Source organism: Crinia signifera, chromosome 1, assembly GCF_055691185.1.
Source record: "Crinia signifera chromosome 1, ASM5569118v1, whole genome shotgun sequence".
Taxonomy (NCBI): Eukaryota; Metazoa; Chordata; class Amphibia; order Anura; family Myobatrachidae; genus Crinia; species Crinia signifera.
In genome coordinates, this window is record NC_139217.1 from 68300083 (window position 1) to 68588440 (window position 288358).

Below are 288358 nucleotides of genomic sequence, written 5' to 3' on the forward strand. Positions count from 1 at the left end.
CTCTGGAGGTTGGTGGCAGTGATCAGCCTGTCTCCAGACATTTTGTTGAATGTAGACATTCATTAACATCCATCCGCTATAGGATGATCGACTACATTCCACCACCTAAAAGAGGTGGCAATAGGGGGAATATGTTATTAAAAAGAGAGAGCCAATGGATCATGCGGCTCAATACATTAACCTCATCTGGCTTGAATGACCAATTAGGGTTAAATTGCTTTTGATTGTAAATATGTCAATGAAATTACCTATTCGATATTGCAGGATCACTGTTACTAGTTATGCAGTTTTTGCTATGTTTAATGATATGCATATCTATGTATCTTGACAGTCCAGCGGTTTATAATATTTGCATGGTTTGTTTTTAAAGGTGTTACTTACATGTGGCATTACGATCCGATGGCGTCTTGGTCTCTTGGGCAACAGGAGGCACAGGATGATGTAATCTGCAGGCGTCCCGGCCGGGTGCGCGGTCCCGGACCCGGAAGCGCTGTTCACAAGGAGGGTGAGGCTTGTTATATAAGGTATGTTTGTTAATGTTGTCTGTGAGCTTGATAAAAATGTATTAAAACATTGAAACGTTGCTGCTATGATGGCGTGAAAACGAGCAGTTTTTTGTGGATAACCCTTGTGTGCAGTCGGTTTGGACATTATATATATATATACAGTACATTTCTATGGCTGCTCTGTGTTGATGTAGCGCTACAGTGCTACAGGATCATGAATAGAATGGTAAGTGATTTATCCTGACAATACCACAATATTGCGTAAATCTATACTTGGGTCTCTTCGGCTTACTGTATATCATCCAAATACTGCCTCCAGCCTTGTAGGAAGGAACTCTCGCTTCATTAACCTCTGTCCCTGCTAATTGTTTTCACTCGCCACATCCAGTATGGCTTTCGGGGTAGGGTTAGTTAATCTGTTATGTTGACTAAACTCAAAGCTTCCCGCAGACCGTCTGTTCCGGATTGGAATATGAGGCTTCATGGAAATGAATGCATGCCACAACTGCTCTTTTCACATTGTACAAAGGACTGAAATTGCTGTGTATAAATGTGGAAAATGCTGATATTTTGTTTCTTTAAATATCTCGCCTTTGGAGTGTCGAGTTTCATTGGTGCCATTTCCTGGGAGTTTTTTGGCTCCTTATCGCTGTTTTTCAGAGAGCTGAATACAAATGAGCCTGCTCTGCAGTACACCCAACAGTCTGCAGCTAGAACACTAGTGACTGGTTTCCATTCATTTGAGGATGAGTGATTATTGGGAGAAATTTGCAATCAGACTTACACAATGCTAAGCAAAGTATAATTAGTGAAGGTGTATTAAATGTTTAATGGCAGCTTCCCTCCGTGCTACCTGATTTAAGACTTCAATGCAGCCCAGAAAATAAATTGTAGCATTCAGTGTTAAGGCCCTTTCAGTCTGGTGCCTCAGTAAGGCTCGCTGGAGACAATGGTGCAGAAGTTCCACAACTCGAACAAAGCAACCGAGATCTAACAAGTCAGCAGCTGGCTATTTTAGGAAGTGATGACCCATGCTCATACTGGTGGGCGCAAGGGGCAGCACATCCCGCTAAACGAGGCACTGAGTTCAAGTTGCAATAAATCATAACAGCTCAGCACCTGTCACATATGACTGACAGGCATATTAATATATTTCCAAGCAATTAACATAGTTAATTATAATATTTTTTCGTATTGTATTGCAAAAGAGTAATTAAAAGTATCCAATATAGTTGTTTCAGGTCTGATTATAACTGGGGGATTTATAAAAGCTCGCAGATAGATAAAGTATATGGAGATAAAGTACCAACCAATCAGCTCCTAAATGTCATTTTTCAAACAGCCTATAACAGAACATGAGCTGATTGGCTGCTACTTTATCTCCATCCACTATATCTTTTTTTCAAGCAGTAGTTTCACTAGGGGAGTGTGGGCGATGCAGAACAAACTAGGTGACATCATTTGAGGGGGGTAGTCTCATGAGTAAGGGTTAAAATTTGGGGAACTGGATGGAACCTCTAACGGTAGCGGGACCTACCTTCACCACAGCCCTGCACAGTAACTCCAACAGAAAAGACTGTCCCAACGGCACGGCCTATGTGATGTCATGCCACCACCGCCGCTGAAGTGAAAAAGACCCACTATGAGGAGTAGGCCTCCCTGGGGGTATGCTGAAGGCTGGTTGGGGTACTTGAAAATAATATTGGTGATGGCAGAGAAGAGGAAGAAGTCTCCCTTTGTCATGGAGATGACCCATGTCACATCACTATGGTTCTGTCTGCAGTGTCATCAGCATCTCCTCGTGCTTTTGCCAACCAGCAATCCACTGGGAGCTACCTGCACTGCCCTCAGAGATTAATGATAATCTGCCCTGTAATAGTTGGGGAAAGCAGTGGCTTTAAATCTACAGGCATTAGCGGGAACCCCGGAGGCAGTAAACAGCCAGCGGCCAGACACAGAGAGACCCAATTCCTGACTGCACACTACTCCTCCATTACTCCTTAATATAAGGACACGCATACCGCTCACTTCCACTCCACTCGTAAGTACTGCGGATATTTTAAATTTAGAGGAGGGGGTACTCATAAATGAATGCCTAAGCAAAGGGCACAGGAGAGAAAAAAGTCAGAATAACATCGTCAGCATTTTTATGATTGATATGGCCTGTTATAATCACTGATATATTAGAATTGAGGCAAATTCTAGCAGCAAGTGGTTCCATGATCAGAGCAAATAAGAGAAGCCATAGGGGGCATCCCTGCCGGGTGCCATTTTTAATTAGAAAAGGTTGGGATGAGGCCATTCACTAACAGGGATGCTGAGGGGATGTCATATAGAGAGAGAATGCCATCTAAAAAGGGACCCTCAAAGTCCATGTGGAGGAGAGTGTGCTGGATAAAGGGCCAGGATACCATATCAAAAGCCTTTTCTGCATCAAGGGCCACCACCAAAGCCGACAGAGATTTTATATTGGCTAGGTAAATGAGGTCAATAAGGCATCTGGTATTATCTGAGGCCTGCCGATTCGGTATAAAGCCGACTTGATGGTTGACGGGTGGATGAGGGATGAAAGAAGTGGAGCTAGCCAGTTAGCTAAAACTTTAGCAAACAATTTAAGATCAGTATTCAACAAAGAGATAGGTCTATAATTACCCATGTCAGTCGGATCTATTTCAGGCTTGGGGATGACAATAATGTTGAGCGGATGGCCCTGTAAGAGTGAGTTAAATAAAAGTGTGAACAGAGGCAACATGGCTGTGGAAAGTTTCTTATAGTAAAGGCTGGTAAAGCCATCCGGGCCAGGTGCTGCCGATCAACGAAGTACCTTAATGGCTTCTAAAATTTCATCAGACGTGATCGGTAAGTTAAGAGCAGTAACCTGAGCAGGGGAGAGCTTGGGGAGGTGACATGAAGTAAGATAGTCATTGATACGTGAAAATGCCCTGTGGGAGGAGGAGAAACAGGAGTACTGTACCCTATTTGGTTTTTTTTCCCTCCAGATATCCACCCATCCAAGGTCCTTCAAGAATTGATCGAAGCCTTTATTTCCCTTAATCACACCCTGTGGGTTACTCCGCCACCTGTCAACTTTTGGGTCCATTATGTTGTTAAAATCGCCCATGCAGATGACAGGTGACAGGGGGGAACCTGCTGAGAATTCGGCTGCTTTTACAAGCACATCAAAAGAAAAAGGGGGAGGAATATAAATTGCAAGAATCACTAGCTGTTTGTTGTTAACTTGACAGTCAATAACCACATATCGCCCGGCATTATCAATTTTTATCCTATTACAGATAAATGTTAAAGTGCGCTTTACTAACAAAGAAACTCCCCTTGATGAAGAGGTAAAGATTGAATGATATGCGTTACCAACCCAGGGTTTTTTCAGTGCCATCACTTTCCCTCCTACCAAGTGGGTCTCTAACAAGCAGATAATATCTGCATTGTACTGCCGCAGTTGATTAATGACAAGGGACCTTTTAACTTTATCATTTACCCCCCGGACGTTCCAAGAGAGCAGCTTAGTCACCCCGGGTTGGAAAGGCATTTCAAGCTTTTATTTAATCGCTGTTTTCCTATTTGCTGAATTTGAAACGGGCTTTCGCCATTGGCCAGTGCTGCCGCCACGGCACATATAAATAATGTCAAAAATGTACACATTAACATACAACATAACACAAACCCCCCTTCCCCACACCCCCTCCCTATACACCATCCCCCCCTTGGCGTATCTATTTCCCAACCCATCAACTACCACCTCGGCTGGTGGGGTTTTAACTTCTAGCCACCATCGTACGGTGAGCTCCCTGGGTTAGTTATAACTTTAAATGATTATGTGCTTGCGAGCTGACGTGCCCCTGGGACCCATTTATCGATCCATTTAGCTGCTTCATTCGGGGAAAGGAAGAAGACGGTTTCACCCTCTGCCTCCACTCGCAGTTTGGCGGGGTATAACATAGAATATTTCAGGCCTTTGTCCCTTAATCTTCTCTTTACTTCGATATACTTGGCCCTTTCTTTTTGAATCTCCGTAGCGAAGTCGGGGAAGAAAGATAGTCTTGATCCATTATATTCCATCGGCCCCTTTTCTCTAGCCAACCGGAGCAACGCATCTCTATCTGCGAAGTGTAGCAGCTTCATTATGATTGTCCGCGGTGGAGCTCCTGGGGGTAAGGGTCTAGCGGGAACCCGATGGGCTCTTTCAATCGAAAAGAATAATAGGGTTGTGCCCTTCTACTCGCTCTGGTAAGCCGATCACTCTTACGTTGTTCCTACGATTTCGCCCTTCGATATCAGCGACTTTGCTCTTCATATCGCGAAGTTATAACTCTATGGCTCCTACTTTTTTGATGAGGTGTTCCGAGCTATCTTCCAATTTTGAGACTCTTGACTCTGCCTCTTTTATTTGCTCTTTGACGCTTTTAATGTCCTGCCGCACATTCGCGACATCTGCCTGAATATCGGTGATTTTTTCAATGAGCCTTTGTTCACTGCCTTTTATTGCGTCCATCAATTGTTGCATTGTGACATCTGGACTCTGTCTCGTCTTGAGATTTATTTCCCTTTTACAGGGGTCGATGTTGGAGTGGCAGATGGCGTCTGTGGCTTTGTAGTTACTTGCGTTCTCGCATATTTTTCAAGCCGTGCGGCCGCAGTGTTAGTGCCTGTCTTCCCCATTATGAGCCACTTTCTTAGGACGCTTATATGGAGCAGGGCTACAGGAGCGTTCTTATTGGCAGGGTTTAACAGGGCTGGTTACCCTGGGGCGATACGGGAGGAGCGGGTAGTGCAGAGAGCGAATGGGGTAGTTAGCTGGAATTAAGGAGAGAGACGGGATCTTAACAACAAGATAAACGGTGGTGCGGAAACCACCCTCTGTGGCACCTCGGGATCTGCCACTTCAAACAAGAGGGAGGTAGCTGGGGTATTATATTATTCCCAGTGGGTTTCTCCACCCGCACCGCTATTGTCCTGGGTATATCCCCCTGCTAACATATACAGGGTACACTGAGCCTGTAATACGCAGTCTTCAATGATTTTATCCTCCAGTACACAGTCCCAATACTAAGCTTTTTGACACAGTGTCTGTTTCAGCAATAGTTGAGTGTTTTTAAGGAGGGAGGCAATTTATGGTAGTGTCTACCCTGTGATCTAAATTAGCTTGCTGTGGGTAAGAAGCTCACTTATATGATAGTCCAGAAAATAGGCTTATGCCACAATATCTACTTCCACCATAGTTAGGTACTTTTCAGGAGGGAGGCAGTTTATGGCAGTGTCAGCACTTTCCAGGATATAGCACTTTTCACAACGGCCAAATTTATCATGCGGGAGAAGGACTATTATGCAGGCAAAATTTCACCTGGCTGGTTTTAACTTGCTGTAGATGGAGGATCCATTATTGTTTCCCAGAGATTAATTCCCCAGGTTGTTGGGATTGAATATTGTTAATGGCGATTAAATATGACCAGAGAGACAATAAGTGAAAAGCGCAGGTTACGTAATAAGTCCGCAACCAACGTACCCTTTATACCTAACTACGTGCGAACAAAGCGTAGCGCAGCGTAGCGTACCTTTTATTGTATTATGTATACCAAGAACCAATACCTTAATCAGAGATTCCTTCGCAGTATTTTGTCTCTAATCTGCGAATATACCTTAAAGGACAGTGTCCGTAATATACCTTATCGCTATTATGCGAATAAACAGACACGACCACTGTATAGAAATAAGGAGATAAGAACTCCGTAAAAAGGTTGTATTTAAGTCCCTAATGGACAAAAGGGGGTTACAGAAATAAGAATAAACAGGTATAACAAGTGATACAATATACTAACAATGAATACTAAACAGACTCTGCTAGGGGGAAAGAAAACAGATACAAGACACAATCAGCCAATCAATACAATAAGAATAAATACCGTTAATGCAACCGTTACCGTTCTCATCAAATATGCGAAGCGCAGTCCGGTCAGAGCTCACTATCGTTCAGGGATGAACTATAGTCCGGTGGTAAGTCAGGGAAAGGTAGATGTGCCGAAGAGACTTTGGCTGCTCTGGGTCGCCTATCTTATAGGGTCAGAAAGGGGAGGTCAAAGGCCGTTCTCATTGGTCAGAGGTCGTATGCCAGGTCAGCTGTGATTGGGGGGGAAAGATGATACTCCTGGTTTGGCTAGGTCCAGGGGAGTGAACTTTAAGAGTCCTTTGTTTGGTGGTTTCGGCGTCAGCAGTGATAAGAACTGGTTTCATCTAGATTCCTTTGTTACATTCTTTTAACAGAAACTGTCCCTGGAATATGGATTATGTCCATAACTATCGAGCCGTGTATATTGCGAAATATTCGCAATGACCGGAATACTTTGCACAATGAACGGAACGATACTAAACATGATACAGACAGATGTGTGCAGGGCTAACTAAGCTATGTGTGGCGTTCTAAACCTTTAACTATATTTCATTTAGTGTAAGTGTGTTATTATGAATTTATGTGTGATAGTATGGCTACTCTTCTGGTCCACTTTGTCACACATACTCGGGTATGGAAACTTTATTTGCGCAACTCTGCGAACCAAAATGGCGGCCATACTATCCTAAAATGGCGTGTGTGTAACTCGACTTCCATAGTCCACCCTTTAACAGTAAATATAAAACTGTTACATAAAAAAAAACATTTACACGACAATACAGAAATTCATAATCCTAACAAAGAAATTGGGATCCATGAAATAAACATATAAGGGGAGTAAACCATCTGCTCTTGGCCGATCCAGGATCACGGATAAACGATGGGCCGCATTTATCGAACAATCTACTCAGGGTCACGAAGGATAATGTACAATTTTGGGATAAAAATAAAAACAAGGGTGTTTACAACATATACACGTTCACAAATATGGTTTCTTTAAAGGGAGGTGGTTTCGATTCTAGGGTCATATACCAAACCCTGGTCTTCCTCTGTATCTCTCGTTCTTACACTCATGATTTCGGTACGTTTTGTCTTTCCCCGGGTCACCACCTTTAAACATTTGAACAATAGCACAAAGACTATGATGGCACCACCGATACAGAGAAGGAGTTTTCCTATGCTAGCTATGATCCCTTGCGCCCATTCTCCTAAACCAGAGAACCAGTGCATTGGATTCAACCAGGAGGTCCATTCACTAACTTTGTTACCTATTTCTGCCAGGCTGATATTATGTTCCCTTCTAAATTCCCATTTAAGCTGAAGAATCTCATCCATCCGATGATCGATGATTTCTTCTGGGTCTTCAGTATTGTTGGTGATATATGTACAACATTTCACCCCAAACTGTGTAGAGAGGGTGACACAATATCCTCCTGTCATAGCTGTCAGATAGTTCAGCACCATCCGATGTTGGACTAGCTCTCTTTTATATGCTTGCAACTCCTTCCCAGTGTATCTAAAGGTGTCATCATAAATCTCAGTGATGTTATCTACCAAGCTGGCTAATGCTTGTATATATTTAAAATTTATGACTCCTCTGGCGGTATGGGTGATATCTAATGCAATGAGAAGTTGGATACCGAATGACTCGTGTATCATTTCAGAAGCTAGGGGTTCTTTCCTGATTGTTAAATCCCTTTTATGGATTTGATCATAATGGGTATGAGTGTAAGGAGGAGGTATGCCTCTGTGTATGCTCACCATCTCATCATGGGTGAGGGTCATCACTTCAGGTAACACTCTGCCTAGGTAACAAATTCCAACGTAGTTCATGGAGAGCCATTTGTACGCCCTTCTACCACAAATATAATAAACATCGTCAGGGAGAAAATAAGGGACAGAGTATTTCATGATCTTGTCACACATTATCCATAAGAACATTCCCGTCCCCTGCTCCCTGACTTGTTCCTCACAAGTTTCTGGCTGTAGGGTCATATTACAGTAGCCGGCTGATACTCTGCCGGCCATCATTTTACTTTTCTTCACCGTGTAGACATATTTATAGTGTCTCCCACTGGTTCGGATTTTTAACAACAATTCTTTATCAATAGGCTCTCCATCTGGACGCTGGGAGTAAGTTATTGTCTGGTTATGCCATGTCACTTCCCAAGTACCAATCGCTCTGGAACTCGAGAAGTTCATACATACCAGGGATTTATCCACTTGGTATGGGTGTAATCTAAGACTAGGGGACCTGGTATACAGGTATCTCTTATCCAATGGCCTCCCCTTATTTAATACGCTTATCTCTGAAATATTAAGCGGGTATGGGACTAGGCCTACACTACTCCTTTTATGTAACACTTGTGAACACACCCAGCATTCTGTTTGGTTTAAGACCTTACCCACTAGTGAGTGGTAATCACTCAAAGAATGTCGGCCTGTAGTTGCCTTACTTGTCGACTGACATCGCTGGATGCATTCTTCTTCCATTTTAGGTTGACAATATCTACAGACACAGTACTCACCAGACAATAACTCATCACATAGCCCTTGAACTACGTTTCCCTCATACCTTTTACCTTCTCCTGTCATGGGCAAAGTGTCAAGCTGGTTTAGGGATTCTACCTCACCCATATCTGGGTCCATTATTACACTGTCAGAACTCCGCTCCGATCGCTCTAGAATGTGGCAGCCACCAAGTATCTTGGGATGAAGAAAAGAACACAGAAAGAAAACAAAGAAATATATGCATAACTGTGAACCTGTTGCTTGGAGTCCTTCCATCATCTCTACCAGGGGACTTTTATTTTGCTCTGCTCTTGGACCTTTGTTCGCTCAGGTTGCTCGACCTTGGCTGCTTCTCAGTGTTCCCGAAACAATGCTTCTAGCGACACTTCTTCTCTTTCGCTCTCTGCACACTGGGATTCTGGGTTACTGGCTTTCTTGCAGTGGGACGAATGTATCCAAGTCTCTCTCTCTGCGACTTTAATTGATGTAGTGCTGGTCAACAAAACTTGGTACGGTCCTTCCCAACGGTCTATCAAACAACCTGAGCGTAAAAAATTTCGGATCATAACAAAGTCTCCTGGTTTAAGGTTATGACAATTCTCGGTAGGCATATCAGGGTTCAGTAAATTCAGCTGCTTTTGTTGCTCCCTTAGCTGTTTGTTTAGCTTTAGGATATACTGTACAGTTAGCTCATTGTTACATTTGAGATCATCCTGTGGGTCTATCATGATGTGTGGCTGCCGACCAAACAATATCTCAAAGGGGGACAAGTTGAGCGGAGTCCTGGGAGTGGTCCTAATGCTATACAACACAATAGGCAGTGCCTCTGGCCATAACAACCCTGTTTCAGCCATAACTTTACCCAATTTGTTCTTAATAGTACCATTCATTCTCTCAACTTTGGCGCTCGCCTGGGGACGATATGGAGTATGAAGTTTACTATTAATCCCCAGGAGTTTACACATGATTTGGAAGACCTCTCCTGTGAAATGAGTGCCTCTGTCACTCTCAATGACCTTTGGGATACCATATCTACAGACAAACTCCTGACATATTTTCTTTGCTGTAAATGTAGCAGTGTTGGAGGCAGCGGGGAAAGCCTCCACCCAGCTGGAAAACATGTCAACACAAACTAATACATATTTCAAATTTCTACAGGGTGGTAACTGTATGAAGTCGATTTGTATTACCTGGAAAGGGCCTTCTGTAGGAGGGATGTGGGATGGCTCTGTTGGGATGGCTTTTCCAACGTTCTTCCTCAAACAGGTGAGGCATGACATTGCCACTCTACCTGCTTGAGTAGCGAACCCTGGTGCACACCAGTAGGCCTTTACCAGCTTGCACATACCTTCCTTCCCAAGATGTGTCAGCCCATGGGCCGCCTCGGCTAGACTAGGAAGGTATGCCCTGGGGGCCACTGGTTTCCCGTGTCCATCTCTCCAAAGTCCGGTAGACTCTTGGCCACATCCCTTCGACTTCCATACTGCTCTTTCCTGTGGGGAACACAAATTCTGCATGTCTATCAGTTTGGATGTGGATACCATGTTCAGTGTACAAAGGTTGGTAGGATGGGTGAAAATATTTACAGGGCATGCGGCCCTTTTCGCTGCCTCATCAGCGCGGCTGTTACCAAGTGACACCGGGTCCTTCTCTGATGTGTGAGCTTTGCACTTGATAACAGCCACTCTGTCTGGAAGCTGAATAGCTCCCAGAAGTCTCCTAATGTATGTCGCATGCGCCACTGGTGTGCCAGCCGCCGTCATGAAATTTCGGAGACGCCATAGGGCTCCAAAATCATGCACTACTCCGAAAGCATATCTGGAGTCGGTATATATGTTAACTGCTTTTCCCTGGGCCAGTTCACATGCTCTGGTCAGTGCCACCAGTTCCGCTACTTGTGCTGAGTGAGGTGGTCCCAAGGGTTCAGCTTCCACAATACCTTCTCCATCTACTACCGCGTAGCCTGTGCACAGCTCTCCCGTGTCCGTCTGTCTATGACAGCTACCATCTGTGAATAAGGTTATGTCTACCTTACTTAATGGGCTGTCGCTTATGTCAGGACGTGCTGTGAAGGTCTGATTCAGATAGGTCATGCAATCATGTTTGTCCTCACCCTCACTAAACTCTGCTTTACCATATTCAGCAACATTCCCATCACCCTCCACCCTTTGTGCCTTGGAGGGCACATGAGGAAGGAATGTGGCTGGGTTTAGTGTGTTGCATCTTTTGATGGTAATATTTACTGGGGCCATCAGCGCCAGTTCCCACTTAGTGAACCGTGCTGAGGACACATGACGTGTTTGGGCAGAATTTAGGAGGGCAGAGACAGCATGGGGAGCATGAACAGTTAAATCGTGTCCCAACACTACGTCCTCACTCTTACTTACTAGTTGTGCTATTGCAGCCACACTTCGTAAGCAAGTTGGGAGTGAGCGTGCTACTGTGTCCAGCTGGCCACTGTAGTACGCTATTGGTCGGTTGGCATCACCATGTTTTTGTACAAGTACTCCTGCCGCACACCCACCTGATTCAGTTCCGTACAGTTCAAAGGGTTTCCCATAATCTGGCATTCCCAGTGCTGGGGCCTTTGTTAGGCTCACCTTTAGTTCCTCGAAAGCCAGCTCAGATTCCTCAGTATGAGAGACCCGATCTGGCTTAGTTGAGGAAACCATCTCTTGTAGTGGTAATGCCAGAATAGAGAATCCTGGGATCCAATTGCGACAGTATCCACACATGCCTAGGAACGTACGGCTCTGGTGCTGGGTCTGTGGCAGTACCATGTTCTGAATCGCTTGGATTCTGTCGTCGGTGAGGTGTCTCAGCCCTTGGGTAAGGCAGTGGCCCAGATACTTAACCCTGGTCTGGCATAATTGCAGCTTATCCTTTGATACTTTATGTCCTGTCTCTGAGAGATGCATCAGCAGCTGTCTAGTGTCATCCACTGATGACTCCAGTGACTCAGAACACAGCAACAAGTCATCGACATATTGTATCAGTATCGAACCACTCATGGGTTGAAAGGATTGTAAACAATCATGCAAGGCCTGGGAGAAGATGCTGGGGCTGTCTATGAATCCTTGGGGGAGTTGTGTCCAGGTATACTGTACTCCTCTGTAAGTAAAGGCGAACAGATACTGGCTGTCAGGGTGCAAAGGGACGGAGAAGAACGCTGAACACAAATCAATGACTGTGAAATGAGTACAGTGAGGTGGGATTTGCATTAGGATGACAGCTGGGTTTGGCACTACGGGGAATTGGCTCTCAACTACTTTGTTTACCCCTCTTAAATCCTGCACTAGTCTGTAGCCCCTCCCCCCGCTCTTTTTCACAGGAAAGATGGGACTATTGGCCGTGCTGGAAGTTCTAACTAGGATTTCCTGTTGGAGCAATCGTTGGATCACTGGGAATACTCCTAGCTCAACTTCAGGTTTTAAAGGGTACTGCGGTATTTTTGGGGCTATCCTGCCTTCTTTTAAGCGGATTTCTACTGGAGCTACATTTGCCATTAGCCCAGCGTCCTGTCCATCTTTAGTCCAAAGGGAACTCGGTATTTGTGCTGTAATTTCAGCTACCCTAGATGGATTTGATTCTACAACAGTGGAATACAACATTAGCCTCTGAGGACTGTCCAGCATATCTTGCACTTCTTGTGTAAGATTTCTAGGAGTGTCCAGAAATACCCCATCGGGGGTGCAATAGATGACACATCCCATTTTGCATAGTAAATCTCTACCCAGGAGGTTAGTCGGGGCCGCTGCAGCCAACAGGAAAGAGTGTTTGGTATGCAGAGGCCCGATTGTAACCTCCGCTGGTTTCGTCAGTGGGTAATGTTGTATTTTTCCTGTTACCCCAATTGCTGCTACTGATTGGTTAGTGAAACCCAAGTGAAGAGGAGTGTTGAGAACAGATCTGGCCGCCCCTGTATCAACCAAAAAGGTTTGTCTTACTCCAGCTATATCAACTTTCACCTGAGGTTCCTCTCTAAGGTGTTGTGTTAGTCTAACTGGCTGTAGGATACAGGTATGACCTGTTTCCTATTGTCTGACCTGGGTTGCCCTTAGCACAGTGTCAGCCATCAGATGGGGAGGAGGCATGTTGCGTGACCTGTCTGTCTCCTCCCATTGTCTAGGGGCTGGGTATCTTCGTGTCTCACCTTTGTGAGATTCCCATTCTCGCTTATGTGTCTGATAACTCCTGGGGTTTCCTGACCTACAATGAGCTGCGTAGTGACCTTCCCTATTGCAGTTGTAACAAATAATTGGCTTCCTACCTGTGTCCCTGGTGTTTCGTTGGTATGCAGCTTTGTTTGGGGCATTAGTAAGGGCTTGGATGCTAACCATCATCAGTTTGTCAGTTTGCAGTTCCCTGTGCTTCTTAATGTTGCGGTCGTGGTCCACAGCAGATTCCCGTAGGGCATCCACTGTCATTCCACGCCAGTTTGGGAAAGAAGTTTGGACTCTGGCTCTCAGGTTTTCCCTAAGCCCTTCCACCAGCACAGAGACAATCATCTCCCTCAGGTGGGGGTCGTCCTTAGGCTCGGAGACACCAGTGTATTTTGATACCTCCAGTAAGGCCTTAGTGAAATAATCAGCAGCAGTTTCGCCATCCTTTTGTTTGATGGTGAAAATCTTGCTATATTCCACTGCCGCAGGAAAATATACTCCCAATTGTAAGTTGATTAGGCGTATATTTTCCTGGTTGATCTCATCATTTATCTCCTTGTCCACTTTCAGTCCACTATCCTGAATGAATTTCGGGATGTCTATGTGAGTGGGGAGACAGGCCCTCAACATGATTCTCCAATCCTTGTTGGTGGGCTCATCAGAGTTTCCCAGATCCCTTACAAATTTCCGGCACAATGCTAGATCTTTCCTAGGATCAGGGAAATCTGAAATGATGGACCGCAGCTCTAACCGTGTCCATGGGTTTAGCATGGTCATCTTTCTGGTAGGTATCACACCCTCTCTGTCTGCCTTACCATAGGGAACCTCCAGTGTACGCATAGGATATGTTTGTACCACATTCGCATTACTGGGACCTGCTTGGGAGTCGTCCGTGTCTGTGCTGTGTGGTGCATCATTACCTGAGTCCAATACTATGCTGTTGGCATCAGCCGTCTCCTCCTCCTGTGCTGGGGCCTCAACAGCGGGTTGAGCTTTTCCCTCAATCATATTAATTGCATGAGAGACGGCCAGTGCCAACAGCTGCTCGTTTTCCTCTCGGGTTTCCTTGTAAGGGGATAAGACAGGGTACAGGTTAGCAACGGATACATTATTACTTATGCCTTTCTTATGAGTCATTAACCCCTTCGGCACATATGGAGGTGGGGGAGCTGATTCTATTGTGGCAGCGGTTGCATTTATATTGTGGCTGATTGCGTCTGGTATTGCCAGACCTCTGATTCCCCATTGTTCCTGTCCTTCCTTCTGCCACAATTTAAGAATATCTATATGCTTCACTCTCTCCTTACGACTGGAGAGTAGGCATATTTCATCTTTTACTGCCGATAAGATTTCCGGATCGAAGCTACCAACACTGGGAAATTCTAACTTGCTGCCTTGTGTCATTTTTCTCCATTTATTTTGGTAAACAACTGCGCGTTCACCGTGCTTCCTGCACATAATAAAAGCCGCCGATCCTTTTGGCCGGCTTGCTTCCTCCCTAACATGCACGTTATCACAGCGTGACCCGTTATTACCCATAATTACAACTTAATAGATATCGGTGGGTTATTACTTGTCTGAGAGCTCCCCAAACACTCACTTCTACAGCTTCCTAGAACATCCCACAGTCAAGCAGGTGCGAAGGATACGAGGTATGATACTCAATCACCAAGTCTTTCAACTAGCAGCGAACTTCTAGCCAACTTGCAAGGTGCGGCACAATTTTTCCAGGGTACAACAAACTTGTTTTCCTGTACCCCCAAAAACTGGATTTCTAAAGTAGCTAATCGGATCACTGGGTTCCGATGTATCTTCTTGTACCCTCCTAGCGGATCAGTTCCACTGAAGGGGCAGTTCCTATGGGCACGTCATCACGTGAACCCTGTCCTAACTGGACTGTCCTACACTGGACTACACTGCGCTTGAGTCGTGCCGTCACACACCCGTTCGCCTCAGTTATTTTTCACACTGGGCGCTAGTTACACCTTGGTCTTATGCTTATTTTTTAAATATTTCTGTACAGAAAATCTTCCCAGGCCGATAGCTTTTCACTAGATACTTATGCAGGTATAAATCCCTTATAATACGCTATAGGAATCTATTAAAATAATGCTTGAGTTGCTTGCTTATGAGAAAAATGAAAAAAAGAAAAAAAAAACTTATTTTCTCTTTATTAAATCACCGCCCCATCCACAGTATATTACTATACTGTTTTAAATAAGGCTAGTGGTTTAATACTGTTCACCTTTGAGTTCCTATGTGTGCTGCATGTGCAGTACCAATGAACAGCCACGTGTGTATGTGCGTTGCTCACAGGCCGCCGATGAATCGGCCACCCACGTGTTCTATAGTGTATTTGCAAGGTTGCGCTCGGGTTTCGCTATACGCAGTAATTGCGCCTAAATGTGGAATAAATCCCTTAACTCCGTCCGAAAGTTACGTATCAAGATGCAAAATAAATCCCGCACTTAATCCGTAAATCACGTACAAAGATGCAAAACTTTCCCGATATGGGCACGTGCGCGCGCACCTTGCGTAATACACAATAGACGCTTTACGTTACTGCAAAAGGCCCAGGGCTTGTCGCCACGTGGCGGAGTCCCTGGTTTTGCAGTAACTAACAATAAAAGTTATAGTTTTGCACAGAGGGGATCCTCTATGTACTATAATAAACACAGACTCCACGTGTGCGAACCTTATCGCACGTGGTACATATACTGTAATGAACAAGCAACTCAAGACACTATACCCCGTTAAACTACTTGTGGCAGGCAGAAGTACAGTTTACTAAACACTTAATATATGCTTTAAAACACGTGGCTTTCACTTATTGTACTCCGGGTTCAGCGCTAGCACTTCCCGAACCCCGCACCGCCACGAACTCGGCCTATACAGCAATGGAAACAAATAAATACTTCCACCCTTTTGCTGGTATAGGTCGGGTCGCACGCCTGGTACTGAGTTCCGGAATGTGGAGCGGACGGACGAGCCCTCTATTGTTAATGGCGATTAAATATGACCAGAGAGACAATAAGTGAAAAGCGCAGGTTACGTAATAAGTCCGCAACCAACGTACCCTTTATACCTAACTACGTGCGAACAAAGCGTAGCGCAGCGTAGCGTACCTTTTATTGTATTATGTATACCAAGAACCAATACCTTAATCAGAGATTCCTTCGCAGTATTTTGTCTCTAATCTGCGAATATACCTTAAAGGACAGTGTCCGTAATATACCTTATCGCTATTATGCGAATAAACAGACACGACCACTGTATAGAAATAAGGAGATAAGAACTCCGTAAAAAGGTTGTATTTAAGTCCCTAATGGACAAAAGGGGGTTACAGAAATAAGAATAAACAGGTATAACAAGTGATACAATATACTAACAATGAATACTAAACAGACTCTGCTAGGGGGAAAGAAAACAGATACAAGACACAATCAGCCAATCAATACAATAAGAATAAATACCGTTAATGCAACCGTTACCGTTCTCATCAAATATGCGAAGCGCAGTCCGGTCAGAGCTCACTATCGTTCAGGGATGAACTATAGTCCGGTGGTAAGTCAGGGAAAGGTAGATGTGCCGAAGAGACTTTGGCTGCTCTGGGTCGCCTATCTTATAGGGTCAGAAAGGGGAGGTCAAAGGCCGTTCTCATTGGTCAGAGGTCGTATGCCAGGTCAGCTGTGATTGGGGGGGAAAGATGATACTCCTGGTTTGGCTAGGTCCAGGGGAGTGAACTTTAAGAGTCCTTTGTTTGGTGGTTTCGGCGTCAGCAGTGATAAGAACTGGTTTCATCTAGATTCCTTTGTTACATTCTTTTAACAGAAACTGTCCCTGGAATATGGATTATGTCCATAACTATCGAGCCGTGTATATTGCGAAATATTCGCAATGACCGGAATACTTCGCACAATGAACAGAACGGAACGATACTAAACATGATACAGACAGATGTGTGCAGGGCTAACTAAGCTATGTGTGGCGTTCTAAACCTTTAACTATATTTCATTTAGTGTAAGTGTGTTATTATGAATTTATGTGTGATAGTATGGCTACTCTTCTGGTCCACTTTGTCACACATACTCGGGTATGGAAACTTTATTTGCGCAACTCTGCGAACCAAAATGGCGGCCATACTATCCTAAAATGGCGTGTGTGTAACTCGACTTCCATAATATAAACCCAGAGGGATTTCTGACCATTCCCCGGTAGTAATCAAGCTAGTAAATGGGCAGGATTCAGGACAGGGCTTCTGGAAATTTAAGGCGGGTTGGCTAAAGGGGATGGCCGACGCCGAGACCCTTAAGGACCAGTGGGGGGAATTTTGGAAGTTGAATAGGGGGTCTGCAACACCAGAAGTAGTATGGGATACCCTCAAAGCCCATATACGAGGCACTCTTTAAAAAAAAATCGCTGAGGTAAAGAGGGGGAGTAGGGCCCTGATTGGGGCCAGGGAAAAAGAATGTGAACTCCAAGAAGCCCGATATATTAGGGAGGGTACCCCTGAAACATATGCTGTATGGCAAGAAGCATTGGCAATTTGGCTAAACACCCTGAAAGAAGAAAACATTAAAATAATGTCCTACCGGGTTCAGAACAACTATGTTGGGGCAGATAGAGCAGGGAAATATATGGCTTATCTGGCACAAGCCGAGAAGCCACCAAACTGCATAAGTCATATTAAGGATGAAAAAGGTAACCTATTAAATACGAAACGAGAAATGGGTGAATCCTTTAGAGAATACTTTTGTCAGATCTACTCCTCTAGATTAGGCCATACCCAATGTGAAATTGTGGAGTATATGAGTAAGGTGGACCTTCCGTCACTGGGTACTGAAGACACACTGAGCCTTGAATCCCCCGTAAGCTTAGAGGAAGTGAGACAGGCAATAAAACAGCTACCTCGGGGTAAAGCCTCCGGCTTAGATGGAATACCTGCCGAAATCTATAAAAAGTATAGCGACACTTTGGCTCCCCTGTTCCACGAGACACTAAGTGAATGTTTTGAGGCTGACACACTTCCATCCTCGATGTCAGCAGCAAACATAATTGTTCTCCTGAAGCAGGGGAAAGACCCCACAGATAGAGATTCATATAGACCCATATCCCTGTTGACTGCAGAATATAAAATACTAGCTAAAATTCTAGTGACCAGACTAAATAAACATATCCATAAAATTATACACCCGGACCAGTCCGGATTTATGCCGGGCAAATCGACGGCCCAAAACTTACGTAAACTATTTAGTCATTTGCAATTGTCAAGGAAACGGGCGGGAGATGAGGCAATAATTTCACTGGACGCAATTAAGGCATTTGATGCCATTGAATGGCCGTATCTCTGGACGGTACTAAAACTGTTCGGACTGGGTCCAAATTATATTAAATGGATTAAATTGTTATACAAAAATCCGACAGCAAGAATAACAGTAAATGGATGGACATCTCCACCCTTCGCACTTGCTAGGGGCACAAGACAGGGGTGTCCTTTATCCCCCTTGCTATTTGCTATGGCAATCGAGCCCCTGGCTTGTGCCCTTAGACAACACCCGGTCATTAGAGGATTTGAAATTAGAGGCAACAGGGATACCGTGTCGCTCTATGCGGACGACTTGTTAATTTACCTGTCTAACTACTCCCAAGATCTCCCTTTGGCTCTGTACCTCATCGAGACCTTTGGGGATTACTCTGGGCTTAGAATAAATTGGAGCAAATCTCATATACTACCGATCCAGGGAAGAGACGACCTCTCGCCTCCCCTTGCCCACCCTTTAAAGTGGACTACGTCCTTCAAATATCTGGGGATCTGGGTGTCCTGTGACCCCGAGGATTTTATTCATCAAAACGTTCAGCCCTTAATGGTTCTGATGGGGGAAAAATTCAACTCCTGGAGAAAGCTCCCGTTAACAATGACGGGCCGGGTCAATCTCATAAAGATGGTTATATTACCGAAATTTTTATATGTTATGCATCAGGCCCCCATAATACTTCCAAAGTCACTCTTTCGGAAAATTAATAGTATGATTTCCACATTCATCTGGAACAATAAACGTCCGAAAGTTCGGCTGAGCGTCTTGATGAAGGAAAAAAGGGATGGTGGACTAGGACTGCCCGATTTTAGGAAGTATTATGTTGCCACCCAGTTGGCACAGTTAAAAGGCTGGTTTGGAGATCAACATGACAGCGAGTTAGTGCTAGCTATGGCCAACATAACGAGCCCTATGACAAAACCACTCAATAAATTATTGCAAGGCCACATAACCCCGACTGATCCACCTTTGGTGAGTCAAGCGATAACCATTTGGAAAGAAGCCAACAAGTTGATTGGGTGTATGTCGCTGGACCCAGAGTACCCCTTGGATGATGTGAAAACTATAAAGGGATTAAAAAGCCTGCAAATCAGGTCAGTGTGGTTTCCATACTCAGTGACGGCGGTCAGCCAGTTATACGGACAGGCAGGCTTCAAAACGTTCCAGCAACTATCGGCAGAATATAATATCCCGAGGACACATTTCTTTCGCTACTTGCAGTTAAGATCAGCTATACTATCACATATACCTGACCCCCAACCAATTTTCAAAGAATCCCCATTAAAAATAATGTTAAAAACTTTAGCTACTTCAAAGCTTGTGTCCAAGTTATATAAAAAAATTAGCTCAGAGGTCGGTAATGACCTAATTTCTCTTCAAACCAAATGGGAGGAAGACATCGGCCAAATAAGCGATGATGAATGGATTTTAGCAACGTCATCCCCCTCTAGGGCCACCAACTTGCTGCGCAACCAGCAAGTTCAGTTATTTGTCCTTCATAGGTCATATCTCTCAATGACTCGCATGTTAAAAATTGATAAAAATAGGTCGGACATTTGTCCCAAATGTAATAATGAACCCGGTACTTATATTCATTTGCTCTGGAGTTGTCGAGTGTTGGCTGAATACTGGGAGGGAATTATCCAGATAATATCCGATTCGGGGATTGGAAGGGAAACCCTCACTCCTAAATGTTGTTTACTGGGGATAGTGGATAAAGGGCGTCTAAAGCCTGAAGAGAGACAGTACGTAATAAACATGTGTTCACTAGCAAAAGTCATATTGGCCAGAGTGTGGTTGTCTAGTAAGGGCCCAGAAATTGAGAACTGGAAGGCACTTGTAAATTATACAATCAAATGTGAGAAAGCTGTGCACCTAAACCGTAACACTATAGAGAAGTATGAAAAAATTTGGCACCATTGGATCACTTCCATATATTGGAGAAATTACACGCCTATGCACAATAATTAAAATGATATACATAGATAAAAGAATATGCATCTGGTGCAAAATAAGTAAACACCAGTATATAGGATAACACATAATATTTATGTTCTAATTTGATCAAACACGGAGGAGAATTAGTTACCTCAAACACTAATGCACTTTTTTTTTTTTTTTTTTTTTTTTTTATAGGTTGCTAACAAAAAAGGGAGGAGGGAAAAAAAAAAAAACCTCTTTTGCTACCCTTCTATGGGAGATAAAATGATAATTAAGGGTACATAATATTATGAGGATAAGGAGTTTATAGTTAAATCTTATCTCTTGACTAAATATGGTGGAGAATTATCTACCTTTAACACTACTGCACTATTTTCTTTAGGCAGCCAAAAGAGTAAGTTCTCCACACCCCGCTTTTCCCCTCTCTCCCCCGCCCTCCGCTATGCTAGATAAAAATGGTAGACAAAATGATGAGCATAACAAAGCACTACCCTATAAATGGTTGGTAGATTTAACTGTGCAAAGTGTATAAGTATGTATTGGGCTAGTAGCCAGAGGAGTGTGCCGCCACAAACTAGAGTAGCCATGGGCTTCTGCCACAACGAAAAGGACATGGTTATTGTAGCAAAGAACGTAGAACAATGTGGTGGTCGCCATAACAGATCCGCTCTCTGTGATGTTGTAACTGTACACAGTATGTATGTTTGTCTTAGTATGTTCTTTTTTTTATTGCATGTATGTATGTTCTTTTTTTAATGCAAAAAAAAAAAAAAAGATAGTCATTGATAGCTTCTGTTTTGTAAGAGAAGAAGGGTCAGTGGATGCGAGGTTAGATAGAGATTCGTAGAAGGAGTGAAACTGAGTCGCCATTGTTTTAGAGTTATAAGTAGTGGAGCCATTTAAGCACTTGAGAGAGTCTATTCTATTTCTAGTGCGTTTAGCTCGGAGTTGATTAGCTAGTAAGGAGTCGGCCTTATTGGATTTTTCATAACATTTTTGTTTTGACCATAATAGAGCTTGAGACGCCTTAGCAGTGAGAAATTGATCCAACTGGCTGGTCTAACCCCTTTCCTTTCAAATGGGCCTCTACCTTCATCACATATTTAGGCATAGCTCTACCACCCCACCCTCATAATATATATGTGCATATAACATCACTCCAGTTATTCTTAACATCCAGACCAAACTTAATCTCTGCCAAAATCTCCCCCTCAATTTATTGGGATGCTACATCTTATTTAACCCCTTCCCGACATTTGACGTACATTTACGTCATGGTCGGGAAGGACTTCCTGACACATGGCGTAAATGTACGTCATGAGTTCTAACTGTCACCGCGTCTATAGACGCGGTGACAGTTTGGAGATGTCTGCTGTCCCTGACAGCAGACATCCCCCCTCGCCGCCCAGGGGGGGCAGGGATGCCCCCCCCGGTCGGCGATCGCTGTGATTGGCTGTTCAAATCTGAACAGCCATTCACAGCGTTTCCTGTGTTACCGGCGGCTTAGCCGCTCGGTAACACAGAAAACGGTGGTGATCGGTGCTGTTAAATACAGCACCGATCACCACCGATGAGCAGGAGCCCCCCCCCACCCACTCACCCGGCAGCCAGGCAGGTCCTCACTAGGGGAAGCGCTGAGCGCACGCAGCGCTCCCCCCTCCCGCCCCCCCCCGCCAGGCTCAGCAGCAGCAGCAGCAGCATGAGCTGCTGTAAAAGTAAAAAAATAAATAAAAGACACACTGAATTATATATATATATATATATATATATATATATATATATATATGTGTGAAAAGTTTTGAGCCAGAAATGCATTTTTGTGTAAAAAATTACATTTTTTTACACAAAAATGCAGTTCTGGATCAAAATTTTTAATTTTCACAAGGAATGAAGGAGACAAAGCACCCCAAAATCTGTGCCCCAATTTCTCCCGAGTACGGCAATGCCTCACATGTGACCAAAAAATACCATTTGGGTGCATGGCAGGACTCAGAAGGGAAGGAGTGATTTTTGTATTTTGCAGCTCAGATTCTGGTGGAATGACCCCTGAAGCACCCATACAGTGGAACCCCCCCACAAGTGACCCCATTTTGCAAACTACACCCTTTAGGGAATTCATCTAGGGGTATAGTGTACATTTCAAACCCCCAGGGGTTTCACCAATTTTGATACAACTGAGCTGTGAAAATGAAAAATTAAATTTTTTCATTTTCACAGCCCAGTTGTATAAAAATTGGTGAAACCCCTGGGGGTTTGAAATGTACACTATACCCCTAGATGAATTCCCTGAAGGGTGTAGTTTGCAAAATGGGGTCACTTGTGGGGGAGGTTCCTAACTTTTAGCATCTTATGGTGCCTAGAAACCTACATGGTGCCTAAAAAATAATCTCATAAAAAGGAGGCTCCAAAATCAAGTAGGTGCTCCTTCTATTTTGAAGCCTGTGGTTTGGTCAACGTGCACACTAGGGCCACATATAGGATATTTATGAAAACAAAAGAATTGGGGGAATCAATTTTTAGTCACATTTCTCTAGTAAAATGTACTGTGTTCCTTAGAAAAATGTATTAAAATTGCAAATCTGCAAAAAAAATGAAATTTTGAAATTTCACCTACACTTTGTTTTAATTCCTGTGAAACACCTAAAGGGTTAACAAACTTCCAAAATGCTGTTTTGAATACTGTGAGGGGTGCAGTTTTTGAAATGGCATCATTTATGGGGGTGTCTCACATACAAGTCCCTCAAAGTCACATCAGAACTGAACTGGTCCCTAAAAAAATCAGTGTTTGAAATTTTCTTGAAAATTTGAAAATTTGCTATTCATATTGTAAGCCTCCTAGTGTCCAAAAAAATTAAAAGGAAGTTGAAATAATGATGGAAACATAAAGTAGACATATGGTCTATGTTAGTTATTAACTATTTTGAGTGGTATGATTATTTGTCTCACAAGCAGAAAATTTAACATTTTGCAAATTGCTAAATTTTCCATTTTTTTCCGACATTTTGGTATTTTTCACAAAAAAACACAGACTGTATCGACGAAAATTTACCACTAACTTGAAGTACAATGTGTCACGAAAAAACAATCTCAAAATCACTGGGATAAGTAAAAGCAAAAAAAAGTTATCCCCACTTAAGTGATACCTGTCAGATTTGAAAAAAAGGGCTCTGTCAGGAACGCAAAAACTGGCTCTGTCAGGAAGGGGTTAAAATGGCCAGCTTCCCGAAATTGCTCTATGTCTTACAAATGATCCCCATCTAATTTCTAAATCCGACCTATCCTCCCTTCACGTCATGCTAACTAAATTTATTTGGAATTCTAAAAAGCCCAGGATCATCCTATATAAATTGATGCAGTCCACCCAGGGAGATGGAGTCAATCTACCCAATATAAAACAATATAATCTGGCCTGTATTCTCCGCTTTCTGGTAGACTGGATCAATGACTGCTGTTTTTACTGATACTGATCTAGATTCACAATTATGTGCTCCCCATTCTCTTAGCTTTTTTTTTACATGCATGTCCATCTAATCTAACACTGCTCCAGTTTGATAATCTTCTATTGTCCTCTACTATATATGCTTGGAGACCAGATAGAAAATCCCTCCATCTACAACACTTTTATTCCCTATCTCTTCTGTTATTTGGGTACCTAGAGTTCCAGAATGGTAGAGCCATGTCACCTTTTAAGATGTGGCGTTCTTCTGGCATTCTATGTCTACGACACCTACTTAATACGTCTAATGTCCTACTTACGTTTGATGAGGCTATGCAACGATTTCATCTCCTACTGTACCTCACCATACTTTCTCTTATCTTCAAGCCACCCACTATTTGCAGTCAATAATATCTAAGCTACAATACCAAGATATTACAAATCCTTTGTACTAAAATCCACCCAAAATTAGACCCTGAAATTGACCTCCCAGCGCTCACTAAATGGGCCTCCCAATCCTCCTCTCTGGACCCTGATGCCATCTTGAGTACATTTTTAATAAACCTTAAACTTATCCCTGCAGGAAATGTATTATAAACTATGTCACATAGCTTATTTTTCCCTAAGCGCTGTTATTTGATGGGCACTGCAGAGAGATCTGATTGCCCTAAATGCCACACAGCAGACACTGACCTTTTTCATTGTCTCTGGCACTGCCCACACATACACACCATCTGGCAAACATTACACAGTTATGCTACAAGCGCTCTCTGATTATCATTTCAATGTACTGAATCCTGGGCACTGATTGGCTTTATCGCTGATCAACCCAACATCCACAAATATGATAAAAAGCTCATTGTACTTATTGTGCTTATTTCGGCAGTAGGCAAAAAAGCTATCCTACAACAATGGATACAGGCATCAACCCCTTCTTTGGACATGGCGACCGCACAACTACTTTTTTGTTCACCATGGACTGGTTGGAGACCTCATTGCATAAAGAATTGCAAACTCTAACATTATTTAATTGTTAGGACAAATTTATCTAACCCTTACCCTCTCGCACTAAGCTGGCACTTCAGTCCTGCTTTCAAACTACCTCATGGTACTCCGTTCAACTCCAACAAGATACTCCTCCTATTGCCCTCTAATTCTGTTTCTCGACAATCATTTGCTTCTCTTTCCCATTATCATATCCCTTTTATCCTTTTTCTTTCATTCCACACTCTGGGGGGAATTTACTAATATGAAAAACCGAGTTTTTCGTATTAGTATTTCCCCTACGACTGCATACGACTGTTTCAGTCGTATGCAAAGTCGTGTTCCGGAGGAATTCGTATTAGCGGCCGTATATACCGCTGCTAATACGAATTATTTGTAGGCAGTCTGCACGGATCAGTCAGATCCGTGCAGGCTGCAAGGTGTAAAAAAAAATTAAATAAAGCCGAAACCAGCACCAGGCTGACAGAGCCCGGAGCCGGTAATTAAAAATCAGGGAACCCGACAAATAGGGGTTCCCTGATTTTTAACAACCAGCCCCAGGCTCCTGCTCTGGGGCTGGTTCCCAAAATACGGGGGACAAAATGACTAGGGGTCCCCCGTATTTTAAGAACCAGCCCCAGGCAAAACCAGCCAGCAGGGTAATGCCACAGCCGGGGGGAGACTTTTTATGCAAGTCCCCCCGGCCAAAGCATTAACCCTACCGACCAGTCAGCCTGGCCAGGGGCCCTGGGGGAGTGGGGACCCCCCCAATAAAGGGGTCCCCCCCCTCCAGGACTTACCTGACCAGGCTGAAGCCTGGTGCTGTCCTCGATGCCCCTGGGCGGTGGGCATCGAGCTGATAGTGGTGTAAAAAATAGAACAAACTATTGTTTTTTACTGTGGCACTACAAGTGCCAGCAAGCCTCCCCAGCAAGCTGGGACTTGGAGAACCACAAGTCCCAGCCTGCTGGGCATTAAAGGGCCCGCTGGGTCTTGTAGTGCCACAGTAAAAAAAATAGTTAAATAAAACACACTGACACCCATTTTAAATAAAAGTTTAATACACACATTACACACATACTGATACTTACCTATCTTGATCCCGTTGGTAGGTCGCTGGCTCCGGTGTCGGCGGCTCCGGTGTCGGCGGCTCCGTGTCAGCGGCTCCGTGTCGGCGGCTCCGGGGTCGGCGGCCTGTCCGAGGATAATCCATGTTGGACCTGTGGAAGGAAATCCTACTCACCCAGGTCCTCCATGGATGGTCTTCTTTCTTCATCTGTCGACATCCAGGTCTTCTGGCAGCTGCTGACGACTTCCAGCAGCTGCCGGCATCTCCCGCGACGCTCCCCGGCTTTCAGAGCCGGAGAGATCCTTCTTCTTCGGCGTCTGGGCTCAGAATGAATTCTGGCCAATCAGGAGCCACCTAGCCGCCTAGCGGCCAATCAGGAAAGGTCTTTCCTGATTGGCCGCTAGGCGGCTCCTGATTGGCCAGAATTCGGTAAGAAATCTGCAGGTTTTTTTTAAAGCGGCAATCATTTACACTGCAAAATCACACTGGTTTAACAAATCTCTTACTTTCTGAATCTCTCATCCTATTACATTTCACCCTATGGGCCAGATGTACTAAGCTTCAAAAGTGATAAAGTGGAGAGTGATAAAAAAACCCAGCCAATCAGCTCCTGCCTGACATTTTTCAAACACAGTCTGTGACATGGCCGGTAGGAGTTGATTGGTTGGCTGTTTATCACTCTACATTTTAGAACTTTTGAAGCTTAGTGCATCTGACCCACTATGGGCCTTATTCTGGTTGGAGCGGCCGGGCCGTACACGGACGTCCCGGGATTTTTAATGATCTGCGCATGCGTACATTCGCTAATGCGCAGGCGCGAACACTTCACAACGCTTACGGACGGGTCTCTACGTGCGAAAAAACCTATACGCGAGTGTACGGGCATTGGGGGCGGCATAGGGGCGTGATGAGGGGAGCGGCCGAAATAATGAGGGAAAATGGGCGTAAATATGGGCGTACACGGGGGTGTGCACCAAAAATGAGCGGTGCTACTACCGCACGATCGACTACAGCACCGTTCATTTCGGACACAAAACAGGCGGCCGCCAACCGCCATCTCAAACCACCCCTACAGATACCGCATGCCAGCGTGCGCCTGGGTTTGCTAATTTACGCTGCTTACTACCAAACACATACACCTGAATGTAATAACCAATGCTGCAGTCTATTAAGTCCAAACCATGATTTCACTACCTGCAAGCCACACACATCACTCAAACACATTGGAAGCTTATCTTTCTATACTTCTCTACATTTAAAGGTTTGTTTAATTTAAGGTAAGAATCTTTGGTACTTGTGAGTTATCCGGGCGTCCGATTTTTAAATCGGGTCGGATCGGGACATCGCATCGCATCGCATGCGACCATCGGATGCGATGCGATGCGATGCGATGACCCGATTTTTCCATAGGAATCAATGTTAAAATGGACTGAGTCCATTTTAACATGGAATTCAATGGGAAAAAGGGGTCCTTTTCATACCCCTACTATCCAAGTGGGCATGGAGTTGGATATAAACCTGTGGTGAGCGTAGCGAGCCACCGAGCCCGAAGCGTGGCGAGCGGACACGGAATACCGTCCCCTCGCGGGGCTCGCTTCGCTCGCCACGCTTCGGGCTCGGTGGCTCGCTGCGCTCGCCACAGGTTTATATCCAACTCCATGCCCACTTGGATAGTAGGGGTATGAAAAGGACCCCTTTTTCCCATTGAATTCCATGTTAAAATGGACTCAGTCCATTTTAACATTGATTCCTATGGAAAAATCGGGTCATCGCATCCGATGGTCGCATGCGATGCGATGCGATGCGATATCGCATCGCATCGCATCTGATTGTATGCCTTAACTTAAGGCATACAATCAAAAAATCGGACGCCCAGATAACTCACAAGTACCGAATCTTTTTAAGACCTGCTTATATATGCTAAGGTAGGTATTTGCTAAACAGTTATACACATTCACTACGTGCTTTCATAGACTTTACACAGTAGCACACTCAATCTACACAAGTCGATATGTTTTAACGTGTTCACTCTAATACAAACATAGGTTTTGTATTTAGGATACAATAACATAAACCACATCTAACACCTACAAATGATGTTTCAGCAATGTTTTAAGCCCATGGCCACTATTTTGCACATTAATTAATTCAATCAATTAATTAATTTTCATAATTATAGTTGAAAGGCAAGATTTGCAGGTCCATATATGTGAAGGGTATGTCAGCGTACACGGACGTACGCTCACTCTCACGAGCGGTGACATAAGCTGACTTTTCTATTGAAAACAATAGGGACCCGTCCGTGCAAGCTGGCGTACGCTCAGATAGCCGCAAGAAGTCGGTGGGAAGACGGACGAGAGACGTCCGTAAACGGTGGTGTACGCTCAATTGTACGCCAGTTGTCGGAGTGTAAGGGCTGGCCCGTCCGTGTACGTTGGCGTACGCACATTTGTACGCCACTCCCCTTCGACGTTGTTTCTGGCCGTACGTATGCGGCTGAGTTGTGGGTGGACTTAACCCCAACGGCCGCGTACGGATAGCGTACGTTGTTTTGGAACGTACGCACGTTTGGCCGCACCGATCAGAATAAGGCCCTATGTCTCCACTTCTAGTAAAAAAAAAAAAAAACATTTATACATTCCCATTTTTTGTTAGAATGTGTTAATATGCAGGTCATCCAACCTAAAGGCCTAAAGCTGCCCATACACGCTGCTTTGTGGGCGCATACTTTTTGTACTTAGGTTTCATCACATTGCATCGCATTGCATGCACAACGGATGCACATGCAAAGCAATGCAATGTGATCCGTGCTAGTACAGCACGCCCACAAAGCAGCGTGTATGGGCTGCTTTAGGCTATGCGACTTTTCCGGGTGGAGAAGTTGCATCCGATCCCCCCGTGAGCTACCTGTCAGCTTCCCGGGAGGGTCAAATGCGATTTGGCACTGGATGTGCCAATTTTATATGCGATAAATTGCATGTGATAAATCACAGGAAAGACTCCCGGGGGCAGAAGAATTAAAAAAAAAACTAAATTAATGGGCGGTCACTGATTGGCTGAGAGCACACTCAGCCAATCAGCGGCTGCCCATTCTTTTAAATATTTTATTTTTCCCACCAAAACTCTTGCTCGCCGCTTGGAGGTCGGCCCTGCAGCTAGCTGTGTGCCAGTGGTGCGGCACCGCTGGCACACACACCTACAGACAGAAGCAGACGTGATACATTGTGGGTGCTTTTGCTGCTGATGGGTCCCATTCTGATTTATCTTATATTCTGCAGGTCTGACCTCCGATTCCGGTCTGATGCACACGCCGCCATGCATCGGATCTGATCCCATACACATGCGATTTCGGCCGATTTCACCCAATTTCTCAGCCCGATCTGCCAAAATAGGGGGGGGGGGGATCGGGCTCAAATCGCATACTGTATTAACACATATGTGAAATGATTCATAAAATCCTGAAACTTGAAATTTGATGGGTTTATTTACTAAGATGGGAGGTAAATTTGAGATGTTGCCCATAGCAACCAATCAGAATCTACTTCTTATTTATTTATCTAGAAAATAATAGATAGCATCTGATTAGTTGCCCATAGCAACATCCCATCTTCAATAGAACTCCCATCTTAGTAAATAAGCCCCTGGGAGTCCTCAGTATCATTCTCCCACTGTGCAGGCTTATAGCCGGAGCTCCTTCATTGCACTTACCATTATTTAATGCACTGTGCATCCAGCAGCCCATGTGACTCCGCGCTCGTTACTGTATGCACAGTGCAGCGCTTACTCCCGCATATTAAATCCAGTTCTTTCTGTTTGGTGCCGGTGCTTCTGCCATTTTTCACCGTTTGCAAGTATTTCATAGAGCAAAATGAGAAAATTGAAGCAGCCTAAAATGTGATTTACTCTGTAATAAAAAAAAGCAATTCGTAGAGCCAGAGCCAATGCTTCCCAAAAAAAAAGTTGTAAGATTACGGTTTTAAGCCATTTATCAAAAACTAGTTGTTTTAAATGGTATTGTAGCAAACAAGGTTTGTTATGTTACAGATCTATTTTTATGAGGGATGCTTCCTAGAGGATTTCCACTGAAATATCGTTTTCATGGTTCTTACTGTATTTACTGCCTGCTGCTAAATACTAGGCTGTCATCCGTAGACAACCCTTCCCTGTATACTGCTGGTCCGCGTGATCAGAAGGTTACCAACTTTTACGTCGGCAGTGATTAGGTTGACCACTATTGATCGATAGGCATTAGGTCAACACGTTAAAAAGTCATTAGGTCAACATGGTCAAAAGGTCGACATGCAAAATTTAGATGAGCAACAGGTCAAAATTAAAAGGGTCGACATGAGTTTTTAGTGGGGTTTTTGTGTCTATGTCAATTAAGGTGCGGTCACAGCGTTTTCTGGGAGTGCTGCAAAAAAACACACAGGCGGGCCCGGCCATTGGGATGCAGGGCTGCTGAATTCAGCAGTGGCCCCATTCTCTCCAGGGCCATCACAGCACTAAGGGGGGGGGGGAGAATCCATTCGATGGTGAGTAATTGCAAATGGATTTCTCACTTTTTGCACAGCTGCATAGCCATTCGCAGCCGTGCACATGGGGGGGGGGGGGGGGGGATTCTCTCTGTCTGGGAGGGGGATAACTGGATAACTGGGCTGCATCTTGCAGCAATGCGATCAGGTCTGAATCGGCCGCTAAGTCTGTATGCTGCACAGAACAGCTACATTGTAGTACTTTGGTCCTGATTCAGGATGACTCATTCCTGCGCATATTGGGGAGTAATAATTACCCATAATCAGGCTGATTGGAGGTTCCTGGATGAGGCCCATGCTCACTACCCCCTCTCTCCCATTTTACCTGTCAGCCTATCTCTGCTCAGAACATGCTGCTGTGTTCTGGGTCCCGGGAGGATGCTGACACTGAGTGCAGCAGGCAGCAGTTTCTTATGTCTGGTTGCTGGGAGGGGGCGTTGCAAACACACTGACTGAACGCAGTGCTTAAACAGAACTTTATTCATGTTTTGAAGTGGCATGATCACATCAATGTGGTTAGGCTATGCCCTCTTCATTACCCCGGCCTGGCTAAGCTCTCTATGGCCATTCCGGAAACGGCACCTTGCAGCCAGAATCGCTGCTGCATTGCTGCCTGGAGAGTCCTTTACATGCTCCACACAGGCACTCTGCAATCTCTGCAGCCCACTAGAGCATCCTGAGGAAACTCTGGGTTGGACTGCACCATGGTAAGGAGCTCCACCTCCTCTGCAACACCATTGGTTAGCGGGCATGGTTGGGGTGTGGCCAGCTCAGCATAGCCCTGTGAAAGGAAAGCTAAAAATCACACAACTGGCCAAAACCATATTGGACTGCAGGTTGGACAGGCAGATGTAACATATGCCAGCCGCCGCGATGCTACCGCATATGTACTAACATATGCGGCTAGCATCGGGTTGCAGTGACGGAGACCCCTGCAATACCTGTAAAGTGATGTGCGGGGGTCTCCGTCACATCCCGGCAGCTGTCAGTGTCCCCCTGTGTCTCCTCCTCCCCCCTGCAGCCGAAAGTCCTCCCGGCTGTGACACCTGCTGGGGGAGGAGGAGATCAATAGAGGACGGGAGGGGGGGCGCGCGGACGGCGGGTGGCGATAGAAGCCCATAGGCTTCTATAGGGTGGCGATACCTTGCCAGGCGGAAACGGGGCGGACGGGTAATCGTACATAGGAAAATGCGGTAAAACCCCCGTTTTACCGCATTTTCCAGTTAGTACATCCCGCCCATGGAGAGGGATTTAGATTTGGATGGGGTGTTTTCAATTTTAAAGCAAAATTTCACTTAAATAATAATGCCAGATGAACATACACAGGGTGATGTACACGTGGTGACATAGGGGCATACACAGGGTGACAGTGACGCATACTGTATACACAGAGTGAAAGAGGGGTATACACAGCAGCCTCCCTGCTAGTGCATTACCCTAACCCCCACACCCTGCCACCTAAACCTACCCCCCACAACCTAACCTCCCCTCTCTCCCTGTAGCCTAGCCCTAACCTCACTCCTCTGCAGCCTAAGTTCTCCCAGCAGTGCCTTACCCTCCCCCCACCCTTCCCTGGCATACTTACCGATTGGGATGCTGGCTGATGGGATTCAGACGTCAGCATCCTGATCCATTTCAAAGGTCTGACGCCACTGTGTCCTGTCTCTAGTTAGGATACTGGTGTTAGTATACTGAATGCAGCCATCCTGACCGCCAGAATGCTGATCGCATCCCCTCCTCCCCCATATAAGACATTGACGTGGACGGCCACCACTGCTGTTTTCCTGGCTGTCCTGTTTTCTTGGATCTACCTATGGCTCGACATATGCAGTTGGGAGGAGCCTATATGGAGGAGGGGGGGGGGGATAAGAGATTGAACGCCATGCTTCACAGTTGAAAGGTTCAGTGGCATCCAGCAGCAACAATGGACAGACAACAGCATGGAAGCTGAGTGGAGAGTGCACCTTTTCTGTCTACATGCAAAAGCAGCCAATAATTACCCTGCACAGTAAAAATACAAATGTATTAGCTCCCCTTGTATTGCAACATGGTTTGTTCCAGCTACAAAGTAACTTTTTTTTTAATTCTGAATCAGGCCCTGTGTGCACTACCAAAGCTATATCAGCATTACCATCAAGTGAGTGGCTGGTCTACATGCTGGTAATTTATTTTAATTTTTTTATCTTAACCATGGATGGAAGAAAAAGTGGAGAACATGGATCTGAGTTAACCAGGGCCGGATTAAGATCTGTGGGGGCCCTGGACAACAAAATTGTTGACCGCCCCTTGTCGCCCCTTGGTGGATCCACCACTGGGGTTAACACCATTTATTCAGCGTTATTTTTTGTCTTGTTACATAACCCACTGAATTATTACATATCCCCTGTGCACTGGCCCCTATGTGTCCCACACATACAGTACCCTAGGGGACAATCCAGAGTTTGCTATCTTGCAAACATGGAAATAACTACAATACCAGTAGTTGCTAACAGTCAGTATTTTCTTTCGATCTTCGTTGTTGTTTGCATATCCACACTGACACGGCACACAAGCCTATACTAGTGTTAACCCTTTCAGTGCTGCCTAGCCTGGGTCTCCCCGGCCTGACGACCAAGACTAAAATAACACTGGCAATGTGATATACTTGTAAAGGTAAGATTTCCCACGAGCAGTCTCTAAGTAGCTATAGGTCATTCTGTGTGTGACAGATCACCCAGGACAACTGTACACTTGTTCAAAACACACATCTCTTCGGAGCCCTTGCAAGGTCATCCCCTGATTTGTTCTCCTCATGTTCCAGGAGGAACAAGCATGATGAAACGGAGTAAGAACCTTTGCTACTTGGGGATTATTTTTAAACTCCACCGAATGGAGTGTTTAATAAATTATTCATTGGAGGGAAAAAAAAAAAAAACAGGCTGCAGCTGAAATGCTGATGTCAGGAGGCAAATGCAGTGTAGTATGGTGCGGTCAGAATAAGGAATGCCTGCGAGCCAGCTCCTGCTGAGCCTCTGTCCTCGCTCCTTCACAGTGCACACACATACGTTGAGTCTGGGGGGGTCAGGATGATGGCGCTTATTAAGGAACCCCTGCTAATTTTAATTTTGCTCGGATGCATGCAGCACGCTGTTCCACTTAAGAAAGCTGTGAAGTGTCCGTCCACATGCAGCTGCACCAAGGAATCAGTTATCTGTGTCGGCTCTTCCTGGATCCCAAGGACCATTCCCGGCGACCTCAGCTCCTTGTAAGTGGAACGTCGGCAGCAGAAGTTGTATGAATGATGAATACTGTATCCTGACCAACTACAGGAGAGTCCCACAAACAGCATTTTCCTCAGTACCAGGGCAGATTTCAGGTCATATAACATCGTCTGTGTAGTCATGTATAAGTCTCTAATGCATTGATAAGTGAAATGTACAGTAACTGATAGGAATTGTGCATGCACTTTGCTTATAGGAACATTATGCAAAATATATTCAAAAACGCGGGTATCCGCGCAGGTGTGGCTTGTCTGGACCGTTGATGTTGTGTAACTAGTCTGGACCGTTGATGTTGTGTGGCTTGTCTGCTGCTCTGAAATGAATTTCAATGAATCCCCTTTATTACCTCAGACACCAAGCGATTGCAGAGATCATAATGCACTTTCACCCACTGTTGTCCATTACTGACACTCCTTAACCTCATGTAGGTAAGGTCGGCAAGCAGTGGTCTCCATCTCTGCACCACCACAAATGTCCGTCTTTCAAATTTAATGAGTTCTGGGTACGCTGACAGATTTGTCATTAGTTGATGACAATTAGTCAGCTGGATCTGTTCCTTGTTCTCATATATCAAAAATGATCAATCCCACGTGGCCAACACCAACATTGCATTTGTCTGCGGGCGGAAGACGAATCTTTGTTTTAACTTTTCAATTAGAAAAAAGTGCCATACTGTATTGTTGGAATGTTCTGTGCACTGTACTCTCTTCTTTAAGCTCCTCAAGTGTCCTTAACTACACCAAAGTTCCCACCTAAACTGAAATGATTTCTGTAAGTCACCACAGCCCTTCTTGACTTGCCTACCCAAAGGCTATACTGCTGGCCCCTTCCCTGACTGGTTACATGATCAGGTCCTGTCCTGCATTGCTTACTTTATGCCTGTTTGTATATGTGTTGTGTACAACACATAGAGAAATATTGGCAGTTGGATGCACAAACAACATAGGAGTCATGGATTTCCATAAGAGTGTTGTTAAATCAGAAGCTGGGACATAGGGGTCTATGTACTAAGCTTATGAGAGTGATAAAGTGTAGCGGAATAAAGTAACAGCCAATCAGCAACTAGCAGCCATGTCCTATGCTGTGTTTGAAAGATGGCAATTTAGGGGCAGATTGATTGGTACTTTATCTTTCTCCACTTTATTTCTCTACAAAACTTAGTACATTTGCTGGTACTTGCTTCCTAGCACGGCGCCTACGATTTTACTCATATGCCTTCGTTTTGATCGCATCGATCGCATGCGATGTGATCAAAACGATGATTTAATTGTACATGCACCCTGATGGGTGATTACTATGTTATATGCACCCCCATTGTTAACGCCACCGCCACTATGAACGCCAACCCGCAGCGTGGTGAGTGCAGCGGTACGCGTCCTCCGACCTTTTCATACCCTCACTATCCACGTCGGCGTGGAGTTTTTTTTATATAGTGTGGCGAGCCCGAAGCGTGGCGAGCGGACGCGGATAACTTCACATGTATTCCGCGTCCCCTCGCGGGGCTCGCCATGCGTCGGGCGCGGTGGCTCGCTGCGCTTGCCAAACTATATATAATCAACTCCAAGGCGACGTGGATAGTTGGGGTATGAAAAGGTCGGAGGATGCGTACCGCCGCCCCTCGCCACGCTTCGGGTTGGCGTTGATAGTGGGGGTGGCGTTAACAATGCGGGTGCATTTAACATAGTAATCACCCATCAGGGTGGCTGTACAATTTAAAATCGCATCGCATTCCATTGTAATGGCATGCGATGCGATATTAAAATTGTACAGTGCGGCTTTTAGACCCGAAAATCGGGTCCCATCGCATACCACTAATTAAGGTATGCGATGGCATGCGATGGGCGCCGTGCTAGGACACAAGTACCCATTTGCTCCATATTAAGAAAAATATGATCTCACTCCGGCATAAAATAGCCTGTGACCCTCAGGTTGAGTATGGGTCGTAGGTTCGACCAATATTAGGTCTACACATTAAAATAGGTCAACATAGCTTTGGTCGACTGGGTTTGAAGGTTGACACAAGTATTAGGTTGACAATGACTAGGTCGACAGTCAAAATGTCGACATGAGATTTTCACGTTTTTGTCCCAAATGTTGACATGGACACCGTAAATTCGCTTCGGGCTCGGTGCCTCGCTACACTCTACACACGAGTCTATTCTCCCTCCACGCCCTAGTGGATGGTAGTGTGTGAGATTCCGCCTGTCGGCACATGTCGGCTAATTTTTTTTTATAGTGAAAAATTCATGTCGACCTTTTGACTGTCGACCTAGCCATTGTCAACCTAATGTTTGTGTTGACCTTCCAACTCTGTCAACCTTAGCCATGTCAACGTATTTAATATGTCGACCTAAGCCATGTCGACCTTCAGTGATCGGCCAAAATGCATGTCAACCTAATGACCGTATACCGCCAGGTTATATCAGGATTGCCGACCCTCCCGGAATTCGCGGGAGTCTCACGAAAATCGGGTCCTTCCTCCCGGCCCCCGGAAGGGTGGGCAACCCTCCCGGAATCAGGGGGACCCCCACTGAGCCCCCCCCCCCCCCCCCGATCGCGGCATTTATATGCCGCAATCCGCGGATCTCAGGGGAGGGGGCGGAGCTAAAACGACACAATAGTGTCATTTTAGCCCCGCCCCCTCCATGGATATCAGTTGTTTCGCTATTTGCCGTAATGGGGGCGGGGCTTAATGACGTCACTGTTAAGCCCCCGCCCCCAAAACTCGTAATGCAAGATTCCTCTCCGGGCTTCTCCCGGAGAGGATTTTTTGAAAGTCGGCAACCCTGGGTTATATACACACAGCTCCAGCTACTGTGCTATATACTATGTCCCGGACACTCTGTATTAAGTACACAGAACAGACAGGTTCTCTTTAAGAACAAATGGTCTCTACAGATTTAAGCAATTTACAACTGTAAAATACTTATTATCGGACCAGTATGATACACTGATGTCAATTAAATAAATGACAATGTTTTCAGTGTTATTTAAATGGCACGAAATACTTTCCTAGTGACACTTAGCTGTCTGTGCACTTGTGTAATAAAACCATGCAAGCAGAACCCAAAGCATCATATATCACCCATAGCAACGTGAATAATATATAATATTGGGCCAGATGTGTCAAGCTTCAAAAAGTGATCAAGTGCAGAGTGGTAAATAACCAGCCAATCAGCTACTAACTGCCATTTTACATTCTGGGTTTGAAAAATGAGAGTTAGGAGCAGATTGGCTGGTTGTTTATCTCTCCACTTTATCACTATTTTTTTTTGCATGATACATCTGACCCATTATTACCAAATAATATAAAACCCAGTCTTGTGGCCTTGCCAGTATTTATGATAGTTATTGAAACGCAAAACAAATAAGTTATTTCAAAATAAATAAAAAAAATAAGCATTTTACAAAGCCAAGTAATATTAGTTATGCCTATCAGGTTCTGGGTATGTCTGTCTTTGTGTTTATATTGTAGCTGCTTATTTGCTAGTATACTCCCTGAGCTCCTAATCACATGAGGATAATCAAAGGAACTCTTCCTTGTTACAGAGTTTTAACACCATCTGTGACTACAACATACTTGCCTTCTCTACCGTAAGTGCCGAGGGACTCATGATTTTTGGGGCAGTCCCCCTGGACCCATGGAAGAGTGTTTACATCTCCTGAACCCTTTTCCTAGTGAAGCGAGCAAGTTAAGGATATTAGCAGGGGACTTACAGCTGAATGGAGATGGTGGGGCCAAAAGACACAAATTTGCATCATTTAGCGTCACTCCTACATTCAGACCCGCAAATAATGGTATTTTAAGGGTGGGGCTTACTGATGTTCATCTTGGGCCCGCCCCCCACAGTAGCAGTGAGCGTCTCCTTCACTCGAAACATGAGTGTTTCTTCATGGGAAGAGATATTTAAAGTAGGCATGTATAAACTTCATACAATGAGGATGATTTTGAGGGGATGAGCCATCGATAGTTGCTTGTCATGCATAGACAACTCGTAGCCGCTCAACCACTGGCTGTCAGCTGATGATGTGCAGCTTTAGTCCCTCCCTATTGATATCAAACACATCTGTCATCAGAAAAAAAAAAACCTAGATGGTTGCATACAATCGATGGCCGTCCGTACCAATGTATAATATATAAGCTTCTCTCTTCCTTGTACATTCAAATCCTCCTCACATATATTAAATGTAAAAGTTAGACACCTTAACAGTTTGACAGGAACAAAACGCCGACACAGAGAAAAAGTCAACATGGAATCAGTTGACACAAAGGGGGTATTCAATCTGGGGGTCACGGCTGTCGAGCTTGCTCGACATCATCAGCTGCTATTCCGAATGGTAGTCCACATGGTTTGCAAGCTGTCCGCCATTTTTATAGTGACCATTTGAACCTGTCAACGTTTTGAACATGTTGACCTTAAGCACCGTTGACCGTTTTGATGTCAACCTTTTGAACGTGTTGGCGTTTTCTACCAGTCGACCTAATGACTGTCGAATTATCATCCTCAATAGGCAATCCAGTATTTTCTGACTCCAGTCTATATATATATTATTGGGAGAGGGTATGATTCATAATGTAGACTAAAACATTTTGGTGGATATTTATCGACAGTTTCTTATATAGCGCAGCAGATTCCATTGAGCTTTACAATTGTCTATATAAAATAATCACTGTACATTGCCCTTTTTTTCCTTTGGTAAAATACTACAAATTAGATATTTTTCAGCATAAAAAAAAATGATGACATCAATAACTGTACGTGGTATATAATATATATTTTGCAATATCTTAGATAATTGATGAAATAAAGAAACAACATTCCTTTTGTAAACTATTTTAAAGTGATACAAGGAGAATCATTCTTCGAATAAACTTAGTACTACTCTCAAGCAGTTCTATTTTTCTGGAAAAATAGGTCCAGGAACTCTGGGTCTAGGGGTCGGTCGATGAAATAAATAGAGAGAGACAGAGAGGGAGAGAGAGAGAGAGAGAGATGGTACTTGTGTATTATCACGGCGCCCACTACGTTATTTGCGTAGTGGGCTATTCAGGGTAGTGGCATCGCATCGCATGTCATTATTGTATGCCATTTTTTTATCGCATTCTATATTTTTAATACCAAAAAAATGACATATAATGTAATTTCTTTTGTCCACAAACACCCCCCCACACACACACACAATCCACGTCATCCCGAAGCTTGGCGATGCGGCAGAGGGACGCGTCCGCCCGGCCTTTTCATATCCCCACTATCCACGTCGATGCGGAGTTGACCTTATATAGTGTGGCGAGCATAGCAAGCCACGGAGCCTGGAGTGTGGCGAACGCAGCGAGCCCCGCAAGGGGATGCAGAATATATGTAACATAATACACGTCCCCTCGCGAGGCTTGCTGCGCTCGCCACGCTTCGGGCTCGGTGGCTCGCTGCGCTCGCCACACTATATAAAATCAACTCCGCACCAACGTGGATGATGGGGGTATAAAAAGGTCGGGTGGACGTGTTCCGCCGCCTCTCGCCACGCTTCGGGATGACGTGGATAGTGGGGGGGGGGGGGTTGGGGGCCTTGGCGACACATTCACACCAGCAATATCAATCATCTGACACAGTAATGACAACATGTGTTAACAAATAACTCTATTAATTTACTGAAGATATAACAATTAAATATAATAGAACAATTAATAGCATCAATAATGAACAATAAAAGTGGCAATGATAGGCCAACAACAGTGACAGTAAAAACAACAGAAATTAAAAAGTCAATCGGCTTTGGGTAGCAGAGTTAAGGCATGTAATATGCGCTCAAATGGGTTATCACCTGCCAGGCATTTTCGCCAAATGAACTCTTGCATGTAAGATTCTAATTGGTGGCGAGCAGTACCACAATGGCGCTTATTCCTCCATTTAGAACATCCCGAAAGCCGCTCTATCGTTTGCGCGTGTACTCCGGTGTCTAGATCGATAAAGTTATATTTGTGATTTACATGCGCATGGTGGTATCCGGCCCGTTCTAGTTCCTGCGTGCTGTAAGCTCGCCAACAATCGTTATAAATTGTTGTTCCCGGCTCAATATTAGCGTCGATTGCAGCCATCAGTGTGCTGGCGTCCCGTTGCGGCACTGGGGTCATGAAGCACTGGCCCGTCTCACGCGAGATTCCTCCAAACACCCACTGTTGTGGTAAAACTTGCCCCACGTTGCTCTGCCTTTTTACAAATAGACTTTATCTACTTTGACTATTTGTCCGGGGCCCCCATTGTGCCGCTGCGGCTGAGCAATCAAATCCATTTGGCATGCCTCCCGCATCCAGGCATTATAAAGGACAACAGTCTTGTTGGACATGTTGAGCTCCCGGTCACAGAACTCAATGGAGGTCATCTCCTCTGCCCAGGAGTAAATGAACCTGAGCAACTCTACAAATGGCAAGCGGCACCCCGGAAAAAAATGCCCCGTTCTTAGGCTCACCTTTTGTCGACAGTTCTTGATGTGGCACCTCCACATACACTCCTTTATGGACAACCTCATGGGGTGTCCATAGCTGCATGTTGCCGTCACTGGCAGCAGGTAACGCTCCTGTAAGAAGCGAACAGCGTCCTCCTCACTCTGCGGCAGTGTGAACAGGGTCACAGAAGATGCTGAAGAAGATGCTGCTATCGCAGGAAACACTTCAAATCGATAAAATCCTCTCAAAACTCACTGAAACACCTCAAAATCACTGCAGCTCTCTAATACACCTTTTATCTCCTCACTAAATCACCTCAGAGTGAAATTCTGCCATAATAGAACTTTATGCGATGCGATTTCACTACGTTAACGTACGTAGCTAAAGTGGGCGCCGTGCTAATACACAAGTGCCAGAGAGATATTGTATTCTGAAAAGGCTCTCATAGGGGACTTTAAAATAAAACTTATATAATATAAAGTACGTTTTAAGTATTTCAGGAACTGAGTTCTTGCTGGTTCCTGCTGAAAAATAGCGCTGCTCTCAAGTATAAGTATAAATTTTTGTGGTCATCATATCATTTTTAATTAGTAGTTCTGTGTATTAACTAAAATCTTACTTGAAAGGTGTTTGTATTGGTCGCCGTCCACATAAACCCCTTTCACACCGCAAATACCAGGTCATACCCGGAATTTGAACACAGGTCCGTCACAGGAGCGACCCAGCATTTGCGGTGTTTAGCTGCACACAGTGACCCTGATTATTGCCGGATCGCTGACATTAACCGGGAAGGGGGGGGGGGGGCAGGGCAGAGCGGCGGGGCATCAGACTGGGACGGGGAGAAGGCAACACTGAGGTGATGTTGCTGCCTCCTACATAGAAGTGAATGGGACCCTACCCGTTCACACTGCCCAGGAACCTGGGTCCGAGCCTGGTATAACACTGCTTTTATCCCAGATCGGATTGCAGGGTTGCTGGACCAGGGATAATCAACGTGGTCCATTCACAGCGCACGCCTGGGTCAACCCGGCAACAACCTGGGATTGGCCCAGGTTATTTGTGCTGTGTGAAAGGGGTAATAGATATCTCCAAACATTTTGTTACATTATTATTTTGTTTTTGATGGCACAGTAAATATAAGTGTACAGTATGTGGATGATGCATTGTGAGTCTGGTCAATGCCACATAAGTGCAGTAACACCCCGGTGTCATGTAATGTGCAGCAGCTGATCGCTATCTGACTTTTGTCTCTGTGTTCTTGTAGGAGTCTGGTCAATGGGACATTTTCTGAGATCAAGGACAGAATGTTTTCTCATCTGCCCTCCCTGCAGCTGCTGTGAGTACCGCACTCCATAACAAAACACTGACTGTAGCTCCTTTCATTGATGTTAGCAGAGGGCATCATTGCCATTCCGAACACATCGCTGCAAATCACGTTGGAGGAAGCGGGCTAGCGCCTGTCTTGTGCTGTAACAATCATAGAGTAGTATTAGTAACCCATCAGTCTCTGCTTCTGTTCTGCTATTTATAGCTAATAATCCATAAGGGCGCAGGAAGATATAAAGTGACTGTTCCTGGGCTGTTGGAGAGTGCAGCTTCAGTTCCTTAGTAAACCACAATGGGGCAGATGTATTAAGCCTGAACAAGAGATAAATGCAAGGGTGATAGGGAGAGCCTATCAGCCAAACTTCCAGCCAATCAGCTCCTTACTGACTACAGCCTGTAACATGGCAGTTAGCAGGTGATTGGCTGGATGTTTATCTCTCCTTATCACCCTTGCATTTATCTCTTGTTAAGGCTTAATGCATCTGCCCCATTATGTATTGTTTATACCAGCACGGAATTGAACTGTCATTTTTCCTTCCAATGCCATAATGACATGGGCCCTCATTTTTTTTTTATACCACTATAATGTCTTCTGCGTTTGAGTCATACTCAGTACAGGCCTATGAGGGTGTAAAAAGGAACACTATAAAATGTCACATATATATCTCTCAGAGTTGATGCAGTTCAAAAATGTATGTTTAATTTAGTCTTCTAAAGGGGAAGAATTAGGGCTCCTGCCACCACTAGGCACAACATCATTGGTTATGTGGCAAAGCAAAAAACAATTGTGAGAAGGGCGCTGGATTCCTGTTCTTCCACTCAGAGTACCCTCAGAATTAGTCCGTGGGAATAATAAAAGCAAAAAGATGTATATTATAAAGCGGTCAAATTTGTTATGTACATATAATGTGATGGTGGGAAAACATGTACATTGAATGGGTTCCCAGGTGATTTATTCGTACCGTTACTCACTCGAAAGTGATACGTGTACCCACATATAAGGGTTTCTTTTAGTTGGGTCACCTCCGTGTAAATGTGCCGGAAAATCAATCAGAGATGCGTACCGTACTCACATGTACGCACTTGGTTATCCTCTTATAAAGGTATCTTTCTGGTCCAATATGCAAGGGCCAAACACTGAATGGTATTTCCTCCAATCCACCCAGGTCAATAAAACTGCAAATAAAAAATCCTTAGTTGATCTCGCTGGCCCCTCACAGTAGACACAGTTGGTGAATCACAAGGACAGGACACTCAGAATGTATATCCTGCTGACCCTACACCACCACTCCGCTCAGTGTCAATAGCAAACAGCAGCTTGCCTTTCTCAGCTCTGCTGTCGATGCCAACATCATTGGTTGCCCTCCATCATGTCCCTGCTCATCATGTTGGGGCCCCATGACTGCAAAAGCAGAACCTACCTCAACCTCTCTTCACCACCATGATGTACTGATCATTGCTCCCTCCTCCCTCACCTGTTACAAAATAAAACAATGAGTTGTAATATAAAAAAAAAAATCTACCCATTGGCTGGACAGAGCTGTCATGCAAGAGAGCATGTATGTACCCCATGCATGTGCCTAGTGGGAAATTCACCACAGGAGTTCTACTGTATAGAGCAATCAACTAATAGGTGCACACTCACTCGGCCCAGCGATTTTCACAGGGGGTCAAACCACTTTCCATAGTATGAGACTAATTGGAAAGTGGTTCACTCGGCCTGTAATACCAGCCGATTGACAGTGGCCACCGGCTATGCTGGGCGGGAGCGAATCAGCGCTCACAACTCATCGGCTGCCCATACACACTGGGCGACTTTGAGCTGAAAGCCGCTCAAAACAGCAGGTTTGAGCGGCTTTCAGCTCAAAGCCGAACAGTGTGTAAGCCCCAGCGATGAGCGGTGAGCGCTGCTGCGCACTCCCGCAACATCGCCGGGAAAGCCGCTCATCTGCTGGTAATACCAGCAGATGAGCGGCTTTGCACAGCTCTGCACTATGCAAAGCCGTCCTCAATCGGCGCCGGGCAAGGGGAAAGCAGCTCAGTGTGTATGCACTGAGCGGCTTTCCCCGCAGCGGTGATTGTGATCATCGCTGTCCATACACACTGGGCATAGTCGCCCAGTGTGTATGGACTTTAACTCACAATGGAAAAATTGAGCTACTTTGAGCTCAAAATCACCTAGTATGTATGAGCCTTTAGAAGCTGATAGGCCGGAGCACCAGTTAACATTCACAAGTTTTATCACCAAATTCTGAACCTAGAGATGCTGTGGAGGAAAAAGCAGCTGGATTCATGATCATCTTTCTGTTAATTGATTGTTGTATAGAGATCCAGTGGTGAATCTCCCACTAGGCACATGAGGCACATACTCGAATACATACTGTATTCAAGTCTTGCCACCTTTCTACAAGTCTTAGGCCCTCAGTCAGTAGGGATCGCCCTTTCAAATCTGCTGGCAGCAACTTTGTGAATGCAATCCATAGTAAAGCAAATGCAGTAGAGGGTGCTTAACATCTCCTTGCTGCATTTGTGATCTTACAGTAGAACTTCCTTACTCAGACTGGCCGGTACAGGGTGGCTTGTGAGACCAAAAATGGGGTCTGCCCCCCTCCCTCTCACCAAACATGTCTGCCTGTCAATCAAAGACGTTCACAATACTGCAATACAACTGCAGGACTTGTCTAAAGGCCCATACACACTGGGCAATATTGAGCTGAAAGCCAATCAAACTTTCAGCTCAAAACCGCTCAGTTTGTACAGGCCGGCTATGAGCGGTGATGCGCACTCCCACATCATTGCCGTGAAAAGCAAATGAGCGGTTTTGTGAACGGCTTTGCATAGTGCTGCAATAGAAGCTACTGCGCATGCACGCGCCCTGCGACGGGGACCAGGACCGGCGGTCGGGGCCTAGGATATGCGGTGGCAGCTGAAGGGGACCACGAGTGCGATGGTGGTGGCAGCAGAGGAGGGCGGTAGCCCCCCCCCATCTCCGCAGAGGTAAGAGCCACCGCTGACCCACACCGTGAAGAGAAGGCTATCATAGTGAGTGTCACAAAACTTCCCAACTTCCCATATGTCATGGCAAGCATAAGAACAGCTGGAGTGTACCCTCAAACTGGAAAGGTCATGACGAAATTGGGAGAGTTGGGAGGTATGCTATTGGTGTTTTATAATGCCACCCTTATTTAAACAAATGGAATGAAGGGCTACAGTGGGCATCACAACCGTGTGCATCGTGCCTGATAACTGGCTGAATTTCCCAGATATTATCAATATAAAAAAATTGAGAAACAGCAAGAAGAGTTTTACAAGCGCTTGGGTCAAATTCAATCCATGGAATGGCCGCAAAATGCCCCCAGAAGATGTCACAGAGATAATTATGGGCAATTTTCCTTTGCACTCCATAGAGGTGTTCAGCAAAATTAGCAATATTATGTATCATATTTTAGTGTGCAGTGGTAAATACCATTCTGGTGTCACAGGCGCGACATCAATAACCCGTTTCCGCTCTCTCTAACAATGCATGTCATTTATAAGGAGCTGGTTCAGCCAATTCCTAACAACACATCATAATCTCATGTATTATTAATAATAAATGGTAATTATGAATTATACATCCTGACTGTCAAGAGTAGTAGAGTTGCTCTAATTGTACTCTTAGAGCCATTATATCGTCAGTTCCACATTCCTAATAGTATTTCTCACATTATTAATACACATTAGAATGTATTCCAGAGGTGACATTTGCAGAAGTCAGCAGTTAACATTTAATATACCTCATTCCAGAATAATATGAAACCGCTGTATTATATCTAGACTGGACCTCATTAATCAAAGAAAAATAATTTAGCATTTGGAAAATATATGTGGGCACTAAATGCATTCATCATGCTAGGTGCCCAGAATTATAACGCTTGCAGTTTTTTTGTATTCTCAGCTATTTCATATAAAATATATACTTACATTAGATGGCTGTTGTATGGCTTATACATTTGATTTACATGCAAAGCATTGGATTTGTTTTGCCTTTTAGTGTGTTTTAGAAAAAAGTTTCCATGTAGTTGCCAATATCATATAAAGCTGTGGTTTGTGGGTAGATTTAGGCAGGATTGCTGACTTTTAGGCTGCCCTTTCCGGGCGAGGGCAGCCAGCTCCAGGAAGTAGGGGCCGGGTCTAGCGGTCATGATGCAAAAGGGGGCAGAGGCAGAGGCAGGTTTCACCAAAGAGGCATGTGAGTGGGGGCCTGGCCATTGCAATTGCAGTATCATGGCCACGCCCCTGCTGTGTAATGCCGGTATAACAGGCATTGCGCAGTAGGGGCAGGTCCATGATGATGCGATCTGCGTCATCTGGTCCCCACGGTCCCCCCATTGAGGGGTGATTGCAGGAAGCTGGCGCCAAGTCTCCTTTCTGAGGGGGGGGGGGGGGGCTTTGGGAGAGTGGGTAGGCAAGTACGGTTTTAGGTGAAGGTGTCATAGATATATAACACATCTAGAACCGGGAATGTTTCACGATCACACAAATGAGGTGATAGAAACATATATGCACAAAGTGGATGTAAATAAAGCACAAGCTAATCAACTCCAAACTGTCATTTGTCAAACAGCCTGTAACATGGCAGTTAGGAGCTGATTGGTTGGTCTTTTGTCTCCATCCATTTCATCTCCATCCAAGGCTTAGGGCCTGATTCAGAGGCGATTGCTGCTGTGCAAATTTGTAATCTGTTTGATTATATGTATACGTATATGGATTGTAGCAAGCATGCGCGAGCCCAAATTGCGGGAAAAAAATAGCATATGGATCTAATTGCAATCCCCTCGCAGGCGTGCGCAGATGTTTGCCCGGAGGGTCTGTGACGTCAGCTCCATCCTCAATCAGTTGTGGAAGGGTCAATGTTAATCACACTTGCAGACTGGGAACATTATTCGATGGATTGGGAATTGCATATGGAATTGCAGGAAATAGTGAATGGCGATCCATTAGCAATTCACTTGTAAACTTACAAAATGCGGGTTTTCATTCTGTCTGAGCAGCGGCTATCTCCTCACAGTCATCTACAACTGTGCAGATGAGCAATCAGGTCTGAATGAGGCCCTTTGTATGTAGACCCCTTAGTATATAGACAGGGGCGTAGCGCCAAGTTTTGCGCCCCCCCGCGGGATAATTTCGGCGCCCCCCCCTCCCTAAATTTAGCGCTGCCTCAGGCTCCCCGTTCTTACCCTGCCTCCCCCGCCGCGTCTGTATTCCGCCGGGAGTCGGGACCGCATATCTACTAATCTGCGTCCCGTAGCCTGGCTCCTTGAGTCAAATGTCCATTACAAAATGGCCGCCTCCTTACAGCAGACCGTTTGTAAGGATGCTAGAGGAGGCCGTCGCTGCCTCCTCTAGCATCTTAAAAAATGGTCTGCTCTAAGGAGGCGGCCATTTTGTAATGGACATTGGACTCATAAGGAGCCAGGCACCGGGATGCAGAGTAGTAGATATGCGGTCCCGACTCCTGGCAGAATACAGACGCGGCGGGGGAGGCAGGGGCCGGGCACAGTAAGGAGAGGGGTGGAGGGCAGTGGCTGGTGCCAGCATCTGGTGCCCACGCAGCCCCCGCTCCCCCAAGCAGCAGCCGGGGGCTGCCTTACGATATCTACGCCACTGTATATAGATACAATTCATGATGTGGGGGACTGCTATATACTGCTAATACTAGTACAGGTAAATGTGCGATATGAATATCTGAGTTTGTGCATGTAGAACCATGTTAGTGTTGCACTAAACAAAAGGGCGGTAAAGTGATGGAGATCAATATACTGCATGACAGTAGCGTTAATGGGTGACACTGCTTTTCGCGGTACCATCCCGGTTGTTTGGGATGCTCACGCCCGGCAGTGTCCCACGGTGGGGGGCGCGTGGTCAGTTGGGAGTCCCCCCTGCCTGGGCTGCAGAGAGGGAATAGATGCTGTGCACACAGTGTTTATTCAGAGAGGCAGAGGGGCTGGGGGCATGGCCAGCAGCTTACACAGCGGTGGCCATGCCCCGTAGTGATGGAAATCATAGGCGTGGCCTGTGCCTGCAACATCCCTCTGAGGCCAATCCCCTATGGCATAGGCCACACACCCTTTTTTGGGTGCGAGCATCCTGATTTATAAGGTATAAAAAATATATATATATAGTAGTGTGACCAAAATTCCCCCAGGAACACAGAGACCAGCACGGCACTGCAGTTTTTTTCAAATAAGTTTATTGCATATCAGATATATAGTATATTGCCCTTGGAATATATATCATGCTCATTGCCAGGGGAAATATATATAAATATATATATTCCAGGAGCATATATATAGATTTTGCTACCCCGAATCTGTACCTTTCGGGTAGCGATGTACCCTACAAAGTAGGACCTTTAGCATCCACCCGTCTGTCCAGTAAGCATCTGTCTTCCCCAAGGCGGCAAACATTCTTAAAGTGACATTTTCAATACGGAATCTGGCAATGAATTGCTGTAGTGTGGAGGAGTATTGCTGTTGTGTGCATATGAATTTCTGTAGTGTGGAGGGGTATTACTGTAGTGTGGAGGGGTATTGCTTTAGTGTGGAGGGGTATTGCTTTAGTGTGGAGGGGTATTGCTGTAGTGTGGAGGGGTATTGCTTTAGTGTGGAGGGGTATTGCTGTAGTGTCCAGGTGAATTGCTTTAGTGTGGAGGGGTATTGCTTTAGTGTGGAGGGGTATTGCTGTAGTGTGCAGATGAATTGCTTTAGTGTGGAGGGGTATTGCTTTAGTGTAAAGGGGTATTGCTGTAGTGTGCAGATAAATTGCTGTAGTGTGCAGATGCATTGCGGTACTGTAGAGGGGTATTGCTGTAGTGTGCAGATTAATTTCTTTAGTGTGGAGGGGTATTGCTCTAGTGTTCAGGTGAATTGCTGTAGTGTGCGGATGAATTGCTTTAGTGTGGAGGGGTATTGCTGTAGTTTTCAGATTAATTGCTTTAGTGGGGATGGGTATTGCTGTAGTGTGCAATTGAATTTCTTTAGTGTGGAGGGGTATTGCTGTAGTGTGCAGTTGAATTTCTTTAGTGTGGAGGGGTATTGCTTTAGTGTGCAGTTGAATTTCTTTAGTGTGGAGGGGTATTGCTGTAGTGTGCAGTTGAATTTCTTTAGTGTGGAGGGGTATTGCTTTAGTGTGCAGTTGAATTTCTTTAGTGTGGAGGGGTATTGCCGTAGTGTTCAGATGAATTGTGGTAGTGTGTAGAGGTATTGCTCTAGTGTTCAGGTGTATTGCTGTAGTGTGCGGATGAATTGCTTTAGTGTGGAGGGGTATTGCTGTAGTGTTCAGATTAATTGCTTTAGTGGGGATGGGTATTGCTGTAGTGTGCAGATGTATTGCGGTAGTGTGGAGGGGTATTGCTGTAGTGTGCAATTGAATTTCTTTAGTGTGGAGGGGTATTGCTGTAGTGTGCAGTTGAATTTCTTTAGTGTGGAGGGGTATTGCTTTAGTGTGCAGTTGAATTTCTTTAGTGTGGAGGGGTATTGCTGTAGTGTGCAGTTGAATTTCTTTAGTGTGGAGGGGTATTGCTTTAGTGTGCAGTTGAATTTCTTTAGTGTGGAGGGGTATTGCCGTAGTGTTCAGATGAATTGTGGTAGTGTGTAGAGGTATTGCTGTAGTGTGCAGATGAATTGCTTTAGTGTGGAGAAGTATTGCTGTAGTGTGCAGATGAATTGCTGTAATGTGGATGGGTATTGCTGGTGTGCAGTTGAATTTCTTTAGTGTGGAGGGGTATTGCTGTAGTGTTCAGATGAATTGCAGTAGTGTGTAGAGGTATTGCTGTAGTGTTCGGATGAATTGCTTTACTGTGGAGGGGTATTGCTGTAGTGTTCAGATGAATTGCTTTAGTGTGGAGGGGTATTTCTGTAGTGTGCAGATGAATTGCTTTAGTGTGGAGGGGTATTGCTGTAGTGTGCAGATGAATTGCTTTAGTGTGGAGGGGGATTGCTGTAGTGTGCAGATGATTTGCTTTAGTGTGGAGGGGGATTGCTGTAGTGTGCAGATGAATTGCAGTAGTGTGTAGAGGTATTGCTGTAGTGTGCAGCTGAATTGCTTTAGTGTGGAGGGGTATTTCTGTAGTGTTCATATGAATTGCTTTAGTGTGGTGGGGTATTGCTGTAGTGTGCAGATGAATTGCTTTAGTGTGGAGGGGTATTGCTGTAGTGTGCAGATGAATTGCTTTAGTGTGGAGGGGTATTGCTGTAGTGTGCAGATGAATTGCAGTAGTGTGTAGAGGTATTGCTGTAGTGTGCAGCTGAATTGCTTTAGTGTGGAGGGGTATTGCTGTAGTGTGCAGATGAATTGCTGTAATGTGGATCGGTATTGATATGATGGCTCAGGAATTGCTTATGGATTTGTGGATGGATAGTGATCTGCAATAGTCTCGCAATTCATTTGCAGATTTGCAGGGGTGGGTTTTGTTTCTGTCTGGGCGGCAGTTATCTCTTCACAGTTATCTTGGCCCAGCGGAGCTTTTCAGTTTTGGAAAATTGCCCTCTGAGACCTCTTATAAAACCAGCCCTGACTTACATAAAAAAAAAAAAAAACATACCGTATATACTCGAGTATAAGTCGACCCGAATATAAGCCGAGGCACCTAATTTTACAACAAAAAACTTGGAAAACGTATTGACTCAAGTGGGACCCTCACTCGAGAATAAGCCGAGGGGGGCTTTTTCAGCATAAAAAATGTTCTGAAAAAGTAGGCTTATACTCGAGTATATATGGTACCTTATTATACTTTTTTGCATTCAAAATGAATGAGGTTGTATCGAACGGAATATTCATGGTGTTTCAAAATAATTTGTTGATTTTTGCATCAGCTGTCACAAATAAAGCACTTCTACTTCCAGCACCATAGGCTGAATGTTTATTGTGCTAGCGCATTCCATAACATAATATCTGTAATAATATGAAGTAAGAATGCACTATGTATATACATTTATGTATTTGGCAATATATTTTGTACATTTTTCTATCGATTCATAAAACTGCATTCAAATTTAAAGTGTAATCTTATATCTAAAAGGTGTTGCTACTGTACTGGACTGTACCTTGTTTTCTGCTAATCATTTCCTGAAAGTAATAATGCTGTGTGTCGCAGGGGCACCAAGTGGTGGGGTACTAATTATCTGGGCCCAGTTTTGGTGGAGGGGTCCAGTGGGGGCCCAGGTCCTACCACCTTTACCTGGATTCAGGAGTTGCAGCAGTTCTTCCCTTCAATCCAGCACACACTGCAGTGTGGCCAGGGAGATGCTTAAAGTACTATTTTTTTCTGGATTTTATTTTAAGGGTGCATGGCCACGCCTCCTGTGATTAGGCCACACCCCCATGGAAATACTGGGTCCACTCTCTATTGCCCTGGTATGTCATGCTGAAGACTGCAAGTATTAGCGCCATGTGTTGTGCTGTAGACTCTGCAAGTATTAGTGCTGTAGACTCTGCAAGTATTAGTGCTGTGTGTCCTGCCAAAGTATTAGTGCTATGTGTCATGCTGAAGACTATACAAATATTAGTGCTGTGCTGACAACTCTGCAAGTATTAGCGCCATGTGTGTCCTGCTAATGACTCTGCAAGCTTTAGTGCTGTGTGTCCTGCTGGGTATGGTATAACTCTCTGACAGTCGGGATTCCGACAGTCGTTTCTCCTACATCGGAATCCTGACTGTCAGGAGCCACCTATGGGGGTTGTGGACCTTCATGAGGGAAAATAGCTGGTATAAGTCAGTATTCTGACTGTCAGGCTCCTGCCAGTCAGGATTCTGATGTCAGAGAAATAACCGGAGGAATCCCGACTGTCAGTGAGCCATCTGGCTCCCGTCATGCTGAAACCCATGCAAGTATTAGTGCTGTGTGTCCTGCTGAACCCCATGCAAGTATTAGTGCAATGTATCATGCTGAAGCTCATGCAAGAATTAGTGCTGTATGTCCTGCTCAAGTCTCTGCGATTATTAGTGCTGTGCATCATGCTGGGTTCGGTATAGCCCTCCGATAGTTAGGATTCTGACAGTCATTTCTCTGACATAAGAATCCCAACTGTCAGGAGCCTGACAGAGGTGAGCAAATTCAAGCCCCTTGAGGGTGCGCTGCGCTCGCCACTTATCCTATTCTCCCTCTATGGGGGTCTTGGCCCCCACAAGGGAAAAATAGCCCATATAAGTCGGGCTCCTGACAGTCGGGATTCCGATGTTGGAAACGATCCTCAGAATGCCGATTGTCGGTCGAGTCATCTGTCACCCGTCTGTCCTTCAATAATTAGTGCTGTGTGTCATGCTGAAGCCTCTGTAAATATAAGTGTTGTGTCTTGTGTTGAAAACTCTACAAATACTAGTGCTGTGAGTCAAACTGAAGCAATTATTAGTGCTGTTAGTTGTGCTAAAGACACAGCAAGTGTTAGTGCTGTGTGTCCTGCTCATGACTTGCAAGCATTAGTGCTGTGGGAATATTCAGGAAGCATTAGTGCCTTGTGTCATGTTGAAGACTCTGTGAGCATTAGTGCCGAGTATCGTGTTGAAGACTCTGCAAGTATTAGTACTGTGTGAATATTCGGCAAGTATTAGTGTTGTGTGAATATTCAGCAAGTATTAGTGCTGTGTAAATATTTAGCAAGTATTAGTGCTGCGTGAATATTCAGCAAGCATTAGTGCCGAGTATCGTGTTGAAGACTCTGTGAGCATTCGTGATGTGTGTCCTGCTGATGACTCTGCAAGTATTAGTGCTGTGTGAATATTCTGCAAGTATTAGTGCTGTGTGTCGTGCTAATGACTCTGCAAGTATTAGTGCTGTGTGAATATTCGGCAAGTATTAGTGCTGTGTGAATATTCGGCAAGTATTAGTGCTGTGTGAATTTTCAGCAAGTATTAGTGCCGAGTATTGTGTTGAAGACTCTGTGTGCATTAGTGCTGTGTGCCGTGCTGATGGCTTTGCAAGTATTAGTGCTGTGTGAATATTCGGCAAGTGTTAGTGCTGTGTTTCGTGTTGAAGACTCTGTGAGTATTAGTGCTGTGTGTCGTGTTGATGACTCTGCAAGTATTACTGCTGTGTGAATATTCGGCAAGTATTAGTGCTGTGTAAATATTCAGCAAGTATTAGTACTGTGTGTTGTGGCGATGACTCTGCAAGTATTAGTGCTGTGTGAATATTTAGCAAGTATTAGTGCCGAGTATCATGTTGAAGACTCTGCAAGCATTAGTGCTGATGGCTCTGCAATTATTAATGTGAATATTCAGCAAGTACAGTATTAGTGCTGTGTGAATATTCAGCAAGTATTAGTGCTGTGTAAATAGTCAGAAAGTATTAGTGCTGTGTGAATATTCATCAAGTATTATTGCTGTGTGAATATTTAGCAAGTATTGGTGCTGTGTGAATATTCAGCAAGTATTAGTGCTGTGTGAATATTCAGCAAGTATTAGGGCTTTGTGAATATTCAGCAAGTATTAGTGCTGTATGTCATGCTGATGACTGCAAGTATTAGTGCTGTGTGAATATTCAGCAAGCATTAGTGCCGTGTGTTGTGTTGAAGACTCTGTGAGCATTAGTGATGTGTGTCGTGCTGATGACTCAGCAAGTATTAGTGCTTTGTGAATATTCAGCAAGTATTTGTGCCGTGTGTCGTGCTGATGACTCTGCAAGTATTAGTGCTGTGTAAATAGTCAGCAAGTATTAGTGCTGTGTGAATATTCAGCAAGTACTGTATTAGTGCTGTGCGTCAGGCTGAGGACTCTGTGAGCATTAGTGCCGTGCATCAGGCTGAAGACTCAGCAAGATGACTCAGCAGCCACAGGCAGTATATAGGGCTTCTCTATGCATAGCTAAAGCGCTGAATAAATTCCGCTTGACTAATTCTGAGCTTCACAAAGTCTGGTTGACTTCTAATCTGCTTTCTTCATTTTCAGCTTGCTGAATTCTAACTCATTTACTGTCATTCGAGATGATGCCTTCGCTGGTCTCTTTCACCTCGAATACCTGTAAGTGCTCCACTTAATAATATCATTTGTATGCTGTATTTTATTTTTATTCCTTTTTTTTAGCCTGCTCTATTGTATGACCAAGCAACATAGCCACCTGCATGTATTTTTGTTTGCATATTTTCTAAGCCATAATCCATACTTCCAGGCTGAGATTTGCCCATATGACGAGTTGTGGGGCAGCACCGCCCAATGCATATTCATGGTTAAAAATGTTTATTATCAGTATGCACTTACACAAACTGTACCTGCTGCAAGAGAGGTCTGAAATCAGATGGACCCCTGCGTCCATGCAACTCTGAATAGCCTGAAACTCCACATTGATGCACTCGCAGCCAGGGGCGTACCTCTCAGAGGCAACGGAGACTCCTGCCTCCAGGCTATAAGCCTTAAAGGGGCACATGCATGTACAGCAGCGGTTCATAGCGGGATCCGAGTGTGACAACCCACAGCTGCTGCTGCATAATTAATCAGCTCTGTCCCAGGAGCCCTGCTGACACCTGAATAGAAGACAGGATGGCTCCCATCTGTTACCGCTCAGCCTATGCTGTAGGAAATGATTGTGCACCCGCTGTTGCTGCTTGCTTGTGAGATGGGAACTGATTGATTGCGCAGATGGGTGGAGCTTGGAAGTCTGACCCTGACCTACCAGCCATTGTGTGGTAGGGGGCACCAAATTTCTGCTTGCCTCTGGGCAACTGGTACGTACTTACGCCCGTGCTAACATCATATGTGTAAAAACTCTGTTATCGCCCACTTACAACATTTGGGCTGCAAGAGGAGATGTGCCTGAGATGTATAGGGACCAGGATAGCATGCATATATGTACACCCACTATGATCTATAGGTCCCAGAAAGGCCTGTATACTATGATTAATGTGCAGTACTAACAATTATAAGATCCATCTTCAAAAGGACTTGTGCTACTTTCCAGCAGCCCCATATAGCGCAGACCAGTCAGCAATGACCTTGCTGTTGAATATACCATTGAAATTAAAGAATTAAAATGCTTAAATGGAATACGAACCCTACCCAAGAGCTGGATTGGCCACAAGCTGCTGATTTCAACCCTGTGCACTGAATATTTTTAATGACAAATTCTGCTTTTACCACTGTCGTACCCATAATGCACCACTTAGGAGTTATCATTTAGGGCCTGATTCGGAGCCAGAAGGATCTCATGGAACATAGGGTTTTGCATACAGCATATATGCAGAAGTAGAATATGCATGCATTTAGTGTATATTGTCCTAGTCAGACAGAACGTGGCTGAGTCTTTCATTCGCGTGAAATAGGGTGTTGTGGGGGCAGGAATTGGTGCGTGACAATGTATCTGCATGTAACTGTATCAAATGCTCCATGCAATTCTGAGTTGCGCATTTACTTGAGTTGTCCGGTACCTAGTAGGGGGCTAATGCGAGTGCCGATAGTATGACGACAGTTGCGGTGACAAGTATAACATCAACGGAGACCACAATTAGCTTGCATTTACATTAGTCAAATGGAAACACGTTAGCATAGGGTAGTAAAATGGTGTTCCAGGGCTGCCCGCAGCTACAGACACTTTGCCTGTGACTCCGCATCAGCCCCTTAGGGGGCATTAAATGCTGCAAGCTCATACTGACTTCTCTACTGCATGGATAATTCGTACCAAACTAAATATTTAGCTTTAAATGGAGTTCCAGCAATGAAACTCTGATCTAAGTGATGGCCCCCAGATGTCTGCTAGGGATGGCCATCGACCATCGATGATTCAAAATTATCAATGGTTTATGACCAATGTTGAATACTTTTGCCATCAATGGGGGAGAGCCAGATGGTTACCATACATCAATGGCACAGTAGAAACAATGGGTGACATTCTATGCTATGCGCTAAATGCGCATGTTTTATTTGCGCACCACATCGCCGCAAATCGCACTTTTAGAAATCGCATTTTTCAGTCAAAATGCGCATATTTAATGTGATGCGCATTGGAGGCTGAAAAGTGCGAAGAGGGGCGATTTGCAGCGGGCTGGTAAGTCCTGGAGGGGGGAGACCCCTTCATTGGGGGGGTCCCCACTTCCCCAGGACCCCTGCCCATGCTGACCAGCCAGGGGGTTAATGCTTTGGCCGCGGGAGCTAATATAATAAGTTTCCCCCGGCTGTGGCATTACCCTGCTGGCTGGTTGTGTCCGGTGCTGGTTCTTAAAATATGGGGGACCCCTAGTCACTTTGTCCCCAGTATTTTGGGAACCAGCGCCGGACCTTGAGTCTGGTGCTGGTTTCATAAAATCAAGGGGACCCCTATTTGTCGGGGACCCTGATTTTATGTCACCAGCACCGGCTCAGTAAACCCGGGGCTGGTTATACTCGGGCGGGGGACCCCGCGCTCGTTATTTTTTTTTTTTAACCCTTTCTTTTATTTTTTACAGCAGAACCCTGCACAGAACATTGCGATCTGTGCAGGGTTCTGGCTAATTCGCCTAACAGACCCTGGTCTGAAATAAGTGCGATAATTAATCACCTAAATAATGCGATGTGCAAATGCGCATTGCATTAAATAAGCGACTTGTATAGTTTTCTATACGAAAACATCTGGATGCGATAAAAATGCGAATTTATCTCGCATTTTTATTCAGCATACCTTAACGCACATAATATGCGATTTCAGTCCCTGAGCGCATCCCATTAAATAAACGATTTAATGGGAATATGCGATATCGCCATTTTGTGGTCTAATTACCGCAAAAAAACGATAATCGCATCCCATAGAATGTCACCCAATGTTTCTTTTTTTTTCTCTCAAGGTGCCGGGACACTGAGTATAGCTCCGCCCCTGACAACACTGAAGCCATTCCCCCATATTCTGAGTGGCCTATGGACCAGTCAGTCAAAAAGAATGGATGACCATTGATAGCTAAATCTATCGATGGTTGTCCATCACATAGTTTGTTACTATCGATGGCCTTGGCAAGTTCGTTGCGGGGTGGAGGGCAGGGGTGGGCGGTGGAGGGAATGGGTCTCGCTCATGGGAACGCCCAGCATTTTATGGGCATCTCCATGAAAATGCTGAGCGTTCCCATGGGTACGCGGACATGCCAATGCCTGCTTGGGGGGGGGGGGCGTTTGGCTGACATCACAGAACGTCAACCGCCCATCTTTGCCCAGACGAACGCGAATAAAAGTTAGCTTTCGCTGACTTCTATTTGCGAAGGCAGGAGAAATCCTTCCATGGTCGGGGACCATGGAATGATTTCACCTGCAGCGGAGGCATGCGAGGGGATGTGTTTTCGTTATTCCCCTTAGTAACATGCCATCCCCTGGCATGTTACTAAGGGGAATCGGCAGCGGCGGGGGGCGGGCATTAAGACGGGCGGCTTCACAGGCGCTTGGTAAGCTGCGATGTTCACAGCTTACCGAGCCAACCTGAATTTTATAAAGTAACACTACACACAAATTGTCTAGTATAAAGATATTAATAATTTGATTGATAATTAGATTCTTTCATTCATACTTAAAAAAGTTGGTGTGCTTAAAAAAATGACATTTTTAGAAGCAACTGAAAATAAAATGAATACATGTTTGGCTTTTAAAAACGTGACAGATAAATGTATTTCTCGTGAACTAAAGGTTTGCTGAAATGTCATTTTTTTAATGTCAGAAAAAATGCCTTTTTTATTGTACTTCAAACAGTGATGCCTAATAAAGTTATTTTAAATAACAAAATAAGGAAAATGTCACAGCTTGGGGAAAATGTAACTCATGAAAGAGTCTTAAAGAGTATGTGACAAGTATGTGACAAGTATGTGACACTGCTCTTTTTTACGCAAAATATTTTATTTACAAATATCATTTTGTTCATTGCAATTGATACTTTGTGACTGACATGTTAAATAAGTAACAACCATGATTTTCTTGTCATGTATATAATAAATAGATAGATAGATAGATAGATAGATAGATAGATAGATAGATAGATCTGCTACGATGTCTGTCTAGGGCATGTGCAGTGCAGCTCACAGCTGTCACATGAACCCTGATGGCATCCTACCCTCCTGTCACTCTCAGTCCCCTAGGAGGGGAAATTCCCAAACGTATGCATCCACTTCACACCAGCCTGGGGTAGAAATTTACATAGAGGGCATATTAATCAACCCCCAGTTACACCCCTCACACACACTCACACCCCATCCCACCCTCTTGCTGGGGAGGTCAAAAACATTGAGATGAATTATTATTGCAGCTGATGCAAGCAATCGCGCCTCTCTTCAGTGGACTGCAAATGCTAGAAGGATTCCTCTTCAATAAATCCTCCCAATCGGTAACCTGATATTGAGCTGAACTGTGGTACACACTAATACCTGTTCCATTACCTCTGTGATCTTCCACCATCTACACAGAGATTTCTTCAGTATTCTTTCTGCATAATCACAAAATTCACTGCACCCCCACTTCCAATTTGCCTTCTCCTAAAATTCATCCCCTCCACTGTAAATCACTCCCTCCATGAGTATGACGGATTTCCACCATCTTTGCTACTGATGTTCAGTGATCATACTCTTTCACTATCTTACTATACCAGTTGAAGGGGTGGGCAGACACCCATCCACGCCCTCCAGTGGAGAAGGCCCCAAACTTGGAGTTATTTTGATTCATTCCTCACCTTGTTGGCTGTATCACGGAGAAGCCGTTTTCTAGACTTAGGCTACTACTGTATTCTGTATACTCATTATTGTTCCCTACCACCCCAACTGTCTGCCCATTATTGTGCCCCCTCCTATTGTCCCCCCTCCCTCTGTATATCATTTATTAAGTCTCCCTCCTCATCTGTATACCCAATATTGTCCTCCTTCACTAAACCCAATATTATAACCTGCATACCAATTATTGTGCATTCCCACCCCATTTGTATTCCATATTATTGTGCCCTCTCCCTTCTGTATACCCTTTATTGTGCCCCCCTGCCCATCTATGTACCGCTTGTGTCATCTATTTATTTGCATACCAATTTTTATTTTCATTTTCTCATCTGTATATTCATTATTATACCCTCTTCCCACCTGTATACCCATCACTGTACCCATTAGTGTACCGACTTCCCATCTGTATACCCATTATTGTGCCATCCTACTCAAACTGTATACTCAATATTGTGCCCCTCTCCCCATCTGTATACACATTATTTTCCTCCTCCCTTTCTGTAAACTGGTTGTTGTGTCCTCCCCATAATCTGCATACCCTTTGTTATGGTCACCTACCAATCTGGATAAATATGATTATTGTGCCCTTTCCCTAACTGTATACACAATACTGTGCGGGATGCAGTTTAAATCCCGGCGGTCGGGATCCCGGCGTTCAAAATCCCGACGCCGGAATCCCGAACGCCGAAATCCCGACACTTTCTTCCCCTGTGGGTGTCCACGACACCCTCGGAGGGAGAATATATTAGTGTGCCGAGCGTAGCGAGGCACCGGGCCTGCTGCGTGGCGAGCGCAGTGAGCCCACAAGGGGGGGCGATCCACGTCCCCCCCTTGTCGGGATTTCGGCGTTCGGGATTCTGGCGTCGGGATTTTGAACGCCGAGATCCCGACCGCCGGCTTTTCATGCCGAATCCTACTGTGCCACCTCCCCATCTGTATACCCGCTATTGTGCACATATCCCTATCTGTATACCTATTACTGTGCCCCTCTGCATCTGTATACCCCGTATACCCATTATTGTGACCTCCTCCCCATCTGTATACCCATTATTATGCCCACCTACAAGTCTGTATACACTTTATTATGGCCTCCTCCCAATCTGTATACCCAATGTTGTGGCAATTTCCCATCTGTTCACCAATTATTGTGCCTCCTCCCCATCTGTATACCAGAGTTAGCCAATTTATTCTTAAATTCTCCTGATAACTAAACGGACTAACTATGACAGGCTTATTTGCAACGTTTTCTAAAGTTCCCTAACATTAGATATAAAAACATTCTGACTTGACTGTAAACTATTAACCTTATTTAAACATTCAGCATGTTTTTTACATTAGTGGGGCATTTTTATATATGGCAGAACTCTGGGGCAGATGTATTAAGCCTGGTGAAGTGATAAAGCAGCAGGGGCTAAAGTGGGCCGAAACGGGCAGAACTGATTTTCTCCAGTTTTAATTGAAGCTGGAACCGCCTCCTTCCACGGCTGCCCACAATGCTTGGCACTCACAATCACATTTCCCCGGGTTGCCACCGCCGCAGTGCTCCAAGTGGGGTGGTATGCTTCCTTCCTGCTGCCGCTCCTCCCTCATTCTGCCATATCAAAGTGAGCGCATCTCAATGACACAGGTGCGGCAGAGATGAGGAACCGCCACTGCCCGAGGAGCCCATCTGAATAAGCGCAACGGCTCTGAGCACATGCACAGCGACACGCAGAAGAGCCACTTCGTTCACACTTTACAGTATAGCGCTGCACAGCTGGCTGATTGTGCCCTTGCTTGCATTTCAGGCACTACTGGATTGAGGTACGCTACTTAGTGAAATGTGCAGGAAAATAAGGTAGAGAGAGGTCATAGGGTGAGGAATGGTATATGGTTGACAGTGAGGTGCACAGGTTGAGAGAGGGAAAGTTACATAGGGTGAGAGAGGGAAGGAATGGTATATGGCTGACAGAGAGGAAAACAGAGGGTGAGGTACATAGGGTAAGACGGAGGGAAGGAATGGTATACTGTATATTGCTGACAGAGAGGAGAATAGAGGGTGAGGTACGTAGGGTAAGACGGAAGGAAGGAATGGTATATATGGTTTACAGGGAAGGAGAAAGGTACATAGTGTGATAAAGGGAAGGAAGGAATGGAATATGTCTGGAAGGGAAGGACTCGGGAGGGAGGGAGGGAGGGAGAGGTACATACTGTATGGTGAGAAAGGGAGGAAAGGAGAGGGGTAGGGCTGAAAAAGAAAGGAGGGAGTGAGAGGTGCAATGGGTGATAGAGGAAGGAAAGGAAAGAAGTGGAGGTGATAAAGCAAATAAGGGAGTCAGGTACATCGGGTGAGAGATTGATGGAGGAATAAAGTCTATGAAAGGTGGAAGAAGTACAGTAAGAGGAATAGGGATGACACATTAAAGAAAGGTAAATAAACAGGTGGATAGATACAGGAGACAGGTTGTATATATATCATATAATATATATAATATCATATAATATGGTCTATTATTACCATACTATATGAAATAATCTGAATTATTTTCACGTTATTAACAGTTCTAAGGCTTCAGGAGTTCAAAGTGTTCTTCATTTTTTTCTTTTCAGTTTTCCATACCCCCACTCTAAAGTCCTACTTCGAGCACTGCCCAGCCGGCCCATCACATTCACATTTCCCCCCACTGGCAGGCTGTCTCAGGCTGCATTGAGCACTACAGCTGCAGAGAACCTAATGTGTGCTCCCACTCTGCAGCCTGCCCAGTGTCCTGCGCACCCAGACCGCGGCCTGTGACCGAATGGCTTGCCACTGATGAGAGGACAGATGCTGAAAGGCAGACAGTGTCAATCACACTGTCTGACAGCCTCTCATTATCCTTTCTCTCATCAGCAGCAAGCCAGTACAGAAAGAAGTAGCTGCCTGGCCGCCAGCCTACACACCGCTGCCAGTCCAGGAAGCCACCTGCATTCGGCTGAGTAGGAGGATCTGTCAGCGATGCGCATGTGTTCCGATGGTTACTTTGCCTTCCTGGACAAATGGCAGGCATAATAATGAGGGGGGGGGGGGTATTGGGGATAGCATCATCATGCTTTTCGAGAGAGAAACTTTCCTGATTACCCACACGGATGCTGAGGGAAGGGACAGCAAGGAGGGAAGAGGCTGCTACTAATTTATTAAGGAAAATATAAGATAATAAAAAGGGCAGAGTTAGGGGTGTGGCTTCTGCCAGGTGGCATGTGCTAGGGTGTGGGTCCCAAGGGTAGGTGTAGAGGGATGAGTTCCACCACCTCCCTTGGACCACTTTAAGCACTGTAAAGCGGTGATAAAGTGGAAGATGATAATATACCAGCCAATTACCTCTTAACTGTCATTTTTTAAACACAGCTGACTGGCTGGTGCACTACCACCTTCCACTTTATCACAGCTTTATCACCACTTTATCACTTTTCCAGGGTTAATAAAGTAAATCAGTCCCTATGTTACTGACCAGCCAAATGTTACCCCCTTATGGGTTGATACTACTCGGTGAATGGGCCATATATGCTCCAGCAATCTGCAAATTTGGCAATATCGCTGCTTTACTAGGCACTAGTAGACAAGCAATCTACCAAATTGGCAGCATTGAAGGTGTAATGTTAGCATTACTGCCTCACAGCAATGAGGTCATTGGTTCAATTCCCACCATGGCCCTAACTGTGCAGAGTTTGTATTTTCTCCCTGTACTTGGGTGGGTTTTTTCATGGTAATCCAGTTTCGGTTAACCCTAGAAAGTCTGAGTACAATATGTGTGTATATGTTGTAGGGAATATAGACTGTAAGCTCCACCCGGGCAGTGACTCATGGATATGTTCATATATTCTCTGTAAAGCGTTGCGGAACATGTGTGCTCTATATAAAAAAATTGCAATAAATAAATAATAAATACCCTCATAGCCAGAACTTTATATAAATGTGATAAACTTCTGAAACCTTTCATACAATATATGCAATAGACTTTTATAGCTCTTTTATATTAATAGTTATTTCCTTTAAGTATTTTATTTATATTAGTTGCTATTAGTAGTTATTTTATAATAATTATTTTATAATAGTAACTCATTTATAATTAGTATCTTATTTACATTAGAAGTTATTTTACATGTGTAGTTTTTTTTATATACTGTAAATATATTATTTAGTTTAGTAGTTATTTTACATTAGTTGTTATTTTATATTAGTAACTCATTTAAAGTATATTAGTAGGTTTTTTATAATCAAATTTATTTTATGTTATTTCATTTAAGTAGTTAATCTTTGTTATTTTTTATATATAAATTATTCTATATTATTATCTCATTTATTATTTTTATTTGTTCTAAGTATCTCTTCTCTGTATAAGTAGATCATTTCTATGGGGATCTTATTTATATTCATAGTTCCTTTACATTAGTATTTTATTATATTTGTAATTCTTTTATATTAGTAGTTCTACATTATTATTTATTTTCATTAGTCAATATGTTCTTTAGATTTATTGGGCATTTTAAAACGTGTATCTTTGAATTTATCTTACTCCATTATTGCCCTTTTATTACCTAAATTCAATTATGTAAATTCAGAATACTTTGCTCTACATGTGATCTGCTTTTCTTTTAAAATATTGTTTAATATAAATATTAGAGAAATGATTCAAATGCTTTTTTTTCCTCTATTAGGTTTATTGAAGGGAATAAATTAGAGACAATCTCCAGACATGCATTCAGAGGCCTGCGAGACCTAACTCACCTGTAAGTCCAGCCCCATGGGATCTTGTTTGTGTCCCCTTTTGTGTTTTATAGTCTATTGTGATGTTATTAACATTTTTTTCCTATAATAATTTATTACAGTAGCAAAGCCTTATGTATGAATAACTTGTCTTTTTTTCCAGATCCCTAGCCAATAACCACATTAAGACTCTTCCAAGAGACATCTTCAGTGATTTGGATTCTCTCATTAACTTGTAAGTAACAGTGCTAATTAGCGCTTCTCTAATACGTTTTTATTTGTGAAAATGTGAATTTTATCCATATTTTTATTGCATGCATTCCTTTAGCCAAAGAGTGAGTACAGAACATTAATGATGGGATTTCAACTTTAGAAACATAGAATTTGACGGCAGATAAGAACCACTCGGTCCATCTAGTCTGCCCCTTTTTTAAACATGTTACCTCAAACGATATTTGATCCTTATTGCTTTGTAAGGATTTTAATATGCCTATCCCAAGCATGTTTAAATTGCTCTACTGTATCTGCCTCTACCCCCTCTGATGGGAGGCTATTCCACTTATATACTACTCTTTCTGTGAAGTAATTTTTCCTCAAATTTCCCCTGAATCTTCCTCCCTCTAGTTTCAGTGCATGTCCTCATGTTCTATGGCTCCTTTTCCTGTGAAGAATGTCTCCCACCTGTACCTTGATAAAACGCTTGATATATTTGAAAGTTTCTATCATGATGTCCCCCCTTTCCCTTCTCTGCTCTAAACTATACATATTAAGATCTTTTAGTCTTTCCTGGTACGTTTTGTGTTGTAGGCCATGCACCATTTTAGTTGTCCTTCTTTGTACAGTCTTTAATGTATTTACAGTATATCCTTCTGGATATATGGCCTCCAGAACTGAACATAGTACTCTAGATGGTCATACCAATGACCTATACAGTGGCATTATTACTTCTTTCTTTCTTTCTTCTGCTGATACCTCTTCCTATGCATCCAAGCATCTGACTTGCCTTCTTCATTGCTTTGTTACATTGCCTACCTGCTTTTAAGTTCCCTGAAATAGTGACACCTACTGTATATCCCTCTCTTCTTCAGTAGTTTCCATTATAGTGCCATTTATACTATATTTAGTCTTTGGATTTTTGAGACCCAAGTGCATGATTTTGCATATTTTGGCATTAAACTGTAGTTGCCATGCTCTTGACCATTCCTCTAATCTACCTGGATCATCAATCATTTGTTTTACCCCTCCTGGTGTGTCTACCCTGTTGCATACCTTTGTGTCATCTGCAAAAAGGCACATTTTACCCTCAATTCCATTTGCAATATCACCAATAAAGATATTAAAAGGCACTGGTCCAAGTACAGATCCCTGGGGTACTCCACTTGTAACCTTTCCCTCCTTAGTCTGTACTTCATTTACTACAACTCTCTGTTTTCTGTCCTGCAACCAAGATCTTATCCATTCAACCATCTTAGAATCCAATCCCAAGCTTTCAAGTTTATTTAACAGTCTGCGATGTGGGACAGTGTCAAAAGCCTTACTAAATCTAGATAAGCTACATCTACAGCCCCACCTTGATCTATTACTTTAGTCACCTAATCAAAAAAGTCAATAAGATTTGTTTGACATGATCTTCCCCCAGTAAACCCATGCTGTTTCAGATCCTGTAAATTGCTGGTTTTGAGATATTCTACAACTCTTTGTTTTAAGAGTTTTTCCATCAATTTCCCTACAACTGATAAAAGGCTCACTTGTCGATAGTTGCTTACCTCTTCCTTGCTTCCACTTTTGTGCAATGCGACTACATTTGCTGTTTTCCAGTCCTCTGGGATTAGCTAGTGACTGGTTGAATAATTCTGTTAATGGTTTTACCAGCTCCCCTTTAAGTTCTTTTAGTATCCTTGGATGTATTCCATCTAGCCCCATTATCCCATCTGGCCCCATTACTTTACACATTGCAAACATACAGATGGAGCCGGCCACCCTCTTGCTGGCGAATCGCCAGATTGTCTCCGCTGGCGATCCGCCAGCAGCGAGGTGCTCCATCTGACTGAGACACGCGTGCGTCTCACACACACACGTGTCTCAGTTTCCGGGCGGTGGGGCGACGGGAACCCTGTCCGTCTCCACTTCAGGGAGACGGACAAGGGTGGGGGAGAGCGGGGACCCAGGGGAAGCGCCGTCAAAGGGGAAGCGTGCGCATCTCATGCGCGCGCGTCCCCGTTCGCAGATCAGATGGCGGCTGGCGGGGGATGGCGGCTGGCGATTCTTCCGCCATCCCCTGCAAAGACCAGGCCGGCTCCGGTATATACTGTACTATATTATGTATTTACACAGGGGATCATAGAGTGCCTATTTATCTAGTGTTATAGTGATACTCAGCAACAAGGGATGCACTCAGTGGACCCTGATAAATAGCAAACTGCCTTAATTCTGACAGAAAACTGGTATTTCTGATGTATTTTCTGGGTTTTAATCAGGGAAGGCTCCAGAGGAGGAGCTGCAGTACAGTTCAAAATTAAAATAGAGTAGGCACACAAACTGTCATTCCAAACCGACTCACTGGCGGTTGGGGTTCCTCCCCTATTTGAATTTTGACCTGTGCTGCATCCCCACCTCTGTAGCCTCCACTGTTTGTTTTTTCAAAATTAGATTTTTATTAACATTTTATAGAACAGCGTCCACTGTTTTTTTTTTTACAATGCCATAATCAGCTCCAAACTGATATTTTCCAGCACCGCCTGTAAAATGACAGTGAGGAGCTGATTGGTTGGTACTTTCATTTTCTCCTAGTTCCCAGTTCATCAAAATGACAAAACAACATAACAGTAATTTTACCACTGGCCACTGTGCATGGGTTAACAGAGCCAGACATGAATTGCTCCTCTAGGTGCCATCTACATGCCTCCGGCGCTCAAAAATTTTTAATTCTTCCAATAGAGATGAGGAGAAGCGCTAGCCTTTTATCATACCGGATACTTTATCTCTCATCCTAGCTCTGATAAATATTCACAACTGACCCTTATGGTTCTTAAGGCAAGTGGCCAGAAAGCATGGAATCTGCTGCAGATATGCTTCGTCCTAGCAGCGCCAGCTCCCCCCCCCCCCCCTCATTGCTTCACCTAATTGGAAAGCCAAAATGATGTCTGCCTTAAAGTAAAGGAGACACTTTTCCATCCATTAAACCATAGGTTATTAACTCAGGAACCCAAACAGTTTCTGTTTTCTAGGATTCCTGACAGAATTACAATTAGGTCCACCTGTGGATCTTTTAAACTATGTCAATGAGTAATGAGTACACCTGTGCACTTACTAGAGGACCTGGAAAAAAAAGAGCTGGGATCCTGAGGACCGAGTTTGGTAACCACTGTATTACAGGGACCTTTAAATCAGCTGCATAAAGGAGAAAGATAGCTTTGTATGACCATACGAATAACCCATTGAGTTTGAAAACACATATGACAGAAATTAGGAAAACCACAGATGTCAACCAGTTTCCCAGTACTCATCTCACAGTATGTGTAAATGTAATGCAGTCATCATACTAATGTACTTTTAATGGACTGTTTCCTGAACAATAAATAATGCAGGTAATTGCCAGCTATGTTTATCTATAACATTTCACAGTATCTAATGCTGTACATATATGGGAGATATTTAATGTGTAGACTAAATCACCAGTATATAAATTGTACTTATATCTTGCACTGGTGTGTCCTATAGCAGAGGGTGGATGGGGCACAAAGTGTCCTGTGAGGGCGCCTATAAATGGGTGGCTTTGCTAGAGCTGCGGTTACGTGAGTAAGGGAGCCCTTACAAAAAGTGCGCAAGAAAAAAGGAGGGTGGAACCGCGCTTAAACCTACTACAATGCAACAGGTGTTTAAAATATAAAATACATTTATTAAAAATACAGTCCCCCCAGGCTTCACCCATCCAGGGCTGAAGCCTGGGGTTGTTCCCAGCACCCCTGGGAGGCTTGCTAGGATTTATCGTTCGACAGTACAACACAATGTTATTTTTTTTAATTCTATTTTTACATCAAAAATATCAGCCCGGCACCAACCGCCCAGGGGTGCCTGGGACAGCTCGGGATTCAGCCCTGGACGGGTGAAGCCTGGGGGGGGGGCTTTATTGGGGGGGGGGGGGGTTGCACAATACCCCAGGTTGGTCCAGGGCTGACCAACCATGTTGATAATGTTTTGGCTGGGGGACCTTGCATAACAAGCGTCCCCATGGCTGTGGCATTATACCGCTGGCTGTTGGGACCCCACCACTTTCCACCTGGATTTGGGAAACTAGGACCATCTCTAAGAGCCTGGGGTTGGTTATGCTCAGTAGGGGGGGACCCCACTCCGTTTGTTTTTGTTTTTTACTTGAAGACACTTTTTTTGACAGAACCATGCACAGATCATCTCAGTGATCTGTGCATGGTTCCGTCATACTCACCTGCCAGAAGCAGGTCTATTTTTATTTTTTTTGGCCATGTTGAGGGTGCAATTTGAAAATTCACAGTCTATTACATTTGCGATTATGAGGTTTTTATAGAGAAAACTTTTGGCTGCGATATTTGAAGTGCGATTTTTCTGATCATGGCAAAATGTGTGATTTTTACTGCAAACGTGCGATTTTGGCCATTTTTTACCAAAAAATTGCACTTTCTTAAAAATTGCACCCTATTATATTATATCTCGGCCACAGTGTAAAACCCGGGAGTATGTACTACATGCAGTGATTACATGACATGCAGCACTTGCAGAGTAGCACCATGTGCTCACCTGCAATATTCCTTTATTTTATTTACTATAGATCATCTCTATGAACTGGTTCATCTGAATTAGTATCTGAAAAGAACTGACTGGCTACTGTCAACATTGCAGAACAAAGTCATTATTTAACATGCTAGCCTCCATTAAGATGAAAGGAGATCACCACGCTGTCAGTTTCACATTCTTCTCACATTCAATAGGTTCCATTGTCCTATACAGCAGTCTACGTAAAAAGACTGTCAGCTCAGCTGTCACTCTCACTAAGATGTAAAGTTCACCATGAAACCATGGACCTGCAAGAGGCAGGATAACAGTAAATGAAGATGAAAGCCTTTTATTTCCTAACTATGTTTATCCTATAAATAAAGTATTACAGTAGCCAAAAAAAACAACAAATTCATACCAAATTCAATAAACAAATTGGCTATTGATGCAATGGAACAGTAAATTTCATCTAGAGGGGCATAGACACAGGACAATATGTGCTCAGCGATGTGTGCTAAGCGATTTAGCCAAGATGATTTCCATTGAGATTTCCGCTGTCTAGATCGTCCATACACTAACCACTGTGTTTTGCATGCACTTGCTAGGAAGTCTGACTAGATATTTAGCGCATGCACTAAATATCCGCATCTGATCCAAACTGATGTGTGGTCCCAGCAGTGGGGAACTCGGTCATGAAAGGACCGCATGCGATCCTGCCGCCTGGGAAGGTCCCGGGCGGCTCAATTGGGGTCGGGTGGTCATACACTGCTGCAATACATCGCAGTAGTGCAGGTGTGGGGAACGTTTTTTTTTGTGCCAAGGACCGTTTGTAAGGGGGAAAAAATCCTTCAGGGGACATATGTAAAAAATTCTCTTAAAAATTGTCCCACGCTCCGGTGGCTGCCGCTGAATAGGACTGACAGTCTCTGGCTGCTGTTGATTAAGAGGAATCTCAGGAGAACTACCGACCTCTCATGAGAATTCCCCTGTACTTGACTTCCTACAAAGCCGCCAGGTGGGTGGGCCACTCAGACCGGCTACGAGGGGCCGCAGTAGCGGAGGAGTAGTAGCCGGTCAGAAATCAGGTTCCTCCGTGTCTGGAATCTGGCTGTGTACTGTCTGCAGGGTTCCTGTTAACACCTGTAGGATTAATGCCGCTCTTCCTCCACCCATGACAGCTTGGGGCAGATGAACGCTGACACGGGTAGTAGCTCCCAGTAGATTGCTACTCGGGCAGAAGAATGAGAAGACACTGCTAATGCTGCAAACGGAACCAGAAGTGAGACAACGCGGTTCGTCTCCACAGCAATGGGAGACTTCTTCTGCCATCGGGAGACTTCTTCTTCTTCCGCCATTACCAATATTATTTTTAAGTACCCCCAACCAGTCTGCAGTGTACCCCAGGATGGGAACCACTGCTCTAGAGCAGTGATATTCAACCTTTTTCAACTCACGACACAGCAAAAAGACTTATAATTGCCAAGACACACCATCAGGGCCCCATGGGGAAAAAAAAAAACAGTGGCCCCCACAGTAATTAAACAAACACAGTACCCTCCATAATAGTACAAGTACACTGCAAGTAAACCACTGAATGTGGATAGGTAAAGGGGTATGGCCTCATGATGCTCCCATAGGATTCAATAGAGCTGGGAACCGCTGAAAAAGCCCTCTTTGACCAGTACAGGACATAGAAAATGGTACTTTACCGGCCAAAAATGGGTATGGACTTTGGGCCAGATGTATCAAGCTTTAAAAAGTGATAAAGTGGAGAGTGATAAATACCAGCCAATCTGCTACTAACGGTCATGTTACAGGCTGTGTTAGAAAAATGACAGTTGGGTGCTGGTTGGCTGGTACTGTATCATTCTCCACTTTATATTTTAAAGTTAGGACATCTGTCTGTTTGTCCACTGGGTGTGTAAAAATGGGAACAAGAAGGTCTGTCCCAGCACCTGCATGTATCGCTCATTTGTAAATTTGTAGATGACTGTGAGTAGTTAGCCACCACCCAAACAGAAAGAAAATCTGCCCTGTGCAAGTCTGTCAATGACCTGTGAAAATATCGGTATCCACTCTCCTTTATGTATATAATTCACGAACCATCAAAAGATTTCATGAGAATGGAAAAAAAGGTAGTAAAATTACACTGACCACGCTGTCTTGGTGTCAGTTGCCGCATTGGTGGGGAGGGTGCCTGCAGCTGTTGTGTGGAGCTGGTTCCGTTTGCCTCCTCCTGCCACTATCCTGTCATGCTAAAGTTCCTGTCACACTTTTTCCAGCCTGGAACAATGGCCTTTATTCTGGTTCACTCACAAAGGCAAATTCCTTCTCAAATGGACAAAACCATGTGCACTGTAGGGGGACAGATGTAACTTGTGCAGAGAGTATTACATTTGGGTGGGGTTTCACTTCAAAGTCAGTTCCGTACTTGTGTATTATCATGGCGCCCATCGCATTGCATACCATAAGGCTTAATATGGTATGCAATGAGATGAGATGTGCTGCGATGGGACCCGATGTTATACAATTTAAAATTGTATACCATTGTATATGGCATACAATGAGATGAGATGAGATTTTAAATTGTATAAGCACACTAATGGTTGCTTTCAATGTTAATTGGCCCCCATATAAGATTTTTAATTGTATAAGCACCCTAATGGGTGCTTACAATGTTAAATGCACCCCCACGCCACCCCCACTATCAACGCCAACCCGAAGCGTGGCGAGCGAAGCGAGCCCGCGAGTGGCGGCGGTACGCGTCCTCCGACCTTTTCATACCCCCACTATCCATATCGGCGTGGAGTTAATTTTATATAGTGTGGCGAGTGCAGCGAGCCAACGAGCCAGAAGCGTGTAAAGTAAAGAAACATGTAAAGTAAAAAGCGGCCACGCTTCGGGCTCGCTGCGCTCGCCACACTATATAATATCAACTCCACGCCGACGTGGATAGTGGGGGTATGAAAAGGTCGGAGGACGCGTACCGCCGCCCCTCGCGGGCTCGCTGCGCTCGCCACGCTTCGGGTTGGTGATGATAGTGGTGGTGGCGTGGGGGTGCATTTAACATTGTAAGCACCCATTAGTGTGCTTATACAATTTAAAATCTCATCTCATCTCATCTCATTGTATGCCATTGTATGCCATATACAATGGTATACAATTTTAAATTGTATAAGATGCCATAAGATGGAAATCGTGGGCGCCGTGCTAATACACAAGTACCGTCAGATCTATATTGCAGTGTAAAAATAAAGCAGTCAGTATTTCCCCTGCGCAGAAACAAAATAACTCACCCAAATCTAAATCTCTCTGCCCCCCCCCCCCCTGCAGTGCACATGGTTTTGTCCATTTGAGAAGGAATTTGCCTATGCAGAAAAAGAGCCAATGTTCCACCCTTTGAACCACTCCCCCCCCCCCCCCTCCTTACCAAGGGCCTTATTCTGATCGGTGCGGCCCGATCAGAATATGCGGCCGCAACCGTGCAGGCGAATCCCCGCCTTCCATACGGATCGCCACCTGCCGTCCGTACGCGGATATGTGGCGATCCGCATGAAATTGGACGGGGATACGCCTCCTCCGTCTTGGGAGCTGCCCCTGCATTCGATGGTCGCCGAACATCGAATGCAGGGCCGCACGCTCCACCAGGTCCCGCAACACAAGACCACACGGACACTTGTCCGTGTGAAATCATGTATGGGGGCGGGCAGCTGACATCCGGCGATGTCAGATGCCCGCCCCGTACCCACGCGTCACGGCCTCATTACCATGCATACGCCCCGCGTTTGCATGGGAACGCCCATTAAACGCGGGGCGTATGCATAGGGTAATGAGGCTAAGTAGCCCCTCTACGCCCCCTGTGCGGCGTATAAAGAATCCGTGCGGCGAAATCGCCTGCACATGCGCAGAGTGACCTCTGCACATGCGCAGACGATCAACATCGGCGGTCCGTCCGCATGCGGGAATATCCGCACCGATCAGAATAAGGCCCCAAGTGACTGTCAGATTGTGGCAATGCAGTCTTGATGTGGAAGACAGGACAAAGGCCATAAATCAAGGCTGTCCTGCTGATATCGAGACAGCTGGGGGTACTGTATATTTTTACAGCCACCTCACTATACAGTAACTCCCGTTTTGGCATGTACTGTATCGTAAACATGTGAGAAAAAGACAGCACACTACTAAAATGCTGCAAAATGGATCCTCATACAGCTGATAATCTAAGCTCTGGAATGTGCATTATTTATAGTGTGACAAATCTAAGCAGCAATAATTGTATATCTTGTTTATGTGCTCTGTGTATTTGGTTATTCTTTTTTATCTCTGTGTTACAGAGATTTACGCGGCAATAGGTTTGAGTGTGACTGTAAAGCCAAGTGGCTATTTTCCTGGCTTAAGATGACAAACTCCACAGTGTCTGATGTGTTCTGCGCTGGGCCTGCTGAATATCAATGGAAGAAGCTGAATGAACTAACAAGCTTTAATTCAGACTGCATAACGACAGGTACTGTGTGCAATTGTGTTATAATTCAGGACTAATGCACAAAATACAATTCACTTCATTCTGCATTGGCTGTGATATTCCTCCAAATAACTATAGCATTACTGGAGTTATAGATAGGGGTACAGCATGGGAGAGCATGTATCTCAAATGCTAGATGAGCTGTGGGGGCCAGGACTGGGGGCCAGATTCTCTAAGCTTCAAAAGTGATAAAATGGAGAGTGATAAACAGCCAGCCAATCAGCTCCTACCTGCCATGTCACAGACTGTGTTTGAAAAATGTCAGGCAGGAGCTGATTGGCTGGCTGTTTATCACTCTCTATTATATCACTTTTGAAGCTTAGAGAATCTGGCCCTAAGAGCTTCCTTGTCAACTTTTAATGTTCTGCTCCTGAAGATCTCCTGTAAGGAAAGATACAGCATAAACTGCCCAGCATAGTAAACACCACTCTACCTATCATTTGGTAGAATAACTCAGCAGTGACCAGCAGCTTCTCCTCTATTTACCGCATAAGCAGACCAATAATGAAAATAAAGTATCTACACAAAGTAGCAGCCATTTTATTGTGGTCCAAGCAGGGAGACACTCATTTTCAAGGCCTAATTAAATGTCTCAGGTGCCCTTGGCTGATAGTATATATGTAGCCTCCCTTGTTATGCTGTTAACACCCCTGTATGGACGCTCAGGGACTCACCAGTCATACTGCCCATGTGCAACTAACAAGGTTGTGTGAAGGAGACTTTGGCTTTAGGCTGCCCAGCTGGCACTGTAGCACAATGTACATACTAAGTAATGGTTCCATCAGTAATCACAGTGGCACAACCATCTGGCAGTCACCTCAAGAACTTTACCCCCACAATACATTGGGAAGGGTGATAATGATGGCTAACAAGCATAGAATAAGTTAGGCCTTAATTTTATTACTCAGCTGCCACCTGCAAGGTGCCCCCCCCCCCACACACACACACACACACACACACATCCTGGTTCCCTAGGCTGCGGCCTAATCAGCCTATTGGTTAATCAGGCGCTGTTCATTCTATAGTCCTGATTACTGTATACTGGGGCCCACTGGAATCTGAGACTAGTGAGGAATTGCCTCTATAAATTCTTACTTACCTTCTTTTTATGTCCCGTGGACTTATATTTTTTGGGATTTCCACGGGCTTCTGGCAGGAATAGGACAGATAGAAAGGGGGAAAGAAGGGTGGAATGGTGCCGTTGTGCCTTAATAATCTCAATAATGAAAAGCACCCCCCCCCCCAACAGTGATCAGCTGTGCTCTGTGACATGTGGTGGCTGTGTACAGAGGGGCACTGCCACTCGCCGCGGATCACCACCACCGTCCCACCAGGTGCCGATGCCGATCCCGATCCCCCTCGCCAAGACCACGGACACCGGTAAAAATAAAAAATACTCACCACTGCCACAGCACCAGGGGAGAGACGGATAAAAGCGGCACATACAGTATAGAACAGGGCTGGGCAATTGCGGCCCTCCAGATGTTGAGGATTTACACAACCCAGGATGCTTTGCATTAGTTTTGCTATGTGGCCATGCTGAAACTGATGCAAGGCATGCCGGGATGTGTAGTTCCTCAACATCTGGAGGGCCGCAATTGCCCAGCCCTGGTATAGAAGCTTAATTGACAGGGGCTGCTGTGATTGGACAGCAGCTGGATCTGCTGGCTAATCACAGCCGCCCCTGTCACTGAAGCACTTATAATTTGCCGCTTTTGCCAGTTTTTAATGGGCTTTTTTAGCCCACAGCTTAGCCCCGCCCCCCAGCCCTTCATCCCCTTCATGTGTCAGTGGGTGCACCACTTATCGGTGTCTCCCAAACTAATATAAATGTTTCAAATTGTTAAAATAATATAAAGAAAATACTTATGACACAGAATATGTGTCATAGGTACAGTATATTCTTTGTATTATTTTAAATAAAATTACAGGGGAAGCACTGCCTTCCCTAACTGCAAGTACCTGGCTGTACTGTACAGAGATAATATAGGGACATTGTTGTTGGTATTATGAACATTGAATGTTCAGTAACGGGATGCTCAGTACAGAACATTTGTTATATAAGATATGTGCACACTGATAACTTCTCCATACAGAGACTATCATTTGACAGGTAATGTTCAGGCCTGTCAGTACTACTGTACCTCTGCTGGTGCACTTCAGTACTGTTGGGGAGTAATACTATGCGCTTGCAATGTCGCCACTCTAAGCACCCGGAAACAGAGACAAACCATTTTATGGTAATATATTTTTTGTTTCATTACATTTTTTTGTCAAATTTTACTCTAGTTTCAGGGCAAGCTGAGTCCCTGATTCTAATACAGATGCATGGCTTTTTTCTACCATACATACATTTAAGTCACACTACATGCATATAGTCACACCGGTAGTTCAGACACACTGTTTCAGTAATGTCTTGGAAATGTGGGTAGTGGCTTAGGACCTTAATCTGTTTGATTCGCAAGGCTGAGAGTCCACCAGACGCCGCCCTGCGCATGCTGATACGCATGCCTCTCCCTCGCACGCCGCATTCATACGCATGGGCTGAGAATGGATGTTTAACATTAACATCCATTCGTAGGCTGTGGGGGAACACCGACAATCGAATGATGTGAAAGGCACACGCACATCTGAGGTTGCTCTTAGCTAACCTTAGATGTGCGTGGGCATTCAGAAGTGGGCATTCGGCGATGTCAGCTGCCTGCCCCCGGCGCCCACGTTACCAGGCGAGTACCATGGGAATGCCCATGAAATGCTGGGTGTTACCATAGGCACGACTATCCGCCACCGCCCCCTGGCCTCAGCCTTCGGTGCATGCACCCAGCGAACAGTCTGTTTGTGCGAACATGTGCCGGGCGGTCCTTGTGAACGGAACAGCTCACTGCATCCAACTCACAATCAGTCCATGATTGTTTATAACATTTATTGTTGTATCTAAATTGAATCTTTATAAAAGCAAATAAATTATTTAATTTTTAATTTTATATTTGCAGATTTTGTTGTCCATCAGATATTTCCCCACCAGTCTGTCTCGGTGGATACTTTTCAGTATAAGGATGATGTTTTTGTGGCTATAGCACAGCCCAGCATGGAGAACTGTATGGTTCTGGAGTGGGACCACATTGAAATGAACTTCAGAAGTTATGACAACATCACAGGTACAGACAACAAACACTTTCATTTCCAGATGTACATTTTAGTTACTGGCTTTAAGTGCTCTCCTTTAAGATACTTAAAATGAATCATGTGGGAGATTGGTGATTGTTTAGGCCAGGCATGTCCAAATGATGGCCCTCCAGCCTTGCCACAGTTTTGCTATTATGGAATGCTAAAACTATGGTAAGGCATGCTGGGGTGTATAGTTTCACAACAGCTGGAGAGCCACAGTTTGGCCATGCAAGGTTTAGGCACTAGATATGGCCAGACAGATGGGTCATGCAGGCATAATATATAGATTTGGCATATGCAAGGCCACCTTCGTCCCACTCCACTCACTTTGTGGTCAACACATGGCTTTTTCATTTTTGGTCTCTATGCCGACATTGGGCGACATGGATCCTGAATTACTGTAACGCGTCCCCTCACACAGTTCGCTTCACCATGCTTTGGACACTATTATATTCTCCCTCTATGCTCACTGGTATTGTGAAGTAAGAACAAGTCGGTAAAAAAAAAACATTTTGCTTTCGTCAGTGTCGACCTATTGCATGTCGATCTTTTCCATGTGTTGACCTATTGCCTGTTGACCAATAGTGGTCGACCAAGTGACTGTCGACCTAGACCAGGGCTGGGCAATTGCGGCCCTCCAGATGTTGATGAACTACACATCCCAGCATGCCTTGCATCAGTTTCAGCATGGCCACATAGCAAAACTAATGCAAAGCATCCTGGTATGTGTACAAAAAGAGGGGGGGTGAACAATCGCACTGGCTGTGTTTATAAGGTAACCCCTTGTTTCAATCAATATTCATAGACTTTATTATGTGGGGTGTGCTGTCACTTCAACAGTATGGTATGTGTAGTTCATCAACATCTGGAGGGCCGCAATTGCCCAGCCCTGACCTAGACAATGTCAACCCCTCAACCGGATCCTGCTTCCTACATGCTGCCTATACAGCTCTGTACTGCAACGGGTGTGGTACAGGGGTGCGACAGTCATTAGCCCGACGTCGGGATCCCGACTGGCCGGACCCAGACAGCATGTGAGCGCAACTAAGCCCCTTGCGGGCTCGCTGCGCTCGCCACACTGCGGGCACGGAGGCTCGCTATGCGAGCCACCTATTCTATTCTCCCTCTATGGGGGTCATGGACCCCCACGGGGGAAAATAGCCGACGGCCGACGGGAACCCGGCTGTCGGTGTTCTGACAGTCAGGATCCCGACGTTGGGTAAATGCCTGTTGGGATCCCGACTGTCGGGGACCCCATCCGGCACCCACTGCAACATCCAGGAGCCGGAATGATAAATCATGGACTAGAATATTAAAACAGTTTTACTTGCACTTGGGTAGAACTGTATCATAGGAAGATTTGGTACTTATGTAGTATCTGGGCGCCCGATTTTTTGATTGTATGCCTTAACTTAAGGCATACAATCAGATGCGATGCGATGCGATGGACCCGATTTTCCATAGGATTCATTGTAAAAATGGTCTTGTTCATTTCCCTACTATCCAAGCGGGCATGGAGTTGGATATAAACCTGTGGCGAGCGAAGCGAGCCACCGAGCCCGAAGCGTGGCGAGCGGACGCGGATTATTTAAAATGTAATCCATGTCACCAAAATAATCCGCGTGCGCCTGCCACGCTTCGGGCTCGCCACAGGTTTATATCCAACTCCATGCCCACTTGGATAGTAGGGAAATTAACAGGTCCATTTTTACATTGAATCCTATGGAAAATCGGGTCGATCGCATCACATGAGATTTGGTCGGATGCGATGCGATCGTCCCGACCCGATTTCAAAATCGAGCGCCCAGATACTACATAAGTACCGAAGATTTATATAGGAGAATCATAAAAAAAATGGGAAAGCAACCAATCAGATACTAGTTATCAATTATCTTGTGCATTCTTAAAAATGAGAGCTAGAGTGTGATTGGTAGATATGGTCAACACCTCCACTTTTCATTGTTACATGGTTTTAACCCTTTGAGTGCCAACATCTCTGTGAGAGATGTGCGAAATATCCGCTAAAAATGCCAGCGTCGCTCACATTTGTTATATAAATTTGAATAAAAAATGTTGCTTAAAAAAAAGATTATGGGTGAGATTTAATCGGATGAGAGATTCAAAAAGTGAGAGATTTGGTAAGAAATCTCCAGTTTTTTAAAGCGGCAATCATTTACACGGCAAAACCAGTTTGATTTTGCAGTGTGAATGATTGTCGCTTTAAAAAAACTGGAGATTTCGGTACTTATGTAATATCTGGGCTCCCGTTTTTCTTATGAGACCGCGTCCGCTCGCCACGCTTCGGGCACGGTGGCTCGCTGCGCTCGCCACACTATATAAAATCAACTCCATGCGTAGTTGGATAGTAGGGGTATGAAAAAATGTGGTGCATTTAACATGGGAGCCCAGATAATACATAAGTACCGAGATTTCTTACCAAATCTCTCCCTTTCTTAATCTCTCATCCTATTAAATCTCACCCTATATTTCCTATATAAGGTAAACATGACAGGTCATTATGATGAATAAAAAGGTTTGCATGCCAATTTTTACACCTATTTTGACAAATTCACTTGGCACTCAAAGGGTTAATACTGCAACTCTCTTAAGTACCACCATGATTCTCAAGAAGAAACTGAGGTTCTGTTGTGCCAGGAAAGCTGCCATCCAACTTTTAGATATTTTAATGATCTTGACTTTGCCAAATTTGAGACACTGTAAAGGTGCCCATACATGGTACAATTAGTGTATGCAATTTGGACTAGATTGCATCGAATATGTTTTGCAATGTAATGAGATGCAATCTAGTACAAAAAGTGAAGCACATACTTTTTGAGTTGTACAATGCGATATGCATGGGAGCCTGCATCTCATCGCACCCGGCAATTGCAGCATGTATGGGCACCTTTATTTTCCCCAGACCATCCAACATCCAATTACTTTATAATTAATTTATAAACTTAAGGGGCCCATACATCAGTTGCCTGATTCCCCAATCTCTGATTCTATGTTAATTGACAAAATCCAACATGGTAGAAATTCTTACTTCACCAGTCAGAATCGATATATCGTAGATTTGTTCTGCCTTTGTGAAGTTTGTTTTCTTTTATTAATAATAATAATAATAATAATAAAAAAAAGAAAAAGGTACTTGTGTATTATCACGGCGCCCAAATTTGCATAGGTACGGCACCGTAGGCAAATCGCATCGCATGTGATTTTTTGCGTGCGATGCGATCGCATGAGATGCTATTTTCCTATGTAATTTATTCACTGCTCTTTTTGCCCGTGGGAAGTGCGATGTGATCGCATCGCATGCAAAAAATCGCATGTGATTTTGTAGGGTGCGATGCCATTTACTTTACTATACACTTATATGAGATGCAATGAGATTTAGGCACCCCCCCACTATCCACGCCACCCCTGGCGAGTGCAGCGGAACGCGTCCTCCCAACCTTTTCATACACCCACTATCCATGTCGACGTGGAGTTGATTTTATATAGTGTGGTGAGCTCGAAGCGTGGTGAGCGCAGCGAATTACGTTACATGTATTCCGCGTCCGCTCGCCACGCTTCGGGGGTATGAAAAGGTCGGGAGGACGCGTTCCGCCGCTGCTCGCCATGCTTCGGGGTGGCGTGGATAGTGGGGGGGGGGGGTGCCTAAATCTCACTGCATCTCATATAAGTGTATAGTAAAGTAAATGGCATCGCAACTTATAAAATTGCATGCAATGCGATCGCATCGCACCACCCGCGGGCAAAAAAGAGCAGTGAATAAATTACATAGGAAAATCGCATCGCATGCGATCATATCACACAAAAATCGCATGCAATGCGATTTTTTTTTTTACGCAGAATCGCCCACTAAGCAATTTGCTTAGTGGGCGCCGTGCTAATACACAAGTACCAAAGAAAATTCTGTAATGTTTGAAATATAAATATATTTTAAGTTATATATTTCCCTCAAATCTTTCTGTTGGCAGGCCAGTCCATTGTTGGATGCAAAGCTATACTCATCGATGATCAAGTGTTCATGGTGGTGGCACAGCTGTTTGGTGGCTCCCACATATACAAGTACGATGAAAGCTGGGCCAAGTTCACCAAGTTCCAAGACATTGAGGTCTCGCGAATATCCAAACCAAATGATATTGAGCTGTTTCAGATTGAGGGTGAAATATTTTTTGTGATTGCAGACAGCTCAAAGGCCGGTTTGACTACTGTGTACAAGTGGAACGGCAAAGGGTTTTACACCCACCAATCTCTCCACGAATGGTTCCGAGACACGGATGCAGAATTTATCGAAATGGACGAGAAGCCTCATCTTGTGTTATCCAGCCGGTCTCAAGTTCCTCTCATATTACAGTGGAACAAAAGCACACAGAAATTTACCCCTTATAGTGATATACCAAATATGGAAGACGTCCTAGCGGTTAAGAGTTTCAAAATGAAAGATGAGCTTTACATTTCATTGACCAGGTTTATCGGTGACTCCAAAATCATGAAGTGGAACAGCAAGCAGTTTGTTGAGATCCAGGCTCTTCCATCACGTGGAGCAATGGCATTGCAACCTTTTGCCTTTAGGGATAGATATTACTTGGCACTGGGCAGTGACTATACATTTTCACAAATCTACCAGTGGGACTCTGAGAAGAAGACTTTTGAGAAGTTTAAAGAGATCTATATCCAAGCTCCTCGTTCTTTCACAGCAGTGTCGACTGATCGACGGGATTTTGTCTTTGCTTCCAGCTTTAAAGGAAACACTCAGATTTTTGAACACGTCATTGTTGACCTGAGCTTGTAAGGACATAGGTAGTAAATAACATTTGCCATATACTCATGGTGGACTAAATGGAACTGTGTATTGTCAAAGGCTAGCCTGTATTTTGCGCAAATGCATACTTGGATTATCTGCATGATTTTCTTTTGTTAATTGCATTCATTAATTTTCAAAAATGTTGTAACCGATACTGGACAACTGCTATTGAATGCCTATAAAAGCATATATCATTTTTGAAAATGCCATTGGAAGCTGTTGGGGGTATAGCATATGTTGGGTAGAATTAGGCAAATACAAGGGGATACGGTCATTAGGTCTACAGCAACTAGGCCGACAAGCACTGAGTTGACACCACTAGGTCGACAGACAGTAAGGTCGACATGGGTCTAGATCGACACAAGCATTAGATCGACATGGGCAATGTCGACAGTCAAAAGGTCGACATGGGGTTTTTTTTACTGTTTTTTGAGCCGACATGTGCTGATGGGCGGTATTTCATGCCCTACCATCCACTAGGTCGTGGTGGGAGAATAAAATAGTGTGCCGAGTGTAGCGAGTCACTGTGCCCGAAGCATTGCGAGCGATGCGAGGGGATGCGGTGCACTTCAAACTGTGTCCATATCGACAGTGTTGACATTCGGGTTAAAAAAAAAACAGTGAAAAACCCCATGTCGACCTTTTGACTGTCGACCTTGCCCATGTCGACCTAATGCTTGTGTCAACCTAATGTCCTGTCGACCTTGACCTATGTTGACCTAGACCCATGTCGACCTTGCTGCCTGTTGACCTAGTGGTGTCGACCCAATGCTTGTCGACTTAGTTGCTATAGACCAAAACGATCCCAGCCCAATACAAGTCCCAGCACTAGGGCTGAGACTCGGTTCTCTGGAAAATCCATGTTGCCTATCTGTGCTTTAGTAGACTAATGGAAGGTGTACTCTGCGCTGCCATTTTACCCTGTAACACATAATATTTTTTTTCCTAGACTATTTCTACAGTTCTGTTGTTTGTATGATCTGATGACCATGTTTTGTATATTTGAGATACAAACTAGAGATTTAAATGTAGAATAAATAATTGAAAACAATAAAAAAAAAAATTATAGTGTCTATGCAAACTTTTTTATGGTTGCTGAAATATATTTCAGTATGAGAATAAAACATGGTAACATGGCATTTGTTTTAATAAGTGTCACCATTTTTTTTTCTTTTTTTAAAAGAGGTATATTTATCATAGGGAGAATGACCCTTGATCGTAAAGGCCCTCATACATTAGTATGATTTTGGCCGTTTTCATCCGTTCCCGAGAAATCAAATGAAAAGTGTCAAAATCGCAAGTGTATGACATGCGATGCGCGGTCCTGTGCTCATTGGATCGAACCCAGAGATTGCACTGGCTGCACCATAGATATGTACAATCGGGCAGCCTCAGGCAAGCTTGGCTGGGATCGCATACAATACACTGTATGCCAAAGGACTGCATAAGGTATCGTATGCAGCCCTGCAGCCTGGGAAGCTGCGGGGTGGTTCAAGGGAAATCACATGCGACTTCTCCCCTCTGAGAAGTTGCATAAGTGTATGGGCACGTTAAAGCTTCTACCTATTTACCATGCCCCAAAAACTATAGCTTTGGGGCTTTCACTGGCTATATGGAAAGGCCTACTGAAGAAGGATAGTGTTTGTGGCGGGTATATTCAGAGCCAGATTAACGTCTAAATGGGCCTGGAGCTGAAAACTATCAAGGGTCTATTATGCGCAATAATAGGGGTTGCGGCCAGCATCTAATAATGTGGGGGGCGTGACCAGTGTTCTGGTTGGGTGGTCTGCTCATGGGTGTGTCTCTATTTATGTAAATACTTTCAATTAATTATATATACCTGGAAAATGCAGGGGGCTGGCATAAGAAAAATGCAGGGAGATATATTGGCGGGTGCACTCCAAAGGTGCACCCACAGGACACCGATGTCCTAAGATACTTGCAGGGTGAGACTGCACTCCAGTCATAAAAAAATACTGAAAACCGAAACTTGGTAGACAGTATGTCAGCACCTTTTATGTGGTAACCTAAGTTTACCACACCATATACCCCTTATACAAACTGTACTTGCTTCTTACACATTATGCCACATGGAATGAGACAAAATTCACACCGATTGAGCAAAACATCACACTATGGCACACAGATGGAGTCAAAATTCACGTAATGCCACACAGATTAAGGCAAAATTCACATTTTGCCACATGGATTGAGCCAAAATACACACTATAACAGGCATGTCCAAACAGTGGCCCTCCAGCTGAAACTACATGTCCCAGCATGTCTTGACATAGTTTTAGCATTCCCTAATTGCAAAACTGTTGCAATGCATGATGGGACTTGTAGTTTCACAGCTGGAGGGCCATAGTTTGGACATACCTGCACTATACCAAACAGATTGAGCAATAATGCACAATATGCTTCATAAATAGGGGCATTGCGCGCCAAAGGCGCACATTAAAAATTTACACCATAATGCTCATTACATGTTAAGCCTCACACCATAATCTCCATTACGTATTATGCCAAACACCATAATGCCTATTAAAAATGATGCTACATAAGTGTTGCTTACCTACATGTTCATTGCCAGGGGTTCCATGTTCATTGCCAGGGGTTCCATGTTCATTGCCAGGGGTTCCATGCTCATTGCCAGGGGTTCCATGCTCATTGCCATGTGGGATTACATGCTCATTGCCAAGGGGAAATACATGCTCGCGGTAACTGGGGGACAGTCGCCGCTGGGCAGAAATGACAGCCATTAACAGCCGGGCAGAGAGCAGGGGGCTGCCCGGCTGTATTCAGAGCACTGCATGTCTCGGCTATTTGAAATAATACCCCTTTCATACCAGAAAATGCAGCGAATATGGTCCCAGGATCATGCAGGGACATTCTCGGACTGGCCCCTTTTACACCAGCCTAGTCCCTGCATTTTCTGGTGTGAGCGGGAGAGAAAACCACCTCCGCCCCCCTTTTAAACAACCAGCTATATCTTCGGAACCAACTGACCCATTTACATGTTGCCTTCGAATGATTTTGGTCCTGTGAAACTGGGCCGTTTGGTTCCAGAGAAATCTGCCCTCAAACAACATGAACAGTCATGAAATTACATTTCAGAAATGAAAAAAAAAAATAGTTTTACCTGCAATATCTCTAGAACCAATGAACCCATATGGACCAGGTATCAGATTGAAGGCCCAGCGATTTGGGTTCGACTGAGATCAACCTCAAGTTTCTGTGATGCTGTAGGGGGAACTGGCAGCCGTTGGAACCGGGTGGAGATCGGAATTAGCGGGTCCCATGTAATGTTAAGGGGAAAACGTTCCAGGTTTGCCTGGCGGTATCTCCGGTTCCCGGGGGGCTAGCGACGCGGGGCTGGTCTCGTTGGAAAGCCCTGACCCTCAGCTACAAAATACAATATTTGCAGAGTGGGCCTGGAGCTATAGCTCCATCAGGCCCATTGTTAATCCGGCTCTGGGTATATTAAATATACCTGTACATTTTTTATTTTTTTTGTTTAACCTGCGGAATGTGCGGAAGTCTACCGCTGCCAGTGAGTATTACTGGGGAACTGACTTGTAGATGTGTGAAGCAGTGATAAGGGTGAAGAAGTATGCCAGAGAAGAAGTGTGCCAGGACATCCAATCAGCTTTGAAGTAACCATTTGACTGATTTATCTAAAATGATACATAGCAGCTGATTGGTTGCCATGGCACACTTCTAACCTGTTATCACTGCTTCATACATTGCTGCTCAGTTGTCCTTCACAGGTATCCGCGTCCCCTCGCGGGCTTCACAGGTGTCCGCGTGCGCTAGCCACACTATAGAGAATCAACTCCACGCCGACGTGGATAGTAGGGGTATGAAAAGGTCGGAGGACTCGTACCGCAGTGCTCGCCACGCTTCGGGTTGGGGTCAATAGCAGCAGCGTGCAGAGCGGAGCAGGCAGCGACTGCTGCAGCGGGGACTGCAAGACAAACTGCAAGACAAACATTTAAGCCCCAGCAGAGCTCTACGCAGACCCCGCTGCCGGCGCTGTACACTCACCAGGGCATTCTCAGCTTTCAGGCCACTGGCGCTCCGTCTTCCAGTGACCCGGTTGTCGGCGCCTCCTGTTGGAAGATGGGAAGGCTAGCTCTGCTCCCTCCAGCGGACAGGCGACGCCCCCTCTGTCCCCTTCCAGTTGGAGTCGCAGCATGCCTGCTGGCTTAGCCACTTCCCTTGCGCACTTCTGGGTTTTCACTCTCCGCACACTGGTTGGTCAGACACGTGTCAGTTAAAGTGCCTTGGCGTGTAAGATGCTGTAACGGAATCTGCTGCGCTATATAAGACGCTGTAACGGAATCTGCTGCGCCATATAAGACGCTGTAACGGAATCTGCTGCACTATATAAGACGCTGTAACGGAATCTGCTGCGCTATATAAGACACTAACGGAATCTGCTGCGCTATATAAGACGCTGTAACGGAATCTGCTGCACTATATAAGACGCTGTAACGGAATCTGCTGCGCTATATAAGACGCTGTAACAGAATCTGCTGCGCTATATAAGACGCTGTAACGGAATCTGCTGCGCTATATAAGACACTGTAACGGAATCTGCTGCGCTATATAACATGCTGACAGCTGTAAATAAATAAATATATATATATACATATAAAGATATATACAGCACAGCAGGCCAGGGCAGCAGCAGAAGCCAGAGAGATTCACTCCCCCCCCCCCACCCCTGGCCCCACGAATCCACCAAAAAACAAGTTTATTACTATGTTTATTGTAAAAACATCCTTTAGCTGTAAAAAATAATAATAATAATTCTACCTTGAATAATGGGATGTTAAAGAGGCACGGGCGCAGGGGCGTAACTATAGCACCACAGCCCCCGCGACCGCGGGGGGGCGCTATGCATGTGCGGGCGCCGGGGGCTGCAGTGCTATAGTTACGTTAGCTGCAATGTGAAGGGAGCAGGGGGGCATTGAGGCGGCTGGGGGGACGGACGCTGCGGGGGACGGAAGCTGCGGGGTGACACAGAGGCGGCAATTACTTACAGCTGAGCCGGGCAGGGGGAGCCGGGAGCTGTCTGTACTGAAGAAAAAAAAGCCCATACAATGAATGGGCAGCCTGTGATTGGCTGCTGAGCGCTCTCTCAGCCAATTGCTGACTGGCTGAGAGAGCGCTCAGCCAATCACAGGCTGCCGATTCATTGTATGGGCTTTTTTTTTTCTTCCGTACTGACAGTGACAGCTCCCGGCTCCCCCTGCCCGGCTTAGCTGTAAGTAATTGCCGCCTCTGTGTCCCCCGCAGCGTCCATCCCCCGCAGCGTCTGTCCCCCCAGCCGCCTCGCAGCGTCCCCCCCACCTGCATTGACGGCTACCTGGGGGAGCGGCAGGCGGCGCAGATGGAGACCGGGGGCGCGGCGGGAGAATATAAAGAAATCTTATTAAAAAGACCGGGCGGCCGCTGATTGGCTGAGAGCTCAGCCAATCAGCGTCCGCCCGGTCTTTTGAATAGGATTTCTTCCTATTCTCCCGCCGCGCCCCCGGTCTCCATATGCGCCGCCTGCGGTCCTCGCCTGCCGCTCCCCCAGGTACCCACAGATATATTGGATCTGAACATCTAGACTGCGGGGGTTGGTGCAGCGGGCGGAGGGGCGGGTCAGTGGCTGGGCGCCCTCCCTTTAACGGCGGGGGGGCGCCCAAAATGTAGTTACGCCACTGCACGGGTGGCAGCAAAACACCTTCTCCTCCTCCAGGCTACAGCCAGCGCTTGGGAAGGCTGATGATGCTGCTGTAGCCAGGTGACTCTGGCTGGGAGGAGACTGTACAGTGTCAGTGCTGCTACCAGAGGCGTAACTACCACCTTCTGGGCCCCATGGCAAAATCTTGCTATGGGCCCCCCATTGTCACTACAATGACCATCGGGGTCAGAAGAGAGAAGGAATTAAGAGTCAAAGAGGGTGTCGAATAGAGAGAGGGGTGGTTAGGGAGAGAGATAAAGAGGAGTGAAAAAGAGAGAGGGTGTCAGAGATATATGGGGAGGAGAAAAGAGAGCAATGGAAGGCCGTGAGTAGGATTGGAGAGACAAAAATATGAGAGGTTAGATGGAGAGCGGGGGAGGGAGTGCACTTTATACCTCTTAATCTCATCCTCCCCCACACCACCTCAGTACATGCTGCTCCACATCCCCTCTCCCTTAAACATAAGTGCACTGCTGCAGTTTACAGTACCTTCAGCATTGAGGGAAGGTCTTCCTTGTCGGCGCTGGGTCTTTCAGCTACTGCAGACAGTCCCTGCTGCCTCCCATGTCTACCGCAGCACACAGCGCTGGCAGCGCAGCAGCATGGGTCCTCCTGACTCCTGCGTGATTAAAGCCGGGGCTAGTCACTAGATAGTGACGTCGAGCCCCGGCACCATCAGAAGGGAGAGGAGAGGGCGGCTCCATCCTCCCTTAGTCACACACAGTGCCGAACTGCCGCTGCTCTGTACAGGACAGCGCCGCTGACACGCTGCGCTGCCCGGAAGCCGGCCCGGGCAGCAGCAGCAATTGAGAGAGGAGGTCAGGAGGACATAGGTCGGAGTGTCAGCACGCCGCCCGGCCCCACCACCCGTGACGCTTGGCAGGGACCGGGGAGCAGGGCAGGAGCCAGGCAGGGCAGCCGCCGGCGCTGTGCAGTCACGCTGCCCGTAGTATGATGCTTCAGAGTGACACTTGCAGTGCAGGGATCATTTGTGGAGGGGGGGCGGGCCGGCAGCGCCATTCGACCAATCGGCGCCCGGAGCATGAGCTCCGGTGGCTCCGTCCTCCCTACGCCTCTGCACACAACCCAGCGCTGTGCTGTAATGTAGCAACCCAGGTCCCCTGCACGCCTCGCACACCAGCAGCCAGCCAGTGACCACAGGACGGTTAACCCCCTTGTAGCAACGGGTGCGGGGACCTGTAATCAGCAGTACTGTGTGGCACACAGCTTGGAGGCTACCACTCACCTGGTGCAGAGCAGGAGCCCAGCGCAGCAGACAGCATGACAGTGCGCACACAGCCACTTCCTGGTTCCCGGGTCATCACCACTGCCTGCAGTAGACCAGCAGCACACAGCATGGAGTGAAGCTGCTGCACACATTGCTGCTGCTGATGGCTGTCGGGGACGGTGGTCAGCATGAGGCGCAGGGACCCTAGGGGGGCGACCACCCCATTCACCCCCCTCTGTATCCCAGCCTGCAGGGTTGCCTACCTGTCCCTCTCCTTCAGGGAAAAAATGCTCTGTTCCTGGTCACCCTGGTAATCTATGATTACCATCACCTGTGGGGAGCTACAGTAGGTAATTGATAAGAAAGGTGTTTCACCACAGGTGATGGCAAGCATACATTACCAGGGAAGTCCAGGAGCAGAGCATTTTCTCCCTGAAGGAGAGGGTCAGGTAGGCAACCCTGTAATATAACCACACTAGCATTACAGCCACTACAAAAGCTAAAACCTGTGGTCAATTGTGACATCCGACACTAAACTTCCTTTCTTCAAAGATTGTAAACTGATGCCTTCAGTGGCGTAGCTAGAAATTTTTCTCCCCCCTGCCAAAAAAATTCTGGCGCCCCCCAAGAAGGGGCGAGGCAATTCACTATGGGCACTGCTGGCTGAGTTAACAGGCGACCCAGGCTGCAGTGAGCGCTGAGCATATGCATGGGGCGGGGACACACTCATTAAATATACACTGTGCTGGGTCACCGCTCATTAAATATGCACAGAGCGGGACCAGCTCAGCACTCACTGCTGCCTGGGTCTGTCAGTTCAGCCCAGTCGCCCACCACAGACCCTGCTGGCGCCGTTCACCCAAGCCACCTCAGGGTCTGCCACATATATAGCTATGCCACTGTCACCAATTGGCTGTCAGTAACCCAGTGTTGGCATCCTGACCCCAGAATATATTGTATGCAAATCACCCCTTCTATATATACATATATGTGTAGCAACCCCCCACAAACACCCACATTCATTATACGTATATGCCTATCTCCCCCTACATCATCAATTATACACACACACATATATGACTATCACCCCCATCCTATTTATATATATATATATATATATATATAAAAATCGATGGGGGTGATAGTCATATATGTGTGTACCTACCTATCCCACTGTAAAAACACCCTTTGTACACTAGTCACCTCCCACACACACACACGCACCTCTTATGCTTGTTAGTTACCTACATTGTTTTGCTGCCTGAGGCTGGGCTGCCGTGAGGGCAGGGAGTGAAGTGAAGCTGCTGGCCAGGCAGACAACAAGCAGGGGATGGTGGGGGCTGAGCGTCCTCCTCCGCATCATGCTGCTTTCCCTTCACAAGGAGCTGGGGAACCGCTGAGTCTGCAGTATACAGGCACGCACACCAGGCAGCTCCGTGAGTCCGTGGCTGCACAGGGAAGAGGAGGACGCTCAGCCCCCACCATTCCCTGCTTGCTAGGCAGAAAGCAGATTGGTCCAGGGGCAGCTGTCACCCTGCCCTGTCATACACTGGCCGGGCGGCAGCAGCAGCAGGAGGCTGTGACGTATGATAGAGCTTTTGCTCTATCAGCCCCGGCCGCTGCTAGGACATCAAGCGTCTGACTATTTAGTGAGAGGCTTCCGGCGCCCACGCAGCCCCCGCTCCTCCAAGCAGTGGCGGGGGCTGCCTTACACAAGCTACGCCCCTGGATGCCTTGTTATCAACGTGCCAGCAACATTAAAGATTTGGTCAATAAAAATGATATCTCCGTACTAGTCAGAAAAACATCCACTGATGCAGTGGCGTAACTATCAAATTTGCTCCCCTAAGCCAAAAAAGTTCCCCCCCCCCCCATTACCCATAGCAAAAAGTGCGATACTTATGTATCATCTGGGCCCCTGATTTTTTTCATTGCATGCCACTACTTAAGGCATGCGATGAGATTTCTAAGTGTATAGTCAACCATGGGTGATTTCATACCCCCACTATCCAACTTGATTTTATATAGTGTGGTGAGCGCAACGAGCCACCGAGCCCGAAGCGTGGCGAGCGCAGCGTGCCCTGTGAGGGGACGCAGATTACTTTACATGTATGAAATCACCCATGGGTGACTATACAATTAAAAATAGGGTCTTTACAATGAAAAATTGCATCGCATGAATTGTATGCCACTATATTGCATGCGATGCGATGAAAAAATCGGGTGCCCAGATATTACATAAGTACCAAAAGGGCTGTTTCTAGGCAATATGGCTCCCAGACGGCATGGCGAGCACCAAGAGGCCAAGATAGCTTAAGTGGTGGGTATTCATCACCGAGTGAAACAGACGACAGCAGACCCTCCAGAAGCCAGAAGCCCCCTTTAGGGGTAAAGACCCGTGCTCAGCACGGCACAAAAGGAGACCCACTAGAAGGAGTAAGCAGTGGAAGAGGCTCAGCCAGAGGGAAAACAGGCAAAGCGACCAGAGGGAAGAAAGCAATATAATCTTCAACTTGTCCAAGAGGGCTCTGAGTGAGACTGAACTCTATTAAACAAAGGACTGTCATTAGTCCCTTCACGCAGAATGGATGACTTTCATTGGAAGGTCGATGCATACATATTTGCAAAAAACCTTTGGTTACGGGACCACTTTAAACAAACAAACCCCTCTGAGCAATTGCAAACCAATCATCGCTTTAAGCCACACTCTAGTTTTGATCCTCAGTGCCATAATGCCAGTATCATTAGCTTGAATAGGATGTTGGAGAATGAAAGCAACACCGTGTACACGAATCCTGCAAAGAAAGGACATGACAATTTATCTGTCACGGAGAGGAAGGCACTGCGGGAATTGAGCCAAGATGAGACCATTATCATTCGCCCCGCCGATAAGGGGGGTGGGATAGTTATTCAGGACTTGGAGGCCTATAAAATCGAAATATATAGGCAACTTGAAGATCCAGAGGTTTACAAGTTGTTATCAAATGACCCGACAGCTACGTTTAATAGAGAAGTGGGTTCAATTTTGGAGACAGGAGTAAAGGAGGGTCAGATTACAGAATAAACTCGGAAATCCTTATTTCAAACTCACAAAGTGGCACCCGTCCTGTATACCCTCCCCAAAATTCATAAAGACCCCATCACCCCACCAGGCCGCCCCATAATTGAGGCACGGGACTCTATCTACTACACCATCTCAGTCTACCTGGACTCATTCATTCAACCAGTTATTCAAGCCCAACCCACATATCTTAAAGACACCACCAGTCTATTAGTCGAGCTCTCAGGCCTCCCACACCCTCTCCCAAAATGTTATCTGTGCACCCTTGACGTTATATCACTGTACACCAATATTCCCCATGATGCCGGACTAAAAGCCATGCAGAATTTATTACAGAATAACATCTTGTATCAAGGCCCCAGTCTGAACCTGTTTATGTCACTACTAGAACTCACACTCAAGAGGAACTATTTCCTTTTTGACAAAAAGTGGTACATTCAACAACAAAACTGTGCCATGGGATCTTGCGTGGCACCGGCATTTTCCAACGCATTCATGTTCACCATAGAGCAGGATGCCTTCTTCAACAATCCCACGGTGGCCAAGAGGATCCTGGGTACTCTTTACTTAGTTGGGCGCCCACGATCTCCATCGCGGGTGTCGTGGGTAAAGAAATTGCGGTGATCGCGGGCATCGCGGCCAGTACATTAACGGCCGCGACGCGATGCCCGTGATCACCGCGATTTCCCATAGGGTTCAATGTTAAATTTAGTGCTGCCCGCGATTTTACATTCAATGCATCAATGGCCGCGATTTGGCCATAGGAATCAATGTTAAATGGGCTACAGAGCCCAAATAGGCACAATTAAAACTTAAATGTCCCCCCAAATTTGTTACGCCACCCCACGATCCACGCCAACCCGAAGCGTGGCGAGCGCAGCGAGCCCGCGAGGGGCGGCGGTACGCGTCCTCCGACCTTTTCATACCCCCACTATCCACGTCGGCGTGGAGTTGAGAATAGAATAGTGTGGCAAGCGCAGCGAGCCACCGAGCCCGAAGCGTGGCGAGCCCCGCGAGGGGACGCGGATACCTTCACAGGTAAACGTGTCCCTACGCGGGCTTCACAGGTATCCACGTCCCCTCGCGGGGCTCGCTGCGCTCGCCACGCTTCGGGCTCGGTGGCTCGCTGCGCTCGCCACACTATTCTATTCTCAACTCCACGCCGACGTGGATAGTGGGGGTATGAAAAGGTCGGAGGACGATTAGAGCTGCCCTGCAATCAGGGACCAGCGAACAGCCAATCGCCTGACACTATGCCATGGCCAAGCACAGTTTATCTACATTAAGCTATAGGATTATTGGCCATGTCCCCCCTCTCATCAGAAGGGGAGATAGTCTAGATGCATCACACGGTTAGATGCATTGTCCCCAAAAGGGTTAAACGAGACAATGGAAAATGAATTACATTGTTGCATACTTGCCTTCCTGACTAGGGAGGCCAATCCCGGGATCGGCGGGATCCCGGGATTTTGGCCTAAAATTGCCGGGATTTGAATCCCGGGATTGAAGCTTCCAATCCCGGGATTCCGGGATTAGTAACCCCATTAGTTTTGGTTTAAAGCCGGGCAGCACTGAGCACCAGAATATGGCTCAGACGCTGCCCGGCTGACTGTTTCTTACCCCCGGTGCTGCTGTCGGGAGTTGGGAGGGACTGAGTGCTGTGCTGACAAGCATGGCGGCGCCCAGGCTGCGCAGCGTGAACCCTGACATCACGTCACGCTGTGCAGCCCGGCCACTGCTCTGCCTGTCAGCACAGCACACTGTCCCAAAGCCGGACAGACGCCCGATGTGCCAACCCCAGCCTTCCGCCCACCCGCCGGAGATAGCCGTCCTGCTGCTGCCCTGTCACCACAACCCCCGCCGCCGTAAGTGACAGTGCGGGGGGCAGCTTTAGTAGAAATTGATATTGTCATCTAGGGGAGGGGCCGTTTTTTTTTTATTAGGGAGGCCAATCCCGGGATCCTGGGAATCCCGGGATCGAGCATTTTTCAATCCCGGGATTGGCATCCCTACACCTGACCTGACCCTCTCCATGAGGGAGAAAGTGCTCTGTTCCTGGGCTTCCCTGGTGATGTAGGATCGCCATAACCTGTGTGGAGCTAGGTAATTGATAAGAAAGGTGTTTCACCACAGGTGATGGCAATCTAGGGTTAACAACTCATCCCTTTAATTCTGGACACATATTAATTACACAGGTTCTGTGGCAGTTTAAAAATAGGTGTAATGGAGTCACCTACAGACAGGAACAACCTGCTGATGGTGTCTAGTGCTCACCCTGTTCCTTTAAAAAAAATGCACTACCTAAAGGGACATTATATAAATGCCAGGGGTAGCCAACTCCAGTCCTCGAGAGCTACCAACAGTTCATGTTTTCCAGCTCACCTCACAGGTACACAGGTGCACTCATTACTGACTAACAAGTGGAGCTAATTACTTCACTGTGATTCTGGGAGGAGACCTGGAAACAGTTAACTGTTGGTAGCTCTTGAGGACTGGAGTTGGCTATCCCTGATATATGCTATATGCTTATGTCCCTTTAAGCCAGAACACATATTGTTTTACACAGATTAAGTGGCTTATTTAAACAACCAGGTGAAATGCCTGCCCCTGAACCTGTGTAAAGCATAGGTGTTTCCCGGATTAAAGGGATATTGTGGCAACCCTGGAATATAGAACTTTTTTAAATGTTAATGGAGAATTATTTCAAATTCTGCAAAAATGTATAATAAAATGTTTCACATTCAGTCTAATGTTATTTCAAAAGTAGCAGCGAGAGGGGTTTTCTAGTCATATAAGGCGGATCACACATATATCGGACACAGACTGATAAGAAGTGGTGCAACAGGTTTGTCACATATGCTTTCTCTGTACACACCCCCTCCCTTCCAGGGTTAGCTAGAGCTGACGTAGTATAAACAGTGCAGGCAATGGGTGATCTGCTTATGGATGACTGGATTACAGTGTGATGTATCAGGAGCTGACAATCATGCAGGATAAACGCACAGAGAGTGACTGGCAAGGACTTGTCAGTGAGGTGAGTGCAGCAGTTGTGGATCTGCCATTTACAGCAAGCATGGTTAACATATGTACCACCTTCACACATAACACGTTCTCCAGTCTGCAAATATACAGTACCACTCAGTCCCTGTGACATATGGGCGGTCAAAGGTGATCCTGTAATGGGCCCTAAGGTTCAGAGGGGCCTCCTGGGATCAGGGCAAGACCATGGTAACATATGGGCTAAAACGGCAGCTGTCCAAGGACCCCCTAAAGACCCCCATACACTATGCGATTTGGGCACGTGAAATCGCACATGTAGACATCCCCTCTGACCTGATGTGCGGTGCCGTGAAATTGGATCGGCGTATGGAGGACGGACAGGCAGCACATACGATTTGCTAAATCTTATGTGCAGCCCGAAGCCGGGCAGGGATGGCAGCGGGTGGGGGAGCGAGTCGCGGGGCGGCGCAGGGGTAGACGGAAGTGGGATCTACAGAAAAAAGGTGGACAACCATTAAGTCGACAAGCAAAAATGTTGACATTCAAAAAGATCGACATTCAAAAAGGTTGACAAAAGCATTAGGTCGACAGTGTCTAGGTCGACAGTCAAAAGGTCAACATGGGGTTTTTCACTGTTTTTTTTACCCGAATGTCGACACAGTCGACATGGACACAGTTTGAAGTGCATCGCATCGCTCGCGATGCTTTTGGCACGGTGCCTCGGCACACTATTTCTAGTCGCTGATGAAAAGCAGACACTGAGCAATATATTGCTAGCAATATATCTCCCCCCGTGTGTACGCCCCTTAACTGTGTACCTGTAGTACTACTGTCTCCTCTGTGCTGGGGCCTACCTCTGGTGCTGTGCTGTAATATATATTATATGAATAATTAATTATATTATATATATATATATATATAGTCCACTGGTGCTGCCTGCACTGAATCTGACAGTATTATTTAGTTACTCAGTCCACTGTTGCCACTGGCAGTGCTACTGCCTACCTAGTGTACCTACCTAGTACATACTAGGCTGCTACAGGTATATCTAATTTAATTAAAAAAATAATACTTGTGCTGTGTGGGACTGTAAAAAATAATTCCATGCTGCTGGTGCACTGACGAGTGCCACTGCCAAGCAGTACCTAATAATAAAATTTATTATTATAAATTCTGCTGGTGCACTGCATAAAGCTACTGGTGGTGTGTAATATAACTACCTTTTGTGGTGACCACTGGCAGTGCTACTGCCTGCCTACCTACCTAGTAGTTTATTTTCTCTACCTACTAGGCTGCTATATTATTAATACTTAATTAATTGAATTATATATAGTCCACTGGTGCTGCCTGCACTGAATACTGTGAATAGAGGTTGCCAGTATTATTTACTCAGTCCACTGTTGCCCCTGGCAGTGTTACTGCCTAAACCTACCTAGTAGTACAACTACATACTAGGCTGCTATATCTAATTTAATTAAAAAATAGTACTTGTGCTGTGTGGGACTGTAAAAAATAATTCCATGCTGCTGGTGCACTGATGTGTGCCACTGCCAAGCAGTACCTAATAATAAAATTAATTATTATAAATTCTGCTGGTGCACATACTAGTATTGCTGACGTATCTACCTGTCTTGTGCCTAGTACTGCAGTATCTACCTGTCTGGTGCCTAGTACTGCCATATCTACCTGTCTGGTGCCTAGTACTGCCGTATCGCCCTCTGCAGTGTCACTCTTAAGCCCCGTACACACGGGGGAGATATATTGCCCAGTATCTCCTTTGCATCAGCGACCAGAGATGGTCGCTGATGAAAAGGAAACTCTGCTGGGGGAGCCGCAGAGGTAATTACCTGGTCGCCGGAGCAAGCTCCGGCAACCAGCGATTACAATGGGGCAGAAAACGGGAGCGCGCACCCGGCGATTTATCGCTGGTGCGCACTCCAATCACTGGCAATATGGTCGCCTGCGACCATATTCCCAGCAATTATAGCCCCTATCGCCCCCGTGTGTACACAGCATTACATGAGCCACGTGTTTGTGCTGCACACTTGTGTGGCTTAGCCTAGTTAACCAGCTACCTCGGTGCAACCTTTTGCCCTAAAAACAATATTGGGTACCCTTTACCTAGAAGGGCGCCCACGATTTTGATCTTGGGCATCGCAAGGTAAAAAATCACGTCGGTCGCATCGCATGCGACCAAAAAATCGCATGTGATGCGACCGACGCGATTACCGCGATTTCCCATAGGGAACAATGTTAAATGTCCCAATTGACCCGATTTGACATAGGGAACAATGTTAAATGGCCCACAGAGGCCAAATAGCACCCTGAAGTGTGAAATAGCCCCCCCACTTGTTAACGCCACCCCACGATCAACGTCAACCCGAAGCGTGGCGAGCGGCGGCGGTACGCATCCTACGACCTTTTCATACCCCCACTATCCACGTCGGCGTGGAGTTGAGAATAGAAAGTGTGGCGAGCCACCGAGCCCGAAGAGTGGCGAGCGCAGCGGACACCTGTGAAGCCCGCGAGGGGACGTGGATACCTGTGAAGGTATACGCGTCCGCTCGCCACACTTTCTATTCTCAACTCCACGCCGACGTGGATAGTGGGGGTATGAAAAGGTCGTAGGACGCGTACCGCCGCCCCTCATGGGCTCGCTGCGCTCGCCACGCTTCGGGTTGACGTTGATCGCGGGTCGGCGTTAACAATTGGGGGGGCCATTTCACACTTCAGGGTGCCTATTTGGCCTCTGTGGGCCATATAACATTGTTCCCTATGTCAAATCGGGTCAATTGGGACATTTAACATTGTTCCCTATGGGTAATCGCGTCGGTCGCATCGCATGCGACCAAGGCGATTTACGTTTTAACATGGATTTCTATGTAAAATCGTGGGCATCGCATCGGTCGCATCGCATGCCATTATAATGGCATGCGATGTACATGCGATGCCCGCGATGGGCGCCCTTCTAGGTAAAGAGTGCCCAATATTGTGAGGTGTTCAGAATAGAGTGGAAATGAATGTTATTGAGGTTAATATAGCGTAGGAGCAAAAAAAAAAAGCCGTTTTTATGCTTTCTTAACAAAAAAATCAGAACCCCAAAAATCCAAACACAAAACACTTAGGAGGTGCTTTGCCAAAACCTATTAGAACCCAAAACCTCAAGGTAATCAGAACCCAAAACCCGAAAAGTGGCCGGTGCACATCCCTAATTTATATGGCACCACAATGATTCCAAAGCACCTAATACTACATAAATGAGCAAAAAACAAGAAAATAACGAATTACAAAACAAGGCAATTTAGGACAAGTACATCGAGCAGCACAGATGGTGTAGTGGTTAGTATTACTGCCTCACAGAGCTGTGCGGAGTTTGTATATTCTCCCCGTGCTTGCGTGTGTTTACTCCGGGTACTCCTGATTCCTCCCACAATCCAAAAATATACTGGTAGGCTAATTGGCTTCCAACAAAATTAACCCTAGAATGTCTGTGTGCATGTACATGTGGTAGGAAATATAGATTGTAAGCTCCACTGGGGCAGGGACTGATGTGTATGTTCAACTATTCTCTGTAAAGCGCTGAGGAATATGTGTGCGCTATATAAGAAACTGTTAATAAATAAATAATGGTAAATAAAGACAGTTGCATCGGGACAGGACACTGATGCAATTATCAGGATGGCAGATAATATATTTTCTAAAGTACTGGTTTAATAGGAGTGGAGATGTTGCCCATAGCAACCAATCAGATTCTAGCTTAGATCTACTAAAAGGATTGGTTACTATGAGCAACAACTCTAAATTTATAAAACCCACACTTACTCCCTAGAATCCCTGACGGTGTTACAGTACCAGGGTTATAGCATTTTAAATGCATTTTAGTTCTTTAATATTCTAATACAGCATAATGCAATAACAAGCAAAGAGGATCAAGATCTTAAATTGTATGAAGGTCTGATTAGTGACAGTGCGCGTTAGCTAACTAGCCCCATCATTTGTATGTATATACAGAGAACAGGGTGCAGCATAACCCTGTATATAACTAACATCCCCTGCAGGCTGCAGCAGAAGCTGTATTTACCCTGTGTCACAGCTCCCCTGCATGATAGCATGCTTGCTCTGTATACATAGTAAAGCATTACGGACACTGGCTGCAGCAGCAGTATCGGCGGGGCTACTGTATAAGCGTCACAATATCCTACACTGTAATAAAACACAGACTGGGCCCAGCAGCAGCACGCGCTGCGCTGATGACGTCACTGACAGGAGAGGGAATCCCCCTGGCCGAGAAACGGGAATCTCCCCCCACCCGCAATCTCTCAGCTCCCTGATTGGTTGCCGGCTGCACCAACCCTCCCCGGGAACGTCGGCGCAGAGGGAGTACGCATGCGCTGTTCCCGGGACCCGGAGTTTGTGTTCTAGTGGGGCTGGGAGATTGCGGGCAGCGGAGGCTGGAGTATCCCGGTAACAGCATGAGGAGCGGAGCAGGGGGAGATACGGATGATGGCCGGGACTGGGAGGTGAGGATGGGGTACCACGGTGCCTGCCCCTCTCCGTGCATTACATTAATGTGCTGCAGCATGGAGCCTTCTTCAGTGCACAGCACAGGCAGCCCGGGTGCAGGGGAAGATCCATCCATATACACTGCATTATCATTACTGTATGTACACGGCGCTGTCAGCTGTCACCATCATTGCTGGTCCTGTCACTCCACTTCTATCTATCTATCTATCTATCTATCTATCTATCTATCTATCTATCTATCTATCTATCTATCTATCTATCTATCTATCACTAAGTGGGGTAGCCTTGTGTATGCACTTGCCTATTCCGGCTACTTTGCCGGGAGTGTTGAGCAAGGGCCATATTTGGTAGTGATACCCTCCATGGTCCTTCATGTACAGGCGCGCCTGTCGATGACGATATAGGGGGGTATGCAATCTGGGATCACAGCTGTCGATCCCCACCGACAGCCGTGATACTGGCCCGTTTGCGGATTTGGGATTCAATGTCCCGCCTACCGATGGCCGCAAAGGGGGCGTGGCCGATCTGCGGCCTGGATAACGACAATCCACGGCTGTTATCAGCAAAATGGGCCAGACAGCTTCTGAAGTCAGGCCGTTCTGCCGTGATCCCGCATCAATGCTGTCGTTAATCACAGCATTGAATAGGGAGCCGCCGCTATGTCCCATGTCAGAAATAGCGGCGGCACATTGCATACCCCCCTTAGTGGGTAATTCAGACCTGATCGAAGGGCTACAAATTCACAGCCAGCATTCAGTTAAAACGCCACCCCGCTATAGCGAAATCCCACCCTGTGAATCAATGTGATTGCTGTACGCATGGATGTGTAAGGCTACGCAGCCATTTGTAGCCTGGCGAAAGTGTCCAAAACCCATCGTAACAGGCTCACTATCGGCTGATTTTTACACTGGGCACAAGTTATCGCAGGCTCAGCTTCTTATTCGTTGGTGCGATGGAATAAGAAATACGTGGCCTGGAGCTGACCTCACACACCCTCAGCTAAAACGCCTTCATTTTCCCTGACCCTTCCAGTGTTTGTTTTCTGTCCCACCTGCTTTCTTCTTAGTACTCCCATAAACGGCAACTTTCCACCCCCAGATGCCCACTTCTCCTCAATCACCTTGCAAACGGCCGGCAAATAGAAAAGGTACCAGGATGCCATCGCAGGACGGCCTCGCACATGCGTACTATGGGCCGTTTGCATGCGCAGTCTATCCATAATTGGCTGCAAAATTGCGGAATTTTCAGCTGTCGGATCAGGTCGGAATTACCCCCATAGTGCGTACACACTATGAGCTCTTATGCCGTCTCTCTGAGGACCGTGCTAGTGTGGCTTTCAGTTGGCCCTGTAGGCGGTCCAGCTCTTGTGTGAAATCGCACCCTTGCTAGTCATCCAGAACCCGCCCTGTGAATGGTGGGACGCATATGTAAGGGTAATCCAGACCGCTCGTAAATATGCATTTAGATTTTCAGGGAATTGGGTGGGCAGCTGACATCCAGTTATGTCAGCTGTCCCCCCCCCCCCCCCCCCCCCACACACACACACACACACACACACACACACACACACGTGCATCTTTTTTCTGTATCTTTTGAAATTCTTCAGTGTGGAATCTCTGTACAGTTTATTCTGTAGCTTCGGGGAGTTCAAGGGAAATCATTGTTTGCAAATCCCAATAGGCGGTTATTTATTTCACAGTATTGCAGCTTATGAGTGTAGTATTATTGTAGCTAGGGTTGCAGAAATCGTATTTGCTTGTTTCTGATTGCAGTATCTAAGTACCTGTCATGGCCCTTATTCAGATCTGATCGCAGTACACATTTGTTCTCCAAATGGACAAAACCATGTGCAGGGTACATACTGGCTGCATTATTTTTACACTTCAATTTAGATTTCAGTTTCAACACACCCCACCCAAATTTAACTCTCTCTATCCATGTTACATCTGCCCCACCTGCAGTGCAGTATGGTTCTGCCCATTTTGAGAACACGTTTGTACTGTGATCAGATCTAATTAAGGGCCCTAGCCCTCTGTCTTTGTTACTACACTGCACATGTGTGGCAGTTATTATAGGCCAGTGAGGAGTTAGCAGAGACGTGCGGTGAGGTAAAGTGTTGGGGAGGCACTGGTTAGTAGTACCTGGACTAGTCAAAACGAGTCAAAAAATCGACACTTTTTAATGTCAAAGTGCAAAAAAAATTCAGCATCAATTAAATACCCCCTAAGAATAGAACAGAGAGAAGTGAGTCATGCAGGGAGGAAACTGTGCTGATGGCCTCAGTGTTCTGCTTAGTGATGGTAGCTTTAGGAGGTAGAGATGGAGAAGCAGAGAGGGATAAGGTAAGAGAACATGTGATGGTCAGAGAGGGTGAATGGGGAATTGGAGAATTCAGCGTTATCAAAAACACTGAAGACCAGATCTAATTATTACTATTATTATTATTATACTTTTATTTATAAGGCACCACAAGTGTTTTGCAGCGCCGTACAAAGGAACAGTTCATGGAGACAAAACAGTATTACGTTGAATAAATAACAAAAATAGAGTACAGATGAAGAGCGCCACAGATCAATACACATTACAGCTTGAATATAAGTAGTGAGCACTCAATCAACACACTACTAGAGTCTCGTGGCCAATGATGGAGATGAGTATGTGGATAAAGATGGTTGCTGTGTGTTTGAGAATGGGAGAGCTGCGAGTGAAATGTGAAGAGAAGAGGGCTTCGACAGCAGGAGGGAAGAGAGCCCTGGTCTGAGGAGCTTACAATCTAGTAGGAAGGGGAGACAAACAGATTACATGAGGTGCAAGTAAGTGGGCGGGGGCTTGATAGCCGGATGTAGGCAGGCAGGGGGTCGGAGAATCAGCTTCAGCTTCTAATGAGTTCTAATGGAAGGGTGATGAAGTCCACTGGGAGAGGCCAAGTGATGTGAGGTTAAAGAGTTAAGAGACAGAGGATTCTGTGGGGATGTCCATTGGGATTTTGAAATCCCCTAAGATGATGGAGGGAATGTCTGAAGAGAGGAAGTGAGTGAGCCAGGAAGCAAAGTGATAGAATAATTTGGTGGGAAATGCCAGGAGGTTGGTAAAGGACATCAACTTGAAGTTGAACAGGTTGTAGCATGGATCTCAAGTGTACAGAATATAAAGGAAGGTTCTAGTGGTACATGGTGGTAGGAGTAACCAGAGGATAGAAGGACCACCACAACACCTCCACATCAAGATTTCCAGGTAAATTCATACAAATTAAGTGTGTTTGGTTTACACTGCTATGAGGCAAACTAAAGGTCCATACACACTGGGCGATTTTGCCCAGTGATGATGGGGAGAATTGCTCGGTACATACACACTGATCAATTTTTCACCCGTCCAAGTAATTTTCCCGGAGGTAGGCGGCTATCCATAGCAGGACACTAGGGAAACCCATCCACTCCAGCGCTCATCTGCTGGTACTGTAATACTAGAAGATGAGCGGCGGCAGCCAGTGATGATGCGGGAGCGTGCATTAGCACTCACCTCTCATTGCCCGGCCATACACACTGGGTGGCTTTTGATCTGAAAGCAGTAAATGTTTATAATAGAATAAGATGCATTAAGAATAGTGCAGTGAAATGGGGTTATGCTGACGTTTGGCAGGATGTGATCGCTTCTGAGTTCGCTAGAGGTGTGTGATGACACCCATTTATTTTATTTTTTAAAGAGGCAATCATTTACAAGGCAAAATGCCAACTGGGATTATTACATCTCGCCATGTATGAGTCCTTCTAATGATAAAGGTTTACCACTATATCATATTGTTAATGTGCACAGCAATAACATTACGTTTATGAGTGTTTTTCTTTTTTCTCCTCTAGTTCCTTGTATGTAAGAAAAAGCTGGAGAGTAAGAAAGAGGCTTTACTAATCCTGTCCACTGAGCTGGACAAATGTCAACAGGAACGGGACCAATACAAGCTGATGGCAAACCAACTGCGGGAGAGGCACCAATCCCTGAAGAAGAACTATCGGGAACTGATTGTACGTCAGCTCTTTCAGCCTTATTATCCTAATTTGTAGCTTAAAAAAAGTGTTAGGTGGTGAGTTTTTAACCTGTCATTTCATTGAAGAGTGTTGGATTATAAAGTTATGTATCCCCTGGCATAACTGGGACTGGGCCCGGACGTTGTTGCTGTTTACAGCTAGGTCAAAAGGTCCAACCTGTGATCTCTTTGGGCTACACTTTGCTTTATTGGCCACATAGCATGTGAATTGTCACATAACACCGAATCGGTTATGTAACCTTTTATAGAGCTCATAGAAACATAGAATGTGACGGCAGATAAGAACCACTTGGCCCATCTAGTCTGCCCCTTTTTTTAAACATATTACCTCAAACCATATTTTATCCTTATTTCTTTGTAAGGATATCAATATGCCTATCCCAAGCTTGTTTAAATTGTTCTACTGTATTTGCCTCTACCACCTCTGATGGGAGGCTATTCCACTTATCTACTACTCTTTCTGTGAAGTAATTCTTCCTCAAATTTCCCCTGAATCTTCCTCCCTCTAGTTTCAGTGCATGTCCTCGTGTTCTGTTGCTCCTCTTCCTGTGAAGAATGTCTCCCACCTGTACCTTGTTAAAGCCCTTGATATATTTGAAAGTTTCTATCATGTCCCCCCTTTCCCTTCTCTGCTCTAAAGTATACATATTAAGATATTTTAGTCTTTCCTGGTACGTTTTGTGATGTAGGCCATGCACCATTTTAGTTGCCCTTCTTTGTACAGTCTCTAATGCAGGGTTGCCGACTTTCAGAGAATCCTCTCCGGGAGAAGCCCGGAGAGGAATCTTTCATTACGATTTTTGGGGGCGGGGCTTAACCGTGACGTCATTAAGCCCTGCCCCCATTCCGGGAAATATACTAAATAACTGATATCCATGGAGGGGGCGGGGCTAAAACGTCACGATTGTGCCGTTTTAGCTCCGCCCCCTCCCCTGAGACCCGCGGATTGCGGCATATAAATGCCGCGATCGGGGGGCTCAGTGGGGGTCCCCCTGATTCCGGGAGGGTTGCCCACCCTTCCGGGGGCCGGGAGGAAGGACCCGATTTTCGGGAGACTCCCGCAAATTCCGGGAGGGTCGGCAACCCTGCTCTAATGTATTTATATCCTTCTGGAGATATGGCCTCCAGAACTGAACACAATACTCTAGATGAGGTTGTACCAATGACCTATACAGTGGCATTATTACTTCTTTCTTTCTACTGCTGATTCCTCTCCCTATGAAACCAAGCATGGCCTTGGTACATTGCCTACCTGCCTTAAAGTCACCTGAAATACTGTAGTGACACCTAGATCCCTCTCCTCCTCAGTAGTTTCCATTATTGTGCCATTTATACTATATTTAGTCTTCGGATTTTTGAGACCCAAGTGCATAATTTTGCATTTTTTGGCATTAAACTATAGTGGGCCTAATTCAGATCTGAATGTTAGACAAATTTGTTCTAAAAATGAGCAAAACCATGTGTATTACAGGTGGAGCAGATGTAATATATGGAGAGAGTTAGATTTGGGTAAACACTGGCTGCTTTGTTCTTACGCTGAAATCTATCTCTCTCTGCACACTGCGATATAACCAATAATGTCACTGAAATTGACTGATTTAGAATGCTGGATTTGGTTTTATTCAGATCTGATCGCAGTACAAATTTGTTCTCAAAATGGGCAAAACCATGCTGCACTGCAGGTGGGGCAGATGTTACATGTGCACAGAGAGCTAAATTTGGGTGGGTGTGTTTAAACTGAAAACTAAATTGCAGTGTAAAAATAATGAAGCCAGTATTTACCCTGCAGAGAAACAAAATAACTCACACAAATCTAACTCTCTCTGCACGTTACATATTGTGCTTGTTGCTTTATTTCTAGTTAATTCTAATATGGTGGTTTAATCCTATAGAAAGGGCCAGTGACCATCCCCACAGGGCACAGGCTGGCACAAGCACTGTTACAGCTGACGTCACTCAGTCATTAGCAGCTGTTACTGCCATCTCCATTCTCCTCACAGCTCCTATTATATGGCCGGTAACCGAACACAATAGCAGTCTGATTTCCAAGTTCAGACTCCAGAACAAAACTCCTGCAATCTGGAGTTGGAGAGAGAATAATTACACTGCAGAAGGAAACGTAGACAATGGCAGCAGCAGGTTGTCATGCTAAATGCTCATATAGTGAAGCTGGCATGAAGGGAGCCTGTGAGGGTGGGGGTGTATAATTGCTGAAGTTACCTCAGAGTTGTACAGTAAGGATTATTGTAGCAATGGGTTGCTAACAAAGCAGCTGAAGTGTTGGGGAATGTGCAGGCTACATAATATAAGCTGTGAAGCTGAGAATACAATACTGATATCCTTATAACCCTTTTTTTCTCTGACTACTATTTTATTTTTTTATTTTTTTATCCAGTAATTCACTTTGCTGTAGATAAGGTTTCTAGATGCGGTTCTCCTTCTCTACGCAGTTTTTCTGAATATTGTGCATCTCTCTCTAGCTGCTCATATTTCTCTGCTTAGTAGGGGAGATACAGATGGAGCGCCTCTCGCTATTGCTACGCCAGAATCTGTCCGCTGGCGATCGCCGGCGGAGAGGCGCTCCATCTGACTGAGACGCGCGTTTCCCGTCGACGGGGGGATGGGAACCCTGTCCGTCTCCGCTTCAGAGAGACTGACAGGGTTGGGGGGGGGGGGGCGGCAAGGCAGCGGGGACCCGGGGCGACCCTCGGCGAGGCGGTGGGGACCCGGGGGGGGGGGGCCCATTGTAAGGCGATGCGCGCATCTCGTGCGCGCGCGTCCCCTTACGGCGGCTGGCGGGGGATGGCGGCTGGCGAATCTTCCGCCATCCCCTGCAATACCGATATGCGCTCCATCTGTATACTGTATTAATCATTGGATAGAGATAGCATACCAACCAATCAGCTTGTAACTATCCTTTTTCAAACACATGGGCAGATGTATTAAGCCTTAACAATAGATAAATGCAAGGGTTTTATTGCATGTAGTTCTCCCGGGGAGCTGTGGCGAGGGAGGCCAGCGGGGTCCGGCCAGCTGGTGGTGGTGGTGGCGGGCAGCTCGTAGTGGTGGGCACCGGGGTCCATCCGAAAAAAATATTCAGCAAAATATTTAGCAGCCGCATCCTGATGCCCAGTAAATTGCCGCTATAAGCTCCCGCCTCCCAGCGGCCGCCACTACTATGAGCTGCCTGGCCCCCACCACCAGCTGGCTGGACCCTGCTGCACGGGAAAGAGTTCCCAGGTCAGGTGGTCCAATGGCCAGCAGGTCCGACCACCTGCTAGTGCGCATCGGACCTGAGAGGACATCAAACAAAGCCGTTTTGGGCCTATTTTACGGCCCGATTCGTCTTGGTGTATGGACAAATTTACAGTAGGCTATGTACTGAATACGGTGCTACAGCATTTGTAATATTTTTCCATATTTACTCTTATTTACATATGATAACCGGATTACTCCTTTTGCTGCATAATACAGTATATGGCGGAAAATGCTGTCTCAACTTCATACCAGAGTTAATGGTAAATGCTCCACTGGGTTCCAATCTGGTGACTGAGGTGGCCAGAACATTAGTGTCAGACTCCTGATGTCATTGAGACACACATATGCCCATTTAATGGGGGCCTTGTCATCCTGGCAGTTGGCTTTCATGTGCTGCAAGAAATGCTGTCATGTGGAATGTGGGAATGCATGTTCCCAGTCCACAACATTACACAAACGTCAGAAACCTCCAGTGCTGGAAACAGGAACTCTACTTCATATACAGTACCCTTCACACACCAGCTGCATTAGTTTGGGAATTGGGACTTGGAGATGATCACACCTGCTTTAAATAATGCTGATACTGTAAATGCTAGGAAAAAAGGTCATTTATTTTGAATTTTTGATGAATTATTGTATTGTAGTTTTGGAACATATACCTGTATATAAATGGTGTGTCAATAGCAAGAGCACATCTGTGTGCCTTGTATATTTTTTTTATGTAGATCTACAGAAATATAGTGACCCTTTATTATTACAACATGTAATCGTAGATATTTTGTATGCAAATAAAACCGCGCTCATCGTGGCTGCGCCACGGCTGCTTGTGCCTGTTTGGCACGCCAATGTCACATCCACATGGTGGAATCTCTGCGCCATCACTGCTCAATGCATTTATAGGAGCTGCGGGAGCCAATTAGACTAATGAGTAGAGACAGGATTATATGCAACATAAAAAGCTTGAAATATGCATGCAATTATGCATGAAAAATACTTAAAATATGCATGAAAAGTGTTAAAATAAGCTACATTAAATAATGAACAAAGTAATTTTTAACTTATTTATTTAAAAATCAGCATATAATTAGTGGCAAGTAAACCTCAAAAATAGGCACACAGCATCTGCAGATGGCTAGTGCTGTACACATGATTTTTTGTCTTCCTGGCTGCTACAGCAGACTGCAGCGTCCAAAGCTCTTCTTTCATCAACTACATGGACCCTCATCTCCAGCACCGATGGATCAAATAGCGTGTGAGGGTGGTGCATACTCACTGTGCTCCCTGCACCGCATACTCACTGTGAAACAGCATTACCTCCGCGCTGCGTAATGTCACAACCCTTCCGCCCGCCTCCTCTGCTGCATCTGTCTCTTGGTGTAACGTCCCAGGCCAGGGGCAGGCAAAGGTTCAGGAGCTTTGTAATGGCATCTGCCCCGACTGACTTTTATCAACATGGATTGGCAGCCTAGAGCAGTGTCAGACATATCGTACATCCAAGGTTCCCCACACTGCGCACATATTGCCCCAGCCTGCACACACTACCACTACCTGGCCAACAACAGCAGGGCAAAGCAGTGCTGTGACTCGTGGGTGGAAAGGGGGCAGGGCCTAAAATATGCACCATCACTAGATTTTAGGTAAAATATGCAATAACAAGTGAGAATGGGCAAAATATGCAAATGCATATAATCCTGTCTCTACTCATGAGTGTAGGTCACACCAGTCACTACTTATGTCACAATGGCGTGGCAGCGGTGAGAGTGGCTACATCTGTATATAATGAATTAGGAATTCAATTAACTGTAGTAATTTACTACGGGCTAATTGATCCCTAAAGGCTATTCTATTAACCCTGAAGTGAGCCCGTCGGCTGCACTTTATCTGGGTTTTTTTTTTAGGCGACAGACATCGTAAAAAAAATTGGCAATAAACATGGGGTTAAGGGGGCGCCCGACCCTGTTAACAGGCGACTCCTTGAACATTAACATAATTTTTATGTGTTAACATGTTAATGGTGCTAACAAGGGGCTTGGATAAAAAAAGGGCCTTGAATTGAATAGCTGTGGGTGTTCACCCCTTTTTCACCTGTGGTAATTTGCTACAGTAATTGAATTCCCCCCCCCCCCCCCAAGTGCAGGAACAGTTATGTGGACAATACACCACCCATGATGATGCCAGGATAGCATTTGTCTGTCTAATGCCTCTATTTAAGAGGTTCCCAAACGCGGTCCTCAAGGCACCTCAACGGTCCAGGTATTAACTTTATCCATGCTTGGCCACTGGTGACTTAATTAGTAGCTCAGTCAGTCTGATTTAACCATCTGTGCTGAGCCATGGATAGACCTAAAACCTGGACCGTTGGGGTGCCTTAAGGACCGCGTTTGGGAACTTCTGCTCTATATGCTAACAATAAGCACAATGTATGTATTTAGTTCTGTACGTGCTTGTACCAAACATTCTCTTATGCTGATGCTTAATAATATAATAGTCCTTTCTTATTTTGGATCATAGGATGGAGATCCGTCAATCCCACCTGAGAAAAGAAAACAGGTACCTGCTTTTCAAGTCATTTACTGGATAGTTTATGGATCTGATTTCTCCTGTCAATCCCAGCTATAGGGAATGACCTACGGCTATTGCTGATAATTGAATTGCCCCTATAGAAGCTGGTTCTGAGTCAATAAGCCTGCAACTGTGTTTATCAACTAATGCCTTAGTCACACCTGCGACTTTATGCTAGTGTTTGTAAGTATAAGCCAGGTGTAAGCCACTGACCTGGTGTGCAAGCCTGCATCTCAGTGTGCAAATGCTGGGATCTCTACTTTGTGTTTCTTTATTCGCAAGTATAGGAAGCATCATCAGGGCTCGCACCAGCCCCATTCTATTTGTGAAATATCCATTGGAGTATGACCTCCAGGGTACAAGTTAAGTGTCCGAGACAGCAGCCACTTCTGCAAACACTTCTTTGAAACTCCCAAGACACACATCATATGGAATAAATGTGTGTATATGTATAGTCCCCAATCCCAAGTCCATTACACAGCAGTAGATGTTAGTCACTGGCTACTGTTCTGTCCACATTCTAGATTGTGATATTTATTATATATTTTCTGAATTAAAAATACCCACATCTACGTGACTTGTCTTTATGCTCTTCTTGGCAGCATAATTGGGCATTAATCCTAAAGTCCCCAGTATCCCAGAGGAGAGCCATTGTTTCCTAGGAGCTTTGCAGAACTAAACATTTGCTTTCACACTTCTACAGGCCAACCTGGCCCAGATGCTGGTGGATGCTCGGGAGAGGAGCAGGAAGCTGGAGCTGGAGGTAAAGGAACTGCAGCAGAGACTGGGAGAAGTGCAGGGAGATAATAAGGTGAGGAGCTTGTACCTCGTCTGATGCATTGTATCTGCCTGTTCATATTATCAGTGCTGGGAGGATAAGCTGCTTTCCTCTAATCCCCAACAACCTGAATAGAAAGATGGATACCCAGGTGCAGCAGAGGTGGCTAAATATGCCAGCTGTATAATTTCCATGGTTGCTGTGTTGTCTAGTAACTAGTGTCCTCTACAGTGATCATTAACTGTATATGCAGGTAAGACACCTACCGCTCATACACATGTATATCAGGATGTCTGATCCTTGTTACACATTTATATCATCTGTGGATCATTTATCATTTATCAGTGTGTACATACAATGCGATATTGGCTACAATTTTGACATAATAGTTAACCAAAATCGCACAGTGTTTAGGCGGCTTGCAATACCAATGCGCAGCGCGGTATAGCAAGGGAAAACAGGCTTTTTATTCTACCATAAACAAACAGACACTTTACCCATCCTCCTTTGCTCTCCACCTCCCCCCAGCAGGTGTCACAGCCGGCAGGACATCCGGCTGCAGGGGGAGGAGGAGACACAGGGGGACACTGGCAGCCGCCTGGATGTGACGGAGACCCCCGCAGACCATATCACAGGTATCTCGGGGGTCTCCGTCACGGCAACCCGATGCTAGCCGCATATGTTAGTGCATATCGCGGTGGCTGTCAGGCGAAGGGCGGCGATGTATAATAATACATCCCGCCCTTTGTGTTATTGGTCGGATAGAGGTCCGGGTACCCTTGGAGCCGACTCTTCCTTGATGTTATAGCCCTGTCGCCAACCACAGTATCCCAGAAATTACCAACACATTTCAACTAGTTTAGTCTTCCTCAGGGTGTATGGAACTGGGACAAGGGGTCTACAGCAAAAAGGTCGACAACCATTAGGTCGACATGCAAAAAGGTCTACACAGGCATTAGGTCGACAATGTCTAGGTCGACAGTCTAAAGGTCAACATGGGGTTTTTACAGGTTTTTTTTTACCTGAATGTCGACATGGACACAGTTTTTGAAGTACACCGCATGCGCTCGCAATGCTTCGGGTACGGTGCCTCGATACACTCGGCACACTTTTATTCTCCCACCATGCCTTTTTATTCTCCCACTACGCCCTAGTTGATGGTAGGGCATGATATACCGCCTGTCGGCACATGTCGGCTCGAAAAAACAGTGAAAACCCCAATGTCAACCTTTTAACTGGCGACCTAGACACGATCTACCTAATGCCTGTGTCGACCTTTTTGCATATCGACCTAATGGTGTCGACCTAATGGTTGTCGACCTTTTTGCTGTAGACCCGTTGTCCGGATCCCGGGTGTATGGTGTCTGAATCAGAGATCCGGCTTTTTAACAGGAAGCCGATTAATTAGTCTCGCTCACTTTCTCAATCTTATGGGTTATTGGGACCATTTTATGCAGTACTTGACTTATGGTGTAAAACAATGAAAGGCGGTCCATTGTATCACATAAAAAAAAAATATTTTTTTTACATCGCTGTCACCAGAAGTGTAATTATGCAGGTTCTGGCAAGGAAGTTGTTTTGCCATCGAAATGAGTGGAACGCACCATTCAACTGTTTGCGTTTCAGCTGTCCAGAAGTCATTATATCGGCAGAGAGGGCGAGTGGAGCACGCGGCCATAATTGTGTGCTCCACAGCCCTATATGTGTGCTAAAAATTACCAAAACATATAATTAACAGGTATTAAGGGCCTAATTCTGGTCTGTGCGGCCGGAGCCGAATATGCTGCCAGGACCGTGCGTCCTAAACCCCGCCTCCCGTACGGATCGCTCACTCCGTCCGAATGCGGTAAGCCGCTGACCACACGGAGCACGAGTGGATTTCTCATGTATACACCTCCTCCATCTCTGGGAACCTCCCCCATCATTCGATGGTCGCATACCATCGAATGCAGGACCGAGCGGTCAGGCAGTTCCCGGGAGCTCAGACCACTCGGGCATTTCTCCGTGCAAAAGCAGGGATCTGGGCGGGCAGCTGACATCCGGCAATGTCATATGCCCGCCCCCTACACGTGCGTCACGGCCGCATTACCATACGTACGCCCAGCGTTTTCATGGGAACGCCCATGAAACGCGGGGCGTATGCATATGTTAATGAGGCCAAACAGCCCTTCACGCCCCTCTCCTCCCCCTGTTCGTAGTGTAAACAATACATGCAGAATTTGGACGTATGTCCCTTTCGCACATGCGCAGATATGCCTCTGCACATGCGCAAACACAAAACATCGGCGGAACGAACGCACGCGGACATATCCGCACCAACCAGAATCACGGCCTAAATTCCATAATAGCACATAGAAATATATATAATAAGGAAAGTGTTCTAAATATAAACCATATAACTGCATACATTTTTATTAATCAAAGCAGGGTTTTTAGAAGAGCAGGATTTATGGAAAAGAAGGACTAAAGTGTTTATAATGCATACAATCCATGCTATTAGTAGGAGATGATCCAATTTATAGAAACCATTTAAATTCAAAATTGGTGTTCAAACCGGATGGTTGTAAAGTTGACGCTTCATAAATTAATTTAATCTCGGCTTTAGTTAGAAAGATAGTTACACCCTTTGCGCTTCATTCCCCTCCATCTTCTTAATACCTATCATTTTATCAAATCCATTAATTGAGCAGTTGTGTACATCTTTAGAGGGAGTGATTTTCCAGACCGATCTTAATACTATGGAGGTGTCTACCGATCTGTCTTTTAATTTCCTACTAGATTTCCGAATATATTGCAAATTGCATTTATATTCAATCACATAGATGCAATTGACACTGTTATGAGTCATGCATTCTGTTATCTTGAAAATTCTCTTTTTGGCACTTGAACGGAAATCTGTTCTGGAAAGTTGGTTAGTATGTGATCGACAAACCAGACATGAACCGCATCTATGGAAACCTTTTTTGTTTTTATACGATCAGATCAGTTTTTTAGGTATGGCGCTCCATACTAAACGCTCTTTCAAATTACCTGATTTTTAATATAATATATATATCCCTTAACATCGGGTCCGCTCTCAAAATATACCAGTGTCTTCTAATGATGTTTTGCAAGGTATCCTATTGAGTATTAAATGTGTAGACGAAGGGTAAGGATGTTTTTTTATTTTTCTTATCTTATATGTGAGAAGTTTATCCTTGGACATATTTTCTAGTTTCTAAATTTTATCATCAATGTGATATTTATTGTAGCCTTTATTCACAAACTTCTCTCTTGTATTTGATATCTGTTCTTTTAAAATGGCCTTATTAGAACAGTTCTGTCTTATTATCTGAACCTGACCAACAATAATGTTGGCCAGCCATTTAGGATGGTGTTGGCTAGTTATGCCAATATAAGAGTTGCTGTCTGTTGGTTTTGAGAAGTTCTTTTAAAAGTCTAAAAATGGATTTATTTTGTACTAATTTCAAAAGATAATTTAATATTAAATGCATTTTCGTTTAATAGTTTACAGTATTTTGATAGATGTTCCTGATCTTCCTCCCATAGGAACAATATATTGTCAATATAATGAATCCAAAGGACAATATATTTAATATAGGGGTTGTTCTGCTAGATAGTCACATCGTCCCACCACCCAATATAAAGGTTTGCATATGAGGGCGCAAAGCTGGTCCCCATAGCAGTCCTCTTTTTTTTTTTTTTTTAAGGTTAAATTATTTATCTACATTAAAACAGAAAAAAATGTTGTCTAATATATGAAGCGATTTGGTAAAGTAAATTTTTCTCAAATCATTGTTGGTTGTTTCTTTTCTAAGAGCGTACTTAACTGCATTAATACCTATCTCATGTTCAATGATGGTATACAAAGATGTAACATCGGCAGTAACTAAGGTACATTTTTACCCGATTACCCTGGGTGGCCACTAGAAGAAATGACACAAAATGGGATGATTGCAGTGTAGAGTAGGGTCCCAATAAGATGGTCAGGTCCATGTATTTTTTCATCCCATCCACATGTGTACCAGGTGAGGCAGCCATGGTGGACGCACTATGAAGGTTACGCTGTGTGAGGTGAGCCATATGAGGACCCAATGGAGATATGGGAAAGTAGATGCTTGTGTAGTACTATGATATACAGTGTATGGAAATATCCATGTGAAGCACATCCTGCCCACAGAAGAACCATCCGAGTCAACCAGCGGGCGTGCACTGTGTAGGTCACAGCTGGCAGGGTGTGCAACCTGTGGAGGTATACATTACAGGGATAGCACATGGTGGGGTAGAAGTGTGCCATTGGAGCGAAAAAAAAGGACTTGATAAAAACACCTTTGCAGGGGACCACGAAAGGGAGATAATATGAGAATCATTATTTTAATAGTCATAAATGTCCTGGTCTCATGGGTGCAGAACAGGTGGGTGTGAGATAGTAGGGAGCACATTCAAATACACTGGAAGTATTGCTAAGCTGGCCCTGGTGCTCTCCCCCACAGCTCCCTGCTCACCATGAGGGGTAGACTTGTGAACAGTCCTGTGTTTTCTGAGCCATAGGGTATGATGGGCCTGGTCCAGGTGTTCTCATGACAAAGGTGATGAGAGGCAGCATAATGATCCTGAATTTTATGGTTGTAATGCAGTCCTTCTGTAGTAATGTTGGTGTGTTGTTTGCCTTCTGTTTTCCCTCGGTTTCAAGCCAGTATAATGCTTCTACTGATTTAAAACTGACCCAGTAAACCTCACCCTCCAGCAAAAGGAGGTAATCAAATCTAACAAATGTAAGGTCAGTAACACTATCCCTATAATGCAAAGTTCTTAACATAGTACAGATACAGAACCACAATAACAGTTTTTTTACAGTGTGACCCATGCAATGGAATCACTACTATGATATAAAAACACAGTTTAGCAAAATTACATAATATTATGTGTTTACTCTAGAACTTTTTTAGGGCAGGATGCTGACCACCAAGCCGGGCACATTCCTCCGCCCCCAAGAATACTCCTCATAGGGCCTATTGCTGAGTTGGGCACAATTTCATCTTTACTTACCCACCACATTACTGACTCCACCATATCCACCACATTACTGACTCCACCATACCCACCACTACACTATTGACCCCTTCATACCCACCACATTACTGACTCCACCATGCACACCATTACATTACTGACCCCTCCATACCCACCACATTACTGACTTCTCCATACCCACCACTACACTACTGACCCCTACATACCCACCACTACACTACTGACCCCTTCATACCCACCACATTACTGACTCCACCATACACACCACTACACTACTGACCCCTCCATACCCACCACTACACTACTGACCCCTTTATACCCACCACATTACTGACTCCACCATACCCACCACTACACTACTGACCCCTTCATACCCACCACATTACTGACTCCACCATACCCACCACTACATTACTGACCCCTCCATACCCACCACTACATTACTGACTTCTCCATACCCACCACTACACTACTGATTCCACCATACCCACTACTACACTACTGACCCCTCCATACCCACCACATTACTGACCCCACCATACCCACCACCACATTACTGACTCCTACATACCCACCACTACACTATTGACCCCTTCATACCCACCACATTACTTACTCCTCCATACCCACCACTACACTACTGACCCTTCCATACCCACCACATTACTGATACCCACCACTACACTACTGACCCCTTCATACCCACCACATTACTGACCCCTCTATACCTGCCACATTACTGCCTCTTCCATACCCGCCACTACTCTTCTGACCCCTCAATACTCCGACCCCCCTCTATATCCTACACTACAGACTTATCTAAAGGAGATGAGGGGTAAAGTGATGCCAGTCTCCCAGAGAAATTGTGGCCATGCTGGTAGACAGCTTCACATTAACAAGCAGAGGGGTTAGCCTGCTACCTGCACCTCGCAGAGTAAAATTGCGTAGCTCCTCTGCCTTCAGTCATACTGTGCAGCAACAGATTCTGCGGCAGTGCAAAATGAGAAATTTAAAAAAAAAAATGCCTGAAAGACAGGGGGAATGTGCCTTAGTGCCCCTTCCATCACTGCCAACATCTGATTATCACCCCCCTGCTTATGACATACAGCAACCCCCCCCCCCCCCCCCCACACACACACACACACACCTCCTTTTCACACATTTCTTCCCCTCCACACACACACAGTAAGCATACACCGTCTCTATAGGAGTTCACCATGGTGTCTCTGAGGCACGCCTCCATGGCAGAAGTTCCAAATGCAGCTCTGCCACAGAACAGCAGTAACTGAGTGTCTGTCTCCTCCTCTCTGGCAGAGTGCAGCGCACGGGAGTTGATGCCACACCCACGACCTCTGTCCTCTCCCAGTCCTGCTACACTGCAGTTCCCAGCTAGCGGCACCAGGAAGTGCCCGCACTAGCTGTAGCAGCGGCAGCTTCCGGGCAGAGTAGCTGACAGCAACTCTCAGCATAAGGAATCAGCGGCGTGTCAGTGCGGCAGGGGGCAGTGCACCGGATAAAGGGGCAGGGCGCATTCAAAAGTTTATAAAACGGGCAGGGCACGGTGCCATGCAAAACATGCTTAGCGTGAACACTATAATATCAGTACAAACAGCTGCGATAGTCTGCAGTAGTTAGGGTTACCTAATAAAATATCGGTACAAAGGTGCTCTGCTGGACTGAGAACTGGTGACACTGGGGACCATTGGGGTACACTGAAGTCAAGTTCTTGACATGACATGTGCCTGTAGCATTGCCCGTTATCCTGCTGCAAGTAGTTATTATAGGATTATAATGGGGTCATAAAGAGTTGTCAATACAAATTCTGGCCAGTATCAAAACATGAGATCCCGATTTAAGGAATTTATGAGGTGTAATAAAAAAAAAAATACATATGCTCGGCAACAGCAGAAGTCCTATTCCAGGCCTATGTATACATTGCACTACTTGAGCCCAAAATGAAGAAATTAAAAAGCCGTACTATAAAATCCGGAAAACCACTAATAGTGCATGAATTGAACCAGACACACTGTTTGAATCCATTAAAACTAAGCATAAGCTGTGGCCACCCTGGGAGAACCCATCGGCAGTTCCCAATCGTCATCATCCAACTTTTCCCAATCAACCCTTCATTTAGCTCTTGTATTCTGCACACATCAGTGGGAGAGAGAGTAATCTGATTAATGCACCGTACACATGGGTCGATGTCGTCTGTTTTTCTATTTGATTTTGCTTATACAGGTTGAGTATCCCTTATCCAAAATGCTCGGGACCAGAAGAATTTTGGATAATGGATTATTCCGTATTTTAGAATATTTTTATATGTCAATGATGTATCTTGCATTTATGTTGTACAATCACATCAAACACCTGATACACACAAGCCTATTTTATTTGTGCATAAAACAAGGTTTCAACACATTAAACAAAGTTTGTGTACAATCTCCAATACTGAATTTGAATGCCAAGCAATCCTTTTCTTGCACATACAGTGTGAATATATATATATATATATATATATGTGTATGTGTGTGTGTGTATATGTATGTGTGTGTATGTATATATGTATATATATATATATATATATATATATATATATATATATATATATATATATATATATATATATATATATATAGTGTGTATATATATATATATATATATATATATATATATATATATAGTGCTGTTACAGATGTCCCCAGTAGTGCTGTTACAGATGTCCCCAGTAGTGCCAGTTACATTATCATGTCCCCAGTAGTGCTTTTAGCAAGAAAAAGTTTTTTTTGTCTCACTTTCTGGAATGTATGGTTTTCAGAATAATTTGGATAACGGATATTTGGATATGGTATACTCAACCTGTATAAGCAAAATCAAATCGAATAAAATCAAATGCTTTATATTCGATCCCCATGCGTGGCCCCACACGACTGCAGGTAAAACTTTAGAGTCCAAATCGAATGCGTTTGCCTTGCCGTGCGATTCGATCCCGATCGAATCAGGATTGGATAGCAAGGCGATCGCCCCGTATGTACGCCCCTTTATGGGTATTCTGCTGTATCTGATTGTAACAAATACAATGGTGTGAACTCCCATTATCCACCACAGGGTGTGCAGTGTAGGGTTACTGGTTCATGGCATTGTATTGCTGTTTGTGTTAGGAGAATTGTTGTGTGAAAATGTAGTCTTAAGTTGCTAACCCTAGAGAAAACATGATACCCAAATTTGGCAAAAGTTACAAAGTGCGTAGTTCTACAGTTGTGTGTTTGTGTTGTCCTCAGCTACTAAGAATGACCATTGCCAAGCAGAGGGTTGGAGATGAGGAGGTGGGCGCTCGCCATTTTGCACCCCACGAACGTGAAGACCTTGTGCTGCAGTTGGAGAAAGCAAGGGAGCAGGTATTTTGGGATAGGGATCCATAGTTTTAAAAACAAATATTTAAACCTGCTTTGCTATATCAGATTTGATTTAACTTGTGTCACAAGTAAGAATCCTTATCATGCAATACTTTAGCAATAGACTGACATTCAGGTGCCTCCCCAACCAGCACACACCTCTGCATCCTTGTGTGAGCCGCTAGTGTTTGTGGCAAGAACTTGGCTCTTATTGGCCAAAATTAATTCTCTAGAATATTTCTTTTTCAGATTGAAAGTTTGGAGCATGACCTTAAGGCCTCACTGGACGAGCTCGATGACGTGAAGCAGGAACGCTCGTTCTACCAGGATAAAACGGAGAGACTGAACCAGGAACTTAACCATGTTCTGGGTGGTGACGAGAAGAGAATCATAGACATCGATGCTCTGTGCATGGAGAACAGGTGGGTCTTAGATCTTCACAATGATCCTGGAGTCCCAGAACTGTATAAGTAAATGGCTGCGTTGCAGACAGACGAGTATCTATCAGTGTTGAGGCAGCCACGATGAGATGAAAACTCGAGGCTACAATCATATGGCTGACCATATGCTCAATTAATTTCAGCATATGTTTGTGGGAGTTAATGTTGTCGCAGGCAATGGGCTGTTAAGCCACATAGAACTTTTCTGTTTTGTTGTTCATTCTTCCCATTTTGTAATTGCACAATTATCTATGTTTTAATGAAGTGCTGGTAGTCACGGTTCTTTTTATACATTTTATTAAGGTACAGTCATTTTATTTGCATTTAGTGTAGTCGCACATAATTTTAATGGCTCTTCTATTGGTAACCATATAAAATTAAATACTTCTCCTGTTTTGTCTTAACTGGGGGACACTGGTTACTTGTGGGATTAGATGAGAGGCTGAGGAGTAGGCACTACATGATCGAGTGATGCTGGAATACCCTATTCTCATATAAAGCCTTCCCACCTCCACATGAAACCTAGTTTTCTATTTAGTACCTATGGTGTAGGCATTAAGCTATTGGGGGGATTTTTTCAATTACGTCTAGTTCTTCGGTTTTAGGTAAGCCCCAAGCCATTTGTAAAGGCTTCTCTGAGTACTGTGGCTCCCTATTGCTATATCTAGGTATAGGGCATGGAACCCCAACATACGCCAGAAAGCCCAGAGCAGCACACCAGTGCTGGAATTTTCCTCTGGTGCCACCGCCCCTCTGGTAGGGTTAGAAGTGCAGTGCAGTATCCAGGTCTCCCCACGTACTGTGTTTTTCATTATGAAATGGCTCCATCTTAGTTGCAGTGACTGCTCAAGGTATCTGGCTGGCTGGCTCAAAAGTACTTTATATTTCTCAGTGGTGACAGACTCCACGTCTGTTTTGGGAGTTATTACAGCTTATATGGTCTTTATTTATTATAAAGAAGGAGCATAGAGAGAAGCTGCTCCTTTATTGCTTTTGAATTAGCCACTGCAGTAGATACTACTGTTTAATGTGGGGTAATGAATTTAGAGATGTATTTTCTGTTCTTTTACCTGCTCTCCCCATTAAGTTATTGCTCATTTACGTCTGATAAAATATATATTTCTTCTGCACCATCTCTATTGCCTTTAGTCTGTATGTATATTCCTCTCATCTATGTGCTGGTGCTGTAGGTATAACTGTAAACAGGCATAAACCTCTCATAGGCTACTTGGGTTTTGCGTTATGTTAGTTTTGACACGCTTCCTGGTGACAACTCAGGCTGGGGAGCTGTTACCCTCGTACTTTTGTTTCAAGGCCTTTGGTCCAGTGTGGAATATTCCCTATCTCTCAATGTTCTCTAAATGAAGATGGCCTTCAGTGTTTAGGCTCAGGGGGTTCTTCTTGGTCAGACCTCCACTGGACAATGACACCTCCTTGGCATAAATCAGTTGTTGGGGTAGAATCAGGAGTTGTCATGTCATATTGGAAACCTCTCACTCTACCAGTTGGGCAGAGAGATTTGTTCAGTCATCTCAAACACTTTCACAGGGTTCACCTGGAGTAGTGAAAGCTCCATCCGGAGAGGTTTGCACATTGTGGAATGCTGCAACTCTGTGGACATCGACCTAATTGCCTCTAGTTTATGGTGCAAGGTCCAGGAATACTCTTTGGCCTTGATGTATGCTCTGGCAGCTACATGATTCTTTCACCTGTTTTATCAGTTTCTCATGTTGCCACTGATTCTCCAGCAGGAGGGGGTGCTCATGTTGTTCTTGTCACCCCATATTGACCCCAGAAGGCATGGCAGTTCAACCTGTTATCCGTAGTGTTGTATCCTCCTTGATATCTACATCTCAGGAACGATTTCCTCACGCAAGGACTATTTATACATCTGGATTTGCCTTTCGGATGAGGCCAGGGTTTTATGATGTGAAGGTTCTCTCAATAGGCAAAGGTCCATACCATGATCAAGGCTCATGGCGGCTATCTACTATAGGGTTTGGTTTGGATATTTTGGTTGGAGTGAACACTGGGGAGTTACTGTACGTCTACTTTGTTCTGCTTGTCTTGTTTCCTTCTTGAAAATTAATGTAGACTTTAGCCTTTCTTCCAAATTTACAGTGATAGGTTTTTGACTTGTCTGTCCTATTCCAAAGGCATTTAGATTTGCTGCTAGTTGTTTAGAATATCATGCAGGGGATAGTTTACATTGTCGCCTAATGTTCTACCTTTTCTTGGACCTAAATACGATCTTAGAAGTCTGCAGTTGGTCGTGTTTGAACCTCTAAAGTCAGTAGATTGGTGGTACTTTATATATGAATCTGATCTACCATCAAACATCAGATACATTGCTATTATTGACTTAGTCAGATGGCTTCTTCACTCATCACAAATGTTATAATGGCACATTTGTATACATGAGATGACTTCAGGACACCTGCCCTAGCTATTGTCCCGCTGCTAGTCAGTGCCAGAAGCTCTGCCTGCTGGAACCCATAATTCTTATATCCTTCATTCACTCCAGAGCAATCATAAGAAGGTAATGCAGCCGTGTGTTAGAATGGGTCATATTAAAAAGTCTGGACTGCCTCGTTTTGCTGCCAAAATGCAAAAATAGGGACTTTTTAAAACAACCCATTGCCAACATTGGACTCTACCTGGAATAGCGGTTACTTTCCTGGATCCTTTTGCACATTGTGCCCCAAGACCATCCCATCTACACAGACTGCACATCCATTTGGACCACTGCAATATAGAGAGGATTTCCTGACACCAAGCACCCTTTAAGAACTTCAACAATTCATCCAGAGTGTCAGGTCATTGGTAATTATTCCTGTGTCACAATACAGATTGTCTATGATGAACTTTACATTCTTTACAATGTTCAAAAGTCAATATCCAGAGATATCATCAGGGGTTACTCCTCAACAGACAGCGCAAAGAAATCTACCATACATCCCTTAGGGATCATGGGCGTCTCCTCTTCTCCGTAAATGACATGCAAATCGTAAGGGATCCCCAGGTACCCAGGAAGTTTTTTCACCAATATACTGGGTCCGGTGTTTTCCTCCCACGAATGATAAAAATACCCAAAATGAAGAGGAGAGGTATATAGTGTGATACCACCTTTTTTATTTTGTACAGCAAATTAAAATAGACAATTACGTCCCCCGAATCAAGTAGTGGAGTGGATTTTACCATAAAAGTTGGAGAACCAGGTAAAGGCTCTCATCAAAGCATGACAGTGGACCAAGAAAGATGACACAGCCCGGGCAGGTTCCACACACGTCCCGATGAGAGTTCCACTAGCACAACTTGTTCAGTCCCAACACAGCACCTCCTTAATATTTTTAATGTCTTCTTGAACCAGCTGAGCAAAGGTCTCGATGAAATTTCCCTTGATGTGGGAAGGATAAAAAACTGACCTCGGTTTAAACCTATCTATCGGGATTTCCTCGATGGTTTCCGTTTTATTCTGGAGGAAGAACTTTTTTATACAAAGCTTCCGCACAAATTTGTGGACATCAACGAAAGTATCAAATTTGTTGATATTCGACGTCGGGGCGTATTTTAGTCCCTTATTAAGAACTGAAAGTTCAAACGGAGATAAGGTATATGAACTCAGGTTGAAGATCTTTATTTGTTCATTGTCTTTATCATTTCCACGAGTAATAATTCTTTTTTTGGGCCTGTTTCTTCCATTTGTTCTCCTTTTTGTTGGGTTAACTTTCTTCTTATTTTTTTGTATCCCCGCTCTAGTACCCCGTCTAGTTTTTCTTGTGGGGATTCCTAGTGTTCTCTTTATGGTGGATCTCTGCCTGCGCCTAAAAAATGAACCCTATTAGTGTCTCGTTTTAGTGGGAGATACCTATTTGGATGTGCGTAGAGGGGAATGGTGATATCTATCTTGTCCATCTCTACCTCTATCATATCTCTCATTGTCTATAGGTTGGGATCTTCTGTCCTCCCTCCTATTTTCCACCCATCTATTTCGTTCCCTACCTTTGTGGGGATCTCTTGTTCTCCGATTTCTCCAGTTTTCAGGTTCATAATTTTGTAATTCCCCTTCCCTCCATCTGTTAGAAATAGTCCTTCTCTCCCTTAAAGGGCTTCTTATTCTTCTCGAGGTTGGTTCCCTCTGCCGGTAGGGTTCCCTCTTTCTATTCACTCTTTTAGGGAGTCTATTTGGGGGTTTAGGGGTCACTAGTTTTGGTTCCTCGTCAACCTCTTTGGATTCTCTTCTGTCTCTTAAGAACTTCCTGATTTTCCTGTCGATTAAGGCATTTTCAGTCTTTTTAAGGTTATCCATAATTCTGGTTTCTGCCTCCTTAAAGTCTTTATGGTCCAGAAAAGGTTGGACAAGGTCTTTCAATTTATTAATTTCGATCTCAAGTTTTTTCAATTCAACTTTCCGTTCCACTATTATTAACTCCATTAATCTAAAGGAGCAATCTTCTATGATTTTTTCCCAATTATCCTTAAAATCCTCGCTTGCACTCTCAAATGAAGCAGATTTATTAATTTTAAGGCCCTTAGGGATAATTTGGCAGGATAGGTACCTTTCCAACGTTACCATTTCCCACCAAATTTTTGTTTCTTTAGTTAGGACACGTTCTAAGTTTTTCATTACTGTGTCCAAACTGACATCCAAAATATCTATACGTTCCTCATTTTTGAACATTTTGAACCTCTCCTCTTCATTTTGGGTATTTTTATCATTCGTGGGAGGAAAACACTGGACCCAGTATGTTGGTGAAAAAACTTCCTGGGTACCTGGGGATCCCTTACGATTTGCATGTCATTTACGGAGAAGAGGAGATGCCCATGATCCCTAAGGGATGTATGGTAGATTTCTTAGCGCTGTCTGTTGAGGAGTAACCCCTGATGATATCTCTGGATATTGACTTTTGAACATTGTATATTTACCGACTAGGGAAAGTCGGCATATAGGGGGCCACACCTCTGGCTAGCCGCTGCCAATTCTTTGAGATTTGCGCAATTCTTTGTCTGTTGTTGAGAAATTCTTTTCTATTTTACATTCTTTACATCTAAGTACAGTCTGGTAAATACCCTTTAATCCAGTTGGCTAATAGTGGTTCTTTTTAATGAGCTCAAATTGTGTTGATGTTCATTAAATTGTTGACCTTTTATGACATCCCATCTTTGTAGACATCATTTGTTATGCTTTGAGCCCAGCTATTTTTTGGTTTATCTGACTAATATTGTGTAAGTCCCCTATGTGCCACCAGTAAAGCTCTTGCCCCTCACGGTATGGGCTCCCCAAGATGTCAGCAGCTGATCTCTTAAGTCATGTAAGTTTGGAAGTGGGGCCTCCATAGCTTGGACTTGTTGGTACTTGTTTCCTAGCACGGCGCCCATCGGGGTTGATCGCATGCCTTAAGTTAAGGTACTTAAGGCATGCGATGGACGCGATGGACCCGATTTTCTTTCATTTACAAGCTTATTTGCCGGTAAAAGTGAAAATCGCGTCCATCGCGGCCCTAATAAGGGGCCGCGATGCGATCAACGCGATTTTCCCATAGGGAACAATGTTAAATTGTTTTAAAACTGTAAATTGGGTTGATCGCGTCCGTCGCGGCCCATTATAATGGGCCGCGATGCGATCAACCCGATTTTACATAGGTGACAATGTGAAATGGGCCAATATGGCCCATTTCACATTGAATATGTTTAAAAAGTATGTTTAATGCCCCCCACCCCCCATTTTTAACGCCACCCCACTATTGACACCAACCCGAAGCGTGGCGAGCCCGCGAGGGGCGGCAGTACGCGTCCTCCAACCTTTTTATACCCCTACTATCCACGTCGGCGTGGAGAATAGAAAGTGTGGCGAGCGGACGCGGATACCTGTGAAGGCTGCGAGGGGACACGGGATACCTGTGAAGGTATCCGCGTCCCCTCGCGGGGTTTGCCACGCTTCAGGCTCGGTGGCTCGCTGCGCTCGCCACACTTTCTATTCTCAACTTCACGCCGAAGTGGATAGTAGGGGTATGAAAAGGTCGGAGGACGCGTACCGCCGCCCCTCGCGGGCTCGCTGCGCTCGCCACGCTTTGGGTTGGCGTCAATAGTGGGGTGGCATTAACAATGGGGGGGGGGGGGCGCATTTCAAACATAATTGGGATTTTGGGGGGTTTTTACATTGAAATCAATGTAAAATCGGGTCTCGAGGACCATTTTACATTGATTCCAATGTAAAAATCGGGTCGATCGCATCGCATGCGATTTGGTTGGCCATGCGATGCGATCGACGCGATTTTTCCGACCCGATGGATACAATGAAAATCGGTGGCGCCGTGCTAGGAAACAAGTATTGACTTGTTTTTCCATCAGATCCCACAGATGATTGGTCAGATTGTCATGTTCCTCGAACCATTCTTGAACAATGTTTGCAGTGAGGCTGGGTGCATTATCCTGAGTCCACTGCAATCAGGGAATACTTGGTCTGAAACAATGAATGGGTAGGTGGTACATGTCCTAGTAATAGAACAACGTATTGGCGACACACAATAAACTGCTCTGGCTAGAACATAGAGCTCCAGTGCTGTGCAGCAGCAGTACTACCTACCACTATTCAAAGTGGTAAGACATTTGTACACAATGGCAAAGTCTCCATCCAAGTGTCATTTGTTAGCATGAACCCTGCCTTCCCAAACAGGCAAACACTCATTGATCCGTCCAAACCTTCACTACCTACCAGTGCTAATAATGTACCATTTGGGGTAGATTGTATTGCCAGATAGGAAGTGTAAGCATCTGCTCTACATGTGGATCACTTCTCATGTTTCCCATAAGCCATGGAATTCCCAACCGTTGTACCATTACAAAGTAAAGACATGAATAGGATGCATTTGTTATACAGTCTTTTTGGCTGCCTATTGAGCGCTACTAGAACAGCCATAAAGAAGATGGAGGTGTCACTGATGCATTCATATTGCCCACAGTCTGCAGAGAGTCTTCCTGATCTTATTTACATCTCTCGCCCTCAGTAATCTTGTACGCCCAGATTGCTCTATCATATTCCTGTGTTCCTGTCCTACACAATGAGATTTCCCATTTTATTTTTCTCCAGGTATTTACAAGAGAGATTGAAACAACTGCAAGAGGAAGTTAATCTGCAGAAAAGTAACATTGTCAAATACAAGGTAAGAAAAACAAATACAAAACCGTTTTCTTCGTTTTTTCAGTTCACAGAGAAATGAAATGTTTCGCTCAGTAGCGGCTTCAAACTGATTTACATTCTACAGACTTGATTTACTGATTTTGTGCCACGCGTGTCCAATAAACTTGGGCTTATAAGTATGCGTAAAATTCTAATTATATACCTACTATTTGTTTTATTACTTACATGGGTTGGCTGGTTTAAATTACTTTAAGGGTTAACCCTTTGATATAAAGCCGCAACCAATCAGCACTTAACTGGCATTTTTCAGATGCCCCACCAAGAATGTACTGTCCCTTGCATCTATGTAATTGGTATAAGGCCATTAGGTCGACACATATATTTGGTTGACATGCATTGGGTCGACCACTGACGGTTGACATTGCTTAGATCTACACATAAACTAGGTCGACATGGTTGAAAGGTTGACACGAGCATTAGGTTGACAATCGCAAGGTCATTGAGTGATAAGATTATGGGGGAGATTCTCTAAATAAAAAATGCGGTAAAAACCCAGTTATCTGAGTTTTTACCGCATTTTGGGATGCTCTAAGCATCCCCGGCGGGGGGCATCGACAGAAAAATCTGGCTGCCCCATAGAAGCCTATGGGCTTCTAACGCGACCCTCAGCTGCCCTGCACCGACCCACCGCCGCCCTGCACCGACCCCCCCTCACCTGTGTCCGGGCAGCACAGAGCTGTGCTGCCCGGACCTGTGACCTCCTTCTCCCTGCACTATGATCCTCTTCCGGGTGCAGGGAGGAGGAGAGCCAGCACCCCGGCCACAGCAGCAGCACAGTGCCAGGTAAGGGAGGGAGGGGGGAGCCGATGGGACCCGCTGACTCACCGCAAAGGACAGCTCTTAACGGAAGAGCTGTCCTTTGCCATAATTATCGCATATGTGGTAGCCGGCGATAGGGGGCGGTAAGGGGACGTGGATGTTAGAGCATCCCCCCTATATATATCCTCTATAATAAATGTCCAATGCTGCTCCTCACTTATATGAGGGGAATTAAAGTGTTTGATGTGCCAGCTGCCACTAGATGGAGCAAAATTCAAGTGTTTGGGCATGCACTGCCGCCAGAGCTGACATTTCTGTTATGATGTTCCGTCATTTTAATTGGCTGGTTACAAGTTGGTAATGATTCTGCACGGTTATTTGTCACTGATTTTGTATTGTAGAATGCACTGGAGAGGAGAAAGAACTCAAAGACCAACAGCAAGTCAAACAGCAGCGCCCTGACCGGGGTGCTCTCAGCAAAGCAAGGTATCTACTGAGAAGTGACCCGCTTTCTAGATGCAGTGATAAAACATATATTTCTGTGTGACATTCTTACATTAGTACATAGCAACAGTAATATAATAGCCACAAAAGATTTGACTAAATAACCTATTTTCATAATTAATTTTTTTAAATGTATTCTATCATTATTGGATTCTAAGTGAAAGATAAGGAGCATTGACAATCCTGCCTTGTACCATTGTGCACTGCAAGCACCATGGAAGTGACTTATTGGCCATGGCCATTGCAGAGCTGTTGTGGTACCAGGTAAATCATGTATTTCTAAGCCCTGGATTACTTGAGTGATTGGGAAATATCCTAGTTCATTTCCTGTCTTGATTTAAGATGGTCCCTGGAAGTGGACAAGTAGCAAGGTAGTATGGAATGTACAGCCCAGCAATCCGTTCTCAATGGTGCCCATAGAATGGACGTTGCACTGGCAGGGACTGATGCGGATAGCCAAATATTCCCTCAACAGAAATGTGTCAGACGTCTGTATTTACCACAATTCGGTGTAAAATGTTATAGTGTAACAGATTCATTGTTACAGCACGTTTATAACTATTTTCCTAATTTCAATGCTCAAACTGAGGACAATAATACAATGTGCATCCACCATATTTCCCATTGAAAAAAATGCTGTTTTAACTTTAATTAGTCCTTTCTGAGATATTCGGAATCATGAAGCATTACCTGTTACCAGCTGTCTTTCTGTTCTGTATAGTTCAGGAGTTACTATCGGAGGACCACGGCTGCAGTCTGCCTGCAACTCCACAGTCCATCTCTGATCTGAAGTCTCTGGCTACAGCCCTGCTAGAAACTATTCATGAGAAAAACATGGTTATACAGCACCAAAGGCAGACTAACAAGTATGTGTGCTCCTTATAACAGCCCCCCCCCCCCCCCCCCCCGCATCACTGTCATTGCTGCTTTCAACTTGTGCTTACAGGATTACAGGACACAAGAATAGCCGAGATTTAGGTGTTTCATGGTTAGAATAACAAAACCAGACAAAGTATAGTCCCTGAGTGGCTCAGACAAGTCTACAAACCTATTCTCTGCCTGCACCCAATACACACAGGAAATGCAGGCTGCACATACGCAAAACATCGGTCCCCCCTTACGAATTTGCACAAGAGCAAGTCAACCAGAATAAGGCCCACAGTACAAGAGGCAAGGACAGTGGTGTATTACACAACTTTACTGTCACTCGTTCCGCTCATACAAAGCAGAGAAGCTGTAATGTTAATTACTGGTCAGGATAAACAAATGAGTTCTATGCTAGAAGTCATGAAGACGCATTGTACACACCAGTTATCCTGCTCCACTTCTCTGTGCTGTTTGGGGAACCGGTTTCTCCCACTATATAACTTTCAGTTCATCCCCCACTTACATCATCCCACTGCCGCTTCCAGCCATGTCCCCGCACACATACACAGGTGTGTTTCCTGTTGTGTGTGCTTTATTTGTTGCAAGTTTTTCTTTTTTTTTTTTTTATGGGTCACAACTTTTCTTCTGATGATGTCAGCCGCCCCGTCCCCGGCACCCACGTCACTGAGTGATTACCAAGGGCCAGCATTTTCATGAGAATGCCCATGAAATGCTGGGCGTTCCCATGGGCGCGACAACCTGCCACCCCCCCCCCCCCCCAACCCTTCCTGCCCACAGAGGTGGGTGCGAACACTCTGTTTATCATGGCTTTCTTGTCTCAAGCTGCTCTTGGCTTTAGGTATGGTTAGCCGGAATTACACCAAAACCAAATTTGATATTTGGCAAATGAGGTTACTATTCCTTCTCTGAGCAGTCATGGCTACTCTGAGAACTATTCAGAACTGGGGCATTTCATTGGAAATTGTTTGAAGTGACAGCCCCAGACCCTGACAGTAGTCAATAGGCGCCCTACTAACAACTGTGCAGCACAGCTGCCTGCCACCTCCTTTGTGGATGTATTTCAGGCATTTCCAGCAGTGGTCCTCAAGGCACGCTAACGGTCCAGGTTTTTAGTGATCGCACAGGTGACTCAATTAGTACTTCAGCTATATTGATTTGAAACCTGGATATCACTAAAACCTGCAGTGATAAATTTAGGGGGATATTCAATCACAGACGAGCATCTCCCGTCAGGGGGAGATGGCCGCTGGCCCCTATTCAGTGCTGTCTTACTCGACAGCATTGAGCAGGGGATCTCGCAGAAGGAGCCCGACTTCACAAGCAGTCGGACTCGTTCTGCCGGGAATTGCCGAACTCACGGCCACAGCTCGACTATTCCCGGCCACTTCTCGGGCCACTCCCCCCTCTCGCTCCGTGGCAGGCGGGACATTGAATCCCGCCTGCTTGTTCTCAGTCGAGCTGACCGAGAACGGGACTGGGTCACGAATGTGGAGCCAGCTCGACAGCCATGACCCGCAGATTGAATACCCCCCTAAGTGTGCCTTGAGGACCGAAGTTAGGAACGCCTGATGTATTTAATAAATCTATAGTACAGGGGTGTCAAACTCAAATTCATCAGGGGCCGCATCAGCAGTTTGGTCACCCTCAAAGGGCCGGTTGTATCTATAGGACTATGTGTCCACTCTTTATTATCATAAATTATTGTCCCTGCATTCAATTATTACTGTTTTTTGTAATAATGTAAGTAATAACTAGCAGGGAGATTGGCTGGGGGCCTGGGACAGGGCACAGTGACGTCAGATCGCCCAGCAGGTGACCTGGGCCTCTGGGTTCGCAGGACTCTCGCTAGAGTTCTTTACTGGTGGTGACAGTGGGACAGATAATGATAATGACCCTGGACACAGGCAGCCGCACTGCAGATTTGTGGGCTCAGGCTGCGGCTGTGTGCTGCTGGCCTGGCTCTCTGCCTGCCCGGCCACGGACTCTGGACTGGACAGACTGGTCTGGACAACAAGAGACAACACACCTGTGCCCACCCCACTGCCAAACTTACAGTAAATATACTGAACCAACTGATGCCACTGCTGCGCAGCGCGGCACCACAGGCAGGAGGCAGCTCACCACCAGGCCGGCGTCCAAGTCCGACAGGCAGCCGCAGCAGCATGCACGTCACGGTGTCACTGGCACTGCTGTCAGACGGGCGTGTGTCACACATGGCAGCGCTGTAGCCGCTGCCCGCAGGAGGAGCCGGGGAGGAGTCGGGCACGTCACACAGTGACACTAACAAGTCTGTGTCCACTGTCCTGCCTCCCTCCTCCTCCCAGCGAGCGCTGCGGCGGAGTGACTGTGTCACCCGGCTTCCTCACGTTGTTAGGTATGTCTCTCAGTCTTGAGTCGTCATGTGAGTGTCACTGAATGTGATGTGACACTCACACTGTGATGGCTTCCCGCAGTAATGTAATCGGCGCCAGGCGGGGGTGGGTGGCGGCGGCTGCGCGGGCCACGTGACGAGGTCTGGCGGGCCGGATTTGGCCCGCGGGCCTTGTGTTTGACACCCGTGCTATAGTACCTTTAGATTGGAGAGGCTGAGGTTACAGGGCTTCTCTATCATAGTTCCAATAAAATGGCCCAGATCCCATGCGACTGCTAGTGTGCGCCACAAGACTTTAAGTGACAGGCCCACGTCTGCTTAGCCACACCCATGATTACCTATTAGATAACGCCCACTTAAATCTACACAAGTGTGGCTCAGGCACATGCACAGGCATAAAACATTGGCCATTTTTTTTGCGATGTTGCCACCGCGTCCATCTATGCATCAGGCTATCGGGATGATAGATTGACAGTGTGTTGGTTGACATGACAACGGCCAACACATGGTTTTTGTGTTTTTACAAATGTTTTCAGAATCCTTGCTAGATTTGCTATTTACAAGGATATCTATTGGGAATAGTAGACTTGCCCAAAGCACGGCAAGCGAATCAAGCCCACAAGAATACACGTTTGCAGCGACAATGGTCACATAACCTGAAAGACACACGATTTAGCCTAATGTTAAAAAAAAAAGTCTTGACTATTTGTCATGTTTCCTTTTGACCTGGATGACCGTTTGTACCTGTTGACCACTTTTGTGTCAACCTTTTCACTGTCCGCTCAATTATACCACACCCTGCATCAGGCCCATGGTGTTACCTTTGGCCATGTTTTTGTCTGATGTAGTGTGTATCTTATGATTTCAATTACGTTTCTTTGCAATTTCAGTTTCAAAAAATATTATTCAGCTTCTAGTTAATTTGGATGAACTAGGCCTTTCATTACTGCAAGATGGATGCTGCAGGCATCCTGGAACCATTATAAGCAGCCACTCTGCAGGGGCACGTTGCCTAGCAACACTTTCTATTTAATTGCTTGAAATATGAATGCAATAAAAAAAATGTATGGTGTGATAGACAAAACCCAATTGTGATGAGACCTTTTCCCCGCTTGCTTCAGGATTCTAGGCAACAGAGTGGCCGAGTTGGAGAAGAAGCTACGGACATTGGAGGTATCTGGGCTATGGTGTCTCCCAGGTCAGTTCTATATATTTCTGTCACACATGGATTTTGTGGTTCTGTCAGCAATGAGTTTTGCATTATGTAGAAAACATTTAATCATTTCATCTCCACATATCTCCTATATTATGAAGGGGCCGATGCAGAACTGAAGTCCGTTTTGTGGACGCCTCCTGCTTGTTTCCTCACAGAACTGAGGGTTAGATGTCTGAAACGATGATAAGGGAGGAGAAGTGAGCCAGAAGAGGAGGCTCATGGCAACCAATCAGCACTGAAGTAACATATATAATTTGCAAAGTATCAAATTATACAGAGCTGCTGATTGGTTGCCATGGGCCACTTCTTCTCCTCTGGCTCACTTCTCCTCCCTTATCATAGCTTCATACATCTACCCCTGAGCCACTATGGCACTATATGCAGCTGATTCACATCTTGTATGTATAATGACACCGGTTGTCATAGGAATCTTCTGCATCAGTTGCATATGTAAGAGGTCACCTGTCCAATGGATGCAGACGTATTGTCCAGATCCATATTTTCCGAATGTAGACCATCAATTCTGTAGGAATTTGTGGCATACATGAGGTGTAGCATACATTGCGCCTCATACCTCTTGAATGCCTCTAGTTTTAGCATATATTTCTCCATATAGTCTTACGAATTCATAGACTGCATTCTCAGAAACTAGTTCAGACATTCTGCACTGTCTGTAGGACACACAGTAGGACACATGCTTGGTTCTTACTCACCTCTCTTCTTTCATAATTTAGTAGATATCCTGTCGGGGAGATTTTCTGATGTCATAATATAGCTTTACTATATTGTAACGTGTATGTTGGCATACAAAACCATAGGCACTGTGCCTGCTGGGATATTCCAGAAATAAAAAAAACTGGTAGTAAGCCCATGGTGACCGCCGTGACAGTCTGACTCTATCATTCTGCACTGTGGGTACTCCTGGGTCTGCTCTCTGAGGGCGAGATGTACTAAAGGGAAAATGCGGTAAAACCCCCGTTTTACCGCATTTTCCTATGTACTAAAACCCGTTTGCAGCGATATCGCAGGGCAGGGTATCGCCACCTTTGGGGGGCGATACCCTATAGAAGCCTATGGGCTTCTTTTCGCCGCCCGCCGCGTCGCCGCAACCCCGCCGCCTCGCCGACCCCCCCCTTTCCCCCCTCCCTTGGGCTTACCTTCTTGCAGGTCCTCCTGGACCCCGGAAGGTAAGCCCTTTCTCCCCCTAGCAACGCAGCCGGACGTCCTTCCGGCTGCAGGGGGGAGGAGGAAGCGCCGGGGACCGCTTGCTTAGCTGTCCCCGGCGTGAAAGCAGCAGAAGCCGGCTGGGAGGTGACGGAGACCCCCCGCAGACCACAGTACAGGTATCGCGGGGGGCCTCCGTCACCGCATCGCGATGCCAGCCGCATATGTTAGTACATATGCGGCGGCATCGCGGCGGGGGGGGGGGGGCGCGAAGGGCAGCGATGTATTTTACTACATCCCGCCCTCAATGTGTTAGAGAAGTCCTGCGGTTCATTATGGGGCAAGTCCAGAAATAGTGCACTGTGATTGTTCCTAAGTCTGCTCCCCCTGTATATCAGTGCTGTCCTGCAGACCATTCTTGTGCAAGCCCATAAACCGTGCACTGCTCCCCCTGTACAAGGGCGGATCCAGGAGAAAATGACAGGGGGGGGGAGGGGGGGTGGGGGTGGTTAGTGGTGCCAGTGTGCACGCTCAGAGAGCGGAGAGGAGGAGAGCAGAGAAAGGGTGGAAATGGGATTAAAAATAGGCCCTGGCCCTTAAAGTACACAGGCCCACCTTGCGTCAATAGTGACAAATGTAATTGTGTGCTCGCCGACGGCTTCGGAAAAGGGTGTGTGGTCTTGAGGTGTAGTGAGGTGTACCACACCATATACCACTTCCACAAATTATGCAACAAATAGTAGACCCCATTATACTTGCCCCTTACACATGATGCCGCACGGATTGAGTCAAAGTTCACATAATGCCACACCGATTGAGACAAAGCCACACACCATAATGTCCATTACGTATTATGCCGGATTCAGTATTGAATCCCGGCGGTCGGGATCCTGGCGTTCAGAATCCCGACAGCCGAAATGCCGACAAGGGGGGGGGACGTGGATCGCCCCCCCTTGCGGGCTCGCTGCGCTCGCCACGCAGCGGGCTCGGTACCTCGCTACGCTCGGCACGCTATTTTATTCTCCCTCCAGGGGTGTCGTGGACACCCCAGGAGGGAGAAAGTGTCGGCATTTCGGCGGTCGGGATTCCGGCGTCGGGATTCTGAACGCCGGGATCCTGACCGCCGGGATCTTAACTGCATCCCATTATGCCAAACACCGTACTGCCTATTACAAATTATGCTACATAAGTTCTGCTTACCTACATGCTCACACCACTATCCCCCATCACACCTGCCCCACACTGCCCCCCATCACACCAGTCCCACACTGCCCCCCTTCACACCAGCCTCTCACTGCCCCCCATCACACCACTAGGCCCATCACACCAGCCCCACACTGTCCTTATCGCACTAGCCCCACACTGTCCCCCATCACACCAGCCCCACACTGTTCCCATCACACCACTGTCCCCCATCACACCAGCCCCACACTGTCCCCCATCACACCAGCCCCACACTGCCCCCCATCACACCGGCCCCACACTGCCCCCCATCACACCAGCCCCACACTGTCCCCCTTCACACCAGCCCCTCACTGTCCCCCATCACACCACTATGCCCATCACACCAGCCCCACACTGTCCTTATCACACCAGCCCCACACTGTCCCCATCACACCAGCCCCACACTGTCCCCCATCACACCGGCCCCACACTGTCCCCCATCACACCGGCCCCACACTGTCCCCCATCACACCAACCCCGCACTGTCCCCCATCACACCAGCCCCACACTGTCCCCCATCATACCTGGTCCTTTCTGTGCCCCTGCCCCTTTCAGAACATATAATACAAGTACTGTGTACACAAACAATATATACTCAGCAGGGGGGAGGGGGGGCGTAAGTAAAAAAAAAGCAACTAAACGACAGGGGGGGGGGCACATGCCCGGGTGCCCCCCCTAAATCCAGCCATGCCCCTGTATATCAGTACTGCCCCCCATCCCCGTATTTTGGAGCTGTCCTGCAATGCATAGTAAAATAAACCTGTAGATGGTGCAGAGGATTTACTGCTCCTTTCAGGGCAAATGAGGCCAAATAGAACCCATTATTTTTGTTCTGCCAGCTACTATACAGCAAAGTAATAGTGACTTCTTTGAATCTAGTGACTGGTTCATTCTACATGACTATACAAGCTGTCCGGTAAGTTACCAGCAGACATACCATGGGCCAGATTCTCTAAGCTTCAAAAGTGATAAAATGGAGAGTGATAAACAGCCAGCCAATCAGCTCCTACCTGCCATGTCACAGACTGTGTTTGAAAAATGTCAGGTAGGAGCTGATTGGCTGTTTATCACTCTCCATTTTATCACTTTTGAAGCTTAGAGAATCTGGCCCCATGTCTTCTTAGTTTGGTACTGATGTATAGCAGACATTTATATGTACACGTATGACACTGATTTAGTAATAGGATCCAGGGACCACATTGTACCATTAGTTATTGGTAAGTTGTTGCCCATTGATGTTCTATGTCTGTGTCCGTCTGTGCTTGTAGTGTACTGTGTACAGCATGCGGCTGCCTTCCTGCAGCTTATAATCACTCTTCTCTTTCTCCCTTTCTGCTTCATGAAGGCCTCAGCTACAATGTCTCAGTGGGATTTGGGCGTAGGTTAATTGTCTTATGTGTATATATATATAATATGTGTCTATCTTTATTCTCCCGGAGGATGGCTGTATTACATACTGTATATCTACTAAACGGTTTTCTATAGAAACTACCTCCTTATGAATGTGTTTGGTTTACATCACCCTCCTTTCATTACTTTTCAACTTACAGCTTATTCTCTCTAGAGCAGACTTCTTATGGTATATGTACAAAGTGGATGATTTCCATTGATGGCATTTTTGGACGGAACCATCGTTGGCTATAAACCATTCTATCGCCAGCCACCGAAGGTTCCTACCATCGCTTACTTGCGCATGCGCAGAGGAACGGGGCGGGCGCTGGCGCCGGGAGATGTGCGATAGAACTTTACCAAGTCACGCTGAATAAGGTTTTCTTCTGTGCATGCCGCGCACGCACCAGCCGGCTCCTCCGTCCAGTCAAACTGTGTGACTTCACGGACGTCTCCCGGCCGAGCCAAGGATAGGTAAGGAGGAAGCTGCGCGCGCACCACCACCAGTATGCGCACGCGCACAACCAACTTACAGTCCCCAGTGATGTTGCGCCGCATTATATCATTCATCAATTCGCTAAGTTCAGAGTAAGTCAGAGACAGTCTAGGACTCAGAGTCGGACTTGGAGAGGGTGGTATATCCGGGCAGCTGGCCAGCAGGGTAAAAAAAATAATCACCATCCATCAATGGCATCAAACTATTCGACCCTCACCTATCGATGCCCAAAACATTGAGCACTAGGTCCCGACTATCGATGTTTTGGGAACATCGATAGTCGATGGCCATCCGCACAAAGTGGTGGCTTTAGCAAGCCACAGCTTCTTGTTGAGTCTGACCCAGTGCCAACCCTACATTTTTGGGCTCTACAAAGCTTGATACAACATCCAGCAAGTTCCAAATATCTGCGTCTTGCAGAACCCCCACCTTTAATAATAGGCTCCCAGACACCCCTCCTTTAATAATCACCTCACAGAACCCCTGCTAGACTAATAACCTCACAGCACTTCCCACTCTCTTCAGAACCCCCATTCTCCTATGCTTCTTCTTACCTTTCATTGCTCTCAGACTCCTTCTAGGATGGGCCCTCTCAGGCTCTGCTATTCCTGGTAATGTCACTAAGAGCAGTGTAGCAGGCTGTTGTGTATCAGTTTTAAACTACAAATCAATTTTCATGCGATTTACACAGTGCAAATGGAAGAGTTAGGCCCTTATTCTGGTTCACTCGCAAAGGCAAATTCCTAGTCAAATGGACAAAACCATGTGCACTGCAGATGGGGCAGATGTAACTTGTGCAGAGAGAATTAGATTTGGGTGGGGTTCTGCTTCAAAGTGAGATCTATATTGCAGTGTAAAAATAAAGCAGCCACTTTCACAGAGATGTTGGCAAAGGGTTAAAATAAAGTTGCTTCGTGGCCCCTCCCGCTTTTAGAGCCCTGAAGCTTAAGCAAAGTAAAGGCCCCCATACACTATGCGATTTTGGGCCGATTCCATGCGATTTCGGCACTTGGGCCGATAAATCGCGTGAAATCGTCCCAAAAATGCACGTGTTTGACATGTGATCCGATCCGATGCGCGGTCCCGTGCGCATCGGACCGGATCAGGAGGTCGGACGTTCAGCAGGTACAATCACGTCCGACCTCCTGCAGTGGGCTGGGGGGGGGGGGGGAATGAGTGCCCAGCGGGGGATGCCGGTGACAGTGGGGCGGGCGGCGGTGATAATCACCGTGCTCTCACTGTGCAGCTTGCTTGCAGCAGCGTCTCTGGGTGCAGCGGGGGATGCCGGTGACAGTGGGGTGGGCGGCGGTGATAATCCTCATGCTGTCACTCAGCGGGCGGGCAGCGGCGGCTATTACATCTTTAAAATAACATGTCAAATGACTATCCGCCTTCTGATTGGCTGAGATAGCTCACTCTCAGCCAATCAGCGGCCGCCATAGGTGTGCGCACATTGAGTGTTAGGGGTGCACAGGCACCCCCTAATGCTGTGCCCACATTAATTAACACCTCCCTGCCATTAGCGATACCTTTTACCAAAGACTTTTGCTGTTTAGAACTGTATTCCATTAAAAGAAGCGCCCATCAATCAATTATGTGTTTTGCATTGTTAATTGTACTAGACCATTGTCATATGACTACATACCTGCTTCATCCATATATGTTTGTGACTTTATTTGCATGTACTGTTACACAGAGCTGAACTAGGCAGGAGATTATGGTGTGGCAGAGAGACGTTTTATATTGTAGCGAGTGCCAATAGATTATGGTAGACACGCCAGTTTGGCAGTGTTAGATACACCCAATGGGCAGTGTTAGCTATGCCCAAAAGGTGGTGCTACACACACCCCTTTGACGGTGCACCCCCTAATAAGATGTTCTGCGCACGCCTATGGCGGCCGCTGATTAGCCAGCCGCTGATTGGCTGAGAGTGCGTTCTCAGCCAATCAGAAGGCGGATAGTCATTTGATATGTTATTTAAAAGATGTAATAGCCGCCGCTGCCCGCCCGCAGAGTGATAGCATGAGGATTATCACCGCTGCCCGCCCCACTGTCACTGGCATCCCCCACTGCAAGAAGAGATGCTGCTGCCAGCAGGGCCGCCGAGAGGCAGGGGGGGCGGGTACATTTTACCTGGGCCCGGGCCTATCAGGGGGCCCGGGTCCGAGGACACACACAAACACACTTTTTTTTTAAGACTAAAAAGTGTGTGCACTGCGCGGTTCTGTGTAGCGGGACTCGGGAGCGCGGGTGGTGGCAAATTAATGGAGGAGAAGGCGAGCGGGTGCTTACTGTGTCTGTCAGTGAGAGTGTGCAGACATTGACAGTGGCAGAGGCGTTCGGTCCACCGCTGCGGAGCTTCTGTGCAGAGAGAGTCATCTCGCAGGTCTGACTGTATCTGCAGACTGCAGCAGCTAGGACCGGATGCTGCAGCCTACACGTGAGAGACCAGGGAGGGAGGGGAAGGTGCGGTGGAGCCGGAGGAGCTGAAAGCTTGAGCTCACTGAACTATTTGTGTGCACTGACCCAGAAAATTAAGACAGACCAAGTAAATTCTAAAAAAAACGCTGCAGTGCTTCCTGTAAGTACATTGATTTGCCTGCCCTGCCTGGCTTAATATGTAACTTATATAGATTCTGTCTATCTTTGATTGATCTGTATATATATGTATGTATGTGTGTGTATGTATATGTATATATATATATATATATATATATATATATATATATATATATATATATATATATATATATATATATATATATATATATGCACATACATACATACATACATACATACATACATACATACATACATACAATATATATACACACACACATATACTATGTATGAACTACCAATGATACAGAGTATCTGGCTGTATGTAAGTATAAATAACACCTTGTTTTGCACTAAAGGTGCACACACACTGAGCGGCTTTCCCCCTGCCCGGTGCTGACGGAGGAGGGAGGATTGCGTTGCATAGTGCAGAGCTATGCAATGCCGTCCTGAAAGCCGCTCATCTGCTGGTATAACCAGCGGATGAACGGCTTTCCCGGCAATGTTGCGCAGCAGCACTCACAGCTCATTGCCGGGCCATACACACTGGGCGGCTTTGAGCTGAAAGCCGCTCAAACCTGCTGTTTTGAGCGACTTTCAGCTCAAAGTCGCCCAGTGTGTATGGGCCTTTTATGTAAATTGTCCTGATGACAGGCTAAGCCCCAAACGACGTTGACATGTACAGTAAAATTTGATTTTGCACCAAGACCTGGAGGGACACCTGATTTTATTGGTTATATATCTATATATATCTTGGAGAAGAACGGCGTCAATCCAGGGTTCAGTTTTTCAAAATCTTTAACAAGTTGTTAAAAGCAAACAACCATACTGACGTTTCAGTGCCTCTAGGCATATGTGATCCGAATGGTGCTGACTATAAACTACAGGACCGTAAACAAACTGGTTGTCTTGTATTTTTCTGCATTGAGGCTATGACTGGTGTCTATATTTGTATCTCTTTATATATACAGTATGGGGGTAATCAGGTAAAAGCCGCTCCACTATAGTGAAATCCCACCTTGCGAATTAATGTGCATGATGTGTGAATAGATGTGTACAGCTGCTAATCTACTCACAGCTGAGCAAAAATGTCTACAGTAAATCCATTTGTGAGACACTCACTATGGAATGATTTTTTTCACTGGTCACCACCGATTGCAAGCTCTGAGTAGCCAGGGATTTACTAGGTGTCTACGATACAACCAGCTTGATCGTGGCTGGAGCTGACATAAAAAACCCTTCCCTAAAGGTGTGTACACACGTACAGATTTTCTGTCTGATCTATCTGGTGGGAACAAAAACCTGGAAATGTATGGGAGCAACTGACAATCAAAAATGTTCACCCAAATGCAGGAAAACCGAAAAAAAATGCTTTGATAAATATGTTCTATCAGAATGATTTAAACAATTTGTCTGACTGATCACTGTCTGTTTTCAAGTGTTTGGGAACAATGTTTTGATTTGTCATTTGCTCCCATACATTTCCAGGTTTTTGTTCCCACCAGATAGATCAGACAGAAAAATCTGTACGTGTGTACGCACCTTTACAGGCTTGGGCACTCCTGTGCTATCTCTGACATCCCCAATGTTTTTTTGTGGGGGCACGGCTAGCACTTTCCTTCCCAATTAATGATCGGCTACCAGCCCTAGTTGCTGGCTTCCTATTAAATCACCTTGTTAACAGATTGCTAATAGAAAACGTACTGTAGCAGGACTTAATCGCTGGTTTGAATCGCGCATAAACATTGAAGCCCATAGGCATGCTCAGTACATCAGTAATCGTCCGCTGCACGAATTTGCAGCCATGCGATTAGGTCTGAATTTGGCCCTATGTGAGTGTATTTGTGTGTACAGATGTTTCCCTCTATGTTTTTTGCAGCTTATCATAGCGGTATTGTATGTGAAATGGGGGCCCTGGGAAGTTGTTGTACCGGGGCCCAGAATTTCTCTTGGCAGCCCTGGCTGCCAGCAAGCTGCACAGTGAGAGCACGGTGATTATCACCGCCGCCCGCCCCACTGTCACAGGCATCCCCCGCGGCACCCAGAGATGCTGCTGCCAGCCCCCACTGCCGCCGCTGCTCACCGGCACTGCCGGTGCCCGCCCCCCCCCCCCCCACCCCTGCTCCTCACCGCCCGGCAGCTCCCTGGTTTATTTTATATGTGATAAATTATGCGATTTATCACATGTAAAAAATGGCACATCAAGTGCCACATTGTATGTGAGCTTCCCGGGGAGCTGCCGGGCGTCTCGCAGGAGAATTGGGTCCTTAAGTTTCATAGTAGATTAACCACCTCGTCTGGCTTCAATATTTAATTTGCTACTTATTTTAATTTTTAAGTACAAAGCATGACGAGTTCTGTACAGTACTTCAACATCCCTGCCATGTTAAAGTTTTCAATCGAACCACCAAGAATCAAGCCATCACTTCCTAAATACTGTATACTCCATTATTTTCAATGGAAGGGGGCACCTCACTGGCAGTGTTGCCATTCGATGTGCAGCCTTTCATGTGTCACACTACATTATACAGTAAGGCTGACGTTATATAGCACTGTTTGTGTATGTGAGCTCCAGTGGCATACCACAAAGGCACCATCCAACTCTACTGTAAAAACTCATTTTGTATGTGTGCATGGGTGGGATTGTAGTTACTGTAAAGCCATAATCCTTCCAAGCCGTGCTGCAGTGTATTACCGAACGCTCTTCCACCCCACCAGCGCTGCAATTATAGATGTTCTGCTCTCTAACACCTGCAGAGCCCCCAGGTTTCCTAGGTCTGATCTGCAGAGTGCCCTTTCGCTTCCCATTCTACTGACATCCGTGAAAAATAACCCTGTTTTGCAATTCCGGGGGTTACAGCACATCTGATTGTCACATTCTTGTGGCTAAAATATGACTACATTTATTTGTCTATGAAGAGTTTGCAGTGCTGCAGTACATAGGGATTTTTTTGCTAATGATATTTTCCCTGCAGTTTGTGTGTGTGTGTGTGTGTGTGTGTGTGTGTGTGTGTGTGTGTGTGTGTGTGTGTTTGTATATACCATATGCTGTATATCAGTAGCTGCTTTTGAGGCTCATTCTTTGTGTTCTGATCCTGTATAATTCTGGGCACATTAGAATTGACTTGATTCGTTGCATGGAGAATCCTCCTTTTTTAGGCTTCTCTTCCAATAAGCAGCTGGCTTTCGCTCACAGCCGGTGCATCAGCTCTGTCCTGCTTTGGAAAGGTTGCGATGCTCTAAAGGAGATTTAGAGGATTCGGACTGTGGGCCTGATTCAGCGCAGCCTGATAAAGTGTGGAAATTGCTAATAGGCGATATCTGCACTTCTGCGTATGCCCAATACCTTAAATTGTGATCGGATTTAGGAAAATGTGTCCGCAGTCTAAGTGGTGGCGTTGGATCGGTGTCACCACATGTTCAGGGGGCTGCAGTCCGGACAATGGATATGTGTTTCTGGATTGTTTTCGGGGAAGGCTGCAGTGGCTACGGAACACCACATACAGCCACTGGAATCTGAAAAACGGTGGTCTGGCGACTGCCTTCATGGCTAGGCTGTGCAGACAATGGCTACCCTAAAGTTGTGAGCGCTTTGCATTTCTGGAGCTGATTGTGTATCACTCTACATTTTATCATTCTTTCAGCTTGATACATCTGACCCTGAGTCTGCTGGGTAGACAACAGTAGAACATACCTTCCACAGCCATTTTGTTATGACAGTTCCCAAATTCAGGGCTCTGTCTCTGTCAGGCCCCAGTATTCCATTGGCTGTATCTCCCATTCACCAGAATTATGTGTAAGGAGCCACTGGGACTGGGGAGATATGCGTAGCAGTGACTGGGTGATTGGTGGAGTGGGCCAGGATAAGGGCCAGCATAGTGTTTCCCTTACCAGAAAGCTAAGTGTTTCCTTTCTGTACATCTGCTGCATTTGAAACTGCACAACCATCCCTCATATGCTGGGAATCCTGTATCTCCAATACCCTGTTATATGTAGCCTTAATGTGACTGGCGTTCTGGACTGAATGTCTACAGCCAACAAAATCACCATCTGTGTGGGAAGTGTTAATATGTATCAGGCCTTGGAGAGAGGTAAAGTGGAGAAGTTATTCAACCAATCAGCTGCTATTATTTATCTACTAGCACATTCTTTGAAATGATTATTGTAGTACTCCACGTTTATCTCTCTCCAAGCTTGATACATCTCCCCCATAAGTGAGTAAATATATCTGTTGTGAGAGGAGAGATGACATTACATTGCTCTGCTTTAGACTTCTATTAATGAGCCGCCTATTGAGCTGTCCCGGTGTCTAGCAGGTGGTCTCGCGGTCTGTGTCACTCAGCCTTAGTAGTGCCCTTCCAGTCCATTTACCACATAATTACATGTGATTGGCATCGCTTTGTTCTTATTACTTACAAAAAGCCTCCAGCTGGCCCACAGCATGCCTATCAATATTGCGGGGAAGCCTCACAGCACAGGAATCTCGGTTCTCCATGGAAGTTATCCCAGAGCTGCAGAGATTCCGGCTTACGGACACTCCGTGATCTGTGCAGGGGGTGATAGAAATACAAGAGGGCTGTAACCTCAGGTTGATCTATAAGCCGTATGGATGATCTCTAAACATGCATTTTATGCTTCCATATTTCTATATTAATTTGGCTTTTTAGCCCCATCTATCCTATCTGTGTTCTGTCGTCTATTTTTACATCCTCAAATAGATGAGTTTCTGGTTATTGCGGTCTTACAGTCAGTACAGAGTGTAGCGCAGGTCTGTGTTGTGAACAGGCTGTGCGCGTTTCTCACTGCACCTGCTCCTGAGCCCAGTGTATGCTGGTCCACAATGCTGTGTGACATACAACTGGTATCTCCACATGCAGCTGGACAGGCATTGCTAAGCACAGGCTGTGCAGAGATGTGATTAGGGGAAGGTGTGCCTGTGCGCAGCCAATGGGTGTTTTGCATGGACCTGTAGCCCGTAATGTGATGCCCATAATTATAATAATAGCTCCTGAAACTTTTTTTTTTTTTTTTTTTATTCTTTGAGTGCTCTCTAGAATGAAGTAAAACAGTTCTAGAGCCAGAGAGGACAAAACAAGATGTGAGACATTTTACAGCAGGAATGACTCTAGAAAGTTCATCAGACCTGGGTATCTTTCTATAACTACAAGGAAAGGAGGGGAGGGCACTAAGGGCAACAGTGAAGCGCATGGACTGACACTGGAACGGAGTAATGTAGTAAGCGGGGCCGGGCGACATATGTTTATAGGGAAAAAATAAAAGCGAGAAGCCATGGCAGAAGGTGGGACACGTCTTTGCACCACTCGTGGGTCAGATGGGTCACTAGGTGCGGGAGCAAAGGCAGAGTGGGGTGCTCCCAAGAGAGAGCCAAGAGGCCAAAACCTGGGCAAATATATGACTTCTGACATATAGCCAATAGGTGATGCTTTCCATAGTCCCAATATGCCATATATGGGCATACGGGCCGGAGAAGGGTGGTGGATTGGGGTTCTTCCAGTTACTTGCAGCCTCCTCATAATACATCATATTCTGAAGCTCTGTATAATGCAAAAAATCTACAGTGGGTTCTAAAAATAACATAAATTCTAATACGTTAGATGATACCATGTAATATAGAGAGGGTGGCGAACTAGAACCCAACATGGTCTTTGGTCTTTTTTTCAGTCAGTGGAATTAAAGGGGCAGACCACATCCGGCTTTTGTTTTAGTATTATTGCCCCTTTAAACCCAGCATCCAAATGCAGCGGTTTTGAAAAGCGTCTCTTTAGTAAATGTACTCCAAAGTTAGTGTGTATCCATACAGCCAGCATCTAACTTTTCCAATACGCTTAGCTGCTACGGGTACCTTTATGGGTAGTTTGTGATGGGGAAGAATAAGGGGATATTTTCCCATTACAGTAGGTGCAGCACAAGAGGGGTGATATTTCAATTACATAATGGAACATTTTCAAGTGTTGTACGTTTGTGCAGCAGTGTTGTTTTATTGTGTGAGGTCAGGTATTCCACAGGTATGTGCAGCCTATTCCACTGGGTGGGTGCAGCCTATGGTGCAGCCCCATACAAAGAGGCTGGTTTATGACTGTGAGATGAATGATAAGTCAGCCAGCACATGTGTCCATTGCATTGGGCATGTGCCCAAAATGGTCTTGCAATTAGGATCTATTTGCAAAGTCGTTGACAGTCTGGGACCATTTGGGGGAGGTAAAGGGGAGCTCAGACTTAAACAGCCTTGTAGCAACCATTTTGTCGCCATGACACTTTATGCGACCATTTCATGCTGATAATCTACTGATCTGGGCCTTGGATTTGCCCCTTGGATTTGCGCAGCTGCTGGTGGGCGTCCAAATCCACAAATCGCACAAAGTTTTCATAAATCTTTGAGTGAGGCTCAAAATCCTGTAACTGGTAATGGAAATGGGTAATAAAATGTGGGTAAGAAACTCTGATGTTACACAGAGTGAAGGGATCACATTATTCTGAAGTTAGCAGAAACATTTTCTATTGAATTTAGTAAAAAAGAAATGTTTTACAAGAGAAATACAAGCACATTAGGGCCACAAATTTGGGTTTGTATAGTTTAGCATGGGGACACATGCTGTCATTTGTCCTAAATAATGTGTTTTAAAAATGTTTTTTTGTATTGGCAGGAGGACGGGACACTATTGCATTAACTGATTCAACCATTCCCACCACACAGAGACCAAAGTCACCCATGATGACATTTACAGACGTTCCTTGCCATAAACCTCTGACCTATGAAGGTAATAATGAGACCTGGATTAAGCTGTGAAATCTGAATATAGTTCTGTCTTTTTCAAGTGCACCACTATATTGAAACACAGTAGCTTTTTCTATATACAGTAAGGCAGGCATGTCCAAACTGTGGCCCTCCAGCTGTTGTGAAACTACACATCCCAGCATGCCTTGCCATAATTTTAGCATTCCCTAGTAGCAAAACTGTGGCAAGGCATTATGGGACTTGTAGTTTCACAACAGCTGGAGGGCCTTAGTGTGGACATGCCTGCAGTAAGATATATAATGTAATAGGTTGACACCCTAAAATAGGGGTGGGCAACAGGCGGGCCACATGCGGCCTGCAAACTGCTCCTGACTGGCCCGCTGCTCAGCGATGCTGTATGCGTGTCCGATGGCAGCTGTGTGTACGCATGGTGTAGTCCTGTGTACACACAGCCGCCATTGGACACACATACAGCAGCGCCGAGCCGCCCGCCCCCTGCATGTCGCCACAGCGCCGCCACCGAGGATGGGTGAGTCATCCTGACTGCATGGGGTTGCAATCAGCTCCATTTCCCAAGGCTGGTACCCAGGTGTTTGGAATATCTAAAGAGGGGAGGTGTGTGGCATTAATTACTAATGGGGGCAGGTTTGTGGATTAACTAAAGGTGAGCTGGTGTGTGAAATGGGGGCAAGTATAAGGGGCCTACTATTGTGTTGCACATAGGTGCCGATTCTGTGGGTGCTTGAGGGCCCGGGCACCCACGGAAATTGATGAGCACCCACCCGCTCAGCAGCGGCCCACCCGCCCGTGTCCCACTGCACATGCTGGCACGGGTACTGTGTGGGCATTTATGTATCTGCAATGTGGGGGCATTTATGTATCTGCAATGTGGGGGCATTTCTGTATTTGGCACTCTGGGGGCATTTATGTATTTGGCACTGTGGGGGTATTTATGTATTTGGCACTGTGGGGGCATTTATGTATTTGGCACTGTGGGGGCATTTATGTACCGGCACTGTGGGGGCATTTATGTATTTGGCACTGTGGGGGCATTTATGTATTTGTCACTGTGGGGGCATTTATGTATCTGCAATGTGGGGGCATTTATGTATCTGCAATGTGGGGGCATTTCTGTATTTGGCACTCTGGGGGCATTTATGTATTTGGCACTGTGGGGGTATTTATGTATTTGGCACTGTGGGGGCATTTATGTATTTGGCACTGTGGGGGCATTTATGTACCGGCACTGTGGGGGCATTTATGTATTTGGCACTGTGGGGGCATTTATGTACCAGCACTGTGGGGGCATTTATGTATTTGGCACTGTGGGGGCATTTATGTATCTGCAATGTGGGGGCATTTCTGTATTTGGCACTCTGGGGGCATTTATGTATTTGGCACTGTGGGGGTATTTATGTATTTGGCACTGTGGGGGCATTTATGTATTTGGCACTGTGGGGGCATTTATGTACCGGCACTGTGGGGGCATTTATGTATTTGGCACTGTGGGGGCATTTATGTACCGGCACTGTGGGGGCATTTATGTATTTGGCACTGTGGGGGCATTTATGTACCGGCACTGTGGGGGCATTTATGTATTTTGCACTGTTGCCATAATTTGAATATTGGAGACAACTGTGCTGCATAATATAAATCAGTATTATTTTGTGGCCACGCCCCTTTCCCATGATGCCACTCCCCTATATCTTTGGCTTGAGCACCCACCAGCAAAAACCTAAATCGGGACCTATGGTGTTGCATGATGTGTAAAAGGGGTGTATGGTGTGCTACAATACATTCAAAGACCCCCCCCCCTATTTCTGGAGTGCGGCCCTCGAATATCCGCTGGAAGTATTAAGTGGCCTCCCAGCTGAAATAATTGCCCACCCCAGCCCTAAAAGGTGAATAACTTATGACATCATGAATCACTGGGGTGGGGCTTGCACCCATGTCACCATCTTGCTACTGTACATGCACAATACTAGGATGTAAAGTATATATGTATCATTTCTTGCAACTCATTCTGTAAAAAACAGCTATCGGTATGTAAAGCAAAGACTTAAATGAACATCAGTGGCTAAATGGTTTTGTTTTTCCTCTTGCAGCACACAGACAACCAACTGTTGAAATATGTTCCAGTGATTTGGGCATGTTGGCCAAAAATGAGGGCACTCAGCTCCTGGAGAACTCCCAAGATCCACTTGGTAATACTTATGAAAACATGTACCTTCATCCTTTAATTCCTCTTCTGTGCTCAGAGAACGATGAGCTGGAGAAAACAGGAAATCAGATTGTTAAACTAACAGAAAAACTGGCCGCTGTAGAGTTGGAGAATCACCTTCTAGGCTCTGTTGAAGGTCCCACTGCTGCAGGTGAACAACCTACCCTTGATAGCTCGGGCACTTCTCTGCCAAGTCCAGGGCCGACTGACAAACTAGATGTGGACGTTTTATCAGCAGCCACCCCGGATGAAACCATAGAATCTGCAGATGAGAGCTCACAAAGCATCGGACTCGAAAAGTGCTTGGACGTTAAAGATGACCCATCACCGTCCTCCGATATGGATGAGTCTTTAAAATGTGTTTGCAGTTCGGAAGGCGTTCCCTCTGCACATGACGATGGATCGTGACAACCTGCAGTTTCCAAAGATGTGTTGTTTTTGTTAAAACAGATTTTATTTTTATTTAATATAAGTTGAAGCATTGTTCAGAATCTAAAGGACATTTCATCGACGCAGTGCATTCTCCTGTATCATTCGGTGTACAAGGCTGTTTGTTATGACTGGGATAAATGGTTATTGTGTCATGTTGTGTGTGACTGTATCGGTGTATAAATACTGTATATACCTGTGAATCATGTGGCAGTGTATGTTTCTAGAATGGGGAGAAATGCTGTAGCAGTTTTTACACCTATCGTATATGAAGTCTCTCTCATCAGAATCCTGCTTGTAGTGAGCCCAGCATTAATGGAAGTTATGCAAATGTTTTCATGTTGGTGTCAATATCATTTCTGGTCGTCCGAGTTGTGTCTTTGTGAATGTTTTCTGGGGGTCTATATATTTGAGAAAATATAGATATTTATTTGCACAAACACTTCTTGCTGTTGTTTTCTTATTGTTTTGGATTATTTTAATATATTAACATTGTAATGTGCATAGTATAATAAGCAGCTGATATCACGGTTCAGGAGGCTCATACTGGGCCAGATGCACCAAGCTTCAAAAGTGATAAAAAGGAGAGTGATAAACAGCCAGCCAATCAGCTCCTACCTGCCATGTCTCAGACTGTGTTTAAAAAATGCCAGGCAGGAGCTGATTGGCTGGCTGTTTATCACTCTTCATTTTATCACTTTTGAAGCTTAGTGCGTCTGGCCCTATGAGTATTCTGGCTAAAATGCTGCTAAACCCTGTGTGTGTGTGTGTGTGTGTGTGTGTCCTCTCTCATAGTCATGCTTAAGGAAGGGTAATTTAGGCCCTTATTCTGGTCGGTGCGGATATATCTGCGTGCGTTCGGGCCGCCGATGTTTTGTGTCTGAGCATGTGCAGAGGCGTCTCTGCGCATGTGTGAGCGGGGCGTACGGCCAAATCCCGCATGATATGTGAACACTCCGAACAGGGGGTGGAGAGGAGCGTGAAGGGCTATTTGGGCTCATTACCATATGCATACGCCCCGCGTTTCATGGGCGTTCCCATGCAAACGCTGGGCGTACGTATGGTAATGCAGTTGTGACGCACGTGTAGGGGGCGGACATATGACATCGCCGGATGTCAGCTGCCCGCCCAGATCCCTGCTTTTGCACGGAAAAATGTCCGTGTGGTCTGAGGTTGCGGGAGCTGGTGGAGCACTCGGTCCTGCATTCGATGGTCTGCGACCATCGAATGATGGGGGAGGTTCCCTGAGATGGAGGAGGCGTATTCCGTGAAAAATACACGTGTGGTCCGTTCGGCCAGCTTCTTACCGCGTACGGACGGAGTTGGCGATCCGTATGGAAGGCGGGGTTTTGCACGCACGGTCCTGGCCGCATAATCTGATCCGGCCGCACCGATCAGAATAAGGGCCTTAATGAGTACCTCAGATATTTTTATTTAACCTTCTCATTCATGGACATCCCAAAAACCTGGTTTGTTAGGGGTATATTTGCTACAGTACTTGTTTTTAGAAGTGGATATGTTGCCCATAGCAACCATTCAGATTCTAGATATTACCTTCTGGGCGGTGCTACATAGATAATGTGTAATCTGATTGGTGTCTAAGGACAACATCCCCACTTTTCAAAACCTACACTGACTGAGCTTCTAGTTACCTCAGAGTGTAACAGTGAATGAGCAAACTGCTTGTGTTTATTATAACATATTGAAGCCTACATTTAAGTTGACCACTATTGGTCAGCAGTCAAAAGGTCGACATGGCAAAATGGTTGACACTCGTTAGGTCGACATGGAAAAAAATTGACATTGGAAAAGGTGACCATGAGTTTAAAAAACAAAAATTGCTGACTATGTCGACGTGTCCCTTCGTATGGCTCACTGGGAATGCCATGATTCGGGCACACCTATTTTATTCTCCATCTATGCCCACTGGCATGGTAGAGTATAAATGAGTCTGAAAAAAAAAATCACAAACTTATGTCAACCTTTTTCCATGTTAACCTTTTGCTTGTGTTAACCTAATGCATGTCAACCTTTTGACTGTAGACCAGACGTGGTCCACCTAATGGGTGTCGACCTTTTCACTGTTGACCATTCCACCACATACCCTTGAAACTGTTGTTGTTCTGTCTGGCAAGTGAGCATGCAGTTGCTGAGCTCTGCGGCTTGTTAGCAATTGTAATTCAGTAGAGGGCGCTATTCTTTTTAGGAGCAATATAGATTTGGTGAATATATGCCAGCATGCTGGTTTGGGGTAGGGAGAAAATGGAAACCAATCAGAAGCAACAATTTCCACATTTCTTCTGATTGGCTGTCCCACTCACACCCTCACTCTGCAAAAGGTGTCAACCATTGGTAGTTCAACCTCTGCTGGGGGGGGGGGGGGGCGGACAAGAAATTTGCTCTACATAAAGAATGAAATACTTCGCTACAAGCCCGGTAGGCAGTAGGGAGGCTGTTGTTGCATATACCAATGTTAATAGAAGCCCAGCTCGTTGTGCTCGCACCTCATGTGACCATGTTGTTTCAGTGGTTCCAGGCCAATGCACTGTACAATAAATACACGAGTGACAAATACTAAAAGTGAAAAGCACATCTCCACACGGCTTTAAAGTGTTTTTATTAGTACATTCCTTTCTGCCTCATAAGCTAACACATCACATGCCTGATAACCAGTCATTTGTGTGCGTATGGTTTCTTGTCCATTTGTTTTACAATCTGTAAAAGTGATCATTACTGTTTTTATTCAGTATATTTACAATATTCCACATAAAGAAGCTGTAGTTATTTCCTGCACTATCGCAATTGATCCCTTCAATTTCATACCTCCCAACTGTTCCACTTTTTTTTTGTGGTACCGTCCTGGCATCCCCATGAGGCCACACCCCCTTTGACATAGGCTATGCCCCTTTTTCGGGTGCACGAGCAGGGCCTGACTGCTGCAATCAAAATGTTGGGAGGTATGCAATATACAATATTCACCCAGTTATTGAGGTTCCCACCAGATAGCATTAACCACTAGGCCTTAAACCTGTTTTGGGGCAAGAGGGGGGAGGCATCGGCTAGTACCAGAGCCAAATTATACATGGACATATATGATTTGGTGGTGAGTTTTAACTATAATGATTAGAATAACAAAAACATGATATAAAAAATAATATTCTATTTATAAGTTTGTTCCAGTTTAAAAGGATAGTACTGTATGTTAACCCTAGGTATATTACTGCACTGTTTCAGCCCTACAACACTCTATCTGTATTGGATACATAGGGGACAATTCAATTCATCAAGATATGCCGCCAGACATGACCGTGATGACCGGCTGTACACATAAGCAAATAATGTCGAAGCATCACACTAAATTGGATTGCCCCGGGTAACCCTATAAGCTACAGCACTCCTACCAGCCACCGAATTTAAGATCAGTTTTTGGATTTTTGATGTTTAACTCGTCTTGAAACTCTTTGATTCTTTGACATTGCCTTGTCTTGCATGTACTTCTCCCAGTTCTTATTACTGCAGGAACCAATCACACAACAAGCCAGACGTGCGCCTGCGTTTCCATTTTCCAAACTGGCCTGGTTGTTGCCTTTACCAAGGTCATCCGCCAATTTGTGGACAACAATCGATTTCCCAATTGCAGAGAATGGGCCGAATAGGGTAGCTTCAAGATTGGTGATGTGTTGCTGAATCTTTCCATTTCGTACGCGGAAATTCCCCCAGTCCCCAGGATGCTGCGGGTGGTTTACCGAAAATGGATTGAAATGTCCAGCTGCAGAGTCGCAGCCGCTGCCAAGGTCACCGTAGTTGTGGATGTGAATTGCTCTAGCTGATTGATTGACGTCCATGGGAAACCCTTCTACGGTAATGATGGCCTCTAGCTTTCCGTTGGGGTAGGCCTGCTTGAGCAGCACTTGTCCTGTGATGTTGAGGTCACTGGCGTCCAGTTTTGGATTTGGGTTTAGATTACATGTGGCATAGACGGTCATATCTGCACTGTTCTTATACTGAGTATCTTGGAGCAGCGCGTCACTGAGCTGATTTACCTTCTGGAAGATCTCCTCTATCATTTCAGCTTGGGACATTTGCCCAACGTCTGCTTTGGCTCCACAGCAAACCGAAATAAAGAAGAGAACCTTTGGGAACATCATGGTCCAGTTATATCTGTAAAGAAAATTCACATTAGTTAACTCCTTAGTTGGCAAATGTATGTAATCCAAGGAATAACCAAATGAGCAATATGCAGAAGCTGGAAATACAAATTTCTTATACATATTTGGATTCACAATTTTTTCCCCCCAAGAACTGTAAAATGGGTCATGGGTGGACAGGGTTGGAAGGTTGACAACGGCAAGTTCAACAGACAAAAGGTTGACATAAGTTTTTTGTGTCTCAAATGTTGACATATTTGACATGGACACTGTCGTCATGCTTCGGGCACGGTGCCTCGTTACACTCGTCACAGTATTCTATTCTCTCTCCAAGCTCTAGCGGATGGCAGGGCATGAAATACCACCTGTCAGCACATGTCGGCTCAGAAAACCTGTGGCCGATTAGCAATAGACTGCGCTTGCGTATAGTTCACAGTACACTTGCACAAGGCCATGCTGTGATGAGCTCCTGTAACCAGTTCTGTTTGCTGGCTGTTCGCAAGGTGATTGACAGGGAATAGGTGTCTGGGGTGGCAAGGAAAAAACACTGGGCGTGCTGAAAAAAATACTGGGAGTGTCAGGGAAAGTGCAGGTGTGCCAAAGCCTGTAGTTAGGGGAGGGTGTGTGACACCAGCAGAAGACCGGATGTGCCGGTTCTCATCGCAGCCACCGATTAAGGGCCTTATTCTGTTCGGTGCGGACACTTGTCCGTGTGAAATCATGTATGGGGGCGGGCAGCTGACATCCGGCGATGTCAGATGCCCGCCCCCTACACACGCGTCACGGCCTCATTACCATGCATACGCCCCGCGTTTGCATGGGAACGCCCATGAAACGCGGGGCGTATGCGTAGGGTAATGAGGCTAAGTAGCCCCTCACGCCCCTCTACGCCCCTCTACGCCCCCTGTGCGGCGTCTCAAGAATACGTGCGGCGAAATCGCCTGCACATGCGCAGAGTGACCTCTGCACATGCGCAGACGATCACCATCGGCGGGACGACCGCATGCGGAGAAATCCGCACTGATCAGAATAAGGCCCTAAGTCCTGGGCTATGCGGCCGCCTCGATGAGCTGTGGCTCGGGTGTGAACAGATGTGCAGCCTTACACATACATTCGCACAGCGCACACATTCATTTGCAAGGCAGGTTTTCACTGAAGCAGGGCAGAGGCAAAATTAATCGCTGGTCGTGCAAATTTGTGGCCGTGCGATCAGGTCTGAATTGGGCCCTAAGGACATTGTAATTGGCTAACTCTATGCATCACTACTATGGTGACGTCTGAATGCAAAACAAGAATACAGAAACCAGCAGCACAAATGGGTGTGGATCATTAGGTCGACCACTATTGATCGAAAGGCAATAGGTCGACGCGGTCTATGTCAACACTGGCAAAATGTCAGCACAAGCAAAAGTTCAACATGAAAATGGACTTGAAAATTACACTTTTTATTGGGTGCCTACGTGTAAAATATACTGCGCTCGGCACACTATTATAATCTAACTCCATGCCACTTGGATCGTGAATTAAGAACAAGTAGGTTTAAAAAGAAATAAAAAATCTTGAAAGACGCATGTCGACCTTTTCCTTTGTTGACCAGTAACATGTCCTTTTTCATGTGTTATCCTATTGCCTGTTGACCTGATACCCACAAGCAGATTAAAATAATAAAAATGTAATAAAAATATTGTGACAAGAAATCCCAAACACTGGATCAGATGAAGGCTTGGTCTTTATTTTTTGTAGCAGGTGAACAGCATACCAGGTAAATCAGCACAGCAAGAATGGTTACAGCATTGCAGCATACAGGTGTCACAGCATGGTAATAAGAGGTACTTACAGTATGTATTATCTGGGCGCCCAATTTTTTCATTGCATGCCACTACTTAAGGCATGCGATGCGATTTTTCATTGTAAAGACCCGATTTTTAATTGTAGGTACTTGTGTACTTTCACGGCTCCCATCGCATGCCATATGTAGTGGCATGCGATGCGATTTTCCCGTATTTTTATGCATTTTTTTTATAAAATCGCATGCGATCTGATGCAATGCGATGTCATTTTTCACAGAAATTATGGACATGAGTTTACATTATGTAAAATGCACCCCAAATGTCATTTTTCACACTGTACCACCCCCACTATCAACGCCAACCCAAAGCGTGGCGAGCGCAGCGGTACGCGTCCTACGACCTTTTCATACAACCACTATCCACGTTGGTGTGGAGTTGAGAATAGAAAGTGTGGCGAGCGCAGCAAGCCACCGAGCCCGAAGCGTGGCGAGGGGACGCGGATACCTTCACAGGTATCCGTGTCCCCTCGCGGGCTTCACAGGTATCCGTGTCCGCTCGCCACACTTTCTATTCTCAACTCCACGCCGACGTGGATAGTGGGGGTATGAAAAGGTCGTAGGACGCGTACCGCCGCCCCTCGAGGGCTCGCTGCGCTCGCCACGCTTCGGGTTGGCGTTGATAGTGGGGGTGGTACAGTGTGAAAAATGACATTTGGGGTGCATTTTACATGATGTCAACTCATGTCCATAATTTCTGTGAAAAATAACATTGCATCAGATCGCATGCTATCTCATGCGATGCGATTTATTATCTGTACGATGCACATCGTGGGAGCCGTGAAAGTACACAAGTACTTAATTGTATAGTCAACCCAGGGCCGGCTCTACCACTAGGCAGCTTTAGGCAGCTGCCTAGGGCGCCGGGATCTGAGGGGCGCCACCAAGTCTGCAAATCAAAAAATCAAGGCTGTCTATGAGGATCCTTGCTGTACTTAATGCAGGTGGTGGCTGTGGAACTTCTAAGACCTCACCTCTATACTTTCCCTTGAGTCATACTTCCTACTGTCCCCTCCTCCTTGTACTCTGTTGTGGGTGGCAAAGGGGAGGGTGCAGAGGACCTCCAGGAAAAGCAAGGGACTTGGCCACCTTCCCAGGGGATTGGATGACCCCCTTTTTTTTTTTTGGAGGGGGGGGGGGGGGGGAGTAGGTTGACATTTCGCCTAGGGTGCTGGGAAGCCTTGCACCGGCCCTGAGTCAACCATCGGTGATTTCATACCCCCACTATCCAACTACGCATGGAGTTGATTTTATATAGTGTGGCGAGCACAGCGAAGCCACCGAGCCCGAAGCGTGGCGAGCCACTGACCCGCGAGGGGACGCGGATTACTTTACATGTATTCTGCATCCCCTCAAGGGGCTCGCCATGGGTGACTATACAATTAAAAATCAGGTCTTTACAATGAAAAATCGCATCGCATGAATTGTATGCCACTATATTGCATGTGATGCGATGTGATGAAAAAATTGGGCGCCCAGATATTACATAAGTACCTAATAAGATTTCAGGAAGCTCCAGTGGTCCCTTCTGTAGCCCACACCCCTGCCAATCACTTGGGCAGCTATTACACCATCAGGAGGTCTCTTCCATTTAGGCACAATACACTCTGTCAGAAAGCAGATGGACACTTTTTCTTCAGTATTATATTCTTTTAATTAAGTGCTCCGGGGCAGCGAGAGCGGCAGGTGGGTACCACTTACCCAGGTCAGTAACATGTTGTTCAAAAGCCTCTCTCACCAGCTCAGTAAACAACACTCCCAGTACAAATCTATCCCCTTTCCAGTGTGTTGCACATTTAAATGACATGTCCCCCACATCCAGTTCCTGTGCTCATTGCTGCTGTTGACCTCCCTGCTAGTGGTATAGACTCACTCTGTTGACTGTCTATAGGGCACATCGAGGGACAGCAGAAGTTTTGCACTAGCAATTGGGATTTTTTTGTAACTTTGGAATTATATAGCTGTCTGACTATATACTTGCATAAATATTTTGTTTATTGGCACCTATATCATTTTTGAAAACCCATGCTTATTTGGTACCCAATTACTACCTACTGTGTTGCAAGTCTATGCAATGACATATATACAGTAGACACACCCATTTATGTGAAATATTTCCTGCAAAGGCAACTTTCACCATATGTGATGCTTCCTGACAAGGGCCCTTATTCAGATCTGAGCTCAGTACAAATTTGTTTGGAAAATGGGCAAAACCATGTGCACTGTAGGTGGGGCAGATGTAACATGTATAGAAAAAGTTAGAATTGTGTGAGTTATTTTGTTTCTGTGCAGGGTAAATACTGGCGGCATTATTTTTACACTGCAATTTGGATTTCAGTTTCAACACACCCCACCCAAATTTAACTCTCTCTGCACATGTTACATCTGCCCCACCTGCAGTGCACATGGTTTTGCCCATTTTCCAAACAAATTTGTAATGAGCTGAAATCTGAATATAGCCCAAGGTTCTGCTGCTTATTATTATTTGTATTTGGATGTATATGTTTTATATACTGTGTGATGAGCACTACTAGACCCTCACCCCCCCCCCCCCCCCCCAAATCGGCAGCAATCTTTTTTGATGTACAGGATCTTTTCTGTTATACAGGTTTGTGAAATAAATCTTATCACCACTGTGTTATTATAATAACCTAATTTCTCCAACACTATGGGCTCATTGCATTGATGAATTGTACTTAAAATAAAGGACATTGGGCCCTATTCATGTTGGATTGCATATGATAAGGTGCTTAGCATACGTGTTCCTTAGCAATGCAAATGCAGGAGTAGTTGCATATCACCCCCCTTCCTGCATTTGTGATTGGTAAATCTGCAATGTGACCGCAGTTCTAGATGTACGTGACCATCGATCGCAGTGTTCATCTGCAACTGCAAGCCCTTGTAAGTCTGTCCTTGCTCAGACTTGCAGTCACAGTCCTTGCTCACAGGAGACAAACAATAATCGGTCAACGTTCTGGTCCAAATGGAGCATCATCAGGACATCACAACAGTATACAGCATAGTACATCAAGAGGAACAGAAGGTTAATGATTATCATACTATGCTGTAAACTGCTGTGATGTCATGATGATGGTCCATATGGACTAAACCGCCAACCAATTGTCGTTTGTCTCCTGTGAGTGATTCATATTCAGGGCCGGTGCAAGGCACCGGAGCGCCCTAGGCGGGGGGCACCCCGGCGCTCACACACTCCAAGAGTGGCGGGGGGTGATGTGGCCCCCGCCACCGCTACTGCTGCGCTAAATGGGAGGGGGGATGGGTGATGCGGATCCCACCGCCGCTGCGCTCCATGAGAGGGGGGGATGGGAGATACAGCTGCCACCGCGGCACTCCACAGGGGGGGGGGGGGTAGTTGGTGGCGGGAGATGCCGCAGGGGTGGGGGGGCCTGTTCATACTTGCCTAATGCTGTCTAGTGGTGGTGCCGGCCCTGTTCATACTTGTTGCTTATATTGGCTCAGTAAGTGTCTATCTTTCTTTAACTATGAATTGTGGGATTTTCTAATCTCTAGTGGAGCACCCCCCCTGTTTGTATACTTCATACAAAGTGCGGACACACCCCGGATGTGTCCCCCCTTCCACGAGGACGACGTGCGATAAGTATCGCCTGTTGGGTGTTTATTCATTATGCTGAGTTGTTAACTTAAAGCATGGAAATGTCCTGTATGGACAATAAATTACATACATTACATTGAAATTGGACTGGTGCTGGTCTTCTCTGTCTGAGTGCAGGGATGTATTGATTATATATATATATATACAGGGCCGGATTTGTCACTAGGCCCGTGAGGCACGGGCCTAGGGGCGGCACCTGCTATGGGCGGCAGCTGCCAGGAGCTCTCTGCATCCCCACAGCTATACACTGTGCTCAGCAGCGCTGATGCTGCTGTCCGTCGGCTGCCGCTGTAACTGTCCCTCTCTCGGCAGCAGCATCAGCACTGCCAGCCGTACAATGACCCGTCCCCCCCTCCTTCCGAGCAGTGAGTGCATGCAGGAAGTATTCCTTCCCTGCTCACACGCTGACCTGACGCTGATGACCTGTGAACTCCGAGTCAGTCTCCCTACACTCAGCACTCAGGTTACGAGCCCTCCCTCCTCTCTCCATGCTGCACTGTGTCTGGAGCACTTTAACTCTTTCCATACCTTCTATTAAACGTAAGTGCTAAAAAATCTGCATGTTAAAAAAAGTGTGTGCTTTAGGGGTGTACCATAACTATTTTTTTTTTTTATTATGGTGTGTGTGTGTGTGTATACAGTATATATGTGTGTGTATATATATATATATATATATATATATATATATATATACACACACATACATACCCACGCGGGTGCACGTATACATACATACATGTATACATACATATGGGGGGGGGCGGCAAAAATGTTGTGCCTAGGGGCGGCATGACCCCTAAATTCGCCCCTGTATATATATATATATATATATTGCTGGATGGCGCGGCACACACGGCAGGAAGGAAGATGCAGTACAATGGATCTTTTTAGAATGTTTCAATGTCCTTTATTTTACCTGATGAAAATGTTCAAATAAAGGACATTGAAACGTTCCTGCCGTGTGTGCCGCACCATCCAGAAACTTGTATATATATTATATATATAAATATATTAAAGTTTCAATTTCAGCTAGTCTACAAGGATATCAATAACCTGTTCTTTCAATTGTCAAAGTGACCGGAGACTTTGTAGGATGATAGAATCAAAGTTTCTGCTCCATTGATGCATAAGATGAAGGGTCAGTGCTGAAGTAATAGCAGGGAATTCTAACTGCTGCCAGTAGCAGATTTCCCAATTACTGAGATCAAGAAAATGACTGAATTATTTACATTACATTACATAGAAGTGTGCAGAAAAATCCACCATGGCGGACTACTATATATATCAGTAACTAGTAAGCCCGCTCAAAGCAAATGCTTCGAAAGCTAGTCTGCTACCTTGTGATTGTGAGAGAAAAGATCCAGAAGTAATCAGAAGATGGGCAGTACGGATGGTGTAATGGTTAGCATCACTGCCTCACAACGCTGAGGTCATGGGTTCGATTCTCACCATGGCCCTAACTGTGCGGAGTTTATATATTCTCCCTGTGTTTGTGTGGGTTTCCTCCGGGTACTCCGGTTTCCTCCCACAATCCCAAAATAAACTGGTAGGTCAATTGGCTTTCAACAAAAACTAACCCTAGAATGTCTGTGTGCGTGTACATGTGGTAGGGAATATATATTGTTAGCTCCACTGGGGCAGAGTGTTCAAATATTCTCTGTAAAGCGCTGCGGAATATGTATGCGAAATATAAGAAACTGTTAATAAATAAATAAAATAAATAATGTAGGCTGAGATTTAATGCCGCCCAAACTCGGATGTTTTTTTTTTTAAGGGGAATTAACTTACAATGCATGGTTTTGCCTTATAAGTTAACTCCCCTTTAAAAAAACATTAAAGAGGCATTAAATCTCACCTGTAGTTTCACTCGCTGCCAACAGATGGCAGTGTTTCAGGGACATAGAAAGGCCACTAGACATATATGTATATGTATGTGTATATATATATATATATATATATATATATATATATATATATATATATATATATATAGATTGCTGGATTGCTGATAACTGAACGCCCCAATATACATTGGTTGCAATGTTTGAACTCAAATGCATTGTTAGTAAATATTGCTAGTAACTGAATGACATCCAAGCAGACTTGATTTGTATATGAACTGGTGGATTTATAGATTGGGGCAGTGCCGGTAACTGGAATAATTACAGTACCAGGATTTTGATTTATATCAGATCACATCCAGACACTGCCCTGAAGAATTGGCTTTTCCTTGCAGCTCCTGAGGCTGTTGGGAATATTCCATCCTCTGGTAATCAATATGCATGGTACCAGCTGCTAATTGCATTGGTTGGCACCAACAATTAGCAGCAGAATAAGTTCAATAGCTAATTGGATATGTCCCAAAATTTGCTACACACAATGGGGGTTATTCTGAAGTTTGCACCCACCCACCGTTCTTTTTGCATAAACATCCATTCGCAGCCTATGGGGCGACACCCACATCATTTGATGGTCGCCGACTATCGAATGATGTGGTGCGCACATGCAAATCTAAGACACTCTCAGGCTTGCGTGTGTCCTGTGTGAGGACAGCGCGGGCAGCTGACATTCGGTGATGTCAGCTGCCTGCCCCCAGCACCTGCATCATCGGGGCATTACCATGGGAACGCATTCCCATGGGCGCATCCCCTGGCCCGCCACGCCACGCCCCCCACCCGCAATGTTGTGTGCAATGCCCGACGAACACTCTGTTCGCCATGGCCGCTCGCACACATTGCATGCGCATGCACAGAAATGCGCAGTTAGCAAACATCGCACTCCTGTGCGAATTCGCATGGGAGCACATAAACATGAATAATGCCCAATATACAATTTGCAGCACTGCGGATGATATCGGCGGTGCGACCGGATGATCGATATATTGATGAAACACTGAACGCTATCATTACGTTAGTAATATTGTTAAATGACATCACCCGGCACCCACTGAACAAACCGGTCCTTGAGATCTAGCAACGCACCATGTTTTCCAAATCACCTACCTCAGTTATGGGGAACCTTTGGTACTCCAGCTGTTGTTGAACTACACATCCCAGCATGCCCTGCAACAGTTTTAGCATGGCCAAATATCAAAACTGAAGCAGTGCATGCTGGGATGTTTAGTTCAACAACAGCTGGAGTGCCAAAAGTTCCCCATCACTGACCTAGCTGTAGCACAGCTGGAGTCATTACTAACTGTCACATTTTCAAACCTGCTGCATTCCTACTATAAATCCACAGGTGGCCTGACATACATGAACTGTTGGGGTAGTTCTTGAGGACAGGTTTGGCCACCCCTGCACTAACCAATATGCATGATAATATTGTTAACAATATCTGTCACCCTGATGATTGCTTCAGTGTCCTGTCCCCTGGTGCAACTATCCATATTTACCATGTACTTGTCCTAAACTGTCTCTGTTTTTTCTCATAACTATACTCTGTAAAGCGCTGCGTAATATGTGTGCGCTATATAAGAAGCTCTTAATAAATAAATAAATATAAATACTACAAAAGTCTGACCTAGAATAAATTCTAATACCATGGTAACACTATAATAATCATTATCCTACTAATATAACAGAATGACAGCTACAGATCATGTCTTCTGGCAATATAACCACATTCATGAATTGCAAAGTTTGGCACAGTGAAGATAAATCTATTTCAGAAAAGTCTAGATGAAGTTTAAACTGGACCTTAAATAAATAATTAATTGCTACTAGTAAGGAATCCTGGATGGATTTTTCTCCTTATAACAGCAATGTGAGATGTCCGTTACCTTGAGGTGTATGGATCCGGCTTCCAGTCAGATGTGAGTAATAGGGTTAGGAAAAGTATGTGCTCTGAGTGTGAGCAGTGTGGGTGCGTGGTGGTTTTATAACAGTGTAAGGAGGGGAGTGGTCACAGGAACTGCAGTTAGGACAAACATTCCAGTTGGCATGACTTTTTTTTGGAACAGATTCATTACCATTTGGGTTATATAAGCAACATTCAACACATCATCGCTGCATCGCTGATTTGCTTCGCTTCCAAAGCTTGCTTATTATGCAAATACGTTGTGGTTGTACGGAGAAGCAAGGAAAACATCTGGATAAAATAACAATGTCATTGTATCAGCTAATGTTTTGCTCGTTAATGTTTGTATGTTTGTTTTTACCAATCACATTTGACCACACTGCTCATTTTTATTGTTACTGCAGCTGTATGTGATATTTACTATTGGAAGTAAAAGTATTCAAAATAATACAAAAGTGATACATGTAATAGCTAGCTGTGGCGGAAATCATTGTATGGTTTTAAGAGGTGCCATTCTTATGACATACTTGCCTACTTTTGACAATCAGTTTCAGGGAGATTATAGTTGGTAATAGAATTTCGCATAGCGCCCCATTGAAGGGGCGTGTCATGCTCCTCCAAAAGGGCGTGTCTAGTTCCATATATGGATAGATTGTGAAAAGAGATTGTGACCGTGGCACCTAGAAGCGTGGGTGTGTACTGCTATATCTCAGAGGAATATTTTATTATGACTTTTTATATCCAAATGTAGATGAGCCCCAAAGCAGTTAGTAAGAGCTACTGTACTTGGTAAAGTGCTGGGAAATGGTGCTGATAATTCAATGTAAATGTATCTATCTCTCATTCCTTTTTACCCCAAAAATGTAACAGTGTATGGAGGGAGAGAGGGAGATTGCTGTTATTTCAGGGAGTCTCCTGAATGCAGTAGGGTAGGTAACAATGGGCCTTATTTTGGTTCATTCTTTCTGACAAAATCCTTCTTAGATGGGCAAAACCATGTGCATTGCAGGTGAGGCAGATGTAACATGTGCAGAGAGAATTAGATTTGGGTGGGGTTTTACTTCAAAGTGAGATCTATATTGCAGTGTAAAAATAAAGCAGTCAGTATTTTCCCTGCACAGAAACAAAATTACTCACCCAAATCTAATTCTCTCTGCACATGTTACATCTGCCCCCCCTGCAGTGCACATGGTTTTGTCCATCTAAGAAGGATTTTGTCAGAAAGAATGAACCAAAATAAGGCCCAATGTCTTATGATGAAAAGGCATGAGAATGCTAATTGTTAGCTCTTTTGCCCACTTGGTAACTGCTGATCATCTGGGGATGCCTTATGGGCACCTTGTACCTCCATAAATTTAGAATAATTTACGGGTAAATATATATATGAACATTATTTTTACTAAAATAATGTGGAAAATTGTGTTTTTACATTATTTTATTATCATCAGAATATACTAATGGTAAATTGGAGTAGAATTAGGAAAATACTCCTCCAAGCCCTTACATCTGCATTCCAGATTTCATTTCCCATGCTTGTAATAGGAAATACAATGTGCTCGAATTTGAGATAGCGTTATCCAGGTTTCCTGCCAGTTCCCTGAACCCTGCTCGACCTTCTCTGCCGGCTGGCAGTCCCCTGTGTCTCATCTGTCCCTGTGATTACAGGTGATCACTGGCTCCACCAACTGTCCCCACCACCCACGGGAAAGTGCGACCCGTGGGTGGGACAGCGATACAATGTCCAATTAGCGGGACTGTCCCACTGTAATGGTAACTATACACCCTGGGCAATAGCGCAAGCCAGCTGCTCACCTGTCACCTGAGATGAAGAATGAGCAAAATAGGATTAATGTGCTTATTGGTCCTGACAGGTCTATGATTCCTAACCCTAAAGATATAGCAGTGAGATTAGCTGCTTATTATAAGCAGAAAAATGACCTCAAACAGGACCCTTGCACACCCCAACCCATTGAGGACAGTATTGCTTTATTTTTAGGCTTGATCAATCTGCCTTCTCTTTCCCTGGGGATGCAGCCGCCTTAGCCTCCCCTGGTCCTAGGGATGCCAATTCCGGGGTATTTATCCAATCCCGAATTCGGGATTGAAAAATGCCCAATCCCGGTATTCCCAGGATCCCGGGATTTGCTCCTCTAATAAAAAAAAAAATGCCCCAGCATTACCTTTATAGCAGAGTGCGGGCGGGGGGAACCGGGTCGGGGAGTGATGCTGTGCTGCTGGAGAAGTGGCCGGGTAGCTGGGAGCCGGACCGGGGAGCTGAAGGCGCGTCTAGGAGCCGGGCCGGGGGAATGCAGTGCGGCTGTGGGAAGGCAGAGGGGCTGTTCAGCCTGCACAGGGCAACCTCTGACCGTCACACTGCGCAGTGCTGCAGGCCAGGCATCGAGAACAGCCAGGCAGCATCTGAGCGAGTGCTCAGATGCTGCCCGGCATTAGACTGTACATGCGCAGTCTAATCCCAAAATCCCGGGATTGAATCTCCAATCCCGGGATTGAAATCCCGGCATTGTTGGGGCCAAATCTGGTCCTCAACTGAAATATCTGTGGCTATTAAGTCCTTTAAAAAAAGACAAGGTCCTGGATCAAGATGGCTTACCAATGGTTTTTATACCACTTTTCAATTTATATTTAATCCAATTTGACTTAATCGATATAGCTATTCTACAAATAACCAGTTCCTTCAATAAATATTAAAAGCCCAGATAATTACAATCCATAATCCCCACAGTCCAACTGTTCTGTTAAACTTATATTAAGATTATTGCAAAATTGATAGCTAATAGATTGCACCCCTTTCTACCACATCTGATTTTGTATGATCAGGCTGGTTTTATTATGAGTAGGCAACCCTCTGATAACACTAGAGTATTTATCATGTTGAAGGCTCTCACATCTAATCAGTGGCGGATCCAGAGGAGGGGCTGCAGCCAAGTTCAAAATTCAAATAGGGGAGCCACACATACTGCCACCAACTGCCATTCCAAACTGACTCACTTGCAGTGGGTGTAGCTCGCCTATTTGAATTTCGGACTGTGCTGCAACCCCAACCCTGGAGCCACCACTGCATCTAATCCTGTCTCATAGGCTTATTCTTTGTGGATGCAGGTTCCATTGTCTATATACGCTCTCTATGGCATATTGCAGGCTTATTTGGCAGCTTAATTTCATTTGGTGTTGATTAATCTTCCCTACTTATTTTACTTCCCAGTTTCCCTATTCTTGGCAGACCACGAGCATTACAGTACATACTTAGGGATACATATCCCAGCATCTCTGTGTCTATAATTATATCCACATTGATTCCCTCTTCTTTAGTATCCATATTTATTCTATTATCTCCAGCTTCATTTGGAAAGCCAAACACCCCAGAATGCCTCTTTCCCTCTAACCTAGAGGTGGCTTAGTGGCCCTGAATGTCAGGTGCCCATACACGCTGCGATTATCTCATGCATTTTGTACTTTTAAAGTAATCGCACCCCGTACCTGCGGGGATGCCATGCGATGCGTGTCCACGCAAGTACAATATTGTAAAGCACAAAAAGTATCTGCAGGCAGTACTTTTTGTGCTTCATTGCATCGCATCGCATCAGTACAGGAGTACATGCAATGCGATGTCCATTAGTACCTATTAAATAAAAATAAATAAAAAAAAAGGCTAAAATTGCATCTCATTGCATCGCACCCACAAAGTACAGTACATCGCATTGCATCCACTTCAAGTGCCAGAATCGTATGACAGCTTGAAGTATAAAACATACTGCACACAAAATCGGTGCGTGTATGGGCACCTTTAGAGATGTACCTGGTATCTCGGCAGAACGGACGTGGGTTGTTCCATTCTGATGAGAACGGGCGTGGGTTGTCGAGCTCCCGGCCGCATCTTGACAATCCAAGGCCGTTTCTCACCGGCACGCCCCCTTTTCGGCATTCGGCAGGCGGGACATTGAATCCCGCCTGCCAAGATGCAGTCAAGTGACCCGAGCAGCCCCACAGTCGTGACCGGGGGTTGAATACCGCCCTAGATGTGGACTGTATTTCTCTCACAAGTTGATCCTTTATCAGCTAATGCTTCGTTCCTATCATGCCTTGTGTGTACTTGATCAGCAGGGTATGATAAATTATTAAGAAAGAATAAGAATGGTAAATACTGTTTCTTTAGTTACAGCTCGGAGTCTAACCTTACAATACAGGTAGGAAATCCTGTGCCGTTATTACGTAACCAAGCACCAACCTTGCCCATCTTCTAGCGCACAAATAAACAGCAGCTATTATTGGGCTTTCTGTGAACAACATAATCTTTATTGATAAGCACATTCATTTACTCTATAATAAATCAGCCTGACTTGTTAACTAGCCAAACTCCTACATTTGTCATTGTTATTATTAGTCTGCAGTAAGTTGTTCACTTTCTGAGTACATATACTATACATACTATGCACAGTGGTGGTGATGTATTTATGTATCTTGTATTGGCACTGGTTATACAGCTCGGCTTTGCATTTTGTATACCGTATCTTCTTCAAAATCTCAAATTCTAAAATCTAAGCATACATATGGCTGTGTAGTATGGATCCAAATCATCCAAAATTAAGCTATACAGCATTAAGAATCTTTAGCATCTGAACCTTCAGACATGGTCAAATATTTATCCCAGGTAGCACTACCGCTAGCACCAATCACACAGCAAGCAAGACGCGTGCCGGCATTTCCGTTTTCCAAACTGGCCTGGTTATCGCCTTTCCCAAGGTCATCAGACAATTTGTGGACAACAATTGATTTCCCACAAACAGAGTACGGGCCAAAGAGAGTAGCTTCCAGGTATTTAATATGTTGTTGGATCTTCCCGTCTTGGATCTGGAAATTGCCAAAATCTCCAGGGTGGTGTGGATGGTTTACAGATAATGGATTGTAGTGTCCGCCAGTAGAGTCGCAGCCATTGCTTAGATCACCTAAGCTGTGGATATGAATTGCTTTATTAGATTCACCGGGTTCCTGGGAGAATCCTTGTATAAGGAAGTTGGCTTCTAGCTTCCCATGGGGATAGGATTGCTTCAGCAAGACTTGTCCTGTAACTTTGGGTTCATTGGCATTCAGTTTAGGATTTGGCTGTAGATTACATATGGCATATGCAGTCCCGTTGGGATTGTTCTGTATGGGAATTGCGTAGAGCATGGAGTGCCATAAGTCATTCACTTTTTGGGACATTTCCGTTAACATTTCAGCATCGTTTGTTTGCTGCGTCACTGCTCTGGCGTCACACGATGTGCAAATAAATAATATAACGACTGGGAAAAACGCACCATACATGCTGCAAGGATTCCTGAAAAATAAAAATAGATTTTTTTTCAGCTCAATAATTAATAGAATATAAAGCAATCTACAGTATAAGAGGACAAAACCAATAATACTCAAGTGTTTCTTTCTGCTAAGATACCATTCTACAAAATTGCAATTTGGGATCCCCTGATCATTCTCCTTTCTGCTAATATACCATTGACTTTATATTATAAAGTCCCACTTTTGCAATGTAAAGCCTCCAATTGTCCAGTATATTATATAGCACATAACCAGTGTTGGGGCTACAGCACAGTTCCAAATTCAAATAGGGGAGCCACACCAACTGCCAGTTAGTCATTTCGGAATGGCAGTTGGTATTGCTCCCCTGATTGAATTTTTAACTGTGCTGCAGCCTCATCTCTGGAGCCTCCCCTGCACCTAACTGTTCAGCATGTTATACAGCTTAAAACATCCAGCCTTCTCATCCTACAAACTAAAGGAGCAGTCATAGGAAGCAGCAACTTGGGTGGCCATTCCCGGGATCGGCGGGATACTGGGATTTGCAGGGAAAAAAACAGCGGAATTTGAATCCTGGGATTGGACACCCCAGTCTCAGGATTTCGGGATTAAGTGTGACAGGGCAGCGCTCAGCTTTAGACACTGCCCGGCTACCCATCTGTGTGACCTCTGATGTCACGCAGCGCAACCTCGCGTCAGCCTGCCCCTTTAAAGCATGGAGGACTGTTCGCCTGGCAGTCCAGTGGCTTCTGGAAAAGAGCGGGCTGAGAGGTCCTCCATGAGTTGATTCTGGGCTGCCAAGACCGAGAGGGCCTCCCTGAGGGCTGCCTGGCTGCTAAAAGCCAGTCTCCAGCTTGGGCTAGGACGAGACAAGTCTGCAGAGAGGGCTGAGGGACAGAGGTGCCACCACTACAGAGCCACGCCACCACTGATTATACCACAGGGTAGTGGATGGGGATTATGGATGGAGGAGCCCTGCTGCACAAGTGAGTGCACTGCAGTAACTCATTTTTATGTTAGGAAAATATACAGTAACTCAATCCCGGGAATCGCGCGATTGACATTTTTTCAATCCCGAATTCTGGGATTGAAAAATGGCCAGGGATTGGCATTCCTAGAAGGAACCTATAATGTGAATGAACAATAGAACTACATATTCTACAGGTAACTTCAGTTGCTCCTTTTCTTAGCTTGTGGAGAAGTTTACTTAAAGCTACCAGAACTATTGGAGATACTGAATAGAAGACTTCCTTAGTCTTGCTGCCGTCAATGGTGGTTAAAGGGAAGAGAGCCTTGAGAACCTGAGTGGAAAAAGCCAAATGATTGACCACAGAGGCACAGATAAAATTACACAGTAATAAAAGGTCAGTTTTAGTTTCTTGGAAATTTGGGAAAAGTATCAAGCAAGTGACCTACTTTGATAGAGATCATAGATCATCTTGATCTGATCCTCACTTTCCTATGACGAATCACAGAATTGTCCCAGTTGAATGAATTATTCCAATTGACACTACGTAAGTGCCCTAACTTAAAAGAGAAATCATGAGATGACACTCTCGTGCTCATTAAAACGGATGTCCACTTTTTGGCAAAGCATTATGAGTGAAGTAGGTAATTCCCGGGATACTATCCTATTCTTTGTTCTATGCTCATAAAACCTTTGCCAGAATGGCATCCAGAGTTTTAATGTTTTATTGCAGTTCTAAAGCCATTGCATGGAACTGCCCCACTGAAGTGGAGCCTTGATAAAGGAAAAGAAATTCATGAGGCAGCTAAAGGGATATAACCATGACCTCTAGAAAGTATTATGAGTATTAATAAAGAATTGCCCTTCTCCAAAATCAGAAAGGCCCAGATTAAGGCTTGTATGAAACCAGGGAAATATTATTTCACCTTAGCTTACTCATAGGGAAAGTTTTCATGTTAACATCTTGAATTGAATGGAGCACTAACCGTGGATACTTCTACAGACTAGATTTTGGTTGAGCAGGAATCCTGCCAGAGAAGGTGCAGTAACCACTACAATAGGTTGTAGTGTTAACTGGGGATGTAGTTATAATATTGATATCTGCAATGTTAACAGTTATAACAACACTGTTGAAACGTCAACATTGAACATGTCGGCATTTGCAGAATGCTCATTTCACGTGTAAAATATTAACATTCTTTTGGAAGCTAATCTTTAGTCTACGGCAGTCGAGGGTTGGGGTAGTTAGTGTTATGCGGGGTACACACCAGGACGACCCGCTCATGATGCACATCGTGAGCGGGTCGTCAGTGTCTCGTCCGACCCGCTCACGGTGATGCGGGGGGGGCACGACCCGCTCACGATGTGCACCGTGAGCGGGTCCGATCCGATGGCGACCCGCACCCGGCTGTATGGTCGTCATTGAGATCCTACCTGCAGCAGGTAGGATCTCAATAACGACCGACCGACCCGCGGGACCACGCATCGGATCGGTATTGGTCCACACCAGGTCAGAAAAGGGCCCAATCAGCACACAATCTACATCCAATTGATCGGAATTGGATCTAGATTGTGGGGATCGGGCCATAGTCGTCCTGGTGTGTACCCAGCATAAGTCTCTAGGGGGAGTTTATCGATAGATTTCCTGCAAGAAGCATGGCTGGATCCATTGGAAGTCATCAGGATATAACCGCCAGATGCAGAAGACACAACTAAGGGAAGGTTATATCAGATTTTTTCAGTGTTGACGTGAATGTCAATGTCGGCATTTCAACATTTTGCCAATGTTGATATTTTTATGTTGACAAAATATTCTACACCCATTAAAGGAGTGTACAAACATTCCATAAGGCCCTGTAGTACTTGCATAATCTCTGCATGGTTGGCCTATTGTTTCCCTATTCAGTCAATTGAGGAGAGAAATTGCACAGTGAGACATTGAACAAAATCCTGTTTGCAATTATGACAAAGAAGAAAAAGGTATATGAAGAAAAAAAATGGGAAATGTAGAAATTCTTTAACAGATCACAACAGAACAGATCCATGCTCCCATCTCATACATATGTATATTGCAGAACGTAGCAAACATGCTCAGCTTGGGGGTGAGGCACTGCAAATCCTTAATGCTAAATCAGTTTTGTTAAGGGGCATAATTCAGACCTGATCGCAAGACAAATTTGATCTCAAAATGAGTGCTGCACTGCAGGTGGGACAGATGTAACATGTGCAGAGAGAGTTAGATTTGGCTGGGGTATGTTCGAATTGAAATATAAATGCAGTTTTAAGCATAGACTAGTACGACTTGTCCTGAGGACAATTAGGACCCAATTTCCCTGATCTCCCCCGGCAGCTCCCCAGGAAAGCTCAAGATTTGGCATTTGATGTGCCATTTTTTACATGTAAAGTCCTGGGGAGCTACGGGGGCTGGAGATTTAAATATAAAAAAGCTGGTGAGTGGCGGAGCGGCAGCGTCGGGTGCCGGGCTGCACTGAGCTCCTGGATGGTGGGGGTGACCGCGCAGTGGTGGGGCGGCAGTGGTAGTGTCTGGGATCTTGCGCTTAGCGGCAGGTGCAGTGCAGCCAGCGGGGGCAGAATTATAATACAAATTCAAAAGAGAGGCCAGCTGTTGAGTGGCTGAGAGTGCGCTCTCTGGTCACACTGCACCTGCCGCTCAGCGCAAGTTGCCAGGCACTGCCCGCCTTGCCGCTGCCTGGACACGCCGCTGCATGGTTATCCCCACCCCCCAGACGCTGAGCGCAGCCAGGCATCCACAACTCACCCTGGACATACCTGCACATAGGTGTGTGCCAGCACTGCTTCACCGCTGGCACACACCAATTGAATCGGCCCCAACACATCGCGGATGCTAAAAGCAACCTCTATGTGCCACTGATGGGTCTAATCCGATAGATTTTATGTGCAGGACGTTCAATCTCTAGAGTCCTACCTGATGCACATTGGACTGCACATCGGGTCGGATAGGATGCCAATCATCCATTTTGGGACTATTTCTTGCCCTGATCCATCGATTTCGGATGAAATCGGGCCTAATCGTATAAGTTTATGGGCACCTTCAAAATAAAGTAGCAAGTATTTTCCTTGCACAGAAACAAAATAACTCACCCAGATGTATCTCTCTACACATGCACATGTTCCAATTTTGCCCATTTTGAGAACAAATTTGTCCTCCGATCAAGTCTGAATTAGGATGAGGAGTCAGGAAACGGGCTTAATGAAAGCTTAACCAGTAACTGCCTATTGATTTCTATCCATATACAATACTGCTGTATTGTCAATGGATACATCCATCTCACGCCATTATGTAACTCCCAGGCAATAGAAGTATTAGGTTCTAGGTGCAACAGGTTGGGTGGGCACTGAGAGGGTGTAAGACAAATAAGCAATGCAGCTTCAATATATAAATGCATGTTTGAAAAGCACAGAATTAAACTTGAAGGTCCCCATACACTACTGCAATGAATTGCAGCGCAGCAGTGTATGGGCCATCCAACCCCCCTAAGCCGCCCAGAACCTTTCCGGGCAGCAGTATCTAATGCACTCCTTTCACATGTGATGTATCGCATGCGACCCCACTTCTCGCCGCTGGGAGAGGGGCTGAATCAGTAGTTGGATGGGCATCTGGTTTGACCTCCGTCTCAGGTCCAATGCACATGGGACCACGCATCAGACCCAAGGGGGACATCAAACATATCTGATTTAATTTATTGGCCCAATCCCTCGGGATCGGGTGACATTGGGCCAAATAGTAATAGTGTGTGGGCATCTTAAGAGAAATGGAAGTGGATTAATTACAAATTACTCATAGTTGATGAGGTTGAAAAAAGACACCAGTCCACGAAGTTCAACCTATATTGGATCTCCTGCGGTCCCCAACTTATAAATGTAAATGGCCCAGATGAAGCAACCACTAATCTATTACAATCTAGAAATCCCTCATGACACAAGATGGCAGTCCTATTTCTCTCTTGGTCCACTACTATACATTTTAATTAACAGTTGTAACCGCTGTATATTTAAGACCTAGGGATTGTAGTGTTTGTATGAGAGTTGGGAATGAAAGCCTGACTCAAGCGGGTCCAATAAGTTGTGCAAGTTAAGAAAGTGTGTGAGGCGAGTGTAGGCAAGTTTCTCAAGTAGTTTGGAGGTGCATGGGCAGTACGGATGGTGTAATGGTTAGCATTACTGCCTCACAGCACTGAGGTCATGGGTTCGATCTCACCATGGCTCTATCTGTGTGGAGTTTGTATATTCTCTCCATACTTGCATAGGTTTACTCCAGGTACTCCGGTTTCCTCCCACAATCCCAAAAAATATACTTGTAGGCTTATTGACTTCCAACAAAATTAACCCTAGAATGTCTATGTGGTAGGGACAATAGATTGTAAGCTCCACTGGGGCAGGGAGTGATGTGAATGTTAAAAATATTCTCTGTGAAGCACTGCAGAATATGTGTGCACTATATAAGAAACTATTAATAAATTAAAATAATATTGGGATGGTAGTTTGAGAGAGAGATTGGGTCAGAAGTGTGGCCCTTATTCTGATCGGTGCGGATATTCCCGCATTCTTACGGAGCGGTCCGCACGCCACGGTGTTCTGCCGCGTGCGGCCATCGTCCGTAGAAACGCCCACGGGTCCTCCGCATTCGGACGGACTCACTCTTTAAGAACAGGGCGTGTTTACGGACGACATACAAACCATGCGTGTGCGGGAGAAACACTCAGATTCTGCACGGTATTACAGAGTATTACAGAGTATGCTCGGGAATACCGCATCCGAACGGGAGCCAAGCGGTGCTACCGCCCGTAAGCGGAGTATTTACGCCAAACAACCCACTATTATGTATCTTCTGCAATACATCACATGACCCACTTATTCAATTACCTATCCTCATAAAAAACTTCTTATTTGGAATTGGAATCAATTAGATGCCAATATATCCTTACAAGCATGCCTAACACATGCATTGCACACATTAACCCTTACAGCAATTGAAGTGCAATGGTTTCAATTAAAGCACTGACAAGCGTCCTATTAGTGAGTAATGAGTAAAGGAGTCGATTCTATTGGGTTCAGGTGTTAATGCTTGTAGTCATTAGGCGTACGTTCGCCTACCGCATGAACGAGTGGTGTCCGCAAAGCAATAGTACACTTGTGGACACCGCACATTTCTTCCCTTTTTGATCGCGTGCATTCGGAGTGGTATCCGAATGTACGCCCCCCAACATAAGTGTACTCCCCCGTGTCCGCCCATGTTTCCGCCCCGTTTTGCCCACTTTGAAACTACGCCCATGTGTCATTCCGCATGACGCCCATAATACGCCCATATTTCCCGACTGATTGCGGGGAACAGTTTTGTACGGGATTTGGCCGAACAGGTACGGAGTCAAGGCGTGGCACATGCGCGTTGCGTTCTCCACGCATGCGCAGACGCCGTAAAGACGCGATCCGAAAGTATGCGGTAAAGTACGCGTCAATCAGAATAAGGGCCTGTGTTATTTTCAGAATTGGAGTAATAACTGCATGTTTGAACAATGAAGGAAAGATACCACTAGAGAAAGAGAGGTTACAGATCATAATTAATGTTGGGATGAGGACAGGAGACAGAGATTTACTTATTTGTGAGGGTATAGGGTCATGAAGAGAGGTAATAGAGTGGGAGGAAGAAAAAAGTGCAGATACTTCTGGGATCAAATTAAGTAAATTTATCAGAGGCTTCAGGTAGGGAATTGAGCAGATCACTGACTGAGTCAGAGAATACTAATTCATCTTGGATATTGGCAATCTTGTCCCTGAAGTATGAAGCAAGATCTTGTGCATGGATAGTGGCTGGTGTCTTGGGTTAGTTGAGAAGGGATTTAAATGTATTAAAAAGATGTTTAGGGTTAGAAGCTTGAGCAGAAATGAGAGTTTGGAAGTATGTTGGTTTGGCAGTTTCCAGTGACTATAGGAATGGTAGATAGTCTTATATGTGAGGAAGTCCATTGGACTGCGAGATTTACACCATTTCATTTCAACTTTCTGTCAGAGATTTTGTAGGTGTCTTGTTAATGTAGAGTGCCACGGTTGACGTCTAGGCCTACGTGGAGTGTGGTGGGTAACTGGAGACACTTCATCAAGGGCTGTTTTAAGAGCTAGGTTCAGGTGTGATACCGCCATCTCAGGAGTAGTGAATGAAGAAATAGGAGCAAGCTGTTGTTGCAGGAAGGAGTAGAGTTCTTGAAAATTAATATCATTAATATTTCTGTGGGCTTGAGATGGATTGAGGGATTTCAGGTTGTGATCTGAGAGAAGTAGTATTGGTGAATTCATAGACTGAGCACAGTTTAGTGAATACAAGATAACTATAAGGAGATGACAGTGAGGCTTGGAGTGCACTTACGGGAATGCGGAGGCACGGACCCCACAAACTGGGATACTATCTAAATGGGACCCGATGGACGTGATGGCTCATCTGAGGAAGCCAAGGATAGCATACAGGAGGAGAAACGCGTTACTGAGCGATTGAGTACAGTGCTAACAATCCAGCGCATCCGGATACCACCAGCCCCGTGCTCGGACCCCGTGGTTGATACGGCACAGTGGACAATAGTTTGCAAGCACCAGCGCATTGGAGCATAGCCTGCAAGCACCAGCGCATTGGAGCATAGCTTGCAAGCACCAGCGCATTGGAGCATAGCCTGCAAGCACCAGCGCATTGGAGCATAGACTGCAAGCACCAGCACATTGGAGCATAGCTTGCAAGCACCAGCGCCTTGGAGCATAGCCTGCAAGCACCAGCGCATTGGAGCACAGACTGCAAGCACCAGCGCATTGGAGCATAGCTTGCAAGCACCAGCGCATTGGAGCATAGCTTGCAAGCACCAGCAACACTGAACAACTATAATAACAGTGGCTGAAAGGTGGAGGTAACTCCCAAGCACGGACAATATTCTTAAGGTCTATGCCATGCTATTACGGAGAATTTTTTTTCTTTTTTACAGCAGGAGGTTCTGTGGGTACTTATAATTTGAATATACCTTCTGGGTATTAATGTGAAAATTAGAATTTTTTTCTGATTTGCTGAGACAGCGCCTCTGAGGGCGGCAGGTTATCTGTCACAGATTTCTTCTCTAGCCGGTGTGACTCGCTGGCTCTGGCGCAATGTGCACGGGACTGCGAATCACATCGGACCTGCTGTCAATCAGATGCAATTTGGGCACTTTTCATGCGATTGATCGCCGCAACTAGCATGAATGCATGTCAATTGTCCTAGTGTATGGGGACCTCTTAATTTTCTGGGGCTAACTGCCTTTTTTTATTCATTCTCTTTGTATTAGTTCCCGTCTATGGACTTTCCACAAAGTGTTTATTTTAAGGGTATTGACCCTTTGAGTGCCAACATCTCTGTGAGAGATGTGCAAAATATCTGCTAAAAATGCCAGCGTCGCTCACATTTGTTATATAAATTCAAATAAATATGTTGTGTAAAAAAAGATTATATTTCCTACATAAGGTAACATTACAGGTCATTACGAGGAATAAAAATGTTTGCTTGGCAATTTTCACACCTATTTTGACAAATTCACTTGACACTCAAAGGGTGAAGACCAGAAAACCAGCGTTTAAAGTGCGTACTATGTTGTTTCAGTGTGCGTTCTATAGTTTTGCATGTCACGTATTGATAACAGAACACATTCTTGAAGAGAAATGTAAAGATTTCATAATAAATTATTTAATAGTAAAATGCAATAAAATCTGGTAAACACAGATCTCTCGCTTCATATTGGGTGACACACCAATAACTGGCTATGCTTCTTAGCACAATCACCTATTCAGTACAGTACATAGCGAACAGCATAATTAACTACAAAAAAGTAAAATAAACTCTTGCAACAACAAAAATCTAACAATACCATATACAGTACAGCAACACAATATATTAGTTAAGCAATTAAATTACAATAAAATATGCCTAATGTCATTGATCTATTGCAATTATTGTCCATTGTGTATATTTCTCTTTTGCCATGAATGAAATGATAGTTACCTCTGCAGATGTTTGCAGACAGTGGAAGGAGTAGCTGAGATGAAAGGGCCGTGTGTTCAGAGTCTAATCAGTCTCCGATGTGTAGTGGTTTTATAATACTGGGGGGAGTGGTCACACTGGCTTCAGCTGCTCAATTACAATACACATTCCAGTGTTAAACAAATCTTCGCTGACGCACATGATGCAGCCACCAGTTCAGCAGGTAAAAATCTACAAGTGTTAAAAAAACACTTGCTTCAATGTTTGCTAGTTGTCTGTACTATGTAATGTTTGCATTATATAACTTATTGTGATTTAAATGATGCCCTTTAGGAAATATAATCTACAGTGAGTTTATTTCTACAGTGTCTCATCTTTTTAATACACCCCCACTATCTTTCCTTATCTTCTGCAGTCAAATTATAGAGTACAGCATAATGGGGTGCATGTGTCTAATTCACAAAATATAGGGGAATTCAATTGGGCATGAGGTTTAGCAAAGTAAGAAACCTTGCGTACTGTAGCTTGCACCGAATTTTGGATTACCACAGGCACGTGTACTCCCATTACCTGCAGTAACCAATTACAAAATAAAATGACCAAAGGTTTTTTTTCACTGAAAAACCTGCCTTTTGTGAATTAAAAATGAAAAAAAAAAAAAAAGATACCTCTCTGGCAGTGGCATCCCTACTAGTGATGGGTAGTTCGTGAATGATTAGATCAAAATGAACTAATCTTCAAAGTGAACTAAATCGTTCAGGTCACTGCTCTGGCAAAGATTAGTTCATTTAGTTCACCAGGAAGTAAAGCAAGTGGGAGGTGTAACACAGACAGACAGAGCCCAGCAGCTACATAAGGCTCATTTCCTGTATCTAAAGTTAAAAGTACAACAAAGCCCAGCAAATACAGATCTAATAAAATAAAAATATGCACTGCCTAGCCAAAGTTGTGTGGTGTGTCTGTGAGTGAGAATGTGTGCTCATGCTGCTCACCTTTCTGTGATACTATCATTATATGATTAGTTCAGATGTCCAAACACTTGCTGCTGCTGGTACTGGTACTGGTACTGGGTCCTGAGCACACTGCTGTGCTAAATCTTCTGCTGGGACCTGTGTAGGTGCATCTCTGCAGCAGCCATATTATTCAGCTCTCATGCAATACACAGGAGGCAGTACATGGTAGCTGCCAAAGATGGCAGTGCTGAGCTCAGACATGGTCTGGACTCTGCGGATCCAAATGAACTACATTGTCCTGATGACTAATGAGTCCTGCAAATAGTTCAGTAGTTCAATTAGTTCACTGATCATACAGATCCCTGAACTAATCTCTGACTATACAGCCATAATAAGTCTGTACAGTACCTGTGAGCTACCATGTGTGGCACTGTTGTGCTCAGGCATATGTATTGTGTGTATGCAGCCACAGACACAGTGCTGGCTGCTGCATGTTATACAGTATACCAGTGGTTCCCAAACTGTGTGCCGTGGCTCCCAGGGGTGCCTCAGGACACTTGCAAGGGTGCCCCAGGTTGGTGGTCCAGGAGCAATTCAAATTTTTTTTATGGTTAATTGTTTATGGGCAAAACCAGTGCTAGTGACTGCCAATCATACAATGTGTACAAACAGAAGCAATTCCTGCCCTTTACCACGTAACTGACCAGAAGGATCACATAGAAACCCAATCTACTTAATGTTATATTTATTCTGCTTTTTTTTCTTTGGCCTAGGGGTGCCATGAAAAAATTCTGATACTCTAGGGGTGCCGTGATTAAAAAAGATTGGGATCCCCTGCAGTATACTGTAGTAGCTCTATTTACTCCACATTACAGTCAGAGATGGATATGTATGAACCTTCATGATGCATACAGTGGAGCAGTTGCCCCTAGCAACCAATCAGCAACTGGTTACTTTGCAAAGTCTCTACTTTATCTCTCTCTAATGTCAGCTAAATTGGGGCAAGGGGACATGTTTTTTTCTAATTACTGTATTTTAAAAGCAGAAAAAAATTGACTTATTAAATTACTCAGAATTTGGGTATTTTACTTGCATATTATGGAAGGTAAAATAATAACCACAATGGGATTAATATTGCAGAGCTAAACAATAAGCATGTCACTAGAAGGTGCTGTATAACTTATTGCTTTTCTAAACTAGAAAATAATCTGATTTATTAAACATACAGTATATGATCATTCTAACAAGACTATAACTCCTACAATGAGCTGGTATTACAATGCCTGCTCTGTGTGTCATAATCTAGTCTAGTTCATCTAGATCCATGCACTCCTCTCAGTCTCTGAGTCAGTGCTGGAATAATGAACTAAATGAACTAGATGAACTAATCTTCTGATCTAATCTTTTGGGTGAACTAGATCATAATGAACTAGTCACCAAAACGAACTAGATTTCCCATCACTAATCCCTACCTACCAGAACACGTGCTGCGGGAAAAGGGGGTGTGGCCTCATGGGTGGGGTTGGCCTTGCTGGTTAGAACTTGTGGCTTTGCAACCCAAACTCTCCTTTTAGTAACTGCGGTCCTCATAGTGCAGGCTGCCTCAGCTCAGTGCCTGCTCCTACACTTAATATTGCAGCACAGTACCCGACTCCTGTCACTGAGGAAGAGACAGTACTTTTATGTCACTGCAGAGGGTGATATCTGAGTGTGGGCCATACCCCAAAGTGATGACACTGCTCTCTGGTGGCCTTCCAGCTCCCAGTGGTCTTCTCTCCATCTTTCCACTACAGAGGGGGCTGCTGGGAAGCTTGAGGGCTGTTGGGACATGTAGTTTTCCCAACCACTGCCTCTTGGGTGGGACTAACATGGGCGGTAGGGTCACATACACGCACATATACTTAAACACCCTCACAGACCCTCACATATTCTTTACACTCAAGGCTGCTGCAGAAAACACAGGTCCAAACTTTCATGAAGAAGACACCATTTCAGAAGGTGAGAAATTACTGATATATTAAGCTAATTAGAAGTCCCAGAGTATTTTTCCTGAAATTAACAATTTTAGAAAAAAAAAATCAGACTTGGGGCCTTATTCTGGTTCACACCTTCTGGCAAATTCATTCTTAGATGGACAAAACCATGTGCACTGTAGGGGGGCAGATGTAAAATGTGCAGAGAGAATTAAATTTGGATGAGGGTAAATACTGACTGCTTTATTTTTACACTGCAATATAGATCTCACTTTGAAGTTAAACCACACCCAAATCTAACTCTCTCTGCACAAGTAACATCCAGCCCACCTGCAGTGCACATGGTTTTGTCCCTCTAATGGTGCCCACACACGCACCGATCCCGGCGGGGCGAAGCTATGCGATGGGGTGCGCGCTCCCGCGGCACCTCATCGAACAGTACAAAAAGTATGTGCTGCACATACTTTTTGTACTAGCTTTTTATTGCATAGCATCGCATCGCATGCACATCGCATGCACAAGGCATACGATGCGATGCTATGTGTGCTAGTTAAGCACAGAACGCACGCCGGGATCGATGCGTCTGTGGGCACCTTTAGAAGGAATTTGCCAGAAAGTGAACTAGAATAAGGCCCTTGGATCTTGAAGGGTGTGGAAAAAAGACAAAGTGATTTGTAAATACATTTTACACAGCTCTATGAAAAACTATGCTTCAAATGCACCGTCCAATCGGATCCTTCCCAGGTGCGTGCCGATACGCATGTAGTGATGCATTCTGCCCGCAGAGTGGTTGAGTTGAGCAGCAATATTAGACTACTTTTCAAGGAGAATTAGTTTTGCAGGTAAAAGTCTTGTTAAGGAGGTCCAGTAAACGGGGCTCCTCAATGCAGGGAATTATGGACCAATCCTATTAGCCATGAGTTTCCACAATGACTGCATACAATGTATCACATAGGGTTTGCCACCAGGGTATCCTGCGGCTCCCCGGTGGGATGTTATGGGATGGGAGTTATTGCTCGCGTGGCTGCAATGTATGGGGGCCTTGTAACTAGACTGGAGAGAGACTGGATGCAGAGAACAAAGAGCAGTCCTGTCAAGGATAACAGCTATGCATTTTGGGGGATATTTAGCCCAAAACAAGGCCAGGTGACAGGGAGGTATAAGGATGACACTTCTACCAGGCCTGAGATGCAGGAGGCTCAGGCTACACATGTCCCCACTGACACAGTATGACACACACAGAATCCTGCGAGACTTCCTGCATCAAAGGAACTTCCTGTTTTAAAACTGTCTACAAACTGACCTTAGTAGAATATGTCTCTGGCCTTCTTTCACTGTTTAATACCATTGAATGTACAGGCTATCATTTAAATGTGCAATTTGTCATTTATTTAGCCTCAATCAATCATGTTTCCCTATTTCAACTCTGTACCTACCTGGGAAAGATGAGGGGTCCTCCAAAAATTAATGTTGCCAGCATCCCACACAGCACCAAACTCAGACTTCATTGCAATCAGCCCATACTGGACACTTTTTTCAACAGTCCCATACATACAAACAAACTCAAAGTCTACAATGTGTCCTGCTGCATTCTTCTGAAAGTGGTTGTTTTTACTATGGTATTACTATTTGTTTTATTAATAAAGTGTTTATGCTTACATATTAATTCAGTTATCGTTGCATGGATGCGACCGCACCCAGCTGGGCTTTGGCTGGCTCTGTCGCATCCTATGCAACCGCGTTGCCCTGCCTCATCTCCCAGCTGTTGTGTAGTAATAGTAAGTGGTCATTTTATTTATATAGCGGTATAGGACTCAAGGCGCTTTACAGACATCAAAAACAGTGTACAGCCAATTCAGTATTACAGCACGTCAACAACAAAAAAATCACACAGAAATAAAAAAAGAGAAAATCTAGAGAGGAAGAATAATGCGGGGTTACGTCACTTTGGATAGTCAGTTTAATGGGTTATCCATTCCCCCATGAAAAAGGTACCAGAAGAGGCAGCCGAGTTAGGCACATTACATAGGATTACCCTGGGAGGAATAGGTGACAGCTGGGAGAGAAGACACAAATGGGGTGATTGCAGTGACCTATCATTTAAGGTGCCCATACACTGCCTGCGATGTCTCGCAGCAGTGTACGGACACCCGATACCCGTTGTGGTGGATCGCATGCATTCCTGCTTCCCGTCCGCCTCACCGCCTGGAGGAATGGGTGGTTGGTAGGCCTGACGGGTCCATTGCGCACGGGGCCGCACATCGGACTCGACGGCATGTCAGAGAGAGGCGATTTGGTCTGATTTAACGGGCCACTTGGTCGCAATCGGCCGAAATTTGACCAAATCGCCTTGATGTATGGGGGCCTTAAGAGTAGGGTCCCAACCTAGTGGTCAGCTTCATGTATTTTTTATACCATTCATGATTATACCAGATGAGGCAGCCATTTTGGGCTCATTACAGAGTTTACACTGTGTGACATAAGCCAGTGTGTATAATGTGTATAATGTGTATGCCCTGTATGAATAGGTCAGCATGTTGTACATACAGTCCATGGAGGAACCATGCAAGGCAAGCTATATGGGGTGCATTGTGTGCGCCTCTTAGTTGTACAGGTGCACCATGTTTACTAATTAGATACTGGTATAAAAAGCCCTTACCAGACAAGCAGCTCCATACCTTTGAAAAAGCTGTCCTTTATGACAGCAAAACACGTCAGGAGCTGAGTGCCCACCTGCCCCTAACTGCCACTTTCATGCACTTTGCACTTTACCCGGATCCAACCAGCCGCCCTTTCTTGGAGGACTTATACTTCATTCACCAAGACACTTGCTCCTGAGGAAGCCAGAGGTGTATATTCCGGGGAAACGCGTTGAGCTATTCAAATCCTGCTGACTCCACCCATCCATTCGTTGTGACCTGTCCACCATCCCACTGACGTCCCTCATACCATCTGGATACAAATTGCTTTGGGTTATCTGCATTATCCCTAAAACTCCAGTTTAAAGAGGAAGATCGTCAAATGGGAAGCTTGAGCCCTTGAAATCAACCCAGGACTCCTGCGTCACCTATTTCTGGACACTATTCCACCAGAAGAAATTTGATGGTAATATATCCACTATATTGTCAGCCTTGTCTCTTGACAAAATTCTATAACATCATACCACTCAAAAGTATCTCTGTGATATCATTTTAATGAAGTGCACATTGACTTTTTAAAGTCTACCGATTCACCCATTTATTCATTTATTTGTATTTTTAATAAAATTGTGTATAATTTTTTATATAGAACCGTGTTGTCTAATTATTGGGACAGCCAGTGCTGGCACACACTCTTTTACGTTTCTTCATTCACCAAGGCCTACAGTGGACCATTGCCTCACCTTTTCCACTAAAGGAGGATATCGCTGCAATGCAATTATAAAAAGGATTTAAAAATCCCCAGGTGAACTGCCTCGGTAAATATACCCTACTTTAAACATTTGAAAGCATTTGGAAAGTTTATCCACTCATGTGATCTGAACGGAACTTTCCTCCAATCTACATCTACTCTGGCGGTATACATAGGAGCGGATCCCACCTTTCTTCATCAGTGAAGTGGCTATCTTAGGGCAGCAATCATGTTGTTTTTATTGTATGTTTTAATGTCATTATATGTGCACTATTGTTATATATTTTTTACTCCTCATTGGTTTAGCACTATTTTCTTGTTTTTCTGTCTTTATATACTAGGGAATTCACTCCATCCCTCAAATAGCTGCTTGGCAATACATCCCCTGACAGCGCCCATTTGACTACCTAGGTCCCCTGTTAATATCTAAATTGATCCTTGGTTTAATAACTGACGTGCTGGCTGCAGTGTATACTAACACCCAGTGACAGTATGTTTTGCTTTCGGCAACTGAAATCACTGGAAATGATTTCCACATTATTGTGTGTTGCATTTTGTAATATTTTTCTAAATGTTGCGATCTTGATAAAAAAGCTCATTGTTTTTAGATTTAGTATGTGTCCTCTCTCAGTCTTAATGCGTTCTATTGGATTTAGAAGCAGCTTGTACGTTATTATAGATTAGATTGAAATAGAAAACGATGAATATCACTTTTGTTCTCAGTTAATCCTACTATATGTGTCACTGACACACAACAGTGTAATTGCAGCTGGTAAAAAAAAACATAACCTTTTGGACCCGCGATCAGATGAAAACACATGGGATCAGGCATAAATTCCCAATCCCATGAGTGCGCTTGCTGTGCTTCAGGCGCTCACAAAGGGAAAAGGGCTCCAGCATCAGGGCTAAGAGGGAAGTATGGGCTACATACCCAACTAAGCATGGGCCTCTGGTGAGTGAACACGATTGGTCCTACACACAGTACAGAATTCTGAGGCCAAATTATCCACCTAACATGAGTAAACTAGATTCAAAAAAAGAGGAGAGGGAAATCACTAAAATGTTTGGTGGACAGGGCATAAAGTGGTCATGCAGAGTCGTGTCACCCACTCCCCCCCCCAACCCCCTGGTTAGGCAGACACAGGGCCAGTGGTATGGTTTTTGGCACCCCCCTGCAAACTAGAATGCTTTTCTGTTTTCTGTGAGAATTACTGTGCAGGGCTAGTGTGGAGGTTAAAATGTTCCATCTGACCTCACTTTAACCCCTGTTGATAGACTGTTAAACCCCTTTCACACTGAGAAATATTTCCCGGGTTATTGCACATGAACGCGCAACAACCCAGGACATTGGTCAGTGTGAAAGGGTTCTGAAACATTGTTCTGGGTCCAACGTTTCGGGGATTTCATCCCGGGTGTTGACCAGGGTTGGACCAGGGACGGTCTCGGGTCTAGGGGCATTGTGAGCAGGTATCCCAGGTCAACGCGACACGGTCTCGTTCACTGCACTGTAAAGGCACCTCTGGAAGATGCTGACATCAACAGGAGGCCCCGCAGCTAGTGAAAAATCGCTTGCAAGCTGGGTCACGCCCAGGATTTTGTACCTGGCTTGCGACCCGGCTTGCAAGCTCTTGCTAGTGTGAAAAGGGTATTACTGGTGAGTATCCCTTATCCAAAATGCTCGGGACCAAAAGAAATTTGGATAACGGATTATTCCGTATTTCAGAATATTTTTATATTTCAATGATGTATCTTGAGGTATCTTGCATTTATGTTGTACAATCACATCAAACTCATGAAATACACACAAATATATTTTATTTGTGCATAAAACAAGGTTTCAAAACATGAAACGTTTGTGAACTATCTCAAATACTGAATTTAAATGTGAATCAATCATTTTCTTGCACATATTTAGTACCAGTTACATATCATGTCCTCAGTAGTGCTGTTACAGATGTCCCCAGTAGTGCCAGTTACATATCATGTCCTCAGTAGTGCTGTTACAGATGTCCCTAGTAGTGCCAGTTACATATCATGTCCTCAGTAGTGCTGTTACAGATGTCCCCAGTAGTGCCAGTTACTTTTCATGTCCTCAGTAGTGCTGTTACAGATGTCCCCAGTAGTGCTTTGAGCACAACATTTTTTCCTCACTTTCTGGAATGCATGGTTTTCGGAATAATTTGGATAATGGATATTTGGATAAGGGATACTCAACCTGTACTGTTGTATATGTTACAATGGTGGTGGTACTTGAGAAATGGTTTGGACATTACATTCATTGCAAATCTATTCCAAACCATAGATTTTATAACTAAAGATATCCTATAAAATTCACAAATATTATTTATGATGTTATTATTATTATTAATTTTATTATTATTATTATTAGAAGTGTTGGTCAAATTTTTTTAGCCTCTTGTCACTTTGAAGCAGTACAACAAATTGTCACTATGGTGATAAATACAAATGTATTACAGTAAGTGTCAATATGACATCTACTGTAGCTAGGCACACATTACTGAATCCTGCACACATTGCAGAGTATACATAGGGATGATGGGCGGTTGGGATGCCTGCGTTCAAAATACTGGCACCAGAATCTTGAAGGAGGGAATACCCAATGCTACATCCCAATTGTCCCGCTACAGATGTGTCCTCATACATCTATCCTCTATGCCATGTACCATTATGGTAAGCCCAAATGCACATTGTATGTATAGAGTGTTTATGAGAAGCTGTTTTCGTAAATTATCTGCACCCAATTGAGGAGTCACCATTTTGGACCTGGGTACACTAAACTATAGTGAGGTGGTGTGGTATATCTCACAGACAATATCTAGGTCGACAGTCATTAGGTGGACATACACAATGCCGACACTGGCAAATGTTGACACATGCAAAAAGTTGACATGGAAGAGGTCGACATTTGAAAAGGTCGACATGAGTTTTTCGGATCGTTTTGTGTCAGTCCCATCACCTGAGCAAGTGGCCTTCAGTGAGTGTACCTCATCCCATCACTTTGCGTGCGTTGACAATTACCAGGTCGAGGCCTTTTGGCAGTGTCGACCTTCTGTATTTGGACCTTTTGTCTGTCGGGCCAGACATTGACAGCCGTATGGATATCATGGTGAAAACCCCTGATCTTTTCTCTGTTTTTCTAGTGCAGTTTACAAGAGCACAAAACAGATAATCCAGTTCCTACACTATTAGGGTTCCTTTCATGTGGGGCAGGGAGCATACTAATATAGATGAGGTTGGGTAACTTGTAGTTATTTAGCTTTAGCAGCAGGATTGTAATGAGCACAGGTGTATGTGAAGCGCACCTGGAATAATTATCTGACATCAGAAGCCAAAGATTACAGGTTTCAGATTATAACAAACTAGAAGGGACTTCAGAAACGAGTCTGTAGACTGTGGTGGACTTGGTTACAGGACTTCCCAGATTTCCCTCCCTCAGACATTGTTTTTTAACAACTTCCCTGTGTGTTGAAATGGCTGAAGTCGGCCAAATTACAAGAAATTCACATTAAGTTCCTTAATTTAGCTTGTGTTTCTCAGACTCAATGGAGCCACTTTCACAGTTCTGCTTCTCCTACCTGCCCTGAATGCTCTATTTCCTCAGCCACTTTCATACACAATATATGGCACTGTCCCAAAATAAAACGCTTCTGGCACAAAGTCCATCATTTGATTCAAGCCATTACAAAGTCTAAACTCCTGTTTTCATGGAGAGTGTTATTGTTGGCCTACTTCACACCATGGCTTCCAGATAAGATCCAGGTTAAGGGGCAGATTTATTAAGCTTGGAGAAGAGATAAACTGGAGATAAAGTGGAGAAAAGGTAAAAGGAGATAAAGCACCAGCCAATCAACTCCCAACTGTCTTTTTCAAACACAACTGATTGGCTGGTGCTTTATCTCCTTTTACCTTTTCTCCGCTTTATCTCCAGTTTATCTCTTCTCCAAGTTTAATAAATCTTCCCCTTAGTCACTACCCTTATTAACGACACTTCCCACTTTGGCCAGATCATTGATATTAAGACAGTGGTTGGATACGTTGTCTCCATCTATTGAGATGTTGAAAACTGAACCGATGACGTATCTACATTAGGATAGACGTGCTGCCTGTTATGATTGAAAAGGGTGTGGAAAAATGTAACGACAAATGGGAACAGTACTTAATGTTTTTACCAGAAGACACCTCTAGAACTATTATGGAAATATTTGAAAACAACAAGTGGTCACTTATAGGAAGCCTCTCTATCTATATTACTGTTGGTCGTATTGTCTATGATTTACTGGTGCAATACTGTTACTACTTTTATTATTTTAAGTTCAGATCACCCCTTCCCCCTCCATTCCCCTCCCCCTTGTCACCTATATCATCTGTTTATTATACATTTCCCCCTCCCCATAATTAGGAGGAAAATAACTACTACAATGAATAATCACATGTATACATTGCATTGTTCAGATGATATACTTTGTTGTTGTTTTTAGCTTGTAACAATTGTATACCATGTATATAATTTCTATTTTATTATTTTCAATAAAATTGTTATAAAAAAAAAAAAAAAAGAGTCTGTTCTCGCTTCAAGTGTTTATGTAAAAAAATTAACCATAAAGCAGCGATTCTCAAATCCAGTCCTCTGCACAAACAAGCAGGGCATGTTTTCCATAACTCTAAATTAAATATTGAACTTTTCATTCTGTGAGGAGACCTGAAAACATGCACTGCTATATACCTTTTCTACTTCCGCTGAATCCCAAGTTATTGCCATGATAACCAAGAGGGTTAACCAGGGTACAGTGACCTGGGTATCCAACCTGGCTAGTTTGCAGTGTTGGTCCTTGGAGGGGTACAGTGTAAATAGGGAAAGTCAGGTCATTGAGACCAGGAACCCATTTACAGAATAGGAACTGTTGCCAGCATTGTACCTGTGTGTGGTGACATCAACCAACCAGCAATAAGTCCGGTCCAGTCTCCACTGTGTAGGGGTTTCTGCCAGGTCACACAGTTTGGACCCATATCTATAGGCTGGCAGTAGGCAGGTTTTGTCCATAATATTTTAAGACAGGTATGGATCATTAGATAGACATGGGCAAGGTAGACATTCAAAAGGTTGACATGGGGGTTTTCCACTGTTATTTGACCCAAATGTCGACACAGTCAATATGGACACTGAAACATAGCACGGCGTCCCCTTGCATGACTTGCTGTGGGCACTCTATGTTATTCTCCCACCACGCCCTAGTGGATGGTAGGGCATGAAATATCACCCGTCGGCACATGTCGGCTCAAAAAATAGTTAAAAAACCCATGTCGACCTTTTGACTGTGGACCTTGCCCATGTCGCCCTAATGCTTGTGTTGACCTAATGACATGTCGAGCTACACCCATGTCGACCTAGACCCATGTCAACACATCAATGGCATTAGTGCAACTGGCCATCGATAGTGGCATACTATGCAATGGATGACCATCAATGGTTTTTCCAATCGATGGACATCCATTTTTTTTGACTGATTGGCCTGTGGGCCAATCAGAACACAGGGGTGGGGCTTCACAGTTGTCTGGGTTGAAGCTTTCCTGAATATCCCTGCACCTTGGGGAAACTGAAAAAAAAACTACTGTATTTGTTTATGCTTGACATCGATGGAGGGAAATCATCTGGTTCTCCCCCATTGATGGCATTATTATACTCCATCAGCCATTAACCATCGATGTTCAATGGCTATCCCTAGCGAGTATAGAATGTAAGCTCCACTGGTGCCAGGATTGATGTGAATGACTATTCTCTATAAAGTGCTGCAAAATATGTGCATAATGTACTACATAAATAAGTAATCTTTGTCAGTATCTCTTATTGCTCTGTGTTGTGTAAAAATGTAAATTTATTGAAAACTACAGTATACTTTACTATATAACCACCTCCTGTGAAGAAGTTAGGATGGTTTTGTCCATCTAAAAAGGATTTTGTCAGAAAGAGTGAACTAGAATAAGGCCCTAAATGAGGCACATCAGTCTACAAAGCATACCCATGCCTCCCAACTCCCGCTTCCTTCCGGAGTGTCTCACGGCGGGGGCAGTTGGTAATCCCCCCTGTCATTTGGTGAATAGATGATGTGTGCCCGCAAACAGAGCCGCTGGCCATGCCCACACAGCAGCAAAACAGGGTCGTGGCCTTGTGGGAGTGACCCGATTTATAGGCCATACCCCCAAATTTCAGACACTCGCGACTATTCAGCCGAGTGCTGATCTAAAGTTGGGAGATCCCAAACCCCCCTATTGTAAAGCTCAACGGAATATACTATGCTATATAAGAAATTGTTAATTAATTAATAAATAAATATCTACCTGATAAAGGGAAGTGGTACTCTGAGCTACAGAAAAAAATCCAATATATGGAACTATGGTACAAATCAATATTCAAGATTCTATCCTTTAAAAAATATCCACATTATTCTAACAATCAGTTTGTTTATTAGTAAATCCGGCAGCCTGATATGTGCATTAGGAGAAACATACTAATCCAGGAATGCAGTCTAGCACGTGCCCCCATTGTTTATTCCTGTGGCAGCTTTCCAGCAGAACCGCCGGTGATGCACATCAGAAAATTCACTTAGCTGTTTGGTCTGCGGTGGGTAAATCAACCTGCAGTCTCCATTATATCAAATAAATCTCCACCTGCTCTCATTATTTCTGTCTGTTCTCCAGGAATTTAACAATCTTTAGCCATTTATTTTACTAAATTATCTTCTAAAAGGCTTGTAGAAGGAAAGTTAAGTGCCACTTATCCTGCCATATTTATCTCTTCTATGTCACCCTCGCCGTTTATATTGTGATTCCGTGTTTTGCGGTTCAGCATGCCACCATATTAATCTGCAGACACCTTTTTTTTTCTTTCTAGAACTGTGAAGTGATTTTTCTTAAATTGTTGCTTTTAGAAATTGTTGAGGAAAGACAATATTATTTTATTTTATATTCTATATGTAAACGTATTTTATAATAAGTTCATGTGTGAAAAAACGGAATAGCAGAGATGCAGCACATTTTAGTCAGTGTATAAGTGTGTGTGTGTGTGTGGCACAGGTCATGATGACCTCATTATCATAAGAACGCCCATAAAACGCTGGGTATTTCCATATGCTAATGTGTCTGCCCCACGCCCCTCTCTGCCCCCGCCCACTGTGTGTGCATGCACCCTGCCTATGCACATGTGCATAAATATGTATGCGCAGTATAAAAACATCGGCCCTCGTGCAAACGCAGCCCTAGTTGTGTATCAACTAGAATAACCCCATTTGTGTAGCATTTTGCAGATGGGTAATCTCTATGGTCTTCAAACTTTCGCCAGATATAAGGACCATCCTCTTAATAAATCACCCAACTTTCGGCCTGATTTAGAATTGGTTGCGATTGTCCGAAAATGGCAGATTGAGATTTTCTGACAACTGTGCATGTGCACCAGCCGAGTGTGGCCAAATATGGAAACTGCTAGTGCCTAGAAATCGCAGTTTAAGCTCCAACAGGGGTGGCAAAGTGAAGACACGGCATTGCGGGGGGGCAGGAAGCATCGTTATTTGGGAGCAGCCCGTGAAACGCAGTCGTGTATAGGCCACTCTGGTGGAGGAACGCATATCGTCACATCCAGCTGGTGGCTGTGCTCCATTCATGCACGAGCTCTTCATGTGGAGCAAAGCGCTCACACTTTAGCGATGTACCCGCAATTATCATTGGGCAGGACCTGGTGAGCGGGGCAACCTTGACCTGTTCCAGGGTGGCCCTCTTGCAGCCCCTCCTGCAACCAGTTCTGAATAATTCCCTTTACCCACTTTACAAGATATAGTGGGTTCCAGATTAAAAGGTCTGAAGTGTTTAGTTAGAAAGTCAATAAGTCAACAACAAAAGGTCGACATGCACAAGTTTGACATTGACAAAAGGTCAACATGAATAAGGTTGACATTAGGAAAACGTCAACGTGGAAATGGTCAACATAGGTTTTCAGGTTTCTTAAGTGTCAATGTCAACACCAAAACATATGGACACGCAATTAGTGTAGTGCATTTCCTGTAGTGCTCACTTCACTCGCCATACTTTGGGACCTGTCGATCTTTTGTCATAGTCAACCTTGTGCATGTCGACCTCTTGGTGTCGATCTATTCACTGTCTATGTAGACATTGTCAACCTATGCTCCAGTTACTGGCATACTGAAAGGCTTAATTCAATTAGGAGCGAGTTAGATACTCACATACAGAGATGTCCTCATACACTTGCGGGTGCGCCAAACATCCTTCTTGGCACGCTAGGTTCCATGTGACCATGACTGGCTGTACCCTTAGGCAGCTGCCTAGGGGCTGCAGAATCTGGGAGGTATAGCTGAGTATGACTATCACAAAATTAAGGATGACTCAGAGAGGCACTTACTGTAATTCATATAATGCAAACGGCACTCTTCCATCTGAGGTTCAAGAAAATGAGTATTTTTTTAAATTCAATGATTTTTATTGAAATTTTAGAGTGTATAACAAGTTCCCATTACAGACAGAGGACATTATAGACACAGACAGTAGGTTCCTCGAATCATAAGGCAATGGCCTGGAATATGCATATAGCAAGGTGGGCAAGGACAGTGACAATGATTCAAATCAGTATATAGTCAGTATCAGGTATCTATCAGTAAAACAAGGGTATTGTATACGAACATAGCAATTTAAGACATTCCAATGCAGGATGTAATAATTACTAGTGCCCAAAGGCGCCATTTGGGCACCAAATAAATAAAAAATGTCACACTGCAGAATGGCAGAATTCGAACATTGCCTATGTATAAGATCGCCAAGACACCATCATCCCTGTCCAGGGTAGGATATGGTGTCGGAGTGGAGTGTACAGTTCAGTAACATATGTCTGGTCTATCCGGAGAAACAGAAAATATAACTAAATAAACCCACCCAAACGACCCAAAACAAACCTCCCTTATAACCCCCCACCCTGTACTACCCAGCCCCAACCTAGGTGTACCTGGATCCCTTAACCGCGCCCCCCCCCCCCCCCCATAACTAACTATAATAACTACGCTAACTAAACCCCCCCCCCCCTCCCTTCCCCACCCACCCCTAGTTACAGGATATTAAACGGATATTTAACCGGGGCATAAGAGCCAAGTATTATAACTAGTACAAGTCTAGCTTTTGCAAATATAAGTGGCTCCTAATAAATTAGTTCAACATCAGGATATGGCGACTGGTTATAAAGAGAAAGCCTATATGACACTTTAAATAAGTATTCAGCAGGATCATGTAAATATAACATACTGGCATCTCTTGCATCGGATCTAATATAAGAAGAATAGTGACGGATAGCAAAAATATAGAACATCAGAAGAGAGCTTATATAATAGTAAACCGTAAGAATGGTTAGCAGAAGAGCTAATATGAATGAATATGAACAGAGTCCACATTACAGTTTATAGGGATTCATTAGTCTGGCCAGTTTTTAGTTCCTTGAGGGTATAATACCATCGACCGGCATGGATTACCTTTCTCGTGGGGGTTATTTGAGGATTGTCTGGGATTCGAAAAAGTCAGAGACCAGGAGCATCGTGCAATCATTATTAAAACAGAAGAAGGATGAAAGCGAAATTTCCCATCAACACCGTCCCCAGGAGCTATGCACCAGTTGGTCACAATGTTATATGGAACCAGATAAGAGTACAAGTTCAGTGGTATTTTCAGAGGTGCCTCAGGATAATCCAGAAGGGTGTTAGAAGTAGGAATATCACCCACAGCCTCCAACTCGCAGCCATGGGGAACATGTGGTAGAGGGACACCCCTTTGTACATCATCTAAGTAGCGAGAGAGTCTGGCAGATGAAGCATATACAGCCTGAATTATTTGTGCAGAGAAGTATTCCATTTTGGCACTGTTGTGCGATCTAGGGAGTCCACAAATATATTATTAGGATATCGAGGGGTTCCCCTGGAAATCGTGCAGTTAAGGGGAGATTTAATAGTCACTCCGTGTCCCACCGCCACTCACCACCAGCAGTATTCAGGCAGACTTTTACACTGCTCAGCACTCCGATGGACAGGGTAAGATGGCGCCGGTTCTCCCAGTGCGGTCCGCGGCAGCGTGTCTCGGCCGAGACCGCTTCCCGCTATCTCCGCAAAATTTGCTGGGAGTTTCTCCAGCCCGCACCTCTTCCCATCCGCCAAAACACCTCAAACAGGGCGCCGTTCAGGAGGATACTTCGTCCGGCGCAGGGAAACTCGGCCTGCAGATCCCCCGCTCACGGGCTCCAGTGAAGCAGCAGGCCACTTAGAATGTGACAGCCGGATTGACGGAGAGGATTCGTCTCTGCACACCAACCAGCACTACAAGTGTTCAGGCAGGTTATCCCACAGTCGCCACCAATATTAGGGCCGTTGTTAAGAGTGTAAAAGGATAGTTAAAAGGATATTCAGCAGGAGCTCCGGGGGATTGCTGCCTTCCTCTAGGCTGTCCAAGCCACGCCCCCCCCCAAGAAAATGAGTATTGGTGTGTGGGTGTGTGTGTGTGTGTGTGTGTGTGTGGGGGGGGGGGGGACTGATGCAAATTGGACTGATTTCACCCGATTTCTTGGATCAATCCGCTGGAATCCGTGAAATCCGTACTTTATTGGCCAAACGATGCTGTATAAACCCTTCCAAGTGTATGATTGCTAACATATAATAAAGATGTTTCCAGAAAACGGTGTGAGAATCAAATCGCACACCATCATTGTTTTTCTTAAGGGAATCCTTGTACCTTATGTTGGAAATGAGTTTATTGGGGCCTCTGGAAAATATCAATAATCAGCTTATTACCTTGTTGCTGTTTGCTATAAATATTCGGCATTGACAAGTTCACTTGCAACTTGGTTTGATAGGGAGGACATGTCCAATATACTGCAGCGTCCTCATCAGTGTACTCTCTGGCATGTGGCCCTCTAGTGGTAGACTACCAAATCTCCAAATGAGCTGTTGCAGGCATCCTCTTCGTTGGTAAAATGGAAAAGAGATGTGCATGGACCCCAGTGTTTCAGTATCTGCAAAACCACCCGCACGTACTGTATGTTGACATCACCAATGTCACCAATGACACAATTTCGCCACGACATAATATCGATTTGACTGCTGGCTCCTCCTTGAGTTGATTTTGGTCACAAGTTGAATTTTTCTGTAGTGCGAAAGGCACAACAAAGGTCGACATGCGTTGGGTCGACAACTGATGGTTGACACGGCTTAGGTCGACACCTTAAATACAATCGACATGCTTAAGGTCGACATGGATAGAAGGTCGACAGTGTCTAGGTTGACAGTCAAAAGGTCAACATGGGGTTTTACTTTTTTTTCGGAGCCGACATGTGCCGACAGGCGGTATTTCTTGCCCTACCATCAACTAGGGCAGAGGGAGAATAGAATAGTCCGAAGCATGGCGAGTGCAGCAAGCCATGCGAGGGGACACGGCGCACTGATACGGTGTCCATGATGACATTAGGGGGGAAAAAGGGAAAACCCATGTCAACCATTTGACTGTCGACCCAGACACTGTGGACCTAATCAGGGGCGTAACTAACTATTTATCGCCCCCCCCCCCGCCACACGTTTATTCGGCGCCCCCCACCTAACCTGCCCCCCCTTCTTACCTGCGGTCTGCGTCCGACTCTCACTCGGCTCTCTGTCGGGACCTTCCTGACGTCACGGTCCCGGCCGGCTCCTGCTGCTACAATGAAAACGGACTCTTAGAAAATGGCTGCCCCCATACTGCAGACAGAAAACTGTCTGCAGTATGGGGGCAGCCATTTTCTAATTGTCAGTTTTCATTGCAGCAGGAGCCGGCCGGGACCGTGACGTCAGGAAGGTCCCGACAGAGAGCCGGGGGAGACGCAGACCGCGGGTAACTATAGCCCCGCAGCCCCCCCGGCGGCGCCCCCAATTTCTCTGCGCCCCCCCGCCACCGCGGGGGCTGCGGAGCTATAGTTACGCCACTGGACCTAATGGTTGTGTCAACCTTACATCTATGTTGACCTATTTGAGGTGACTGTGGAGCACAGTCCATTTCTACTAGATTTAAGGAGGACCATACTGCTCAAAGTATCTTGGCCCCCCGCTCTGTCCCTCCCTGCCAGCCGAGGCCGGCACCTAATGGTTCCCGGGGGCCACCAATATCGAAATTGAGATCCGAGGCCTCCAATCAGCCTACGTGTACACACCATAAGGTTCATTTTTGTCAGGTTCATTTTTGTCAGGTTTCAATTTTGTTACCAGCTAGAGACTGAAGCGAAAAAGGGGAAAAAATATTCCGCACAGACAGGATCCTAGTTGGGAATTAAACTTCAAAACCACAGAGCTGTCGGACAGAATTATTCATTATTTATTTATTAACAGTTTCTTATATGGCGCATACATATTCCACGGTGCTTTACAGAGTATATATGAACATTCACATCAGTCCCTGCCCCAGTGGAGCTTACAATCTATATTCCCTACCACATGTACACGCACACAGACATTCTAGGGTTAATTTTTGTTGGAAGCCAATTAGCCTACCAGTATATTTTTGGATTGTGGGAGGAAACCGGAGTACCCGGAGGAAATCCACGCAAGTACGGGGAGAATAGACAAACTCCGCACAGTTAGGGCCATGGTGGGAATCGAACCCATGACCTCAGCACTGTGAGGCAGTAATGCTAACCATTACACCATCTGTGATACCCATTGTGCTTCTGTGTCAGTCAGATCTAATGCTGAGCTTCACTTACCTACTCAACTGCTCTGGAATGTAACCGCAGCCAAATGTTTTCTCTAACATGGACACATCTTGGGCTCCGTACCCAGCAATTTAAGAAAAAAAACATTCTCCACATGTATCGGGGTTCCTCCTGCTTGTCCAGCTCCAATACAATGTTGATTAGTGGTTGCTTTCGTGAAAATGTACTTTACATTTGTATGAAAACAACCATGTTATATATATATAAGGCAGCCATTTTGGGCGCATTACAGTATAGTTACAGTGGGTGAATACAACATGTGAAGCACAGGGCACCCATAGAGTTGTCTGTTCCACAAATTGCTAATCCATCCACAAAAGTAGCAACGTAGCCATCTTGAGTGCACTACAATGAGAGGGATGAGAAATACACTGAGGACTGATTACACTTTTGGGGATAACTGTGTCTGACAACATCCTTTGTGGTTACCAAGGGCGAGATGCACTAAGCCATGAAAAGTGATACAATGGAGAGCAATAAACCATCAACCAATCAGCTCCTACCTGCCATTTTTCAAACCCAGTCTGTGACATGGTAGTTAGGAGCTGATTGGCTGGTGGTATCACCCTCCATTTTATCACTTTTCAAGCTTAGCACATCTGTGAAAAACCCATGTTGAACTTTTGAGTGTCGACCATGTCCATGTCAACCGTAAGCTTGGTTCAATCTTCTGACAATGCCAAACTATGGTGTGTCGACCAATTTTCAGTGTCGACCTAGTCACTGTCACCCATTAGAGGTCGACCTACTGACTATCGACCTAGTCATTGTCGACCCCCTATACATACATCTAATTTAGATACAATCTCGACCTATTGTATGTAAATTGGCCATGTTTTGGCCATTTCGCTGCCGCTTGGATGCGATCCCGATCCGATGATCCGCCCCGCGGGTCGTTAGGCCTTTTCTGAGATCCTACCTGCAGCAGGTAGGATCTGAGAGACGACCATTGTAGTGGGTGCGGGTCACGATCGGATCGCGATCACATCAGGGGCTTTTCCTGTGCCGGTCGGAGGCTCCATCAGCTCGTGAGCGGGTCGTACGTTCCTGTGACATATCACGATATACTGTAGTAAGTTTATGTAAACTTACATTTTTATAAACAATAATATGAAATGGATAGCTATAGAAAGATAGAGACAAATTAAAGATTTACACTGTAGATGAAAAGATTAGCCAAGATAAAATGCAGGCAAGCTGAAAGCTACCACCGTAGTAAGCTGATGATCTGATTGGCTAGTGTTTGTGATGTCAGTGAGGATTGTAATGTCACTGCATAAAAATGTCAGTTGCTATCTGTATTTACAGATATGACATATAACTTTTTATGGTCAGCCTAGTTTAACTTAAATGTTATAAGAATTGAATAGATAGAAAGATAGATCAGGGTTGTCTACCGTTCCAGGCTGGCCTGGAGGCTCCCGAAAATTGGGTCCCCCTCCCGGCCCCCCAGAAAAGGTGGGCAACCCTCCCGGATACCGATAGACCCCCCCCATCTCCCCAACGGCAGTGTTATTTTTTGGCTATTCAGGGGAGTGGGGGGTCATCCATATGTATTCCTATATGATACTATTTATGTGTACTATTATTAATCAGGCATCAGTAATCCTAAATATCTTAAGCAGATGGATCACGGATTAGACTTTGCCGCAACTGTGACTATTCTCATTCAGCTTCAACCTGTTTGCTCCTGTGGGAAGCATGGGATAATAGCCACTGGTACACTTCTGTGAGACGTCTGGGATATTAGCCATTGGTATACTCCTCTGGGAGGCCTTGGATGGATGCCGCTGGTACGCTCCTGTGGGGAGCCTGGGATAGGAGCTGCTGGTACACTCCCATGAGAAGCCTGGGATAGGAGCTGCTGGCACACTCCCTTGGGAAGCCTGGGATAGGAGCTGCTGGTATGCTTCTGTGGAAGGCCTTGGATTGGAGCCGCTGGTATGCTCCTGTGGGAAGCCTGGGATATAGGACATTGGTATGCTCCTGTGGGAAGCCTGGTATAGGAGCTGCTGAAATGCTTCTGTGGGAGGCCTTGGATAGGAGCCGCTGGTATGCTCCTGTGGGAAGCCTGGGATATGAGACCCTGGTACGCTCCTGTGGGAATCCTGGAATGAAAGCCGTTGGTACGCTCCTGTGGGAAGCCTGGTATAGGAGCCACCAGTATGCTCCTGTGGGAGGCCTGGGATAGGAGCTGCGTGTACGCTCCTGTGGGAAGCCTGGGATATGAGCCGCTTACGCTTCTGTGAGAAGTCTGGGATAGGAGCCACCAGTATGCTCCTGTGTAAGGCCTGGGATAGGAGCTGCTGGTACACTCCCATTGGAAACCTGGGATAGGAGCTGCTGGTATGCTTCTGTGGAATGCCTTGGATTGGAGCCGCTGGTATGCTCCTGTGGGAAGCCTGGGATATAAGACACTGGTATGCTCCAGTGGGAATCCTGGGATAGGAGCTGCTGGTATGCTTCTATGGGAGGCCTTGGATAGGAGCCACTGGTATGCTCCTGTGGGGAGCCTGGGATATAAGATGCTGGTATGCTCCTGTGGGGAGCCTGGGATATGAGATGCTGGTATGCTCCTGTGGGAATCCTGGGATATAAGACACTGGTATGCACCTGTGGGAAGCCTGGGATAGGAGCTGCTGGTATGCTTCTATGGGAGGCCTTGTATAGGAGCCGCTGGTATGCTCCTGTGGGGAGCCTGGGATATAAGACACTGGTATGCTCCTGTGGGAAGCCCGGGATATAAGACAATGGTATGCTCCTGTGGGAAGCCTGGGATAGTAGCTGCTGGTATGCTCCTGTGGGAAGCCTGGGATATAAGGCACTGGTATGCCCCTGTGGGAAGCCTGGGATAGGAGCTGCTGGTATGCTTCTATGGGAGGCCTTGGATAGGAGCCACTGCTGGTATACTCCTGTGGGGAGCCTTGGATAGGAGCCGCTGGTATGCTCCTGTGGAAGTCCGGGGATAGGAGCAGTGGTATGTAACACAAATAGCATCCAATATTGTTATCATGGGACTCTAATGAGAAGAGATTTACTCTGGTGATATCCTGCTCTGTATCATGCAGCTTGCTGTACACTTGGGAGTAAATTTACTATAGTTAATTTGCAGATCAATTTTATCGAACGATAAAATTGATCAAAACAGATTTGGCAAATCCCTTGCAAAATCCAACATTTACTAATGTTCAATTTTGCCATTTAATTTTCGATGGTGGATTTCATTTTGACTGATTTTTATTAAGGATTTGGTGTTTGTTTTTACAAATTCGATGAAATCAATTGCAAAGTCGAATTCCCCATCAAAATCGAATGTAAAACTGTAACCCAAATATATTTTCACTTCCTTATTGCTCGCTGTTGACCCACAAAAAACACATGGACAATAATGTTAATTAAATAATTGGGTAATTACTTGGGTCCAGTCTATTAAAGTGAGAGTTTTAGATTTAACCCCTTCCCGACATTTGACGTATATATACGTCATGGCCGGGATGTACTTCCCGACACATGACGTATATATACGTCATGACTTCAAAGTGCCACTGCGTCTAGAGACGCAGTGACAGAGGGACGATGTCTGCTGTCCCTGACAGCAGACATGTCCCTGCATGCCCAGGGGGGGCGGCGATGCCGCCCCCCCGTCGGCGATCGCTGTGATTGGCTGTTCAATGTGAACAGCCATTCGCAGCGTTTTCCTGTGTTACCGGCGAATCAGACGCCTGGTAACACAGGTGTCAATCACCGCCGGGTGTGAGGGAGCATGAGGGGGTCATCGGTGACGACGACACCTCACCCCACCTGCCCCCAAGGCTGTGATTGGCTCGTCGGACCGACAGACCAATCACAGCCAAGGCGCGCCATTTAAACTAACGGTGACTGCGCTGCAGACGCCATTCCGGTCTGGAATTGCGTGCAGAGCGGTCACCGACCAATCTGTCGTGATATACATACCTGATCCTTGCCTGATCCTTGCCTGATACTTAACTGATCACCGCTGGTAGCGTGCTGCCAGCAGCTGGATGCTTCCTGGATCTTGTGACTTCCTGTGTGCTGCTGCTGCAGTGTCATAGAGTCCAAGATAGTGATAGATAGTGATAGATAGTGAGAGATAGTGACAGAGAGTGATGGAGAGTGATAGAGAGTGATATATTTTGTGTCTGCTGCACCCCCTTTTGTGCTGATCACTATATCTGAGCTGAGTTTTTTTTTTATATATATACACCTGTCAGTTGCACCAAAGGTTGTGCTGCCTGTGCAACTGACTGCTGCCCCCCCCCCCCCTGCTGCCCCCCCTTTTGTGCTGATTAGTTTAAATTAATCAGCAACTTTTTGGGGGTCCAGGTTTTTTTTTTTTATATATATACCTGTCAGTTGCACCAAAGGTTGTGCTGCGTGTGCAACTGACTGCTGCCCCCCCTGCTGCCCCCCCTTTTGTGCTGATTAGTTTAAATTAATTAATCAGCAACTTTTTGGGGGTCCAGGGTTTTTTTTTTTATATATATACCCTGTCAGGTTGCACACAGTTGTGTGCCTGCTGCCCCTCACTGCTAATCAGTGTTCACTGATCACTGCATCACTGATCTGCAGTTTTTTTTTTTTGGAGAGTGCAGTGGGGTTTTGTTTTTACACCCACGTTGCTTTTGTGGGTGTCCTGTGGCCGCTGAGCGCTGATCAGTGACGTACAATCACTGAACAGCATTTTTGGCACAGGGTTGATATAATTTTTTTTCTGCAGTTTTTTTAAATTGTTTTTTTTTTTTTTGGAGAGTGCTGTGGTATATTTTTTTAAATTGTTTTTACACCCACGTTGCGTTTGTGGGTGTCCTGTGGCCGCTGATCAGTGACGTACATCACTGAACAACATTTTTGGCACAGGGTTGATATAATTTTTTTTCTGCAGTTTTTTTAAATAGTTTTTTTTTTATTTTTACACCCACGTTGCTTTTGTGGGTGTCCTGTTGCCTTTGAGCGCTGTTCAGTGACGGTCGTTACTGACCAACATCTGTGCTTAATTTTTGGCGCAGGACCTTTTTTTTTTTTTTTTTTTTTTTTTTTACCCCTTCAATTTTTTTTTTTTTTTAATTGGGATCAAATTCCTGTATAAAGTATTTTTTTTTCTGCACTACATACACACTACACACTACATACCCCCCGTGTTGAAATAAAGTTTGTACCCCCCCTACACTATACACGTGTTGAAACATTACACTTACAGAAAAACAAAAATAAAAATGTCATCCCAAATGTCATCCCAGTCATCCAGAAGAATGTATTCAGCGGAGGAGGCATATGCCATGCTTGCCTCTGACTCTGACACAGCCAGTGATGCAAGCGGGGAATTTGAAGGATTCGTCTTAAGCTCCTCTTCCTCCTCTGGTGATGAGGGACCCCCTCAAAGACGCCCCCGTAGAGCAGCTGAGACCCCCCCCCAAATGATTGATCCCGTATGGACCCCACCACCAGACAATTTTGAGCCCCAGGTTCCTGAGTTTTTGGCCATCCCAGGAATCCAATTTGATTCAACAGGTCTCAGAGAAATTGACTTTTTCAAATTATTTTTCTCTGATGATTTTATAAATTTAATGGTGGACCAAAGTAATTTATATGCCCAGCAGTTTATTGCTCAAAACCCCACGTCATCATTTGCTAGGTGGACCCCTGTAGATGCAGTAGAGATGATGACGTTTTGGGGTCTGGTGTTACATATGGGCATAGTTAAAAAGCCAGAAATTAGGCAATATTGGAGTACAGATGTTCTGTACAGCACCCCATTTTACCGTATGGCCATGACTCGGACTCGTTTTGAGATAATCCTTAAATTTTTACATTACACCGATAATGCACAGTGCCCACCCAGAGATGATCCCACCTTTGACCGGCTATTCAAAGTCAGGCCGGTCATTGATCATTTCAGTGCCAAATTTGCAGAGATGTACATCCCTGAAAAATTTATTTGTATCGACGAGTCCCTTATACATTTTAAAGGAAGGGTTAAATTCCGCCAGTACCTTCCCAGTAAGAGGGCAAGGTATGGCATAAAAATGTATAAACTGTGTGAAAGCACCTCAGGGTACACCCACAGGTTTAGGGTATATGAAGGGAAGGATTCAAGAATTGAACCGCCAGAATGCCCCCCCTCCCTCGTAGGTGTTAGTGGAAAAATTGTCTTGGATTTAGTGCACCCCTTCCTGGATAAAGGTTATCACCTCTATGTGGATAACTTTTACACTAGCATCCCCCTGTTTAAGGCCCTTGGTTCAAGAGGTACAGCAGCTTGCGGTACTGTGCGCAAGAACCAAAGAGGCCTCCCAAAAACGCACATTGCCCAAGTACTGAGAAGGGGTGAAAGCAGGGCACAATCCACCGAAAATATGTTGTTGGTCAAATATAAGGACAAGAGGGATGTCCTTATACTGACAACAATTCATGGAGACAGTACCACCTCCATCCCTGTACGAGGTACCAGTACCCACACCTCAAAACCTAATTGTATCCTTGATTACAATAAGTACATGGGCGGAGTGGATCTTTCAGATCAGGTACTGAAGCCGTACAGTGCCCTGCGGAAAACAAAAATCTGGTACAAGAAGCTGGCCGTGTATATCATCCAGATGGCACTGTATAACGCTTACGTGCTATTCCGTTCTACCAGCCAGAGGGGGACATTTATGCACTTTCAAGAGGAAGTCATAAAGGGCCTAATATTTGGGAACCAGCAGGCAGAGGGCCCCAGTACTTCTAGTACTGGCTCCCGTATTGTACCAGGGCAGCATTTTCCTAACGAAATCCCCTCCACTGCAAGAAAGGGCAGGACACAAAAAAGGTGCAAAGTTTGCTATAAAAAGGGAAAAAGAAAGGATACTATTTTCCACTGTGAAACTTGCCCCGACAAACCCGGCCTATGTATAAAGGAGTGTTTTAAAATATACTACACATCTATGGATTATTAGGTTAATCATTTCACCGTGCTTCGGGGGTCTTGCTAATGCCACATAGCACCCACCATTCATTCCACCAGAATCTGAGCTGCAAAATCCAAAAATCACTCCTTCCCTTCTGAGTCCTGCCATGCACCCAACTGGTATTTTTTGGTCACATGTGAGGCATTGCCGTACTCGGGAGAAATTGGGGCACAGATTTTGGGGTGCTTTGTCTCCTTCATTCCTTGTGAAAATGAAAAATTTTGAGCCAGAACTGCATTTTTGTGTAAAAAATTTAATTTTTCATTTTCACTGCCCAGTTGTACCACAATTGGTGAAACCCCTGGGGGTTTGAAATGTACACTATACCCCTAGATGAATTCCCTGAGGGGTGTAGTTTGCAAAATGGGGTCACTTGTGGGGGGGTTCCACTGTATTGGTGCTTCGGGGGTCTTGCTAATGCGACATAGCACCCACCAACATTCCACCAGAATCTGAGCTGCAAAATCCAAAAATCACTCCTTCCCTTCTGAGTCCTGCCATGCACCCAACTGGTATTTTTTGGTCACATGTGAGGCATTGCCGTACTCGGGAGAAATTGGGGCACAGATTTTGGGGTGCTTTGTCTCCTTCATTCCTTGTGAAAATGAAAAATGTTGAGCCAGAACTGCATTTTTGTGTAAAAAATGTAATTTTTCATTTGCACAGCCCAGTTGTATCAAAATTGGTGAAACCCCTGGGGGTTTGAAATGTACACTATACCCCTAGATGAATTCCCTGATGGGTTTAGTTTGCAAAATGGGGTCACTTGTGGGGGGGTTCCACTGTATTGGTGCTTCGGGGGTCTTGCTAATGCGACATAGCACCCACCAACATTCCACCAGAATCTGAGCTGCAAAATCCAAAAATCACTCCTTCCCTTCTGAGTCCTGCCATGCACCCAAATGGTATTTTTTGGTCACATGTGAGGCATTGCCGTACTCGGGAGAAATTGGGGCACAGATTTTGGGGTGCTTTGTCTCCTTCATTCCTTGTGAAAATGAAAAATTTTGAGCCAGAACTGCATTTTTGTGTAAAAAATGTAATTTTTCATTTGCACAGCCCAGTTGTATCAAAATTGGTGAAACCCCTGGGGGTTTGAAATGTACACTATACCCCTAGATGAATTCCCTGAGGGGTGTAGTTTGCAAAATGGGGTCACTTGTGGGGGGGTTCCACTGTATTGGTGCTTGGGGGGTCTTGCTAATGCGACATAGCACCCACCAACATTCCACCAGAATCTGAGCTGCAAAATCCAAAAATCACTCCTTCCCTTCTGAGTCCTGCCATGCACCCAAATGGTATTTTTTGGTCACATGTGAGGCATTGCCGTACTCGGGAGAAATTGGGGCACAGATTTTGGGGTGCTTTGTCTCCTTCATTCCTTGTGAAAATGAAAATTTTTGAGCCAGAACTGCATTTTTGTGTAAAAAATGTAATTTTTCATTTGCACAGCCCAGTTGTATCAAAATTGGTGAAACCCCTGGGGGTTTGAAATGTACACTATACCCCTAGATGAATTCCCTGAGGGGTGTAGTTTGCAAAATGGGGTCACTTGTGGGGGGGTTCCTAACTTTTAGCATCTTATGGTGCCTAGAAACCTACATGGTGCCTAAAAAATAATCTCATAAAAAGGAGGCTCCAAAATCAAGTAGGTGCTCCTTCTATTATGAAGCCTGTGGTTTGGTCAACGTGCACACTAGGGCCACATATAGGATATTTATGAAAACAAAAGAATTGGGGGAATCAATTTTTAGTCACATTTCTCTAGTAAAATCTACTGTGTTCCTTAGAAAAATATATTAAAATTGCAAATCTGCAAAAAAAATGAAATTTTGAAATTTCACCTACACTTTGTTTTAATTCCTGTGAAACACCTAAAGGGTTAACAAACTTCCAAAATGCTGTTTTGAATACTGTGAGGGTGCAGTTTTTGAAATGGCATCATTTATGGGGGTGTCTCACATACAAGTCCCTCAAAGTCACATCAGAACTAAACTGGTCCCTAAAAAAAATCAGTGTTTGAAATTTTCTTGAAAATTTGAGAATTTGCTATTCATATTTTAAGCCTCCTAGTGTCCAAAAAATTTAAAAGGAAGTTGAAATAATGATGGAAACATAAAGTAGACATATGGTCTATGTTAGTTATTAACTATTTTGAGTGGTATGATTATTTGTCTCACAAGCAGAAAATTTAACATTTTGAAAATTGCTAAATTTTCCATTTTTTTACGACATTTTGGTATTTTTCACAAAAAAACACAGACTGTATCGACCCAAATTTACCACTAACTTGAAGTACAATGTGTCACGAGAAAACAATCTCAAAATCACTGGGATAAGTAAAAGCAAAAAAAGTTATCCCCACTTAAGTGATACATGTCAGATTTGAAAAAAAAGGGCTCTGTCAGGAAGGCAAAAACTGGCTGCGTCAGGAAGGGGTTAAATTCCAAATTTTTTTTTTTTTTTCTTTTAAATAATAGACCATCAAATCTGGTTTGCATGTTTGAAGGTGTCCAGTTTGATAAAAAATAAATAAATAGCTTTACTTTAAGATAATTGTTTGATGTAGAAGTGGTTTGCAAATCCATACTAAGTTATAAATTAAAGGGGTTATTCAGATCTGATCACTGAGCTGCTAATTTACAGAGCGGGTATACACTGCCCAGCCAGAGTGAAATCCCGCCCTGTGCAAGGCTGTGATAACCCTGCAAAAAATTAGCATCCCTACAACTAGCTGCAAATCCTTTTGCAATCACTCATCATTAAATGATTTTTCCCAGTGTGTGCAGTCTGTGTGTATCCCAGGACTCGGCGGCTGTGATAGAAACTGGCTGATCGGGGCAGGAGCTGAAGTCACATGATATCTCTGAAAATGCTAGGCTCTCCTCAGTTTTCCTTGGCACTCCACCCCCCCAAATCATCAGCTTCCTGTCAATCAACTTGCGTTTGGCCAGCAATTAAAAAATTAGCAGAACTTTATCTCATCCATACTGTGAGCAGTACACATGCACAGTCTATTGATTATTGCCCGGCCTGCAAATTTGCAGCCATGCGATTGGGTCTAAATAATTCCCTAAGAAACAACACCCCCTTTAACTGTTTTAAACAGGAACTACAATCGGAAGATTTAATTTTTTGCGTACGTCTTATTAATATTTTTATGTACTTACAGTTGAAAAAATAGCGGTTACCTGAGGCCCTAATCTGCCTTCTACTTTCTGTACTTCCATAGTCAATTGGGAAAATAGCCGGTGTAATTCAGGATTCCGATGTCTGGGAAACGATCCCAACTGTGGTTGAGTCATCTGGGACAAAGTCAATTGTTGGTAACGTAAACCCTGTCTATTGCACAGTCTGTAGGTAATGGTTGATGTAGCACAGCGGTTCTCAAACTGTGGGTCCTGACCCTAAAGTGGGTCCCGACCTGCTCAGCATGGGGTCATGACCGCATGTTGCTGACCATCAGGCTGATGACTTTTCTAATCTTATGCTGGCCACACATCAGGCCAACTTCTGACCAACTTTTTTTAAAACCCTTCAAACCTCCAACCATCCAACTTGACAGTCCAACTAAAGAGTTCCCCACACATCTAACCAACTTTTCTTCCAACCAGTAATTTTTTTTTTTTTTTAGTTCAGCCAACTTCTGTCCAACTTCTGATGTCACAGAAGTAGGCGGGCAGTGCCTACCTGTTTTTTTTTTTTTTTATAACAAATGTCTGTTTAGTTCAGTGAACTGGAGCCTTTCTTCCAAGCAAATGTCTTTTTGGCGGTTAACTTCAGTTCCAAACATAGTTGGGCTGCCTTGGCAAGATTTTTCTTGTAGTTCCACAAATAAGAGCTTGTCATGGTACCTGTATTGATTATTATTTTTATTTATTTTTTTATTGTTAAAATGGTAAAAGACAGTGTAATGTTTTATTTTTATTTATTGGAGAACTGCAATTGCTAGTGTGGCATGATTGTGAAGGAAATCTTCCAATTATGGTACAATAAATGTTAACAGTTTGCAGCTATTTCTGAATAATGAAGACTTGTAGTTTGCCACTGACAAACAGGTTCCATTCATGGAAATAATGAATTTTGTATTTGCCGCACTACACAAACACACACACACTAAATGCCACATGACAAATTTTGCATGCAAACTAAATACCAGAAATTTTATGGCGAGGTAGGTGGTTTGTAGTAGGATGAAAGAAGAACCGGTTTATTTGTAGCCATTTCGAGTAGCCAAGCAAAACTGATTCCTATCGACGCATCCAGGGAAAGAACTCTCGAGCCAAAAGTCAAGTTTTAAGCTTGCCTTCTAAACAAACAATCCTATGTGCAACCGTAAAGAACAATTTGACACAAGCCGAGAAGTTCATATTTCAAATAATACCTCAGTGTTTTTTGGAGAAAAAGGAAGCGTCATGATATATTATATTATTTAAAAAAAAAATATATATATATTATCAGTGATTTGAATATTGTAAATTCGGTTCCTCTTACTGGATGTTGGTGGTGGAAGTCAATCTAGGGGCGCACTTTGTTTCTTTGTTTCTTGCTATCCATTTTCTCTCCCTTACTCTCCCTTGAGGAATAACTCAGTTGCTGCCCACCGAATACTAGTACAGGGCATGGTGGGACCGTTTACGAGCGGATCAGGCTTTTTTTTCATCTGCGCATGCGTAGCTTTCGCAATGCGCATGTGCGGCGACCTCACACCGCTCACGGACGGGTCTCTCCATGCGAAAAAACCTGTCCACAAGAGTACGGTCATTGTGGGCGGCATGTGGGCGTTTTTATGGAAGCGGCCGGAATAATGAGGAAAACTGGGTGTAAACATGAGCGTACACGGGGTTGTGCACACAAAATGCACGGTGCCACAACCACCTCGATCGGCAAACACGCCGTGCATTTTGGCCCAAAAACAGGCGGACGCCAAAGATAGCTCCAGACCACCCCTAGAGATACCACATGAGAGCGGACGCCTGGGTCTGCTAATTAACGCTGATTACTACTCAAACACATACACCTGAATGTAATAAGCAAGGCTGCAGGCGGGGCGTGGCCTGGCCGGGAAGACGGATAGCAGCACCATTGCTGAGCTCCGGCTCCCATCGGCAATTTATTAATATAAACTGGGGCTCTCCATCTCCCACATACTTACTCCCCCCTCTATTTTGCCGTCCATCACCTTGCAGCTAGGGTTGAGGCTGACCACGGAGCCGGGAGACGCTTCTAATAGGTCTCCGCGGGTTGTGGCCTAGCCTCCCTTGAAGCCGGGACCTGGAGTTGAGAGACCACCCGGGATTCGAGCTCCAGGGTGGAAATCGCGGGCGCACGGAGCCGCGATCAGCTTGGAAGCTGCTCTTGCCCACCCACCCAACCAGAGATCACCTGCACTGCTTCCAGTCACCACCTTGGACCACAGGATCCAGACAGGAGGACGGTGAGAGGGTCTCTGAACACCGCTGCTGCTTTTTTTCTGTGCTGGCGGCGGCCATCTTGGCTGCACAATTATAGAGTCACTGTGTGCCTGCTGCATGTTTGGCTCCCACCTCGGAACTGCTGCTGGACTGGGGGTGGGTGGCACTTTCCCCTTGCCCTGTGCTGCCACTCTGTCTCTGCCCCTGCATATTGGGGGAGTGTGCGGCTGTCTGCCCATCTCCTTCCCCTACTGAGGTGGCCAACCTGGTTGGGGCACAGCACTATCACTTAAAGAACTGCCCTACTGGTGGCCTGGCAGCAGAGGAGACGGGACGCTTCCTACCTGAGCTCCTGACCCCACAGCACAAAAAACGTATCTTGGCCTCATTTCAAGACTCCCACTGGCTGGGAGCAGGCTGCACACCTGCCGGTGATTCCCCTGCCTGAGGTGTGCCGACGAGCGGGACCGGAGAGGGCGGCCAATCCGTACTTCGGGCGGAGGCCTGCATCTTTAGTGGAGCCGCGGCCTCAATTTCCACAGTCCACCCGGCGTCTGGGCTCCAGGACCCGCGCGCTACGGAGAGCGTGATCCGGAGGGGCACACACCGATACAGGAGGTGAGCAGTGTCCCCCGCTAGGCCCCCCAGTGCTCCCCACCTGCTTTAGCCCTCCTGGTATCTGAAGAGAGGGGAGAGAGTATCGATCCTCCCTTCCCCTGTAGCGGCGGCCATCTTGAAAACTCTCGGCAGCTGCAGGCAGCCGTTCTGGGAATCAGAATAAAGAGAAGGAGGCCGCCTCATATTGCCGGGCACCTCAATACTACCTAGGGGGTGCCCCAGAGATACCCTGCTACTCACTCATTAAAGTATACCAAAGAGGGGGCGTGGCCCAGCAGCCGAACGGAGCAGACATACCCGACAGGAGCTCCTGAACAATCCCCAAAACTTTTAACCTATTTTTCCTACCAACACCCCTAATTCACCCACCTGCACCCTTCCTACCCTCCCTCCCTTACAGCCCACTCACCTCTGACCATTGCTGCGGAGCCGGGGTGTCCTTCTCAGGACTCCTGCAGGTTGTGGCCTGGTCACCCGTGGGCATACATCCTCACAACCATTCCCTTCACTGCTACTCCCCATACTGCTGCTCCCCACTGTGCACTCCCCACTGCTACCCCCCTGGTTAGGCACCTGCAGCGCCAGCTCCCATATAAATAAACCAGCTGCCCACTCAGTAGCATTCCCCCACAGCACAGAATTATCGTGGAGGCTGACAGTGGGACTATAGCCCATAAGAGGGATGTCTTACTTCCTACCCTCGCATCAAGTATACCTAATGTGCTCACCTGCTGGGGAATAGAGGCAAACCAGGGCTCAGTGGCGCAGCGAGCGCTCTGGCCTCAATTGGCATTGTATGCACCATCCCACTCCAGTGCTTTGAACACCCGCCCCTGTGGCTTCGGGTGCTCCTTCACCCAAGTGGAGGCTCTGCAGTGAGGGTACATCTGGGGCAGCTAGGACCCTAAAACTTAAAGATCTCCCCCCACGGCTGACTCTCCCTGCCCCCAAGCGATAGATATTCTGAGATCTGAAACATCTAAAACGGAGGGTGTAGCGGGGACATTGTGCAGAGTGGACGCTTAGCTGAGCAGCCCCTCACTCATATACTCATCTCACTAGCCCTCTCCTTATTTAAGTAAACCTGAACATCTCACACAATAATCTAAACGACCAGGGGACCCTCCCCTATCTGAACTCATTCCTCCTGTGCCTCCGGCCCCTGCTTACCTTGTGCTTGGGACCACCTGAATTGATGACCCCCTGAGGACGCACATGTACATCCCTCCAGTGGCTTACCACTGAGCCTACTATAAAGCTTACTAAGGCCTTCTATCATCCCACCGTACCGCTGCAAACTTTTTGATCTCGCCCCCCACCATGAACAGAGGCAATACCACTGGCAGGAAGAGAGGAGGAGTGGACATATCCCAACACTTTGCTAAAAATGACAAACCCCCGACTAACTCCGACCTCTCTTCTCCTGGTAGCCCGCAAACAGATAAAGAGGACTCGCCCACTTCAGCTCCCTCAACTAAAGATGATATTATGGCCCTGCGATCTCTTATAGAGAACCTTAAGGACTCCCTAGAAACCAAACTCGACAAAGCAGTCTCTACTATTAAATCCGACATTTCGACCCTCTCGACCAGAACAACAAAACTTGAAACTAAGATGGATTCTCTCCAAAAAACCCAAAACGAGACACTAAGGGACCTTGACCACATCTTCCAGGATCTGGCTGATCTTCGCACTAAGAATGAAGATTTGGAGAACAGAGAGAGGAGGAGTAATCTTAGAATTCACAACATTCCTGAAACGATCCCCCCGATGGAACTCGAACCATATCTACACAAATTATTCTCACACATATTACCAGATCTTGGATCTCAACAACTGCCCCTTGAAAGAGCTCATAGGGCCCTCAGGCCTAAACCACGAGATGGCGACCCTCCCAGAGACGTCATTATACGCTTCTCCAGCTTTAAAGACAAAGAAAGAATACTGGCCCCAACACGGAACAAACCCCACATCCTACATGAGGGGTCCAAGCTTTTGTTTTTCCAGGACTTGGCCCCTGCAACTATAATCAAAAGAAGAGAACTCAAAGATCTAACCAGTGTCCTACGCTCAAGAGGGATCCGCTACCGCTGGGGTTTCCCCTTCAAGCTCTTGGTTGAGCTAAACGGCAAGACTATTGTCATATGGGGCCCCACTGAGGGAAAAGACTTTCTCGCACATCTAGAAGAATCAAGACCGTCCTCTGACGCTCCTCCAATCAACTAATACCGTAACTATTTAGATAGTTGTCTTGACTTTCATGTTCAACCTCCGCTGATCTAGCCAAGGACTTCAACAGCTTTCTATACAAGCTAGAAGCTAACTTAAATACCAATACGATATTAGGTCTACTACATGTCTTTTATTTAAAAAAAAAAAAATTTCTATTTCTCTCTCTTCACTTTTTCTCTTTTTTCTCTTTCTTAAAAATACAGATGGCGTTGTGCTTATATACATCAGATTATAACTCTGAACATTTTGCCTCCCCCTTCTCTCTGCCTTTTTAAAGAATCCCCCGCCACCTAATTTTTTATTTTTTTATTTTATTTTTATTATTATTTTTTTTTCTTCTCTCCTCCCCCCTCTTGACATGTCTTCTTTGTAGAATCAGCTAAGTTGGTCTATATACTTAAATAATTATAGGATGTTTAAATGTTCTTTCTGCAGACACAATATAAGTAGCTTTGCTGCCTTAGAATATTGTTGACCCTGTTGGTATTATCGTGTAGGCCGCATTGTATCTCCTCAAGTTTAACCCCCACTGGAGGGATGTTACCCCCATCCCTATTTCTATATCTACAAATATTGCAGGTTCGCTTGTTCTTCATACATTGATTATACCCTGGTAGATTAACCCCCCTCTTTACCCTTGAGGCAGCTCGGCTCTTATCCCAGACTGCCCCAACTCGGACCGAAAGGTCTCAAACTCTGGGCGTGTTGTCCTCCGCTGGTCGTGAGGCCTACTCTCCCAGATCCTTCCCCCCTACACGACTCTTCGGAGACTCAAATCCCCTACCCCCCCCTAACGACGAGGTCCAACCTTATCTTCTCTATCCCTGCACCTACCCTTCTTCTCTCCTAACTAAACATGCCCCTAACATTGTCCTCCATGAATGTTAAGGGACTAAACACCCCCCAAAAACGTACCACCTTATTCCACACAATTCGCGACATCAAAGCTGATATTTTGCTTATACAAGAGACACACTTCAAAGCTGACTCGCACCCCTCTCTTAGCTCCAAGAACTTCCCCACGGCTTTCTACTCTTCCAGTCCAACTAAACACAATGGCGTCGCCATCCTGATAAGCAACAAAATCCCCTTCACGCTTCGTTCAATCCACACTGACTCAGATGGGCGTTTTATTATTCTTACATGCTTGATAGCCCACCTGGAGTGTACGATTGCGAATGTCTATGCCCCTAACACGGGTCACTCCTCTTTTTTCAAAGCCTTCTTCTCAGAACTGGAGAAGAAGAGAAAAGGCTCCCTAATACTAGGTGGAGACTTCAATGCTATTCTAGATATCTCACTGGACAAGTCCCGCCCTTCTACTAGCTCGCAGACTAATTCCACCTCTCGCACTTTAAATAAGTATATTAAAGAATCAGCCTTATTTGACGTTTGGAGAGCACACAATCCCACCTCCAGGGATTACACATTTTTCTCAATCCCGCATCACTCCTACTCTCGTATTGACATGCTCTTCTGCTGTCCCTCCGTAGCCCCACATATCCTAAAATCCACAATAATACCGAACTCATGGTCCGATCACTCTTTCCTTACTGCCTCATTCGATATCCTCGATACCCCCTCTGCCCGCCCACCCTGGCGACTAAATGAGACCTTACTCAAAATCCCCCAATTTCAAGAAAAAATACACGCAGTCATCAAGGAATATTTTTCCCTCATTACCACTGACTCCCCGTGCTCTCCCCTGGTGTGGGAAGCACATAAAGCAGTCGTCAGAGGCCATATCATCAGCCATGCCTCCTTCAGAAATAAAGAATATAAAGCGAAAATAAACACTCTCACAGCAGAGGTCAATACCCTAGAGACTCAACACAAAAGACATCCCTCACCTACCATCTATAAACAACTCTCGGCAGCTAAGGCATCCCTCAATGCTCTGTTAGCTGAAAAGACGGAGAGCACCCTCCGTAGGCTCCAACAAAGATTCTATGAGAAAAGCAACAAGGCGGACTCTATGCTAGCTAATAGATTAAAGGCCCGTAAGGCCCTGACAGCTATTCCTGCTATTAAAGACTCGACAAACACGCCACAATACAACCCCACTAGGATCAACTCACTCTTTAGGACATATTACGAACAACTATATAATCTTAAAGACCACACTGCCATGAATCCACCGCGTTCTGATTCAGCCCTCGATTATCTAGCCTCATGTAACCTCCCGAAATTAGATACAGAAACCTCTACCAACCTAAGTAGACCCATCAGTGATGAGGAAATCATATCTGCCCTCAAAATACAGAAACCATCAAAAGCCCCTGGCCCAGATGGCTACCCAATTTCATATTATAAAACGTTTCAGACCTCACTCATACCTCATTTAACCGCAATGTTCAATCAAATCCTAGACGGAGCCCTATTCCACCCAGCCACTACAACCGCCACTATCACGGTCATACCTAAACCCAATAAGGACCCCCAGATAGTATCGAATTACCGACCAATCTCACTGCTTAATGCAGACTTAAAGATATTTGCCAAAGTCTTGGCCAATCGCCTAAATCCACTCCTCCCATCACTGATCCACCCCGACCAGGTGGGTTTTGTCCCATCGAGACAAGCTCTAGATAATACTAGAAGGACCATTGATATCATCCATTATATTAACACCACAAAGACCCCCTCATTAATCCTTGCCCTAGATGCCGAAAAGGCATTCGACAGGATCTCCTGGCCTTTCATGACCCAAACCCTCCAATGTTTCGGATTCCAAGGTAAATTCCTTAAAGCCATACAAGCAGTATACCATTGCCCCTCAGCCTCGGTTTTGGCGGGCGGTCTTTTGTCTCCCTCTTTTCGGATTACAAATGGAACTAGGCAGGGATGTCCCCTCTCGCCCCTCATATTTGCCTTAACGATTGAGCCATTAGCTTGCCATATCAGATCTAACCCAGACATCACGGGAATCCGCATAAAAGGTACACAATACTCACTTTCCCTATTTGCGGATGATATCCTCCTCACACTCACTAAGCCTCTGATCTCGCTCCCTAACCTTTTCCAAGAGCTGACAACATTTGGAAGCCTGTCAGGCTACAAAATTAACAACTCCAAATCAGAAGCCCTCCCAATACACATTGCAGACCGTTCTAAAAAACTCTTACAAGCTAATTTAGATTTTAATTGGAAAAAAACAGTCCCTTAAATACTTAGGGGTCCAATTGACCAAATCTTATAGCTCCCTATACCAGGCCAACTACCCCCCACTTATAAGGTCAATACACACAGATCTACAACACTGGCAGTCATATTTTCTCTCATGGATCGGCCGCATTACTGCTGTAAAAATGAACATTCTCCCAAAATTACTCTACCTATTTCAAACCCTCCCGATACCAGTTCCCCCATCCACGCTGGCTGCTCTCCAGGCCACTATCTGTAAATTTATATGGAACAATAAGAAACCAAGAATTCATCGAGACGTCTTATCCAGGCGATCACAAAACGGAGGCCTAGGCCTTCCAATACTCCAACGCTATCTAGACGCCACTCGATTAAGTCAGCTTATAGCCTGGCATTCTCCCCCTAACAGTAAAAAATGGGTTGATCTGGAGAGCGACTTAATGGGGATGCCCTCAATATCATACCTCCCTTGGCTTCCACGCAAAGACCACCCACAATACTCCTTCACTTCCCCCACAATAGATTTGACCTTAAGATCTTGGGAAATGCTCCGTAAAAAAATGTATCTGATCTCATCCCCCTCCCCGCTGACTCCCCTCTGGAATAACCCGTCTTTTACACTGGGCCTAAACCCCTCGATGGCCTCTCCATGGTTAAGGGCGGGCATCACCAGACTTCACCACATACAGGGAGATTTTGCCCCCAAAACGTTTGACGACTTGCAACAAAAATATAGAATCTCAAACACCCTACACTACCAATACCTACAACTCCGCCACTTCTCTTCTTCATGTCAATCCATGCAACCGCGCCAGACCCCTTCTCAGCTAGAAAGAATCTGTATATATAGGCCCACCGATAGAGGATCCATCTCACAAATTTATAATTCTATTTTAGTTAAGGACACCCCGGCGATACTTAACCATGAACGTGAATGGGAAATAGATTTAGGACGACACCTTGAGGAAGAGGAGTGGGAATCTATCCGAATAGCTATCTCAAAATGCTCAATAAGTGTATCAATCAAGGAAATCTCATATAAAGTATATTCCAGATGGTATTTGGTCCCTACTCGCCTCCATCGCATTTATCCCAACACATCAGATATGTGCTGGAGAAACTGCGGGCAGAGGGGATCGTTCTACCACATTTGGTGGTCATGCCCGATAATAGCTCACTTCTGGAATATGGTTCTCACCCTCATCTCTCAACTTGTACCCTCTCCCAACCCCATTGAACCCATCAATTTGCTCTTATGTGCCCCTATCGACCGTTTACCTAAAGAACCGAATAAGTTAGTCATGCATATCGCTAACGCTGCAAAACACCAAATTGCCAGCAATTGGAAGAATCTGAACGCTCCGAGCCGACAAGAACTGCTTAATAGAATATGGTTCATAGCCAAAATGGAGTATATTACAAGCCTACAAGATAATACTATTCGTAAATTCCACTCCGTCTGGACCCCTTGGTATACGCACCACAACACCCCTCTTCCTGGCCAATTCTAACTCTCCTTTCCACATACTAATAATCCATCTCATCAACTCCATCTCACTACCCACCCCCCCTACCTTTCCTTCTAAAATGCTCTCCCCCCCCCCCCCCGCCGTTGGGATCCCACCTCCCCCCTCCTTTCTCCCATATATCCCCCAAACAGCTGAAGTTACATTAAAATCCCAAATGATGGTAATGATCTCTAAACATAAGCCTATGTCGAGCTAAGTGGCACAACACTTTGGATACTGCTTTATCATACCAAAGCTCCCACTCTCATTATGTTATTATTTTTTTGTTATGTTCTATTGTAACCGGTCTGTCCTGCTCATTGAAATGATTCTTTATCTTACTGGATACATATGTTATCATTATTACCTGTTAACCCCTTACCGCCGCAGCCTGTTTTTGCCTTCCTGACAGAGCCCTTTTTTTCAAATCTGACATGTATCACTTTATGTGGGGATAACTTTTTATTGCTTTTACTTATCCCAGTGATTTTGAGATTGTTTTCTCGTGACACATTGTACTTTAAGTTAGTGGTAAATTTTGGTCGATACAGTCTGTGTTTTTTTGTGAAAAAGACCAAAATGTCGTAAAAAAATTGAAAATTTTGCAATTTGCAAAATGTTAAATTTTCTGCTTGTGAGACAAATAATCATACCACTCAAAATAGTTAATAACTAACAAAGACCATATGTCTACTTTATGTTGCCATCATTATTTCAACCTCCTTTTAATTTTTTGGACACTAGGAGGCTTAAAATATGAATAGCAAATTCTCAAATTTTCAAGAAAATTTCAAACACTGATTTTTTTAGGGACCAGTTCAGTTCTGATGTGACTTTGAGGGACTTGTATGTGAGACACCCCCATAAATGATGCCATTTCAAAAACTGCACCCCTCACAGTATTCAAAACAGCATTTTGGAAGTTTGTTAACCCTTTAGGTGTTTCACAGGAATTAAAACAAAGTGTAGGTGAAATTTCAAAATGTCATTTTTTTTGCAGATTTTCAATTTTAATACATTTTTCTAAGGAACACAGTAGATTTTACTAGAGAAATGTGATTAAAAATTGATTCCCCCAATTCTTTTGTTTTCATAAATATCCTATATGTGGCCCTAGTGTGCACGTTGACCAAACCACAGGCTTCATAATAGAAGGAGCACCTACTTGATTTTGGAGCCTCCTTTTTATGAGATTATTTTTTAGGCACCATGTAGGTTTCTAGGCACCATAAGATGCTAAAAGTTAGGAACCCCCCCACAAGTGACCCCATTTTGCAAACTACACCCCTCAGGGAATTCATCTAGGGGTATAGTGTACATTTCAAACCCCCAGGGGTTTCACCAATTTTGGTACAACTGGGCTGTGCAAATGAAAAATTACATTTTTTTACACAAAAATGCAGTTCTGGCTCAAAATTTTTCATTTTCACAAGGAATGAAGGAGACAAAGCACACCAAAATCTGTGCCGCAATTTCTCCCGAGTACGGCAATGCCTCATATGTGACCAAAAAATACCATTTGGGTGCATGGCAGGACTCAGAAGGGAAGGAGTGATATTTGGATTTTGCAGCACAGATTCTGGTGGAATGAATGGTGGGTGCTATGTCGCATTAGCAAGACCCCCGAAGCACCAATACAGTGGAACCCCCCCACAAGTGACCCCATTTTGCAAACTACACCCCTCAGGGAATTCATCTAGGGGTATAGTGTACATTTCAAACCCCCAGGGGTTTCACCAATTTTGGTACAACTGGGCTGTGAAAATGAAAAATTACATTGTTTTACACAAAAATGCAGTTCTGGCTCAAAATTTTTCATTTTCACAAGGAATGAAGGAGACAAAGCACCCCAAAATCTGTGCCGCAATTTCTCCCGAGTACGGTAATGCCTCATATGTGACCAAAAAATACTATTTGGGTGCATGGCAGGACTCAGAAGGGAAGGAGTGATATTTGGATTTTGCAGCACAGATTCTGGTGGAATGAATGGTGGGTGCTATGTCGCATTAGCAAGACCCCCGAAGCACCAATACAGTGGAACCCCCCCACAAGTGACCCCATTTTGCAAACTACACCCCTCAGGGAATTCATCTAGGGGTATAGTGTACATTTCAAACCCCCAGGGGTTTCACCAATTTTGGTACAACTGGGCTGTGAAAATGAAAAATGACATTGTTTTACACAAAAATGCAGTTCTGGCTCAAAATTTTTCATTTTCACAAGGAATGAAGGAGACAAAGCACCCCAAAATCTGTGCCGCAATTTCTCCCGAGTACGGCAATGCCTCATATGTGACCAAAAAATACCATTTGGGTGCATGGCAGGACTCAGAAGGGAAGGAGTGATATTTGGATTTTGCTGCACAGATTCTGGTGGAATGAATGGTGGGTGCTATGTCGCATTAGCAAGACCCCCGAAGCACCAATACAGTGGAACCGCCCCACAAGTGACCCCATTTTGCAAACTACACCCCTCAGGGAATTCATCTAGGGGTATAGTGTACATTTCAAACCCCCAGGGGTTTCACCAATTTTGGTACAACTGGGCTGTGAAAATGAAAAATTACATTTTTTTACACAAAAATGCAGTTCTGGCTCAAAATTTTTCATTTTCACAAGGAATGAAGGAGACAAAGCACCCCAAAATCTGTGCCGCAATTTCTCCCGAGTACGGCAATGCCTCATATGTGACCAAAAAATACCATTTGGGTGCATGGCAGGACTCAGAAGGGAAGGAGTGATATTTGGATTTTGCAGCACAGATTCTGGTGGAATGAATGGTGGGTGCTATGTCGCATTAGCAAGACCCCTGAAGCACCAATACAGTGTAACCCCCCCCACAAGTGACCCCATTTTGCAAACTACACCTCTCAGGGAATTCATCTAGGGGTATAGTGTACATTTCAAACCCCCAGGGGTTTCACCAATTTTGGTACAACTGGGCTGTGAAAATGAAAAATTACATTTTTTTACACAAAAATGCAGTTCTGGCTCAAAATTTTTCATTTTCACAAGGAATGAAGGAGACAAAGCACCCCAAAATCTGTGCCGCAATTTCTCCCGAGTACGGCAATGCCTCAAATGTGACCAAAAAATACCATTTGGGTGCATGGCAGGACTCAGAAGGGAAGGAGTGATATTTGGATTTTGCAGCACAGATTCTGGTGGAATGAATGGTGGGTGCTATGTCGCATTAGCAAGACCCCTGAAGCACCAATACAGTGTAACCCCCCCACAAGTGACCCCATTTTGCAAACTACACCTCTCAGGGAATTCATCTAGGGGTATAGTGTACATTTCAAACCCCCAGGGGTTTCACCAATTTTGGTACAACTGGGCTGTGAAAATGAAAAATTACATTTTTTTACACAAAAATGCAGTTCTGGCTCAAAATTTTTCATTTTCACAAGGAATGAAGGAGACAAAGCACCCCAAAATCTGTGCCGCAGTTTCTCCCGAGTACGGCAATGCCTCAAATGTGACCAAAAAATACCATTTGGGTGCATGGCAGGACTCAGAAGGGAAGGAGTGATATTTGGATTTTGCAGCACAGATTCTGGTGGAATGAATGGTGGGTGCTATGTCGCATTAGCAAGACCCCCGAAGCACGGTGAAATGATGAACCTAATAATCCATAGATGTGTGGTATATTTTAAAACACTCCTTTATACATAGGCCGGGTTTGTCGGGGCAAGTTTCACAGTGGAAAATAGTTTGCTTTCTTATTCCCTTTTTATAGCAAACTTTGCACCTTTTTTGTGTCCTGCCCTTTTTTCCAGTGGGGGGGATTTCGTTAGGAAAATGCTGCCCTGATACAATACGGGGGCCAGTACTAGAAGTACTGGGGCCAGTACTAGAAGTACTGGGGCCCTCTGCCTGCTGGTTCCCAAATATTAGGCCCTTTATGACTTCCTCTTGAAAGTGCATAAATGTCCCCGTCTGGCTGGTAGAACGGAATAGTACGTAAGCGTTATACAGTGCCATCTGGATGATATACACGGCCAGCTTCTTATACCATATTTTTGTTTTCCGCAGGGCACTGTACAGCTTCTGTACCTGATCTGAAAGATCCACTCCGCCCATGTACTTATTGTAATCTAGGATACAAATAGGTTTTGAGGTGTGGGTACTGGTACCTCGTACAGGGACGGAGGTGGTACTGTCTCCGTGAATTGTTGTTAGTATGAGGACATCCCTCTTGTCCTTATATTTGACCAACAACATATTTTCGGTGGATTGTGCCCTGCTTTCACCCTTTCTCAGTAATTGGGCAACGTGCGATTTTGGGAGGCCTCTTTGGTTCTTGCGCACAGTACCGCAAGCTGCTGTACCTCTTGAACCAAGGGCCTTAAACAGGGGGATGCTGGTGTAAAAGTTATCCACATAGAGGTGATAACCCTTATCCAGGAAGGGGTGCACCAAATCCCAGACAATCTTTCCACTAACACCTACGAGGGAGGGGGGGCATTCTGGCGGTTCAATTCTTGTGTCCTTCACTTCATATACCCTAAACCTGTGGGTGTGCCCTGAGGTACTTTCGCACAGCTTATACATTTTTATGCCATACCTTGCCCTCTTATTGGGAAGGTACTGGTGGAATTTAACCCTTCCTTTAAAATGTATAAGTGACTCGTCTACACAAATGAATTTTTCGGGGATGTACATCTCAGCAAATTTGGCGCTGAAATGATCAATGACCGGCCTGAATTTGAATAGCCGGTCAAAGGTGGGATCATCTCTGGGTGGGCACTGTGCATTATCGTTGTAATGAAAAAATTTAAGGATCGTCTCAAAACGAGTCCGGGTCATGGCCATACGATGAAGTGGGGTGCTGTACAGAACATCTGTACTCCAATATTGTCTAATTTCTGGCTTTTTAACTATGCCCATATGTAACACCAGACCCCAAAACGTCATCATCTCTACTGCATCTACAGGGGTCCACCTAGCAAATGATGGTGTGGGGTTTTGAGCAATAAACTGCTGGGCATATAAATTACTTTGGTCCACCATTAAATTTATAAAATCATCAGAGAAAAATACTTTGAAAAAGTCAATTTCTTTGAGGCCTGTAGTATCAAATTGGATTCCTGGGTTGGCCAAAAACTCAGGAACCTGGGGCTCAAAATTGTCTGGTGGTGGGGTCCATACGGGATCAATCATTGGGGGGGGGGGGTCTCAGCTGCTCTACGGGGGCGTCTTTGAGGGGGTCCCTCATCACTAGAGGAGGAAGAGGAGCTTAAGACGAATGTAAATTCATCGCTTACATCACTGGCTGTGTCAGCGTCAGAGGCAATAAGGGCATATGCCTCCTCCGCTGAAAACAGTCTTTGGGATGATTGGGACATTTTTATTATTTTTGTGTTTGTGTAAGTGTAGTGTTTCAACACGTGTATAGTGTAGGGGGGGTACAAACTTTATTTCAACACGGGGGGTATGTAGTGTGTATGTAGTGCTTTAACACGTGTAAGTGCACTTAAGGGGCAGCAGCTTAAAGGCAGCTTTTGGTACAACCTTGAAGGGGTTAAAAGAAAAAAAAAAAAGCTCCTGCGCCAAAAATTGAGCACAGATGTTGGTCAGTAACGTCCGTCACTGATCAGCGCTCAGCGGCCACAGGACACCCACAAAATCACCGTGGGTGTAAAAAAAATAAAAAAAAGACCCCACAGCACCCTCCCAAAAAATTTTTTTTTAAAAAAACTGCTGATCAGTCAAAGGCAACAGGAATTTGATTAAAAAAAAAAATTAGATCAACCCTGTGCCAAAAATGCTGATCAGTGATGTACGTCACTGATCAGTGCTCAGCGGCCACAGGACACCCACAAAATCACCGTGGGTGTAAATTTTTAAAAAAAAAAAAGACCCCACAGCACCCTCCAAAAAAAATAAATAAAAAAAAAACTGCTGATCAGTGATGCAACACTGATTAGCAGTGAGGGGCAGCAGGCGCACAACTTTTGGTGCAACCTGACAGGGTATATATATAAAAAAAAAAACCTGCACCCCAAAAAAGTTGCTGATCAGTTAATTTATACTGATCAGCACAAAAGGGGGGCAGCAGGGGGCAGCAGAGACAAAATTATATTACACAATGACGCTGCAGCAGCAGCAGCACAAAATTATATTACACAATGACGCTGCAGCAGCAGCAGCACAACAACCAGGAAGCACCAACTACCAGGAAGCACCAGCAGCAGGCAGCACGGATGCCACCACACCACCAACGCTGATCAGGTCAGTATAAGAGGACAGATGGCCACGGAGACCGCTCTGCACGCTGTTCCTGACCGGAATGGCGGCTGCAGGGCTGTCTCCGTTATTTTCTCTGAGGTGTAATGGCTGTGATTGGTCCGTCGGTCCGACGGACCAATCACAGCCTTGGGGGCAGGTGGGGTGACCACCAGTGACCCCTTTACACCCGGTGGTGATTGGTGCTGTACTTAACAGCACCAATCACCACCGATCCCTGTGTTACCGAGCGCCGTTATTCGCCGGTACACAGAAAACGCTGCAATTGGCTGCTCACATTTGAACAGCCAATCGCAGCGATCGCCGATGGGGGGGGGGGGCATCGCTGCCCCCCCTGGGCAATGAGGGAAGATGTCTGCTGTCAGGGACAGCAGCCATCTCCCCTCTGTCACCGCGTCTATAGACGCGGTGACACTTTAAATGCATGACGTACATTTATGCCATGCGTCGGGAAGTACATCCCGACCATGACGTAAATGTACGTCAAATGTCGGGAAGGGGTTAATTGTGTTACTTATGTTATGTAACTATACTGAGACAATAAAATTTACGAAACAAAAAGCAAGGCTGCAGGCTATTAAGTGAAAACCATTATTTCACTACCTGCAAGCCACACACAGCCCTCAAACACATTGGAAGCTTATCTTTCTACACTTCTCAACATGTAAAGGTTGGTTTCATTTTGGGCTTTTCTTCATAGGTAAAAACTGCTTAATTTAGTATGTGGCAGAATTAGCATATAGAATGAGACAGAAGCTGGCAATCAGATTACCATAGGACTACCACAGTTCCAACCAAATGGTGCAGTCAACCTTTTGCTGACTGTATATCAAAGAGATGGATTTCAAGGGACAATCATCTGACAGAACGGTCTTTTGTCTGCGTTGGCACTCTAACATTATCACCTACTATGTGGTGACTCCACCACTTGTGTATTGAGACATCACAAAAGGCAAACACACTGCACTACATTAGATGAATGAGACATTAAAGGGAATATGCTTTAATATATGGAATTATATGATAGTGGAGCGTACAGAAAATAATCTGACTAACAGCTGAGGCTGTTTTGGAGGTGAGGTGCAAATGACAAATGTATTGTACTGTATGCATTGTTCCCAAGATGTGACACTTTGCCACTATCCCATATCCCAAACATACGATATGTATATTCAGTTTGTGGCCAAAATAGCAGAGAGTTCAATGTTCTCCCCCAACGAAGAGTGTGTCCATTCACAGGGATAGTTATGACCAAAAATGTGATGTGATGTATAAAATCACAAGAGCATGTCCTGGGAAGCCCCAGGTTGAATTAATCAAATCCACCCAGGTGTGAAACTCTGAGATTTTAAAAGGGACATGACCCCTTGCACTAGCTTCAAAACTGAGGGTCCACAAACAGGTAAGTAAATCATGTCCTTCTGTACTGAGAAACTTTAAAAGTTGTTTCTTACTATTTTATTGGTTTTATAGCTAATATATATATACCTATTACTCTCTATCTCTTATATATTTAGCCAGATCTGTCAGTCAAGCAGTGTGGCAAACGGTGGGCGGGGTTTCACGGGTGATTGACAGGCCCATCCACCGTCAGCCACACTGCAAAAGCAAGGCACTTCCGTTCGACTGTTCTCCACAAGCACACACCCCTCCTCGCACAGCACTCCCCATGCCTGCCCACTAACTCCATGGGACTCTGGGAGTTGTAGTTTCCAACTCCTTTACAGACGGCTGCTCTTCTGGCAGTGTGAGCAGAGCGGGGGAGTGACTGCAGACTACATCTCCCAATATGCTCTGCTGGGGGAATCAGCGGTTCCGCCTCCCCCTGCTGACACACACGCATACATAGCCTATAGGGTGAAGGTGCTGGGAGCTACTGACGCCGCCTCAGCAATCAGAGCACTGAGGTATTGTGTGTTGCTTTGCTAGGGGAGACAATTACATGTTTGTTGCCAGGGGTTTCGGCTGCAAGATGGTAGGTGCAGCACAGCCTGCCTTCGGAGTCCCTCCCCTGCTCGCCAGATAGAAGCCGCTCACAGGCTAGGGTTTCCACCTCCTTCCTGTCTCCCCATAACTCACCCTGTAGTGTTGTCTCCGGCAGGCTCCTGTCTGCCGTCCTCCGTCTGCAGATAACAAGCAGGGACAGAGCTGCCGGGAGGATCCAGGCAGAGCTCTGTGGAATGTGTCTGCCAGTAGCTGCTGTTGGCTGGGTAGTAAATAACTCCATCCGCAGGGCTTGAATGAGCTCAGCTGTGCTGTGGGCTGCAGAGGCAACTGCTGTTCTCCTGGTCCCAGGCTCTGGCCATTCGTGCTGCACAAACTCAGCAGCTCCTGCCGACTTAGCCATGCTGCAGATCATCATGGCTTTCTCATATTCGGCTGCTGCTGAGGTACCTAGCTGCACTTTTATTGACAAAACCTGCCCCCGGCTCCCGCAGGTCACTACACTATGTCCCTGCGCCCCTCTGGTGCCACTGCCATTATAATCGAACCTACTTTCTGATGCATTTGAAATTGTATGTGGCCACGCCCACTTTCACAGTGGCCACAACTACTTTATAAATGACCACGCCCACTCCCCAAATGTGTACCGATTTCTGCCCTACATATGTTGGAGGGTATGCACACCGCGCGCCCAGCCCCCCCCCTCATATACGCGCTCACCACGCGGCGTAACTACTACTTTCCCACCGCCCCGCCAGACATTTCGCCCACCCCCCTTCTGCCTCACACCTGACAGCGGTCCCTGGCTACGGCGGCAATAATAGCACAACAGATCCGCCCCCCTCCCAGCATTCCACTTATAAACCGCCCACATCCCTCCCTCCTGCCATACAGTGGGTTCTCGAATCCCCCCTCCCAAATCACTAGCCGGCCGCCGCATCACACTGAAGCAGCGGCTCATCGGGGTATAAGGCACCCCCCCCCCGGCACTACTTACAGGCGGTGAGCACAATTATTCCACCCCAAGTCAATGCCGCCCACCACTTCACACTAGCACCCCTGAAGGAAACAGCTCACTGGGGTATGAGCCGACCCCCCCCCCCCCGGCGCTACCGAGCAGCAGCGGCGAGCGCAACCATTCCCCCCCCAAAGTCACCGCCGCTTCACACTTCCCTGCAGTAAACAGATTGCCGGGGGATGACACCCTGCATGTTGAACTCCAACACCCACAGTATCCTCACACCTGTGACTACCCCACCTGCAGCACACCCAAACAATCTCCCTCGCACCCCAACCTCCCATGACAACACCCCACCCACAGCACAACAGCATCCACTTGCAAAACACCACAACCACACCTCCAGCACCCGCAGTACACCAACACCCGCCCCCATCCACAACACACTCCCACCCGATCCCTCACCCCGCACCTCCAACCCAACTACAGCACCCCCACTTCCCTCACAAGCGTCACGGCACCAAACCAAACGACACGGGCCAACCCTGCAACTCCACCACACACAGTATCCCCACCCACACCACCCAACCAGTGGCGTAGCCACCGTGAGGCAGCCCCCGCGGTGGCTTGGAGGAGCAGCGCTGTGGTGGGCGCCTGTCAGCTGGTGGGCTGCGGGCATCTGTCAGATGCGGCGAACTGGCATTTTGCCAGAAAACAAGATGGCCGCGGGTGGCTGCTGCGCCGCGGGCAGCTCCTCCAATGGTTCAGGGAGGGAGCGTCTGTCCTCCTCCCTAGTCCCCGACTCCCCGACAGGCAGCATAGCAGCTGTCCTGAGTGTTAGGTTTGGGGCATGCGGTACAACAGTGCAGTGCCGCGACTTGAACAATGTAAGTTTTACAGCCTGTCCCCCCACCCTTCTCTCCCTTTGCCTCTGAATGATAGTAAATAGCAGAAGGCTTACTTTATTTATGGAGATGTTATATGTATATCTACAGTATATATATCTATATATCTCTATATATAGATATATATCTATATATAGATATATATATATAGATATATATCTATATATCTATATATAGATATATATATCTATATAGATATATATCTATATAGATTTATATATCTATATAGATTTATATATCTATATAGATATATATATCTATATAGATATATATATCTATATAGATATATATATCTATATATATTATGTATGTACAGTACGTACGTATGTACGTGTGCATGTATGTGTGTGTGTGTGTGTGTATGTATATATATATATATATATATATATATATATATACACATATATAAAACTATACTGTATAGTGCAAGGGACATTACAGTGTGTGGTGTAACGTGTAAGTGGCGTTACGGTTTGTGTCCCATGTGTAATGGGCATTATGGAGTGTCACATATTGTGTAATAGGCATTGCGGTGGGTGGCATATGTAATGGTCATTGTGGTGTGTGGCATATTGTGTAATGGGCATTGCGGTATGTGGCATAATGTGTAATTGACATTACTGTGTGTGGCATGTTTAATTGAAATTAAGACGTGTGACACATTGTTAATGGGCATTGCAGTGTCTGGCATTTTTCTAAAGGGCATTAACCCTTGAACCGAGGTCGCACATACTTTTTTGAAATGTGTGCATTCTTTACTTTAAAAAAATCTATTGGTGGGGCCCATTTTCACTAGAATGCTATTGGGGGGGGGGGGGGGCGCAGGAAACTTTTTTGGCTTGGGGGAGCAGATTTTATAGTTACGCCACTGCACCCAACCCTCACAATAACTGCGTACACAGGTTAAGGGGGCACAGCCCCTTACGACGGTGTAAAGAGCGCCCGTAGGGCGCGATGAATCACCTAGTATAATATATGTGTATATCTATCTATTTATCTATCTATATATCTCAAATGAAAATATATATAGCAAGACCACTCACCGGCACATGGTATGGCGCATGTGCACTATTGTCCACGGTACTGCACATGCGTAGAACCCCTGTTTTGGGGCAGTGAAATAGTGAAAAACCCCATGTCGACCTTTTGACTGTCGACCTAACGGACGTGTCGGCCATGCCCCATGTCGACCTAGACTCCTTTCGACCTTGAGCCATGTCCAACTAGACCCATGTCGACCTTGCTATATGTCGACCATTTGACTGTATCCAACCCATGGAAGTTATTATCCAAAATGCCTGCAGCAATCCTGCATTATGCTTACTGTGTGCACAAGGTTTTCTTTAGTCTGTGACTTTTCAGTTACTGTGCTACCTACATCCTCTGTATTATGTGCATTGATTGTAATGGGTCTAAAGTGCCTTGAGTCCTGTTGGAGACAATGCACTATATATATATATATATATATATATATATATATATCAAATTTACTTACATAGTACGTTACACAATCTTCCCATGTTTAAATCATAATTGTAACATTTCTTTGTATTTAAATCATTATTTTCAGAAACATGTCTACATGTATACGGACAAATGGCACGCAGATTTGGAACGCATACGTTATCAGAAGTCCGGCGGCCATACTGTTTCCGGTAAAACATCGCGTCATCTCCGGCGCGACTTCAATCAACGCACACCGCTTACAGCGGTAATTTGAGTGAAAGACTGGGGTATAAATAGAGGTCCATTGGATGGGTACAGGTACACTTCTGACGAAGAGCAATCCGCTCGAAACGCGTTAAGTGTACCCGCTCATCCCATCTGACGTGCACCAGGACTTGGGACACGTATAACATCATCTGCCGACCGGACGCCCTGCAGGAGTCCGGAGGACGATTAAGGTCTGCAGTCATAGGAGCTTGCCAGTGGGATTGTTATCACGCTTTTAACTTGTCACGATATTGTAAGTGCAAGATTTTATTAAACCTTTCATTTTATCAAAGGTTCTACACTATCATTTGTGTCTTGTGGTCAAACTCCCTGTGGAGGGACATAGACCACTCTTATATCATTTCAGAAAGGACAAATTCTCCAATTCATCCTGTGAATCAGGTCTATGTATTCATTTTTAACTCAGCACCATTGGTGTCAATTGTTTTGTTAAGTGGACAAGGGGAAGCGCCAACTGACCCACACAAATACCTTTGTTGCATGTTGTCATTTGTGTAGTGGTGGCATTTACACTACGGTTGTGGATCAGGCAGCACACCCTGGGTAGCGCTATAATCTAAGAAATACCACATTCTCCAAACAGAAACATGTCTACAGACAAACACGCAGAACACCTGAGAGACTTTATACAATTATACCGGTCCCATCCCTGTCTATGGAAGGTGAAATATTCGGATTACAGTAATAGACAAAAACAGCATGATGCTATAGAGTCTTTCATTGAAATGAGTAAAACCACTTTACCCACTTGCTAATGCCGCATGGGTTAAAAATAAAATTCAAAATATTCGTACTGTATTTAAGAGAGAGACTAACAAAGTTGAGATTTCCAAAAAATCAGTGTCTGCTACAGCTGAGGTTTATGTACCTTATCTATGGAACTATGATCTATTAATGTTCACTAGAGACCAAGAAGCGATGCGACCTGCCATAGACAATTATTCAATAAGTGAAGATGGGGTAACACCTACGGATAGCCAGGATACAATGAAAGATCCATTAAGCAGCTCGGTAAGTGGTCAAAAATTAACATGTTTTATAAACTATAACTTATTGAAACATGTCAGTCAGGGGCGTTACTAGAGCTGTGTGGGCCCCATAGCAAAAACTTGAAAGGGGCCCCCTCCACCACCGTTGCCACTACAATGCCCCTTAGTAGTGCATGCCAAAGAAGGTGGCTATTATTAACGCAAAGGACAACTCTTACTATAAGAACTGTCCTTTGCAAAGTGGCTCAGGGGCGCAAGAAAGAGATGGGGTGAGGGAACAGGTCTCCTGGGTCTCCTGAATGCAGGCTGCAAGGTCTCATGTTTACTGACGCTGGCATCCGTGTCCTTTGTCCTTTGATGGCAGCCGCGTCTCCTATGTGCCATCCACCGGGTCTCCGCTCCTTTACCCCGGTGCTGGCTGCTGTGTCTCCTGTGCACCGGCCACCAGGACTCCTATGCGCCAGCTGCCGGGTCTTCTCTCCTGTACCCTGGCGCTGGCTGCCGTGTCTCCTGTGCGCCGGGCACCAGGACTCCTGTGCATCAGCCGCCGGATCTCATGTACCTCCACTGAAGGGGCCCGCATGCAATATAAAAAAAAAAACTGAAAAGAAAATCAAAAGGATGCAGGGGGTGCCTGCTGGGCACTCGGGCCCCCAAACGGCTGGGCCCCATAGCAGTTGCACCCCCTGCACCCTCTATAGTTACGCCATTGATGTCAGTGTTAATTTTAATTGGATACTCGTGAAAATAGATTTGCAACCTAAACGTGTATACAATACATTGTACAGATACTCAATGCTCAACAATATGAAAGCCACACAAAATAACTACATTATAACATAGTGTTTTATTCAGATGCCAAAGCCCAGATTTGCATGTCCAAAAAAATGATAATATAATGAAACATTGAACTAGTAACATCAATATACAGCAATCATCATAGTACAGTGTCTAAGAAACTATTGAAAATGATGGCGCACTAGAGTAAACCTTCTTTTTTTGTCACCCTGGATCCTATAAAACAAAAAAATGATACAGCGTCTTGCCATTCTACTGCTCCAGGACTATTGACATTTTTCATTGAAAATGTTATTTTCACTGAACCTCACACCAGTTCACATCTCTAAAGGGACGGTGAAAATTATTGTTTGAACCGAAATCTCAATTCTACACTAGCAGTGTCAATTTTTAAGTGCAGACCGGTCGGCCTTAAAAGGAGTACACCAGGCAGAAAGGACCCAACTATGAAGGGCCAATGATGGTATGCAGAGTGTACTCATAATTGAACACTCAGTGCTGTCCGTGTGAGTATACGGCTAAAAATCTGTGACAGGAAGGAAAAGTCCCCAAAACACTAGTGTAACCCACAACAGTGGAGTTTCATATCTAAGTGCGCCTCAAAGTCTATAGAGGATCTGGTGTGTTGACGTCCTGTTGGGATATATCCTACGCGAAAGAATCGCGAGAATTGTGTCAATAACATCTGCGAACCCCTGATGAAGTCCCTTGCAGGGACGAAACGTGTTGGGAACATTTGTTTGCTAATCTGAAAATTTCTGAAACACAACATTCAAGTTTTTATGGTCTGAAAAAAAAGCACCTTAATTGAATGAGAAGAATAAAAGAGACTTTTTAACAAATGTTTATTAAGTATTGGACTTTACTGTGATTTACTACCAATATAACTAAAGGCTACCATAGAACCAATTATTGAGGGTTCGAACAGGGGCGCCAACTTGCAACTGCTATTCACAATCCTTTTCCCCCATCCAACAGGGGTTCTTGTAAGTCCGGCAGCCGAGATTTAAACACTAATTAGAAATTGGCGCGAAACAAGAGTTTGCTCCCCATTATCTTCCTTTGCGGAGTAAGGTCCCGTTGTGAAAACGGTTTCATTATGTTCAAATGTAATGCAAATGCATCCTCTGCAACAAAAACAAATGGTAGACCAAATTTTGTTTCAGAATCAGAAGGTAAATTCAGGGGGTTGGGATCATTTGGTCTACAGCATGATGGTCGACAGTCATTAGGTCGACATGGTTCTAGGTCGAAAGGTCATTAGTTCGACAATGTCTAGGTCGACTGAAAAGGTCGACATGTGGTTTTTCCCTACTTTTTTACCTGAGTGTCAACACAGTCGACATGGACACAGTTTAAAGTGCGCTCGCAATGCATCGGGCTCGGCACACTATTTTATTCTCCCACCACGCCCTAGTGGATGGTAGGGCATGATATACCGCCTGTCGGCTCAAAAAACAGTGACAAACCCCACGTCGACCTTTTGACTGTCGACCTAGACAATGTGGAACTAATGAACTAACGACCTGTCGACCTAGAACCATGTCAACCTTTTCCTATGTTTACCTAATGGTGTCGACCTAATGACTGTCTACCATAATGCTGTAGACCAAATGACTGCATCCCAAATTCAGGTCACCACTGTGGAGTTTTTCACAGAATGTTGTTTTCTCAAAAGAGCCCCCATCAGAAACTCTTCCATTTGTACCAACATTAGCATATATAAATTCATAATTCACATCTACTACTGCCATTAGGACAATGCTTAAAAAAAAAACCTTGTAGTTGTAATAGTAAGAGCCACTGTTTGGAGGAGGAGTTACCCTTATGTTTGCCACCTATTGCGCCTCCACAGTTTAAAAATTTCCATTTCTCTTCAAATGCTTCAGCAATACAGTACCTTGCCATTCTTACAATGTAGAAGGAACACACACACACACACACACACACACACATATTATATATGAAAAAAATACCTGTTAAAACCTGTTTAAAATCATGGTGTATTTTTCCTCTAGGTGTCAGCTACTGCCTCTTCAAGCACTGAGCCACCAAGTTCTCCCCAGCAACCCAAAAAAGAAAGATACACAAAAGAACTTGGATAAAAGGCAAGAAGACAAAGCTATTGAGGAACAGGCGGTGTCTCTTCTTCATAGAGCCACAGCTCTACTAAATCAGCCTATCAATGAAAATGCAGCAATAGCAGCCATATTGGAAGCAAATTTGCAACGATTACCACAGCAATATCGCTACCATACAGAAAGACTTATTTTTGAAATATTGCATATTGCCTCCATGGGAGAAGTGAATGAGTATACCTTTATATCAAATTCATATTATCATAGGGGACCACATGACACAAGGCTACAGCCTGTTGACTTTAACATGTCAATACCAAATATCTCACAACAACCACCCGTCCTTCTTTGTAGTACAATAGGACAAAGCATTTCCCTCAGCACACTTTCAGGTCCCCCTCCGCACCCTTCTCCTGAACGAAGATCTTCTACCCATATAAATAACAATCATGCCATGCATGATGTAACTTATGACCATAGTATTGTTCAAAATATTTCACCAACACAGCCTTCTACTTATGAGAATTAATAAAAAAATATTGTTCCAATAAATATTGTTTCAGGCCAAAACACTTGCTGATATTATTTTCCTTTTCCATTACAGCAAACCATGATATTGTTATCATTACAAGGTTAATGTGTGTTTTTTTAGTAATAAAAATGTGTAAATTGATCTAAAAATTGTTAATTTGCTTTAATAAAAATGAGTTTGGTAACAAGTTCCTTCATCAATACACTTCCTTTTAAATATTCCGCTTTTAACACGTTAATAACGGCTCTACAGGTTTCCGGTATATGTTGCCGAGAGCCTGTGCAGAAATAGTCGTTGAAAATTTCAAGTCTTCAAAAGAACGGCCAGTGGCTAAAAAGCGCAATGTGGCCACTAGTCTTTGCCCAGCTAATATTGCCTTCCTGAATTTGGTGTCTTGTTCGGTGATATATGGCGCTACAAGTTCAAGTAACTCTTGAAAGGTGTTGTCAGTCATCCTTAAGCAATTTCTATAGTCCTCTGGGTTATTTTCTCTAATTACTTTCAATAACTCCATATGAGACTGTGATTCTCAGTTTTTCAACCAGTCTTTAGTCCAGCAGCTTCTGTTGATATTCTTCCTTCTCTTTCTCTTAAGTAAAATAGGGTTTACAACAGCAGCAGCAGCAGCTTTATCAAAGTTTGAATTAACACTCATTTCTCCTTCTTGATAGATGAAGTGTTGATGTTCCCGTTAAAAGGATGTTCGGAATTCACAGGGTACTGTATTAAGCAAATAGTGGGAAAAAAATAACATTTATTGTTATGCTTCTTATCGATCATTAAGATGGCGCCAGAAGTGTACCGCACCCCATGACAATACATAGATGAGCAAAAGAACAACACAAGAAAATAGGGATTTACCGTACAAATTAGGACAAATACATGGTAAATGAACAAGTAGGTCTTGAGAGCCCGTTTTAAGTTTTGGAGGGAGGTGGCAAGACTGATAAGGAGAGTTAAAGAATTCCAGAGATAGGGTGCACAGTGGCCAAAGTCCTGGAGGCGGTAATAGAAGGAAGTAACCAGTTTGCAGGAGAGGACACGTGCGGGCGGGTGGGAGTGTAAAGATATATAAGGTAAGATATGTAGGTGGTAGAGGAAATGACCACAGCTGCAATCCCAACACCACTGGGGTCCAGGAGGCCCCAAAAAGGAGTTAGACCACTAGCCAAAGTGGGTCAGGGAAGCAAGCAAACCAGCATAACTCTGGAATGCCAGAAGCCGATTACGGCAAAACTGGTAAAGCTATGAATTAAAAAAAAAAAAAAAAATACTGTGTTTGGGGGAAGTGGGGATTCCTAGCACTCCCATGAGGGTCCCAGGGCCACAAAAACGGGTTCGTTCACTACCCACAGTGCATCAGGTAAGCAAGATATGGCAAAGTTGTATACCAAAGAGGGGGAAGAGAACATTGATTGGATCCACTCCTCCAGTTGCGTGTGACCACACCCACCCCCTAATGGCACTTGACCATGACTATTTTTGCTACTACATAAGCAAATTTATTCTGCTTGCACCACTGCTTAGAAACCAGTACCTCACCGCATGTCACTGAATCACACTGCCCGCCTGCTGCCACCGTCTGCAGGTAACACAAGTTGCAGGAGTTTTACAAAGTGTTTAGTTCCGATTTGTATAGGTCTTTAATCGGTAGGGAGTACCATAGAGTGGAAAAGTGAAGTGAAGGGGATGTAGAGGGGAGGCGATGACGAGGGTACAGAGCTGTAAATTGAAGGAATGCTTGAGAGGAAGGAATAGGTGAGAGGTGCAGCACAGGGGTGATGGTGAGGTGGAAGAGTAAGAGGTGCAGGGGTGACATGGGGATGGAGAGGTGCAGGAAAGGAGGGAGTGAGGTGACAGAGGGGTGGAGGAAGAGAGAGGTGCAGAAGTTATAGGTGATCAGAGAGGTTCAAGGTGTGAGGTCGAAGGAGGTAACAGGTGGACAAGAGGTGAAGGGAGTGTGGTGAGCCCTATTTGGCACATTGCAATGGCAGTGCCCATTCCCAATAAACTGAATTCTGCATGATCATTTTAAAAAGCAACTTATGCTGAATCAGGGAAGACTGCTCTTTTTTTCTGCAGCCTTCAACACCACTATAAGAGAACATTGGGTACTTATGTATTATCTGGGCTCCCATGTTAAATGCACCCCAATTTTTCATACCCCTACTATCCAACTACGCATGGAGTTGATTTTATATAGTGTGGCGAGCGCAGCGAGCCGTCGTGCCCGAAGCGTGGCGAGGGGACGCGGTCTCATAAGAAAAACGGGAGCCCAGATATTACATAAGTACCGAACATTGTATTTGTTTGTTGATACATTGAAAGTCTGCACTTACTATGTATCTTTAGTGTAAACATTGTTGCAATTATGTGAATGGAAGGTAATTGAATCTCACTGCAGCTGAAAGCCATTCATTATTTATATTTTTCTTCTTGTTTTTTTTTTTTTGTAATAATTAACGATTTCTGTGATCCATGCAGCGGCGGCTGCAACAAATCTGGAGGGGAGAAATCGGGTGAGCTGTCTGCCGCTGGGGTTACCCACACACACCGCAGCATATAACCCTAAGCATACACATACCCCACAGCCTATAACCATACACACACCCCACAGCCTATAACACTAACTGCACACACATACCCCACAGCCTATAACCCTAACCATACACACACACCGCAGCCGATAACCCTAACCATACACCCACACCAGCCTAAAACCCTAACCACAAACCCAATACCTTGCAGCCTATAGCCCTAACCACACACCGCAGCCTATAACCCTAACCACACACACCGCAGCCTATAACCCTAACCACACACACCACAGTCTATAACCCTAACCACACACACTGCAGCCTATAACCTTATCTAAAAAAAACCTGCAGCCTATAACCCTAACCACACAAACACTGCAGCCTATAACCTTATCTACCCCCCCTGCAGCCTATAACCCTAACCACACACCGCAGCCTATAACCCTAACCACACACACTGCAGCCTATAACCTTATCTACCCCCACCCCGCAGCCTATAACCCTAACCACACACACCGCAGTCTATAACCATAACCACACACACTGCAGCCTATAACCTTATCTACACCCCCCCGCAGCCTATAAACCTATCCACACACCGCAGCCTATAACCCTAACCACACACACTGCAGCCTATACCCTTATCTACCCCCCCCCCCCGCAGCCTATAACCCACACACACCGCAGTCTATAACCCCTAACCACACACACTGCAGCCTATAACCTTATCTACCCCCCCCCCCCCCGCAGCCTATAACCCTAAGCACACACCACAGCCTATAACCCACACACACTGCAGTCTATAACCCTAACAACACACCACAGACTATAAACCTAACCATACACACACACACACCCCGCAGCCTAACCCTAAGCTTCTCCCCCACAATGCTAACCCCCTTCTAAGTTCCTAAACCTAACCCCTGGAGCCTCCCGCATAAACCTAATCTTCCCTCCCCGCATGCATGTGTGTATGTTAGTGTTCATTCTAGCACCCGCCATCATTTAAAATTCATGCAGTTCCTCTTCCCTGCCTGGGGTGAGGCTGTCTGCTGTAAGTGCTTCTAGCACAGTGTGGTCTGTATATCAGCACTGATATGCAAACCAGACCTGCGCAAGACACACCACAGCAGACAACGACACCCGAGGCAGGGAACAGGAACTGCATGGTTTTTCAAAGATGGAGTGTGCTAGAATGAACACTAACATACACACACGCATGCATGCATACATTTTATTTATTTACAGTTTCTTATATAGCGCAGCATATTCCGTTGCGCTTTACAATTGGAACATAAATACATACATAGGCCCTTATTCTAGTTGATTCGGACGGATGCATATTTCGGACAGGAACCGAGTGTTCTTAGCCCCACCTACAATACGGATCGCTCACACCATCCAAATGCGGTAAGATGCCGAGCGTACGGACCGCGAGTGGATGTGTCATGTGAACACCTCCTCCATCTGTGGGAACCTCCCCCATCCTCCAATAGTCGCCGACCATCGAATGATGGACCGAGCGGTCAGACAGATCCGAGTGTTCCAGACCACTCAGACATTTCTCCGTATGAAAGCAGGGATATGGGCGGGCAGCTGACATCCGGCCATGTCAGTTGTCCGCCCCCCACACGTGCGTCACGACCGCATTACCATACGTACGCCCAGCGTTTACATGGGAACACCCATGAAACGTGGGGCACACACATATGGTAATGAGCCCAAACAGCCCTTTACGCCCCTCTCCACCCCTTGCTCGGATGGTTCCGTACGATCGTTTTCTGCACGGACCTCACTCCATGTTCGGACGTGCGAGGCGTTCCCACATGTGCAGATACTCCTCTGCACATGCGCAAATACCAGCCGTCCGACTGCACACGGAGCCGTCGGACTCAATCAGAATAAGGGCCATAGTGTGGGTATTGGTGCGTATGTTTGTGTGTGAGTGTGGGGGAGTAGGCAGACAGTTTGCCTAGGGTGCAGAGAACCAGATTGTGTTCCACCATCGATGTCAAGCTTAAACAAATAGTTTTGTTTTTGCTTTTTCACTAAGGAGCTGGGACAAGGAGCTTAGCTCCGCCCGCGACGTATGTGAAGCTCCACCCCCATATTTTGATTGACCCTCAGGCCAATCAATCAGAGAATGGATGTCCATTAAAATGTAACAACATTGATGGACATCCATTGCATAGAAATACACTATCGATGGTCAGTTGCAATTTTGCCATCGATGGTCATCCCTAATCCCAGCATGCCCTGCTACAGTTTTGCTATCGATGCCCAGTTGCATTATTGCCATCAATGGCAACCATCGATAGCAATGGCAACGATGGCCATCCCTAGTTCTGTGTAACTATACAACCCAGCATGCACTGCCACAAGTTTGCTGTTAAGAAATGCTAAAACTGTAGCAAGCAGGAATGGTCATCGGTGCAGTTGCCATCGATGGGGATATTGCAACTGACCAACAATGGTAATATACTATGTGATGAATTACCATTAATAGGTTAACCTATCGATGGTCATCTATTTTGTTTGACTGACTGGCCTGTGATAACCAGAACCGGGGGCAGAACTATGCTCAGCATTATGTCACCTTGGGCCATCGATGGCAAAATTATTCTACATCGGCCATCACCCACGATGATTCAGAAACATCGATGGTTGATGACTATCCCTAGTTGCAAGGCATTCTGGGATGTCGTAAATCCACAACAGCAGCAGGAGGAGGAGGAGTGTCACAGGGTGTCTGCCTCTGTAGTATCCCTTCTAAAGAGACGTTTCCGATAGCAACTAAAGAGCTAGCTATAATTTTTATAGGCTGTACAGAATGATAGCTAGAACCTGATTAGTTGCTATTGGCAACACCTGCCTTTCTTCTCTTTAGAACGCTACAAACAGCTTCCACCAGACGCTTCCCGTACAGAGACTGATGAGCAGCAGCACTGCCACTGGCAGAAACATGAGGTGAGACCGGACGCTGGCACGCTGCAGCACCATGCTCCCTCCCCGCCGCCTCCCATGGCGCAGGAACGTCACCGCTTGTCACGTCCGTCTGCGGGATTGGCAAATGGATGCTCCCCGCCTGCGCTGCGCTCGTCCAATCGCGTCTGTTTTGTCCTCTGACGTCAGACTGCATGACACGCCCCCTCTTTCTGCACAGGCGCTGTCCCCTCTCTCTCTCGCGCGCGGCCTTCTCAGCCCCGGCGTAGAGTATAGGACACCCCCGGCCCGGACACGTGACCCCGGCAGGCGGCCTGTGCAGCGGGATCACCGAGCATGTCGAAGCGGCACCGGTTGGACCTGGGCGATGACTATGCCTCGAGCAAGAAGCGAGGCGAAGGGTGAGCTTGGGGGGGAAGGGCGGGAAGCGTCTGTCCTTTGTCCGCTGCAGAGCATGGCGCCGGCCTGGCTGTAACGGGAGGTGGTATACCGGCAGCTCCGGGCTCACCCCCCTATACCGCACTTGGCGAGGCCCGTACAGTGGATGCAAAGCTGTGCACAGGGAGCGGGATGGGAGATTTCTTCAGGTACTGGCCTTGCAGCGCTTTATGTGCACTCCACTCTGTGTATGGGGAGTGGGCCCGGGTGTCCCTGCGGGCGGGGAGAGAGGGTTGCTGGACATTGCAGCATTATAACTGGGACTGCAGAGCAGTGTCTCCCGGTGCTGCTTAGTGGGCTTTATGTTTTGACCGGATATTGATAACAGGGGTTTGTGGCAGTGCTTTCCGGTGCCAAGGATGGGAGGTGTCAGTGCCAAGGGTTGGAGAGGAGGGTAGCAGTGGCTACTTGTGCAAAGGATCGGAGGGGGAGGTGGCAGGGCCTCCTCGTGCCAAGCAGAATAGGAGAGGGGTGGTAGTGCCAGGGATATGGGAGGTGGCAGTGTGCCCTGATGCCAGGGATATGGGAGGTGGCAGTGTGCCCTGATGCCAGGGAGGTTGCAGTGCGCCTCGATGCCAGGGATATGGGAGGTGGCAGTGCGCCTCGATGCCAGGGATATGGGAGGTGGCAGTGTGCCTCAATGCCAGGGATATGGGAGGTGGAAGTGTGCCTCAATGCCAGGGATATGGGAGGTGGCAGTGCGCCTCGATGCCAGGGATATGGGAGGTGGCAGTGCGCCTCGATGCCAGGGATATGGGAGGTGGCAGTGCGCCCTAATGCCAGGGATATGGGAGGTGGCAGTGCGCCTCGATGCCAGGGATATGGGAGGTGGCAGTGCGCCTCGATGCCAGGGATATGGGAAAGGGTGGATCTGGCAGAGCCTGAACGTGCCAAGACAAATAGAAGAGCGGGGTGGTAGAGCTTCTGTGCCAATGGGCAGAGTGTTTGAGTGTCTCCTTGTTGCACATATCTCTTATGCCCCATGCACATGGGGTGAGTTGAGCCTTGTGATGAGCGACACTAAATCGTGCTGCACCAGCAATATGTGCTGGGCAATCTGTCATGCCTGTGTTCTCAATAGAGGAAACATGGCTGATGACTAGATATTTCAAGTATGCTTGAAATAGCTGGCCCGGTGTTGGCAATGCGCATCGCCATGAAGCATACACACGCACCAGCGATTTGTGCTTCATTTCTAAGCGATCTAGTCAAATTGCTTAGTAATGGTGTTTAAATCGCCCTGTGTGTATGCCCCATTAGTCCTTCATGAGGTATAGTGTAAGCCTGCGAGCAAGGCCTTCGTTTCTGACTGTCTGTAACAGACCAGTTTGTTTGATCAGTTTCCATTTGTAAAGCGCAACTGAATTTGCTGCAATATATAAGAACCTGTTAATAAAATAAACGAGGTGACTTGTATTTTTGTGCATTGTTGCTCAAAGCATACCCGCCAAAACATACCTACCTGACCCTCTCCATGAGGGAGAAAATGCTCTTTTCTTGGACTCCCCTGGTAAAGATTGTCATTACCTGTGGTGAAACACCTTTCTTATCAATTAACTAGCTCATCACAGGTGATGGCAATCCTACATTACCAGGGAAGTCCAGGAACAGAGAACTTTCTCCCTCATGGAGTGTGTCAGGTCGACAAGTATGCACCAACATGGGGGATATGATGCTCTGCTCCTGGACTTCTCTCCAAATTCTTCAAGTGCCAACATCTCTGCGAGAGATCAGCAAAATATCGGCTAAAAATGCCAGCGTAGCTCACATTTGCTATATCAATTCAAATAAATATGTTGTGTAAAAAAAGTTTTTTATTTCCTATATAAGGTAAACATTACAGGTCATTATGATGAATAAAAAATGTTTGCTTGGCAATTTTCACACCAGTTTTGACAAATGCACATGGCACTCTGGTTGCCCTCACCTGAGGGGAAACACACTTTTTGCAAAATAACTAGTTCACCACAGGTGACCGCAATCCTGAATTAAGGGAGAAGTCTGGGATCAGAGCGTATGTCAATAACTATATTACCCATTTTGCACATGCAGCGTTATTCCAGGTTTTTTGCAAGTGAAGGCACATAAACCCAGGCTTAAGTCCATAGTACAGTGCAAGACAACTAGCCCACGTACAAAGCAAACAATCACATTTTAACAATAACATTGCATATTAAACAACAGAACTACACGCAAAAAGAATACAAATTAACGGACACTCATTCATATTGTATGCCAGGGGAAGTCGGGTAAGACGCGGAGTACAAGCATGTGTATAACAGATATGAAGAATAAAGCTCTGTACTAACTGGGGAATATATCATTAACCATATCGTGTACATATAGTCCAGTGTGTACGTTCAATATCGTTAACCATGTGCATGACCCCTTCAGTCTGTACATGCAGCTCATCATTGTACGGGGAAGGGTGATGTCACTGCTATATATATATATATATATATATATATATATATATATATATATATATATATATATATATATATATATATATATATATATATATATATATATATATATATATATATATATATACTTTATTACAGATGGAGTCACATTCGCACTGCATGAATGAGCGTGGCTCAATTTGTATATTATAGTGCAGCAAATTCCAATGCGCTTTACAATTGTAGATTGTTCTCCCGCAGCACTGCCAATCTAGTTATATCGGTGGAGTCAGCTAGTGTACCCAGCACCAGGGCTGTGGAGTCGGTAGATAAATGTTCCGACTCCTCGTACTTCTGACACTGACTCCGACTCCTCTGTATTAATATGCGAATGTATTTGATACATTCCTTGAAGGAAAGAAAGGCAACATACATATTATTATTACAGAAACTAGAGGCTGGGAAGCCAACAGTCTACTGTATTGAACAGTTTTTAAGCAAAGGACAAACACAATGAAAACAAAGTTTTAATTTTTTTATTAATTAATTAAATGGCTGGATAGTAGCAGTAGGCATAAACATCAGGAACAGGAACTTTACCAGTTCAAAGATAAAAACCACATTATTTGGTTGTTTTGGGAACAAAAACAATAGGAAAGGTTCAGAAGTGTGGAGCATGAGTTCCGCATGCTTTGTGACGACAACAAAAATCAACGAGCCACAATCTCCTCTGGTTTGCTTGCTCGTCACCGTTCATTTCATTGACACAAGGAACGCTTTACCGACTCATTACTGGCGACGAAAAATGGTGCCTGTACATCAATATGAACCAGCGTAAGGAATGGCTTAGCCAAGGTAAACAAACGACCCCGCGCATGAAACAAGATCTTCATCCGCGTAAAAAGATGTTGTGCGTATGGTGGGAGAGCTTGGTTGAATGAATTTTTCGAGTCTACACCAGGTGATTTCTACCAACTAGGTATTAAAAACCTTATTGAACGTTGGAAATAAGTTGTAAACTACAAGGGAGAATACATTTATAAGTATTGGTGCTCCGAATTGTGCGTTGCGTGCCATATAGTGAAGCACATGAAAAGCGTGCTTTTTCACGGTCACTTAACGTGTTCGTTTTGCGGTTACGTGAGGCACTGCATGCATTGGTCTTTATTCTTACAGTAGAGAAGTCATTAATTATAATTTTCGGAGTCGGTGCATTGTTTGCCGACTCCGACTCCAGGTACTCGATATTTCCTCTGACTCCTCGACTCCGACTCCACAGCCTTGCCCAGCACTAGATGAAAAAATGCATACAGAACCATTTTAGTATGCAGCCCCATACACATTAAGCAATGTTACAAGCAATATTGCTAATTTTGGTCTTTCTGAGCAATATTGTTAGAAATATTGATTACTGTGTGTGCTCGATCTAGGTAAGGATGCTTGCTTCTGCAGGTGATGTCACTTAAGGATATTGTTCTGTGCATAATATCTATCTTTCTCCTGGGCTTAAAGGGCCCCTTACACTTGTGAGATTTTGATGCAATTCAGATGGATTGAGTCAATTTATCTGACAAAGGGCCAAATTCTCTAAGCTTCAAAAGTGATAAAATGGAGAGTGATAAACAGCCAGCCAATCAGCCCCTGCCTGACCTTTTCCAAACACAGTCTGTGACATGGCAGATAGGAACTGATTGGCTGGCTGCTTATCACTCTCCATTTTATTACTTTTGAAGCTTAGAGAATCTGGCCCAAAATCTGATGTGTAGGACACAATCCACAATCCTGTGCAATTGGGTATAACCAAGAGATTGTAAAGGCCCCCATACACTAGGGCGACTTGTCCTTAGGACAAGTCGCCCCCGACTTCCCCCTGAGCTTCCCCGGCTGCTCCCCGGGGGAGCTTGATTAGATTGGCACTTGATGTGCCATTTTTTACATGTGATAAATCGTCTCGATTTATCACATGTAAAAAACCCGGGGGGGGGGGGGGGGGGGGGGGCTAAGAGGTGAGAGCTGGTGGGAGCAGGGGGGGCTGGAGACGCTGCGGGGGACACGTCTGTGTCCCCCGCTGCTGGGGACAGCGTCTGTGCGGCGATAAGGTAGAGGGAGCAGGGGGGGCTGGAGACGCTGCGGGGGACACAGGCTGCATAGAGCCGGGCAGGGGGAGCCGGCCGGGAGCTGTCAGTAATGAATAAAAAAAAAAGCCCATACAATGAATGGGCAGCCTGTGATTGGCTGCTGAGCGCTCTCTCAGCCAATTGCTGACTGGCTGAGAGAGCGCTCAGCCAATCACAGGCCGCCCATTCATTGTATGGGCTTTTTTTTTATTCATTACTGACAGCTCCCGGCCGGCTCCCCCTGCCCGGCTCTATGCAGCCTGTGTCCCCCGCCCGCAGCGTCTCCAGCCCCCCCTGCTCCCTCTACCACCTCGCCGCACAGACGCTGTCCCCAGCAGCGGGGGACACAGACGTGTCCCCCGCAGCGTCTCCAGCCCCCCCTGCTCCCTCTACCTTCTCGCCGCACAGACGCTGTCCCCAGCAGCGGGGGACACAGACGTGTCCCCCGCAGCGTCCCCAGCCCCCCCTGCTCCCTCCACCGCCCCACTAGGTCCCAAGTCGGGTGGTCGGACGTGCAGCAGGTCCGACCACCCGACGCAGATCCGATGCGCACGGGACCGCGCATCGGATCTGAGGGAACATCAAAACTAGACGATTTTGGTCCGATTTCGGCCAGATCCGACTGATCTGGCTGAAATCTGACCAAAATCGGCTAGTGTATGGGGGCCTTAAGAGATTGATCCTCCTGTACATAGGATAAATCTCGAGTCAATCGGTTCCAATTTGTTGAACAAGTGTAAGGGGGCCTTAAGACATGAGGCACTACCACACACCCCTTTACTCCCTATAATCATTTGGCGGACACACTCTTCTCCGTTTTATTTCTTTATTGCATTTCTCTTGAAACATAAGTTTATATAAAGTCTGTTGGAGAATAGCTACAATTATTTGTGTTGTGAATGTTTGTTTTATACTGCAAACTATGGTGAAACTATTTTGCCTTTCAGAACCTCCATATAGATGAAACTGGTGGCAGGGCGATTTAAGTCTGTGTTTTTGGAAATGGTTAGAGTCGATGTGGATTTTTTTTATTTTTGAAAAACAAAATTGTGTAAACCTTGAATTTGAAATAAAGTCCTCTGTATCAAGTGTGGTACCTGTGCGTTAAGCATTGAGGTCCTGCGGGAGGTTAAAAGTAGGTTGCTATTAATATAATCGCAAGGGTTGTTTACCAATTACAGAGACCCTTATGACTTGAGTAAAAGCTAAACAGTCATGGTGCCAAGTAAATTATTTCACAGTACAGCTTTAGTATTTAACTTTATAGAATTACCAGCCTTTCTTTTGCACGGTTTTCAAAACACTAATTATTGCTGCAACCTTGGTCTGAGGAAGATTCCTGTAGTTGTCAAAGAGAAACATCTACTAATAGCACGGATGGTGTAATCGTTATAATTTTATTTATAAGGCACCACAAGTGTACAGGCACAAAGAGTGCCAGAGTTCAATACACATTAAATCTTAACTGTAAGCAGTGAAGACTTGATCAACGTACTACTAGATGCTGGTGGCCAAAGGTGGAGATGAGTATGTGGATGAAGCTGGTTGCTGAGTGTGAGAGTATGGAAGAGCTGTGAGTGAAATGTGAAGAGAAGAGGGCTTTGACAACAGGAGGGAAGAGGGCCCTGCTCTGAGGAGCTTACAGTCTAGTAGGCAAGAGAGACAGATGGATTACATGAGCTGGAAGTGGCTTGATAACAGGATGTAAGCAGGCAGAGATGGTCAAGGCATGAGGCAGGGGGTTGGAGGAACAGCCTCAGGACTATGTTATGCAGCAGAAGGGTACACTTTGAGTAGGTGAGTTTTCAGTGCCTGTTTGAAGCTTTGCAAGGTCGGGAAGAGTCTAATGGAGCAACAGCGCGTGTTCCGCTGAAGGGGTGCAGCATGCACAAAGTCCTGAGCTCTAGCATGGGACTCCGAGTGGAGGAGAGACGACAGTCATTGGTGGACCATAGATGGCAGGAGGTTGGAGATACATAGAGCAATGGAATAAGAGATGGTCCTGTATGTGAGTGTGGGGTGTTTGAAGAGGGTTCTCTAGCGGAATAGGAGCCAGTTCAGATTTTGTTGAAGGGGAATGGCGGGAGAGGAAGATAAGCCTGGCTGCAGAGTTAAGGACAGATTGGAGAGGAGCCAGTTGGGAGTGAGCGAGGCCAGTGAAGAGAACATTGCAGTAGTCGAGCCGTGAGATTACCAGTGAGTGGATGATAAGCTTAGTTGCACTCTGGGAGTGAAAAGGCTTGATGCAAGTAATGTTGCATAACTGGAAACCTATACAATGGGCCAGAGCTTGGATGTGGGGTGCAAAGGAGAGGAAAGAGTCAAGAGTGACACCCAGGCAGCGGGTTAGGGAAACAGGGGAGATGGTGGTGTTAACAGTGATAGATATATTAGTAGGGTTGTAGCTCTAGGTGAGGGAGAGATATTTAGTTCAGTTTTGTTCATATTGAGTTTCAGAGAGGGCTTAAACATCCAGGAGGAGATAGCGGAGAAGCAGTTGGAAATCTGAGAGAGAACAGTGGGGGACAGATCAGGAGAGGTAGATTTGTGTCATCAGTATAGAGGTAGTATTAGAGGCCAAAGGAGTTAATGAGTGCACCCAGGGAAGAGGTGTACAGAGAGAACAGAAGGGTGCCAAGGACAGAACCCTGATGTACACCAACAGGAAGGATGGAAGGTGGTGCCAGAGGCAGAGACTGAGGAGGAACGGTTGGTGAGGTATGAGGTAAACCAGTCAAAGACAGTGCTGGAGAGGCCAATGTCTGGGAGTGTGCGGAGGAGTCAGAAAAGGTTGATCCACAGTGTCAAAGGCAGCAGAGAGGTCCAGAAGGATAACCAGAGAGAAGGGGCCCCTGGATTTGGCTGACAGCAGGTCATTGGTGACTTTCATCCGGGCGGTCTCGGGAGTAGAGTTGGCGAAAGCCAGATTGAAGGGGATCTAGGATGGAGTAGTCAGACAGGTAGCTGTTGAGACACCTGTAAACCAGCCGTTCAAGTAGTTTAGAGGCAAATGGGAGAAGAGATAGGGTGGTAGCTCGTGGGTGATAAAGGGTCCAGTTTGGGTTTTTTAAGAATAGGTGGGACCAGAGCATGTTTGAAGGGTGAGGGAAATATGCCAGTAGAAAAGGATAGGTTAAAAAGGTGAGCAATGTCCATGTGACAGAGTGGGAGAGGATGAGATGAGGGAGTGGACTTCCTCATCTGTAGTGGGGCAGAAGGAGGACAGAGTTATGTAGTTGTAGGGGGAGGATGATTGGGGTTGGTATGCAGCAGAGGGGGAATGGGAGGAGATATCATGTCGGATTATCTCAATTTTAGAGGGGAAGAAGGAGGCAAAGTAAGTGGCAGTGAGGGAGGACGGTGAAGGAGAGTGTTCAAAGTTTCAAAGAGATGGCAGGGACTGGAGCAGTGAGATGAGTGATTGGGGAAAAAATTGTTTGGCAAGGGAGAGTGCAGCACTGTAGGAGGACAGTATAGAGGGGGGCCCACAGGGTCAAGAGCAGAAGTAAGAGAAGAGTTATAGAAAGAGGAAGCCTGGTTGGGGCAAGTCCAAAGGAGGCAGAAAGGGCAAGAAGACTAGAGGAGGCTGCATTATAGATAGAAAAGTTAGTCACCAAGGATCATTGAGGGAAGGTTAAAGGCAAGAAAATGTGAAAACCATGCAGCAAAGTTATTAAGGAAAGGGGAGCAGTGGCTGTGGGGGGGGGTTAGATCACAGCCACAAGGAGGTGAATGGGGTATAAGAGGCGGATTGTGTGTACCTCAAAGTTGGAGAATGTGAGGGAGGGCTCAGGTGGGATGTTGTGGAAGGTGCAGTTGGGGGGAGAGAAGGATGCCCACTCCTCCACACCCTAGCAGGGTGAAGGAGAGCGCAGCAGGGGAGGTAGTGCCAGAGGAGGAAAGTCAGGTTTCAGTGATTGCGAGAAGGTTAAAGTGGGAGATGAAGAGGTTGTGGATAGTTGGAAGCTTGTTGCAGATTAATCTATCATTCCAGAGAGCACGGGAGAAAGGATGGGGAGAGATCGGTGAGATGTTGATTAGGTTGGCTGCGTTGCGTGTGGGTGTGTGAGAGTGGTGTGGAAATTGAGAGGGGGTAAGACCTGACAGTGAGGACTGGTATGGGACAGGATCGAGGAGCCATATTTCCAGTACAGAAGCTGTTCAGAAGAGCAATATAGAATGGAGTTGGTTTGGCCTAGAATGAGCAGTGAGAAGGTAATGTACTAGAAGCGAGGAGTGCCTACAGAACATAAGATAAAGGATGGCTGACATTTTCACAATGAGTGCAGTTAGTGTATAATAAATACACTAAGGGGGGATTCCAAGGGCAATAAATTCAGATATTGTCCCCCACGTGTATACGGTTCAGGCAGCGTGGAAGGAAAAATTGCCAATTCCTGATGTAACAAAGAAATAGATTATAAGTATATATGCATACATATACATACACAAATATGCACATGCATGCATACACACATATATGAACACGCGCCTGAAACAATGTAAATGGAAAAGATACAATTTATTTAAACATATATTCACTGGCCAATGATACTTTACAATAAAAAGACAAACATACACATTTAGTGCCTAGTATTTATATTAAAAAGACTGGCCGATAATCGGCAAATGAATGGCTCTCCTGGGAAGATTATGTCCAGTTGTTGTTATTGTTGGACCAGTATGTAAATGCTTCTTTAAAACACCAATCGGTGTAAAAGAAGGAAGATTTTATTAACTGTCCACTGTCTGGCCAGACAATATAAACACCAATGTTGGGTGTAAAGAAAAAACAGTCCCAGTGGTCACAAACTGCTGGTTGTCCAGCCACTGTTAAGTGCAGTGCTGGTTAAAGGTGTGTCCGTACTTGCTTTTATGCAGGCAGCCTTGGGGTCATATTCTGGAGCTCCAGAAAAAATGGTGGAGGTAGTATATAGAGTTGTATGACGCGTTTCTCCGCCTCCTGTACGGTATCAGCGGCTCCGTCGATTCCCACCATGGCCCTAACTGTGTGGAGTTTGTATATTCTCACTGTGCTTGCATGGCTTTCCCCTGGGTGCTCCGGTTTCCTCCCACATTCCAATAAACAAACATTATCCATAGAATGTGTGTATGACTATGTACATGGGGCAGGGGTTGGTAGGGGGCAGGCGGCTGGGAGTGGCACAGCCGGCTGGTGGCCGGGCAACCTGTTTTGGTACAGTGTGCTGACAGGCAAGGCGGCGGGTGTCGTAATGTCTGGGGTCATGTTCCTAGAGACAACATTTTTTTTTTCAAAATTATATATTTTTTTCTCTTGGATGAATTGATATGAGTATGTATTCTGGTATGTTGTACTTATGTGTTGCCTTTTTCTGCCTTCACCCTAATGGGACCTCTATGTAAGCATTCTTATTCTGCTTACCTGTGGCAACATTTGTGGAGAATTGTTTGTGCTTTAATATATGTTTCAATCTAATTTAAGAAATCCATTTTTCTTTTAGGAAGGAGAGAGACCGTGATAGAGATGACCGATCAAAGGACCGGGATCGTGACAGAGACCGTGACCGTGAAAGGGATAGGGACAAAGATAAAGAGTCGCGAGGTACAGCAAATACTCCATATATCAACACTGCAGGAGTTCAAGCTGTAAAGCCAGCAGCACTCGCCCAAGGCATGAATCCATTTACCAATTTACCACATACACCGCGCTACTATGACATCTTAAAAAATCGTCTTCAGCTGCCAGTTTGGGAGTACAAAGAACGTTTTACAGATATCCTTATGAGGAACCAGTCCTTCGTTTTGGTAGGAGAGACCGGTTCTGGAAAAACTACACAGGTATGTCCTTGCAGGGTACAGTCTGTCCTAGAAATTGTTACACCTCTTGGCATGTTCCTGTTGTATGACAGTACTTGGTGTGACATAATCTTTTTATATGTATTAAGCCCTGTACACCGATTTTGCTTTTGATTCAATGTTAGATTTGATTTTCTATTAGATCTAGCATTAGATCTGTACTTTTGCATTAGATATCAAATTCGATATACATTCATGGTACATTGTACACATTAGATTTACTGGATCGAATTCGATATTTCCTTGACTGCACATTAGGTTTTGCTGTTCGATTTTGTGAAGACGGGAGCTCGCATCAAATCGAATGTAGATCGAAAGTGACACAAACCATTCGATTTAGTTTAGGATTCGATTTTGCTTCTATAAGCAAAATTGAATCGAAAAATTGATGCATGTGTGTACAGGGCTTAACTGAAATCTGTACTTATGTGTTACGCAGACTGCAGATGGTATATATTGGGTTACAAGAGATTTCTCTTTTTTATAATGACAAAGGCTAAAGGGAACTCAATTCAACACAAAGGCTGCAGAATGCCTCATATGGATGGGAAAATGCACTTACGGTCCATACACACCAGCGTGTGTGCTGACCGATGATGGGGGAAAATCGCTGGCCTGAAAAAGGCTCAGTACATACACAATGAGGGATTTTCCCGGGGGTGGATGACTTTATATAGCACAACGCTATGGAAAAGCGTCCACTCTGACGCTCATCTGCTTGTAATACCAGCAGATGAGTGGCCGGGCCAGCGATGATGCATCAGCGCTCGTCGCTGCTCCGTACACACTGGGTAGATTTAGAGCTGAAAGCAGCTCAAACGAGTAAACTGAGCTGCTTTCAGCTCAATGTTGCCTAGTGTTTTAATATCCCAGTAACTTTGATAATTTGCCATGGTTGTACCTTGTCATGGACTGTGTAATATAGTGGTACTGTCCAGAAACGTGGAATGCAGACTTGCATTTTTTTTTTAGCACCTGAGAACCTGTTGCTGTTTAGTAAAACGGTTGTGTATTTTTGTAGATTCCGCAGTGGTGTGTAGAGTACATGAGGTCATTGCCAGGTCCCAAGAGAGGGGTTGCATGTACCCAACCCAGAAGAGTAGCGGCAATGAGTGTGGCCCAGAGAGTTGCGGACGAGATGGATGTTATGCTTGGCCAGGAAGTCGGTTACTCTATTCGATTTGAAGACTGCAGCAGTGCAAAAACCATTTTAAAGTAAGTAAAGCAATTGTAACCTATGTCTTCAAAGTTGTATAATCCGTAGATACAGAATATGGGAAATGTATAATGTTTAAATCTTTTACTCACATTTACCTTGAAGACACGGTCTCAGTGCAGCCTGATGCACATCTGACTAGATCCCTCTATGATGTTGCTGTCTTCTTGCGATTTAACAGGCTATACTGGCAGGAGACTGGACACCGTATTGGCCCCTTAAGCAGGTCTCCACTTTGGCTTAGAGTGCTGTTTGATTCATGTTGAACCGAGTTCAAGAAATAATGTAGTTGCTAGCATGAATCTACTCATGGTGCTGCCTTACTGTGGGGTTAAAGCCGTTATACAGAGTTACTGATCAAATCTGAATAATATGTTAGGATTTCTTGCTTGTTTAGTAGCACTGGTCATTTCACTGCAGCAGGCAGTGAGATCAGGGGCTTTGCTAATGATGGCGAGTGAAAAAAACAATGCAGATATAGTTTTGGGAGAACAAATGAATTAAGCCATATAAAACAATTGCTTTAATAGGCTATGAGTAAGTATACAAATTGGGAGCAGTTATGTGCCATTGGGGCAGATGTATTAAGCCTGGAGAAGAGCTAAAGTGGAAGCACCAGCGAATCCATTCCCAACTGTCGTATTTCAAACATAGCTGATAGGAGATAACGTACCAGCCAATCAGCTATGTTCGAAATATGACAGTTGGGTTGATTGGCTGGTGCTTTATCTCCAGTTTATCTCTTCTCCAGCCTTAATACATCTGCCCCACGGTTTGAAGTTCCCTAACATCATGTGTTGTTTTGTCTTGTTATGTGTATGATAGGTTTTCTCTCTCTCTCCAGGTACATGACTGATGGTATGTTACTCCGGGAAGCCATGAATGACCCATTGTTGGAGCGATATGGTGTAGTTATTCTTGACGAAGCTCACGAAAGGACTTTAGCTACAGATATTTTAATGGGGGTGTTAAAAGAGGTGGTACGGCAAAGGAATGATTTAAAGGTAATGTATAGCCTCTAGCATTTTTTTATTTTTAAAGAGCATATGACTTCCATTCATTGATGATAAATGGGGTGTACTACACCTTAAGTTTAGGCCTTGATAAAGCTTCAGAAGCACATGCATTAAAAGTGTCTGATCATTTGAAAGACTGAAACTCTTAAGCCCCGTACACATGGGGGGAGATATATTGCTTGCAATATATTGCTCAATGTCTCCTTTTCATCAGCGACCAGAGATGGTCGCTGATGAAAAGGAACCTCTGCTGGGGGAGCCGCAGAGGTAATTAGCTGGTCGCAGGAGCAAGCTCCTGCGACCAGCGATTAGAATAGGCCGGAAACGGTAACGCGCACCCGGCGATTTATCGCTGGTGTGCACTCCAATCACTGGCAATATGGTCGCCTGCGCCTGCGACCATATTTCCAGCGATTTCAGCCCCTATCGCCCCCGTGTGTACACAGCATTATTCTAATTTGCCCTGTTCCTCTTTCCTGAAAAACACACTATTAAATATTGTAAGAAATTGGGCTGGAACATGCTGCAGTATTGACACGAAGTAAAATCCTTGTAGGGTTACTATCAACTTCGTAAATATACTGGTTCTTCCTCATCTTTGTGGCCACTTCTACGCCAGTTACATGAGCTGCTACTTAACAGCTACAGCACCATTGTCCCTTCACGGGCTTGCTTCACTCGCCACTACTTTACTAAAGGTAATAGATGGTGGCGTGGACCCAGGGTGGTGGTGCCGCTGTACAGTTCGTAAGTTCCGTAGCATAAGTGGTGGCTGCAAAGATGAGGAAGTACCGTTATACCCTTAAGATATTTAAAGAAATAACTGCTTTTACTATGTAAAATGATCTGTCTTTCTATGGCTGTAATATTGCCTGCAGGGGGTATGTTTTCATCAGTGCCTCTCATGAAATGCAGTCGCCCTAAGGGAGCTCTGAGCTTAGCCTGTATAAAACATTCTCTCAATTCCAGTCTTCAAGCACCCTTAGCAGGTCATGCTGTGAGTATTTCCCTAATCCGATGTGCGAGATTGGGCCAGTTACCACACCTCCATTTCTACGATCATAGTAGAGTGAAAGTTAATTGAGGGCTTGTGTTTTAAAAACCTAAATTACTACGTAGAGCGTTTCCATAGTGTGTATAAGCATATGTGACATTCCGATCATTCAGTCCTAAGACAGTTGTTATTTTTCCCTTGGATGGTGACGTTTCAGTGGTCAGTGCTCTGATGTAAAATATCTTATTTGTATTAGATAGAATTCATCTAGAACAGGGGTGATCAAACTGGTCCTCGAGATCTACCGACGATCCACGTTTTCCAAATCACCTAGCTGGTGCACATCATGCTGCATTCATTCCTACTATAGATCCATCCTACTATAGATCCACAGGTTGCCTGAAATACATGAACTGTTGGTAGATCTTGAGGACAGGTTTGGCCACCACTGCTATAGAACGTCCAGGTTTGTAACTGACCATTATGCAACTTTAGATCGTACTACATGATTGTGTTTCTATTGTGCCTCTTTATTGCACTGTAGCCTCACTTGAGATGACATAGAAACCTCTACCGTGCTTTGTATTTCCATCATTTCCTCATCTGTTGCCCGGTTTTTGTTTTATTTAGGTGATAGTCATGAGTGCCACTCTTGATGCAGGCAAATTCCAGGTTTATTTTGATAGCTGTCCTCTGTTAACAATTCCTGGCCGTACACATCCTGTAGAAATCTTTTACACTCCAGAGCCGGAGAGGGACTACCTAGAAGCAGCCATCCGTACCGTGATCCAGATTCATATGTGTGAAGAGGAGGAGGGAGATCTTCTACTATTCCTCACAGGCCAAGAGGTGAGTAAGGGGGGCAACCATCGCTGCTCTCCATCTTGTCTATAGGTCATATACAATAAAAGCAATAGCCTGTGACTTTAAAGCACAATATGTGGCTCTGTTCCCCATTCTCTCTCTTGCCCTTGAACATGAGTTTTTTACTGTGTTTTTACTGTTCCTTGTAAGCAGCGGCAGATTTTGGGGAGGGTTGCAGCACCACCACAGTGAGCTCAGCAGAGCCACTTACAATCTGACTACACTTGCTTCACTGTGACTGGCGGGAACTTCCTGTTTGTCAGGTAGTCCCAGGCCACTTCCTGCTTACCAGGATCCCTTACCGGCTTCTATAGAAGCCACAGAGGGATGTGATAGGTCGCACAAGACACAAGGGTATGCTGGGTGGACCCCCTGGATTTATCATTGCACTGAATTACTTGTAGCAATAGTGGGGGTGTGCTACCTCGGACATGAAAATTAGCAAGAACAAGAAAAAAGAGGGAGAGATGTCCTATGTCGGTGCACCAAAGCAGGGTAAAACATAACTTTTATTATTTTCTTTTAAGAACTGCGAGATAAAATAAATACATACATATAATAGACAAGGGTGGGGTGACACATTGTTAAAAACTAAGGTGGCGGGCAGATGTCTGTCATATGCTATAGTATATGTACTGATTTTGTTGACAGTGTGCTCCTGATCTGTTATCACTGTACAGACCAAGTGTGAACAATATAAACCAGGCAAAATGCCTTGGTTGGTAGAGGTTCTGATTGCCGCAAATACACTCCTGTCAGTTAAAATGTGGCACGTTATCCTAGATTAATTTAGTGAAGGTCAGAAGTGAGTCACATACACCTTACAATCTCATGGTGTATGGGTGAAAATCACTCCCAACTCCCTAGGGAGAGTCACTATCTGAGTCACTAATTCAAATGATATAAGTCCAGTATGCCGGCACTGGCCCAGGTAATAACTAAAACTCCTATCGGCTGCAGTCTGCCTGGTAGAGGAGTCAGTACGATGGAGTACAGTGCCTGCTGGATGTTTATTCACTGTGCTAGTCCAGTGGAGTCGCCTCCAAGTGGACCGTAGCTGACTGCGCTTCGCAGATTTTAGCTTCCTCAGGGCCCTGCGAAGCGCGTGCCGGCTAGCTGTGCGCGGGCAGATGTTTGTAACTGTTTATTATTTTTCTTACTTATGCATTTTGATTATCTGTTGAACCGTGCTATGCCGCAATAGCCCTTCTAAGGGCGTTCACTGCAGTCAGCTACGGTCCACTTGGAGGCGACTCCACTGGACTAGCACAGTGAATAAACATCCAGCAGGCACTGTACTCCATCGTACTGACTCCTCTACCAGGCAGACTGCAGCCGATAGGAGTTTTAGTTATTACCTGGGCCAGTGCCGGCATACTGGACTTATATCATTTGAATTAGTGACTCAGATAGTGACTCTCCCTAGGGAGTTGGAGTGATTTTCACCCATACACCATGAGATTGTAAGGTGTATGTGACTCACTTCTGACCTTCACTAAATTAATCTAGGATAACGTGCCACATTTTAACTGACACGAGTGTATTTGCAGCAATCAGAACATCTACCAACCAAGGCATTTTGCCTGTTTATATTGTTCACACTTGGTCTGTACAGTGATAACAGATCAGGAGCACACTGTCAACAAAATCAGTACATATACTATAGCATATGACAGACATCTGCCCGCCACCTTAGTTTTTAACAATGTGTCACCCCACCCTTGTCTATTATATGTATGTATTTATTTTATCTCGCAGTTCTTAAAAGAAAATAATAAAAGTTATGTTTTACCCTGCTTTGGTGCACCGACATAGGACATCTCTCCCTCTTTTTTCTTGTTCTTTCTATAGAAGCCAGAGTTTTGCAGATATTCACTCAAGCCACTGCTTGGGTGTGGCTGGTTCAAACGCCGCCGGATTTTATTGAGCATGTCCCGGGAACCAGCTGTCCTAACCGCTGCCGCGTTCTCTCCGGGCATGGGTAGTGGCAGACAAAGGTGTAGAAGCTGTCGCTGCTTGTGAGACTATTTCTTGTCAATAGTTTTTATACAAATAATTAGAATAAAATTTCATTTTATAGTAATTCTCTATGTACTATGTATGACTTATTCTTCCAACTGAACACATTTTGTTTTTGTTAGGAAATTGATGAAGCCTGTAAAAGAATTAAACGGGAAATCGATGACTTGGGCCCAGAAGTTGGAGACATTAAGATCATCCCCTTGTATTCCACTCTCCCGCCCCAGCAACAGCAGAGAATCTTTGAGCCCCCTCCACCTAAGAAAGCCAGCGGTGCTATAGGAAGGAAAGTAAGTTCAGGTGCTTGGCACTGAAATGATGTTCTAGGTATCATTCCCATTCTCCCATCTGTATATTCTGAGGGATATTTCCCTTTAATATATAAACTTGATGTCCATGGATGAACCCATAGTAATAAGTGTCTGTATTATTGGTAAGGGAACTATGGTATAGATTTGAATCCCAAAATGCTTAGTACATTATAAATTTAGTTGCCAGCACATGCGTTTTCTACAGTGGTCACTGGATATGGAAACTAAATTCAAGGTCTTTGTAGCAATATATACAGAATTTATTTTTTTTTTATTCTGACAAGGTCATCGGCTGGACGTCTTTCTAATTTGATCTGTATCGAAATCAATCTGCAAAGTGTTATCCGGCTTCACAGTGTGTGACCTTTTTCCTTCCTCTGCTTGCCGGGCAGAAGAGGATCGGACACTTTAGCTGTATATACGGTTAATGGATTCATTTATTTTAGATTAACAAATGCATCACACTTTCAATGTGGTTAAAAAATAGCTTGCACACATAAATAGCATACAAAAGGACTTTAGTTTGTAGGTTTATCTTGTGTACATAATGGGGAACCTATTATGCCATTATCAATAGTGGCATGTGATCAGGTTCTGTAACCATTATATTGGGATTCTGAAACATGCAGATAATTGTTGTATGTTTTAGTGATCTTCGACTGCTGTATTTTTCTTTCTATTATGTCATTTGTAATACTGCTAAAAGCATAAGTTGCAAAATGTATTTTGTTAGTGATTTGTGTGCGTATTTTTTTTATTTCTTTATATATGGGTTTTAAGTCTCTTTCTTTATTTTGACACCGTCTCATAGGTTGTGGTTTCCACCAACATCGCAGAGACCTCGTTAACAATTGACGGAGTTGTATTTGTTATTGACCCAGGATTTGCTAAGCAAAAGGTATGTTGGACATGTCATTTTTTTGTATAAGCTTTTGCAAGGGCTTCCTGCCAAACCAAGCATTAGGAATCTTTAGAAGTGACTTAATGGTTATTACAGGAAAAACTCTACATTTGTGACCAGGCCATGGGTTATTGTTGGAGGTTCTTTTAGAAGGATTGAAAATTGTTTGGGATTTATTTTTTGGGGGGGACTGGACTTCCTCTGTAGCCTCAGAGTGTAGTCTGAACTGTCATTGGAGCTTGAAAGCCTGCTGCAGCAACATCAAGTTGTCTTTGGTCTCGAAGACTTGTCTCATGGTGTGAAAAGTTGTCTCAGCTATACTTTTTTTGTATGACCCAGATACTCCCACCTGTGTAAGGTGGTCTAGGTAAAGCCTTAAAATTGTGTGTGCTTTCTGCACCTTTCCATTAGAAGATGGCAATTATACCTGAAGTTCAGGACATTTTTGCAGGTTGCAGTTCCCCAGTAATACATAGGGACCTGGATTTGATGTTGAACTCATTTCGATAGCCTTCCATTGGTTTTAGCAGGTATGAGGTTAAGCAGATGGTGTCAAGTTGGGAGTGGTTAATGTGGTTCTACATGTCCTCTTAACCTGGGCAATGTGCTTCTGACACTGTAGGCATGAGGGAAGTTTTCACCTCATTTGCTGTTTAGACATTGCAGATCTGTCAGTAGGACTTGTTTATGGTTCTCTACTGTGCCTATAGAGGAGGCTGGCTTTCTGAAAAACAACCTAGCAAGGCACTTCGGGGGCAGCACAACACGGTTCCCCGACTGAGCGACAGTTGTGTGGCTGCACGTTATTTGATTTATTTGCTTCTAAAGTTTTTATAAGTTCAATGTATTTGTATCTGAGTGCCAACTTTTGGTAATTAGGTTCTGCGCTCCACTATTTTAATGGGTGTTCCTACCTGATGGGGTATCTTGTGTCTTTCACCTATTGGGCGGAGGGGTGGGTGGGTGAAGTTTTTTTGTTTGAGTGTTTTTTTTTTTTTTGTCTGGTGAACACTGGTTGGGTCAATAAATTATAGCTTCTGCACAATAAGGGTAGACAGGGTAGGGAAAAGCAAAGATTTATCAGAAGACAATCTCTATACTGTTCCATAGTACCCAAAAGTATGCAGAGTATATGTTGTAATGTGTTCACTGAAAGCATACAAATTCTGATGGTGTCCCCCTTATTTTTTTTTTTTTTTTAAATGTCACGTTATGTAATTGTTATGGCTAAATTTTCCGGAGCTCTTGCTAATATGCTTGTTCTGCACAGGTGTATAACCCTCGTATTAGAGTAGAATCTCTTTTGGTGACTGCTATCAGCAAGGCTTCGGCACAGCAAAGGGCAGGCCGTGCCGGTCGTACCAGGCCTGGAAAATGTTTCCGTCTTTATACAGAGAAAGCATACAAAACAGAAATGCAGGTATGTGTATTTATATTTTTCTGCATTAATGCAGTTTATACTTTTATTCATCAAAACTGAAATACTTCATTGAAAGTTTCTACCATTCATAGAAAATAACACCAGTAATTTGGTTTAAAAAAAAAAAAAAAAAAAAAAGTGTATTCCTCATCCCTAATTATAATACTAGTTTGGTATTCGCTGGCGACAATATAAATTTGTTACAATTCGCTCCTTTGTAAAGTAGCAATAAATGTAATATATAAAGTGGCCTGTAATCTTTGAGGCCAACAAATATTTTAACGATTGGGAATGTGATTGTGGGACTATTTTTGGATGCCCCATTGCTGTCATATTGAATGTAGCTGGGCTTTAAGGCTTCTCCCAGCGGAGAAGTAGCATTCCATTCACTTTGAACCACCCAGGAGCTTCCCAGGGGGCAGCATCACAAATACAATCTTTGTATGTGGTCCTTTGCATACGATATATCATATGCAATCCCAAAACTGTGGCAAGGCATGCTGGGATGTGTAGATTCACAACAGCTGGAGGGCCGCAGGATGGACATACTTGCTCTAGTCAGGTGACATGTTTAATGTGTTAATTTCTGAAATTCTGGATTTGTTGTTCTCCTGTTTAGGACAACACATATCCTGAAATCCTGAGGTCTAATCTGGGTTCTGTCGTGCTGCAGCTTAAGAAACTTGGTATTGATGACTTGGTGCACTTTGACTTCATGGATCCTCCAGGTAACTTTTTTTTTTGTACAGGTCTATTATATAGTAAGACTTTTTTGGGGGGTATTTTTTAAACAGATAGATAATGGGCGCCAATTAATTATTGTGTCTGTTACACCCAATTAGAGCAAGTTTAGTCGCATATAGTATATTAACTGATGGTTAGGGTGCCCTAGCTATGGAGTACTGCTCGCTACCTCAAGATAAAGAACTGTGAGGTGCCTGGCGCATGTGAGCCGAGAAGTCTGTGTAACACTTAAGCATTGGGTTTTTTTTTTTCCACCGAAAACCGTTTTGGTCACAGCAAGGTGTGAATAGGCTGCATCAAGAGACCCTGCTGATTAATTGTATATGTAACGCTTAGCCTGTTTACAGAGCATAATGATGCTGGAAAAAATCTGCGGCAGCTACTTTGTAGCACTCCATATGCGGATTCAGAGACTCACAAATGAAATGAATCATCGCGGTCTCCTGGTGGGTAGTAGCTGCATTGTTTTGTGACTAAGGGGGGTCTATACAATTAGTGGTGAAAATTTTACAGGAGCAAAAAAATGACCAGGACCTGGTACCCCGGGAGGAGCGGTTTGGAGCATCTATATGAGCATGCATTTGTATTTATATTTCTTTTATATACCCTATATTTATTAATGCAGAGTCCATACACCCAGACATTAGCCGCCAATTCATCATAACCGGTAGCAAGAACTGGCGCGCTTCTGTGTTGCATCTTCCTGAATATATTTTATTGCCTATACGATATGTGTATGTACATTGCATGTTGCAGTGTGGTTCAAAGCAACAAATTTCAGTGAACGTGCATAATGTAGTATGTCACGCTGCAGTTTCTTTTGCACCTTGCAATTGTATGGTATCATGGGTACATATGCCATGCGCTAATCATTGTTTTTTTTATTTTATTTTGGTACTTGTTTCCTAGCACGGCGCCCGTCGGGTCCCATCGCATACCATTAATTAAGGTATGCGATGGGACCAGATATCTGGCTTTTAAGACGTTCTTTTACAATTTCAAAATCGCGTCGCATTGTATGCCATTACAATGGCATGCGACACGATTACACCCGATTTAACATTGTACAGCCACCCTGATTGCTGATTACAATGTTAAATGCACCCACACACCTGATTTTTAATTGTACACCTTCCCTGACTGGTAATTATGTAAAATGGCCCCCCATTGTTAACGCCAACCCGAAGCGTGGCGAGCCCGCGAGGGGCGGCGGTACGCGTCCTCAGACCTTTTCATACCCCCACTATCCACGTTGGAGTGGGGTTGATTTTAGATAGTGTGGCGAGCCACCGAGCCCGAAGCGTGGGGACGCAGAATAAATGTGTAGTAATCCGCGCGCCACGCTTCGGGCTCGGTGGCTCGCTGCACTCACCACACTATATAAAATCAACTCCACGCCGACGTGGATAGTGGGGGTATGAAAAGGTTGGAGGGCGCGTACCGCCGCCCCTCATGGGCTCGCTGCGCTCGCCACGCGATGGACTGGCGTTGATACTGGGGTGGCGTTAACAATGGGGGGGGGGGGGGGGGGGGGGGGTGGCGGCATTTCACATACTAATTACCCATCAGGGTGGGTGTACCAAAAAAAAAAAAACTGGTCTGGGGGGGGCATTTAACATTGTAATCAGCCATCAGGGTGGCTGTACAATGCAAAATCGGGTCGCATCGCATGCGATCTGGTCACATGCGATGCGACCCGATTTCATAGACCCGATGCCATAAGATGAAAATTGGTGGGGCTGTGCTAGGAAACAAGTACCTTTATTTTATTTTTTTATGGCATTCGTGCTGTAGCACTCTGCAAAGATGTAAAAGGGCACATATATATGTATGTGAAAAGCAGAACACCTCTTCTTAGGTGTAGTGAGCACAATGGCAACCTTCACCTAGCATTGCCCATAGATGTTGCTTCTACCATTGGTTGATATTTGGGTAGCTGTACCACTGTAATCTTACTAGAGGGGAACCGCGAAGTACACTGTTTGTGAAATTAAATGAAACAAATTGCAAGGTGATCTCTTTTGGAAAGTGCAACTCTTACTGAGATATAAGAAAGTGTTCTCAGAACAGCCGCAAGTTTGTCTTGTTTACAGTGTTTCTTCTGCTCCTATGCCATGTGAAATTCACTATTGCGTTCTCTCACCCGGCTGTGGAGCAGCGCAAAGTCTGTTGGGAGCACATCATTCTTAAGTTGCTTGTAATTAAGTAGTTTGCCGTTAGCCATGTAAATCAGGCACGTCTATTAAAGTTCTGTTTGAGCTGTGAATTGAAATACTGACAGGAACAGTTGACTGCTCCAAGCAGGGCCACAGACATCTGTTCACATAAAAATGATGATGCTCCCAGTAGAAGAGATGTAACCGTTTACAGATCTGCTGTGATGCAGGAGTAATGTTGTTCTGATGCAGGGCATATAATAACTTCAGCTTTGTAACATACGCTTTGATTGTGAGCTTAGGTGAATTCAGCTTAATTTTTATTTTATTTTTATTTAATATTCCCACAGCCCCTGAAACCTTAATGCGAGCCCTGGAGCTGTTGAATTACCTTGCTGCCTTAAATGATGATGGTGATCTGACGGAACTGGGATCCATGATGGCGGAATTTCCTCTGGACCCTCAGCTTGCCAAGATGGTTATAGCCAGTTGTGATTACAACTGTTCTAATGAGATCCTGTCCATTACTGCTATGTTGTCAGGTAATAGCAGGGCACGTATAAAGGGAATGCTTATTTGCCCCAACCATCTTTGCAGCCAGCGAGGCCGTACAAAGTTGCAGTACACAGCACCACACTATGGCAATGAGCATCAGCTACTGAGGTTGTACATTACCGTTCATATATTGCAGAGGTTAACGTTGCTGGTTGTAGTGCTGGGTTAGGTATCCAGTGGATCAATTTATCATCGTAGAAAGATGGTTCCAGGAAACAAGATATTGAAATTATGACCTAAGATACAACTATCAACAGTGACCCCCTATAAAACTGATGGGGCTTGTGTAATGGGTAATTCCATCCCACCTGTGGACTAACAGCTGTATGGAATACCTTTTGTAGAGACCATTGATCTTCAAAGTAATTCATCAGTACACACATTTTATAAAGGCAGAACAAACCGATTACAAAGGATTACTCCTTCCTCAGCCCTGTTCAGTCATCTATATTGGCAAATCTCCAGATTAAATCTATAAACGAAAGCGCTGTACACGCGGGCACGATCGCTCAGCACACATCGCGGGACACCTGTGCTACACCCAGCAATGCTGTGTGCTGAGCGGGGCTTTGCCTATTTTTTTAATAGGCAAAGCCCCGCAATCTAGCAAGAACTGGCTTTCCCAGTGGGCGATATTAATGCACGGAACCATGCATCACCATCGCTGCAGGGCATGCGCATAGAGCGATCAGTGCTTCGTTTCTAAGCGATCCAATCAGATCGCTTAGAAATGGGGTTGACATCGCCTCCTATTTATGCCCCTTTAATTGGCCATACACCTAAATATTTATTGTCCAATCTGGCTTGTTTAAACAACATTCTGGTAATCTCTGAATGGGTGACTGTATTTGTCAGTTATCCAGCATTTTGAAGCAAAGAGGCAACTGTCATTTGTTACCAAATTTTTGTTCCCACCGGGGCAATAAGTCTTTAGGTTTATGGCCAGCTTTACTTGCACAGTGGCCCTCCAAGCTGGGAGCCTGGTCATGCCACATTGCTGAGAAGTGGTAGGTAGGTTGGTTACCACCCATGTAACATAGTTTTGTGCTTTCTTCCACACCAGTGTCAGAGAGAGGTTCTCATTGTCTGTAATACAGGAAGTATTCCTTCTCATGTCAGTGTTGAAAGCTTGTCGCTTTGTTTTCTGTCATTCTTTGCCACCTGTATATACCAATATAATGTATGTGCTTGCCAAGTGGCAGGTAACTATATTAAGCCTGTTTTTCTCCTTTTCCGGAAGAACTTCATTAGTTAATGCTTTAGTTTTTTTTTTTTTTCACTAAATTTAAGAACTTTTTTTTTTTTTTTTTTTATGCTGCAGTATGTGAACATTTTATTTAGAATTCTAATAAGACACTTATATTTTTTTTGAGGTGTCTTTCAGATGAATCAGACTCAGAGCAGATGGGCAGGGCAGAGTCTACTTATACTGATGCTTTGTCTGTGGAGGTGGTAGCAGCCTAGTCTGTGTGTAAGCAGCAACTCCGGCAATACAGGATCTATTTCATTGTGGATGGTAGACAAAGGGACAGCTCCTACTTTAAATGTAATTTTTGTGATTGTTGAAGCCCCCCTCCCAAGTTATTCTAGTTACAACTGATCCTTATACCAGAAAGCTAAACGTATTTTGTTTGGCTTGTGCAATCACCAGTGAGTGTGAGAAATAACAAGTGTACCATAAGCCAATGTCCAGCTGCAGTCACTGCGCTAAACTCTTACGTTAGAGTCTAAAATTAATTCTGTTGTCTACTTGGTACACCAAATAGACAGATCATTATCAAATAGACAGATCATTATCATTTTTAAGTATATGTATCAAAGTCCTAGTTTATAATCTCATTTAATGTTGTGATACTGAGAATGTTCTGGCAATCCACTTCTGCAGCCACCTCCACAGCATACAGCGAGTGCGTTTTATTGAGCTGACTGGAAAGTATAGTCCTTAGTGGCAGCAAGACTGCATTCTTAAGAAAACACAAAGCGTTCTAGTTCCAGAGTCCTTTAGCCCTAGATACCGTTCTGGAGAAGGCAGCCATTGTAGATCCTGCTATGAGGCTCTTAATCTATACAACCTCCCCCCCTTGGTCTATACCCACAGTAATAAGTTCTAGCGACTATAATCAGGTGCTTTGTAGTTTTGAAACCCTCTTGTCTTACAGATGTGGTTAGGTGTTGATGTACCAAAGAAAGGTAGCATACAGCCCAAGATGCAGTTGGAGAGGTCCATCCTGCCCTGCCCTATGCTCTGTGAACTGACCTAGCTAGGCCTTGTTCCTCTGTCAGTGAATGCGTGACTCATCGATATGGGCATTTGTGTTGGGCCCATACCAACCTTGTTTAGTCCCACAGTGTTTTATTCGACCCACGGAAGTCAAGAAAGCTGCAGATGAGTCCAAGATGAGGTTTGCCCACATAGATGGCGATCATCTGACGCTGCTGAACGTGTACCACGCTTTCAAACAAAGTGAGTAGTAATATTGTATGTACTAATTTGTAAGGTGTTTGCCTGTTCAGAGTGAATCGTTAGTCATGTAACAAAGGGGTTCCCAAACGGTGTGCTCTGGGGAACTTGCAGGGGTGCCCTGGTTTGGTAGTCCATGGCCAATTCAAATTATTTATGCCCAATGCAATAAGCAACTTGTGGACGAAGGATTACATATATACACAATTTACATCCTTTATTATTTTTTATGATTTTATTAATGAGAAACTTTTGGCCTAGTGGCAACGTTACTCAAGTTTTGGAACCCCTGGTGTAACCTATAGAAAAGTCTCTTTTATAAAGAATTATTTTAAGTAGAATGTGTGTTAGCACTCTACCATAAGAGTTACTCCGGCCAATCTTGCTTGTGTCAATGCAGTCCGGTTGTTTGCCTACAGCAATATGTTGATTCTCTGGGCTCTTTTACTTGAAATGTTGTTAGAACTTTGCAAAACATGTTAATCTCTATACATGTTCCATTTGGCTTACCGGCAGTGCACATGGTTTAGTCCGTTTGCTAAACAAGCAGCTCTGCAATTGGATCTGAATCCCCATTGTCCCCATAAATCTAAGTAGTTTGGCCATTTGTGTGCAATCCCTGCCTAACAAACTACACCGTGCATATATTTCCGTATCCAGTGGAAACTTGCTTATAAGGTTTTATGAGAAAATACATTTCTCCTATAAAGGATTTGGTCCAGAAATGTTTTAGGGTATGGATTTAATCTTAAAGTAGTTTATTGCCTTCACTAGACTTTTATGCATGTTCCCTCCAGCAACTTACTTTTTGGAAAAAAAAATAAAAAATAATTTTCATTTATATCGAACGTTTTTTGTGAGGTGATGCACAGTTTTGTTCTGTATACATATTGCTTCTGCATTTAACCACATAATAACCCAGTGTGACACACTATCGGATAGGACATGGATATAATCCATACTATGACTAATACTTTAAGTAAGTTTCAAGGAGGCACATTAAAGCTAAAGACCTTATTGATGATGATGATTTGGTCATAATGGAATTGTCTTTACTGCTTCAGATAAGCCAAAGTCTTCTTTCTCCAATACGGACTCATTTGGCTTAAATTCCCTTTAAAAGTTTTGTAATACAAACCTACAAAAGGTTCCCGTATTCCAAATTGACCTGCTCCCACCATATACCTACTCGCTCCCAATGGAATTTGTCCTTTATGAAAACGCTACAGCCTTTTGTAATTATACTGTAATCTGAAAGCTCTAATAATAACTTAATAGTAATATCTTTATTTGTCATAAAATGCACCACATGTGATGAACATTAAACAAAAATAAAATGTAACCAAAAGCTATAGCTGTGTCTGTCACACATTTGGCGTCTCTGTAATTCGGATAATCAGACCACTGCATATAAGGGGGTTCATTTCTGGAGTTTTACCTCTTTATCTAGAAGCAGAAATGTGGAAAACTGTTGTGCTACTTAACTCCACATTTTTATTATGTGCTATTTATAGCCGTATTTGCCATCAAATTAGTCATTTCTGTCCCTAAAGAGAAAAAATGTGCCATTTGGTTTAATAGACTAGGAATGTAGGAAATTGTATTTACTGTCAGACACTTCTCCAAAACATTAAAATTAGGCGAAAACCCCTCTGGTCCTTTGTTAATGAAGTGTCTGTTATTTCTGTGCTAGGTTGCAGGATGATTGATCTTATTTACACACTGTGCGTCCATCACTCCTGGTCCATGCGGGTCTGCTTTGTAGTAACACACTAGAAGGGAAAACTAGACCCAAACCCCTGGGCCATCTGTGTTTTGCTGTCTGGAATGGAACACAGGCATAATTTAAATCGCTTTATGCAAATGTGGCACCGTGGCTTCCCACCCAATATGGAAGCTGGGAAATTGTTGCTTGGTTGTACGCTGTTTTCTGTTTGTTTCTTCTCTGATCGAGGTGCCTGAATCTTCTTCCTCCACCAGATCACGAGTCGTCTCAGTGGTGTTATGACAACTTCATTAACTACAGGTCCCTGATGTCTGCAGACAATGTACGGCAGCAGCTGTCACGAATCATGGACAGATTTAACTTGCCGCGTAGAAGCACAGACTTCACAAGCCGGGATTATTACATTAATATTAGAAAAGCTTTGGTTACCGGCTATTTTATGCAGGTACGTTCCAGCGTATGTAAAAAATGGATCTTTGAATTCCTGCCTTTGAGGTTAGGTTCAGATGGGAAATAAATTGCATAAACGATTATGAGAGTCACTAAAATCATATAACAAGGTCTTTTAGGAATTCATATGTGAGAACTGGAGGGACTTGAGAAAAGTACAAGCAATTAACTCCACATAAATGGTTCTTGGCCTCCCTACTGATCTGTTATATGAGCAGGTTAACTCCTGACGTGCCTGCTGACACGTGTTCTGGTGTTGCATCTGGAATGAGAGGACATGATGTGGCATATGGGCACACGGTCATGTGTCACCTTTTTGATTTAGATACATGCATAGAAAGGGATCTGTCTTTTTTACCAGCTACCTGTAGACTGCTGGGGATTATCCATCAAGCTCTGTTCCAGATAGTTGTTTAGCTCAAAGGCATTAACGTGCCTGATAACTTACTGACCTAAATAGTAAGCCTATAAAAGGCTATGGAGTCCTCTTAATGTAAATTATTATTTTTTTTTTTTTTCAAAGGATGCATTTAATTGTTTTGGGAGCGGTGGCTTCATTTTGCATGGTTATCCGTTTTGTAAAGTGGTATGGTCTTCTCTAATGAAGTACTCTCTCTAGGCAGCCACTCCCTGCCCATTTTTGTGAATGGTCAATGTCCCTTACCCTATTAGGGAGCACCATAATTTAGTGCAGAGGTCGTCTGCTTCCAGGCAGGCTGAATACCAGGCTAGCAACTAGGCCAAGTCCCCTGATATTTGGCAGAGACAGCAGGTGCTCCAGTCACATCTAACTGATGCAGAGGCACTGTGCCACTACATAACCCTGCTGATCACACAGCGGCTTCCCTGTGCCTGCAGTCCACACTCCTCTCTGCCATTCTGCTAGAGCGATGCACACAGGACTGTCCTGTACTTTGTGGAGTGGTCTGGCATATGGGGGGAGAGCAGGCACACTGAACTAATATGAAAGGTTTATAGACACAGTAGTGCCCAGTCTGTAATATGCCACATAGCTGTAGCAAAGTGTTGCCCTCTGCAGACCATTTTTTTTTCCCCTAGAGAAAACAGAAGCTTTAGGTTCCTTCTAAATGTTTCAGAATGCTGATCTATATTATATGTGCCTGGAAGGTACTGCAGTTATAAGGGTCATTAATGCATTCTATTATATACAATAGTTACAATTTTTACCCTTTCTATAACTGTGTTGGCTGAATCACCGTAATGTTTGCAGTGAAGGTGGAGTAACCCGACAGAAGAAATAGAAAACCTTTATCTTAAGTAGACCGGTTCACCGCAATAACACGCTTACCCTACCTATGGGGAAGAAGTGCCCGCAGGAGCCACACCACAGCGCCAAAGAGCTTATCTTTACACCAATTAAGAGCTTCTTATCTTTACACCAATTTATTAAAGTGTGAGTTTACAAACGTGAAGATTTTGCCTGTAGAACACAGATTATAGCTGTTCTATTGTAGAAGGTGATAAATAAGTAGAATCAGGTTACTACGGGCAACATCCCAGTTTTGCAAACCTGCACTTTAGTCAAATCTACTTCCAGAAATCAATCCCGACTCCTTTGCTGCGTATATTACATGCCAAAGGATTGACCTTCCCAACCTTGGTCCTCAAGGCACAAGAACAGCCCAGATTTCCATTGAACACAGGTGCCCTCATTACCTCTGTAATTTTAATTACCCCATATGTGCTGAAGCCTGGATATTACCAAAACCTGCACTGTTAATGAGGGCCGAGGTTGGGAATGTTTGCCACAAGAATGTTAGGGGATGTATGTAGGGAAAATCCTGACACTGCCATAGGACAGATTCCATTTGTAGGCCATCTCAATAGTATACAGCTGTCTCCCTTGTATACAGTTGAATCACATGACATTTTGAGCATGTGTAGCCCTGGGTCAGACAAGTGTATTTTCATAACTTGCTGCAATCATTGCTGCTTCCCAGTAATGTGTTTTTGTAAACCTCACAGGTAAATGCATCCAGATTTTAGTATTACAATTGGATTGCTGTGTACCCTATGGGTCTGTGGTTTAGCGATTTGCCATAGTGTGCTGTGGCATTGGTTTTAACTTTACAGCTGTATAAGTCATGACTATTGTAGAAAGATTTGTCTATGCCCTTCAGCAAAGAAATGTAAATAAACCGGTTTACTATCTGCGTGTATCTTTTTTGAGAAGCTTTTGTCGAAGTCATTTATTCTAATTCTGGAAGTTGGTTCATCTTTTTCTCAGGTGGCGCACTTGGAACGGACTGGCCATTACCTAACCGTGAAAGACAACCAAGTCGTGCAGCTACACCCCTCAACGGTTCTTGATCACAAGCCTGAGTGGGTCCTGTATAATGAATTTGTTCTCACAACAAAGAACTATATCCGCACATGCACAGATATAAAGCCAGAATGGTAGGTTTAAAGATGTATTTTGTACAGTATCTGATTCTCAGATTATGGTGGTGGTGAAAGTTACAACCCAGGAAATGGATCAGCACTGTCCAGACACACACAGCGCTAGTTATTTCATGTCAAGTCTACTACAATACCGCAAACACCTTGCAGTTGCTCAACATTTTGAATGCATGCAAAGAACCAGACTAAGGGGGGTATTTAATCCCGTCGGAAATATCGGCAGGCGCCTATTCAATGCTTTCTTTCCTGACTGCATTGAAGAGGCATCTCGGCAGAACGGACCCAACTTTAAAAGCTGTCTGGCCCATTCTGCCGAGGATTGTCGAGATCACAGCCATATCTCGACAATCCATGGGCGTTTACACGACCACGCCCCCCTTTTCAGCGATCGTCAGACAGGACATTGAATCCAGTCTGCTGATAAACAGGCAGACGGGCCATGGTCACAACTGTCGGGACATCCCGACAGTCGTGGCCCTACCCGGGATTGAATACCCACCTAAAGCTGGATACACACTAGACAATAGTGTATAAACAATATTAACCTTTTCACTTGACAATAGTGTATAAACAATAAAGCGCATACACACTGAACGATATAGCTTATGATATTATTCAGTGACATCCTACTGTCTCTGCTCCGTACATGCAGTCATGGGCGTTTAGTCAAAATTGAACTGTTGTTCAATACTATGGATGTTTTACATGGTAAACCGCTGCCAAGTCATGCTGTGTGAATTTAATGCGATGCAATAAAAAGATGTTTAGCTACTAGAGCAGGGCTGGGCAACACCGACCCTCCAAATGTTAATGAACTACACATCCCAGGATGCTTTGCATTAGTTTCAGCATGGCCACATAGCAAAATGAATGCAAAGCATCTTGGGATGTGTAGTTCATTAACATCTGGAGGGCCGGTGTTGCCCAGCCCTGTACTAGATAGATATCTTTACATGTACAGATGTGTCCACATATATCTTTTCTATTTTTCTCAATTATGTCAAACACGGCTTAGCTGTTTGTCCAAATGTAGCGAGTAGATGGATTCTAAAAAATTTTTTGCAGCAGTAGAATTTGTATAAAGTAATAGATTAGAGAAGCAAATTTTTAGAAAAATCAAAGTGTGACTTTTGCAGAGTCCAAGGTGTGCAAAGTTGGGCCATACGTGGCACAATACTACAAAGTAGTAGGAGGCCAAATCCTATCTCTAAAATCACTCGTGACCCTGGTCTCTGATTCTCTGCTCGCTCAGCTGATTTGTAATCCTTGTACAATGTGTAGTAATCTGATACAACTTTTAAAAAGTATCGTAATACTGATGACGATACTTTTTAGTGTTGAAACGTTGTAACAGATTACTACACATTATACAAGGATTACAAATCGGCTGGATTGCTGCGCTTCTTGTCTCTATTACCTACAGTGCTATGCTGCACGGGCACCCACTGTAGTTGTGTTAGTTTGTGGCTGTGCTGGACTATATAATTTTTTTATTTATTTTTTCACAAAAAAATACAGCGGAAGCCCAAAAAGGCTGTGCCGATAATTTGATATGCGGCACTTGTTTATGGTGTATGACTGAGTCTGTAAAAGGAGCAGAACAGAACTAGTATTGGGAAAAATCAGCGATTCATTGCACGCAGATATACAAGTGTCATATAATAAATTAATCTGCGCAGTCATCCTAGTCATGTTGCTACGAGCCACAGTTAAAAAAGATGCCTGTAGCTCAGGGGTTCCCAATCTTTTTTGAATCACGGCACCCTAGAGTAGAAGTATTTTTTCACGGCACCCCTAGGCCAAAAATGTTTTAATTAGATTGTGTTTATATGTGATTCTTAGGGTCAGTTATGTGGTAAAGGGCAGGATTTGCTTCTGTTTGTACACATTTTATGATTGCCAGCCACCAGCACTGGTTTTGCTTACAAATAATTAACCATTAATAATTTTAATTGGTCGTGGACCACCAACCCAGGGCACCCCTGCATGTGTCCCGAGGCACCCCAGGGAGCCACGGCGCACAGTTTGGGAACCACTGCTGTAGCTGGATTTTTATGCCACATGGCAGGCCAAGAGTGGATGTTTGGGGGGTCAAAGCAGCAAAGATATATGAGGAGATATCTGTATATGTAAGGATCTTCTATGGCAAACTGCAATTTTGCTTTATTTTTAACTGTTTTACTGTGGAGAGAATAGTGAATGTTCTTTTTTTTTTTTCACTGTATTTTTATGTGGTTGCACCAATTATTTTTTTATTTTTTTTAGGTTAGTGAAAATCGCTGCTCAGTACTATGACATGGGCAACTTCCCACAGTGCGAAGCCAAGAGGCAGTTGGAGCGAATTCTTGCCAAATTTCAGACAAAGGAGTACTCTCAGTACTGAGCTTTGGGATGTTGGCGCCCTGCTGAGAGCAGCTTGAGAACGTGGACTGATTGATCAATTTGTGTTCTATGTGATGGTTCAGTGATGGCCTTTATTTGGAAGCATTTTAATTTTTTTTTTCTTTCATTACAGTAAATAATATTACAATCTTTCATAAATGAAACATTTATGGCTCCCCTTTGTGTTGACACTGTAGCTTGTACTGGAAATGTCGATCAATGTTTTGCAGTTTATTGGAAGTAGTTCTATATATAACAATGTTATAAAGCATTTCTCTAGAAATGTTTGAATACGCTTCTAAATTACGATGACAGTCTGTTATGCATGATTGTTGTAACTGTTGACATTCCTCTTAGAAGTTGTGAAATGTTACAACTTGTACATCTGTACTCCCAACCATCAGCCTCCATGTGGAGGCCTTGGCTTCAATAAAGACTATTTATACTAAATGGGTGATTCTTACGGTCCTTCTTTTTGGTCTGGGCCTGCAAGGGATACATTGTCATCCTTCCATTTTGGTTAACGCTACTGTCCATTACCTACATATATTAAAATAATGCAATCTGAGGCTGACCTGGCCCTTTTGCCCTTTTACTGCTTTCATGGTGCCACCAAATACCAATGTAGCTACATAAGTTTAATTCAAGTAACCATTTATTGTCTGGGCTGGCTGGGTCTTGTAGTTTTGAATCCTCACAAGTGACCCTAGAAATTCATGTTGCTGCATTTTGGACTGTGCTATGTGAAGACACCCCCACTTTAGAGACAGGGCCAGATGTACTAAGCTTAAAAAGTTCACTGCCATGCCACAGGCTGTGTCTGAAAACTGACAGGTAGGAGCTGATTGGTTGTTTGTTTATCCCTCTCCATTGTATCACCTTTTAACCCCTTCAGTGCCACTCCCAGGCATTTTCCCGGGTTTGTCCAGTGCGCAGACTGGCCAAGCCGGAAAATTCTCAGGAGTGCCACTACTTGTGCTCCCTCTTGCCGGGCAGTGCCACTGAGATCATCGCCGCACTCAGCTTCGACAGCTGCCCGGCCCTGGCTCCCTCCCCGGGATGCCAGGCAGTGGCTGATGGACATTTCAGCAGCGCTGCCCAGACCCGGGGAGTGTAGTGGTGGGGTTTTTTTTTTTAGGGAGCACTCCCCAGAAAAAAACTCGTTATTGGTCGGCATAGACAAAAGGTTGACACAAGCTAATGATCGACATGGAAAAGGTTGACGTGATTGTTATGTATTTTTTGGGTTGTCTATGTCAACATGGGCACCATATAAGTGTCCTGTGTCACCTTTCTGCACTCAGCCCACTATTATATTCCTCTTTCATGTCACTGGGATGGTAAAGTATGAACAAGTCCGTTAAAAAATAATAATAATAATTTGCGATAAACTCGTGTATACTTTTTCCACGTTGACCTATTGTATGTCTAACTTTTTAATGTCAACCATATGACCGCAACCCACTTGAGAGAGAAGACCCCTTATGGGGGAAAAAAAGGTAGGGGGTTACTATGATACATGGTCAGATAATCATGTTCTATGTCAGTGACTTCTTTGTAAGGAGTACTCTGCATTTGCCTAGTTTTGCTCATCAGGTTAGTAATTGCTGCCAGTGGCTTATTTTCTTCTCTCTAGCTCTTAATGATTGCGTAGGCATACAAATAGGTGCATTAGACAGGACGAAAGACTGCTTAATGTATATGAACGTGCATTCTACCAAGGAGAAGGAAGGCGTATGCCTGGCGATGCGAATAGTCTTGCTTCAATGCTTATTCAGACCAAGACTTGGGCCTTCCTGTGGCTCCTACAGTCAAGCCGGTTGGGGTGGGGGGGTGGTAGCGAGGAGTACAAGTAGATGGCAGGAACCTGAAAGTCACATAGAACAGAAGGGAAGGTGTAGAAGGTAGTTTGAGAGTGACTATGTTTTGGTTTGATGGGATACATGGAGTCGGGAGAATAGTGACCAGTTTGTTTGTTCTTTTTGGGGTTTTTTACTCCAAAGAGAGAACGGACATATGTAAATTGCAAATGAAACAAAAAGTATAATTCTTGGTGAAAGGGAATCAAAAAAATCCTAAATAGGAAGAATAAAAACAAAACTACCAGTTTTTATGTTGACCATTTTATTTGTACAAGGCTTAATATGTAATCTGTAAAGGTAATTCATCTATGCTAGGTACATTTTACTTATTCCTGGGACCTTTTCTGTCCTGGTGTGGACCGATGTGCAGTCCCGCGGGTCGGTCGGTTGTTATTCAGATCCTTCCTGCAGCAGGTAGGATCTGGAAACAACCATATTTCCGTGTGCGGGGCGCCATCGGATCGGACCCGCTCACAGTGCACATCTTGAGCGGGTTGTGCCCCCGCGTCATCGTGAGCGGGTCGGAAGAAACACTGGCAACCCGCTCGCATCATGCATCGTGAGCGGGTCGTCCTGGTGTGTACCCCACATAAGTTTCCCACAGTGGAGATAAGGTAACACTGAGGTTCAATATTCAGTATTCATTGGATTTGCATTATCTGACCAGTGGTTCCCCATGATCCACATGGGATATTTCAATATTAAATGTTAACTATCATTATATTTGGAAGCTTTTGACATATTTGAAAGTTGTTGTTTTTTTTTTTTTCTCTTCTCCTGATCCACCTCATTTATAATGTTATCATCTACCGTATATACTCGAGTATAAGTCGACCCGAATATAAGCCGAGGCACCTAATTTTACAACAAAAAACTGGGAAAACCTATTGACTCAAGTGGGACCCTCACTCGAGTATAAGCCGAGGGGGGCCTTTTCAGCATAAAAAAAAAATTCTGAAAAAGTAGGCTTATACTTGAGTATATATGGTATATAAATATATATGTCTAGTGTGTGTGTCACCGAAACACTGCCATCTGTTGGCAGCAAGTGAAACTACATCTTTCTCACAAATTAGCTACCTTACTAGCTTTGGAAACATTTGCTTTGTGCTCGCTTTCTTGTATATATATTACCTTCCATTACCATAACATTTTGAATATGTAATTGTTAGTAATTGATCAACATATTAAATACATGATCTATCCAATAAGACTGTTGACTAAAGATTTAAAGATCCTAAACTCTCTTTTCTCACGGTTTTTGTGGCAGGGGAAACTACCTCGAATAGCCTTTGCCAAATTGAGGTTGCCCCGAAAGAAAGGGGGATTAAGTTTCCCGGACTTAACACAATATTCTAATGCTATATTTTTTAGGTACGTCGGTGATTGGTTGCTTGGCACTAGTTCATTCACCGACACCCAATTAGACTCTGCTTTATTTGCCCCGTATTCTCCAAATGGATTGTTGCACTCTAAATGGTCGGATTTGCCAGTTTTTATCAAGGAATACCCCTTGTTTGCAAGTAATTACCATGCTTGGGCAGCAATTAACAAAAAATTTCACTGTAGCCCTCTGTATTCTCCCTACATTTCGATATGAGGCAACCCAGGCTTCCCCCCCATCGCTATCAAATACTGCATTTACTCAATGGAGGGAGAAAGGTTTAGCCTCCATCGCAAAGGTGTTTGACCCTGGGGGTGGCCTACTCCCTTTTTTTTTTAAATTCAATACTTTTTATTGACTTTTTTTTTGATTTTTTTTTTACATACTTAACAAATCAAAAGACAAAGAACAAAAAAGAAAATAAAAGGACATCAAAAACAAAATAGACAGCATTGACATTGGCAGTTAGGAGGACAGTGGAAAATATCGAGAGTATGCATGAGCAGTATCCAGTCCCTGCGGTCTCTCCTCTAATAGCAGTCAACATTCCTGCTTTAACATTTTCTATTATACTCGCTGTAACAGTTGTCATGTAAAGTTTATTCAATAAACAACATGTAATGTGAACAATATATAGCTATGGCTACCTTTATTATAAATAAGAATGTTGCATCTAGCTTGTGGTCAGGTTTTACCGTTTTTTTTTTTTTTTTTCTGTAAAAGTTTCTCTTTGCCCCCTCGCACTTATATAAACCTGCGGGCGCTTCCCTGGGTGGTATCTGTGTCTGCTCAAGTGTGTTTAATTGCTTGGTTCCATCTCTTTATGCTGTTGTGTCTATTAGCTCCCAACCACTGCCCGGTTAGAAGGAGAACTGGTAGGCCACGGTTCATCTATGATCGGATATAATGAGGGGAAGATAGCCACCTATCCCATATTCTCAGATATTTGGGTTCGGAGTGTCTAGACATGTATACAAATCGCTCATGACACACAGTTTCATTGGTGAGTGTCACCCACGCTTCGTATGTCGGCCCGCTAGGCGCCAGCCACGCCCGGGCTATGCACACCTTAGCCAGGGTACATAGGATGTTCATGTAGCCCATGGTGTCTCTATCAAGTGTATCCCCATCAACAGCGGCCAGTAGGCATGCCACAGGCGTGAGTACGTCCAGAGGTACCCCAGTGGCCGCTATAGTATGAACTACCTTCTGCCAAAAGGTCTGTAACACCGGACATGTCCAGATTAAATGCCAATAATTGGCCTCCGGGTGGGCACACTTAGGACATCTGGAATCAGCCCTCCCCCCCATCCTGAGTAAACGGGTCGGGGTGAGGTAGACCCTGTGTAAAATGTACAATTGGATTTGTTGGTACCGCGCACAGGAGGTTGCTACGCGAGGGCTAGCCAAGGCCAGCTCCCATGTCTCAGATGCCAGTGGGCCCAGGTCCTCCTCCCAGTGCACTCTAAGACCGGGAAGTGTACTGTTGTGATGCGAGATAAGTAGCGAGGAGTATATGTTTGATATAAGCCTTGAGTCTCTCAAGGATTGCAGTAGGGACTTAACCGGGGACACTTGTATGTTGGGTTGGTCCTGGGGGAATTGGGCACCGCATGCGTGTCGTAGCTGTAAGTACCGGAAGAAGTATGTGTTAGGTATTGCGTTGGAGGCTTGCAGTTGTTGGAAGGAGTTAAACACACCGTCAGTGTAGAGTTGTCCTATAGAGCTTATTTCATATCGTCCCCAGACTTTCCCAAGTTGTTTCCCGTTCAACTCTTTAAATCCTAATGTACCATCTATTGGAGTGTCCGGGTCCCACCCTGTAGCCCGCATCACAACATTTGCTCTTTTCCACACCTGAATGGCCTGTTTAGCCAGTGGCAATTTAACAAGTGTGGCATTGCCCGAGAGAAGAAATTGCAGGGGTTTAAGTCCCGGAGCCAGTGCGGAGATCATCTGCGCAGGCAGGGCCTCCCCCTCCGCCTCCCCCACCCAGGAGTGTATGTGGGACAGCTGCGCCGCAAGGTAGTAGAAGCGGAAGTTCGGCACCGCCATGCCCCCCATGTCTTTCGTGCGAGTTAGTGTGTTGAGGCTAATCCTAACCCTCCTCGAGGACCATATAATGGATGACAGAATTCCATCTATTTTCTTGAAGACATATTGAGGGATGTATATTGGGGAGTGCTGTAAGGCATAAAGGACTTTAGGCTGTGCGATCATTTTGATGAGACCAATTCTGCCTGTCACCGTTAGGGGCAACTTCCCCCACACTGCTACCCTGGACTGTAGGTATTCTATCTGGGGCTGGATGTTTTGTGCTATGTAGTCGGTGGGTTTATTGGATATCCATATCCCCAAATATTTAAATTTATCTACCCATTTAAGTGGAAGGGGGATAGGCGTATCCAGCGGGCACGGGCCACTATGAGGCATGATACACGATTTGTCCCAATTTATCAGTAAACCGGAGTATTTACCGAATGCGTCGACGATGTCAAGGACTATGGGCATAGTATTTACATAGTCAGAGACGAACAGGAGTATGTCGTCCGCATACAACGCTATTTTGTCCGTCCGGGCTCCCGTCTCAAACCCCCTGACCGCCTGATTGTATCTCAGGAGGCACGCCAAAGGCTCCACCGCCAGGGCGAACAGGGCGGGAGAGAGGGGGCAACCCTGCCTGGTGCCTCTAAATAAAGGGAATGAGGGGGATATATACCCGTTGGCTGATACCCTGGCACTTGGTGAGGAGTATAATAGCCGTACCCATCTGATAAACCCCGGGCCGATACCAAATTTGGACATGGTCCCCCACAGGAACGCCCACTCCACCGAGTCAAATGCTTTTGCAGCATCTAATGATACCACAATGGACGTTGGGGCGTCCCTGCGGGGAAGCTGCAGAAGGGTGAATAATCTGCGGAGGTTTATAAGGGTGGATTTGCCTGGCATGAACCCCGTTTGGTCGCTATGCACAAGCTGGGTGATGACCGAGTTGAGTCTCATGGCCAGGACTTTCGCCAGTATCTTAATATCTGTGGTGAGAAGGGATATGGGTCTATATGATTCAACTCTGTGCGGGTCTTTATCAGGTTTCAGCAACACAATAATGAGTGCTTCCGACATAGATCGTGGAAGGGAACCAGACTCGAATATCTCGTTGAAAGTTTCGAGCAATCTGGGCGCATAGAAGGTGATGTGTTTTTTATATAACTCCAGGGGAATGCCATCTAAGCCCGGGGCCTTATTACTCGGGAATGACCTGATTGCTGCCTCTATTTCATCCACCCTAAGGGGAGAGTCAAGGGTACTTCTCGCCTCATTTGATAATGTGGGCATGGGTATGTGGGCTAAGTATTCCTCAATTTCTCTATCCGTGTGTTGTAGCTTGGTGCCGTAGAGCTGTTTATAGTATATCTGGAATTGTTGTGCTATATCTGGCGTGTTATCATACTTAGTTCCGCTATTGTCTATCAGTTCGGATATAGTGTTGGTAAGGCTATCAGCCCTAGCCAGCCTTGCCATGAAGCTGCCTGGCCTGTCCCCCGTGAGGTATTGGTTATTTTTGTTAAAGAGGAGTCTAGTGCAGGTCTTATCTTTAAGGCAAGTAGTCCATTCTTTTTGGGCCCCAAGCCAGGCCTCTCTGGATGCATCAAGGCCATCCTCTAAATAGGCAAGCTCGAGTGAGCGGCAGGAGGCCTCTAGCGTCTTTTCCTGTTGTTTGTATGATTTTTTAAGGGTGGAAATGGATTGTATGATAGTACCCCTCAAAAAGGTTTTAAATGCATCCCACACTACAGAAGGCGGTGCCGAACCCCCGTTAGTTTCAAAGAACTCCTGCCAGGAATTTTCCAGGTCCCGCCCCTCACCCAGTCTGGTAAGCCAGAAAGGATTGAGCTTCCAGTGGATCTGTCCCCTTAAGCCTCCCACGTCTAGCGTGAGCGACAAGGGGGAGTGGTCCGAAATGCCCCTGGTTTCGTACTGTATTAGTCTGACTCTGGGCAGCAGGTCAGGTGTAAGCAGGGCCATATCTATTCTGGAGAAGGCGGTGTGGGTCGCGGAAAAGCATGAGAATTGCCTTGTGTCCGGGTGTTTATGACGCCAAGCATCACACACGCCCATGCCCTCCACCATCGCCCGGAACTGTCCGTTACCCCGTCTATTGGTATCCCCAGTGGTCGTGCGTCTATCTAGCGTGTAGTCCATGACATTATTAAGATCTCCCTGAATAATAGTGGGTGTGTCGGGATAAACTGCCATCAACTCCGCGGCCTTCTTTAGCACGTCGTGTGAGTAGGGGGGTGGGACATATACTGCCATCAGCAGTAACGAGAAGGAGTGAATTCTGCATTTCAGGAAAACATATCTACCTACAGTAGTGGGTCGATCTGCACCTGTTCTACCTGAAACGGGACTGATCTGCGTATAAGTATGGACACTCCCCTTGATGCAGAGGTGTGTGTGGAGTGGTAAGCCCACCCCACCCATGGTTTTTTGAGGGCCAGGACCTTAGCCCCTTCCAGGTGTGTCTCCTGTAAACATATTACATCAGGATCATATGTTTTGAGCTGTCGTAGCACTAGTGCTCGTTTAATCCTATCGTTGAGGCCCCTAACGTTCCAGGTGATGAATTTTATGTTGTTTGAGGCCATCATCTATTGTGTGGTGGGGCATGTGCATAGGACCACAAGAGTGCAGGCGAGGCCGTATAACAGTCTCGATATAGCAGGTAGCATACATGTACATCATTTTTAACAAAAACAAAACATTTGGCTGTAGTAAGCCATAAAGCTAAAACTAAACATTTAGAAAAACCCATACCCCCCTCCCTGTATACTTTCTCAACTAAGTACACCTCTTCCCTATAACCAGAAAAAGAACTCTCAAAAAACAAACAAAAACCTGGAAGAACTATTAACCCTAGTGGTTAATGACTATGTGAGGCAAAAGATTGAATGGCTCCTGTGCATGTGCACCGGACCGAGCCATCCGTCCCTTGTCTTGCACCTATTAAGTGTCTATTGTGTGGTATAATTATTAGGGTAGACCCTTACTATATCCAGTGTGCCAGCTGGGTATTAAGTACGGATTTTATTTATTTATATATTTTTTTTTTTATTAGTATTTATTTTATTTTATTTATTTTTGGCGCCCCAGGTATTGTGGGTATGTTCTAAGGTCCCACATTGGTGATCGCCAGGGCCATTTCCCCTCCCACAGGAGGGCCGAGCAGAGGGGACAACGTCATCCATGTCGAGTGAGCAACATAGCGGTATGTGTCCACTCCGCAGGCACACCCATCGTCTCGAGGTCACCCCCGTACATCTCCACACCCAGTGTCCTGCGTAATTTGCATGTATGTCCCCAGGCACGCGACCCATCCCGTCCTGTATTAGACCAGGATTCTATCGGGCGGATCAGATATGCTGCAAAGGCAGAGGATACGCACATACCTAGGCAACAACGCACGGGCATGTCTTGCATACGTTAATATATATGGTGCATGCGCCCCGTATGGGTAAGTTAGGAGCATGAGAGTGCATAATAAAGAAAAAGAAAAAAGGGGGAAAGGGACAAAGGCATGAATATGCAATTATTTGTCAGCACATATCACTTCATATACATTATACATTACGGTTCCGCGGCCATTGGTCTACGTGCAGGCCTAGCAGTGTCCAGCCAGCGGGCCGCCTCCTTAGGAGTCGAGAAGAATTTAGTGTCCCCGTCTATGATGACTTTAAGGCGGGAAGGAAACAGCATGGCGTATGTGATGTTAAGTTCGCGTAGTCTTCTTTTCACTGGAAGGAATTCTGCCCGGTGCTTTTGGACTTCCACGGCGAAGTCAGGAAACACGGAGAGTCTGGTGCCGTTCCATAACAGTGGGCCCTGGGTGCGGTTCAACCGGAGGATGGTATCTCTATCCCTGTAGTTGAGGAGTTTGGCAATGAATGTGCGTGGTGGAGCACCAGGCGGCAGGGGTCTGGTGGGCACGCGGTGGGCTCGTTCAACGACAAGGAACGGGGAGAAGGACTTGGCTCCATAGGTGTCCAGCAGTAGTTTTTCAAGGAATTTTTCAGGGTTTTGCCCCTCCTCTTTTTCAGGCAGCCCCACGATGCGTATGTTGCAGCGTCTCAAACGCCCTTCCATGTCAAGAATTTTATCTTGGACTGCTGACAACTGGGTAGCCATGCTCTGTACTTTGTTGCTGAGGGGTTCAAATTTGTCTTCAAGGGTGGAGGTTCGTGTTTCCACCTCACCAACCCTTTCCCTGACTTTCTGCAGATCCTGGTGTATAATAGATAGGTCCGACTGTACATGCCCTATCCTCTCCGTTAGCCTGGTCTCGCACGCCACAACCGCCTCAAGGACCCTCTGCAGTGCATCATCAGTATGTGTATCTGCCGGGGGGGCCTCCTGCGATGAGGAGGCATTCGAGTCCGAATCACGGTCTGGTGAGCGTCCCCTGGGAGTGGCTGATCTAGCATAACGTTCCAGCTTTGCAGCGGCACTTGCGTTCTGTGTTTTCCCCATATTGATTGCCTGAGTATGTATTATACTCACTGTACGGTCACAGGTGTGATATGGAGGGATATAACCTTGAGTCGCCTCACACCTGCAAGCTGATGGTAATACGCAGCAGGAGTCGTATTTCCCCTGTGTGCTCTGTGTCCAGGGTCAGCAGGCCAAGGTACTCAGCAGATGCGGCCCCTTCAGCCTACACTGTTCTCAGTTATCAATAGGCACCAGGGGAAGCAGTGGGTTGACTACAGGTGTGTCACTTTAGGGTAATGGCCAGCACTGGTACATCAGACTGTGCCTTATGTAATCTGCAGATCTTTCTAGGTGTACTGTCTCTTCTGGCAGCCTGTGGGGGTACACAAGCACCGGCAGCTCGGGGTAGTATGGCACCAGCTACTTTAGCAAATTCAGGATGGGCTCTCTCTGGAGGCCTGTGGGGCCGCTCAGCACGCCCTGTGTCCTCTGGTTGGGGTATGACAAGAAGCCAACACGGCAGATCAGTCAGGGCAGTTAGGGGAGTTTCACCTAGGCTGGTAGTGGGCAGGGTGTGGACTCACCGATTTGGTGCCCGTCTCAGTGTTGCTGCTATGCGATGGTCCCAGCAGTTGTTTAGTCTTTTTAGGGCAGCTGGAGGGAAAGGCAGGGGAGGAGAAGTATTGAGGCCTCCCTGCGCGACTGTCTCTGTCCAGGCGGGGGGGGATCTGAGCGGCCGGCCGTGGGAGCTCTGGTGGCGTCTCTAGCTCACCGCCAGTCTGCACACCCGTCCCTGCGATGCCCGCCTGCCCGCCTCCGTTCTCCGCGGCAGCTCCGGGCGGGATAAAAGCAGAAATGGCGCCCGCGACCCGCGTCACGGGACTCCTCGCGCCCCGGGGAGGGTCGGGCGCGTCAGTTGTTTCGCCGGAGGGGGGGGGGGGGACTTGGGCGGCCGGCCGCGGGAGCTCCGGTGGCGTCTCTAGCTCTCCGTCAGCCTGCGCCCGTCCCTGTGATGCCCGCTCACCTCCGACCTCTGCAGCAGCTCCGGGCGGATTGAATCCAAGATGGCGCCCGCGACTCGCGTCCCGGGACTTCCCGCGCCCCGGGGAGAGTCGGGCGCTTCGGTTGTTCCACCGGAGCTTTAGGGGGGGTCCGGTCTCTGCCTCCTCGCTCCCGCCGGTCTCCGGGGGGCTACAGCAGCCGCGTCCCGTCCTTTGTTCGCGGTCGGCGCCTCCCCTCCTCAGGATATCCAAGATGGCGCCGGCGTCTCCACAGGCGAGTTCCCCAGCTGCGCACGGTATATCTCCTCAGTACGTGGCAGGTCACACACGACAATTATCTCCCAAGGATCAGTGGGTATTCACACAGGGGTCTTGATGTGTCAGGGGTACATCAAGGTGCGATCAGGATATGAATTCAGGATAACGGGGACGGAGAGCCTAGTCAGGTGCTGCTACTCCATGCCCGGTGAAGCCACGCCCCCCGGCCTATTCCCTTTAGTAGATCTTCAATCTCAATACAAGCTCCCCACCCATAACTTCTATATGTATCTTCAAGTTAGACATTATATTAGATCTTTACCTACTCCTGTCGAAGCAGACAATACAGCAACTCTCTTCCTTTCTTTTCTTAAACTTCTTCCTTCTGTTCCATACAGAATCAGCACACTGTATATTCCACTGACCTCTCTATTGGCCTCGTCCAGTTGGAATTTAACTTTAAATAAATGGTCTATAGACATCCCAAGCTTTGGCTTGCTGCCTGATCTCTTGTCCCAATATGACACTACACTTAGATATCTGCATTCCTCTTATCTACAAGAGGTTCACATCAGGACGATACACAGGGCATATATTTCTCCTGCTCAGAGGAAACACATGACTATTCTTGAAACAGGTGCATGTATTAAATAAATGTAAGGCATCCCATGCAGATTTTATCCACTGTATTTGGTACTGTGGAAAAATTCGAAGATTTTGGCATAAAATTGTTCAGTTTATCAATTCCATGTTTTCCACACACTTAACACCTTAGCCCCTAGCATGAATATGTGGGAATTTCAAGAACTGGAATCTAGGCCGTGACAAAAAATTTAAGATCCGATTGTTAGCTGTGATTGTCACTATTGCGAAAAAAAAAAAACATTTTAATACATTGGACTCGTCGAACGGCCCCCACACTTATAGAGGTGAACAAAAATTTATCCAAATTCTATACTGTGATAGACGGTCTACTATCCCTGAGGTTGAAACTGGAGCAGAAAAATTGGTACTTATGTATTATCTGGGCTCCCATGTTAAATGCACCCCATTTTTTCATACCCCTACTATCCAACTACGCATGGAGTTGATTTTATATAGTGTGGCGAGCGCAGCGAGCCACCGTGCCCGAAGCGTGGCGAGCGGATGCGGTCTCATAAGAAAAACGGGAGCCCAGATATTACATAAGTACCGAAAAATTCTACAAAAAGTGGGAATTCTTCATTAATACATTGGATGAATGCTCCAAGAATTATGTAATGAAACTCTTCAAAAATACCACATGGAACCTACTCCAACAGGTTCCTGCAGGCAGGTGAAAGTAATGTTCCGAGTAGATTTGTTGTGAAGAATGTTATCTAGACTCTGAGGATAACAACCATAGCTCTCAGATGTTATTTGATGTTGGTTCTGCTATCCTTTTTCAATATCCCCCCCCCCCCCCTTTGTGTCGTCGTCTCCCCCCCCCCCCCATATCCCTTGTTATATGTCATTGCACTATTTTTTATAGTTTCCAATGATACACATGTTCTTCTGAAGTGCTATACTATTTTGTAATGATGTAGTTTCTATTTGAAAACTAATAAAATATCTTTAAAAAAAATACATGATCTATGATTTAAAAAAAAAAAATAGATTTTTTTTTTTTAAATTAGCACAGAGATCTCTTTTTTATTATAAGCACATATCAACCATGGTTAATACTGAGCTGGTAGTATATGGTAATATGCCATCTTCCTGTGGTTATTAATCCAGATCAGACTTCATTGTGCATATTGAGATTTTTTTTTTAACCTGTTTAAAATAGGACTCATTTTTAACTGACTTTTATATTATCTATCCATTAGCTATCATAGATTATTAATATTTGTTTTTTACTTGCTCTTCATTGTCTGTGTAGATTTACAAGTTCATAATGTCTTACTTAAACCATATTTATATATATATATATATATATATATATATATATATATATATATATATTATTACTATCAATATGTCGTTTTTAATTAATTTCTCAAATTTGCACTATTTTGTTAGCGCTATTCATCTCCTTTTTTGTTATATTTAGAATTTTACTGAGACACCTCAGGGATTTCTCCCAAGCTATCTTCGGGTTATTTTAAAGAGTGAGTTTAGCAGATGTGACCTCCTTCATTTTATTTTAATGAGTTTGCATATATATATATATATATATATACACATTGGGAGAAAAAAATCACTTTAAGCGACCTGCAGTGTAATTACTAGTGCAGGTTGGAACATTCTTCATAGAATGCTGAGTCACATCTCCATTATGCTGTGAATCTGGGACATGGGAACCTTTTCCACTCCTGCGTCTATTTAACCACTTCATTGATGAAGCAAAAACTAAAAAGTTATCACTTTTTACTTTATACATGTAACCTATCCTGCATAATGAATAGTCGCTGAGAGTCTACAGATTTTGCTTACTGAGGTACTAAGCGTACAAATAACTGTTTCTGAACAAATATGGTATATTAATGTTTACCAGTTTACCAACCTTTTTGGAAATGGATGTAAAATAGGAAACTATCATTGCACAATTTTTATATTTTTTAAAAGTGATACAAGAAAGCAAGAGCATAACTAGAACTTTGTGGGACCCACTTTAAGGGGCGCTTGTACCAATGATTCTAGAAAAATACTAATGCCATAGTTCACATTATTATTTATTTACTTAGTTATTTATATAGCGCACACCTATTCCGCAGCGCTTTACACAGAATATGAACATTCACATCAGTCCCAGTGGAATCTACAGTATATTCCCTACCACATGTACACGCACACAGACATTCCAGTGTTAATTTTGTTGGGAGCCAGTTAGCCTACAAGTATATATTTTTGGAATGTGGAAGGAAACTGGAGTACCCGGAGGAAACCCACGCAAGCTCGGGGAGAATATTCAAACTCCGCACAGTTAGAGCCATGGTGGGAATGGAACCCATGACCTCAGTGCTGTGAGGCAGTAATGCTAACAATGCACATTATAATGCTCCCATTTATATTAGTACACATTGCAGTTCTCTAGTACACAATATTCCACTTTGTGGTTCTCCAAGTTAACATTTTGCCACTTAGTTATGTAACCAGTTCATAGTATGGTGTATAGGCCTTCAGCTCATTATTCCACACTATAGTATCACCAGTTCACACGATGCTAAACAGTTCCTCCATTTCCAGCTCCTCGCTGAGCGCAGTTGATCAGTTTCCTTTCTTATTTTTTTAGAAATATTAAAGGATCATTAATTAAATTATTCCCCTATTAATGATGCCCTGATAATCACATTATTCCAGCACACATCTTAACAAATACCTGAAAGAGCCACATGTCCAGCTGCACTGTATAACAGACAAACACATGCCTGCAGAAATATTAGATTGTGCTGCCGCCCCCCCCCCCCCCCCCCCCCCCCCCCCATGCCCATACAAAATACATACATAGAAAAAATTTACAGAACATGCCCACTTTACCCTCCAGCACTGGTCCAAGGTACAATATAACCAAACATTTCCTTCAGCCTAGTGGGGACCAAATGTCTCTTTTGACTAATGTTACTTCCATTTTCTTTGATTGAAGACGACATTTTGAAACCCATTCTCCCACTGTAGACCAAGGGGTACAGTATATATACCATACCCAACATGACCCATTCCATGATGCACACAATGCTCTGTATCTGGACTTCCCTCTTAATGTATGATTACCACCATCACCTGTGTTGAACCTGGTTAATTGATGAGAAAGGTGTTTCAACACAGGTGCTGGCAATCATACAAGAGGGAAGTCCAGGAACAGAGCATTGTGTCCCTCCTGGAAAGTGTCATGTTGGGAGGTATGATATTCTAAGCATCGCTTTTGGATTTACCACCAGTTTTTCATTGGTTTCGCAATAAGTCGATTTACTAAAGAAAGCAAAACTGATAGGAATCCTCCATCTATGCCGCCTTTGGAACATAATTTAACATTGAATCTCCGCTGATGCTTCTTACATAAAAGGTTTAGAAAACCCATGATTCATTAATGTTCAGTTTTAGAGAGCGATGGCCCAAGTAATAGAAAATAAAAATTTCCCAAGTAATAGACTAGCAAATGAGAGGCATTTTGTGTGTGTCGAAATGTATTCTATTGGACAAAGCAATAATTATATAAAATCAAATTAAAAAAGTACACAAGCAAACAAATAGTAACAAAATAAATCCCTCCAAACTAAGGGGCCTTTTCAGACCCGTTCATTTGGGTCTGAATAGGCCCCTTCCCTGACATTCATGTGCAAACCCCGGGAGCGAAAAGTGATAAAATGGAAAGTGATAAACCACCAACCAATCAGCTCCTACCTGTCATTTTCAAACCCAGCCTGTGACATGGCAGGTAGGAGCTGATTGGCTGGTGGTTTATCGCTCTCCATTTTATCACTTTTCAAGCTTCGTACATCGGGCCCTAGGTCTGTCTCAGTCCATCTTCCTTTCCTCTCTGACAAACATCTCTCACTCATGGCTACAAGACATCTCTGGTGTTATGTTCCTACCACACCTAATTATCAGTGAAGTAAGAAGGGTGGGGCAAGCAGGGCTTGTGCACAAGGCACCAGCAAAGAGTGGGCCGACTATAAGAATTCAGCCACAGATTCACATTTTTTTAAGGACCTCATGGAACCTAGACTCTGCTGATTAAACTCTTCCTAAGCTTTCAAACCTTTTAAGCACTCCCCAGAAATCTTCTTATCTATGTAAGCATACCCTTCTCTCATCTCACCCTTATTAAACCAGAGAGGAGGAGGCCTGTGTGCAGACTCTGTCTGGACCCCCTCCTCTCTAGCCAGCAGCACTGTAGACTCGGAGCATAGTGTCTTGCTATGGAAAGCCGCCCATCCCCGAGAATATCGCTTAAACGGGCGAAAATCGTTCAGTGTGTTATGAAAACACATCCCCTCGCATGTGCCCGCTGCTGGAGAAATCATTCGATGGTCAACGATCATCGAATGATTTCTCAAGGGCTCGCAAATATAAGTCAGTGGAGACAGCACCCCGTGTCATGCTGGCATTTACATGGGAATGCCCAGTGACCTTTGGACCATGTTGACCATGGTCCACAGGTTGACATAATAGAGTTCACCTCTTAACTGTCTATCTAGACAAGGGATGGGGAACCTTCGGCCCTCCAGCTTTTGTTGAACTACACATCACAGCATGCCACGCTACAGTTTTGCTATTTGGCCATGCTGGGATGTATAGTTCAATAACAGCTAGAGGGCTGGGGGTTCCCCATGCCTGCTCTAGACACTGTAGATCAGGGGTGCCCAAACTTGTACGAAAGTTCAGGTAATGGGATGAGATATCCCGACTTTTGTGATTTTTAGTAAAAAAAAAATGGCCGAATTTGCACGTTTTTGTGAAATCACCAAATTAATAGAATGCAAATTGCTGTGAAAACCACACTTTTTGTCACAAAAATTGCACATTCTGATTTTTTAACACACTTCAATCCGCATCCTGATGTTTTCCCATTAAAAAGTATACATTTCGCAAATTAATTAGGATGCGAATTTGGAAAAACCAAAAATCGCAACACAAACAGGCCAGGTTCTGATAGAAGATTTGGACAGAACCATGCAACCATGCACAGACCAATGGTTATCTGTGCATGGTTCTGTCCAAAAAAGTGTAAAAGTAATTTTTTTTTAAAGCATCTCTCTGCACTGGCTGTTGGGCATGTCGGGTGTTCAGCAGGGGGGTCCATGAGGGTGCAGCAGAGAATCAGCAGACAGTGTATTGTTCTCATGGGGTAGCTGTGATGCCTGGTTCCTTGTCGGTGCGATTCTCCATCTTGGATATGGGCAAAACTACTTTTGTCCAGCCAGTGCTCTGTTCCTGCTCCTGCACTGTCAGCCAATCGCAAACGTTCTCGGGGTATATAGTCAGCCTGTCTGGGCTTACGTGCTGTCAGTACAAAGTGTCTCCTGAGCTTTTCACTTCCAAGAGCCTCTAGGAATGTTTTCAACCTCAGCCTGTTACTCTGCCCAGCGAACCTCAGCAGCACCCAGCGAACCTTAGCAGCAGCTTTCTGGGAATCCCAGCTGTATCTTCAGCCAGACTTCTGACCACCTCGACTTACCAGGCTGCTTGTACTTCCAGTACATCCCTGCAACCCATCCGAGGGGTAACCCTGAACCCTCTTCTTCTTGGCTTCTCCTCCTCAATAATCAGTACCAGCATCTTTCAATATTTCCATCGGATTAGCTTTATCATCACATTCAGTTTTTACAGTATCTTCTTTGGACTCTTTTTCGTTATATTATTCTCAAAGAACACTCTTGAGACTGTTCTCGTTGATTTCAGTTTTTACCAAAGGTTATTTGGAATCTATTCTTTGTTATCTATGTACAAGAGTTTAATTAAACCAGCTTGTCTTAATCCTAAATCCTCTAACACTGCAGTCATCCCTGATGCACACACAAACCCATCAAATCCAACATCTGTGACAGATACAACATTACAGGAAGTATATTCAAAGATACTTAAGTCATAGGGCCTGATTCTGGTTCACTTGAAAAAGAAAATTCTCTCCCTCATGGACAAAGTCATGTGCACTGCAGGGGTGGAGGGGGGGGGGGGGCAGATGTAACATGTGCAGAGAGTGTTATATTTGAGTGTTATTTTTTTTCTGTGCAGGGTAAATACTGACTGCTTTATTTTAACACTGCAATATAGATCTCAATTTGAAGTACAAACACCGCCCAAATCTAATTCTCTCTGCACATGGTACATCTGCCCCGCCTGCAGTGCACATGGTTTTGCATATTAGGGCGGAATGTACTAAATGGAAAATGCGGTAAAACGGGGGTTTTGCCGCATTTTAGCTATGTACCATTACCCGTCCGCCCCGTCTCCGCCGGTCAGGGTGGCGATACCCTATAGAAGCCCATGGGCTTTTATCGCCGGCCGCTGCCCGCCGTCCGGGCAACCCCCCTTCCCATCCTCCATCGATCTCCTCCTCTCCCAGCAGGTGTCACAGCCGGGAGGACATCCGGCTGCAGGGGGGAGGAGGAGACGCCGGGGACACTGACAGCCGCCGGGATGTGACGGACACCCCCACACACCACATTACAGGTATCGCGGGGGTCTCTGTCACCGCACCCCGATGCTAGCCGCATATGTTAGTACATATGCGTTAGCATCGCGGTGGCTGGCAGCAATGTATATTAATACATCCCACCCCTAGAGAGAAAATTTGCTTTCGCAACTGAAACAGAATCAGGCCCTAAATGCCTCAAAAAGCAGCAAGTGCAGAATTTCATGCGAGTGTGGATGGACTTATTTAGGCCGAAATCATTAACTTTCTGAGATGTTCAAAATACCCTCTAAAAATGCCAGGATCAAGCCGGATGCTACCCGGCGTTTTGTCCCTTTTACACCGACGCATTGCAAAATTGCAATGGCAAAGATTATACCAAAGAGACTGCGCTTATATTGAGGTGCATGTATTTCTGAAATAATGTTTGGCACAATTATGTTAAACACTTTTTAATAAAAAATATATTTTTATATATAATGAATTTTATAATCACAATAAAATAAATTAAATGAAATACACATTCAGTACACAGGGGTTGAATGGAATGCGTTCAGCATGCCGGCAATTGGGATACCACCAGTCGAACTCCTGATGGTCTAATTGCCAAAACACAGGTGCCGGAATCCCGACATCACTACAAATGGTGATGCCGGCATCATGGTCATAAGTATGCCAGAGACATTGGGGACATTTACGGGTAGGAACGGGTTCGGCCGTATGCGACCCAAAAATATGAATGGAGAATACTACAAATTTACTAAGCTGTCGTAATCTCCCCATTCGTATTTTCCAATGTCGTAGACATTTGTATTTAGGGACAGGAGGACAGGACAATGGTGGAATCCATATGTAAGTATGTATGAGTGACTAGTATGAATTAAAGTTTTATTTTTCTTATGTGTCTATGGATTATTTCACTATTGGTTTTGTTGTAGTATTACATGTACCAGCAGGCCCTTTCATGCCCCTCATACTGGGACTTGTGGTTCTCCAAGTCCCTGCATGCGGGGAGGCTTGATGGGACTTGTAGTTCCACAATAAAACCTAATACTGTAGTTTATTATTCTTATTTTACACATTTTGACTATCATCCCGGTGACCCCCGCCCTGTGGCACCAGGGACAGCCCTGGGCAGCCCCTATATTGCGGGGTTGACTATAGCCGGGGGGGGGGGGGGGGGGGTGTATTTATTTATTTTTTATTTTTACTGAGAATCCTGCACGGATCTGCTGCAAAACTCGCCGCAAAAAAAACTGTTCTACTTATCATTCCTATTTACTGGTGAATTTGTATTCGAATGATAGTAAATTTGCTGATAACATAGAACACTATGGTCACATACGGCAGTGTTCTATCGATGTCAAATGCATATATATTATATACAGCCCATCAGCCACATTCAGATGATAGTAAATCATACGATGCGGCGTTCCCGGCAGTATAAATTCAAATTTGCATTCCTGTGATCAGGGCTGAATCGGCCCCGTAGAAAAGGGTCCTGCACAAAGTACTGAACATTGGTACTTTGCACATGTAGATCTTACTAAATGATCCAACCTGATTGCTTCCATAGTCATTGATAGCATTTGTCACGGAGACCAGAAGTGAATAACAATATCACCAATGTGATGGTAGACCAGTGGAGAACACTAATACCCCTTTCACACCGCACTTGTTAAACGGTATATTGCCGTTTTTTTCCCATTTCAACACGTTTAAGGCTGCAGTGGGAAAGCGCCAGAGTTCATTTACCGGTTAAAGATAACCGGTATTTTAAAACGTTTAGAAAAAAAGCAGAGTCCTACACGTATCAGGGCCGTTTTTTACGCAGTGAGAATGGCTCTGAAACGGTATTTAGTAAAACAACAGATTACAGACCTGTGATAGGCTGTCCCCCGCATTCTGCCTTGAAACGTGTTCAGGGGATTAAAGGGGTTGACTGATGTGAATGGTATTTAAACGGTATTTAAAACTGTAATCTACTGCAATGTGAAGGCTCAGACCCGTTTTAAATACCGTTTCAAAATACCGGTTTTTAAACCGTTTAGGCAATGTGAAAGTGGTGTAAGTGTAATTATCTCCATCCTCATTCCCACTTTAGTGTCCCTACTATTTAATTCTCTAATTACATTAACGCTTTTGTGAAGAAGGTATTCACAAGCTCATATACCTACCATATTTGATAACAGCCAGCATTGTCCCCGAGAACCAGTGCCTGAATTTGCAATACTACCTTTAGGAATTGTGGGTGGACAAATCATTCCGTCTTTGCTCTTTAGACCATCAATTGACTCTCAGTCAGAGCTTTATCATTAATATACTAAATCCAGTAATGCCGAGCCACAAATGCATCTCTCAGATTGCTGCTTCGATCTTGCTCCATCATCATTATAAGATATTGAACATTTTCTGAATACAGAGAGATAAATGTTTATTTGGTACGTAATAAAGTAAAAGCCATCTTAAAAAGAAGATATCAAAATACTCCTGTACTTTATAACATTGTAAATACAATACCATTGATCTCATGTGCACTGCAGGTGGGGCAAACGTAACGTGCAGAGAGATTCAGATTTGTAGAGACAACAGAGAGGGGCTGTTATTGATGCGCGGAAGTCAGGAATATCCTCTGGCCATGAGGTTACCAGCAGTCAGCTTTTGTTCTCCGAAATGGTGGTGCCCAGTATGTAGACAATAACACAAGCAGTTACCAGTTATTGTGCCAATACACTAGGGCAGAGGTGTAAGTTCTTTCCATTTGTCCGGAGGCAAGTTGGAATTTGGTGCCCCCTCCCCTTGTGCTAACGGGTGATGGGTCCAGATCAGACTCGCAAGATCAACTGTCTGTTGTAGAATCCGCATTTACACGTGGGTCCGTTCACAGTCCTGCAGTATAGACTGAGCAGTAACAAGTAGGAGCCACTTGTTCCCCATTGCAGGAGTTAGCAGGGCTTTTGGGACAGAGGCAGCAGTGGCGGGTGCACTTCAAAGCTTTATTGGAAAAGCTGCACTCACACTTGGATCCCACTGTGAACCACACAGGTGCTGGTGAACATGGAGATGCCCCTTCAGGACTTGCGACAACAAAGCCTCTGGGAGTTACACCTCTGTCGGTGGTGCACGCAGGAGGGGGGGGGGGGGGTTCTGAGTACCCAGAATCTCCC

The 288358-nt window shown here is 44.9% G+C and overlaps 5 protein-coding genes and 1 long non-coding RNA gene across 15 annotated transcripts; 4 read left to right on the top strand and 2 right to left on the bottom strand.

Moving 5' to 3' along the window:
• Positions 1 to 33129: 33129 nt before the first annotated feature.
• LGI2 (leucine rich repeat LGI family member 2) lies at positions 33130 to 81078 on the top strand. 4 transcript variants are annotated; one of them, XM_083160692.1, is made up of 8 exons: positions 33131 to 33603; positions 41326 to 41397; positions 53314 to 53385; positions 62742 to 62813; positions 62954 to 63025; positions 71874 to 72043; positions 75055 to 75219; positions 79213 to 81078. In XM_083160692.1, exons 1-8 carry the CDS (start codon positions 33425 to 33427, stop codon positions 80028 to 80030), a joined length of 1620 nt encoding a protein of 539 aa, XP_083016818.1. In that variant the 5' UTR covers positions 33131 to 33424; the 3' UTR covers positions 80031 to 81078. The 4 variants fall into 4 exon arrangements, with proteins under 4 accessions (XP_083016849.1, XP_083016818.1, XP_083016884.1 ...); XM_083160758.1 differs by lacking the exon at positions 33131 to 33603 and adding an exon at positions 33615 to 33714; XM_083160723.1 differs by lacking the exon at positions 53314 to 53385 and having other exon boundaries at positions 33130 to 33603.
• An 11866-nt stretch (positions 81079 to 92944) lies between these two features.
• Positions 92945 to 146718, top strand: CCDC149 (coiled-coil domain containing 149). Of its 4 annotated transcripts, none has more exons than XM_083160924.1 (13): positions 93040 to 93102; positions 101450 to 101611; positions 107404 to 107442; positions 108158 to 108265; positions 116545 to 116661; positions 116908 to 117080; positions 124189 to 124261; positions 125460 to 125544; positions 126284 to 126428; positions 129943 to 130019; positions 133771 to 133803; positions 143535 to 143648; positions 145732 to 146718. In XM_083160924.1, the coding sequence occupies exons 1-13, from the start codon at positions 93055 to 93057 to the stop codon at positions 146253 to 146255; spliced, it is 1698 nt and encodes a 565-aa protein (XP_083017050.1). In that variant the 5' UTR covers positions 93040 to 93054; the 3' UTR covers positions 146256 to 146718. The 4 variants fall into 4 exon arrangements, with proteins under 4 accessions (XP_083017210.1, XP_083017050.1, XP_083017130.1 ...); XM_083161004.1 differs by lacking the exon at positions 93040 to 93102 and adding an exon at positions 97384 to 97588; XM_083161084.1 differs by lacking the exon at positions 133771 to 133803 and having other exon boundaries at positions 92945 to 93102.
• A 2133-nt stretch (positions 146719 to 148851) lies between these two features.
• Positions 148852 to 159801, bottom strand: LOC146037233 (extracellular superoxide dismutase [Cu-Zn]-like). The gene is made up of 2 exons (XM_083161283.1): positions 159686 to 159801; positions 148852 to 150437 (listed from the first exon to the last, which is right to left on the bottom strand). Exon 2 carries the CDS (start codon positions 150422 to 150424, stop codon positions 149696 to 149698), a length of 729 nt encoding a protein of 242 aa, XP_083017409.1. The 5' UTR covers positions 150425 to 150437; positions 159686 to 159801; the 3' UTR covers positions 148852 to 149695.
• Positions 156089 to 229285, top strand: LOC146037308 (uncharacterized). Of its 2 annotated transcripts, none has more exons than XR_014461021.1 (3): positions 156089 to 156444; positions 224624 to 225019; positions 228593 to 229285. It is a non-coding gene; the product is annotated as an uncharacterized LOC146037308 (long non-coding RNA). The 2 variants fall into 2 exon arrangements; XR_014461073.1 differs by lacking the exon at positions 156089 to 156444 and adding an exon at positions 220755 to 221153.
• LOC146026008 (extracellular superoxide dismutase [Cu-Zn]-like) lies at positions 164003 to 175136 on the bottom strand. 2 transcript variants are annotated; one of them, XM_083156318.1, is made up of 2 exons: positions 175001 to 175136; positions 164003 to 165037 (listed from the first exon to the last, which is right to left on the bottom strand). In XM_083156318.1, the coding sequence occupies exon 2, from the start codon at positions 165022 to 165024 to the stop codon at positions 164320 to 164322; it is 705 nt and encodes a 234-aa protein (XP_083012444.1). In that variant the 5' UTR covers positions 165025 to 165037; positions 175001 to 175136; the 3' UTR covers positions 164003 to 164319. The 2 variants fall into 2 exon arrangements, with proteins under 2 accessions (XP_083012444.1, XP_083012435.1); XM_083156309.1 differs by lacking the exon at positions 175001 to 175136 and adding an exon at positions 174030 to 174106.
• Positions 229286 to 234427: 5142 nt separating the features above from the next.
• On the top strand, positions 234428 to 267548 carry DHX15 (DEAH-box helicase 15). 2 transcript variants are annotated; one of them, XM_083161394.1, is made up of 14 exons: positions 234428 to 234688; positions 245108 to 245444; positions 246484 to 246677; positions 247523 to 247682; positions 249319 to 249537; positions 251694 to 251861; positions 252694 to 252780; positions 254054 to 254203; positions 254823 to 254931; positions 257454 to 257645; positions 260000 to 260122; positions 262100 to 262290; positions 264544 to 264713; positions 266982 to 267548. In XM_083161394.1, the coding sequence occupies exons 1-14, from the start codon at positions 234654 to 234656 to the stop codon at positions 267097 to 267099; spliced, it is 2253 nt and encodes a 750-aa protein (XP_083017520.1). In that variant the 5' UTR covers positions 234428 to 234653; the 3' UTR covers positions 267100 to 267548. The 2 variants fall into 2 exon arrangements, with proteins under 2 accessions (XP_083017520.1, XP_083017519.1); XM_083161393.1 differs by lacking the exon at positions 234428 to 234688 and adding an exon at positions 234857 to 235065.
• The last annotated feature ends 20810 nt before the right edge of the window (positions 267549 to 288358 follow it).

What these genes read in the sequence shown, in the direction of transcription:
- CCDC149 (XM_083160924.1), top strand. Translation starts at nt 93,055, where the DNA reads ATGCAGGATAAACGCACAGAGAGTGACTGGCAAGGACTTGTCAGTGAG. An exon ending in GTAACATTGTCAAATACAAG is followed by an intron (nt 124,262 to 125,459) that starts GTAAGAAAAACA and finishes TTTGTATTGTAG; the next exon opens with AATGCACTGGAGAGGAGAAA. An exon ending in TAAACCTCTGACCTATGAAG is followed by an intron (nt 143,649 to 145,731) that starts GTAATAATGAGA and finishes TTCCTCTTGCAG; the next exon opens with CACACAGACAACCAACTGTT.
- LOC146026008 (XM_083156318.1), bottom strand. Translation starts at nt 165,024, where the DNA reads ATGTATGGTGCGTTTTTCCCAGTCGTTATATTATTTATTTGCACATCG.
- LGI2 (XM_083160692.1), top strand. Translation starts at nt 33,425, where the DNA reads ATGATGGCGCTTATTAAGGAACCCCTGCTAATTTTAATTTTGCTCGGA. An exon ending in CTGCCCTCCCTGCAGCTGCT is followed by an intron (nt 41,398 to 53,313) that starts GTGAGTACCGCA and finishes CTTCATTTTCAG; the next exon opens with CTTGCTGAATTCTAACTCAT. An exon ending in TTGGATTCTCTCATTAACTT is followed by an intron (nt 63,026 to 71,873) that starts GTAAGTAACAGT and finishes TCTGTGTTACAG; the next exon opens with AGATTTACGCGGCAATAGGT.
- LOC146037233 (XM_083161283.1), bottom strand. Translation starts at nt 150,424, where the DNA reads ATGATGTTCCCAAAGGTTCTCTTCTTTATTTCGGTTTGCTGTGGAGCC.
- DHX15 (XM_083161393.1), top strand. Translation starts at nt 235,001, where the DNA reads ATGTCGAAGCGGCACCGGTTGGACCTGGGCGATGACTATGCCTCGAGC. An exon ending in GTTCTGGAAAAACTACACAG is followed by an intron (nt 245,445 to 246,483) that starts GTATGTCCTTGC and finishes GTATTTTTGTAG; the next exon opens with ATTCCGCAGTGGTGTGTAGA. An exon ending in GGCAAAGGAATGATTTAAAG is followed by an intron (nt 247,683 to 249,318) that starts GTAATGTATAGC and finishes TGTTTTATTTAG; the next exon opens with GTGATAGTCATGAGTGCCAC.